The 288,358-nt window shown below is 40.7% G+C and overlaps 10 protein-coding genes across 21 annotated transcripts; 3 read left to right on the top strand and 7 right to left on the bottom strand.

Moving 5' to 3' along the window:
* Positions 1-12,916: 12,916 nt before the first annotated feature.
* On the top strand, positions 12,917-40,303 carry tnrc6c2 (trinucleotide repeat containing adaptor 6C2). Its single transcript, XM_030726219.1, has 19 exons — positions 12,917-13,346; positions 22,259-24,706; positions 25,992-26,195; positions 26,968-27,134; positions 27,237-27,314; positions 27,574-27,631; positions 27,913-28,055; positions 28,305-28,451; positions 31,294-31,434; positions 32,462-32,581; positions 32,849-32,932; positions 33,498-33,786; positions 34,162-34,326; positions 35,689-35,877; positions 36,096-36,245; positions 37,348-37,563; positions 38,831-38,904; positions 39,198-39,337; positions 39,955-40,303. Exons 1-19 carry the CDS (start codon positions 12,917-12,919, stop codon positions 40,301-40,303), a joined length of 5,592 nt encoding a protein of 1,863 aa, XP_030582079.1.
* Positions 40,304-70,274: 29,971 nt separating this feature from the next.
* Positions 70,275-74,696, bottom strand: cd7al (cd7 antigen-like). The gene is made up of 5 exons (XM_030740078.1): positions 74,533-74,696; positions 73,432-73,785; positions 72,514-72,891; positions 71,301-71,410; positions 70,275-70,884 (listed from the first exon to the last, which is right to left on the bottom strand). Exons 1-5 carry the CDS (start codon positions 74,591-74,593, stop codon positions 70,687-70,689), a joined length of 1,101 nt encoding a protein of 366 aa, XP_030595938.1. The 5' UTR covers positions 74,594-74,696; the 3' UTR covers positions 70,275-70,686.
* A 3,868-nt stretch (positions 74,697-78,564) lies between these two features.
* Positions 78,565-85,523, bottom strand: znf207b (zinc finger protein 207, b). Of its 5 annotated transcripts, XM_030727354.1 has the most exons (12): positions 85,355-85,395; positions 84,747-84,873; positions 84,507-84,645; positions 83,981-84,163; positions 82,869-82,944; positions 82,562-82,614; positions 82,122-82,249; positions 81,460-81,558; positions 80,382-80,627; positions 79,859-80,015; positions 79,302-79,354; positions 78,565-79,253 (listed from the first exon to the last, which is right to left on the bottom strand). In XM_030727354.1, the coding sequence occupies exons 1-12, from the start codon at positions 85,393-85,395 to the stop codon at positions 79,203-79,205; spliced, it is 1,353 nt and encodes a 450-aa protein (XP_030583214.1). In that variant the 3' UTR covers positions 78,565-79,202. The 5 variants fall into 5 exon arrangements, with proteins under 5 accessions (XP_030583214.1, XP_030583205.1, XP_030583196.1 ...); XM_030727345.1 differs by having other exon boundaries at positions 78,565-79,354; positions 82,122-82,246; positions 85,355-85,523; XM_030727336.1 differs by having other exon boundaries at positions 78,565-79,354.
* Positions 85,524-93,442: 7,919 nt separating this feature from the next.
* rhbdl3 (rhomboid, veinlet-like 3 (Drosophila)) lies at positions 93,443-171,382 on the bottom strand. 3 transcript variants are annotated; one of them, XM_030734150.1, is made up of 10 exons: positions 171,174-171,382; positions 170,434-170,975; positions 169,807-169,830; positions 126,523-126,681; positions 117,552-117,776; positions 114,681-114,829; positions 106,608-106,720; positions 97,085-97,185; positions 96,306-96,366; positions 93,443-95,372 (listed from the first exon to the last, which is right to left on the bottom strand). In XM_030734150.1, the coding sequence occupies exons 2-10, from the start codon at positions 170,572-170,574 to the stop codon at positions 95,101-95,103; spliced, it is 1,245 nt and encodes a 414-aa protein (XP_030590010.1). In that variant the 5' UTR covers positions 170,575-170,975; positions 171,174-171,382; the 3' UTR covers positions 93,443-95,100. The 3 variants fall into 3 exon arrangements, with proteins under 3 accessions (XP_030590010.1, XP_030590018.1, XP_030590025.1); XM_030734158.1 differs by lacking the exon at positions 169,807-169,830 and having other exon boundaries at positions 171,174-171,379; XM_030734165.1 differs by lacking the exons at positions 169,807-169,830; positions 170,434-170,975; positions 171,174-171,382 and adding an exon at positions 131,248-131,361.
* Positions 171,383-177,928: 6,546 nt separating this feature from the next.
* On the bottom strand, positions 177,929-191,929 carry rhot1b (ras homolog family member T1). 4 transcript variants are annotated; one of them, XM_030734874.1, is made up of 20 exons: positions 191,450-191,909; positions 190,326-190,384; positions 190,040-190,121; positions 189,899-189,942; positions 189,757-189,810; positions 189,554-189,606; positions 188,192-188,300; positions 186,998-187,099; positions 186,762-186,860; positions 186,548-186,656; positions 186,310-186,430; positions 186,009-186,093; positions 185,383-185,528; positions 184,710-184,810; positions 184,444-184,574; positions 183,817-183,900; positions 181,782-181,904; positions 181,469-181,671; positions 179,869-179,991; positions 177,929-178,211 (listed from the first exon to the last, which is right to left on the bottom strand). In XM_030734874.1, the coding sequence occupies exons 1-20, from the start codon at positions 191,508-191,510 to the stop codon at positions 178,094-178,096; spliced, it is 2,007 nt and encodes a 668-aa protein (XP_030590734.1). In that variant the 5' UTR covers positions 191,511-191,909; the 3' UTR covers positions 177,929-178,093. The 4 variants fall into 4 exon arrangements, with proteins under 4 accessions (XP_030590734.1, XP_030590753.1, XP_030590762.1 ...); XM_030734884.1 differs by having other exon boundaries at positions 178,094-178,211; positions 191,425-191,929; XM_030734893.1 differs by lacking the exon at positions 179,869-179,991 and having other exon boundaries at positions 191,450-191,929.
* Positions 191,930-193,844: 1,915 nt separating this feature from the next.
* Positions 193,845-198,171, bottom strand: LOC115785014 (arf-GAP with dual PH domain-containing protein 1). 2 transcript variants are annotated; one of them, XM_030736446.1, is made up of 11 exons: positions 197,947-198,171; positions 197,348-197,478; positions 197,064-197,155; positions 196,762-196,850; positions 196,544-196,653; positions 196,302-196,448; positions 195,977-196,060; positions 194,848-194,910; positions 194,665-194,742; positions 194,231-194,459; positions 193,845-194,128 (listed from the first exon to the last, which is right to left on the bottom strand). In XM_030736446.1, the coding sequence occupies exons 1-11, from the start codon at positions 198,032-198,034 to the stop codon at positions 194,100-194,102; spliced, it is 1,140 nt and encodes a 379-aa protein (XP_030592306.1). In that variant the 5' UTR covers positions 198,035-198,171; the 3' UTR covers positions 193,845-194,099. The 2 variants fall into 2 exon arrangements, with proteins under 2 accessions (XP_030592306.1, XP_030592314.1); XM_030736454.1 differs by lacking the exons at positions 194,665-194,742; positions 194,848-194,910.
* Positions 198,172-201,926: 3,755 nt separating this feature from the next.
* Positions 201,927-204,787, top strand: tefm (transcription elongation factor, mitochondrial). The gene is made up of 5 exons (XM_030734186.1): positions 201,927-202,067; positions 202,294-202,778; positions 203,339-203,488; positions 203,842-204,020; positions 204,118-204,787. The coding sequence occupies exons 1-5, from the start codon at positions 202,025-202,027 to the stop codon at positions 204,377-204,379; spliced, it is 1,119 nt and encodes a 372-aa protein (XP_030590046.1). The 5' UTR covers positions 201,927-202,024; the 3' UTR covers positions 204,380-204,787.
* A 76-nt stretch (positions 204,788-204,863) lies between these two features.
* atad5b (ATPase family AAA domain containing 5b) lies at positions 204,864-211,630 on the bottom strand. The gene is made up of 14 exons (XM_030734177.1): positions 211,042-211,630; positions 210,688-210,939; positions 210,501-210,597; positions 210,318-210,400; positions 210,077-210,225; positions 209,280-209,451; positions 208,849-209,123; positions 208,663-208,756; positions 208,521-208,585; positions 208,123-208,321; positions 207,922-208,043; positions 207,047-207,837; positions 206,428-206,586; positions 204,864-205,012 (listed from the first exon to the last, which is right to left on the bottom strand). The coding sequence occupies exons 1-14, from the start codon at positions 211,571-211,573 to the stop codon at positions 204,934-204,936; spliced, it is 3,069 nt and encodes a 1,022-aa protein (XP_030590037.1). The 5' UTR covers positions 211,574-211,630; the 3' UTR covers positions 204,864-204,933.
* A 4,562-nt stretch (positions 211,631-216,192) lies between these two features.
* On the bottom strand, positions 216,193-228,837 carry suz12b (SUZ12 polycomb repressive complex 2 subunit b). 2 transcript variants are annotated; one of them, XM_030742065.1, is made up of 17 exons: positions 228,549-228,837; positions 228,163-228,307; positions 227,322-227,368; positions 227,142-227,206; positions 226,960-227,028; positions 226,790-226,839; positions 226,392-226,477; positions 226,077-226,308; positions 225,759-225,864; positions 225,531-225,636; positions 225,235-225,412; positions 223,201-223,289; positions 222,741-222,884; positions 222,174-222,331; positions 221,212-221,410; positions 218,004-218,083; positions 216,193-217,289 (listed from the first exon to the last, which is right to left on the bottom strand). In XM_030742065.1, the coding sequence occupies exons 1-17, from the start codon at positions 228,561-228,563 to the stop codon at positions 216,977-216,979; spliced, it is 2,082 nt and encodes a 693-aa protein (XP_030597925.1). In that variant the 5' UTR covers positions 228,564-228,837; the 3' UTR covers positions 216,193-216,976. The 2 variants fall into 2 exon arrangements, with proteins under 2 accessions (XP_030597925.1, XP_030597932.1); XM_030742072.1 differs by having other exon boundaries at positions 223,201-223,286.
* A 2,360-nt stretch (positions 228,838-231,197) lies between these two features.
* On the top strand, positions 231,198-252,334 carry utp6 (UTP6 small subunit processome component). The gene is made up of 19 exons (XM_030735318.1): positions 231,198-231,485; positions 233,912-233,996; positions 234,093-234,134; positions 234,267-234,359; positions 234,727-234,774; positions 234,868-234,931; positions 235,119-235,237; positions 235,401-235,478; positions 235,575-235,656; positions 244,898-244,979; positions 245,094-245,272; positions 246,166-246,245; positions 246,373-246,450; positions 247,176-247,355; positions 249,837-249,917; positions 250,304-250,413; positions 250,578-250,644; positions 250,796-250,868; positions 251,750-252,334. The coding sequence occupies exons 1-19, from the start codon at positions 231,394-231,396 to the stop codon at positions 251,902-251,904; spliced, it is 1,788 nt and encodes a 595-aa protein (XP_030591178.1). The 5' UTR covers positions 231,198-231,393; the 3' UTR covers positions 251,905-252,334.
* The last annotated feature ends 36,024 nt before the right edge of the window (positions 252,335-288,358 follow it).

The raw sequence follows: 288,358 nt of genomic DNA, 5'->3' as shown, positions 1-288,358 counted from the left end.
CAGAAAAAGGTGAATGTGCAGCCTCTGTTGTGGTTTTACAGACATGTGACTGCTAATCATGTGATGTTAACATCAGCGAGTCAGTCACATCATTAAGAAAAATGTGTATTTTCCAGCTGGTTGTCAGGAAAAAAAAAATCTTGTGATTTTTTTTTTTGTTTTGTTTTTTTTTGCAAGCATATTGCTGCAATCATAGTTTGAATGGAAAAGACAGCCTTGTCTAAAACACTGACCAGCTACTTTCTGAGTTGTACTGAAAGCGTGACGCACACCGACAGTTTGCCTTCACAGTAAAAGATGTTGGCTGCAGCACTGAGGCACCACTTTCAGTTTGAAGCCAAACCTACGTTTCTGGGTTGTCACACTTTATAAAGTTGTACTACTGCTTGACTACTAGTTAGCGAGTTTTGCAGACAAACATGAAAAACGGCAAGCAACTGTGGCAGTCTGCAGTCAACCAAAGCACTCACCACCTTCTTTCCAACTAGTTTCACCCAACAAGAGCCAGGAACCACTGCCAACCAGTCGGGGAATACATTTTTCACTAACAACCAGCGATTGTATCACGTTCAATATGGCAGAAAACTCTCACACAATGTGCACATGATGTCACGTCCATTACACACTTTCTTTTATTAAAAATACTAAGGATACCACTGTAGCATTCCCTTAAGTTGCCACTGCATATGGAATGGCTTTATTGTAAGTACTTAATGGTAATAAGATAAATGGAATCAGTAGCCTTGGTTGATTTGTTGAAATGTAGGCAGGAAATTTCCATTAAAGGCCCAAATGACTACTTCTATTCACTGATATCTTGAAACAATAGACCCACTTTATTCACTAACACTAGCCATTTGATTTATTTGTGAACGTCATACTTTGTGTATTAAGTTCCTAAATCACTTTCTCTTCTCTTCTGCAGGCTGCTGATCAGAAACCCAAAGGTGAGCGTCATGAGCAGACAAACCACACCCGCCCATCGACATCATTTTATAAAAGTACATTCCAACCACCGGTGTACATTAATCAGCTCTGATTAATACATAAAAGTGCACACACATTATTCATGCATTATACACACATAGCATTTAGCATTCTTGTACACAGATGGACACACACATTTTGCACATGCGTGCACAATTGTGCCGTTTGACTCGGCATACACACACTCATTAGAGCAAATACAGTGGAGTTTAATGCAGAGTGATGCTCAGTACGCCAGAAGCACCAGGCAGTGAGGCGTGAGGGGACCCAGACAGCTCACTGAGTGTGGTGTAGGTACAGCGATGGGGGGATGGGAGTGTAGAAAGAAGGGAGAGGATGAGTGGAATAAAAGAAGCAAATGGTGTTCCACTGAAATGCAAAACTGAAAGAGCAGTGTCCTCATATCCCCTCTGTGATTTCCTAAGATGTTAAAATAGAGTTTCTTTGCGTATCGCTTCCTGTTCCTGTAATAAGCTTATAATTTTGGATATAATTTTATTTGTGAATCGTTTAAGTAACACATGTATAAAGATCTGCATGGTCACTGGATTTGCCTGTTTTTGTTTTATAGATTTAAAGTCTGCTGGGAGGATTTAAGGATTTAACTTCTGTTCAGTTCTGCTTTAATGCAGTAGTTCTAGTGCACATTCATATTGATAGTAAACAAAATAAGGAAGCGTTGTAATCCAGTTGTCTGTATTAAAAGGAATGAACGATGGTATTAGTTGAGAAGATCCAAAATGCTCCATCACTGGCAGTCTTTATGTCCGCTTTCAAACCTGTATTTGCATACATCCTGGACAATAATTATCAAGCAGACCCCTCCCGCTTTGTTGTCACTTAACAACACAGTGGTGGTGATTCCTGCGTTGACGCTTGAAATGATGCCATTAATGCTAAATATCTAAACGAAAAGGTTTCTTTATTATTGCGTGGTTGGGTATGGGTGAAGATGGCACAGCATTTAAGCAGTGTTTGCTTTTAAAATGTTCTTGGTGTGTCTGTTAGCACCTGTGCTTCGCCAGTTTGAGCAGCAGCTTGGCCATCTGGGTGTAACTCTGGGGCTTTAACAAAGGTCACCACAGCTTGCCTGGGACTCTGACCTGCCTATTTAATTACCCTCCCTGTGTTTCAGTGCACTGCCTGTGAGCTTGACCTATTAACCAAGTTGCAAAGCTGCCTACAATGCTGAATGCTTCCAATTTCAATAAGCATTTAATGCCACTGTTTTTCTGCTTCAGTGAGAGATTAAAATATCAGACTCCTCCAGAGTTGGTATTCAATTCAAAATTTGTATGGCATCTGCTTGCATGGTACTCAGAAGTGTGCTTGTCACAAATATTAAAGAACAGTAGGAGTGAACAAGCACATTTTATAGTGTGTTGTCTTTTGTGCAATTGTGTACACAGGACAGATTCACTGAGCTCTTTTCCAGGAGCGCCCAATTCATGCTCACATGGGATACAGTCACACCTGTAGGCTGGCATTCACAATAGCAGACTTATGTGTTTGTCACTAATGTCGCATTAATAATGAGGCAAGCAGGACTGCTGTATGTGTGTTTGTCTTCCCAAACTTTACCAATGGCCAGCATAATGGACGAGGCAAGGAGCAAGGAAAGGATCGTGGTTGATGTCAGGTTGTGGCAGTCCACATAGCCACAGGATAATATTGGCAACAATACATGTCACATGCTGCTTTGTTGTTAAAGCCTGTCTTGGTTCTTTGTGCTTCCTCCTGTTTGTCTTCAGACAAATTGTATTTAAACATGAGGCAATACTTTTCAAGCAATAACACATTTTGACCCTACAAACCTGACGCTGTTGCTATTTTTAAACCTAACCCTTCAATTTAGAGCACTCAGAGTAATTAGGTGCATTATATACATGAGCAGAAGTGTGCTATATCCACTGGTGTAGCTCTGAAAAGCTCTCTTCACTGTGTTGCTCTGTTCAGGAGCCCTTTTTGCTGGCTTGCTTTAAAATGTAGTCATATGTGAAGCCTGTTGAGCTGACATTGACATTTCCGTTGTTAAATTTGAAATCCAGTGTGCCAAATATGCATCTAAATAATGAAAAGCATAGCACACTTTTGATATTTTTTTGCTGCACTGTATGATCTGTTGTGTTGATATGTTGGTTGTGCAAAGCAATAGCAGGAATTGAAATGCTAAGAAGGGGGGAAAAAGGAAACTTTTTTTTTTTTTAGGAGAGAAGCCCGTGGATTAGGGTGCAGTTGCAAAAGAAAAAGGTGGGAGACGGAAGAAAGAAGAAGTGTAACAAGCTGTTTTGGTTCCAGATTAAAGAAAAATGAAGGAAGGAAAAAGAGGAAGGGAAGTAATGAAGCAGTAAGCAGCAGACAAGTGCCAAAAATGACCGTCAAGAGTCAATGACGACACTAATATAGCAGAGGACTAATGACATGGAGATTTATTTTATGGTATGTTTAATGAGAGATGGAGAGGAAAAGGGACGTGGGACGAGAAACTGATTGCGTTTATGTAGTGGGTACTCATGCAGACAGAAAGATAAAGAAAGTAGGTGAAAGAAGACTAATCGAGAAATCAGGACTCCTATGAGTTTGCTTATAACCTTCCATCTCCAATACCTTTCAAAAGGAAGGTGGCGTCAACTAGAATGAGATGGGTTTTCATGCATGACACTAAATAATAGAGGTGTGTGTGTGTGTGTGTGTATGCAGGAAGGCAGAAAATCAGTATGCGGTAGTGATTTGTGTCTTTCCATCCATATCAGTGCATTCTGTCTTCCTTATACACTTTCAGAAATTCATAGGCACATACACACTACGGCTCCCCACCCTCTCAGGCTTTTTCTGCTTTCCTCTCTGCAGGCCTCCCTGGTCCCAGGCATTTCAATTTGTTTGCGGTAATCGATCTCGGCCTGGCGCGTTCATATGTATGAAAATGAGATAAAGCTTCGGCGCACTGGAATTAACTTCTCTGCCCCCTATTAGGCATGGAGCTTCACAGAATGCAAGGTTCCAGGAGGCAGTGTCCAATTGCCCTCACCCCACCCCAACACACACACACACACACACACACACACACTCTGGCTGGACCTCTGCCTATACAGAGCCATCCCATCCTCCCCCACTTGATCCCCAGTACCTCGGAGGGATGCTGATTATTCACCCCCAGCACACACATAGCTTCATCACAATCTCTGCCGCCACTGCAATCACAATCAGTCGGTTAGACTGCTACACATACATACTTTATGTAGCATGTGACAAAAACATGTGCAAACACACACACGCGCGCGCACAAGGGTGTATAGGGAGTATTATTTGTCGAGCTGCAGATGTGTGTTCCTAGATGCCCACAGTCATTAAAACGTGCACCACTCATCCCTCCAGTGAATTAGTCTTCAGTGAACTTTTCACTGAAGGGAGCAATTACTTACTTTGTTAAACTACAAAACAGCCAAGACAGTGTCCTTGCCAAGGTGACTCTTAGCATGCACAAACACATGCACACACACAGATAATATTGAAGTTATGAGAAAACATGACCCAAGCCGGAAGCTAGACAAACAGAACTAAAAAGAAAAACAGGTGGCTACATGTAGAATCAGAAAGCCACAAGTATTACCACAGCGTGTCTGTTACATTCCCACACCCCGATAATCAGAAAATCTGCCATCTCCGTTTTTGCTGCTCATGTGCTTTTCACTGATGAAAGGTTGGAAATTTAATGTACTGCCTGTCAGTACCTCGCTTTTCACTTTTCTGTTTGATCACGCTGTTACTTCAGCCTGTTTCATTATCCTCCATGTGCCCCAGCGACTGCATCCGAGGAGAAGCATATTTACACGGTGTCACCATGGTGGTAACAGCATTATGTTTTCAAAGTGGCAACAGACACACATAAACACAAGTGTGTCCTTTAATACTGCATTGGATTCATTTGCAATTTCACATGCTATTAATTGCGTCAACACAGCTCAAATGGAATTTCATGAATTGCAATCTAATTAGAGGCTAATTTACTTTAACAATTGGGCTGCTTTTTTTTCTGATGTTAAACACATTTCTAAACACCAAATGAATTAATAGTGAATAGCTTGTGAATTACTTCCTGTGGATTTATGACTGCCAAGCATAATTGTTTTTCCTTTACCCCCGTGTACTCGCCCCACATGCATGTCAAGTGCTAGGGGAGAGTGAAGGACGAAGGAATAGAGCAAGGGAAGCAATAAAGGAAACAAGGGGGACGCTCAAACTTAAACAGTGCTTTCCTCTCCATATTCATGTTGTATGATCACTCACAAGCTGCTGACAGGAGTCTATTCATGGGCGTCACGCACCTCCCCCATCATTTTGTTCTCCCCCAGCAGTGAGCTGCTTTATGACAAATACCAGGCAGATTAATACGATGTAGCAAGAAGGATATGAATGACACTTGAGCCTGTTCTTGAGGGGCAAGGTGTATACCTATTTGTTTGTTTAATGTTAGAAAACTGCCTTGTTCTCTGCCTCAAATGGCAGTTAGCTCCCAAAAAGAGAGGTCGTCCATATGGCACATTATTCTTACAGCTGACATTCACTTGATGGATTCCAGTGATTTCCATAACCACCATGACCCATAGGTTTGTGATGCCCAGTTTTAAAACCACAGTGTTAGCCTCCTGGCCCTCTCCCATGTTGGTTTTTTTGAAGAGAAAAGTGATCAGAGGTGGATGAGATTGTGGATTGCTACATTAGCGGCCAACACTTTGAAAGTACATCCAGAGACTTTAATGGGTGCATCGCATGTATGCAGAATTAATAATTAAGTATTCTCTACATAATTATTTGCATAGTTGGGCATAGGAGTCTATGGGGATTGACTTGTTTTTCAGCCTTGGAAATGGTCTTTTGTGTAAAATGTAAGGCAGTAATGCCTAGAAGTTGTAATCAGACCTATGCATGAAAACATTCTTTTGTGGACCCCAAATGAGTGATTCCTAATTGTTACTGGGCTCCCTTGGCTCTAATAAGCCTAACGTTGTAACTCCGGGAGACGTTCTTGCTCATTTATGTGTCACCCTTAAAAAGTTTACAAACCTTGAATGTAACTATCAAAGTCAAAAGGCATTTATCCTCAGGCGGTTGTTGCCCCCAGGCACCGACCTCAGATAGAGGTGTAGTGTGATCTCATTAAAGCTTTTTACCCTGTGTGAAGGTAACTGGTATTAGGGTTAAAAAGCAAAAAAGGGTTTCTTGGGGCTACTCTGTCATAATACTAACAAGCAAGTGAGACACAGCTGAGATGAACTTGACACAACAAGAGTGTGGGGGCACTAATTAGAGATAGAGGGTGGACGAGGCGTGGTGTGGTGTGAGAAGGGGCCACACGGAGGTGCATTAGGCAACTGTCAGTCGCTGGTCCTTTTCCAGGAAGGGTGAGGGGGTGAGAAAATGCATTTTATTTTCTTTGTGTGTATTTGTGGTATATTTTCTGTTTTATTTTTTATTTTTCCTCTTCTTGTATAGACAGATGAAACACACCCACTTGGCCATTTGAGTGCATAAACACACACACACACACACACACACACACACTTACCTGTAACTGAAGAGTCATCTTGTCAAAACAGCCAGGCCTCATTTCAGTGTAGCTGTCCACAGTATTCCTGACTTCGCGCCATTACCCGTAATTCATAGTGGAAGCCGTACTTCCGTTTGCGCTGTTTACGGTTGCGGGCTTACGCACTTGTCGTTCATTTAAACGTTTTGACACTGCAGTTTCTTTTACCCGGCCTAAATGGTACCACATCGGAGGTGGATAGTTGCAAGGATGTTTTAAAAAGCAGCGAGGTAACAGTGCCTCACCCGTCATTTGTGTAAATGACATGAAATTATGGCCCAAAGTCAGCTACATCAACATTATCAGTTACCTTGTTTTTTCCGAAGGTGTTGATGGTGAGGAATCACGTAATTATAAGAGCACCAGATTACTTTCAAAGCAATAAAATCTATAAAGTAATGCTGAACAAACAAGGCAACGTTGTTTTCCTTAAAGCAGCTGTAGAGCCGAGCCAGCGCATCGGCCAAGCTAAGCGCTTAGCATGGGTCATGCTAAGGGAAAGTGAAGTGGAGGAAACAGTCAGCTGTTCCTGTATCGCTGATTAGGGTAATCATGTAGTGATGCGGCAGCTATTCTGTGGAAGGTATATCAGGATATCAGAGTGTTCAGATCACTGAAACAGAAACACTGGACTGGCCGAAGGCTGTGATCGGGGAGACACGCAGCTGTCATCTTGCTAACTGCTACGCGTTTACATGAAGGCAGGCATTGTTTAAGCTTTGTGTAGGCTGTATACTGTAGTGTCACACTATAAATAAAATAATGTAAAAAATAAGAGGCTGTACATTAAAGGAAAACTTAAAACATAACGAAAAAATACAGTAATAATAGGATGCGCAACTGGGTAGTATAATTTGGGGGAAAAAGAACAAATTTGCAGAATAAAATAATTTGAAAAAATGTACAGACTGATGTAGTGACAACCGACAACAGTACAAGTTGAATCCGAGCTCATGTTCCAACTAATAAAGCTGCCTGTTACAGCACAAAGTAACCGAATTTTGTCATTAACTCTGGCTCTAACTTTGGGTAACCGGAAGTATAAAACCGTACAGCAGAAGTAGCAGTCTGTCGTGGCAGCCTACGTGTGCTCTTCCAGAAACCCGTGGATATTAACACTGCTGGTACAGCAACTAACAAGGTAAACAAGAATATTTGTGCCATTTGTGAAAAGATGAAATGCACAGAGCAGTGTAATGAGTAACTATGTTGAAGGAAGGGAAAACATATTGATCTTGAATTGAGTAAAGAGTCCAGATATGTTTTGTTTGAGATTTGGGAAGGAATTGACTGTGGTGATATGGAAAAAGTCAACTCCTCATATTGTCTCTTATGCCTGTGCCTACATATTACCTGCAAATTGAGTGGACCTTATTTCACTACTTTTGCTAAGGCATAGACATGCTTCCTTTCTCTACCTTGTTTACATATGCAAAGAGGAAACATTGGTGCACACAGTTGTACACTATATAAAACCACTTGAAAAACCGCTTGTATAAAGTTATTGTGTATAACACGTTTTGTAAACTTTAAGTTTTTTTTCTTTTTTTCCACCTTTTTCCTACTTGGTTGTTGTTGCAATGAGAAATGCACCACTGTGTATGGCCATAGAAGACTCTGTGTTGCATGCACCCCACCCCCCATAAACATGGCTGCATAATAAAATGGCTCGGCAGACAATAGACAGAAGTGCAATAGACTGCACTGCTTGGCACTAGGCACGAGGAATAAATCAGTTCTTTACAATAACGGATACCTTTGATCTCCTTTGTGCCTCGTTCATGGATTTTCAGTTCTTTATCTGATTCCGTTATATATTTTCATTTGCTGTTGTATTCTTCATCTCTTTTTTTTTTTTCGCAGACTGTTCTTAGGCCACTGATTCTTTTGATTGTGTAATTGACCATTTAGTGAAAAGAATGGCTTTAATTAAAACTTTGGTGTGAGGTTGCAGAGAGTGCTTGAGCTGGAGGGTTTAATGGAATTTGCAGGGCACTTGATGCAGATGCTTACTTAATTGGCTCTCATTTTCAGGTTCAGTTAAAGGCACCGAGGCCAGACCACCACCACAGGAAAGCCTAAATTTGGTTTGAGATTCAGGTAGTTTTGTTAGTAAAATAAAACTATTTCCAGCAGTCAATTTGTCTTTGCCTGCATTTTTTTGTACATTAGTTTCTTGTAAATTTTACTGTCTTAAATGTTCAGTGAATATATCTTTAGATTCTTTTAAAACCTGTTTTTAAGTGAATATTTATACAATGTTATTTTACCTGTGAGCTAGAGTATCTAAGAAAATAAACTACACCTTAAGAAGGGATTAATAAACAGTGAAATCCTGTTTATGCATAACTGAGTTCAAATGCACTAACGTGCACAAATTTATTCTGTGAATTTCATTGCCATTCCCACTGATTGTTACCAGCATATTCTTTACTTTCCTCCTTTAATCTTTTATAGTTAGACTCATCCAAGGGATTTCCCCACTTCTCTCTCTTCTGCCCCCCCCCTTGGCAGTCTTTTTCTGTAAGCCCAACCCCCACCTCTTCAAAAGCACTTAGCCATCCATCATGGATTAGGAATCTCTTCGAGCAAAATGAAAGACGTGTCTCATTAAATGTATTTATGTTTGTGCAGGGTAGAGGGGAACGGTGTCTGCTGCCTGTACTTTTTTTTTTTTCTCACCTCTTACGCACTCAGACAGCCTTTTTTGCTGTCTCATTTTTGTCTGTCTGTGCACACATACACACGCACGCACATTACTTCCCTCTCAGGAGAGCATTAATTCTCATTCTCAATTCTGATGTACTTGTTAAATACAGATTACACTAAGGGTGGTTACTGGAGAGATTTTTTTTTTTTTTAAGCTTTCTTGCAATCAAGTTTTTGGCAGTGTGGATTTAAATGTTTAGTAATTATGGTATAGAGAATCACTTTTTGTGTGGAAGACATTTGTTGTCTTAACGGAATTACAGCATGGATGCACCATTATTACTGTGTGTGTGTGTGTGTGTGTAAGAGAGAGAGTGAGTGAGTGAGAAGCATACTTGAACTAAAGGAGTTGTCTATATCTGTCTTCATCTGCCTACAAGGTAAAAAGTTGTCAGATTATAGTAACTTTTTTTTTTCTTATTGATCAAGTTATCCAAGGAACTAAGACACCCCATGAGCTCAGGAAAGCCCTTTAGTGCATGCAGGTGTTTATGAATTACAAAGATTGGCATGTCAGACAGGAAAAAAAAAAAAAGTTTGTCTAACTTTCATGGTTCATTTTTTTTTTTATTTATCTGTGTAACCACATGAACACAAGTACTAAAGAAGTCAGCTTTTACTTATTTATTTTCTTTCTGAACTAATGTGTTGTTGGATCTGAAATGGGTTCATTTTATTAATCAGTATCATTGACCTGAATGAATTTTTCCCAGTTTTCAAGTTTCAGTTTGAGCAATAATCAATGTCCAGTACAAAAGTGGCATTTTGGTGGTTCCTGGGGCCGAGTCTACATCCTTTTGGTAGCAGAAATATGGGGTACTGGAGGCAAAAAATTTGCAGCAAAAACTTTTGGCTGGAGCTGGAAGAGAGACTGAAGAAGCAAGGAAAGTATAAAGACAGGTTGAATGAAGGGGTGAGATTTGGAGTGGGGGATAAGGGAGTGTAAAAAAAGAAAATGGCAAGGAAAGAAGACAGAAACAAGACATGAGAGAAAAAAGACAGGCAAGCAAGAGATGAGGGATCAAGATGGATAAAGGCCCCAAGGGAGAATAACGTAGTGAGCAGTGAAAGGCACGGGGGTGGGTGGGGGGTGGGGGGGTGGAGAGAGTGAGCAATGGGGCTTTAAAGCAACCTACTGGTGGGAAGATGAAGGGGGAAACAAGGGTGGAAACAGAAAGGAAAGGGGGCAGGGCAGCATGTTTTCACCATACTGATGCACGATTGGCCGAGACAATGTCAGGCGGGCAGAGCTGAATTAAATCAGATGTGCGTCACTAGCTGCAGTTCCAAGCCAACAGCCAACCAGATAGGGCTGGAAGGGGGAAAGCTCTTCTTATCCATGTCCGTCTCCCTCTCACTTTCTCTATAAACTTGATGGAATGGGATACAAACAACTATGAAAGTGTCTTTTTTGCCTATATCGCTACCCTCTTAAAATAATAGCCCAAGTCATTTTTTTAATTTGATTTTTAGCCTAAATCATCATATTTTCAATATTTGGTTCAGTTTTTTTGTTTTCTGAAAAACATGGGAAAAAAATGACTGATGTATTAGTTTTCTCTGTGGACAGTGGTTGTAATTTATAATGTACACAGAGAGGAAAAAAAAAATTATAATTTGTGTGTTTCTTTCTGATGCATCAAATGTGAATTCCACAGCTGTTACTGTGTTTCAGCAGGTAGGCACCCTGAGAGGGCCTCTGTTTTCAGCTGTGCTTCTGGACAAGCTTTTGGCAGGCACAGCAAATACCTCTGCACTCTGATTTATTTTAACCGCTGATGCGGTTCTGTTGGCTGGTGTGTGCATGTCACTGTGTGGTTAATTACTACCACTGCAGTATAGGCCTGCTGTAGGAGTAGTTTAGGCTGTCAGAGCAGAGAGATTGAAGCCCTAAATATAACTGCAAGTGGCTATGGCCGGGGTGTAGTAACCTTCAAGCATTTGAACCTTTAGCATTTGTTGATCTCAGTGGGCATTTGAAAGTATACCACACACGTGAGCTGGTACATTTTTAGCAAACGAGACTTTAAAGTTTATGGTTTTAAATCTGAGAAAATGTTTACTGATTACCATGTTTACTGAAACTGGTAAGCCTTGACCTCTAGCTCCCAGCAAATCTCCATATGAGAACGAGTACCAGAGTCTGTCTAAGGAATGAGATCCTCTTTGGAGAAGCAGCTGAGTGATGTTTGCATACCAGTGAGTTGTCCATTAGTAAAGCAATCACATATGGCCTTGTTCTCTTTGACCAATATAAAACCATGAAATGAGTCGCCAAGTATGGATCGCTGATGATGAGTTGAGGCTACAGCTTGGGCATAAATGTAACCAAAATGCTTGGTTTTCTTCTGTTCAACTCACTCCTTTTTAAGTGGGTGGCATTTTGCAACCAATAATGATAACAATCACAAATTAGTAAGTAAATATATAATTAAGACAGAATGTAGAGAGACAATGTACCTCAAATGGATTTATTTCTATCCCATTTATTTCTCATTTTAACAAACCCGCCAACCCACCTTTACGCACACAAAAACTCATTTTCTCTGTCTCTCTCCCACACCCTCGAGTGAAAGCAGTCTCAGCTGTTGTGTAGAATGGTTGTATCTATCTAGGGAGTATAGAAAACAATGTCATCAACTATTCATCATGCATTTACCCATGCACCGAGAAGCTGTAATGCACAGCAGCTATTGGGTTAGTAGCTATTCATGTCGGTGTGAAAGCAAATATTTCTATGCAGCACAAAATGGTGAGGTAGAGTACTTACATGCTACAGACTCATACCAACAAGCTCCCCAGTTCCCATGATTAAAAAAAAAAAAGTGTGGTCTTTTTCTGCAGTTTTATAGCACCCTGTAGAGAAAACTTTAGCAAAGCCAATCTGTTTGGTTGCTATCTATCCAAGTCCTACTAATAATAACACCTTTCAGGCTAACACTCAATTAGATGGCTGGCTGGTCACTGTAACCACAGGGAAAGGTTCAGGCTGAGGCCAAACCAGCAGGGAAATGTGCGTGCGTGCATGCATTGGGAAAGAGAACGAGAGGAGAGTTTAATTAGGAGAAAAGAAGGTATCTCTCTGTGTTTGTGTTGGTGTTTTTTCAGCAGAAAAATCTTGACCTTTTCATAGATTGCAGCTGGGTCAGTAACATATGCTCAACCACAGGCTGCGTGAGGCAGTTACTTTAAGGTGATAGTCCAGACAGACAGTGTGGTGAAAAGGTTAGATGTCTAAATACCTGGATAGTATCATAAGTAAAATGCAATGCACAGAATTTAACTTAGAAACTGCATGAACATCTTTTAAGTAACTTTTAGTATCATTAATTGTACTTGTGTTCATCAAATAGTGCTAGGATATAATTTGATAAAATGGCAGTTCTTATGTGCTGTCGTGCTATGGGCTATGCATATGGGAATATGTATGACCACAATTTATATTAGATCAGTATTAATTAAAAACTGGACTATATTTTAGAGGCTGACAGACATTTTTTTTTTTTTTAAGTGTTGGTACTGCCCAGATAAATATATATCTTCTACTATATGTAGGCTTAATAGTGACTTACCCCCAACATTAATACCTTGCTACCTGCATCTGTCTTTCTGTGTGTGAATGCTTGTGTGCCCATGTATTGTATCTGTCCAGTGCCAGAGCCTGCTCCCACTAAGCCCAGTCCCGGCCCATCCCACCACCTCCACCCCGCCAGCCCCACGCTGCCCCTGTCCTCCTCCTCCTCTTCTGGCAATGGCAAGCGCGCCTCCTGCAGTAGCCAGCTCCTGACTCAGACTCCCCCTCAGCAGCAGTGCCAGTTGTCCTCTGCCAGTGCTCGCTACCCACCCAGAGAGGTGCCCCCGCGCTTCCGTCAGCAGGAGCACAAGCAGCTACTGAAGAGAGGCCAGCCACTGCCAGCAGGAGCCCTCAGCACTCTCACTCTCTCTTCCTCCTCCTCCTCTTCTTCTTCCTCCTCTTCATCCTCAACATCTTACTCTTCTTCTACGAGTACCAGCAGCACTACCCCAAACTCTACTACGTCCACTGCGGGCAAGCACCACCCAGGTTTGTGTCAGTTTAGTAAAAACATTGCGCCTGAATGGCTTTCTGATTCTTCTGATATATTTTTTTTCTTCAGTGGTCGCTTTAGGGTGATTTTGTCATTTCTGTTCTTATTGGCTGTATTTTGTCCACATTTTATTAAGTTTGCTTAATATATACAAAAACCCCACTAAACATTGAGGAATCCTCATCCATCCTGGGATGGATTGCGAGGGAGAGATGTTTATATCTGTAGATATAAATATAGATACTTCTTTTTGAGGATCATACATCCACTACATTTCTAACTTTGCATTCACTTTTTCTTGTCATAGATGCACTTTTATACAAAGCAGCACTGGAAGAACAATAAATAATGATTATATTTTCAGTTTGACAGCACATTTTCTCTGTCAGCTAAAGTAATGACAAGATTCAGCACCTAAGCATTGTGGGTAGACTGACCATGATAAAACAGGCCTCAGAAGCTTTCAGTTGACTTCTACTTTGTTTCCTTTTGTGGATATTCTCAAAGGATTCTGGGAGTTGTGTGTCTGTGTTGAATAGTCGTGTTTGTAACAATGATATATATATATATATATATATATATATATATATATATATAAATAAAAATATCATATAATTTCTTAAATGAAAGGCCATTTGGGTTGTTTTAGTGTATGAAGAACTTGGTTACTTTGATTTAGCTTTCTGCCCTATTTTAAAATCAGAAGAATACATAAACACTAAGCCCTGTATAGCCAGCGGTATGCTTTTAATGAACTCTTTGTTGGCCCTGAAGTTCGCTAATGCTGAACCTGCCTTAAGGGGGTCATTATACAGTGGTATTTATATCAATATTACAACTGTATTTCTCTGTTTTTGGACATTAGCATTTTTCATACAAACACTCATGGTTATAGCTTCCTGAAGATATCCTTGCATTCTTCTTAAGGGCTTTTATTTATTTATTTATTTATTTTGTTCAGTTTATAAAAGCATTCATAACCATCTGTTTAATGAACACAGATGCAAAAGCGAGGGTACTTCTTATCCTCCAACATAACACACCAAAGCTTTGAAGACACAGATGTGAGGCTACCTCTGTAGCACACCACACATTGTTTGAGCAAAATCTAGTGTGAGCATCTGCTTGTATCTTTGAGCTTCTTCTCCAGTCTCTTTTCCCCCCCTTTGTTTTTGATCATGCTGCTCTGTGCTGCCTTTCATTATTGTCTCTAAATTTGCTGTGCGAACACCAGTGTGCTCAGTAAACAAATCTGCAGCTGCTGTGGTGCACGGTTAGCTCGCCAGGAAGCTACAGTCCTCTGCATTGCACAGTCAGTTGGTCTTTGTATGCTCTGTTGCTGCTGTACTTGTATTCAAGTCTATGCCACCAATATGCCACAGCATCAAACAAAAGTTTAAAACCTATGTAGCCAGCCCATGACAGTCTGTTTGCCACAAGTTGTTTCTTATTATTCAATTTAGTCAATTTACTATGCTTGGATGTTATTCTTTACTATGTAGACATTGCTAATGTTTGCCATATGTACTAGTCCTGTATAATTTCATTAGATTTTAATTAGTAGCTATTCATTTTTAAAATATCCTAATTTTTACACATATAATAGAGCTTTTTAAGTTATTTTAAAAAAAAAAAGTATTTAATTTTCTTTTCCTTCCTTTCCTAAGACTGACTTGTAATGAATAATCACATAAAAAGAAAAACAATGAATATAAAATGTATTCAGTGTAATCTATTCTAAAGAATTTTCAGGTAACTCCCAGGGAATAAACTAAAGGCAACTACATTATTTCATTTTTTTATTGCAGCACATATTTTAAATTAAGGGCAAAAATCAACGCATTCATTCTGACAGCACTAAAAATATTTTTTTAAAAATTGTTATATTAATAATAAGATCCCCCCTGTACACAGCTATTTACTGCAGTGTTTCCTTAGCTGTGGTCCAGGATCTAAATTTAGCTGTAGGCATAACTCTCTGAAGAGTAGCATTAAGTCATAGCCTTTAGATTTGAAAACATATGTTTTTCCTTTGAGGTTTGGACATGTTAAAATGCCTTGACTGAGTGTGTTAACCTATAATGTTGTATTGTCATCCTAGTCCAGCACTTGTTGTCCTAATTGGCCTTTACCTACCTCTGGTTTTCCCAGGAGTCTCTCTGTACAACAGCTTGTGGCACAGTAGCCATTGGCTGGGTTTCCACCTCCTTTCCACTCATGTTCTTGTCCTGAGGGCATCGAGTCCACAGCGTGTTCTTTCCTGTCTGCACAGCTAATAGCCTCAAGCCAGTAACCCTGTTGTTGCAGTGCTTCTGCAATACATAATTTCGAGATTGGGCATTGTAGTTAAATAAATGTTCTGCGTTCTAGGCTTGAATCTGCTGCTTCTTTTCGTCCTAACATGAATTTTGCTGTAGAAAATTTTGAAAAGCTGCTTACCTTTTAAATGTATGTTGGTTGGAGCCTGTAACTAGTAGTTTATTTATAGCTTGGGGTTTTGAATTTAGAAATAATTTACTAATTACCTGTCAGGACTTGAATACTTGACTATGATAGATTGGATATTAAGTTATGCCTGTTCCTAGTCCTCCACTGAAATTTTTTCCCTTCTTCATCTTCTGTTTTTTCACTAGTTTTGCATTTGGCTAGGGACAATGTCACTACTGGTAACATGAGGCAGTACCTGGACCCTACAGGGGTTGCACAGGTAGTCCAACTCTTCCAGGATGGCACATCAATACGTGCCATTGCCAGAAGGTTTGCTGTGTCTCCCAGCACAGTCTCAAGATCTTTGAGGAGATTCCAGGAGACAGGCAGTTACTCTAGGAGAGTTGAACAAGGCTGTAGCTCCTTCACCCATCAACAGGACTGGTATCTGCTCCTTTGACCTCCAGCAGGTCACTGGTGTGAATGTCTCTGACCAAACCATCAGAAACAGACTTCATGAGGGTGGCCTGAGGGCCCGACATCCTCTAGTGAGACGTCTGCTCACTGCCCAGTACAGTGGAGCCCAATTGGCATTTGCCATAGAATACCAGAATTGGCAGGTCCACCACTGGTGCCCTGTGCTTTTCACAGGTGAGAGCAGGTTTACCCTGAGCACATGTGACAGACGTGAAAGGGTTTGGAGAAGCCATGGCATAACATTGTTGCTGGTTTGGTGGTGAGTCAGTGATGGTCTGGGGAGGCATATTCATGTAGGGACACACAGACCTCTACAGCACCCTGACTGCCATTAGGTATGGGGACGAAATCCTTGGACCCATTGTCAGACCCTACGCTGGTGCAGTGGATCCTAGGTTCCTCCTTGTACACAACAATGCCTGGCCTCATGTGGCGAGAGCATGCAAGCAGTTCCTGGAGGATGAAGGAGCTGATACTATTGACTACCCCCCATGCTTGCCTGACCTTAATCCAATAGAACACCTCTGGGATATTATTATGACGCTGCCAGGTTACACCTCAGACTGTCCAGGAGCTCAGTAATGCACACAGCCTTCTGTAGGTTGACTTTTTTCCCTTTTTTTTTTTTTTCATTCCTTTGTCCTTTAATTTTTTGAGCAGGATACATCAGTCTCTTTTAATTATATATCATAGACACTCCGCAAATAAAGACAAAGTTTCCTTTCTCTATGCAAGTTAAGAATGACCTTGGTTCTGAGGACAATGTTTCTGACCTCTGGTGAGTTTACTGAGGCCCTAAGGGGTGCCGTGATGTCATGGTTCACTTTTGTAGTTGCACACATGCAAACATTAACGCGTATATATAGTTACAATGAACGCACAGCAGTGACAGCACACTACTCTGACCTAGTTCTGTCCTCTCAGATATGTCTCCCCCTTGCAGGCAATCTGGCTCACAGTTTAAAGGGGAATGTACTCACACTGTAGTTTATAAGCTAGCAGCAGTACACTAGTATTATTGGGTAGACACTCTAAAGATGTTAAATCTATTTTTTTTTTTTTTTTTGACCCATTTTTGATCACTACAGGTTTGGTTTGAAATGTCTAACTTATTTATTATAGAGTTTGTATGAAATGTGTGCAAATGTGTAATGTATGACATTCCAACAGGCTATCACACAGCACCCCATCCCCAGTGTCTGAAAGGCAGTCTGCTCTAGACACACCAACCTCCCACATAACCTCTGTTTTCCCAACCCATTTAATTGTCCCACCAGACAGAGACCCCCTGTCCCACCCCCACCCCCCCGGTCACACGCACCATTCCCATCTCTCCAGCTGACTGGGGACCATTAAGTAGTCCGGAGCAGCCAGCAGCCAGACAGGCTCCCCAGTAGCAGGTGCTGGAATGGGGTCTCTTAAGACTGTGGGAACTGCAGCCCAACAGCTGTTTGCCGGTCACCCAGACAGAGCGTGTAGCCAGAAGGCACTCTGTTGGGTGCAGTTTAAACACTTGGCCCTTTCATTTTGCTGCCTTTGCTTTGCAGGTAAATTGGCTTAAATTTTCAATATATCATAAGTAAACTGTTTAGTGTTGGTGTTGCTTTTAATAAACACAAAACACCTTTAGAACACTTACATTCTTTAAGTATAATCTTATAAAATGGAGTTCACCTCTTCTAACATCATCTGTTTAAGATGTAAAAATGACTGACCCTTAGAGCTTGGTTATCTGTATGTTTTTAAAATCAAATAAAAAGATCACTTGGCCCCGAAGAAGCCTGGGAGGTATAGATTTCCAGGTATGTTCAAGCTGTGACACACACATACACACGCACAAATGAGAGAACCCCCTAGTGGCTTCATTAATCCAGCCTCTGTCAGGGAAACCAAAGAAGTCACCACGGTCTCGCTCTTCTATTTTCTCTTTTCTCTCAGCAGAGGTAAACCGACATGAATGATGAGCTTTTTAAGTCCACAGAGACCATAGACTCGGTCTTTCTTTTTCTCCCTGCTTCCGGAAAAACAAGTGCATGCCATCCTTGATGTGAGTGGGCGTAAAGTTCTCCTCAAAGAAAGATGGAGAGGGTCTATATAGTGAGAAAAGATTAGTAAACATCCCCTCCTCCTTTAGTTCTGGTTTTATGTCATCCCATAGATAGCACCAAGATGCAGAGCTGACTCTGTTGCTCACAATCAAACTAAAGGAATCACTTTGTTTCTACAGTTTTTCCTCATTCTGTTCATGCTTTCTTTTTCACTGTCTCCCTTCCTTTTCCCTTGTCACTGCATGTAACCCCCTACCCCCAGACTGTTTTCCATCTCTCCCTACCACCCTCTTCCTCTTTCTTTCTGTCACCCAGCCCTTCATTTCATTCAAAGGGGAGGGAAGGCATTTAATTCTTGGCTTATTGCCCATTTCCATGATGGCAGCTAGTCTCATTAACAGGAATTCACCTCTTGCTTATTTCTGCTTCAACTCTGGCAGGCTGGCGTCACGCAGCTCCACTGCATTGTTGCTGTTTGTCCGTGTTTTATAGCAAGCACCGTCAGTGTCCCTACATCAGGATTTTTGTTAACTGTAATCCAGTATTGCTGTAGTTCAGTGTAGCTGAGAATAGAGGCTTGTCTCCGTACAGACGTACATATACACAAAAAGGCTATCTTGCTCTTTGTTGGAAGCATGAAGAGCCAGCACATAATCACAGCTACCCTCCTAATTGCAACCAGAATGAAAGCAGCATATTACTGACGTGTGATTGCAAATGGTTGATGGAAGTAATTATCCCTTTGTATTTTTTTTTTGTCTTTAGCTTGCATTCACGCACCTCTCTAAAATCAGTGACTTGCCAAGAATCAATACCTTTTTCTGGAATGCCGGGAATGGGAGTTGGAAGGGGAACAATAGAGGACCCATTAAGGTGAAAAGAAAGAGGCTGTTTTGCATTAGTCCTCCTTGTGATGGACACAACAGCATTAAAACCTATGCAGTGTAATGCAGTCCTGTGATTAAACACTCTTTTTCTGGAGCTCATAATAGTCCAGGTTTGTTAAGGTAGATACCCACATGTATGGCTTCATTGACTAACCTGTTGCAGATTTACTAAGAGGACATCTGCTGTTCCCTATTCTTGTGTTGATCTGTGTAAGCACACTAAGAATAAGGCTGGTGTACTTCTCCTCAGGTATTTTTCCACTCTCTCTCTCTCTCTCTCTCTCTCTCTCTCTCTCTCTCTCTCTCTCTTTCAAAATGATATTTGTACACTGTTAAATGTGGTAAATTTGATAAAGGAGGACTCCCTTGTAGAGTTTAGGTCTGTCAAGTAATCTAGTTTTACAAATTATGCAAATGAAAGAGGGATATATGCTGGGTGGTGAGATGTTGACTAAACCAAATAAAACTTTACTAAGACTGCATCCCCTGAGCTTCCTGGATAGGGTCCATTGGGTGATGAAATGAAGCTCCTTTTTGCTTGAAAAGTGACCACTGATAGTTGGACAAAGAGAGAACCTAAGAAATCAGTGAGTTTTTCTTTCTACTTATAGAAAACAAACACACAAACTTATGATGCAAAATTTGAGCATTGCAAGTGTGTGCAATTTACAATTGAATTGAATGGCAGGATGCATAGATCTGAAATACTGACAGACAACAGGCACTAATCAGCATTGTAAGCAGTGATATTTGATAGATCTTGATTTAAATACATTTAGTATGAACTGTATTTGTCAATTCTGCACAGTAGCAATTTTTATTGGTGCAGCCCTCCACAACAGGCCCAGGTCCTCACGTGGCCCCTTGAGAAAATTAATTGCCCATTCATGTTTTAGACATGCGTCATTGAAACTGACATTCAACATTGATCTTTTCTCTAAAACCAAGTTGTCAGAAGACAAAAAAAAAACTCATGGCAAGTCTATTTAAAACCTTTCTAATGAAACGCTCACATCTGTTTTGTTCTTTTAAGTTTCAACAGCTTTTAATTGAACTTAAAAAGAAAAGTGCAGTTACAGGAAATATGAGGGATTACTTTCATTGTGATGTTTCAGTAGTTCTCTGTTTTCAACAGATTGCAAGCTGAACGTAGATTAATGTTGGTATGCATGTGTGTGTCATCAGTCTGATGACCCTGAACGATAAGACTGCCTGGGGAGTGGAGATAAGTAGGATGAAGTGAAAATTTAATTCATAGCCCCTCTGTAGCATGTTCAAAGTATCTTAAAACCATAATTTGCCAGCATTTGTGTACGTTTCCTCACATTTCAAACAAATAGACTTTTCCCTCTCTATCTTATGGTTTATAACTTCTTGTTAGTATTGATGTAACTGCAACAATTTAATGGAAAGTAAAGGCAGAATGATGGAAGGTAGGACAGATAAGCTTTAAAAAACAAGCAAATATTTTGGAAATGGCAATAACTTTATAATGTTAGTGAGCCAAACTGAGTGCAGCTGCATATAAAGATAGCCTGAAATGTATTATTGTCCATTAGGGCTCTGTTCTTTTTTGACAGTAATTGTTTGTCTGTTTGGTCTTTAAGTGCACTTTGTACATGAATACTCAAAGTTTATTGGGCACATAGCCATAGGGTATGTGAAGTTTGCATAAGAATATTTGTTACAGCATGCACAGTACTGTATATACTGTTTGAATTCTGAAACACATTACATTTTCTTGAATTTGGGGAAACAAAATGTCTCATCAGAATTACTTGAGGAATTTCTCCCTTAATATGCTTAGTTGGTGATATTCATAGCTGTACTTCTCAAAAGTTTTTCTGCCATTTGCCTGAGGTCTAGCCAATTGGTTAGAGTGTTTGGATGCTGGATCAATAGCTTCTCTGCTCTCACCCACTAGCATTAATAAGGTTATTGATTAGCTGCCTCCCACTGATTGATTACCCCTTTGCAGCATCAACCCAGTCTATTATTAGTTCACCATTTGATGGTGGCTGCTTTTGTTCATAATGATTCTGCTTTGGTACCATGGTGTGGATTTGTAGCTCATGCCTAAGGTTAATTAAGAGGACAAAATCTATGTACAATCCTTAGTTTTCAGTTTTTTTTTATATAGATGATTCCAAGATATACAGACTCAAACACACATTATTTGAATGCAGGTAGTGAGAAGCAAATTGACACACAATTATTCACACAAGTTTGGAGGAAGGGTTCTGTGGTTTCTTATTGCAGTGCAGTTGAAGGAGGAGTAGGCCCAGCAGAGCATAGGGAGTGATGGATGAGACGCCATCCTGGTTTCATTCCAATAAATGAGCAGCGTTCCACTTGGGCTTCCCTTCACAGTCCCAGCCACTGAAGCCACGATGGAGACGGATGGGTCTCCCGCTGCTGGGTGTTAGAGGAGAGTAGAAGGGAGAGAGAGAGAGAAATTAAAGGGTGAGGAAAGGGGTGGTGGACATAATGGGGAAAAGAGATAAGGGTGTAAAAAGAAATAGGTGAGACAAGTTATAATAATAAATAAAGGAATTTAGCACGTGAGAAGGAAGTAATGTGCAAGCCAGTAAACATCTGTATAAGAAGTGGAACTGGAAGAGGAGAGAACTGGAAAAAGAAGGAAAGAATGATGAAGAAAAGAAAGCAAAGTCTCCATTTCTGTGTGTCTCTTTGGCTGACTGCATCAGAGCAAGGATATATGGATATGCCATAGCTGATATGACATGAAGCACGCTTGGCTGTGCATTCTGATTATGTGTTAAATCCTGGAACGTGCAAGTGTGACCATCTCATCCTGCCAAGTCTGATAGCTGGCATTAACCAACCAAGAAGATAAAATTGGTTCAGGAAGCTAACTGTAGTCTGGTTGTGAACTTATATTACACGATTTTCCTTACTCTAACCTAATGCCCCCTCCCCCCCATTCCCCTTTTTCCTCCTCCTTTTTCTTTGTCTGACTCGTCTCCATCTACTTCCTTTGTTTCATTTCTTTCTTTCCCTTTGTCCCCCCCCCCCCCCCCCCCCCCCTCCTTTTTGTTTTCTCTTTAGGCATATCCTTCCAGTGTGGCCCTGGTGCCCAGTATGAGATCCCTCACTGGGGAACCTCTGTACCAGTTGACAGCCCCTCCAGTGCCAACAGCTGGGACAAAGTGATTATTGACAGAAGTGATACAGAAGCTTGGCCCTCCATCAGTCGCAGTAGTGACCCCAGCAACCCTGTAACAACAGAATGCCCCTCGGGCTCTGCCAGCTCTAACCTAGACACCAGTGCTGTCACTACCACCAGTAGGAGCAGTTTTCTGAGTATGGCCACAGGTGCAGCAGGCCAGCAGGCCCACTACCCCGCTCTCAAAGCTAACAATAACATGATGACAGTACCTGGGTCAACCAACGCATTAGTAGGTAATAGAGGCTGGGGTTCAGATGCTAAACAAGATTGTATGAATAGTGGCAGAGTTGGAGCACCCAATAACTGGGGCTCTCCCAATTTTAACTTGAATCTCAATCCAAATGCCAATCCTTCAGCCTGGCCTGTTCTGGGCCATGAGAGTGGTGGAGGTGGTGCCAGTGGGGTGTCCAGCTCTTCATCCCTCCCACCAGGCATAAATGGCAATGGAAATTTGGGAAATGGCAACATAGGAGGTGCTGATAATGGTGGGGGAAGTTGGGTTGGCATGATGAGTGCTACTGAAAATGAGCAACAGCACCCGTCAACCAACACAAACTTGTCCTTCAATATGGAGCCTGTTAACCTTAACACTGACGGACCAAACCACACTAAAAAACAACAAGCTCAGGAGCCTATGAGCCCTATCCATGGCTTAACTGGCTGGGGAGGCCAGTCACCCACTGAATCATCCCAGCTCAATGGGGATACAACTGGCAGCTCTGCATGGGGTAGTGGAGAAACCAAGGCAGCTGACTCCCCCAAGGACTCCAGTTGGGACTCAACTACATCTGGAGGCCTCTCTGCTTGGGGTCGCCAAGGCAGTGGTGGTGGGAGTAGTGGAAGTGGTGGCTGGGGTGACTGGGGGAAACCCCCTAGTGGTGGAGAAGCATCTAAAGGTTGGGACTCCATAGATGCTGGTAGTTCTGGCTCAGGCCAAGACCAGCAACTAAACTCATGGGGCCAGCAGCTTGGAACGGCCCCAGCAAGTGAGGATAGTGGAGACAGCAGTGAAGGTCGATCCAATCGCAGAGACAGATCCTCCAGCATGGAATTTGCCCCTCTGCTACCCCGGCAAGACCTTGACCCTCGAGTCCTGAGTAACACGGGTTGGGGACAGACCCCCATCCGACAGAACACTGTTTGGGAGATGGAAGAAGCCAACTCTGATGATGGAAAGAGCAGTAGCAGCTCAGACACCATAGGAGCATCCAGCTCTAATGGCGGACCCTCATCCACCAATGGCACCATAAATCCCAATATTGCTCCCAGGCCTGGGTCTGGAGGGAAAAGTGACAGTGAAGGATCTTCATCCTCTAGCTGGGGAGCTCCTGCACCTCAGCCAGTCCAGACTGGATCAGGATGGGGTGACCCCCCACAGTCAGTCAGCAAAGCCCCAAATGGCACTATTAGTGGCTGGGGAGATCCTTTGCCTTCCAGTGGTCCTAAAAATGGGAGTACACCATCCTGGGGTTCAGAGGATAAGTCACCCAACTGGGACGATGGCCTAATAAAAAGCAAGCCTGCTGGCTGGGGAGAAGGCCCCAAAAGTGCCCATGGGTGGGGCAACAGTAATGGTGGTTCTAACAGCTCCAACACAGGGGACTGGGGAGAGCCAGACATCAAGAATAATGGTTCCTCTAGCAGCATGTGGGAAGGAGAAGGAAGTAATGGAGGAAGTGGTGGATGGAAGGAAAGTCCTAGAGGAGGAAATGGAGGAGGCTGGGGCAAAACTCCTGCTGTGAGTAATAGCAGCTGGGGGGAGACTTCACGTGCCAATGGCCCACTGCAGGGAGGCTGGGGCTCCTCCAAGCCCCAAGAAAGTAGCAGCAGCAGCACTGGCAGTGGAGGAGGTGGCAGCATTGGTTCTTGGGGAGGTCCTAGTTCTGTGAAGCAGAACAGCTCTGGCTGGGTTAATCACAGCAAACAGGACCAGGGCATGGAGCCTACTGGCTGGGAAGAGCCCTCTCCTCCCTCCATCCGTAGGAAGATGGAGATTGATGATGGAACATCCACCTGGGGGGATCCCAGCACCTACAACAAGACAGTCAACATGTGGGATCGGAACAATCCCAATAGTAACCCAGGCAATAGCGGCCCACCTCCAAGTAAGAATGGTGGAATTATTATTCCCAACAATACCAACAACAATCACTCAGTTGGACCTAGCAACAACAATCACCATCACCCTCACCACATGCACCACCATCCCCATCCTGGCCAGCCCCCATCGCACCTGCAGCACCATGGAAACAACAATGGGTCACCCAACAATGCTGCGTCACATCCAGGTGTGGGCCCCCAGGGTAGACCTGCCCTCACCAACCCAGGTATTTAAAAATCTCAAAGGTGTTAACCCTGTAAAACCTGAACTATGAAACAATTACCAGAAACTGGAATGTTTATTGAACCTTCTGACAAAAAAAAAAGAAATATCAATTTGCATATACGAGTTTTAATTTTTCTCATATTTGCTACATCCAGCATATTTGTGCAGTTTATTGCTTAAAGATTTATTGTGCAATTTATCTGGGTTTTTCAGGGGAAAATCACACTTCAGACACATGTAGAGGTCTCAAAAACTCACCAAAATTCAGGCACCATACATGATACACTTGGCATTACAGAGCTAATGACAAACTTTTATTCTGTTAGTATTCAAAATAAAAAATGCTTAAAAAAATCAACAACAGAACAAACCGTCACATTCAACAAAATGTTTAAAAATTTCAAACTGACTTTTGGAAAATGCTTTTTTTGTTTGTTTTTTTTAACCTAAAAAATATATATATATTTGACAGGATAAATGGATTTTATTGAAGGGATACCGATCTCCTTGTCTTTCCACAAACCAAGGAGACAGACAGTTATTAAACAAAGGGTTTTTCCCCTCTGTTCCAGTAAAGTGACAAAATTGGAAAAATCTTGGCAACTATGGTCCTTCCTTTCAAAGGTTATTTCTTTGAAGAATTCACTCAGTGATTGTTAGTTTCAGAGGAACTGAAGTCTTTGCAGTAGTCACTGGTATATAACAGGAAGTTTAAGTTAGCACTTGCACAGGTTCTTATAAGTCTTTGTAAAGACAAAAGCTATGTGCAGCATACATACAGTGCATGCCAGCACTTTGACTGCCTTTAATTGTGAATGAGACCACTGCCATCTGCTGTCTACAATTTGTGTTGCACCTACCAAGGAGCATCATTTACACTATAAATAGTTGCCCATCTTTGCTCAAGTCATTAACTCAGGCCTTTCTTGAGCTACTGTTAAATTCTCCTATACCTCCTATACCATAGACACCACTTGGTAGACTGGGGTGGTCTGACAACAGGCCTGCTGTTGTTAGGAGGAAGCTGAGGAAAAAAGGCATACAAGACCTAACTTGTGCATGTAGTGCAGATTTTAAGGCTGGACTAAAAATCAAAGTGTTTTTAAACCTTTATTAACTGGAGGCTGACCATGATGGGGGTGGTTTTATCACTCCATTAGTTCTCAAGGAAGCACATAAGAGGATTAACTGATGATTTAAAAAAAAAAAAAAGAAAGTTGATTAAAATTTCTGCTGCAGTGAAACTCATTTCATTATTTTAACTAATTAGTTGGTCCTTCTTCCAGGTTGGGGAGAGATTCCAAGTGTTCAGCCCAAGTCTGAGCCTGCTTGGGGGGAGCCAGCAGCTCCAACATCGGCTGTGGACAATGGTACCTCAGCCTGGGGCAAGCCCCCAGGTGGGGTAGGAGGATGGGGAGACAGTGTCCATGAGCCCTCTGGCCCCTATGGCAGGGGTTGTGGACCCCCAGGTTCTGCACCTTGCAAGCCAGGTAACACCCAGAAAATAAGATTGCATATTAAGTAACTTTTCTGCTTCAAACTGTGAGCATGATTATAACCCTAGGCACTGGAAGTTTGGTCCACTATTTTATTTATAGCGTAATCTGTTGGAACAACACATTTCGGTTAGGGGGGCAGAAACAGGAAGTTTCTACAGACCTGTACTGTTTGTGCCAAATTTGAAAGTTTTTGTTAGTGCTGCTGGAGTGTTGCTTTGATTAAAGCAATTCCACGCCTCAGTGGATCTTGTGGTTATTTGTGCTGTTGGTTTGAAATGTTGGAAATGATAGAGGGAGGTGTAGGGAGAAAGTGCAGGCTGTCATGTAGCAACAGTGCCACCAAATGGTTGTGTTTAAAGTTGCCTGGTGCTCGCTTAATGAAATGGCTAGAGCAGGGTTGTCCAAATTTGCGGGCTGCTTCCGGCCCCGCCCACTTCCGGTCCGCGAATTGATGTCAAAAACAACATACAATTTGGCCCTTTAAGTTACTTTTTTGACATTTCGCTTAACCCTCTCAATTGGAGGGGAAGGCAAAATGTCAAAAAAGTAACTTAAAGGGCCAAATTGTATGTTGTTTTTGACATCAATTCACAGACCGGAAGTGGGCGGGTCCGGAAGCGGCCCCCGGGCCGCAAGTTTGGACACCCCTGGGCTAGAGTATTGATAACAGAGGAGACACAGCATAGATTAAAACATGGAAGCAGTTATTTATTTATTTAGTATTTCTCACAACTTAGTTCTATATTTTATATATTTTCCTCAGGCCCCAAACCTATGCAAGATGGCTGGGGAAATGGAGGAGAAGAGATGGGCATGTCTACCAGCCAATGGGACCATGAGGATGGGGATGTATGGAATAGCCCAACCTCCCAAGAGAGCAGCTCTTCTTGCAACTCCTGGAGCAATGGACCCAAGAAATGCCCAAACAAGGTCAGCAAACACACTTGTCAAAAACACATTTGTGACATTGGAAATATCTGCATTGTTGAATTCATGACATTAACTTGATGTTTTTTTATTGTGTGTTTTCAGGGGAAGATTGGCAACAAGCCAGATGAGGCCTGGATTATGAATCGTCTCATCAAACAACTCACTGACATGGGCTTTCCGGTATGGATCCAGTGTAATTAGAAGTCTTAACGCAGATCCAAAACACTAGCAAGCTTTCTTTTGTAATCTTTGCACTCTGGAATGAACTAATTGGATTTCAGTGATCAAACGTAACCATGGCCTTACAAAAAATATTTGGGCCATAATAAATGCAGCCTGCTAAGGTTGAGAAAACAGTTAAACAGTGAAAAATCAGCTCTTCTGCAATTAATTCCACTCTTGTTTAATTTCAAGTTGTTTTTGTACCCATGTGTTACAGAGAGACCCTGCTGAGGAGGCATTGAAGAGCAACAACATGAACCTTGACCAGGCTATGAGTAAGTACATCAGCATATTTCTGTGTTGACCTTGTCTATATTAGGCACATGCCTTTTTATGAGATGCTTTTATTCACAAGCATGAATTTTTTTTTTTTTTTTTTTATTCAAATAAATTAGTTCAGTTCAGCACTGTAGCTACATTTCCACTTAGGTTCAGCTAGGTGAAATATGAAGGCAAAGTATATATTTTTAATCACTTATGAGATTCAACAACACTCTAATGTAGTGACACAATATATTTTTCTAGATTTAATAACCTCTGTCTTCTCTGCTTCTAGCTGCCCTTTTAGAAAAGAAAACAGACCTGGACAAGCGGGGCATGGGAATGTCTGATTACAGCAATGGCATGAACAAGCCTCTAGTATGTCGGCCCTCCGCACTCTCCAAAGACCCCTCCGAACGCACCACCTTTCTTGACAAGGTAGGTCGGGCATGAATGCATGGTGGCACTGTTGCCCTTACTGTAACTTTGGGCTTTATTCTGATTATATGCTTAGATTGAAATAATAACATCACATTGGAAGGTAATAATATATTAGTCCTTGGTTAGTACAGATTTATTGGTTGAAATGTCTTTTCACATATATCATTTGTTTGTAGGATGTAATGTTTAATTCTGCTCTGTTCTCTCTTTATTCCCCCGTGAACTGTTTATTTTTCTGTGGTCTAGGATGGTGTCCTGTCAGATGACACCCCCCCATCACCGTTTCTGCCGTCCCCCAGCCTGAAGCTCCCCCTGGCCAATAGTAGCCTTCCTGGGCAGGGTCTGGGACAGGGCAATCCGGGGCTGGCCATGCAAAACTTGAACAACAGACAGGTAAAGCAAACAGTAGTTATTTTTCATCTGTTTTTATATGAAATTTGTACACAATTTGAAACCATATACCCGCTTTTTCTTTCTGGACACAAGTACATCTAGACAGCTGAATTAGTAGCAGTAGGATATAGAGACAAAGTTGAACCTTGTGTTTTACAGTGTAAATGCACAACCACTAATTTCTAGGGCTCTCTGTAGGATTTAAATATACATAGTGTAGTAGTAGATGAGTTAAATATATTTTACACACATCTCTCTGTCCACATGCTCTCCCAAATTTCCTCTTTTCTGTTGCTCACTTTTGTATATAACCTTGCCTGAAGAGCCCATTGAAATCAGATAGTTATGCTCTATCAAATATAACCCCTAGAGGCAGCAGTGACCCAGAAAACTACAGGATGTCCTTGAAGTCCAAACAAAGGCACTACAAGCAGTCTTTTTTCACACTGAATAGAAAGCCCTCTCCAACAGCATGGGATTAGAAATGTGAATAAGTGGCTTTTACAGGCTGATTTTGGTCAATTTAAAAAATAAAATTTTTGAAATTTTTATTACTTAACACACAGTTGCTCGTGCTTCTTTTCTCAGTTTAAGCTGTGCTTCAAAACGTGTCAATCAATCAATCAAATATACTTTTTTGTCCCCACAGGGAAATTTGTCTTTTCCCTGCAAAAAACAAGCTGCTACCACAATAATACAGTATAACAATAAAAGTCATTTTAAAAGTGCATAAATACCCCCCCCCCCCCCACACCCCCCCACACCTAGCCCTAGACGTGAATGTAAGTAAAATATTGTAGACACTTTGCCTTTTCTTTTTTTTTCTGTTCAATTCACTTTTTTTTTTGTTTGTTTTGAATAAACGCATTAGGTTAATAAAGACTAGATAGTCGGATGACCTACTCCTAACTGTACTTCTATTAAGTGGCCAAAAAACATGTATAGTATTTCTTCCAAATTCATTGGCTCAGCTCTTCAAGAATTAAGGCCTTTACAGACCGGATGTATAAACGGTGTTTGGTGTGTTAAAAATATTTTTCTGACTGAGCTATTCTTAATGCGGCCATTCACACGAACCACATAATTTCACATGACGAATTTGCCGCATTTATTTTATTTTTCGGATCAAGTTCAATTTTGCTGATTTTTGCATGCAAATCAACAGATCTGCCCAATCAGACCTCTGCATTTGGCAACAAGTGCGCTTGTACCTCAAAATGTGTACCGGTACTAAATATACAGTGATATGGAAATAGTAAAATAATACTATTTTACCTCAGACACACAGCTAGATGCTGCTTCAGGTCAGTTTGCTCTCAGAAATCATTTCTCTGCCTCTTCAGATGTGTTCCGAACTCTACCAATAAGAGCGTACACTGGCCCACTGAAATCCTGAAATATGTACGAAAGCGGTCATGATACAGCTTCGATCCTGGATCAGACCGTGACGTTCTCCCTGCTGCTGCCATCTCTTGAGAATTGGATGAATTCAGAGTCTCAGTTTCTTCTGTTTCTTGTTTAGAAACATGATGACCAGCTTGTCATTGCTTGATGCCGACTTCATTTTTTTTTTTTTCAGTGTGTTTTTTTTTTTTTGAGAATGATTTATGACGCCATATCCTTCCTCCTCCACAAGACCCTTTCACACATAGACACTGGTAAGGGGAACTATGTGAGAGTGCTGTTTGTAGATTACAGCTCAGCATTCAACACCATAGTTCCCTCCAGGCTGGTCTCTAAGCTGCTGGACCTGGGCCTGGGCCCATCCCTGTGCAGGTGGGTTCACAGCTTCCTGACCAGCAGACCACAGGTGGTACGAGTGGGTCACCTCACCTGGAGAACTGGTGCCAGGAGAACCACCTCCTGCTCAACGTCAGCAAAACGAAGGAACTGATCGTGGACTTCAGCAGGAAGCAGCAGAGGGACTACCATCCACTTGTCATCAGTGGTGCTGAGGTGGAAAGAGTGGACACTTTCAAATACCTGGGAGTGACCATCTCACAGGACCTGTCCTGGACTCATCACATAAACATCACTGTGAAGAAGGCCAGACAGCGTCTCTACCTCCTCAGGCGGCTGAGAGACTTCAAGCTCCCACTCAAGGTGCTCAGGAACTTTTACACCTGCACCATCGAGAGCATCATGCGTGGGAGCATCACCACCTGGATGGGAAACTGCACCAAGCAGGACTTCATGGCCCTAAAAAGGGTGGTTCGTTCAGCTGAACGGACCATCAGAACCACCATCCCCAACCTGCAGGACATTTACACCAAGCAGTGCAGGCTGAGGGCCATGAAGATCCTAAAACAGCCCAGCCACCCCGGACACTCTCTCTTCTCCCTGCTCCCATCCGGCCGGCGTTACCGCTGCCTGAGGGCTAAGACTGAAAGGTTGAAGAAGAGTTTTTACCCACAAGCCATCCGTCTGCTCAACTCTGAGCCCTAACTGGACCATTATTGCACAATGTAAATATTATAATTTATGATCTATAATTCCACGTAAAAGTGTGTATAGTGTATAGTATATAGAGTATAGTGTATAGTGTGAATTACTTTTTTATTTTTATTCTTCTTATTTATATGTGTGTGTATATATGGTTGCAGGTACAAAATACATTTCACTGTGCATTGTACTGTGTATAACTGTGCATGTGACAAATAAACACAATCTTAAATCTTAATTTATGCGCAGAAACGCAACGCTTTCGATGTGTATACACGTTATACAAGATTGCATTAAAAAAAATTTGGAATTTCGTGTCACTTTTTTGCAACGCGCTTGATGTATAAAGGCCTTTAGAGCACAATCAAAGATTTTATTGTACAATGATTCCTGTTTATAGATACCCAGTGGAATGTTTGGCAGTAATGGAGCAGCACAAACCCGGGCCATGCAGCAGCAGCCTCCTCAGCCACCAGTGCCACCTCTCAGCTCCTCCCAGCCTAGTCTACGTGCTCAAGTGCCTCAGTTTCTCTCCCCTCAGGTAGTTATCTACATGATAGTGTGCATATTGGATTTATTATGTGGCACTGTGTCAAGTCATAACAAGCATGAACAACTGGTTCAAGTTTGAACTGTTTGTGCTATGGTCATGCTGTGGTTTGTACTTTTTTTTTTTTTGGTGTGTTTTTAAAATTCTCATGAACTATACTATTTTATTTAATCTTTATTTTACCAGAAAAATCCCATTGAGATTTAAAATCTCTTTTACAAGGGAGTCCTGGCCATTGAATGTGTCCTCTAATGCCGCGTTTCCATTCCACTCAGCGCAGGCCAACTCGACTCGCCACGGTTTGGTTTTGTTTCTATTACAATTGAGGACCACCTCAGTGTGGGTGGAGTCGAAATAACGAGGGCAAAATCTCATGACGTAATATGTATGCAACTCAAAGTGTGTTAGCTTTTGTCTACACTGCTGTGTTGCGTGATGGTACCCGTGAGCAGCAATTAGCTTGGAGAACTCTTGATAAACTAATTTCTCGTCTCATCTCCCACCAAGCACAGAAATGTCTGCTCCTCCTCATTCGACCATGGTGTTGCATGCTTCCAGTTTCTTGCTGTCAGGTTTTAAAAATGTGAACATTGTCGAATCGCCTCGGATCGCTTGGAACCCCAGCTGAGTGGGTTCCATTAGTACCTGGTACCAGGTACTAATGGAAATACCTACAAACCGTTCCGAGTCGAGCTGCGCTGAGTAGGTACTAATGGAAACGCAGCATAAGTTTATGAATGCATCATATTTATGTTGAAATTCTCTACAACTTAGATTGCTTTTTACTTTCTTTTTATTACACTTAAAAAATATGTAGTTTCAATGATGTGTTGACATACTGTCGTTTTAACAAGATGCCTCTCAGACCTTTCACCTCCATTCTTTTCCTGCATGCATAAATGCCATGGTGACTGGTTTTTATCTTGCCAGAAGGTACTTTTTATATACAGTTGTTGTGATGTGTGGTGACTAACTTGTCATCTTTCCCTTCTGCCCCCCCCTTCCCCATTTCCTTCAGGTCCAAGCACAGCTCTTGCAGTTTGCAGCAAAAAACATTGGTCTGAACCCTGCACTTTTAACCTCACCAATAAACCCTCAACAAATGACCCTGTTGTACCAACTTCAGCAACTGCAAATGGTGAGGTGCCATCACTCTTTGCATTGTATTTGCAGCACAGCTTCTGCTTTGGGGCCTGAGGGAAGGATTGTGGGTTTTGGACTTTTATAGGAGATTTTGTCATTTAGTAATGTTAGGTTTTGATTTTTACTTCTGAATGTGTAATCAAAACATGACATTTAACAGTGCATGAGAAAGTGAGTATGTATAGCATTCATTGATCCAATTTTCCTTTTTTATTGTGGACATTTTTAACAGTGTTTTTTCTATTTTACTTCATTGATTAAGGCGTACCAGCGTTTACAAATCCAGCAGCAGATGATGCAGGCGCAGCGCAATGTTTCCGGCCCTATTAGACAACAAGAGCAGCAAGTGAGTCAATAAATGCATCATTAGAAATAAAACACAGCCATAAAGGTCTTGAATTTCATGTGTATGACTACATGTGAGCAATGACTCAGAGTACCGTGACCCAGCTTCATTGTTTTTTTTTTTTGTCACATCATTACAACAGATATTAAAAAAAAATGCTTTATAACAACAAGAGTTGCTTAAACTCTTCTCGCTGGCTACCAGCTTCTCTATTTCACAAAGGGGAAAGAGTTTGTTCTCCTTTTTATCTTTTGTCAGACTTTTCCCACAAGATATGGCTGTTGGTGAATAAGTGCATTTTCTTCTTCTTTCTTCCTTTATCTTATCTTTTCATGCCACCTCTACTTCCACTTTTCCACTTGTTTTTGCTTGCGTGTCTTTATTTTCAAAAATGTCTTGAAAGTTTTTATTTTCTAATCTCAGCTTCATCCCAGCTGCCTCTTTCTTTTTCTCTTTCATAATTTTTCATCCATAATTTCATTAATCTTGTTGCATTACTGGCCGATAGTTCCCAGTGCTTTGTTTTAAAATACTTAATTGTGACAGTCCCCCTGTTCTCTCCCAGGTTGCACGTACAATCACCAACATGCAGCAGCAGATCCAGCAGCACCAGCGTCAGCTGTACCAAGCGCTGCTGATGAAGCAGCAACAACTTCCCTCCCATTCCTCCTCTTCCTCTTCTTCCTCCTCCTCCGCTGGTCTGCATCCCCCTGGTGGCCCTGCCGGAGGCCATGGATCTGGCAAATCAACCCTGGACCCCTTCACAGGCCCACACCAGGCTTCGGGGCTTGCCGACACACTGCACACCAAAGAGCCGCCGTCTTCGCCCAACGCCTACAGCACCTACCCTCTCTGTGAGTCTGGTATACAGTCCAGGGTTGAGGAAAAAATGTGGTCACTTGGGCTAAAACTAAAAATTTTCCCTTTACTCAGTCATACAAGAACCATCCCTATCATATTGTGTGTTATAGCCTGTGTAGTTCCTCAACTTGTGTCATGTGAAGTAAAAATAAGTCAGCATAGCTAAAACACACCCATACTTTGCCATTTTTCTTTAGGAAATAACAGTAAAATTCTTGTCTTCTGTTAGTACATGCAACATCAAACAATGCATCACTCTAAAGTATGTTTGAAATATTTGTTCTTAAAATGAAGCTGCGTTGTCCAGTTGCTGTTATTGAATTTGTGCTGGCAAATATTAATGAAAGATTCCTGTGTTTTGTGTCCAGCTGGACTGAATCCAAACATGAATGTAAACTGCATGGAGGTTGGGGGTCTGTCCATGAAGGAGCCCCCTCAGCCCCAATCTCGCCTGTCCCAATGGACGCACTCCAACTCCATAGACAACCTCTCTGGCAACTCTTCAAATTTGGAGAACAACCTCAATAAGCACGGTACTTTTGCAGAATAACCCAGACAAGCATGCTCACAGAATGCAGTATATAAAGACTTCAAGAAAATGAGAAATGAGATTTTTTTTTCTTTTCTTTTTGCATAAATGTATTCCAATGCCGTTTTACAATTTTCAGATTTTGTGCAATCTTGCTGCACTTTTTCTTTTTTTTTTTTTTTTCCTTTTCCTTTTTTTGCACTTGTTAAGAATGATTCTCAGGAGCTATTACATGTGCCACACACCCTAACACATTTAGTTGTCTTTGGCTTGCTTCCCAGTGAGTAACTCACCAAATGACACTAACTTTTTGTCATTTGTATCTTGCAAGATTTTTAACTGTTTGTTTTTTCACACATTGTGTCTGCAAGCTCATTATGAATCCCAGTAAAAAGAACACTGAACTCTGAGGTGTCATATTTCCACCCATTCATGGTGACTGGTGTTGCAGAATTTGCTTAATCTTTTACGCTACATTTCTATTTAAGTGTGTGAAAATGTCACATCCTTAAATATAATGTGACATGTCACATAAAGAATGGATTACTCAAAAATGATTTCGTATATTTGTGACAATTTGAAACCACTGAAGCACAGTGAACCCTCGTTTATCGCGGGGGTTACGTTCCAAAAATAATCCGCGATAGGCGAAATCCGCGACGTAGTCAGCTTTATTTTTTTACAATTATTATACAGTACTATAGAAGGAAACCAAAGATCAAAACCTGCTTTCAAGCCGAACACATTTTGTACTGGACAGAGACGAGGGACGGAGGAGATTGATTGACAGCCAATCAGGACGCAGAACACGATGCGCATTCATACACTGTTAAAAAAAAAAAAGAAAAAAAAAAGCATTAAAAAACTGCACTAAAAAAATCCATGAAACAGCGAGGCCGCAAGAGGTGAAGCACGTTATAACGAGGGTTCACTGTACATAAAGCACATGGAAATAATGTCAGCCACCTGCCAAAGAACAATTTGTGTATTGTTTAGAGAAATGTGTTAACTGACACAACTTTCTCATCTCCTGCACTTTCCATTTTAGCATTTAAGATTTCAGCAGTTTCTGTCTTTTATCCACACTTTATTCTCTTAGTAGAAGCTTGAAAACACAATCTGTGAACGGCAAACAGTTATTTTTAACTTTAAGTTTTATCTGTTTTCTCCTGGTATGGAAAGATGTATTGAAGATCTTAATCTTCATCTAAATCTTATGTCTACTGATGCTCCAGTACTCTGAGCATCACATTTAAGGAGACACTAAATGTGCATTGACCGTATTAATGCTTGAAGAATCATTGTATTTTCATACTACGCTGAACTGGGTTCACTTGAGTTTCTTACTTTCCTTTGTGTGTTTTAGGTGCCATATCTGCTGCCTCTACCCTGGTCCCTCCTGGGAAGCCTCCTCAGCTGGAGGACTCATACAGCCCTTACAATCTAATCTCCAGCTCTGAGTCCCCCACCAGCCCCCTTGTGCCCCCTGACTGGGGCCAGGGCAAGAGTCCCAGTGAAAAGATCTCCAATGGGACCAACATTAACTGGCCCCCAGGTGAGAATGAGGTGTCGATACAAAAGAGTGTGGAACAGATAGGTGTTTTTTCTTAAGCTGCAAGAAATGTTTGTGAATCTTTGGAACTAAGCTGCCTTGCAGTATGAATTATTTACATTGTTTGAAAATCACCTGCTGCACTTTACGCCTTTCGTCAACATCTAATCTTCAAGTTTTAACAATCCTTCATTGCGTGCATGTTTTTTGTTGTGCTTTAGAGTTCTGCCCAGGGGTGCCATGGAAAGGCCTTCAGAACATCGACCCTGAGAATGACCCCAATATGACCCCTGGCAGCGTCCCCAGTGGTCCCACCATCAACACCAATATCCACGACGTCAACCGTTACCTGCTGCGAGACAGGAATGGAGGTACAAAAACAGACAATGCCACAAATATTAATACAACCAGTCACCCCACAGAAAGGGCATGCTATGTAAAGAGATGAATATACATTAATGACCACTTTGATAAGCTCACCCATGTAACCATATCTATTTCACCACAGACCCCACTGTTGTGTTGCACAGCATACATAAAATTACCCCTTTCTTTCTTTTTTTTTTTTTTTTTTTTTTTTTGGTCTGTCTGCTCACAACACCGTTCTCTACAACCATATAGCCACTTCCCCAGCTTCACCACTTCAGAATGGCTCTTTGCCTCCAAACAGCACCGACTGGCCTGTCAGTGGCTATTCTAGATCTTTCAGTCTGTCGTCCTGTGATGGAGATGGCTCAGGTACACATCCCAAGTATCTTCCCCTCGTGTGTGGACCTGCTAACCTTTCCTTGCCCAAATGGAAGCCCTGACACCTCACTGTTATAGGATTCTGCTTATCTTAACCCTTTCTTAACCTCTGAACTGTAACTATAAACATCCTTACCTTAAAGTCACACCTAAACCTTTTCCTTCAGTGCCTTTAGATAACCTTTACCAAAACGCTTTGACCAAACCCACATAAAAGGGAAAAAAAAAAATCAGCCTCACCCAGCTGGTCATGACATTGGTACACACCCCATGTGCTGTTTTATGTTTGTTTGTTTCTTCTTTTTCATCATGACAGTCACTTCAGTTTAGATTTCTCTTGCACCACATGGAAGCCACTGATCATTAACTGTATGTCATGGCTGAAATCACTATTAAAACATAAAAGTGCATGCAGGATTTATATGATTTAGTTCAGTTAAACGTTTAACAGTTACATAAATACTGTGAGAAAGATGTCTACGTTTTTGCAAAATGTGGTGTCATTTAAGTATGGAAGACCAGCGTGGTTGTGGTTTGTTTTGCTGTTCATTTTTCATGTTTTGAAGCTACTCTAAAGAAGTCCAAAATGATCCAACTGTACAGATACTTGTCATGAAATCTGTGCATCTTTTTTTTCTTTTTTTAAATATATAATTTTAAGATTTTTTTTTTTTTTTTTTTTTAAACCGTTTCCTCTCTCTCTCTCTCTGCTCTCTCCGTTTACAGGTAAAATGTCTGACATGAAATCCACCTGGTCTTCAGGGCCTATTTCTCAAAGCCAAGCTTCTCTGTCCCACGAGCTTTGGAAAGTCCCACAGGGGCCACGCAGCACTACAGCACCATCCCGGCCTCCGCCAGGCCTCACTAACACCAAGCCCTCCTCTACCTGGGGAGGCAATTCTTTGGGCCTGGCTCAAGGCTGGAGTGGCTCTTACTCCTCTGGTGAGTACTCAAACTTTTTTTTTATTAGAAATACTGATGTGAAACGATCTCATACATCATTTCTCTAGATTCGTCATCTAAAACTAGCTTACTATTGAAAGAAAGGGGGGGGGGGGGGGGGGGGGGGGGGGGAGTGAGTACTGACAGTTTAGTATGATTTAGACCAGAGTTAGGACAGCTTTGCATTTTTATTTAGTTCTCATTTTTCTTTTTTTACTTTCATTTTTCAGTTGACTTTAGTTTCCTGAGTTGGTTTGCTAGTTTATGTTCAGTATTAATTGTGTCTAGTCTTAGTTTGGTTTTTAGTAGTTTAAGTGTTAGTTTCAGTTTTGTTATTACTGAATGAGAAATATTATGATTTACAAAATTTTGAATCATAATAGTTCTAAACTATAAACTATAAATTATAAAACTATAATGTTTTATGACTAGTTTTAGTTTTAATTTTCAGTTCATCTTTAGTTAACAATAATCATGCTGATGCACGAGCCATTTTTTTTAAAAGAGGGGTATCTTATCATAATTGCAATATTGGCACTTTAAATGATGAGAAAATAAATATCAGGTTGCTGCTTCTGAACTTAAGCCACGTACAATCCGTTATTTACTGACGATAAATCAGGACAGATTGCTGCCACCATGAATACACCAATGTGGCTCTCTGATATATTTCACACTAGTCACAGACATGACTGATGATGCATAGGTGTGGCTTCTTCACAGCTGCGACTCTGCACTCACCAGCTCTTGCTATATTATAAAGGTTGACTAAACACACCCTGCTAAACTGACATCTTGAGGTTTACCGGCTTTCTGAGAAGCCACATGTAACCACGGTACGCGTGACAATGTGACCTTGTTTTGACATGACACGTCTATAATATGCAGCAAAGAGGAAATACCTTTAGTGTGGGGAATAGGTAGCAGTGTGTATAAGGTGTCACATTTTCTTTTTTCAACCTCAAGGCCCAGAGTCCCAGGGCTCTAGAAAAAGTGCCACAGTTATTTAAAAAAAAAAAAAGTCACATAATTTGAGAGGAAATTATATTTTGAACAGTTGTTTCCCTTTGTTATATTGGCACTATTACTTTGACACATACTCACCTTACCATTCCTACTCTTTCTGAAGAGAGAAAGCACCAAGGCCTCTTGCCGTGCATGTCTGTTTGCCAAGATTCAGTTTTGACTGTTGTAGTGACAGTATTATTGCAAATGAGTTTTTCAAGAAAGCTCTTAATACTTGGCTCTGTCTGCATTTATGTTACAGAGGGAACCACATGGAGTACTGACAGCTCAAACAGGACCAGCAGCTGGCTGGTGCTGAGGAATCTCACCCCACAAGTGTGTATTCTTTTTTTTTTTTTTTGGTTAGTTTTTCATTGAGTATAGTCTGCTCACATCTTTAAAAAAAAAAAAAAAGTATGATCTGAATCTGCAGTGCTAGATTGCCGCTTGCATAACCTGTTTATATAGGTACAATGACAAAAGACCAAAAAAAAGGAAGAAAAGAATAAAAAGAGAAGGCAGACAGTATGTAAGAGGAAAAAAAAACAGTAACTAAAAATGCATGAATAAGTTAAAATATTAGTTGTGACTGCATTTTTTTGCTATTAATCTCTTCTTCTTTGCTTCAGATTGATGGTTCGACTCTGCGGACCTTGTGTATGCAGCACGGCCCCCTGATCACATTCCATCTCAACCTGACCCAGGGGAATGCTGTGGTGCGCTACAGCTCCAAGGACGAGGCTGCCAAGGCCCAGAAGTCCCTGCACATGTAAGCGTTTAGCAGAAGTCTCTTAAATCAGCAGAAGTGGGCTTACAAAACTGAAAAAAAGGGCTCAGTTTTGTTTTTTTCTTTTTAACTTCCACTGACGTTCATGTGCACACATTAAGCAGCTAAAACAGGGAAGAAAATGGGCAACCGCTTGGTGGGGAAAACACAGTGTTCCTGATTTCATTGGTATCTTTTGTCCTGAATAGAACAGTTCAACATTCTCTGTAAAGCCAAACAATGTTATTTTTGTGTGTGGGACAGTCACATGGAAGAGGAGGTGGGGAATCACACCATAGTCAGATGTATTGCAAAATTACAGAGATTATGATGATAATCAGTACATCACGGGAGAAGAGCGGCGTGGAGTCATGTATCTTTGGCCTTCTGTGTCATAAATCCCTGATTCAGTTCAGCTAATAGCTTGTTTCCATGGAAATAAAATACAGGATGTGTGACCTACTTTTCATTAGCAGCAATAAATGTGGTTAAAGCATAACGTTGGTAATAAGCACAAAAAAAAATTCAATAACATTAAAAGCAATCATTTAGGTTTAGTACAGATTGTACTGATGTACTGATTTTTTTTTTTTTTTTTTTTTTTTCTTTCGTGCTGTAAGGTGCGTGCTCGGAAATACCACAATCCTGGCGGAGTTTGCCGGCGAGGAGGAAGTGAACCGCTTTTTTGCACAAGGCCAGTCGCTGGGGGCAAACACCACGAGCTGGCAGGCCAACCCAGGACCCAATCAAAACCGAATGGGCGGGGCAGCGCAGTCCCACTCAATTGGCCAATGGGGTAGCAGCGCCGGGGGAGGCAAGGCCGGGGGAAGCGACCTGCTGTGGGGCAGTGTGCCCCAGTACTCCAGCCTGTGGGGGCCACCTAGTGGAGAGGACACCCGCGTAATTGGAAGCCCCACCCCTATTAACACCCTGCTGCCTGGAGATCTGCTGAGTGGGGAGTCCATGTAGGATGATGCCACGATACACTAACCAACCAACCAGCCAACTCACCACCACCAGGTTATGTAAGCCATTGGTGGAGGGTGGGGTGGGGGGGGGAAAAAAAAACCTCAAAAAAAAAATCAATATGAACAGGAGCAAAACCCAAGCAAATCATGTGGCGATAATCAGTATCAATTTGAACTGTTTGAACTGTGAATTGTAAATCAGAAGTCTGGGGTCATTACCACAGACTGCAGACCCCGGTCCTTCTGTTTTACTTTGGTCCTTTTCTTGTTTGGTTTGCCTTTTTTGGGGGAGAAAACAGCCCTTTTTTTTTTTCCTTTTTGTTTTTTTAAAATGCATTATATTAAAAAAAAAAACTGAAGTGAAACGCAACACAAAGAAACCTTTTAACTGTTTTATTAGTTTTTCCATAAGTATACATGGCATTCTGTAAGAGGATTTCTTTTTAGGAGAAGCAATCAAAGCTGCCATTTGAGACTTTCCTTTTCCCTCCAAAAAAAAAAATTATCCCAAAATAAGACTTACAGCAACCATTCCCAGCATATCCATGGCCAATGATGTTGTTCAAAGACCTTTACTAGTTATGTTGATGTTTGTTTCTCAGCACTAATATTAGCCTTAAGTGCTCTCTGGCCCAGGTCCTTCCCAAGTTGTCTTTTTTTTTTTTTTTTTTTTTTTTTAACTTAATAAATTGCTTAAATCTTGCACAGTTTCACCTCTGAGCCAGCGAACGGTACAGGACACGACTGGTGACCAACTTTGTCACTGGGCAGTAAAAAGGCCTGGCCTGGCCACATGACTGGCACTACCAATCATCTGCTTTTTATTTTAATTTGTCTTAAAGGGATTGACACAGCTGATGTTTTTTGTAGGTCTAAATCCAAGCAAAATTTTTGACACCCATTACAAGAAATAAGCTGAGAGAAGATTATTTATCAGCCTTGCTGCATTTTGTCCGTTTCGTTATGAATACGTATGTCTGGTGGCACCTAATCATTGACCTTTACGAGTCCGGATCCTTCTGGTCACCTTTAAAATTGGAACCCAGTTGCTTTCTGGTGCTTTGTTGAATTTTCTAATGACGGATTTGTTACAAAGCCCTGCGGCCTTTATGGTCACCCAATATTCGGAGGAAAAAAAAAAAACTCAATTCTACTTTCAAGTGACAGTTACATTGTGCAATATACACCACAGACCTTTCTTCCGTCCATACTCGATGTCCACCGGAGCTGGTTTGTCTTCTGTTTTTGTTTTCTTGTTTGTCTTTTGTTTTGAATGTTGCTGATTTCAGCAAAAAGACTTTGGAACTTCAAAAACCTTACCCCCTTTTGTCAAAACTTGGATTCCCTCCAGACCACCAGTCCCCTTGAAACTGTTGGGGAAAACTCTGCAAAGAGGAAGAAGCAGCTGTTGGAACTGTGTATGCAGCAAATTGTACAAAAAAAGTGATACTGGGTACACAACAATGCACACTTCCTCTCTGCGTGCCACAGCCACACTCAACAGAGACTGAAACCACAGTGGGATTGGATGGTTCTGGGATCTGGCACAATACCAAATAAGAGGGGTTTCTCCTAATGCAGTAGACCTACGAGTGTTCCTTGCGTTTGGTACTGTACAAACAGAAGAGACTAAGATTTTTTTTTTTTTTTTTAGTTCAAAGGGTTTTTATCATAGCACTTATGAAGAGCAAATCGCTCCAACTGCAATCCAATAAATCAAAAAGGAGCAGCAAAAACAATGAAAACGACAAAAAAAATGTTCTGCTCTTTTATGTACTGTATGTATTCCATGAAAATGTGTGTGGCGGCGTTCCTCTGGTAGCAGGATGAAGGGAAACAAAACTGAAATGTACCATTGGACTTTGGGGAGAAACTTCAGTCTCATTTTTTTTTTCCCCTTCTTTGAACTATATCAAAGTGAATATCACTGTTACTCCAAAATTGTTAGCCTTGCTCTGTTTGGAGGCTCTAGACTTGCAGTGTCAGTGGTCTCTGACGCCCGCTGGACGGATAGCCAGCCAGTCGGTCGGCGGTTGAGTCAGAGTGGGGTGAGGTGGGGGAGTGTCCATTGAGTGCCTCTTTGCTGTGGTCCTCTGGATGTCAAGTGGCAGTCCCACAGCGCAGCACTTCCTCCTGGGCTCCACTTGACTGTCTCTCAGTCTGGCAAGAAAAACAGTTCCTCCAGGACTTGGCCAGTCACGGCTCTCTGCCACACACGGCATTTCCAACAGGGGCCCACTACCACTCGACCCTGCTGTCGTCCTGCCCTCTCCCGCCATCTCTCAGTTCTTTGACACAAAGATCACTTTAGCTGGAAGATGTAATAGTCATATTTCTGGAATTTTTGCCAGTGTACTTTGTATTTTTTGGAAAAGACCATTTGACTTTTTTTTTCCCCAGTATGTTGTATTGTTATTTTTGTCTACATGCAGTGGTCTACAAAATACTGGCTGCTGAACTAGCCCTTCACTGTTCATATGCAGAAACACTTTGGTCAGAGGTGCCTCTGTATGTTCATCCTGTGTATTGAATGCAAAATGAGGATCAATACTACAGACCGTTAATGATTGTCTATTTGTTGTTAACTGATCATGCTTTTTTGTTCAACAGTATTCTGTAGTACTTCCAGGTAGTATCTTGAGATGTGTAAAAATAAGGTGTCTCAGACGGGGATGTGGGTGTTTGTCGCTCCAAGCTGCTCCACCTGCCTGCAGGCTGTCCCCCCTTGCCCTTTGCCTAGCTGCTACGCTATGACCTCCTCTCCTCCACCACAACAAGACCCAGTAGCCCTCCCCTGACCAGGCACCTACAGGCCCTCATATCTGTTTCTATGCAAAAGACGAGAGGCTGGGGCCCTTTACAGCATGCCAAAGCTGTCTCGGGAATGAGCACTCTTCCCAGAGCTTGGCATAACCTAACAATTGTCCCCCATGCGCTCCTGTTAGCACTTCAAAATGGCCACAGTTTCTGTAAAGTCAGGCTCAGCCACCAGAACACTGTCATGTACTAAAGTCAGAACACTTTAGCAAAGGTCGGCCTTTCTCTCTGAGCTGAAGACGCTTCTGTCCAGCTTGATCTCAGGGTAGGGGAGTTGATGATACAAAGTATGAGATGCAGCTCTCCGTATCTGTCCTTTCTACTGTGAGAGCAAAGTCTAAAAAGGCCATCTACGCAGCAGTATGTACAGACCTCATGCCTCGAAACTGAATCCTTATTGTAGGGGAAGAGGCTCGCATTGAATCCTCTTCCCAAAAGGTGGCCTATTGTTAGTGTTTGGGGAGACATTGCATGTCAAAGATGCCAACGTATTGTGCCAATATAAATTTGCTGTGTCATACTGTATATTTATAGAGAGCACTTCTGTTCCCTGTTCGGAGGAGCTTTGATGCCCTTTGCAGAGGGTGTAGCGGGGGACAGGAGGGATCAAACAAAAGGGCGGCAGCATCACATCCTGAAATGACTGAGATTTTTTTTTTAATGCTTTTGTGGGGAATGCCCCAAGCTAAGGAGGAAATCTTTACTCAGTTGGGGGTTCCAGTTTGCTACAGTGCACAGTTGATGATGGGTAATCCCGGGTACATATTTTTTTAAAACCAAAAATGAAATTGCATTTTAACGTCATTTTTATGAAGTTTGACATAAAAATCTTAAAAATGCTAAAAAATCTAAATGGAAAAAAAAAGATCTATAATATGTTAAAGCTCTGCACTTCTAGCTGAAACGTCTCCAGTCATCAGCCTCTGCTACCAACATCTAAAGGAGTAGAGCGGTGGCTGGGGTGCCTTTTTTTTGTGGATGCTGTATTTATCTTGTTTTATGTTTGTGTCCTGCTCAAAGCAGGCCCACTGAACTGTACATTTCCACAGACCCAGATGGCTTGGGCCCACTGTATCAGCCTCACTCTCTGATTCTGCATCGGCAGGAGCGGAGAGGCACATTTCAAGAGGTACAAAGTCTTAAAAACAAAAAAAGCAAAAAAAAAAAAAAAAAAAAAAAAGATTAAAAAATATAGAAGGAGAAAAAAAAAAAGAAAACAGGAAAAGGCTACCTTTCAGGACTTGCAGTCCTGCAGCACACAAGCAAAAATCACTATTGCCTGTTTCTGTAACTGCCTTGATCCAAGCTCAGACAGACCCAATAGCCGAGGACCTCCCAGCATCCTGTACTAACTGGAGAACCCTGACAGTGAAGGGGGTTTCCCATGCTGCACCAGCATCGAGAGGCTCTCCTCTCTACAGCTCTGTTCTAGATAGCAGTATATGTATACACTACATATAAATATATATATATATATATGTATACTGTGAGTACGGCGTATGGTATCACCTCTTCAGACTTCTTGGATCGTAACCTCCGAAACTTTCATTTTTGTTTGAAAGGTCTTGGTTTAATACAACTGAAAAATGAGCAATATGTATTTTCCCCGCAAATAAGTGATACAAAGGAAAGAATTTGGGTCGGGTGTAAACTGATACTTGATTGATTTTTTTGAAAGCTACGTCTTTCTTGTACGGAGTCAGATATGCACGTTCTGGTTTTGATGACATATTACAGTACTATGAAGTGTTTGTACTGTATATGTGTGTTATTTGTTTGTTAATTAGGCTGTCTAAAAGCCCAACCTGAATCACCTGGTTTAATGCATATTTTACCCAGTTGATTAAAAAAAAAAAAATCACAAACATATCAAAACAAAACAAAATATTCAACAAATACTTGAATCATTGAACGCCCATAACATAATGTGAAGTCAGTAATTATTTTTTTGTTCTTTCCATCTGACAGGTACACTTAGGGGCTTTTGGATAATATCAGATATGTATTGCATTAAGTTACAAGTACAAAATCTTTGGAAGAAAAAAGTCATCTTAGATGTATGCTTGAAAGTCAGATGTTTGTATGAATGTGTGCTCAAGAAACTGTGTGTACAGGGCACATGGCCTGCTGTTATGTTCTACTCAGTATGTTATATTTTGTGTCTGTTTTTTATCTTTTTGTTGTTGTCGTTGTTAATCTGTCAAAAACTATTCTGATAGACATTGTTATCTCCTAACGTTGCACTGAGTGTCTTCTACCCCTCACTCAGCTAATCGTAGTTAAACGAGTCTAAGTACGGAGGGGCGATGGTGACAATTCATGTGTACATGTTTACTCAAGGACTTTGTTTTTTTTTCCATTCTGTAAAAAGTTTATCTACCTTATAGTGGCTTTTATTGTGGAATAATCCAATACAAGGATTATCTTGAGTATTGCACCATTTTGTTCCAATTATACAAAAAAAATGTAAAAAAAAAAAAAAATTTAAAATGAAAAAATGTTTATATAAAAAAAAAAAGTGTAAAAAAAAAAAAAAAAAAAACAAAGAACTGTGGCCATAGATAGCTGTAGAAGGACTAGTAATCCTGACTTCATGGAGAGATGGAAAGGGATAAAGTGTGGGAGGTGAGTTTGTTATGACTCATTTCAGAGGTGCCTATCTTTTCTGTTTTTCTTTTGCAAAAGCCACCCGTCGTTTACAAGCATTTCATTCGTGTGAAGTTCAAGAAAACAGGAATTTATAACAGGAATGTTTTTTCTTTCTTTTTTTTTTTTTTTTTTTTTTTTTTTTAAATGACAAATTTCATCTTCCATCAATTATGTACATGAAAATCTTGCAAAATGAAGATTTATGCTACTTTCAGAACTCTGGGATTGATCAGTGTTGTCATATTTCAATTTTTAATTTCTCTTTCAGTGTCGATGGACTATCTCTGTATGTGTTACATGATGATCTTGTGTTTTCTGTAATACTGCGACGCAGTTTACTCACTATCTTGCACACTCATAAAAAAGATGTGGATTTTGTCTCAGGAAGGCCAGGGTTCCAGAAACCAACTCCATCATTTCTAGGTTTGATGTTTGTGTGAAAATAAGCAACTAAGAACTATTAAACTCCAAGAAAGCACTGAAGTTTATGAGTTTAACAGAATATAGAGAGTACCATTGTTTCTTTAAAACAAAAAAAAATGTTCGTAGCAAGTCACATATTTACCAAATAAGACTGAGAATCAACTTTGAGAAAAGTGAAGCGCTTTACATGTGAAATTGAAGTAGAAATTGCTTTACATTTAAACAGTGATCAGTGGTTTGATTGTCAATAGGACAGTGACAAAAAATGCTTTTTTTTTTTTTTTTAATGTTTGATTTTGTTCTTTGAGTTTCCATCCTGTAGTTCAGGAGCATGTGCAAGACACTTTTTTTTTTTTTTTTTTTTTTTTAATAAAATCATCTCTCCTGCCTGTTACCTGCCACAGGAACAGACATGTTATTCAATAGCTGAGAGATTTCTTAACATGTAACAGATGGTTTTCAGAGGCATGTTGAAATGAATAAAGCTGGTTTTTAAAGGATCATGATCTATGCACAAGTGGGAGGGAAGAGTCCAAACCCTGCTGCCGTACTGCCGGCGTTTGTCGACTCAGACTCTGGGGTTCAGGGTTTGATGGAGGGTTTTCTTGTTTTTTTTTTTTTTTGTTGTTAATTGTCTTTTGCTGAAATTTCTTCCACTCCCACCCCCCATTGTCATCTAATGTTTTAGCAAAACATTACATTGCGTCGTCATGCTGTGTAATCCTTAACCAATGAGCGCTTATCCTGCTAAAGCACTGTGGGTTGTACTGAGAAAAAAAAAAAAGCCCATTACTTTTAAAGGCTGTCTGTTTTTTAAGGGGAGGGTGGGTGGGTGGGTGGGTTTGGGGAGTGGGGGTACTTTGCCTTTGCCTTTCTCTTTACTTTGGAAGAAAAAAAAAGTAAAAATGTCTGTAACAGAAATACAAAGTTGTGGCTTTTAATGTTCTTTTTTTTTTTCCTCATAGAATGTGATTGTTAAAGACATGCACCGGGGGGAAAAAAATGTTTCCATGGATTATGGAGCTTCTTTCGGACTATATTAATAAATTACAAATTTTCTTGGCTGTTATAAAGCGTCTTGTCCCTTTTTTTTTTAGCTCAGCTATTTTTGAAGAAAAACTAGAGCCATTGTCATAGCCTTGGTGTCGGCAGCGGCTTCTCTTCCACTAAAGCTTTAGTGCTGGCCATAACTCAGGAACAGTGTGACCTAGGATATTCAAAATCACACCATAGATGCATAATGTTCAAGCTAGACCTCGAACAGCTCTTTGAAAATGAAAGAGCTCACCCAGTTTGTCACAATAGATCATTTTCTAATTTGTTAGCATTTCATTTCATCACTCAGCCAAGTGACTTCTTCAGTCTCAGCTGATATTAATAGTATAGTTGCCTAAGAAAACCACCACCACCACCTAACAATGAGCCACAAGATCAGTTTCATCATTGTTAATGTTTAATTTGTCATGACTATTAAAGGCACAGTGAGTAATTTTCTTTAGGTTAAAAAAAGTGTACTCAAATATACATTGATTAGTGTGTAATTACCTCTTCCAGCAAAATGATACATTCTTGTAAACTTATAATTAATTTATTAAAAATGCATAGGAGCGGGTACCTGTTTGTGGAAGCCGCCATGTTACCCCACCATATTTGAATACAGTGGCCGGGAAGAACATCTCGCTTCTGACTAATTGTATTTTATGTAGCTATGTGGCTAGAGATACCAAACCTATGACATTGCTTCTGTAGTACAGTAGCAGAAACACACCGGCTGGCCACGGCCATTATGAGGTAGAGTCATAAAATTTCCAACTCATATGAGTGTGTATGCAGGTATATGTGTATGCGTATGTATATGTGTATATATATTATTATACTAATTATTATGCGTTATTGTGGTCTATGTGCCATAAATTGCCTCTCGGGGATGAATAAAGTTTTTTGAATTGAATTGAATTGAATTGAACAGGTGAAAGAATTAGCCAGAGATGTCAGGATACTACGGACAGTGTCCTCAACAGCTGACAGAGAGAGATAGATGCCAGACTTACATTGAGGATGTTGACAAGTGGGTTAAGAATTTGTCTGATAGACAACTCTAATGGTCTAACTAATGGTCATGAAAGTTTGCATATTATCACAAAACCGATCTCATGGCTCAATGTTAGGCAATGATGCTACTTGTGATTGTTGTGCAACTGTACTGTTTATAAGGCTGGGAAACCTGCGGTCAGCTGAGGCTGAAGAAATCGCTTGAATACGTGATGAAACTTCTCCCACTGAAAACGTGTTCAGAGGAACAGAATCAACTATCTTGGATAATGACAAGTGTTGGTTACCTTTTTGCTTGTATGACTTTGTAATAATACAGATTCTTCCTTCTCAGTTAAAGAAGAAGTTAATTTTTTAATCAATTTTATCTAATTGTTATATCTGTGTGCTTATTCTTGCAAATAAAGATCGTCTGCTGCCATCTCTTTCCTTTCGTGTCACTCCAACCTTCTGCATGTCTTCTCTACATGTGTCCTCACTACATCCATGAATCTTCTCTGTTTTTCTCCTGCCTGGCAGCTTTATCTTCAACATCCTTTGTCCAATATATCCTAGCAGTTAAAGTAGGACAGAACAATCTGTAACAGTGTTCTGACACCTTCGGTTAATTGAGCAATTAACTAGGCAGGTTAATACATGCTGTAAAATGAGCTGATTGTTTTTCATGTGCTTACAGTTGATGGCATGGAGATATTTGCCCAGTAATAAAAAAAATTAAATGTTGATGAATTAAGTTTTTGTGAAACATATTGTAAAAATTGAATGTAACTTAAATATAACTAAATAACTTAAACAAATTTTGTGTTTTTAAAAAAAATACACTGCTCAAAAAAATAAAGGGAACACTTAAACAACACAATATAACTCCAAGTAAATCAAACTTCTGTGAAATCAAACTGTCCACTTAGGAAGCAACACTGACTGACAATCAGTTTCACATGCTGTTGTGCAAATGGAATAGACAACAGGTGGAAATTATTGGCAATTAGCAGGACACACTCAATAAAGGAGTGGTTCTGCAGGTGGGGACCACAGACCACTTCTCAGTACCTATGCTTTCTGGCTGATGTTTTGCTCACTTTTGAATGTTGGTCGTGCTTTCACACTCGTGGTAGCATGAGACGGACTCTACGACCCACACAAGTGGCTCAGGTAGTGCAGCTCCTCCAGGATGGCACAGCAATGCAAGCTGTAGCAAGAAGGTTTGCTGTGTCTGTCAGTGTAGTGTCCAGAGGCTGGAGGTGCTACCAGGAGACGTGGAGGAGGCCACAGGAGGGCAACAGCCCAGCAGCAGGACCGCTACCTCCACCTTTGTGCAAGGAGGAACAGGAGGAGCACTGCCAGAGCCCTGCAAAGTGACCTCCAGCAGGCCACAAATGTGCATGTGTCTGCACAAACGGTTAGAAACCGACTCCATGAGAATGGTATGAGGGCCCGACGTCCACAGATGGGGGTTGTGCTCATAGCCCAGCACCATGCAGGACACTTGGCACTTGCCAAAGAACACCAGGATTGGCAAATTTGCCATTGGCGCCCTGTGCTCTTCACAGATGAAAGCAGGTTCACACTGAACACATGTGACAGAGTCTGGAGATGCTGTGGAGAGCGATCTGCTGCCTGCAACATCCTTCAGCATGACCGGTTTGGCAGTGGGTCAGTAATGGTGTGGGGTGGCATTTCTTTGGAGGGCCGCACAGCCCTCCATGTGCTTGCCAGAGGTAGCATGACTGCCATTAGGTACCGAGATGAGATCCTCAGACCCCTTGTGAGACCATATGCTGGTGTGGTTGACCCTGGGTTCCTCCTAATGCAGGACAATGCTAGACCTCATGTGACTGGAGTGTGTCAGCAGTTCCTGCAAGATGAAGGCATTGAAGCTATGGACTGGGCAGCCCGTTCCCCAGACCTGAATCTGATTGAGCACATCTGGGACATCATGTCTCGCTCCATCCACCAACGTCACGTTGCACCACAGACTGTCCAGGAGTTGGTGGATGCTTTAGTCTAGGAGGAGATCCCTCAGGAGACCATCCGCCACCTCATCAGGAATATGCCCATGCATTGTAGGGAGGTCATACAGGCACGTGGAGGCCACACACAATACTGAGCCTCATTTTGACTTGTTTTAAGGACATTACATCAAAGTTGGATCAGCCAACTTGTGTTTTTCCACTTTAATTTTGTGTGTGACTCCAAATCCAGGCCGCCATTGGTTAATAAATTTGATTTCCATTGATGATTTTTGTTTGATTTTATTGTCAGCACATTTAACTTTGTACAGAACAAAGTATTCAATGAGAATATTTCATTCATTCAGATCTAGAATGTGTTATCTGAGTGTTCCCTTTATTTTTTTTAGCAGTGTATGTACTAAGCATTTTCATACACTTTAATGCAGGTAAACTGGTTAGTTTGAAGTATTTTGGGGGACTTTTACAGTGATGCACTAAGTTGGACTGGTGATCTTTTTTTTTTTTGGTCAATGTTGGCAGACATCAACTTAAATTCAAGGTGACTATTCTACTAGATACATTTTGAGATACTTTTAAATTTCAAGTTATGGTTGGTAGAAATCAGCCATATAGCTATATGGCTAAATCCACAGAGAACAATGAATAGCAGCATAGGTCAGCTGATCATAACCTATACACATAAAAAATCTACTGGACCTCATAAAACAAATTGTTAGATGACTTATTTTAACAAGGGTACAAGGATCCTCTTCCTGTCTGGAGTTGCCAGAACACAGTCTAGCGCCTCTCCCGGTGACTGATTCCAGAGCCCAGGCCATGTGTTGAGGTGAGCTCGACTATATCTAGCCAGTATCTCTCAACCTCACGCACTAGGTCAGGTTCCTTCCATGTCCCAATTACCAGCCTCCGTAGCTGGGGTCAGTCTGCCATGGCCTCCACCCAACACACACTGCACCCGACTCCTAGAACATGTTCTGCTAGTGGTGGGCCAACAGGAGGGTGGGCCCATGTCTCCTCTTCAGGCTGCGCCCTGCCGGGCCCCACAGCCAAAGGACCGGCCTCTAGGCATTCTCCCTTGAGCACCCATCCCAGGCCTGCCTCCAGGATGGGGCCCCGGTAACCCTGTTCCCTTGATCTTTCTCTCATAAGGGTTGTTTGAATTGCTCTTTGTCTGGCCCCTCACCCAGGACCAGTTTACCTTGGAAGAACCTACCAGGTGGCAAAAGCCCCCCAGAAAACATAGCCCCTGGAATCACTGGGACATACAAACCTTTCCACCACAATAAGGTGGTGATTCACAGAAGGGGAGTTCATCCTTGTTTCCCCTCGGCTTGCTGCCTGTACATTGGAGTTTTCACTGGTGGACAAGAGGGTTGCTTTCCTGTGCCTTTGAGCCAGGGAACGGGTCCTGACTGTTGTTTGCGCTTATGTGCAGAATGACAGTTCAGAGTACCCAGCCTTCTTGGAGACACTGAGTGGGGTTTGTGGGTGGTCCCTCTGGTGATTCAGTCATCCTACTGGGAGACTTTTAACACTCACATTGACCATGACAGTGAGACCTGGAGGGGCATGATTGGGAGGAATGGCCTGCCTGATCTAAACCCGAGCAGTGTTCTGTTGTTGGACTTCTGTGCAAACCATAGTTTGTCTATAACGAACACCATTTTTGAACATAAGGATGCCCATAAGTGCACATGGCACCAGGACTTTAACACTCACATTGGTCACAGGTCAATGATCAATTTTATAATCCTCATCAGATCTGTCGCTGTAAGTTCTGGACACCTGGGTAAAGATAAGAGTTGAGCTGCCAACTGAGCACCACCTGGTGGTGAGTTGGATCTTGTGGTGGGGGAGGATGATGGACTTACCTAGTGCACCTAAATGTATAGTGAGGGTGTGCTGGGAACACCTGGCAGAGGCCCCAGTCTGTGAGATCTTCAACTCTAACCTGTACTAGACTAATTTCTGCACCTCCATTGTTGAGGCAGCTGCACAGAGCTGCGGCTGCAAAGTGGTTGTAATCCCCAAATAGGATGGTGGGCACCAGAGGTGAAGTAAACCATCAAGCTGCAGACGGAGTCTAATCAGGCTAGGTTAGCCTGTGGGACTTTGGAGGCAGACGATGGGTACTTGCAGGCCAAGCGGAATGCAGCTCAGGTGGTTGCTGAAGCAAAAACTCAGGTGTGGGAGGAGTTTGTTGAGGCCATGAAAAAAAGACTTTTGGCCTGTCTTGAAGCGATTCTGGAAAACTGTCAGGTGATTTATGAGGTGAAAGTGGTGCTCTTCTCACCTCCTAGTACCATTTTACCCCAATAGAGCACTCCGCTCTCAGACTGCTGGCTTACTTGTGGTTCCTAGGATACTTAAAAGTAGAATGGGTGGCAAAGCCTTCAGTTTTCAGGCCCGTCTTCCATGGAACCAGCTCCCAGTTTGGATTTGGGAGACAGACACCATCTCTATTTTAAGATTACGCTTAAAACGTTCCTTTTTTTATAAAGCTTATAGTTAGGGCTGGATCAGGTGACCCCGAACCCCCCTTTAATTATGCTGCAACAGGCCTGCTGGGGGATACCCATGATGCACTGAGTATTTCTGTTTCACTCTTTGTGTTTTTTTAAAGCACTCTGCATTTAATGATTAGTTATTTTTAATCTCTGGCTCTCTTCCACAACATGTCTGAGGTCACTCTACTGGTTAAACAACTCCTTGGTGGCAGGGCCCCTAGGGTGGATGAGATTTGCCCTGAGTTCCTGAAGGCTCTGGATGTTGTAGGACTGTCTTGGTTGACACACCTCTGCAATGCTGTGTGGAAATCTGGGGTGGTGACTCTCGATTGGCAGACTGGGGTGGTGGTTTCCATCTTCAAGAAGGGGAACCAGAGTGTGTGCTCCAACTATCAGGGGATCACATTCTTCAGCCTCCCCAGGAAAGTCTATGCCAAGGTGGTGAAAAGGACAGTTTGTCGTTAGTGGAATTCAGATTCAAGAGGAACAACGTGGTTTTTGTCTTGGTTGCAGAATGCTGGACCAGCTCTTTATCCTCTCAAGGATATTCAAATGTGCATGAGTTTGCCCATCCAGTCAACATATGTTTTGTGGACTTGGAGAAGGTATTTGACTCTGGGTATCCTGTGAGGGGTGCTGCAGGAGTATGGGGTATCTGGCCTGTTGTTATGGGCTATTCAGTCCCTGTACAACTGGAGCAAGAGCTTGGTCACCATTACTAGCAAAACAACCAATTTCCGGTGGGTTTGGGACTATGCCAGGACTGCCCTTTGTCACTGTTTTCTAGACATACCCAAGTGGCAGATGGCTTCTGCCTTGGTGGCCTCAGAATCTCATCTCTCCTTTTTGCAGATGATGTGGGCCTGTTGCCTTCATCGGGTGGTGGCCCCCGGCTTGCACTGGAGTGGTTTGAAGTGTCTGACATGGTGAGTATTAAAATTAGTCTTCCAAGTCTAAGGCCATGGTTCTCAGTCAGAAAAAGGTGGAGTGCCTATTCTGGGTCAAGGATGAGTTGATTGGGACTGTAGCTGCAGTGATATGGATGCTGCACCAGTCCTTTGTGGTGAAGAGAGAGCAGAGTATACAAGTGAAGTTTGTAATAGAGTGTTATTGTTGTCCTCTAGTGGTAAGAAAAGGGTATACTTGTCGTAGGGATAGCTCATAGTGGCCAACTTATTAACGCCACTTGGATAGGACTGGCTCCAGTGCTTTTTGGTTGTTGTTGTTCTGTCGTTCACGATTAAACACGTATCCACGCTCCCCTGCTTGATCCTTTCTAGCTAACTAAGAATATTACAAAGTTGTCAATTTATCAGGCAATCTACGTCCCTATCCTCACCTATGGTCACAAGCTTTGGGTAGTGACTGAAAGAACAAGATCACATTTAAAAGTAGCAGAAATTAACTCCTCGAAAGGGTGGTTGGACTCTCCCTCAGAGATGGGGTGAAGAGTGCAGTCATTTGACAGTGGCTCGGAGTGGAGCTGCTGCATCAAAATTAGACATATGAGGTGGTTCGGGCATCCAACTAGGATGCCTCCTGGGCACCTCTTAGGTGAGGTGTTCCAGATGTGTCCTACGGAGAAGAGGTCCCGAGGCAGAGCCAGGACACACTGGAGAGGTCTGGGGTTTCTCTGCTTAGGCTCCTTCCCCCATGACCTGGTCCTAGATAAGTGGAAGGAAGTGGATGGATGGACTTATTTCTAAGTAATTCTTTATTCCATGCTGCACTGCTACACCCAGTCTTAGGGTTCCCTCATCTGCCAAATCCTACTTTAGCCCCTGAATATATCCACTGTCCTTCCTCTGTACATGTCCAAACCATTTCAGTCCTGCCTCTCTTGCTTTGTCTCCAAACTTACAGATATAATTAATGACTATAAATTATGTGGGCATAGAGGAGCCTGCTTAGATAAATATTTTGTGCCTACACATGGAAGGGAAAAAAAATCAATATGCGGTGCAGACTGGGAACAGATTTGAAGACAAAATTATCACTTGCTTCCTAATATATCCCACCCACTTACAGGTCCCATGATGAAGACACAATCAGTGTTATTCACATCACCTGTCAGTGGTCATAATATGATGCTTGATTGGTGTATCTATTGGCTGTTTGATTAAATTAATATTCAGTCATCTGATTGTAGGGGTTTTCTCTCTATTATTGTAGGGTCTTTACCTTACAATTTAAAGTGCCTTGAGGCAACTGTTGTTGCGATTTGGCGCTATATAAATAAAACTGAGTTGAGTTGAGTTGAAAGGTTTTATTGTCATTTCAGGTATATACAAGTATACATTAGTTTCCATCATCATTTTCTAAACGGATTGCTCAAAAATGTCACATAACATTATAGTATTGTGCAGTTAATTTGTAACATTGGTTCTCTAAGTGAAGAGCCTGTGTTGTATTCAATGTGCAACAGGGATCATGCCCCTGCTAGTCAGAGCATGTGTATACTTTAAGACAGAGCAGCTTGCTGGTCACACCCCATGGCTTACATATACCTGTGCTGGCTAGACTTTCCACTCAAAGAACCAAGGTTGCAATGTAACCATGCATTCTCTACCCCTCCATTCTGTTACATATCCCATGTGTAGAGGGTAACACCCAAAGAGAAGATGGTGCAACCCAATATACTAATACGTCACAGTGCAACCAAGTGAACCATTCAGGATTGCACACTATTTACATGGCAAACAGAGGGGTGTGTAAAAAGGAGATGGAGCTAGTTTAGCATAGCTTTGTGTTAGCTTGTTGGCTTGAGAAAACCAAAAACTTCAGTCAGAGATAATGGGGACTGCAATTTGGCACTTCTTCTGCACATAATGGATCAACTGACCACTGCCTACTCCAATCCAATGCAGGTGCTAAGGATCTAGAAAGAATATGTATATAGGGATATGTAACAGAGTGGAGAACTAGTCTTGATAGTGTACAGAACATGCTATCACTATGATGGGAGATTTTATACACTATGCCTGCAGCAAAAGCAGCCAAAGTTTGTTTATAATAAGTTTAAGTCTATAATGTGTTGCTCCAGATGGACAGGGGGCTGTGTTTGACCGGGAGGCTTCATCCCAACCATCTCCTCGTAGACAGGGGCTTCAAGATGTGACATCATACTCTTACGTGCTTTGCACTGACAGTCCTGAAAGGAGAAAAAACAATGAAGGGTACAGACAGAATTAACACACGCCCTTGGTTTCCTGTGCAGAAATCAAAGTTTATCATCATCTCACAAGGCAGCATCCTCAACAGAAACTCTTCATCAAGTCTTAACTGGAGGGGCGGGGTACTGCATTTCAGTGTTTATATAATATTAATATTAAAGTAACAAGGAGAGGAGGGTTTAAATGTGTTCCTCACTGAACTTTAACATAAATATGCTGACAACTCACTGCACAAAGTTATGTAACCAGAGTGGGTTTTGTGGTGGATCTTGAAGGCACAAGCTCAACAAGCAGGTGCTATTCGTGGAAATACTTCAGTTCTACTTCCCCCATACTGCCACTCTTTATATATTCTTATGTATATATTCAAAGCAGCAGGGAGGTGGGGGTGGGGGGCACTCACTTTATAAATCACCACAAATCCAGTAAGGAGCAGAGGGAGAATGACCACAGCCAATGGCAAAGTGTACAGCAGAGAGGAGTAACACGGACCTCCACCCTGATCATCTGTACACATAAAGCCAGAGCATCCTGCAAGGAAACAGGGAGAGTCCATTCAGCTTCTCTGACACTGTGCTTCTAAATTTCCCATTAATTCAATCTTCCAGTATGCTATCGTTACATATATCACTTTCACAACATTTCCCTTATGAATGACAGATAATTATTCATTCATAGTTGCCATTGTCTACATTTTTGAACAGCTATAGGTTGTATATATCTTTCTGATCCAAAAGAGCATTCCACTAATTTTAATTAGTTTAACTCACCCCCCCCCCCCCCCCCCCACCCCCCACCCCCACTGCCAGATACTATTATGAGCAATGAGTCACACATATCCCCCTTCATATCACCAGTACCATCAGACTTATTGGCTGAATACCTTATTAAACCCATCTGACTCATACAATCGATTAATGTTTCCTGTGTTATCAGTTGACCACATACCCACAGACTAGCACCCTAAAAACAGGAAGATTGTTGTTGCGAAACTGATATAGCACATATGCATCATCATGATAGCACCTGATCTAATCATTGATAAGTACCCAGGACCCTCTTGACAGGAAACTGAGAGGAGGAGGAAGAATGTGTGCTGCTATGGTGCCACTTTGAGTGGTACAGCACCTTCACAGGTGCTCAGCCCTTCTTCCTCGTTAGAATCACCACCTCTAAGCCAAGCCTTTCCAATGTTGGCAAGGGAGCGCAGCTAAACCCCCAGTACGTGTCTCATCACCTCTGTGTCCACCCAGGGACATCTCCACAGGGAAAGAGAATAAAAGTGATGTAATGGACACAGGTGCAAAAAATATTTTCATCTGATGTTATTAGTTTATGTATGAATCTGGCACAATGGCTAATTTACAATACTTAAACAAAAACTGGATAAAAACTGTAGAGAGAGACGAAACTTAGGCAGCTCACTCAGAATCCATATAAGAGAAGCCTTATTAGACTTACTGCAGTTGTCAAAGGCTGCACATACAACAGCAGCATATATTTTTTTCCAGCTTTGGAATGTTTAGCTTCCTATAGGCAAAAAAACAGGTGAAACGTGTAAGTTAAACTGAAAAAATAGTCACCAGCTCCAACAAGGAGGAAGAATTCCATCTTTCCGGGTATCTTTTTATCTTTAGAGGAGCGATTTTCCACAACAAACTCGCAGTAGTAGCGGTCTGTGTCACTGGCCTTCAGCTGAGAGATGGTGACATTCAACAAGTGAAGGCTCGGGTCTCCACTGACACTAGTGCGGTTTTTGTCAGCATCATTACAAACTTTGAATTCCTCCTTGGTGTACATGAACAGCACTTCTGTGGGATGCAGCCAGGCACGTTTCAGGTAGACACCGAAGGGCTCTGGGTTACCCGGTTCAGTCTCACAGGGAAGAACTACAGATTCACCCACATGCCGCTTCAAGAAGTGAATGTCGTTGCAAACTTTATAAAAAAATGAAAAAAGAAAAGCATTACAAACAGAACAGGACCACACATTTATTTTGAGCCCAAAATGATTGTTAAATTGGGGATGCTCCTCCATGCTTTCATCCCCTCTCACTTGGATTATTGTAATGAACTGTATTCTTGTTTGACCAAAGAAAGCTGGGTTTTTAGGTCCTCAAATAGGGGCTTTCTTGTGATTCTGTATACCCGTCTGGGGGTTTGTGCCTTCCAAATCTTAGCTCCTAAACTCTGAAACAGCTTACCAGTAACGCTTCACACCCTTGACTCTCTGGCCTCTTTTGGGTAGTGTTGGTGTTTTCTGTCCTTTTTCTCAGTTTGCATATGTGCACTTTGTTCTTTGGTGTTGATACCTCTGTAAAGCACTTTGTGGCTGTTCTTTGTCTTTAAAAGCACTATTTAAATAAACTTTACTTGCTTAAATCCAAAAGCCCTGTTCCAAAAGAACTGGGTCTGACGATGACAATACAGACAATGATATACAGACACATAAATAAAAGTTAAAAAACAAAACAAGCAAAAATACTAAATATGTTTATACTGAGGAAACTATTCATTGTTTCATAATCTGCCCAGTGTTTTCAGCGTTACTTAGTAACACGTTACTCCAATCTGACTAATTTTTTTCGGTAACGAGTAATCTAACACGTTACTATTTGCAGTCCAGTAATCAAATTAAAGTAACTTAAAGTAACTTATAAAAACTCTGATTTAAGCAATTTGGACTTTTGCTTGAGCTTGAGTACTGAGGACTTCACCAACTCTTTTATATCTACTTGCACTGCTGTACTGGACTGTATTGCCCCTTTTACAACCAAACACACCAAACCTTCCTCCCAGCCCTGGCTGGATGAGACAACCCGCGCTCTCAGACGTGAGTGCAGATGTGCTGAGAGCAGGTGGATAAAGGATAAGCTCCATGTCTCCTTAGAGATCCTGCGTAACTGTTTGTTGAAATATCAGAAAGCAGCAAAATATGCAACGTCTGCTTACTTCTCTAACATCGTTTCAAGTAACATTTTCTTTTTCGTTTTTTTTAATTCACTAGCTGATCCTCGCTGTAATGTAAAACCAAGCAAATGTCTGTCCTGCACTGTGCGAAAATTTTTTGTGGAAAAAATTTCTGCCCTCAGACCTTCATCACCTCAGGCTGAAACAGACTCATCTGCACCTCCTCCCAGCAGAGCTGTCTTTGAGCAGTTTGAGCCTGTCAGACTCTTCACACTAAAGGAGGTGCTTCAAAATATGACACCTGTAATCTCTCCCACAGACTGTGTTCCCTCTTGCCTTTTTAGAGAGGCTTTTGATTCAGTGGGACCAACTATCCTCGCTCTGATTAACAGTTCTCTGGCATCTGGTTGTGTTCCAGCTGCCTTTAAACATGCAGTTGTACAGCCTCTAATCAAGAAGAAGAACCTTGACCCTGATGTTCTTTCGAACTGCAGACCTATATCTAAATTACCATTTTTATCCAGTTTTAGTACTTCTAGACCTGTCAGCTGCCTTTGACACTGTGGACCACGAGATCCTTCTATCCCACCTAGAACATGAAATCGGCATTAAAGGCACGGTTCTGACTTGGTTCAGATCTTCTCTTACTGATAGAAGTTTCTCTGTCCATCTAGGAGACCGTTTTTCTACCGCAGCAAAGCTTTCTTGTGGAGTGCCTCAAGTGTCCATTCTGAGCCCAATTCTTTTCTCATTGTATATGTTGCCTCTAGGGTCATTTTTTAGGAAACACAATATTTCTTTTCACTGTTTTGCTGATGACATCCAGGTGTATATGCCCATCAAACTGAACAGCAGAGATCCATGGAAACCCCTGCGTAACTGTCTCAGTGACATCAAGTCCTGGATGAGAAACAATTTCCTAAATCTTAATGAAAGCAAAACTGAGGTTATATGCTTTGGTAAATTTGCCCCCTCAAGTAACTCCTCTGGCACTCTGAGTCATTTGGCTCCTCACTGTCGTGATGCTGTGAAAAATCTGGTTGTCATTTTAGATAGCAGTTTTAAAATGGAGAAGCAAGTAAGTGCTGTTACCAAAATCAGTTTTTACCAGCTCAGAGTCATTGCCAAGGTAAAACCTTATCTCCCGCAGCAGGACCTGGAAAAAGTTATTCATGCTTTTATTACTTCCTGCCTGGACTACTGTAATTCCCTGTACTTTGGCATAGATCAATCATCTGTGCGCCGCCTGCAGGTAGTCCAGAATGCGGCAGCTCGCCTTTTAACTGGTATAAAAAAGCATGAACACATTACCCCAGTCCTGTCATCCCTTCACTGGCTCCCTGTCCGTTTTAGAATCGATTTTAAGATTTTATTGCTTACTTTTAAAGCCTTAAACAGACTGGCACCTTTGTATCTGTCTGAGCTGCTTCACAGTCACACCCCTGTAAGAGCTTTGAGGTCATCTAACCAGCTGCTCTTACAGAGTCCTAAAACTAGACTAAAACAGAGAGGTGATCGAGCTTTTGCAGCAGCAGCACCAAAGCTATGGAACGATCTACCTCTTCATATATGCACAGCTCAGACGATAAATACATTTAAATCTTTATTAAAAACACTTTTCCTTGGCATTTGGCTGCAGTGCTACCTCCTTTTAGACAATTGCTTTTATGGTAATTTTATGGTATTTGTTTTAAATGTTTTTAGTTATTTTATGTTATTTATTGTCTTTTAATGTTTTTATTTATTTATTCATTTTTATTTTTTATTTGAGTATAGTCCTTGGGGTTATAGATCTTGTACAGCACTTTGGTCAACGTTGTTGTTTTAAATGTGTTATATAAATAAACTTGACTTGACTTGACTTATCCAAGTCACTGTGTGTTACTATTTTTGTCATTTTCCTTAGTAAAAAGATATATTTTTGCTTTCTTCTTGCGTCTCGGGGAATGACGTCCCATTTTCAGCATGAGGACCATAGACATCAATACGTGTATACGTATATATGTCTATGATAAGGACAATAATAGCACACAAAAAGTGATCATCTGCCAAAAAGCGATTTCCAGTAGTTGCCAAAAAAAACGATTGCCTGTATTTAAACGGCTGTATTTAAATGACTTCTTGACCTATAATCTGTGAAACTTGTGTCAAACATATCTCTCCTGAATGATATCAGGTCATTTTGAGAGAGAAACGACATTTCTATCACAAGGTAGAAGCTGCAAAGTGACTTTTATATATATTCATTTTTTATCAAGGTAAAAACTGTCATTGACATTAAAAATGTCTTTTTAAACAGAAATCTGGCTCAGAAGGCTGCAGAAATCACAACAAATATAACATCACAGTTCTATAAAGATATTTTAAGTGGCCAAAAAGCACTGGATTCATTAGAACGTATTTGAAATAACACAGACTCCTAAAGACTCTTGAAAAACACTTTAAGAAAGTGACTTACAGTGGCTTAGCCCAGAAATGATCCCAGTCACTCTTCAGTTGCACACACCTTATAAAATGATGAAAGAAACCAAGTGATCAAACTACCGGCCTGATCTGCACAAACAAACTTACCAAACCCAGTCTGTGTGATGATAAAAGCCCACAGGTAAGCCAGGTACTTGATCCTGGTCATTTTTTTACACCACCACAAAACACTAATTAAGATCTGAAAGAATTCAAACATGTAAACTATGAGAGTATAGATGCCAGGACTCAAAACTGGACTTCAAAACTTGCTTAGCTGAAAATGACACCAAGTGAAACTTCATTAGCCCCACCTTCAAACCGAAAGCTGCAAACAAGAGGAAGCACAGACTAACCAACATCACAGCATCACAGTACTCTGCAATAGTTACCCACCATTGCTTTACATTTTGCTTCCAAGGAACCAAAAAGAAACCCTGAGAACTTGGCATATATTGGCATGATACGCAGTGTGTGAGGAAAGTGGACAAGTGGAGGACAAAAGAAGACGTGGCAGGTCTAAAAATCTATCGACAGCATATGAACACTATCTGAAAGTCGTGTTCTTAAGAAATAAGGAAAAATCCAGTGGAGAAAAGCCTGAATCCAAATGTAAAATTTTTGGTTCAGCTTGTCATCAGTTTGTACAGAGCAGGCCAGGAGAGCGTTTCCAGCCATCTGTAAAACATGGTGGAGGCTCTGTCATGGTTTGGGGCTGCTTTTCATCAGTGTGTTGACATATCTTACAGTTACTTTGTAAAAAGCACAGTATTTCAGCACTAGTATAAACATATTTGAAAAAAAACCAACTTTAAGACAGTGCAGAGTTACAGCACACTATGCTGGAGGGACTAATATATAAGCATAGATAGATTCAACTAGAACATCAGCCCAGCCAACACAGCATTGAGCAATGCTCAGGTTCAGGAAGAGTCATAGAGGTACAACCAGTTTACATCCTGATATATTAATAGAACCAATATCACTGAACTAGCACATTTTTTTTTAAAAGCCTGTCATGTCTGGCTGTATTCGCAATTGGAATGGTGATCCGAATGCAATGATGTACCAAACATATTTGCTTTTACAAAAACAGCTCTATAAGTTTTTTATAGGCTATTCTTGTTAATGTTTGTATTTTTATTTTTTATTTAGTTATTCATGCCAGATATACATACATACACACATTCACATGTCTATACAAATACATATACATATACACACATACACACACTGTTTGCAGTAATGTGTGAATGAGCCTCTGTCATGGAATGTGCTCAATGAGGGTAAGAACTGCAACCATGCCCCCCGCAATCCAGAGGCAAATAGGAAAGGACCCAGGGGACCCAGGCCATCCACAGCCCACTAGGAGCTCAGAAGACCTGAAGCCACACATCCTGATGGCAACCGAGTGCACACCCCAGAGGAGGAAGGAGGGAGACCCTAAACAAAGCCCCCACGGCCAAAGGGCAAGAGTCCAGAGAGCCAGAGGCAATGAGCAGCCCACCTCCCCCGCAGGCCGGCACCCCCAGCACGAGCCGAGCATGCGGGCCCCGAGGCCCCAAGCGCCGAGAACCGCCCGACACCCGGCAGCGCCCCCCCCCCCCCAACGCCAAGGAGGCCCAAGCCACCCCCAGGCCACAGCCGCCAAGGGAGCGGGTCAGAAACCACGCCAAGACATCCGGCCACATATCCCGGGACATACGGGCACCCACACCCCAGGGGTGGCAGTGACGATCAGTGGGGAGCAGCGTGGAGCGGTAGGGAGGGGTAATTCCCGCCCCTCCACAACCGTGTCCCACAGGTGCCAAGGCTCAGCAAGCCACAGACCCAGGCCCAGCTGTCCGCACACACACACACACACACACACACACACACGCTCCCTCACACACACGCTCGCTCACACACACGCTCGCACACACACACGCTCGCAATTAAACAAGTCAGACATATAAAAAAAAAAAAAAATCTTTATTGGATTATTGAAACGCTAAGCTAAAACTACCAGTGTCGGACAACAGCGCATGGCCTAAACTAAACAAAATAGGCAGGCTACTTTCTGTGAGGAGTAGATAGAAGAAGAAAAAAAACTGTACTTCAGCCGAGACGAGACAAAATCTTTCAAAAGCAGCGATTGGCAAAGTGTGGCTTTGTGAGACACAGACAAACATTCTGAAATATACTGTGGTTGAAAGAAACTCCTTTTTTTTCAGAATTATTTATTTATTTTTATCTTCTGTCTTTTGTAGTGATCATCAGGTCTTGTTCGATCACAGAATGATGTAATGTACTGATTTCATTTTCATGTGGACTTCTGGTAATATTTCTTTTTATTTTATGAACTTTTTGAGCTTTTTGATTGAACTGCATTCTGAACACCTAATAGTCACCTAAAGGTGGGTTGTTGTGTCATGTCTCTTTCTACTCCAATCATAAGAACCAATCACATCCAAGCATTCCTCCCCCAGAGCCATCCTAGTGTTAGCACCTGTAAACTGTGAGTCTTGACTGGTTTGATAAACTGCATTCAGCAGCAGACTCTTGCAGCTATTGCAAAGCAGGTTCATCCTAAAATGTTTATCATTAGAAGTTAGAGCTGCCATCACACACTGAGCCACAGATTCATACATTTCTCATGCTGACTCACGCAGTGTCCATTTTCTCTTGTGACCCAAAAAACAAATGAATTCTTTGAATGAAGTTATTAACTTCAGGGGATAGAAGGAAATACTCAAAAATCTATTGCACTGTAAACACAAAATCATGCATGCTGCTCAGAATAAAGTCAGGCTTGCACCATGGCTGAATACCTTATTAAACCCATCTCACACATACAATCTATTAATGTCTCTTGTGTTATCAATTGACCACATACTCACAGACTAGCACCCTAAAAACAGGAAGATTGTTGTTGCAAAAATGATACAGCACATATGCATCCTCTAATAGCCTGATAGCACCTGATCTAATCATTGATAAGTCACCCAGGACCCTCTTGACAGGAAACTGAGAGGAGGAGGAAGAATGTCTGCTGCTGTGGTGCCACTTTGAGTGATACCATGGTCACTTCTTTTCTGCTTTCAAACTGTGCACATATACTGGCATGAAACTGTGCACACAACAAAGTGTAATTTCCACATTTACACTTTGTTGAGCTATGCATGCCAAAGCATACCATAAAGACAATGATAATTAGAAGTTAATGTACTGTGTTATGTTCTTTGCTCATTGTGTATTAATGAAATCTAGTGGACATTTGAGACACAACACAGAATAATTTGTGTAAAATAAGTAAAATGTAGATAAATGCAGTGCAATGACAAAAACAGAATAAAAGGAAAGTGATTATTAAAGTACAAAAGTAAAAGGAATATAGAGATTCAATTCAATTCAATTCAATTCAATTTTATTTATATAGCGCCAAATCACAACAAACTGTCGCCTCAAGGCGCCTCAAGACCCTACAATAATACAGAGAAAACCCAACAGTCAAAACAACCCCCTATGAGCAAGCACTTGGAGACAGTGGAAAGGAAAAACTCCCTTTTAACAGGAAGAAACCTCCAGCAGAACCAGGCTCAGGGAGGGGCAGTCATCTGCCGCGACCGGTTGGGCTGAGGGGAGAGAAAGACATGCTGTGGAAGAGAGCCAGAGCTTAATATCAATTAATGATTAAATGCAGAGTGGAGTATAAACAAAGTAAATAAGGTGAATGAGAAGAAACAGTGCATTATGTGAACCCCCCAGCAGCCTAGGCCTATAGCAGCATAACTAAGGGATGGTTCAGGGTCACCTGATCCAGCCCTAACTATAAGCTTTATCATAAAGGAAAGTTTTTAGCCTATTCTTAAAAATAGAGAGGGTGTCTGTCTCCTGAATCCAAGCTGGAAGCTGGTTCCACAGAAGAGGGGCCTGAAAGCTGAAGGCTCTGCCTCCCATTCTACTCTTAAGTATCCTAGGAACCACAAGTAAGCCAGCAGTCTGAGAGCAAAGTGCTCTGTTGGGATGATATGGTACTATGAGGTCTTTGAGATAAGATGGTGCCTGATTATTCAAGACCTTGTATGTGAGGAGAAGGATTTTAAATTCTATTCTAGATTTAACAGGGAGCCAATGAAGAGAAGCCAATATGGGAGAAATATGCTCTCTCTTTCTAGTCCCTGTCAGTACTCTAGCTGCAGCATTTTGGATCAGCTGAAGGCTTTTCAGGGAGCTTTTAGGACAGCCTGATAATAATGAATTACAATAGTCCAGCCTAGAAGTAATAAATGCATGAATTAGCTTTTCAGCATCACTCTGAGAAAGGATGTTTCTAATTTTAGAAATATTGCGCAAATGCAAAAAAGCGGTCCTGCATATTTGTTTAATATGTGCATTGAAGGACATATCCTGGTCAAAAATGACTCCAAGATTTCTCACAGTGTTACTGGAGGCCAAAGTAATGCCATCCAGAGTAAGTATCTGGTTTGACACCATGTTTCTAAGATTTGTGGGGCCGAGAACAAGAATTTCAGTTTTATCTGAATTTAGAAGCAGGAAATTAGAGGTCATCCAGGCCTTAATATCTTTAAGACATTCCTGTAGTTTAACTAATTGATGTGTTTCATCTAGCTTCATTGATAGGTAAAGCTGAGTATCATCTGCATAACAATGAAAATTGATGCAATGCTTTCTAATAATACTGCCTAAGGGAAGCATGTATAATGTAAATAAAATTGGTCCTAGCACAGAACCCTGTGGAACTCCATAATTAACCTTAGTGTGTGAAGAAGACTCCCCATTTACATGAACAAATTAGAGTCTATGAGATAAATATGATTCAAACCACTGCAGTGCAGTACCTTTAATACCTATAGCAAGCTCTAATCTCTGTAATAAAATGTTATGGTCAACAGTATCAAAAGCTGCACTGAGGTCCAACAGGACAAGAACAGAGATGAGTCCACTGTCAGAGGCTCTAAGAAGATCATTTGTAACCTTCACTAATGCTGTTTCTGTACTGTGATGAATTCTGAAACCTGACTGAAACTCTTCAAATAAACCGTTCCTCTGCAGATGATCAGTTAGCTGTTTTACAACTACTCTTGTGATTATGAATGATGTGATTATGAAGACAGATGTCATTTGATGGAAATGGCACAGAATGTAGAAGGACTACACAGCACTAGAATGCTGACTGATGTACATCTATTGCTGCATTTAATATTGGCCTGTAGCCAGCAATCAGTGTATTCTAACACCTTTCTATCAGAACCATCATTAAATTTTTCAGCAATTTGAGCTATCGTAGCTCACCTGATGGATCAAACCACAAAGGCTCCCAATGTGCATCAATGAACCTTGGCCACCCATAACCCTGTCACTGGTTCACCACTATTCCTTCTTTGGACCACTTTTGATAGATGCTGGCCACTGCAGACCAGAAACACTCCACAAAAGCTGCAGTTTTGGAGATGCTCTGACCCAGTCGTCTAGCCATCACCATTTCGCCCTTGTCAAACGTGCTCAAAGCACAAACAAGTAGAGGAAGGCTTCAACACTTGCCCATTTTTCCTGATTTGAACACATAAACTTTGAGGGCAAAATGTTCACTTGCTACCTAATATATCCCATCCACTAACAGGTGCCATGATGAAGAGATAATCACTGTTATTCACTTTAAACTGCTCAAAAAAAATTAAGGGAACATATAGAAAATCAGATCTCCGTGGTAAAAGAAAATGATGCTGGATGTCTATACTAATATGGACTGGGTAATGTGTTAGAAACAAAAGGATGCCACATCATTTGGTGGACATGAAAATTATTAGCACACAGAGGGCTGAATTCACAGACACCCTGAAAATCAAAGTGAAAAATGATGCAGCAGGCTAGTCCATTTTGCCAAAATGTGAGGCTGGGCATAGTCATGCACCAGGAAGAACCCAGACCCACTGCATCAGTGTAGGGTTTGACAGTGAGTCTAAGGATTTCATCCTGATACCTAATGGCAGTCAGGGTACCGTTGCCTAGCCTGTAGATGTCTATGACACAGACTCCATGGATATGCCTCCCCAGATCATCACTGACCCACCACCAAACTGTCATGCTGAATGATGTTACAGGCAACATAGCATTCTCCACAGCTTCTCCGGGCTCTTTCACATCTGTCATATGTGCTCAGGGTGAATCTGCTCTCATCTTTGAAAAAACTGCCAACTCTGATATTTTATGGCAATTGCCAATCGGGCTTGACGGTGCCAGGCAGTGAGCACAGGGCCAACTAGAGGATGTCAGGCCCTCAGGCCACCCTCATGAAGTCTGTTTCTGATTATTTGGTCAGACATTCACACCAGTGTCCTGCTAGAGGTCATGTTGTAGGACTCTGGCAGTGCTCACCCTGTTCCATCTTGCACAAAGGAGCAGATACCAGTCCTGCTGATGGGTTAAAGATCTTCTGTGGCCCTGTCCTGCTCTCCCAGTGTAACTGCCCATCTCCAGAAATCTCCTCCATTTTCTTGCTGGGAAACATAGCCAACCTACTTGTGATGTCATGTATGGATGTGCCATCCTGGAGGAGTTGGACTACCTGTGCAACCTGTGTAGGGTCCACTGACCTTAGCTAAATACAAAATGAGTGAGAAAAAAAAACAGTCAGAGAAGATGAGGAGTAAAAAGATGTCAGTGGCCTCCACCTGTAAAACCATTCCTGTTTTGGAGGTTGTCTCATTGTTGCCCCTTTAGTGCACCTGTTGTTAATTTCATTAACACCAAAGCAGCTGATTAACAACACCCTACTACTTAACTGACCAGATGAACAGCCACAAGGAGCAGTACCCTCCATGGAGAAGAAGACTGAACTGATATGAAACATGTTAAAGACAAAAATTTATGGCTAATTCTTTACATATTAAAAACCAAATACTTAAATATTTAAATCTGGAAATATTTCATAACCCGAAACTTAACTGGAACCAGTTTCAACACTGAGACTCACCAAACAAGGTTGGGGATGAATGTCTAACAGCATCATTTTCTTGGTAGATTTCTCAGAAAATGTGTTGCTATACACACTGTAGTCCTACTTTTGATCAGCAGAATGGAAATTGTTTGCTCACTGCAGAAACAGCCAAAATTCATTTATAAGAAAGTTCTTACAGAAATGCCAAAATGCAAACACTTACAAAAATGGCAATTGGCAGGAGATTAAAAAGATACAGAAGGTTTAACATTCTAACTGGAATCCAGGGTGTTTGGACAAGTTGAGGTGACAAGCCACTCTGATGATGCTGGTGAGACCCGCTCTCAGGGCTTCTCGGATGAGGATTCCTCAGAGGATTCCATTTCCTTCAGATGGAGAGGGGCTCAGTTTTGGACTAGGATGCTTCACCCTGGCCACATGCTAGTAAACTTCGTTGCGTGGCTCCGCACAGCAGTGTGCTTTGCCCTGACAATCACTGAGAGATGAGGGGCAATCAGTGAAGGGTACAAAAGGAGGTAACGTGCACTCTCGGTTTCCTGTGCTAAAATCAAGGTTTGTCATTTTTTTTCTCAAGGCAATGTCCTCAACACAAACTCATCAGAAAATCTTAATCTGACTCTTTCAGTTACTTGGCAAAAGAAAAGCATGGTATTTCAGCACTAGTATATATGCATTAAACAAACAAGTAGAGGAAGGCTTCAAAGTGTCCCTCAGTGAACTTTAAAATAAACATGCTCACAGTTGGCTGCACAAAATCATGAAACCAGTGTGGTTTTTGTGGTGAGCTGCAAATCAGGCTTGATCATAACAAGCAGGTGCTGTTTTGTTCTAATACTTCCGCTACATTTCCCCCGCTTGCCCCAGTGCACGTATATTCTTGTGTATATTCAAATACTGCCATTACATAAAATTTCTGACTTCTTTTTTTAAATATCTGTCACATTACATGTTTGAGGTTATCGAATTGTAGGCTAGGATATATAAATATTTACATACTATACACACACACACATACATATATGTATGTGTGTGTGTGTGTGTGTGTGTGTGTGTGTGTGTGTGTGTGTACACACAGCCAGTACCAGTCAAAATTTTGGACACACCTTCAAATTCAGTGAAATTTCATTATTTAAAATATGTGTGAATTGAAGATTAATACTAAAGTGTTAAACATACCACAATATGTTTTATATTTTAGATTCTTCAAAGTAGGCACCTCTTGTTTAGGAGAGTTTTGCACAAACACGCCATGTCTTTGTAAGATGCAAAAAAGGTGAATGGATGGTTCCTACATGTGTAGTTCCCACCGTGGATGAGGAAGTGTTATGGTATGGGGGTGCTTTGCTGGTGACACTGTTGGCAGTTTATTCAAAATCCAAGGCACACTTAACCAGCAGGTACATGGTATCCCATTTGGTTTGTGCTTAGTGGGACCACACCTCCAGGGTATGTAAGACTATTTGACCAATAAAGAGGATGATGGAGTGTTGTGTCAGTTGACCTTGGCCTCCACAATCACCTGATCTAAACCCAGTTGAGATGGTTTGGGATGAGTTGGACTGCAGAGTGAAGGCAAAGCAGCCAACAAGTCCTCAGAACCTCTGGGAACTCCTTCAAGACTGTTGGAAAACCATTTCAGGTGATTACCTCATGAAGCTGACTGAGAGAATGCCAAGAGTGTACAAACCTGTACTCATACTGCCTGTTACCCAAAATATGATGGAATTAACCGCAGATTAAATGATGGTGCTTACAGTTATAGTACACCCAGTCTACAATGAAGGAGAAGCTAAGTTTCATTCCTGATCCTGATTCCGAACATTCCTGACAGACACCGACATTGTTAAAGCATTCATGCATGTCTTAGTGTTGGTATGTGTGTGTAGGAGAAAGAGTTAATGGGTAACAGGCAGTTTTTTGGATCTAGAAGCCTGCTTTCTTAGTTTTGGGCTGGAAGAACAAAAACTTAAAGAACATAAAGTCTTGTGGTTCTGAATCGATGGAAAGGAATTTCTTTTGAATTTTTATTAATAAAATGACTCAACTCAACAATGACAAAAAAAACAGATGATGGCAAACTTGGTCTTTAAATATCAGATGAAATCCTAGCAACAGAATAAACATCAGTACAAACCGTCATGACTCACCTCCATGTGCGTCAGGACAAACCAGCATTGGATTTCATTCAAGATGGATTTTATCACAACAGATTAAAAAAAAAAAAAAAAAATGACAAAGGATGAAGGAGACTGAGACTTATGGCCAAGAAATATTTACACCAAATCCAAGTTTGATCACTGCAGAAGCTGCCTGTCATTTATCATGAAGTACTTACAGAAATGCCAAAATACAAAAACAAATTGGGAATATGGACCAGATTAAAAAGATATAAGATACACTGAAAAAAGTTCTGTGTGTTAACTGGGGTGTTTGGACAAGTTGAGCTGACAAATTGCTCTAGTTCATGGGGCTGGTGAGAGGAGCTCTTGGGATTTCATAGTGGTTCTCGGATGAGGATCTCTTTGCTGGGCAGTTTCTGTACTCAGAGCACTCTATTCCCTCCAGATGGAGAGGGGCCCCTTTTCGCGTGGGAGACTTCATCTCCTCGTAGATTGGGGCTTGAGGGTGCGTATTCACACGGCGGCGTCCTTTGCCCTGTCAGTCATTGAGAGAGGAGGAAAAAACAAAATCAGTGAAGGGTACAGAGTTAACGCACACTCTCAATTTCCTGTGTTAAAATCAAAGTTTGTCATTTTCTCTCAAGACAGGATCCTCAACAGGAACTCTTAACCTGACTCAGACATGTAGTACGGATTGTAGTTCAGCACTAGTATAAATGTGACAAACAAGGAGATTAGGGTTTCAGTGTTCCTCGCTGAACTTTAAGACAAACATGCTGACAATGGGCTGCACGGAATTATGAAACCAGTGTGGTTTTGTGGTGAGCTGCAGATCAGGCATGATCTTAACAAGCAGATGCTTTGTGTCAATACTTCACTCACATTTCCCGCCCTTGCCCCTGTGTATGTTTATATTCAAAGCAGCACATTCCAATCAAAAAAAACACTCACTTTATACATCACCACAAATACAATGAGGAGCAGGAGGAGGAGAAGGCCCACAGCTGATGACAAAGCGTACAGGAGAGAGGAGTAACTGGAGCAGCCACACCACTGACCACCTGCGGAGAGCCAGAAAGAGGAAGAAATGTTTAAAATGAGGAACTCTGTTCTATTTATCTTCTTCCAACTTTCTTTTTATATTCATCCATTTTCTTCTGCTTATCCTTTTTAGGGTCGTAGGGGTGCTGGAGCCTATCCCAGCTGTCATAGGGCGAGAGGCACCCTGGATAGGTGTGTGGGTGTGTGTGTGTGTGTGTGTGTGTGTGTGTGTGTGTGTGTGTGTGTGTGTGTGTGTGTGTGTGTGTGCGCCTCAGTTTGAATACTTCAATACTCTGGGAATTTCTGTATGACTTGAAGATAAACAGAAAAAAACCCCTAAATGTTCATAGATCGGCAAACAAAAAGATGTTATCAAACTTCTGACAACATTTAGCTCGCATATAAAAAGCAGGAGATAAGCTAAGCAACACAATGACTGGAAAAAATGTGTGACTGTGTACCTGCGGTATGGCTAAGAATAAGCCATAAAGAATAAGACCCTTATAAAGAATGAGACCCAGTGATTTCCTGAAACAGCTGAACAATGATGATTTTTGAAGGAGCAGATTGTGCTTTTTTGGAGTAAACTAGTAAACTAGTTTTTTGGTATTGTGTCACTGCACTGCACTTCTATAACAACCAATCAATATCAGTCATAGAAAATGACTCAACTATTTCTATTCATATCACTAGCACCATCAAACTGAGTTAGCGAGTACCTCATTAAGCTTATCTGACATGTACAATCTATTCATGCCTGCTTTTGTCACTATCGCCCCTCTCTGGGTGTATGACACCCACAGAGAAAACATGCAAAGAAGTGCAGTATTGCTTTTATGAAACTGACACATGCTTTAGCACCTGTAAGAGCCCTACAGCACCCAGTCAAGCTGATAAAAAGTAATCCAGTGTTACTGAATTAGTGGCAGTGTTGTTATTAGAAGCCAGAAATTTCCTGACATATCAGTGGTTAGCTGATGGTCACTGAGATGGCAACACAAAAACGAACGAGGAAAGAAAATAAAGCAATTTTATGGAAAGAAATTTTTAATTTCAGCCTGAAGAGCAAGTGCAAGTCAGCTGAAGTCACCTGGTGATCAACTTCCACTGTGATGTCACCCACCTTGCACAGATATAAAGAACACTCGTCTCCCTAGGCTGGTACAGCTATCGGGTTCACCGCGCTGGAGCAGCTGGCAGCTGTACAGGGCACTGTCATCTGGCTGCAGCTGCTGCAGGGTAAGGTTGTAGGTGATGCCGCCGGGGCCAGGCGCAGAGGACAACTGGACCCTCTCGACAGGGAACTGAGAGGACGAAGAATATCTGCTGCTGTGGCGTTGCTTTGAGTGGTACAGCACCTCCACAGGTCCCCGGCCCTTCTGCCTCTTTAGAGCCACCCCTTCCACAGCCAAGCTTTCCCCATGGTGAGGGAGGCAGGGGAGCACAGCTGAACCCCCAGCACACGTCTCTATCACCTCTATGTCTGCTGATCCAGGGACATCTCCAGAGGGAAAGGGAATAAAAGTAATATAATGGACATGGGTGCCACTGGTATCGATGTTTCAAAAAGTTGGGAACCTTTTCACTTCAGTTCTTCATCTGATGTTGTTAGTTTGTGTATTAATCTGGCACTGTGTTTTAAGGAGGACATTTGTGGCTAATGTGCTATACTTGGGGGGGAGTAGAATGTGTGTCGGGTGAGGAAAGTTAGGTAGCTTAAAGGTTAAAAGGATCAGATAAGCAGACCTGCTCTGTTGAAACTTTAAGATGTTGGAGATACTGTTATGCAATTTTAACCCCAAAAGAAAGGTAAGTGTGTGTGTTGGTATGCATTCGCCTCCAACAGGATCGGCTTTGAAACTCTTTGTAATTACAGACACCAATACTGCACATACAACAGCACCCCACACTTCCTCTGAGTAAGTGTGCAAAAATTTTTTACCGTTTTTGTGGTTTATGCTCAGTGGCTTCGGAAAGTTTAACTCCCTGTGGGCAACAAGCAGGTGAAATGTGTAGGCTGAATTTTAAAAAAAATACTCACCAGCTCCAACAAGGAGGAAGAATTCAGTCTTCCCGGTTATGCGGTCATCTTTGGAGGACCGATTTTCCACAACAAACTCACAATAGTAGCGGTCTGTGTCACTGGCCTTCAGCTGAGAGATGGTGACATTCAGCACACGAAGGCTCGGGTCTCCACTGACACTAGTGCGGTTTTTGTCAGCATCATTACCAGTTGAGAATTCCTCCTTGGTGTACATGAACAGCACTTCCATGGGATGCAGCCAGGTGCGTTTCAGGTAGACACTGTAGGGCGCTGGGTTCCCCGGTTCAGTCTCACAGGGAAGAACTACAGATTCACCCTCATGGCGCTTCAAGAAGCGAATGTCACTGCAAACTTGATGAAAATTTAAACAAAGAAAAGGATCACAAACAGATAAGAATGGCACATAATTTATTTTAAACCAAAAGTGATTGTTTAATTAATTTTAAATCCACAAGCCCATTTCACATGTAAACCAGTAAAGCACACTGTTGGCATGTTCAGGATGAAATAAGCGAGACTTTCACTGAAAAAGCTGTTCTTTCCAAACCTGCATGTCACAAATCTGCAAGTTACCAGTTCCCCCAACTGGCATTTCCACTTAAACTTCACAAAGTGGTGAACCACTTCCCATCTTTACTTCTAAAAGAGCGTGCCTCTGCCTTCTATAACATAATTAGCTGTAAGACATTCTACAATGCATTTTTTTTTTTTTTTACTTTAAAGTCTTTATCTGACCTGAGAAATGAAACATGTTCAAAATTCAAAAATGAGCACATAAAATTATATTTTAAAGTGTCTTTAAAATTTAGATATGCACACCCCTTTTTGTTAATTCTTACTTAGTCATAAATCATTAGTCTTACTTACTGGATTTCGATTTCATACTATAACAAAGTAAAAAAAAAAAAAAAAAGACCATAAATCTGGCAAAACAAATTTCCCAAATTCCCAATGCATTTTATCCACCAGCACTAAAAGTGCTTTCAAATTTGTTAGCCCAGAAATTACCTCAATCACGTGTCGGCTGCCTGCACAAGTTACAATGAAAGAAGAAACCAATGATCAAACCACCAGCCTGAGGAACACAACCAAACTTACCAAACCCAACCTGCGAGATGACTAGAGCCCACAAATAAATCAGGTACTGGATCCAAATCATCTTTTACACCCTCACTAAATGAGATCTTGTGGGAAGCCACTGGTGGAAACCATGACAGCATAGATGCAAGTGCAAAAAACTGAATTTCAAAAGTGTGTCTTACTGTAAATGAAACCAAGAGGAACTCCATTGGCCCCACCTTCAAACCTCAAGACATACACAAGAGGAAGCGTGCACTAACCAACATCATGACTGTTGGATCAGCTCCTCCTACAGTGATGAATTCAAAATTTACCACCGCTGAAATGCAAAGTTTAGGCCCAGATTATGTATTTATTGAGCATGTGCTGTCTTCTCTCTTAACTTCAATTAACTTAATTAGCACTACTTAATTTGCATTAATTGGGTTTCACATATTAAAAAAAAACTTTCCTCAGGCATTATTTCTGTATGTCCCAGAGGAAATGATGCTGTGAACAGGATGTGTCTGCTTTTTGATGATAATTTGCATCATTGGAGAGAGACTATAAAAATAAAGCCAGAGACAGAAGTGTGTAAAAAAAAAAAAAAAAAAAAAAGAAAGAAACAGTGAGCACCCCCAAACCATTCAAATCTGAAGTTTTTCCCCAAAAAACTTGAGCTCAGAACAAAATAGTTCTCAGCTCAAGTCTCTCAGGACTATTTTGTTCATCTAGAGAAGATGCTTCAGTAAATTTCTCTGGTAAAAATGTATCATTTGAATGAATCAAGAAGAACTGAAGGATGAAAGAAATGGAGTGCATTTCATGCAGTCTCAGTTTACACGAACTATTGTGCTCTACTTTCCAGCAGGAAAACCACAAATGGTTTTCACTGGTGGCTTTTTTATTTTTTTTTAAAAAAGGTGTTGCAGTTCCAGAATTTGTCATATTTTTTGGCCTGTTAATTTTGCTAATCTCAATACATTAAAGTGAATGTTCTCAAAGAAAAAAATAAGTGAAAATACTGAGATGCTCCTGCAACACTTCTGCAAACTAATGTGGCATGTTCACTGTTGATGTGCTTACAACCATAATTTGAGGTTTTAAAAATGAATCGCTAATTTCCTGTAAATTATAGCAGCCAACCAGAGGAGGAAGAGAGAAACAAATGTTATATTAAGGACCTTTTTAACAGCGTGCTGTACACCAACTACTAAATTAGATCGATGAAACAAATACCTTCAAATAGGTTTTGCACTTCCTGTGTAATATTAACTTTGCTGCTGCAGCAGTTTAACTCTCAAGCTGAAAACGTTTAATTTTTTACATTTTCTAATTCATTCTGATAGTTATCTAAATTTTATGACATTAAAAACATAGTAGCTCATCCAGGTCATGATCCATCACAATTCACAGCTTATTGCATTGGGTGAAGTAGAAAAAGGAAGTGCAAAGTTGTGTCATCGGTTGGTTGTATTGCACAAACTAATGAGTATTAGATTCTGGCGAGAAAAGAGGCTCAGTGAGTGATTTCCAGGGCAAATTAATAAAATAAAATGTGATCATTACTCTGCTAAAATGAAAACTATGACCATAACTTGGGTAAAGACCCATTAGGTGATCATATTTCACTGCAATATGTGCAACAGAAGACGCAGTGATTCCTGTGAATTTTGGACAGAGACCATAAGCTTAAATAACCTACTAAAATGCTGCAATGTTTCTGATTGTCTACAAATAAACATGTGGATGCTATAAACTTTTCCAAACTCAAGAAAAACAAGTGGCAGCAAAATATTTTCTTTTTATTAAAAGAACATTTTCATGCATCATTTCCTTTATTTTATAGGGCAGCTTTTATTTAAATATATGATGGCATAAACAAAACATCTGATACAGAAAATGTTTTTATGACATGAAAAAGAAGCATCGCATCAGTACCACATTCATTTGAAATCTAACAGCTTAGTCAACAAATTAAACTGTCGTCACCCAACCATGCAGCAAAAAAAAAACAAAGCCAATCGGTATTATCAATACTTTTACTTTTCATATTGCACACATTAACTCTTAGGTCTGAGTTTAAGAGTTAGTTTACCCAAATTTAAAAGAAGCTTTTCCCTCAGCTCTCACTTGTGTCGTCCAGTTTTGCTGTTTGTCTAGATATTCTCGCTAGAAACAGTATTTTGAAACACTGCTGTAAGACACTTGCTACTGAAAGGTAGTTTTTCTACACATTTTATTTAAGGTGAATCCCAAAATCATGATTCAAAGACAAAGGGCAGTTTGCTGGGGGAGCACAGTCTAATTTCACATATTTCCTTGTGATAAGCTGCTTATCAAAAGAAAAACCCTGTTGTAGGATGGCTTCTGTGACTCTGAAGGGAATGCCCCGAAGGATGAGAATACCGCTGTGTGAAGCATCTGACAGTTCTGTAGCCTAGCTATGTGAAGTGGAATTTACCTAGCAGGCACAAAAACTAAGAGCCACGACATTAAGACACCACTTGAGAAATCAGGGTGAACTGATCCTTTAACATAACCCCACCCCACCCCCAGTTAATACTCACTTTGAGCCCACCACTGACTACTTACCGTGTTTCATACCAGACAGGACAAGAGACAAATTCAAAATTTACATTTTAATGTCACTTAAGTTATACTCTTCTGCAGTCACATTAACAACATTAAAACCACTCAGACTGATGATCTGCTCAGTTGAGAGATGCTGGATCCCAGTATTCAATCCAAGTGTGGCTGGCTGGTGTGAAATTTAGAGACAATTTTACATAAAAAGTAAGTAATACAAGGCCTAACATCCAAATGTTGAGGACTGGACCCACACTATAACAACATCAGGTACTTACTGAGTTTTAACTGACCTGTCATGCCAGCTGATTGGGTTTTAAGGCTGAAAAGCTGATATGGATGGGCTACAGACAAAAACAAATACAAATCAGTAAGTGATATGGGCAGAGGAAATACTGTGCCACATCAAATACCTACAAGTACTTCTTTCATTCTGACCCACCTGTGCAGTATACACTCAAATTTGCACACTTGTTCTGTTCTTTCAGATTGCTTTATGCACAGCAATCTCCAACACAGGATTACCGCAATGACAGTTGACGATAACGCCTAGAATGTAAAAGCACGAACAAAACAAAACCACCCAGCAGTACAAACCAGCACTGTGGTGAACACCAATCAAGCGAAGCACTATTTTAAAATCATGGCAGGTGTTTACTGTCATTTTTGTGCTGTAGCTACAAGCCAGTTAGAAATATTTTAGCCATCTGTCAGCAGTGGTCACATGGAGACAATCACTTCTTGCTGCAGGAGTGTTTGAAATGTTCTTACACCTAATTTTCCATAGACCTAAGAGTACTAATAATTCTGAGAAATGCAGGTGGGAAGGGACAACAGGAATGGATGAGCACTACACTGCAGATACTGTTAACACTATGCCATTTACTTTACTGTTTTTCTTTGGTCAAACCTAAAGTCCCAATCTTGAAAAACAAATGATTGAGCTTCACAAAGTTGGCACTTAACCCAGAGATGCTGCTGGCTTTGTTTTGTGTTCCCTCTTCAATGCATTACAGGGAGATGATTGTGACATGTGACAGACACCGACATTGTTAAAGCATTCATGCAAGTCTTAGTGTTGGTGTGTGTGTGTAGGAGAAAGAGTTAATCAGGAATGAAACTTAGCTTCTCCTTCATTGTAGACTGGGTGTACTATAACTTTGAGCATCGTTATTTAGTTTGCAGTTAACTCCATCACATCAGGGTAACATGCAGCATTTTGGAACTAGAAGTTGGCCAACATCTTAGTTTAAGCTGGAAGAACAAACTTAAAGCACATTAAATCTGTCTCACACTTCTGAAATGATGTAAATGATTTTCCTTTGAGTTTTTATTAGGACGATAGATGGATTTAAAAAAAAAAAAAAAGATGGCAAACTTTAAATTCCTGAAGTCATTAAACAAACCCCTAAGATGTGCAGTAAGAAAACATCAGTACAAACCTTCATGACTCACCTCCACGCACGTCAGGACAAACCAGCATTGGATTTCAAGATGGATTTTATTACAACAGATTGATAAAACATTACAAAGGATGCATACAAGTAGACTTATGACCAGGAAATATTTAAACCAAACCTGAAAAAAAGAATAAAACTAGAGCCTGATGAGTCATGGATTTTATAGACTACACAACTGGAACCAGTTTCACCACTGAGACCCTCACCAACCAAGGTTGGGGACGAATGTCCAACAGCATCTAAGCATGCTGTGAGGGCCTCAATCATTCCACCAAAGAAATAAACAAAATAAAATTAATCAAATGTTTACAAGAGAAACTTGCCTTTTTAAGGAGTTGGTACGTTCATGAAACTCCAGCAGCTTCAAAAGAAATATGAATCATTTTAACACACTTCACTTCTATGAACCTGAGTGAAACCTAAGGGGAAAAATATATCCTCACATGTAATTAGTTAACAACATAATAGTTGTTAAAAACATATGTGGTGTTTGGCTGTTTTCAAATAAAGATGTTACATTAAATGTCCATGTGTTCTAACAAATATTTGTCTTCACCACCGTTGGTCTTTATGCTCTTTGCTTGCAGCTAGGTTTGAAAAAGCACAAGGGTGATAGAAAGGTGTTAACCTCAAACCTAATGTGGTGGTTGCTTTGCTGCTTCAGTAACGTCCAGCAGGAGACATGACAGGTGGCCTCATACCCATGGGAGGGCCTCCCTGGTAAGGGGGCACCATAGGAGGCCCCTGCCCATAAGGAGGCATCCCTCCAGGCATGTAGCCCGGCATGCCCTGAAGAGGAGCACCATACTGACCTAGAGAGAAAAGAAGAGCAGGATGTTTTTATGCTACAGTTCAAAAGGACATTTGAGCATGGATTACTTAAAGTATACCTTCATACACCTTGCCATCCGCATTTGACTAAAATTAACTAGATATTTTACAAACAGCAGGCCATTTTTATACACAACTCCTATTTTGTTACATTCCTTTGAACGCATCTCAACAGGGAAACTCCATCCTGGGAATGACTGATATTTTTTAAACAGCAAGCCCAAATTTTGGAAAATACCCACTTAACAGTGCCTGCTGAGGCTTTAAACATCAGGCACAGGAAGGGAAAAACAAAAAAACACTTTCAATGAAAGTTGAACATATCCTTTAAAATAACTGAGCAAAAGAATATATCTTTTTGGCTAAAATGGTCTACAGACAGGCAATGAGAACAATCTGTTCTACAATCTGTAGAACAACCAAATGAGTTTGCTTTAAAAAAGGAGAAGAAAACAAGTTCTGCACACAGACAAGTATTTTCTTACCATGTATGGGATGCCTCATGCCCGGCTGCTGTGGTGGCAAGCCTTGCTGTGGTGGCATTATGCCACCTACAGCTGCCACTGGGGGAGCAGCCACGTGGGCTTGACCAGGTCTTGGTGCAAGACGCTGGTAACGAGGCAGCTGGGCCTTCATCTCTTCCTGTTGGCAGGGACAATGCACAAAACATTCAGACTAAAGAAACTGTGTTATGCCCCTTTACAGCACAAAAAATGTTGAGGAACTTAGTACCAACACTGATGTGCCCTGATTTCAGACTGAGGATGTTCAAGTTCAGAATCATCCTTTAACATAACCACAAAAGAAAACTACTAAGATGTACTAAGGATATGAGACCAAAAGACTTAAGTTGAAATATATTCTCTGAATATATAATTGAATTACGATCAAGATGCACAAAACCAAGCTGGTGGTCAATTATCGCCTATTGCTAAATGTACTATTATAAATATGTATCAGTCATTACTTACTGTGAAAAGGGCAAAATAGAAAGCTCAAGCAACTTACCAGTGAGATATCCTCATCAGGGTGGATCAACTTACTAGTTGCACTCGTGGTGGTGAGGGTAGCAGGCTTACTGGTCACTGTGGCTGGGGGTTTGGCCACAGTGCTGCTAGAGGGATTAGAAGAAGAAGTGGAGGAAGAAGAGACAGAGGGCTGGGTGTAGGCAGGGAATGTTGCTTTGGGCGGGTCAGTGGAGGCGGCTGTGCTGAGGGAACTTGAAGCTGCAACTCCAGACACGGTCTGCTGGGCCTGTGCAAAGACACAATACAGGTAACTGGAAATGGTAACAAAAAACAAAAACAGTGCTCTCAACTTTGTAACGTGCCAAAAAAAAAAAAAAAAAATTTTTTTAAAGAGCAAAATGATTACACCTCAGTGACATAAAAGGTTACACTAATAAACATTAACTGATCATTTGATTTAAGGTTTGCCTTTTAAAGCACTCAAATTTAAGAACATATTGTTGATTTGATCACTGAATCATAAAGACAGTATTACAGCAATACCTTAAATGCACAAATCACACATAATGATTTCATCCGAATTCAAAAATCCCAATAAATCAGTTACAATTTTGTTTGAAATGGAACAAAACTGTTCCACCATTCTCTCTCAACCACAGTGCAAATTTTGCATTATATGGCATAAATCTATTGCACTAGAAGTATATCTAACTATAACATTTCAGACAGGAATAACTTGGGTTATGAAAACAAAAAATGAACTTTCAAAATCTGATGAGTACTAACTGAATCATGCTTCTGAAGTTACGAGAGGGTGGAAGATTCTACATGGAGTCCAACTAAATCCCATCTTTGGCCTCATTTTTAACTGAACAAAGCGCATGCACATCAATAAAGCTCACAGACAAAACATGTCAGTTCTTGTTAGGGATATCCATCCTCTGACACCAAAATAATGGCCAGCGTGGTTGTTTTAGCGCACAAGTAGGCTTACAAAGCAAATACGGTTAGTATCCAGCTGTGTTTACATTTGCAATTTCAGAATTTACAGGCAGTGTTAATAAATATGCAACATGCAGCTGCCACAGTCCACATCAGAGTCCTGTCTGTGAGCATACTTGTAGCATGTTAGGAAAGGGAGGCTGGGGAGAGACAGACTGAGTGTCTGCAGATGGAGAGGAGACGGCTGCTGTGCTGCTGTGAACACCAGAGCCCATCTGCAGCATGGTGGAAAGGAGATCAAAGCGTTGGCATGTAATATGTCTACAAATTTTTTTCTACATCTGATTATGAGAACTATGTTTTCAACACACATTATATGAGGTTAGAAAAGGGAAATGACATGTCAGAAATTTAAGGAAATGAGAAATAAAGGTTTTTCTTGCATACACAAAGAAAAATTACCAGTACTGTAATAAGAATCAGTTTTCTAAGCTGTGTTTCATTTCTCTCACTGCTGGCCACTTGTTTATCTAATAATCAAAAATAAGACGGAAATGCAGTAATTAATATAAGAAAAGCGACAAAGCCTAAATGACGGGGACATATTCTTGTATGTAGTCATCCTTGGGGGGAGGGAGAGGGCATTTTGAGTCAGGAAAAACCCTGACAAGTACATAACATCACTCAATTTTATTATACAAAACCTTACTGATGGTTTAATTGCAGAATAAGTGAACTACAACATTAAAAACAGACGACTTTACAAAACTTTTAATATATCTCTGGGGTAAATACTTAGAAATCACTGTATGTGTCAGTGGAGTTACATGATACCCACCTGTGCTGCACTGGGGAAGAGAGGTTTAGTGACAGCGGGCTGAGCTGCCGGTGCTGCTGGTCGAGCGACTGCAGGGGCTGGAGCCATGTGGGGAAGTCCTGGCCTTGGAGCTATGTGAGGTGGGACTGCTGAAGGATGAACAGGACACAGTTAACGTTCCATCATTACATTTGCAACATTTAAAGAAAATAAAAACAGTTGGACATGGCTAACGTAGTAGTGTGAAATCCCCTTGTAATGGACCATATTTGAAAAAAAATTTGATATTAGATATTATTGTCCACAGCAATAAATAAATTTTTTTATACTTTTGGACAATTTTCACATGTGAAGGTTAGTGTACTTAGGTTCTTTTGGCAATATAAATTCAATGGGAAAGCAGCAACAAGAAACAAGTTGTTAACTGATAGCTTGTTTCTTAAAATGTAATTACAACTCACCTGGAGGTATGCCTGGCATCATTGGGGGCATCATCCCCCCCATTGGCATCATGCTGCAAAAGCAGAAAAAACAGAAAAAAAAAAAAAAACTGACTTGACCGGGAACTACAGTAAAAATGCATTTCAAAATGTATTCCAATCTCATTGTACATTTCGTATGACATCAAATAAAGGCATTGTATTCTATTTATTTCAGTTAGTCCCATTACCCAGATGTAGACCCCTTGATGTATGATTACATGATCCAAACAGACAAGACAATGGGTAGTAAAGTTACCATTAAACCCAAAGTTAGTAAATGAATTACCCTGGTGGCATTCCATGCATTGCAGGAGGCATGCCGTGCATCATGGGAGGAACACCGGGCATCATAGGAGGCATTCCTGTAACAATGGGTTAGAGAGGATATGTTCCGTTTAGCAACAACTCGTCACTCCATACAAACAATTACACATATAGGCAAACAAAGCAAAAGGACACACACAAATCTACAACTGTTGCAGGTATTTTTAGTTTGTTGAAGCAGTACTGAATCTGTGGCCACCATCAGTGTTTTCAGTCATATTTGTATATATTTGTGGCAAAACACTGAAGCCATTACAAGTGCATTAAAAGCAGAGACAAGACAGCTTCTAGTGAGTTAGTGCTCTCTGGTGGGCAAACTATGTAATGCTGCCAACTATTCAATAAGGTCGGATAGAACATATCAATGTATACATATTTACACTGAGGCAGATTTGTTGGTTATGCATAAGGCATGTCCAACAACTAGACCAATTACTTGAGATCGTAAAGGCATTCAGTGACACATCCAGCAGTAAAACAAATAGCTTTGCCGCAGGAATCAATTTTCTGCAATATCCCCTCACATGGTGCTGTAATTCAGCAGTAAGCAATTCATTTGAATGAGCCAACATGTTTACAACTTTTAGGTTCTTCTTCTTAGGAAATCCTGTTTGAGACAATTAAGATTCTTCATCTTTGATTTTGGAAAGAGTCAAGTCAACGTGACGCCACGAGTCACTGGAGTCTAACTGGAAAAGTAACAAGGAGTGCTGCTCAATTCTAGCAAACACCAAATTAAAATGATGATTTTGGGGGAAAAAAAAAACAGACAAAAACAAACAAATGGACTTGCTTCACTACTGGAAAAAAGAAATTTAATTATAATTAAACTGAAACAAATGCTTGATAACTAAATCTAAACTGAACTGGCAAGGAGTGAATTTAAAATTCTACATATTTGCAAAAGTAAAAGAAAGTGCTGAATGGCAACCCAATTATTGCAAAATGCAGCACAATAATTGTTCTCAATTAGAAGGGAAAATTGAAACTGAAATTAAAATCTCATCAATTGCACAGCCCCTTTGGCAGGTGTAGTTGAGTCCCAACTTCTTAATTTTATTACAAAGGGCTTGCCTTGATATCCTGCAGGAGGAATTACTGGTGCACCAGCCACAGGAGGGATCCCAGGTTGTGCCATTGGAGCACCGTAGCCTGCCTGGGGCTGGACTGCAGCGACCTGCTGAGCTGATGGTCCGGCTTCATCATCATCAGACTCATCAGAGTCATCCTGATTGTTTGACTTCTTCTTTTGACTCTCTGAAAACAGTAAGGTAATCATGATGCCTAAGCAAAATGTTACGTGACTCACACTACATGGACTCATGCCACACATTACTGTGATTACACAACTCTAAACTCTGAAATTTTTATTTAGTAAAACAGGCTTTAACAGAACTACAATATTTTCTGGAGTTTGACAAAAACGCAAATGGACTTGTTTAAGTTCTTTAGATTTCCTGAAGGCGTTTCACCTTTCATCCGAAAGGGTTTGGACGAGAGGTGAAATGTCTTGAAGAAACTTAAATAAGTCCAGTCACTTATTTCAAAAAATGACTGAGAACCTACACAAACTTCAATACTTGCATAAAGGTGAACACACCTTGTGACTTCTGTTCTAACGTTCGCCTTCGTTCCTGCATGTCCTTCTCTGGAATTCCCTCCATGCCGTAGATTTCCAGCTCGATGTCTGTTCGTCCAGGAATTGCATTTGGTACGCTGTCAATAGTCTCTTTGTGCACCTGAAAAATATGCAAAGTGAGCTACCACAAACTTGAACAAGTACCTATACTAGGTATTTTTAACTAAGAGCAAACATATATTAAGGAATAAATACCCATACCTGCATGCAATGAATAGCCAAGCCAGGGCCAGTGTACAACTTCTTGTGGCAAATATGGCATTTAAAATGCTTTGCCTTCTGATGCTGAATGAGGATCTTTTCATCATCAAAGTCTCGATTACAGTACCTAGAGACTGCGGTTAAGGACTGTCCAGTAACACTGTACAAGATTAAAATTCAGTTCCCACACAAGCCAACAAAATAACATAAGAACTGCTTAAAATTAACAACGCTCTCAATGACTTAAGTAGCGTAACTCGTCCGGTTACGCAAGTCTAAAGACGGATCAGCCCCAAAGACTGAACGATAAACGAAGCTAACTGCTAACAGAGCAGCAAATATCGAAAGTACCATTTGTTTCCTTAAAGCAGCACCACGAACTCAAACTCAACTAAAAAAGAAAATACAGTCGGTATCAAGGATTTTACGCTTTTCACATATATGGATAAAGATCTACCCGCAAAATTATTAGACTGTGAGACCCAGTCGCTAAGCTAACGCAAGCTTTAAGGCGACAACAGGCTAATTTAGGCCTTCCCTTTGTCGAGCTAACATGTAGCCCCTGGTCTTCCCACGACGGTATTTTGTTTTCCACAGAAAAAGGATACCAACACCACGGCTTCATCTGCTTCTTCTTTTTTCGCCCCATTTTATGGAACACTGAAAAGGAGGTCTCGCAACACTAAACACTTATTTTATTATCTGCCTGAGAACAGCATGCTGTAATCCCGTGACAAGGCCGAAAATGGCGCTTCGATGGAGGAAGTTATAACCAACACCGTAATCTCGCGCGAATACAAAATAAGCGTCATAGACACGCCCCTTGTTTCATAACGGGGAACGCAGTACGTAATCAGGAAAAAAAAAAAAAAAAAAAAAAAGGCTTATACAGGTGACCTAAAAAAACTCTTCTTATTGCAGTGCAGTGTTCTGATTAAGGCTGGGTGGTGGATAAAACTTGGTTACCGGTGTTGTGCAAAAAAGCGATTTCTGGTATTTGGCTGCAGGGGCGTAGGAATGAGTTTACTATTGGGGGGGGACACATATTGGAAACCTGACAGATCCATGAATACTCTGAGCAAAGCATAAAAAAAAATGATATTTGATCTTTTACTTTCTTCTTTTTCAAATGTTTCTTGGAAAAATAGTGTTGTGTACATCTATATTATTGCATGTATAGTTTACATATGTATATGTTTTATAATTGTAAGACTTGGGCAAACTGGCTTGAGCACAGATAATTGTTACCAATGCATATGTAATTGTTACCAGTCCATAGTTACCAGTGCATAGAAAAATGTTACCAGTACATAGATAAATACTAATGCATAGATAATTGTTACCAGTGTGCACATAAATGTTACCAATACATAGATAATACTAATGCATAGATAATTGTTACCAGTGCACACACAAATGTTACCAATACATAGATAATTGTTACTAATGCATAAATAATTGTTACCAGTGCACACATAAATGTTACCAATACATAGATAATTGTTACTAATGCATAGATAATTGTTACCAGTGCACACACAAATGTTACCAATACATAGATAATTGTTACCAATGCATAAATAATTGTTACTAGTGCACACATAGATGTTACAAATGCACACATAAATGTTACAATGCATAGATAATTGTTACAAATGCACACATAAATGTTACCAGTGCACACACAAATGTTACCAATACATAGATAATTGTTACTAATGCATAGATAATTGTTAGCAATGCATTGACATTTGTTGCCAGTACATAGTTACCAATGCACAGATAAATGTTACCAGTACACAGATAAATGTTACCAATGCACAGATAAATGTTACCAATGCACAGATAAATGTTACCAGTGCACAGATAAATGTTACCACTGCACAAATAATTGTTACCAGTGCATAAACAAATGTTGCTAGTGCACTAGCATGTTAAAAAAAGTTTCATTACAAATGTATGTAAGCTTGGGGGCCCCCTGGTGGTCAGGGGGCCCTAGACAGCAACATATGTCCCCTATGCCTCAGGCGGTTCTGTTCACGGGAACGTTCTGACAGTCCGTTTTACCTCATTCGAAAGAGTTTCTCACTCCTGCCGCTTCTCACTACACTGCGCTCCGCCCCCCTCTGAACGCTCTGAGCTTTGGGAGGCGGGGGGAGCGCAGTGACATGACTCTATGTTGCGCCTTCAAAATAAAAGCACGCAAGTTAAAGATTTCAAAATCAAGTATTTTTCTCTTCCGCGGTGTAATATTTGGGTGGAACAAATGCGCCTGTCTCCAATATTTGGGGGGGACACGTCCCCTCCGTCCCTCCCGGTTCCTACGCCTATGTTTGGCTGTATCTAAACCGTGTTAAATTACTTTTTGACCTACAATCTAAGAACCGTGTGTCAAACACATCTCTTATTAATGATATTTAGTCATTTTGAGTGAGAAACAACACTCCTGTCACGAGATAGAAGCTGCAATCACTTTTTGGTAAAGTGCTTTTTATATTCTTTATTTATCTAGGTAAAAAGTGTCATTGACCTTTAAAATGTTTGTTTGTTTTTCTCAGAGAGATCTGGCCAAGAGGGCAGCAGAAATTGCAACAAATATAACATCACAGTTCTATAAAGATATTTTAAGTGGCCAAAACATCAGAAATTACACTTTGGCACAATACCGGCGCCATAGGTCCCAAAAGGTTCTTTGTCCATGTCGTCATAGGTGAGAGTTTTGTCATTTTAAATAACCATTTATGTATCCTATGTTGTATTTTACATCAACACCTATCGCAAATTAAAATATCAACAAAAATCCAGCTTTATGGCAATGTGTCGCTTGTTTGTTGCTTAAGTTCCAGTTACCTAACTAACAAAATGTGGGAACAGTTAGCCTCATAACAATGAAAACACATTTTTATTCTATTAAAATTGCTAGGTTAGATAACTGCCTCTTGCTCATGGGTAAAACATTCACGTCTTAAGAAATCAAAGTCCTAAAACAAGAACAGCAGCAGATTTGGGCTGATTATCAGTGGTGACTTTTTTGGGACTTTACTTACAGGAAGTTTTTTTTTTTTTATTCTAACAGTTCAGTTTACAGAAATTACTGCTAACATTTCTTGTTTTGCAGTAACTATTGTTAGAAGGTTATATCCACCAAGCAGTTTTATGGGCACTAAAAACATCATACAATTAGACTTACAGAACAATGCCAATTCGCACACTTTGCAACTGTAACCAAATAGATAGCATGTGCACATATCTACTTTCAGCAGCAGAACAAACTAAAATAACCATCAGCAGAGTATTACTGTCTTAAAGGATGCCTTTTGTAATATTTTATTTAACAACATTAAAAATAGAATAAACCAAGAAGACAGTAACAGCTTACATTTTAGTTTACAATAAAGAAAGAGCTGCCATTCAGTCATGAAAACCTTATGTCCTCTCAAGTGGATACAAAAACGTTCAGCTGAACCCCTTGGTTCTCAGGAGGATATGACAGTTTTGTCAGTAATAAAACTGGTTAATTTGCATCTGAGTGTCCTTTATTTGTTAGTGTTTTCATAACTGAAATATGTGAAGAAAAACAAAGCAGCCATTATGTAATAAAAGATGGAAATGTAATCGATCAAGTCCATATACTCTAACTAAAAAGCCATGCAGACTGCAAGGTCTGCATGAGATGCAGTCACAGCAGTCACCTATAGACTCTACTCTAACCCTCTATAGCATAAAGGGTTTGGGTAAAAATGCTTTATCTTCAGGATCACGTTCACTTCACAGTAAGTCAGACAAGTAAATATCGATACTTTTTGACATTAAGTTGTCATGATAGCAGCTGTATTTATTTACTAAGTAAGGGAAAGTGGATGAGGGGTTTAGGAGTGAATTCAAATATCTTTTCTGTCTTTGTACTTTCCTTCTTTCCTTTCTTTTCTGTGATCTCTCTGCTCATTCTTCTGTTTCCTTCTTTCCCTTTCTTTTCCCCTTTCCATTCTCACTGTTTTATTCTTTCTCCAGTTGTTTTTTTCCTTATTAATGCTTTGTTATTCTCTCCTTTTGTGTCTTCTTCCTCCATCTCTAGCCTCCTTCTTTGCTTTCATCTTGGCTTTACCTTTGTAAATGTTCATGTTAAGCTCCTAAAAAGAAAGCGAATGCATTTAATTTACAGTCTGAAAAGAAAATGCAACTCAGATGATGAGGTTATATGGTATACCTTTAGCTCAGCATTTTTGCATGGCTCACGAGCCTGATCTCCTCCTCCAGCTTTCTCACCATGTTGACAAAATGGAGAGCCATTTCTACTTATTGTCTCTTCTCTGTTTGTGCAGCTCCTCTTTTTTCTTTTGAAGTAATGCTCCTTTGCTGCCAGCTCAGATCTGAGACAGTCCTCCAGAGCTTTGTAATGTTTTTGGCATTCTCTCTTGCTCTGGTAGAGTTTGGTCTTAATTTTTTTCGGCTTGGCCAGATTTTCTTCTACTAGTGCCATCATTTCAAGTTTGAAAATTCAGGTCTCATAGATGAAGTTTTTTCCACAGTGCTCCTACAGAGTTTAAAACCTGACAGCCACCTCCTCCTGCCAGCTCTGCATTGTATTCAGTGACAGTTTTGTCGAAGCAAAGCTTCACCTCATTGGCTTGTTTGCATTCTGCCTCTTGGTGTTTTTTGACCTTCTCACTCTCAGTTTGCTGGATGCACAGATTTTCTTTTAAGGGCCAAGCTCACGTCTCCTTTGCTTTCAGTTTTCTGTCTGTCTCCTTGAACATGGTGTCAAACTGTTTTTAACTGCTTTACAAAGCTGTCCAAGTCCTGTCTGGCCATTAACAGTGTTCACACTTTTCTGAGCTCAACACCTCCCCACACACCAGCATTTTTCCCCCTCCTGTCAGCTTCTTGTTTTCCTTTTTGAAGTCCAACAGGGTTGGAAGCAGGATGAGCGGCATTTTGCTGGGTTATGTGCATGCTGGTATGCACATTCCTTAGGCTGCAATAATTAAAAAAATAAAATAAAAGAAGACTGAATATGAACTTTAAGCTAGAAATTATTTTCAATTTCTTCTCATATGCTTAAACAATCATCTGTGATTGATACTCTAATCATTATTCTTCATACTAAACACACATTTACACATACCCACTTCAATTAACAATTACAATGGACATTATTTTAATTCATCAGTTTTTTTTTTCTCAGTAAAAGGTAATTATCACAAGGGTGCTCATCACACAAAATTTACATAGTACAGAACTTTGATATGCCAAAGATGAGAAGTGATACAGAAAATTTCATGTAATCTAAGATAAATTTTCCTTCATTCACAGATTTCCCTAAAACAGACTTCAGTCCACTTCAACACAGTTACTCAACAGTGACTTCAATGCATCTGGTGGCTGTGTTGGATGTTTGCACCAGACCTAATGAAATTCCCTCCGAGTGAGCCTGAAAGATCACACTCACAAGAAATGGACAGATGTATGTTACAGTGATCAGTGACCATCAAAGTCCAATCCCAGCATAAAAACTCATGTCATGGAAGCTGCAGTAACACTGAAATAGAACTGAGCTCATCTCTAACAAAACTTGTTTTGTCCACTAGATGGAGATGGTGTTTCAGAGTGTGGTTTCATGATGTGAAAATATTTATTTATTCATTTATTTATATTTATGGGTTTATTTTGACCATTGTGTAATAAGTGTTTGTAATATGGGGATACTAGCAACCCCTGCTTTAGAAAAGTCACTGTTTGACATACTCCACCTGTATCAACATATCTATGATGCTTTTATTCTATTGCAATTTAGAGTCAAATACATATATTTGAGAGCTTTAGTTACTATTAGGTTATCAACTCAAATATAGTAAAACATGAACTCTTTTGATATCTTAAATTACCTGGTATTTAAAAATCAACTCAAGAGTACAATATTAAAGTGATATTTTTTTTATCACTCATCATGAGTACTTTGGTATGTAGTTTGTACTTTAAGTGTAGTTTGTACTTGTCTCTGCATACACCTTCATTTTTAAACGAGGACAAATTAGTAGCAAGTGCTTCTCTCAGCAGGCAGCATAAGTGTTGAGATGCTACAAATGCCTTCAGGCAGATTTTCCTTTCCTGCGGCCTCGCCTTTTCTTCATCAAGGTGAATGATTACCTCTGAAAGGAAAGATTTATGAAGGGGAAACACTACTGAGGTGGCTTTCCTTGGCTGCGTAATGAATTTTTCATTGTAGGCCTTCAAAACTGCTACTCCATGGTTGTACTGGCTAGACAGAAAAGATGTTCAGTGACAGCTTAAGGGGTCCCTTCTCTGAATGAATTATGGCTGATTCATGTATTCTCACACTTTTCATTGATCACTCTGACATCTGCTTTTTTCTTTTTTTCCCCCATAATGGCTCTTACCCCAGCTCTCCACTCTGAAACCCTATAATCTCTCCCTCCAACCTTTAGATTTACACTTTAGAGGTAATCCTGTTTCAAAGCTGCTTAGTTTAAACCTTTTTTCTTCTTTGATAGTGAACAACATCTCCTGTTCTTCCCCAGTATTAAATTAAACTACAACCATGATTTTTAAAAAAGTTGAGTAAGATGTACAGAAGGAAAACTCACAGTGATGCTGGGATGTGTGTATACTTTTGACCCTGTGTGAATTAGAGAAGAGCCAAAGTAAACTTGTGCACCCAATTCTTGTTTTTTAAAGCCATTGAAGATGTACTGTATGCTGTACAATCATTCCTGGAAAAAGAACAGTTCAAAGAAATCATTAAAAGCCCCAAATTACAACATTCATGCCCATTATGAGTGTATGTGAACTTCTGACCACAGCTACAATGATTTGCTAATCATTTAAACCTCGTATTTGAATATAACATAACTAATAATATTTAAACACATTCATAGTTTTTTTTTTCCAATTCATTACTCATACTTTGAATTTGATGCCAGCAAAATGTTTCCAAAAAAAAAAAAAAATCAAAATGTCATGTTTACCAATTTGTTGCATCGCTGCTTCTTTTAACAGATTCTGTAAGTGTTTGGAAAATGAGAAGACCACTTGCTGCATTTTTGAAAGCCAAATGTTTCCCCTTCCCTGCATAATATAGGATGTCAGCTGTTAAAAACTTCAGGGCCTCCTTTGATGTAATTTTTATTTCATAATGTGTGCAGTGAAGCGCCTCTTCATTACTTCACAAAACGGCATAGATTTGCACATGGATAATTTATACACTTTGCACAGATAAATGACTACATACATGCGCAAAGATTGAGGATACAGTGTTTTATTGATTAGTGTTTTCTTCTGGTGTGTTTCCTTGTTGGCAGCCTCCCAGCTGGTATTGGTGAAGACCTGTCCAGGGACTTAAAAGATTAGTGTGGAAAATTTGTTTATGCCAACTAAAAAAATGTGACTTAAATTGATATCTCTGAAGTGATTTCTAATAAAAGATAGAAGCTAATGAGTGCAATAGCTGAGCATTTTAATTGTGTTGTATTTAATTGTAAGGTGTCCTAAGCACCTTTAAAAGGTTCCATGTGGAATTAAGATGGGGATGAAACAGGTATTCAAGCTAATATTTTTGATGATAGCCTTTAGACAAAGGTGTTGAAATTATTTAAATAAAGTTCATGATTTTCTGTAAAAACTTACCTAGACTTTTTAATAGCAGTCTACAAAAGGCAGCCTGTTCACATCAGATGATGCTGAACCCACATGCCACCATGGGTCAACTGTGGGTTTAGTTTGCTTTGTTATGTTTTGTGTAATATTCATTGTACCTATCCACAGGAGGGCCACAAGTCAGCGTGCTCCTAGTGCCAGTCCCAAGCCCACATAAATGGGGAGAGTTGCGTCAGGAAGGGGATCGGGCATAAAATCTTGACCAAATCAAACACGCCGATACAAAGACCACAGAAACAGTCAATGGATGTAGTGAAGGACGACATGCAGAGGGTTGCTGTGACAGAGGGGGATGCTAGAGATGAGATAGCTGTGGGTGATCCGCTGTTGTAATCCTTAAATGGGTGGCCAAAAGAAGAAGGTGAAAGAACACCTGCTAGGTCTGTACTTCATTTGTGCCTCAAGCCTCCTCCTTTGATCCAGCTGTTATCGGCCTTTCTTACAATATGCCAAATGTTTTCAGCGGGTGACAGGTTTAGAAGGCAGGCAGATCTGTTTAGCATCCAGACTAAGAATGGTGTCATGGCATATGTCTCTCCAACACCTACTGGCATTGCTGTTACATTCCCGGATGTGAACAGCAATATCATTATAGATGCCAATAACAATATTTTCAAGAAGAATTTCAAATTTTGAATGGTCGTACTACAATGTGTGTACATGCATGTGCGATGAAATTGTCTGTAGTCAGGATGTTTGTTGGGTTAAAGTACTTGAGAAAGCTCTATCCCCTGCTGTCAGGCTACAATAGAAACAGTTTGGGTCAACCTGAGCAATAGAAAAACATTAACAAACAGGCATGCACATGTTCACACAGTTACAACAAAGCTGAAGAGTACGCTTACTGTTGGACATATTCAGTTTCTATATCCCAGTTGCTAAACTGCCAAAATATTGTTCGTAAACTTGCATGATGGATGTATTATTAAAGCACAGACAAAATAAAAATAATTTAAATAACAGACCTTGCAAAAATCCAATGAATCAGACTTTGTTTCTGTATAAAACTGTTTAATGCACTCCAGTATTTACATATCAAATCTAGAAAATATACACAATGTTAAAATATCAGTGATTTAACCCTCATTCAGTTCTGTGCCATAGCCCTTATTATATACAATCCCAGGCCATTAATAATCTATTTTTAAATAGGACACATACAGTATATAGCTAACATATCACAATGTAGACCAACCAAAACAATTTACACAACATAGCAATATCACAATTAAAAAAAAAATCAACAACAAATACATGTTAAAATATTAATCTGTATTTAATTACATTACATTATGTTTGTGCCAAGCCGTTACCACTGTAACATCAGGTTAAAATACAGTACAGTTTAAGACTTACAGCTTAGGGCTGGGGTCGCTTTCTATCTCAGTTCAATCAATTAACAAATTAACTTGTGTCAGAAACTAATGAGAGAGCATTGATTTCTTTGCCCAATTACTTCCTGAAATGAGAGGGAAACAACCCCAGCCCAGATGTATTTGAGGTCAGGCATGTGTTTGTGTCTACATTTGGTAATGAGAAAAAAAAATATTCAGAATGGCCCGAGAGTCTTTACTGCTGTGTGTTTTTTTTGAGTTTTATCCCACTTACACCTCAATAAAAAAACTTCTTTTTACTCTTTGCAGATTTGTATTTTTACCTTTGCAAAAATTGCTTCAAATAAACCCAAAAATAATTTGACTATACTTGATGTCCGTAAAAACATGTGTTAAAGAAAATATAACATTCAACTGACAAAATTGAGACTTATTTCACACTTCAATAAAAGCAACACTTATTATGGGGCTGTGCTCTCGCTGCTAATAGCAATGTTTTGGCATATTTTTTGAAAGCATAAAGAATGAATGGCACTTCTGCTTCTTTTCTTTCTGCCCCACACAATGATAAATTTGCTGCACTCCTCGCAAACACGCAAAAGACACAAGTTTGAGGTTGAAATTGTGCTGAACACAAATTAATCCTTCTCTGATGAAGTGGCAAATGCCAAAGGCGACACTGAACCCATGCTCTCCTTCAAAAGGTAAATTCATAATAACTTCTGAGGGTAAACTGCCTACACACCTTTGCTGACTATCCTGTTACAAAACACCAGCTCAGAATACGTTCTAATCTGATCTCCTTCATTTACTGGACTTTTGGGAACTGATCTGTTTGGAAAATGGTTCATATTGTAGGGTTTTACTGCTGTCACCCTACAGTCTAGGCAGCTGTGCAGAAATACTTTCACTGGGCTAATGTCTCCATGAATAGGCACCATTGGATCAAGGGAGAAGAGGCAGAGCAGGTCAAGCCATGAAGACAGGTCTGTTTCTGCCTTCTATACCACTGGCTGATACTTTTGACACAAACATCCAGCAGAGATGGAGAAAGAATAAGTGGAGGCTAGCTTGTATTGTAAGTGGGAGCCATGGTAAGGCTTAACCAGAAAACGTAGCTCACGGGTCCAAAAAAGTTTAGCGTAACATAGACAGCTGCTGCATGCCAAGTATCATTGCATCGGAGTACTGGATGTAGGAGTAAAGGGGCTGTCAGACAACTCTGACTGCCCCAAGATGAGGCTCAGTTAGTGAAGGCTGGGGTGACTCATCCAGCCAGGCGGTCAGGCATCTACCATGGGAGGAATAAAAGGGATACAATGTCTTCTGTGCCTCTAATAAGCAACTCATGGTGGTGGGGGCAGTCGCACATCAAGCAGGCTGTAGGCAAAAATGTTCCAGAAAACAGCGCAGAGCACAAACAAGGTGTAGACGCAGAAAAATATCCAAAACAGGGACTGCTCCTGGAGCCGCTGCTCGTAGTTCTGCAGAACAACTACACCCAGCGTCAGGCCAACCACCACTCCTCCCAGGTGAGCTACAAAGCTGGGATTTGGGCACGGAGGAAAGGCCGGAGGGTAGAACCGCAGCCACACTGCTCGACCAAACTCTACACTCACTGTGCGCAGAAAGGAGAAACGAAGACATGATGCTAGTGAGATGTGAGCATGTAGGAGAAAAACAGCAGCATATATTAATAATACACAGTCCCTACTTTAAGGTAGATGAGCTATGAAGAAAAAAAAAAAAGATATCCAGGTTTCCTAAAATAAGACATAAAAGCAGCACTGAACCTTTGCTACACAAGTTTCAATTAAGCAAATCATTTCTCCTGTGTATACTTGACTTTAAAAGATCTGCTCCTAACAACCATCTGGTGGAACTGGCGGTGAAAAATCCGACAGTCCTTATTCTGTGCAAAATTACATTCTGAAGTTTTATCCAAAGTTATTATGAGGCTTCAGCTTCAATAGCCAGGATTATGCAAATCAAGTAGGTGGTTATGTCCTACACTCAGCCATATTACTACAAATTTCCCTCTTGGGATTTCACAGACATATTTTGCTGCTGTGCTTATGTGGCAGGAGAGGGAATTCTGTTTGGAAGATTGTCATTTGATTCAAGACTCACTGGAAGCAAACATTCACCCATTGATTTGGGTGTGTCAAAGGTAACAAGCTACTGGGTAAATTTGTGACTGTCAAACACTGTGGGTACGTAACAGTAATTTTTTTTTTCTCACTGAATTCCCACCGAATTACTTTTTTGGTTGGTAGTTTGCAATTGGTCGCATCACCACATCAGTACATTGCACTACATCACCACAATCACAGTGTCTTAGCAGTGAGAAATGCTTCATATGTTAAAGCTGCACAGCCAGAAAACTTATTATTGTAGCAGAAAAAAAAAATTATTTTCTCAAGAGAAAGAACCTTTGTGTTAATATCAATTTCTGGGGCTGAAGTAGTAACACAAGCACAATGAAAGTACAACACTTTTGTTGAACAGGAAGTGTTGAGCGTGGGAGTGTGGCATATTTATTCAGACTTACTGCAAACCAGAGCCATGGCCATCCGGAATAACTTAAACTGACACTTCATTCCTGACCAATTCTACAAAAAGAGAGAGAGCGAGAGCGAGAACGAGAGAGAGAGAGAGAGAGAGGGTGGAATGAAGCATAATGAAACACATTTCTGATGATAAAGACAGAACGAACTCTGCTAGAAGAGGAAGTCCTCCTCACATACACACACAGATGTGTGTATGTGTACCTGAAATGACCTGAGATAGTGCCCTTTGTCTAAATTCATGTCAATTTTAAAGGCTCCAGAGACACTCTGACCCCCTGTCTGTTCTTGCTGTGTTAGATAATAAGATTTCATTGGAGAGGAGGAACACAAACGCCTCCGTCCTGACCTCGAGAATGTTGTGAAGGATATGGCAGGATACATAATGAGAACCCCACTGCACATAATAGAGGTTCACCTTGAATGATGTTTGCCACATGTGTCTAATGACCTGCTAAATGGGTTAGACCAAACAGAGTAGGCACAGATGTCAAAGGACAGCAGAGTGCATTGAGATGGGATGCATTTTATTCACACTCTGTCACATAAATGCACACATGCTCACATGCTTTTCTGATCTTTGAAGGAAAGGGAAAAAACTGGTGGTGAGGAATGTATGGCATCTGAGGAGCACCTGCCGGGGGCCCACTGTAGGCTGCTTTGATATGACAATGATCTGCAGTGACAGGACCGCTGAGTGATGTGATAATCATCGATACACACAATCACACACCTAACATGCACATGCAAATGCAAAACTTACCATTACTACATTAGCTAAATGTGCTGAGACCAGGGCGTATACTCCACCAGACGAGCCAACCACCGGAGCCGTCATATCGGTGACAGACACAGCCAGAGACCCTGCAGCGACGATAAAGGCCACATGTCAGTGAAGCTGCATTTGGTAAATTTATAAATAAATGATGACATCCTTTTACTGCCTGATACCCTTGGATCATTTATTTATTTATTTTTACATAAAACTCCCCTGTTTAACTTGTATTAAAGTTGCTGCTTTTGAATCATAGCTGTGGGCATGCTGTTGCTTCTTCTTAGTGTTTGGCTGGACTAGGTATAGCACTCTAAAAAGCCAGCTGTTCACCAGAAGAAAATGGATGGATGGAAAACAACACATGACATTTTGTTTTGCTAATGAACATAGATAGTTATGATCAGCAGCTCAGTCACTTATTAGAGCCTCATCAACAGCAGAATTTCTTTAACCTGCTATTGGGCAAGTTTTGGATAAATGGCTATATAACTTTAGGCCCATAAGTATTTGGACATTAACACAATTTGTGTAATTTTGCCACTGTACTCCACCACAGTGAATTTTAAATTGAACAATCAAGATGTGATTGAAGTGCCTTTCAGCTTTGATTCAAGAGGCTTAGCAAAAGCACTGTTTAACTACAGCCAGTTTCCCACTAAAATGTAATCGTGCAATTGTCGAGCAGTTTCATGGCCAGGTGAAGCCAACTATTCCTTTGTAAATTAAGCACATAAAAAATTTTGGAGTAGCTGATCCCAAGTGTTGAACTTGTATTTGGAAGCTGTTCACTAAACATGAGGTCCAAATACATGGCAGTGCAAGTGAGGGAGACCACCATTGAAAAACCAAAATTACTAAGAAAAATTTTTTTTAGGCGGGACCAAATTAACAATATGATATATTTTTAAGAAGAATAAATGCACTGGCCTGCTGAACGGCCACAGAAGACAACTAAAGTGGATGACTGCAGAATTGTTTCCTTGATTAAGAAAAACCCCTTCAAAACATCTAGCCAAGTGAAGAACACTCTTGAGAAAATAAACGTCTCATTGTCAAGGTCTACAATCAAGACACACTTTCATGAATGTAAATAACTAGCACTTATACATTCCATTCAATTTGAGCACTCACTTTTTTTAATACAAGTCTCATTCACCCAGTCACACATGCATTTACACAGCCTACACACTTTATCTAACATTCACACTCACACTTCGATGGCTGCATCGAGGGCAGCTCTTGCCCAAGGATACTGCAACATGCGGACCGGAGGAGCCGGGGACCAATCTATCAACCTTCTGATTGGTAGATCACCCACTCTACCACCTGAGCGTGCAGTGTAACCAGTTTGTACCATGCTGTAAATACAGAGAACTTAGAAAATGGTGCAAATCACTGGTTATACTCAGATTAGACTTTCTAAAAGAGCCTGCACAGTCCTGGAAAGAAATCTTTGGACAGATGAAACCAAGATTAATGTGTACTGAATGATGGGAAGAGAAAAGTATGAAGAAGGAAGAGAACAGATCATGATCTAAAGTACATCATTTGTTAAAAATGGTGGTGGCCAGTGACGTGCAGTCAGGGGAGGCAGGTGAGGCACGGCCTCACCTGTCATCGTGGAAATATAAAATTAAAAAATAAATTAAATGGTTATATTCATTCAGTGATTTGTATTTTAAAGTTCTTTTCCATTTAACTACACCATTTTTAGATTAGTTTTTTCAAAATCGCTGAATTTTCGCATTTGCCGGTCAAATACTAAGAGACGAACGGTGAGGCACCAGCCCGGCGAGCCGCACCACGGATTGCGCAATCCGTGGTGCGGCTCAGTATAGTCATTGCCAATGACTACTAACTGTGCTGGCATGCTATGCAGTGAGACCGGATTACTTTCCCTTTGCATGTGGCTATTAAAATGTTCTAACACTTTTACTATATGAACTAAATTTCCATATTTTAGCTGGTGTATATAATGCACAGTTTTTTTTTTTGTTTTTTTCATTAACAACTGTATGTGTGTGTAATGCATTCTTGTGTTGAGCGATCATGAAACTGCTGCGAAGAGACACTAGGTGAGGCACGCAGTTCTCGTGCCTCATGGTAGGGGGCGCTGGTGATCCCAGGGACTCTACGACTCCTCGGTGGCAAGCTACCATAAACAGTTAGCAAGGCCAGTTAGTTTTTCCTGTTGCTTGGCCTTATGTTCAACATGGAAGATTACATAACTCAACTGAAAGAATTTTCTAAACTGGACTTTCAATCGAAGCAGAAGATAATAATTAAAGGAAGACCAACACCGGAGCTAAAAGGTTTGCTTCAGACTATGTTAAAGTTAAACAAAACAACTGTTGCCAATCAAATGGTGAATAAGCTATATGTTTGTAAATCTGATGTGATGACGTCAGTGCCTCACCAGTCACGACCCTCACCGCACGTCACTGGTGGTGGCAATGTTATGGCATGGGTACTGGTGTTTATTGATGATGTGACTGCTGACAGAAGAAGCAGGATTATTCTACAGTGTACAGGGCTATACTGCAGACAGAGCTTCACAGTATAAATGGATAATAATACAAAGCATGCTGCAAAAGCAATCCAAGAGTTTCTCAAGACAAAGAAATGTGATATTCTTCAAGTGATATTCTTCACTTGATCTCAATCCAGCAGCGCATACTTTGCAGTCACTGAAAACAAATTTAAAGGTCAAAAGAGCCACCAACAACCAGCAACTGAAGGTTGCTGCAGCAATGGCCTGGTGGGGTATCTCAAAGGAGTAAACACAGTGTTTAGTGACGTCCATGGGTTCTAGACTTCTCCAGCATGTCCTGGGTCTGCCCTGGGGCCTCCTCCCCGTAGGGCGTGCCCGAAACACCTTACTCAAGAGACGCCCAGGAGGCAACCAATCAGATGCCCGAACCACCTCAACTGGCTCCTTTCAATGTGGAGGAGCAGTGGCTTTACTTTGAGCCCCTCCCGCATGGCTGCACTCCTCACCCTATCTCTAAGGGAAAGGCCAGCCATGCTTTGGAGGAAGCTCATTTCTGCTGCTTGTATTCATAATTTCATTTTTTTGGCACTACCCAAAGCTCATGACCATAGGTGAGGGTAGGGACATAGACTAACCAGTAAATTGACAGCTTCCCTTTCACACTCAGCTCCCTCTTTATAGTGTGACAATATGACTAATTTAAACTGCTTTTATACAAGCTGTGACCATTTGTGCACTGAATACATCTAGTGTGAGTGACATAAATGCAGCTTTGCTGTTAGCTCCTTAAGGTGGGTGTGTTATGTACAGACCTCCATAAACGGAAGCTTAGTCATGCTGTAACAGCACACACTATAATTTAATGTAAGACAAAAACAATTCAAAATTGGGCAGCAAGGAGCTCTTCTCTTTAGCGCAACTGGTAGCAATTCATTGCATGCACAAAAGATCCAGTCACACACAGCAAAGTTTAAACAAGTGGACATTCAGAGGCCGAGACACATTTGTTCTCACTGCAGCCTCCTTGCGAGAGGTAGAATAAAAGATAAAAAGAAGAGAAAGACATTAGCTGGACTATTCAAATGTCCAAACACTCATCTTTTATCTATTTCCTCCCTTCTCCCTCACTCATTTTCTTTCTTCATTTACACTTTGCTTCTCTTTTCCTTTCCTTCACTTCTTGGCACTGAAAGTTTAAATTATTGATGTAAAGTATATGACATACAACTGCTCACACCACAAGAGAACAAAGAGAGCACAAGCAGCTGGAGATGAGTAGTTTCACTTCCACTCTCTTCTTCCACACTTGTTCTCATAGAATGATTATATTTTTGCATCACACAAAAATATTGATGCATATTGCCAATTTCCCTTTTAAGAAATACACATTAAAATGTGCAATATAAAGTCAAAACATACAAAATCTAAAACCATTGTTCTTCACTGTTTCTTTTCACCTTCATCTTGCTACTGATGCCTTATTAACTTTATGCATACTGATGAAGATTTTGATTTTTGTGGCTGCTTTTGGTACAGATAAATTCAACAGTCTCTTAGCTGTTCCTAGGACCTGCACTCTTGCCTACAGAGATCTCGGATGCCGTTTCTGGAATCTGCTGGAGCCACTCTCCCAGTTTGGGGGTCACTGCCCCGAGTGTTCTGATTACCACGAGGATCACTGTTACCTTCACCTTCTACATCCTCTCTAGCTCTTCTCTCAGTCCTTGGTATTTGTTGAGCTTCTCCTTCTTCTTGATGTTACTATCGCTTAGCATGCTACATCTATTACTACAGCCTTCCTCCTCTGCTTGTCCACCACTATTGTGTCCAGTTGGTTAGCCATCGCTAGTTTGTCCGTCTGTATCTGTAAGCCCCACAGGATCTTAGTTTAGTCATTCTCGACCACCCATGGAGGCGGAGGCATATCCCATTTTGTCCTCGGGACTTCCAAGTCATACTCAGCACAGATATTCATGTATACTATGCCAGTCACTTGGTTATGGCGTTCCATGTATACCCTGCCTGCTAGCATCTTGAACACTGCTGCTATGTGCAGAATTGTCTCAGGGGTATCTCTGCACAGCCTGTACCTGGGCTCTTGCCTTGTGTGATAGACCCCAGTCTCTATCGAGCTTGTTCCTGTGCTGCCATGATAAGTGCCTCTGTGCTGTCTTTCTACCTGCCAGTGGTACATGCCATGCAGGGCCCCGTCCTTCCATGATGGTTCCTGTTGTTCCTCTTCTTTCTCAGGAGTCTGCAGCCTGAAGGATTCAGTAAGCAGTTGATTAGCTGTGGCCATTGTGATGTATTCATGGATCTTTGTTGTTTCATCTAAGATAGTGGTTCTGACACTTAGTGTACGGTCTCAGGGTGCTGGATTTGGGGTGAAACCCTCCATGCATAGTAAGGAGCTTTCTTGTCTTGATGTCAGTGGTTTCTATCACTTCCTTTGGCCAGCTTAATATCCTAGCAAGGCATCTGATGACTGGCAAGGTGTGTTGACTGACTGGATCTTGTTCTTTCCATTCAGCTGACTCCTCAGGACTTGCCTAACCTACTGCAGGTACTTGGCGGTTGCAGCTTTTCTAGCAGCCTCTTCATGGTTCCCATTTGCCTGTGGGATTCCAAGGTACTTGTAGCTGTCCTCAATGTCTGCAATGTTTCCTTCTGGTAGTGTAGTCCCCTAATATCAAACATATTTACTCCTTTCCTCTTAGGCACTGGCACCCAAACACAAAAAGCAAAGAAGAGAAAATTGTAAAAATTACTGAAAATCACCACTCAATCAAATTGGGAAAAAAAAAAATCCTCTACACTGGTAATGTTTGCTGTGGGAAAAAGTTTTAATTCATATTTAACCTACAAATAATCAAGTACAAGTACTTTTGAAACAAACTGTGAAGAAAAGAAAAGAAAAGAAAATGAATGTGAATATTCTGATTCCTCTCTCTCTCTCTCTCTCTCACACACACACACACACACACACACACACACACACACACACACACACACACACACACACACACACACACACACACACACACACACACACACACACACACACACAAACAGAGTAACTGCACCCCATAGTTCCTGTGTTTTGGAAGGGTGTATCTGCAGGGTGACCTCCATCTCTGTAATTACCTTGGTTTAATAACATTATTTTAGCACTGTGCCTCTGTGTACACATATACACACACACATACACAAGGACACAGTCTCTCATAGTCATTCAGCAGGCCCCAGGAGGCCTGTAGGTTTTAGAGTCGAAAGTGGCAGCTCATTTTTCTTGGCTCTTCTTCCAAACTACAGCGAAAGAGCCAGGCACATGAGGAGATATAATAACGCACATCAGTGCTCATAATGAGAAAAATCAACAGCTTGGCTGCATGTTGAGCCAACTGAATATATACCAAGCCGTTACAGTAGTGCTTTATGTGTGGGCCTATTGTAAGTGACCCCCCATGTGCCCATAGTTAAGTCTTTGACTTTGTATAGCTACCTTATTGTCCATGTGTCTGGTTTGTCTTGTCTGACCCTCAGCTGTTATACACTTATTATCCACTGCTGCACCTGCCTTACACCCTTTGCTCTGAAAGACATTTTTCTTGCATCTTTGCACTTGTCTGCAAAGAGTTACTTTGCATGTTTCCATTAAAAGGAGTGTGTTACCCCTAGAGGGTCAAGGACCTTTTTCTGAGTCATTACTTGACCTCTGAACTATGTCTTAACCCCTTTATGTGCCAGCTGAGCCCTTTTCTTTTGGATTTAATATTTCTTCACACAATAACCTGATAGTGTTGTTAAGCAGCAACATTGTGCTTTAATACTAAGGATTAAGCTAAAATGTTTAAATGTCTTAAATCAAACAAAACATGCAGGAAATACATCGTCTACTTTTTCACTCATTTTCAGTCCATTTTTTTTTTGTTTGTTGAACCACTTCACACTGACCTATGAATCATTCAAGGATAAAAAAGGCACCTAACTCAAGGGATGAACCAGTGTTGTGGCAAAACATAACAGACAACTTAGCAAAGAATCAGTTTTTGTATCTTTAAGCAGTTTCTTACTAGCACCATGCTGCCAAACTATATAATTTGATCAAATTTCTTTAGTTGAATCTGCAAAAACTGCCAAAGATAACATAGTCTGACAGGCATTTAAAAAAGTATTTTTGCACCACCAAGGTGATTCCCATAGAGTAATTAGGCAAAAACTTGGCATATTTCAGTTTGATGTGTAGTGTGTCCTTAAAAAAATCTGAGGAAACCTGAAGGACAAAAGCAGAAGAGGAAGCCCTAAAAAGCTATCTGCAGCACATGGACAGTATCTGAAAGTCATGTCCTTAAGAAATAACAAAAATCCAATGAAGACCTGACATAGAACCTGAGAGATGTTCAGCTGATTTATTTACTGTTCACTGAAGCCTCATGAAAAATGGTCTCCTTCTTAAGGAAGGCAAACAGGTAGAAAAGGCTGAGGTATGCCACATTACAAAATAACTGGACTAAAAATCAGTGCCAACGGGTTTTATGTAGAGATTAATCCAAATTTGCAATTTTTTGTTCAAATTGCCATCAATATGTGCAGAAAAAGTCAGGAGAGAATACAACGGTGAGTGTCTACAGACTGCAGAACACGTTGGAGGTTCTGTCATGCTTTGGGGCCGCCTTTCAGTCGGTGTTGTGAATCTTGTAAAAACTGATGGGATTGTGAATGTAGAAAAGTATCATCAGGTTTTGAACCACCATGCAGTCCCATCTAGAAAGTGGTGGTTGGCAAGAACTTCTTTTTTTCAGCATGACAAGGATCCCAAACACACTGTGGTAAAACACAGCAGTAAAAGCATACCTGGATAGAAAACCACACGATGGCATGGTTTGGCCTCCCCAGAACCCAGACTTCAACATTACTGAAGCAGTCTGGGATCATCTTCACAGAGATGATCTCATGATGGAACAAAAATGAAACAAAGAATTAGGGCTATGAAATGTCCTTCAAGAAGCCAGGAGAACTATTCCTGAAGACTACCTAAAGAAATTATAAGAAAGCTGCCTAACAGAGGTCAGTCTGTGCTGAAGAATAAAGGTGATCACAGCAAACACTGTCTTTTAAGCTCATTAGAATTGTACAAACTCCATCCTTTTGAAGAGAAATGGTCATAGAGTTCTGATACAAACAAAAAAAAAAAATCTTATTACCTGCAGAATTATTCCTTCGCTTCAAATTAAAATAGAATGAGGGAAAAGTTTCCTACTCAATGCCTCTGGCCTTATTGCACCTCTGATTAATTCCTCAACCAATCAACTATTATTCCTCATGAGTTACACATCAACCAGTCTTATATTTGATTTATAATTCTGATAAAGAAATCTAGCTTTAAGAGTAAAAAAGCCTACATTAATCTTTTAAAGATCGCCTCCAGAAAAGTTTGAGGTCATATTAAAATACTCCACAAACAAGTTCACTTTTGCCAAGAGAATCTCCAAATTACACGTACTTCTTCTGTCCAGAATCCACAATCACTGGGCAGAAGGTCACCTTTATGCCCTCCTCTGATCTCCATTCTAATGTATGTATGCCTTTCAAACTGATTATGTCGCATAATCATAAATCTGCAGCCCATAAAGCATACTGTATATGCAGTATATGCACATATCCCGTTGCTGCTAAATTTAGAGAGAAACACTAGAGTCCTTCTGCTGCAAAACCTACAGAGCTCAGTCATTCATAACAAACCCGAATATGGCAGCCAACACAACCAGAGTACAACTCCCATCCTCCTCGTGGTGGTTGATATATAATTAAAACAGCAGACATTTGTGTGTATGTTGGTCTGTGTGCATACATAAGTGTGAGTGATTCATGTGTTCCTTCCTCATTTCACTGTGAGGTTAATGCTACAGGCCGCCACAGCTGGTATCCCCAGGGGTGTTTGCCAGTGACACAAACACACACTCTTAAACGCACAATGGCAAGTTGTAGACGGCTAGAGAGAAATGTTCATGAATATTAAACAAAACCTCAATGGCCGCGATTCATATAACACAATTATTTTTTTCACTATCAGTAAAAACCCTCATTTCCCGCCTCAAGGCATCATGTTTCTAACTCTCATCTCAAAAAGTAGCCCAATATTTCCACTCCAGTTGTTTTGCTAAAAATGACACCCAAGGGTACACAAAAAAAGGGTGTGGGTGTGTGTGTGTGTGTGTGTGTGTGGGGGGGGGGGGGGGGGGGGGGGGGGGGGGGGGGGGGGGGAGGAAAACAACACTGGGGTTGATCACTGTGCTGGAGATTACAGATTCAGTGAAGAAAAACAGCGCTCATGAGCTCACACACGTACACATGCTTTGTCACAGCTGAGCAGGCCTGAACACTGAAATTGCACCAGTGCTTGAGGTTGATAGGGAAGTAGGAAGGGAGCAGTGACATATTGTTCAAACCTGTGTCCGCTTTTGCTTTCTTATTTGTAGTTCCTTGCTTGGGTTTTCTCCTAATTCTCACCCAGCTCGGCTACGCTTCCATCTCTATATTTCTCATATCGTGGCTCTCCTCTTCAGGCTCTCTGTTTTATTAACACTTAAGGATTCATCATGCTTCTCTTTCTTCATCCCATCTCTTTCTTCACCCCCCCCCCCATTTCATTATTACTGTGTGCGTGTTTCTGTGATTGAGCTTTATTTGAGATGGCTCTCTTTGCTTTGCCCTTTTCTGAATGGAGGACATGGGGGCTTTGACGGGGGCTTTGACAACCCCCTACATCCCACCACATCTGGTAGGACAGAAACACAAGACCATCTGTCCTGAACATGCCACACACATATGCGCAATTCTCTCACTGACCAGTATTCACCAACACACGCAACGAAATATGATAGGTGGTTAAATGCATTAAAAAAAAAAAAACAAACTCAAAAAGCAGATGGAACAACGGTGGAGCTGAAAGGGAAAACCCTGCCGTGTATGTCTGTGTTTTGTCCCTGGGAAACAGAGAGAGCGAGACCGTCTGCCTACCTGCTAGCACACCACACACATAGACCAGTCCAATTCTCAGGGCACCGTGGACCATTTCTAGAGGGACACCCACCAGCAGCTGCATGGCCATGTTCAAGCTCAGGTGTTCAATCCTGTAACATGAATAATATATACACGCACATAAATACAGTAGCAATATAAAGTGGGTCAGTGTAGACATGTGACTGACATGTGAGTTATTGAGGTCACTTGCTGGGCTTCAAATTGACCAATTTCACCATTTGTGTTTTGCTGTTTTGAAAAAAGGTTGTGATGAGGAGGGTTTTTTTTTTCTCCTTTTTGAATCTAACATGGACCACAGTTTACAAAATGAACACTATGCTGTAGTCAATAAAATTTAAAACTAGCATTTGCGCCCATAAAGTCATCAGGAAAGTGTTTACTCAGGTCATAGTTCAAAGGAGCTCAGGGCTGTTTTCCAACAGATGTCTATGCAATCAGACTTCTTCTTTTAAGATTTTTTTTTTTTTGGCCCTTTTGCTTTTATTGGATAGGGAACAGCAAAGGAAGACAGGAAAGTGGGGAGAGACAGAGATAGTGGAGGACACACACAGTAAAGGGCCACAGGTTGGATGTGAACCTGAGTTGCTTGTACCATAGCCATGTGGCATGCATGGCTGCCTGCTCACCCACTGAGCCACCCCAGTGCCCCATTCTGTTCTTTTTAAGCAGGCAGAGGAGTCACTCCCTGTTGGCCCTCAAAGTGAAGGTGTTATGCATTACTACAGCAATTTCACTTTTCAGATATGGAAGCTATGGCCAACCTCTATATACAGTCTTTGTATTCAGTGCGAGCAACAACAAATGGAGCTCGGAATAAAAGCACCAAAAGAGAGTCATTTATTTTGAAAAGTAATGAAAAAAAGAACACAATGAGTCATTCCAGACGCATTGTTCCCCTGGAAACAGTCCCTGGAAAAACTCTTGACATTCTGATCTATGTATTATTCATAATTTTCAAGAAAGACATGTTGATGTTGGCAATTTGGTAATCAATTTTTCTGCATTACACCTACCATTAATGACCATCCAGTTCCCATTGTATCAGGTTAGTAGCAGAAATCACAAACATGCTCACTCAAAACCTGTGGCCTGCAGCTGATAATTATTAACATTATTCATAAATCTGTTCAATTATTTAGCCTATTAAATGTCAAAAATAGTCAAAATAACTGCAAATTCTGAGAGCCCAAGGTGACATGTTCACAAATTTTCTTTTGCCCACCAACAATTTATGTTCTAGATGTTGTCAAATGTTACGTCAAGTAAACAAACACACAAAAGCAGATGCATTTTCTGCTGATTAATATAATTATTAATGGGTTTGTTTTTGTGTCTGTGAGGCTGAAAAACATTTCCATAAAAATTAATTTCTTCCTTGAGCTACATAAAAAGAAAGATGGGGAAGAAATGGGGGCTGGTCATTTTGCATAGTTTTCTACTGAGGTTTATTTCAGAAGCCAATATTTACAGCCAGTTTTTTGATTTAAGAATCTGTGCAACTGAGCTGTTTACAGGATTACATGCTTTCTCAATGTGTGCACACTTCTATTAAATGTCTCATAATTAAGACCTAAATTGCTTTCTATACTCTTTATTAGTGGTTCAAAGCAGTTTTTAGTTTTCCACTGTGACTTTTAAACACTGCATAATGTAATAAACACACCAATCCATCGACAGTATGTCTACACACACATAATATATCTTTAACTTTAAAATCTATGATACATTTATCATGATTTTTACTCAAACTTGCAATGAAAGAAATTTGAAAATCAACCATTTCCCAGCCAGAAAACCCACGTGGCCTCATCCTTCACTTATAAAAGTATAACACAAAATAGCAGTGAGCTCAACTCCAAATCCTAAACATGTATCATCTGCCTGCTCTTGACAGATATGAAAACAATCATGAAAGTGGCCAGTTTTGCATTTCTCTCAAGCAACACAATGTTTGATCATACTTAATTATATTTATGCTACATTAAAAGCGCAAAAATGACCACTTTCACATCAAATTCCTTGTATGAGACATATACGTAAGTCTTAAAAGGCAGCTTCTTTTTTTTATTTCTCTTCTCTATACTTTAAAAGAGAAGATGTGAAAGTGATCATAAATTCTGTGAAGGCAAAATATTTATTTTTCCCCCTCTGTGGATGATTGACAGGAAACATACTCAACTCTGGCATGAAGAAATAATGAAACACAAACCTTGATAAAAATCAAATTCTGGGGTTCATGTTTACTGAGATGGGAAATGTTTTTTCACACTATTTAAAAGTAAATGGGAGCTACCTCCTCAAGGAGGAGGAAAACATGATTTTGTGAATGATACAGAGCTTGCAAAGGCATTATCAGAAATAACGAAAAAGGGCAACTTATGTCACAAAGAAAGAGAAAACCCATATAAGAAGGAAATAATTCTAATAAAAATATTCCCAAGAGTCTTGTATGACTCATGCCACATACTCATGAAAGTGGCCTTCTTTGCAATTTTCACATGCAGCATAAGGTTTACTTCAGCCACGCTTAATTCTTACGTTATATGACAAAAATGCAAAAGAGGCCACATAACACAGACATAAATCTTTTGAGATATACAATTCATATAAATGATAAACACTGGAATCTTTTGACAAAACAGAACTGTCTCAGGGGGGGAAAGTCTCTCTGTCATTGTTTTGATTTTCTGCAGCATTTCCTTTGAAACTCTCTGCCCTGGCCTCATTATTCCAAAACTTTAATCAAAAGGCCGAGGTCACACATTGGTAAGCTGTCAGCAAGGAAAACAAACCCCTGGGTGGAGGCAGGTGAAAGGAAGGTTATCTTCAACATAACCTGCTGTGGAGCATGGTTATGTCTGAAATGACCTAATTAACCATGAAATTTAGGTTTCTCCAGGTAACTTCAGGGTTAACCCTGTGTTTTCAGCATTACGAAAATGGTTCACTTCTTACTGGGGTACATCGGCATGGGAACTGCTCTGGATCAGGTTATCTTCAAGCTTAGAACCAATCAATTCTCCAGAAAGTACCGGCACAATTCCTGGAAGATTCCTTCGACCTACATGCACAGATAGTAAGAGGGTCTTGGGATTTTTCCTTTTATAAAGTCTCTGTCTTTGTTTGATGAGCATAATTAAGAAATATGCATTCTTTTGTTTTTTAACTTTGCAACACTAATTCCAAATAAGTTGGGGCACTGTGTAAATTGTCGATAAAAAAAAGAATGCAATGATTTGCAAATGTCATAAATCCATATTTTATTCACAATAGAACACAAATGTTTAAATTAAGGGGGCAACAGGTCATAAGTGAAGGCAACAGATCGATAACATGACTGACTATAAAAAGAGCATCTTACAGTTTCTCAGAAGTAAAGATGGGCAGAGGTTCACCAATCTGCCAAAAAAAAAAAAGTTTGTGGAACAATTTCAAAATAATGTTCCTCAACTTGAAGGCTTTCAATATCTCATCATCTACAGCACACAATATCTTCAAAAGAGAATCTAGTTAGTTCTTATTGTGGAAGGGACAAGGCCAAAAATCAGTGTTACATGTCCATGATAATTAGGCCCTTACTAAATAAAGGCTTGTACTGTTCTGTTATTTGTGGAAAATAATGGACACGCCGCATTCTCCGGACTAGAGAGGGACCATCTGGCTTGTTATCAGAGCTCAGTTCAAAAGCCGGCATCCCTGATGGCATGGGGGAGCATTAATGCCTATGGAACTGGTAGCTTGCACATCTGGAACGGCACCACCTATGCTCAAAGGTATATACAGGTACAGATAAAAACAGCATGGCTTCATAGTAGAAAACACCAAGTGCTGAACTGGCCTATCTGCAGTCCAGACTTTTCACCCGTTGAAAACAACATGAAATGAAAAATACTACAAAGACCCGGGACTGATGAGCAGCTAGAATCTTGTATCAGACAAGAATGGGACAACAATCCTCTTCCAAAAGTCCAGCAACTGCTCTCCTCAGTTCCCAGATGTTTACAGACTGTTGTCAAAAGAAGAGGGGGATGCTACACAGTAGTAAACATAGCCTTGTCCCAACTTTTTTGAGATTGTAGCAGATTGCTGTTCTGTTTTTTTTGTATTGTTATTACTGCGTTAGTCATGAACGCACAATTTTGTTTTGCTTTACCTCAGAGCCCAAACTCAGTCTCCTCACTATGATGCCTTGATGATGGAAAGAGAGACTTTGGTCAACCAAACAGGTGAAAACCAGTCCATCTGTTTGGAAACACTTCTGATTCAAGGAGACCAATGAGGTTCAACAAACGCATGATCTTTCAGAAGCCAGTAAATATTCGTGACCTCAATAGTGACCAACATTATTACAGTTTCTGCCATAAATAAGCAGCTCTATCACACAGTCACAGAGACATGTACCCAGCATTTAAATATTACAAAAAAGAACAGAAGATAAAAGAGGTGTGTGGCTGCTATAAATGGGCCCTAATCTGCTCATAGCTTGTGGTTCTGTGATGACTGTAAGCAAGTGATAGCTTTCCACACAAATACGTGCACACACATCCACACACACACACACACACACACACACACACACACACCCTATGCCCTTCACAGCTAGAGCGTCCTTCCAGCCAAACCTCAGTCAGCAGCTCAGACACATTCGGGTGTCACAGCAGAATCCAAAAGGAGGGCAGCTCACATAATCTGGCCTCTCAGCCTCTCTCTGTGTCTCAGCTTTGATAACGCTCTCTCACTCTCTTCAATCACTCGGTGTGTTTTTCTGTGTCTGAATGATCCTGCCGTCTCTTTTTCAGCAAATGTGTGAAAGCCCTGACAGAAACAAAGAGAAAGACATAGCGATGACTCTTGTAGGAGTCCCTTTTTTTTTTTCTGTTTGACAGTTTGATAGAATACTCCAGCGAATGCTGCGAGTACAGACAGACTCAACAAACAAAAATAAACAAAAAGATTCCTGACAAATAACCTCTCTCTCTCTCACACACACGCACACACACGCACACACACACACACACACACACACACGACTAATAATCTAGCTAGTTTGAAACAACCCAGCCACCTCGACTAAAACGCCGACATAAAGGATCACTCAGTGATCAAAAAGACAATGGGCATATTGATTAGCTGGGAGAAGCCTGTTCAGAAGACAACTCCCCTCTAGATAACAGCAGCTATATATTTCTATACTGCTAATGAGGCTGTGAGGAATGGGCAACACTGTCAGGCAGAGCCGCGGATACCCATGAGAAGCCCTATTGTGTCGAGATAACCGTGGCCTTTCAAAGCACTCAACCAAAGCACTGTTGAATCTTTCGGTCTTTATCACTGCTTCACCAAACTACAGAAAACTTTACTGTTAGTTCACTTTAATGGAACAATTTTAGAGTTAAACTGAGTGCAACCTCTTTCCAGTCCAACACAAATGTTAAATTGTTGCACTACCATCAGGTGCTCGGGTTGTGCTGTAAGAGTATTATTTTTGTAGGAGAAATCTTCCCTCGTTATACTGAGAACTGGACAAAAGCAGGATAAACACAACCAGGCAGAAACTTGCTCCAAAATGTTTAGGATCCTGGTTTAATTCTGAAACGGGCTAATCTTTCTGAAGTCTTCACAGCTGCTACAGACATCCTCCTTATGCTTGTAACAGAAAGTGAGTGAAGAGAGAGAGAAAAAGTCTGAGAGTCTGCTCTGCTGAGGGATGTTTTGGGGCCAATATTTACATTTTGTTTTAGTGTTGGGAACTGGAGGGATCAGTGCTGCTGAGCTGTTGACAGGATTACATGGTTTGTAGATGTGTGAGACAGAGTCTCTTGCTCTCTCTGTGTGCACATGTGTGTGTGAGAGAGAGAAATGGAGACAAGGAGAGAAAGTGGGAAAAACTGAAATATAGAAATACTGGTATCAGTCAGTTACAAAGCTTTGTCAGTGCCACTTTTAATGTGAGCGTCGAGCATCATCTTGCAATACACAGCAAAGTATGTCTGTACTAGTGGATAAATGAATCAGAAAATGAGCCTTGACTTTTGTTAAAGGGCACTCAATTTCTGTATCTGTGTTCTCTCAGTGTTGAATCAATTATAGCTAAATAAAGAAAGACAAGACTTCTGTATTTTATCCTTGATGTTTCATGAGTCCCCGTGACCCTGAATTGGATAAGCGGAAGAAAATGGATGGATGGATGTTGCATGAGTGTATCTGAAGTGGCATCAGTGCATTTACTTTGTCTCTAAAATCTATAAAAACTGAATGTATTTAAGCATTATTTAAAGATCCAGAGTGAATCAGTGATCAAAAGTTTATTCTCTGAATAAATAAGAATATTGATTTTTTTTCTTTAGTTTGTGGGCATTAGAATATGTTTTGCAAAAAAAAAAAAATCCATACAAGCTGAAGAAGTTCTGCTTTTGTGCATCAAAAAGACCAGTATTATGGATTTCACATGGCTTTGCGGTGGCTACTTGTTTAGTATTAGCAATTAAATCATCTGCACTGTCATCAAGTGCAACCACCTTTGCAAGCAGCACAAACCAGCAGCGTGACTGTAAATACACAATGAATGTGATTTCACTTCAATTTCAGAAAGAGAAAGCAGTCAAATACAGATGATGGAACATATTCGGACATGATGTAGAAGTACGATATTATACAGAAACATGGCTAAACTATACAATCATAGTAATGCTTCTAAAATAGTGATTAGTCACACAAGCACAAACTGTTTATGTAAAATCGCACACATTCATAGGTTTTCTCTGCTACAAAAAGCAGCTGTTCCATGGTTTTCCTTCTAGAAGCAAATCTCGCCATTTAGCAGCCTTAAAATGCCTTTGGCCACTTGTTTTGAGTGGTTATTTTATCTAAATTATCTTTAATTCGGAATCCTTTGAGTGTTGTCTCTCTCTCTCTGTCTCTTATGGCAGGGTTCATGGATCCTACATTTCCTAACTACATGAAGCTGAACTTTGTTTTAAGGGCACTGCATTGAATTTCACTGCATATTCCTGTCACTTTGTGTGTCTATACATGTATTCCTCAGTCAGATTGAATAGATTCCAGCAGTCCCTTTTTATCCAGCCACATTCCTTGAGAACCATAATCATTTCAGTGTGTTCCTCTGTGATTGGTCTATGTTAAACACCACCCCCCCCTGCCGCTTTTATCATGCCATCCTTTCTAGTTTATCTTCTGAACATACACGAGCCCTGCTACCGTCTCCCGCCGAACCTCCAGGTTCTTTTTAAGTAAATCACCATTTTATTAGTTCTCTTTATTGCCTGAAACTACATTTACCCAGAGGAGTAATTAAACCTGGATGACTTGCCCTGAGCTGAACAGGTAATAATACTGTCAAAGAGGAGAGGAGAAGAGATTGAGAAATGCAGAGGTGGTTTTAGTAAATTATCTGTCAAGCTGATATTTGGTGTTTTCTCTTTTTGAAAAGAGTGATAGTGATAATAACTGTTTTCTACACTCAAATATGACTGCATTAGTCAAGTGTACATATAACACATGTAACAATAATCCAACAACAAACACTTGTTAGAGAGCCAGTTTTTTTTAGGTGTCCCACATGATTATTAGCCCCTGTTTATCTGTTTTGTAACTTCACAGACACTGAATTTAAAAAAATTAATGACTGCATTCACTGACTACATTTCTCATCTCCTATTTCTTTGTCCTGCTCAGTTTGTTTAACAGAAAAATTACTGCTGCATATTATTGTTGATGAATCTGTTGTGTAACTTGCGTGGATTCACTTCAGAACCTCACATGCCTTAAGTCACGCCACCCCAAGGCATCACAGATATGCAGCACCTTGAATTTGTATCCATCAACATGTCATTTCCACCTAAAGTGCTACAAGCATACTTGCTTGATCTAAAGGCTGACATAAACACACTCTACCAGATAATTTCCTGTCGTCTAAAATATGTCATCAAGTTGTTTCTGAAAATCTCAATGTTGGCAAAGTTATAAAAAGGAACTGCTGCAAAGCACTATACATGCAACTAGAAGTCAAGCAGTAAGACTTAAACTCACCCAGTGTGCATGAAAATGTAGCTGAGATACCTCCAGGCTTGGGCTCGTAGCTGAGGGTGATAAGGTAGGGGGCTCTTTAGGAAGGATGGACTGGACACTTGCAAGACCAAGCGGTCCAACTGCAAACCATAGTACATGAACACAGCTACCTGGCAGAGCAGAGAACAAACAATAAGTAACTTGCTGGAGCAAGTGTTTATGACAAGAATAACAAGTACATCCATCCACCCATAGGTGAATACAGAAACACTGCAAATAAATTACTTTAGTAATAAGATGGAAGGTAACCCAAAAGCATTTAATTCAATTTCTTTCAGACACCCTTCCCACACTCCTATAAACCTTTCCCACTCTCTTACTACAACTTGAATGATGAAGATGATGAATTATGTAGCTGTGCAGTACTGATGGCGATGAAGGTGGTGCAGTAGCTTCGCTCTCGGCCGTTACTTCTATTTCCACTAAAGGCGTAACTTATATCTTCGTTCGAGTGATGAACATAGTTCTGGGGAGTTACAGAAATACCTATATGCTGCAAAATCCCACAATATAGTGAAAACTCCACAAAACAGAATTAGTCATTTTTTTAAAAATCCGCAATACAGTGAAGCTGCAATAAGTGAACTGCAATATAGCGAGGAACGACCATAGTGCTACAATATATAAAGAAGCCTGTTTCATTGTTTTTATTAGCAGATCTTTGGCCACACTTTCTATGTGTCAATGTTTAGCCTTTGATTTTAAAATAAATAAATGGTATACACTCACTGGCCACTTTGTTAGGTACATATTGCTAGTATAGGGTTTGACCCCCTTTTGCCTTCAGAATTGCAATAATCCTTTGTGGCATGGATTCAACAAATTGCTGGAAACATTCCTTCCATCATGCAATTCCTGTGTGTCAGCTGCACATTCATGTTCCACTACATCCCAAAGGTGCTCTATTTGATTGCGATCTGGTGACTGTGGCGGTCATTGGAGTACAGTGAACTCATTGTCATGTTCAAGAAACCAGTTTGAGATGATGTGAGCTTTATGACATGACAAAAAAAAAAACTTGCTAAAAATGGCTCCTAGGTAGGCAAATGATCAGAATGAGACTACCACACATACAGTTGTGGTCAGAACTAAATGATGGGTGTGAATGTCATTGTCATTTGGAGCTTTTAATAATTTCTTTGATCTGTTCTTTTTCCAGGGTGGAATGATTGTACAGAATACATTTTAATGACTTTAAAAAAAACAAGAATTGGGTGCACAAATTTGAATTTATTTTGGATTTTCCCTAATCCACACGGGGTCAAAAGTATAGATACATACACTCTCTTAAATCTTTTAATAAGTGGTGCTGAAGGTTCTGCGCTGTCTTTTAAGTTGTCAAGGCCAAGGCTTATTAGCCTCTCATTAGTGATCATGATTGACCACCAGTGATAGTTTCTCTTTGCCAGCATAAAGTCCAAGGAAGATTTAAGAAGGACACTTGCAGATTTACAGAAGTTGGGAAGGTTTCTTGGAGCCATTTATCAACAACAAGAGATTCCAAGATCTTCAGTTCAAACAACTGTATGTAAGTACAAGTTAGATGTGTCACTACTTTGGTGCATTCTTGGTGTGTCACTACTACACGGTGTAGAAGAAGACCCAAATTGTCACCCTCAGATGAGAGGAACTTGGTGAACATGTTCAGGAACCACCAAGGCTCAAGCCTGCCATGAACTGGACACTGCTGGAACACCAGCATCACTGTCCACAGTGAAACAAGTTTTACATCACCATGGACTGAGAGGGTGCCAACCAGGAAAGAAACCCCTGCTCCAAAACTGACACCTTCAAACTCGACTGAAATTTGCAGCTGCCCACATGTACAAACCAAATGCCTTCTCGAGAAAGGTTTTATGGTCAGACGAGACAAAGATTGAGCTTATTGGACCACAATGACAAGAGATATGTTTTGAGGAGTAAAGGTGAGGCTTTCAAACCTAAGAACATTGTACTAACTGTCAAGCATGGGGAGGTAGCGTGATGCTGCCAATGCTAATGGTACATTGCACAAAGTGGTGAATAATGAAGGAGAACTACCTCCAAATTCTTCAACTTCACCTCAAATCAACAGCTAGATGATTGACACTTGGACACAATTGGGTGTTCCAACAGGACAATGATCCCAAACACATATCAAAACTGGTTTTGGAATGGATGAAGCAGTTTAACATCAGGCTTCTGGAATTGTCTTGCCAAAGCCCCGACCTCAACCCTATTGAAAATGTGTGAACTATGCTTAAAACCTGGGTCCATGACACGAAACCAACCAATTTAGATGAGCTCTACCAATTCTCCCAAGAAGAGTGGTCAGATATCCAGCCATAATTACCCCAGAAACTTGTTGATGGCTACCAAAAGTAGCTAGTCAAGGTACAACTTGCTAAGGAACATTTGACCAAATATTAGTGGGGGTGTATGTATATATTTGATTGTATTGTATGTATACTTTTGACCCTTGTGTATTAGAGAAAATCCAAAATAAATTCAAACCAAATTCTTGTTTTTTTATAGTCATTAAAGATGTATGCTCTACAATCATTCCTCCCTAGAAAAAGAACAGCTCAAATAAATATAAGCCAGTTGCAGAACATTTTGATCGCGTACAATATTTTACATTGATTACCTCCATATTCCCATCAGATGGCTACCAGATGCTGATATACTACATGATAACCCATATATACTTGTATATATATTTATATACATGATATGTATATCCCCATTCAGTAAGATATTGCTCCATAGCATGACGAGTGGTCAATGCATATTTAAACGTATTATTACTAAAACATACACTACATTTTGTTTTCATACTCTTAAACAATTTACCTCAGCAATGGTGATAGCCAGGATGAACCACGGAGGGGGACAGTACGTGTAGCTGTCAAAGTACCACTTGCGGTCGACCTCGCGGGGTAGGGTCTCATAGGCAACATGGCGGACCAACCTCTGGGACAGTCCTAAGCCTGCCTCATCTCTGAGACTGCAGCCTTTTAGCTGCCTGCTTCCCTGCAGAATGGCCCTCCGGAAACTGTTGGAGCGCTTGTTGCTCATCTAGAACAAAATAAATAAATAAATAAGAGGAAGGACAAGAGAAATGCTAAGATGGCAGGAACAGTGAGGAAGCAGAGGAGGTGATGCAGGTAAGGATAAAAGATAAAAGGCTACTGTTTTTTTTTAAATATACTGTATACAATAACCTTCATTTATGTTCACATCAGATGGCTATAATTACAATAACTATCATTATTAACATTCACTTTTAGAGAATATTTTTCAACTGTTGGATACGTAAGAGCAGATACCCCTGATATGGTCATCACTAGCACACAGCCCAGCTGCTCAAATCTTCTGTCTACACAGGGCAGCCTTAAAGGCAGTGCGAAGGGAGCTGCAACAACTTGTTTCAGACAGCGGATGAACTGAGGGACTGCACCAAGGCACAGGATAAAATAAATAAGGATTATATTGAACTGTGAAAGATTCAAAGAGTCAAAAAAAAAAATAATGAACCAGTATGAAACAATATGCAATATGAAGCAGGAATTGGGAATGATTTGGGGCTGTTGGTTGAACAAAAGCACTTTTTGCACTGACTAAACTGACTAAAATAAATGATCTGCAATGAACTGATAATGAACTGCCAGTAGCCCTACACCACACAGTACAGAAGTGTACAGGAAGTCAAACCTACAACAAACCAACAAGGGATCACAAGCTTTAGCACATCCTGTGATAAATGTTTAGCCTTTCTCAGCAGCCTCTGTTTGAGAGTAACAGTGCAATATGCATGGTCGGAAAGGTAAGAATACTAATAATGTGTTTTAGCTACGAGTATGCGGGGTGGGTTATATTTTTATTATTTGCAATTTGAGCATCTTTACGTTTTACACAAATGAACAGGAGAACAAATATTTGCACAAATGTAATGAGTGTACCTCATGAAGGAGAAAAAATTCACTAATAGAGTAAAAGAAATGTAGGAGCTGATCGCAACCACCTAATTACGATATCTTAAGAGTAGTTGAGTAAGGCATTTCCTTTCCTTTGCACAGATGACAAACAGATTCTAGTTTATAGCCTTTCTAGCTCTCTGCCTAAATCACTGCCGTCTCTAAGCTGTATGCCTTTTATTCTTGTTCTTATGTGTCTTATAAGATTCTCGTCCCACTTCTCCATCCTTCTCTCACTCTGGTTATCGGTCTCACTTTTTCCCTCCTTCCCCAACCTGTTTCTTGCTCAGCTCTGTTTATGTGACACTCCATAACTCAATCTTATGGCTGTGTCTGTGTCTCTAGAACTGCAGGAAGCCCAGATGTGTTAGTTAGCAGATGCTATTTTAAGGCAATAAGGATGAGTGTTATTGTTTTTAGCAAGGGCAGAGATTGGAGAAAGAAAACACAAATGTAATGTGGCAGCATGGCAGTTGGCAATAGAGGTATAGAAAAGATTTGGATAGATGAAGTGCATCTTCAAACCTACAACTTTAAATTGCCTTAAAATTTTAGATGTGTAAGAAAACTGCAATTGATGTTTATTCAAGTACGAGCACTAGCTTATCACAAGGAATATTTTAGTTTAAAGCTAGCAGGCTTATCATCTTGTTTACATCTAGAAAGCAAAGACACTTATTACAGTGGAGCTCAGTTGAACTGAAAGCGCGCAAGAAATATAGATGAGAAGAAATACATGAAATCAGAAAATCAATAAAAATCTCTGAACAGCTGTCTGACAGTTCTTCTGAAGCTTTTTAATGAGACTTTTAGAGTCTCTGCAGGAGTCATTGTTTGGAGATAAACTTCAGAAAAAGCCAATTATTTCAGCCTTTATATCAGTCACAGAGAACTGTGGGAAAATGATTACAGGTTACCATGGCCACTTCTAGACCGCACACCAAAGCAAGCGCTCTCACAGACCTCCCCCAGGCTGCCATGCCCCATAAAGACAGTCAATTCTTCGTGTGAAGCAACTGTGATTCCTCTCCTCTTTTTGCAAGGCACAAAAGAAAGAATAATGTTCTGTCTGTTTTCTCACTGCCAAGACGAGAAGGAAGAGGGCAGAGAAGAGGTGAGAGGGAATGATGGGTGTTCAGCTAGCCAGAGACAATTTCTCTGTTTGATCAGTGGAAAATACAATCAGAGAAGAGAGAGACGTCAAAACAGGGACAGACAAAGGAAGAAACAATAAGAAGGGCAAACAGGCAGCAGACAAGAAGAAATATGAAGAAGGCTGAAAAAGACAGCATAAGGGCATCAGAAGTGTATTACCTTCATCACAGAAGTATTTGATGCCGTTTATGCCTTAATCCCCTACCCCGTTAGCCCCACCAGGGCACCCCTGGGTTCGTCTGTTTTCTTGGATTACCCTGAGGTTTTTCTGGCAGGGCCAGCAGCGTTAGCATCAACAGTGGCTTTAAACACACACACATGCATGCACGCACACACAGACACACAGACAAGGTCGTCACACAGAAAAACTTCAACCAGGCTTAACTTTTGTTGCAACACACAACACACAATCATTCAGCAGAACACTGCAGTGGACAGTGTCCACATTCCTGGTATACTACTTTGCATGCCACATTTCAGCAAATTAAATAATTAAAACAACTTCTGCTGTGATAACTCCCAGATTTGGAAAATGCTTTCCTCATATGCCACTGCGTGTTTTGGTACCTTCAGAATGTGTCTGCTATGACTTCCTGGATTGTATTTCACGGTCTCCCTATTTTGTTTGGTTTTTCAGCCTAAATGTTGATTATGCATGCCAAGCTTGTATGTAACGTTTTTTTAGGCCCGAGCCTCCCGAAGGGATCGGCGAGGAGCCTATTGTGATTGTAAGTGGCATAGGTGCAAAAAAGGGGGCGGTCGCAGACAAGCAAAAAAATCCTCTTGGACCACCCCCGAACAACAAACAGGAAGTCAGCCATCTTGGCCTGAACTTTGACCTTTTCCAAGTCAGCGATTTTCCACGTCTCGTATTTGAATTATCTCCTCCTAGGCCGTTATATCTACAGACACCAAAATCACTCAGCATAATCTACACAAGTAGGGCATCAAAACTTATTCATGGTTTTATAGAATATTAAACGGTCTTCTCACAAGGGGGCGCTGAACTTGGCCTTCGTTTTGGCCTTTTTTACCCTCACCTTTTCTGTCATCACTCGTGCATGCTTTGCCCAATTTCTCCCAAACTTTAATAACTTATGTAGAGTCCCATATCTATAAATGGAGAAACAATGGCAATTCTTGCAATAGCGTCCCCTACATAATCAAAGTAAAATTTACATGGAGCTCAGAAATTTTAGTTACTCCTAGAATTATGAAATTTGGTTTCCACATTCTCTATATCACCCTGATCAAAACACTCAATCAGACCCATGCCTCATTTTGCACGCCGCACCCATAACCCCACCCTCAATTTCCCATTGGTTTTCAATGGAAAGCCTAACATTTATGCATGACACACTTTATTCAGGTCTTTTGAGCTGTACATTGATCACAAACATTTCCACTAAGGCCCTTGATGATGTTACATTGCAGAGGGGCGTGGCCTTGGCGCCATGGCGAGCTTCGATCCTTCGCAGTGACATTTCGATTGCTTCTCATTCTCTTATACTTTGTCCGATTGCCCTCAAACTTCACAAGGGTGATAAGAACCCACCCCTGAAGACATGTATATGATACAATTGAATGTCAGTTTAGCGCCACCTACTGGAAACAGGAACTTCCTGGACAATACTCATTGTCCAATCTGCACTAAATTTCAAAAGTGTGATAATGATCCACTCCTGCACACATCTATATGACAGTGAATGACAGTCACAGCGCCACCTAGTGGAAACAGGAAGTTGCTCTATTTCAAACACTCATTGTCCAAACTGCACCAAACTTCACAAGTGTGATAAGGACCCACTCCTGAACACATGCACATGAGATTATTGAATGATAGTCGCAGTGCCACCTAGTGGAAACAGGTACAATGACTGCTCTAACTCAGGGGATTACTTTTGGCAGGAAAAGCAGCTCACAGTCGGCTCTCTGGGTGTGTGAAGGGCTCGCAGGTGGCTTACTGGGGGCTTGAGGGGCTTGCAGGGCTCGCAGGCGGCTATCTGGGGGTTTGGCGGACGCACAGGCGGCAAGGGCCTTTAACGCCGCTTGCAGCTTTAATTTTTATATGAATCACCCCAAAGATGTTCAGAGATCTCCCACCACCACGCAAACATGCACACCCCACAAAAAAGAAAAAAAACCCATAAAGATCATGTACACAGCACAAAACAGGACACGTGAGCATACATCATAGGTCATAATCATTACAGAAAATTAAATTCAAAAATTAAAATTTTATTTGAGTGGTTAAAGATGTAGATTTTTTAAAAAATATATAAACATAGCCATTTTCTGCCCAGGAAAATTGTAAGAAATGCAACACATCAGAGTGATTTATGAGAGGCAGTTAAATAGAAGGAGACAAATGTAAAAGTGAAGGTAATATGCACACAAAAGAAAGAAAGAAAGAGCTGGAACTGCTGTGAGGTTCCAGGTAAAGCGTTAGAAAGGGTGGGATAAAGAGAAAGAGAGTGAACAGTGATATGAAAGCTAACTGTGACAGAGCAGTGAGCAGGCAATTACTGACAATCACACTGATGGAAGAGCTGTGGTGCAAGGGAGAGACGGAGCGACAAATAAACCCCTCACAGTTTGTTTCTGTCTGTCCTTTCCTTTGGCTCCTTTTCTGTTATTCCTCTATGTTTCTCTACTCAAATCTCTCTTTGCTGCAGTGCTTCCTTCTGAGGTACAAATGTTACCATTGTTCCTGTCCCCAAGAAGCCAAGGATCACTGGACTTAATGACTACAGACCTGTGGCACTGACTTCTGTGGTCATGAAGTCATTTGAGCGTCTGGTGCTGTCCCACCTCAAGTCCCTCACAGCCCCCCTTCTGGACCCCCTGCAGTTTGCCTACAGAGCCAACAGGTCTGTGGACGACGCCATCAACCTGGCTCTGCACTTCATCCTACAGCATCTGGACTCCCAGGGAACCTACGCCAGGATCCTGTTTGTGGACTTCAGCTCTGCCTTCAACACCATCATCCCTGATCTCCTCCAAGACAAGCTGTCCCAGATGAATGTGCCTGATCCCATCTGCAGGTGGATCACCTACTTCCTGATGAACAGGAAGCAGCATGTGAGGCTGGGGAAGAATGTCTCGGACTCCTGGACCATGAGCACCGGCACTCCTCAGGGCTGTGTCCTCTCTCCTCTGCTCTTCTCCCTGTACACCAACTGCTGCACCTCTGACCACCAGTCTGTCAAGCTTATTAAGTTTGCAGATGACACGACTTTCATCGGACTCATCTCAGACGGGGACGAGTCGGCCTACAGGATGGAGGTCAAACGTCTGGTGTCCTGGTGCAGCCACAATAACCTGGTACTGAACGCCCAGAAGACAGTGGAGATTATAGTGGACTTTAGGAAGCACACAGCCCCTCTACCCTCCATCATCCTGACTGGCACCCCCATCACCACAGTGGACTCATTTCGCTTCCTGGGAACTACCATCACCCAGGACCTCAAGTGGGAGCCCACCATCACCTCTGTCGTCAAAAAGGCCCAGCAGAGGATGTACTTCCTGCGGCAGTTGAAGAAATTCAACTTGCCAGCAAGGACCATGGTGCAGTTCTATACTGCCATCATCGAGTCCATCCTTACCTCCTCCATCATTGTGTGGTACGCTGGAGCCACCACTAGGGACAAACAAAGACTACAGCGCGTTGTGCACTCTGCTGAGAAGGTGATTGGCTGTAACCTCCCATCTCTCCAGGACCTGTACACCTCCAGGACACTGGGGCGTGCAGGTCGGATCACAGCCGACCACTCTCACCCTGGGCACAGACTTTTTGACCCTCTCCCCTCAGGCAGGAGGCTACGGTCCATTCGGACCAGAACCTCCCGCCATAAGAACAGTTTCTTCCCCTCTGCTGTTGGACTCATGAACAATAACCCTAAGACTGTTACCACCACCCTCCACAAACGCTGATGACCCTATGTTTATGCACCTGTCTGTTTGCACTGATGTACATATTACTGGACTATAGTTTACATTTTTATCTTTTAATTATTCTCTGCACTGTATATTTTGTAATATTGTGTTATAGTTATAGTTCTAATATCTCTGTATATTTGTAATTTATATACTTGTATATTGTCTTATAGTTTTTATACTTATTTGTTTTTTTATGTAAGCACGAAGTACCACAGCAATTTCCTAATGCTGTGAACCTGTTCACCCATATGGCAATAAAAACCTTCTGATTCTGATTCTGATTTATAACTCACTGCCTCAAGTTTACACTTTGCCTTTGGTACTTTTGAACAACCATGTCTGCCCTTCCATGTTGTCACCCTCTTAGGCCATTATTTTAAGAGGTCATACCACACATTCCTTATGATACTCATGCAAAATTTACAAGCATTTTTCCACAGAGCTGTGGGTTCACATGGGAAAAATAACACTGCACATTTAGACTTGAACATCTGACTCCCATCTCCTGCACAGTGCACTCAGAATACACTGTGAACAGGCCCTCAACAACATGTTCCACAATCCATGAGTGTTAAGACCATCTAAATTCAACTACTGTATAATACTGATTTGATTGGTCTCACTCACACACACACACACACACACACACACACACACAAGTGTGTTTTGCTATCTTTGTGGGGAATTTCCATTGACTTCCATTCATTTCTACAGCCTAAACCTTACCTTTACCCTTTTCCTAACCCTAACCATCACATACCTAACCCTAACCCTAACCTAAACTCAATTCATACCTTAGCCCTAACTCTGACCCCTGACCCAAAAACAGGGTTTCCCCTTGTGGGGACAAGGTTCCAGTCCCCACAAGGAGCAATTGGTCCCCACAACGTAGTATATGTCAGGAAAATTGTCCCCACAAGGTATTATAAACATACGCGCACACACACACACACACACACACACACAAACACCATTCCTTTCTGTCCCACTTCCAGTTGCACACCATGTCCCACAGGCTCTCACGTGACATGAATGCACCAAATGGAAACCGAGTGCGAAATGTCCTTTTGACATTTTTCCAGGCTTCCTACAGGCCCCATTCCTCACCCACTGTATCAGACAATAAACAGCTCTGAAGAACAAGAGAGACACGGAGAGATGTACTTTCTTACAGTCACAAACAATGAATTCCCTACAGTCTATACAGAGATGCACACCCCCACCACATCCCTTAGCCACCCAGTAGTTATTGTGTACCACATAACTACTCCAAAGACCACTTCACAGTATCCTAGGTCAGCAGTTGAGTCTCAAACAAGGAACAGCAGCAAGAAAAAAAAAAAATAAAAGGTTATGAAGCAGTGAGTGAGGCTGAAGATGGCCGAGACCTTGGACAATCAGCGGCAGGCTGCATTTTGAAGGTGAAACTGTAAGTGGGACAAGGTGAGCTTTAGGAGGGGAAATTATCACTAGACAGAGAAGATATTTCCTATTAGGAACTATCTCCACTTTGCAGCTGGGGTGATCGTGGAACGTGGCTTTTAGTAGTGGATGTAAAGCTGAACAAAGTTTCAGATGTGACAAAAAAAAAAAAAAACCCAAAACAAGTACTGATAATAGAGATGGTGAGGAGGCAGGACATAAAGGTTCTGCAAGTCACAAATAAGTCTCAGTTTTTGTATGTGAAGTCAGGAGACAATAACCAGGTCTTGTCCAAACTCCAAACAATTTTGGCCCAATACAGAGCTCTATGAGCCCTTTGCCAATTTTAATGCCTTTTAATTTTCCTCTTGCTGTCTGTTTCTCGCACGGTAGAGCAGTTTCTCTATAGTTTAATGTTCTACTCTAGTACTTGCACCTTAAGTTTTCCTGTTGCTTATAAAATATGATGAGTTAATTACAGAATAAAGTCAAATCAAACCAGTTCTTAATTATGTTTTTACAGTTATTAGATATTCTTTAGTCTTTGCATTTATGGAACATTTAATGTCATTACAATTAAGTGAAAAGCTGTAAGGTTCATATGAAGTCAGAAGTATTTAAGTCAAAGCAGAGTTGCAAATTTAACTCAGGTCAGACTCATAACTTATGCACAAGATAACATAATCAGTGCTTATAATGCAAATATCCAATCAGTCAATCACATTGCAGCAACTCAATACATTTAAGTGGTCACGATGACCTGCTGAAGTTTAACCGGGCATCAGAATGGGGAAGACAAGCTGGCCTAAGTATTTCAGAAAGTGCTGATCTACTGGGATTTTCCCACATAACCATCTCCAGGGTTTATAGAGAATGGGCTGAAAAAGACAAAATATCCAGTAAGCAGCATTCCTCTATGTGAAAAAGTCTTGTTGATGTCAGAGGTCAGAAGAGAATAGTCAGACTGCTTCCAGCTGACAGGAAAGCAACAGTAACTCAAATAAACACTCTAGCACTTTTTTCTACATCTAAAAGCTTTGGCTCTAACACACACACACACACACACACACACACACACACACACACACACACACACACACACACACACACACACACATCGGGAGCAACTCGGGGTTCAGTATCTTGCCCAAGGATACTTTGGCATGCAGACTGGAGAAGCCAGAGATCAAACCACCAACCTTCTGATTAGTAGATGACCTGCACTACCTCCTGAGCCACACACACTCTTAAAAGCAAAATGTGGTCAAAGATAAATTGTTGACTCCTGACCACTAAAATCAGCAGGTCTATAAAAAGTTCAAACATCTCACCAGGTTGACAAAGTCCTGGTAACAGATCTTTCCATCAGCATTGCCATCAGCAAGGGCCAACAGGACTTCCAGTTTGTGGGGGTCAAGCTCAGAGCCATGTGTCGCCAGCAGGTCCCTGAACCGCTCTGTACTGATGAAGCCTGAGTTCTCTGGGTCATACTGCAAACAAAAACACATGAAAATGCAAAAATAATTAAAATATATTAAACCTTTTTTTTTTTTTTTTTTTTTTTCTTTTTTTTCTTTCCTTGATGTTGACAGTATAATTACCGAATCAAGACAAATTCTGGCAAATCTAGCTTGTGAGTAGAAAAACCTTTGTGTTCAAACAAAACTATGGCAAATGAGGGGCTGTTGTTTGCGTGTTGAGCTGTCTGAAATTGAATTGGCTGGACTCATAGTTCACTTTGAGTCATTTAGCCTTGTGAAAAAATCTTGGAGTGCCTGTCTAAGGTTTGGCAGTTTATACCTAAAGCACTTTATAAGAATGATCATTAGTATTAAGTCCCAAAATGGAAAAAGGTACATGTGACTTTAAGATCTATTCCTGAATACATTTAAAAATACTTTTTGCTTGAAACATTTGAGTTACTTGGTTAGAAGTTCTTAGAATATGTATGCTCCTTCTTCACTGGAAAAGCAGATCCTATAAAAATGTCAATATTTTTATTTACAAACTTAGCATAATTGACAAATTCTGCTGCTTTATTCTGTTGTACAGTTTACCACAGTGCACATCATCTGATTACTTAAAGTGGTCTCATTTATTTAATACTGGGTTATAAAACTGTGTCGCACAGTATTTATTCCAGGTCAGGTGTGATTGGCTGTTACTTTGTGTGTATATATATATATATATATATATATATATATATATATATATATATATATATATACATATATATATATATATATATATATATATATATATATATATATATATATATATATATGTATGTATGTATGTATGTATGTATGTATGTATGTATGTGTGTGTATATGTATATATGTGTATGTATGTATGTGTGTGTATATGTATATATGTGTATGTATGTATGTGTGTGTATATGCATATATGTGTATGTATGTATGTGTGTGTATATGTATATATATGTATATGTATATATATGTATATGTATATATATATGTATATATATGTATATATATGTATATTAAAACTTGATGGTTGATTATCTGTTAAAATTGATTATTTAAATAGAACAGACACAGACAAAATACTAGAAAAAGTAAACATGGCCTCTTTACAGGCACAGCATATGCAGGATGTCAAACAGGCAAATAAACGTATTAGAAAGTCTAGAGTAGTCTGTTTCACCCAGTGCATAATTTTCTGTGCAGCCAAATATAAATACCCTAAAAACCATCAGCAGTGGCTTAGTCATAGTTTGAGGATCTTGTAAAAAAAAAAGAGCTCTAATTGCTTTAAAAGGCCCAACTGGAGCTATGCAGAATCTTTGGATCTTTGGAAACAGCTTTGGATTTCACTTGGAAATGACACCCTGCGCTGCATTTAGCCACAGGCTGCTTTTTGCTTAAGAGAGGAAGCATTCAGATATATCTGAGAAATAACATACCCCAGATATTCTGACAAAACCAAATATGTTTGAAAAGCTGAAAACTCAAAAGACCTTCAAAACAGTGTTTACTAAAGCACTTAAATGGTCAAAGAGCTCTGCACTCTCCACTCCTTTCTTTCCTTTGTGCCATGCAGCTTCAAATCATAAGTGGCAATTTATAGTGAAGTTGCCACTAAGCATATGTATATATACACATGCACACACAAAGACAAAAGTACATCTAGGGGGACAGAGGAAGGACCTATAAAAGAGGTTGAGCACTGTGAGCACTGTTTCTGGAATACGTTGCCAGTAATTCTGACTGAAATGTGAAAAATCAAGCTGCTCTTGAGTCCCTAAAACAAAGAAAACAGAAAAAAAAAAGGTACAGCCATGGGTGACAATATCTGTGTGGCCTTAAATTGCACGATAAAGGACTTAAATGTTTGAGTTGGATATTGGTTGCTTGTGGATTCAGACAGAAGACAGCTGCTGCCTCTCTGTCTGCCTCTGTGTATGTAAGTGTGTATGCACATGTAACTGTGTCTTTCTCTATCTGTATAGTTGCAAATGTGCACATTCATGCATAAAGATGTGGCATTCAGACAATATTAGCCGCCTGCCAGACTCCAACACCCCTGAACCAGATATAGTTACAGCATGCACGCATGCGTGTGTGTGTATGCGAACGTGTCCTTGCCATATGCCGGCGCTAGGATACAGCCAGTCTGGCAGCAGGTGCTCTATGGTTGACCAAGGGACAACAGAGAGAAGAGGTTTTGGCTCTCTGTCATGTTGTTGGGTTTTGTCTTTTTGGTTTTTTTTTTTAACACATTATCTAACAGTGATGACACCAGTTTTCATTTAAACTACGCTTATTAGTACATTTTCAAATCAATGGCATCTCTAAAATTTGCCGCTAGCTTGAAATGTGTTTGTATACAGTTTTCATAGAGTTCCTCTGGTAGCAGACAGTTAAATACAGCACATTCTAGCAGACTGTCATGTGTAGCAAGCATGCCGGTGCTATAAAGTCTACTAGGAAGAGACAGTGTATGCTATGGAATGACACATCAGACACTGGCAGATTGTTTTTTTTAACACATACAGTTTAGTGCAAAAGAAGGTTTTCACGACTCCATGCAGTCCTGTGAAAAACTAAATATAGCTTTACTGTTTCCATAGGAAGTATGAGGGTAAGTAGGAGCAGGTGCTGGTGACCAAATGTACTTGATTAATTTATCATCAAGCAGAAGTTTTGGCAATAGACTGGTCTGGAGCATTCAGGTGTGTGTTAAAAACAATGCCACAATGCTTCACAGGTTAGATATCCCCAACATATTGACCCCAAGGTCAGACCATGTAATGCTCAAAGGATATGCAAAAAACCCAAGAGCTATATCTCAGACTCTACGAGCCACAGTTAGCATGTTAAATGTTAAATTTCATGACAGTAAAATTAATAAAAAGACTGAACAAGTATGTCTTGTTTGGAAGGAGAAAGCAAGAAACAAACAAAAACAAAAAACATGGCAGCATGGCTTAGATTTGCAAAGTTGCATCTAAACAAATTACAAGACCTCTGAAACAATGTCTTTTAGACAGATGAACCTAAAGTGGAGATGTCTGACCATAACCCATAGCACCACGTTTGCCCAAAACCAAACAGCGTATTAGGACAAACACCTCATGCCAACCTTTCAAGCATGGTGGTAGAGAGGTAATAATTTGGGTTTGGCACCTTGCAATCAGTCACTCCTCTGTATACCAGAGTAGAGTCACATGTGAGGTCATGGAATTGGGTCTGTAACAGGACAATGATCCCAAGCACAGCAGCAAATCTACAGCAGGGTGGCTGAAAAAGAAAAAAGAGGTGTTGCAATGGCCCAGTCAAAGACCAAACCTCAATCTGACTGAAATGCTGTAGCACTGCCTGAGGAGAGTTGAGCATAAAAGAATGGCTGCAATGAACTGAAGCAACACTATGAAGAAGAGTGGGCCAAAATTCCTCCGCCACGATGTGAAGCACTGATAAAGTCATCCAGAAACGTATTGCGTCAAGTTATTGCTGCTAAAGGTGGTTCTACAAGCTTTTGAATCATGGGGTGAACAGAGCCCTGTGAAAACTTTTTTTTTCACTTGACTGTCCACAAAGTCATTCAGAAGAAATCATTGTTTTGTTTTGTTTTTAAATAACTGATTTAATGAAAGCATGAAAAATGTTTCCTTCACATTACGAGTATTTTTTGAGGCACAGGCCCTCAAAGTACATGAGGTCGCACTTGTTTTACTTGGAATGACCTTATAACTATTTAATCAATATTACTTGAAAACTTTACACACAATTTTGTGACTTTTTCTTTTCATTTACATATCTGGAAGGGGATATGTGGGAAATGTGACAGCAATCTTTGGTACAACCAGATATAGCATTCAGAAAAGGCGCACTGGGACCACAAGAGTAACTTTACCAGAAGGAAGCTGTTCTGTTTTTGTCAAGTGATCTGCATTTCTAAAGACCTCAAGCATACAGTGCTGTGAGAAAAGTAAAAAAAAAAAAAAAAAAAAAAAAGCAACTGCCCCTTCCTGATTTCTTTTTTTTTTTGCACATTTATCACACGTTTTAGATCATCAAACACATTTTAATATTAGACAAAGATAATGCAAGTATATACAAAATCCAGTTTGTTTGTTTGTTTGTTTTTTTAAGTGAAATTAATTTATTAAGTGAAAAAAAAAGCTATCCAAACCTACCTGACCCTGTGTGAAAAAGTAATTGCCCCCTCAACCTAAAAACTGTTTGTGCCACCCCTGGCAGCAAGAACTGTTATCAAGCATTTGCAATAACTGGCAATCAGTCTTTCACATCACTGTGGAGGAATTATGGCCCACTCTTCTTTCCAGAAATGTTTTAATTCAGCCACATTGGAGGCTTTTCGAGCACGAAGGGCCTGTGCATTGTGTATTTTTCAATATTAGAAAGACAGAAAAATAACTCACCCCTGAATATAGTAAAACATGCACACGATATTGTCCCCTTTACTTGCAAAAATCTCTCTTATGCTTTCTTTACCTCCCTCTTTCACAGACACACGCACAGACACAATGCATAAAATGTAAACTCTACTATACAAAACTAAGAACAAACCCTCTCTTGCAGTAGATCAGTCGGCTCCTGTTGAAGACATTTTGTCATGATGAAGTAACGTCAGCCAAAGCCAGTCTCACCACTCAGTGTTTCAGCGAGACAATATGTTCAGTGTGTGTGTGCATGTGTGTGAGTGCGACCCTGTCATATTGTTTGTCCCAGACTGTGCAGGGTTATTTCCAACCAGGACTAAAGGATTACAGTCCAATTCAAGACCCCCGCTACACATACCGCCCCAATTTTATCTCACCCCCCATCCTCCTCCTGAAACCCCCATCAGCTTCCTATCACCCTCCTCCATCTACGCCTCACACAACACCCTCTTTACCCTACATTCATGCACTTCTCCCTCACTTTTCCCCTTTACTTTCTCTCTGTAAAGCAAATATGAGAGCTCCCTCAGAAGAAGAATAAATAGTTCAATAAATTTGCCTGTTATCTCTTCCCATGTCACTCACAGATGCAGACAGCCATGCATTATTTTCCTCACACACCCAAACATCTTCCTCGCTCCGTTCTGCAACACCACAGGCTTCATAGCTGAGTGAGCACCCTCTGAAGTCAATGGACACACCGCTGGGGTCGAGCTGCAGAGGGACACACACTCAACAATGGACCACTGATGGCAATTTCATGCAAGCTTTACCCAGTTCCTTCACTCCAATTAGTGATCATTTCCTTTCGATGCAGGTCCACAGAGAAGGACATTATATCACACAAGAGCCTTTTTGAAAATGGCACATTCAAGCAAGTTTAGTTTGTTTGTGTATTACTTAATTATTACAATTTGCAATAATTTTGTAAATGTGGAAATTAGTGTGACATACACATAAAGATGTATTAATGCTGTTTTTAAAATTATGCATTGATGTTACATGTATCTATATGGGAGTTAGGAAACAAATCTGAGCTTTGTGGGGTGCATTTTAGCTTGTGTTGTTCGAATATTCCCCAGATCTAGAATTTGAATTAACTTCTGTCCCAGCACATTTCATTTTCATAATTATGTTATTGTCTTTGCTCCGTAAGGCTTGTTTTGCAAACAGCAAAGGGAGTGTGATGCAAATCTCTCAGATTAAAATAAGCACACACACATACACTCAAATCCTAGTACAGACATAATGCCATAAAACATTCACAACCAATGAGCCTTAATATTAAGGGCTTCTCAGCAGCCTGTCAGGAGGAGGAGGCAAAACAACAGAGGGAGGGGAGCAGGGAGTGAAGGGGTGTGAGGGATGTTAATGCTGAGGCAGAGGGGTGCATATTGGACACAATGCAGGGCTTTTTGTCTTCAACCTCATTTTCATAAAGCTGAATATTAAGGAAGCAGAGGGGAGGCAGTGTGTGTGTGTCTGAGGGTCAGGGACTTTTTTTCTAAGGATTTAAGTTTGTGTTGAGAGCCTGAAGAAATGGAGCAAGCTATATAAAATATACTCAAAACAACTTAAGGATGATAAAATCGACCCCTCAGTTATTTCAAGTGACTGAAAAGACCCAAAAACAAAGAGGTCCTCTGCTGTACTCTGGGGCTGGATTACAGAATATTGATGGCAACTTGTTTTCCTGTGTTAAAACCTAAGACAGAAAGTATTGATTTTGTCTGACCTTTTAGTTTTTCTGTGACCTTTGACATTGACCCACTGTTTTGGGTCACTGTCTGGGAGTTGAGGGCTGCTGATGAGCTGTTGTCTGGAACAGTAAGCTCAAGGCAAGAGGAGGAAGAAAATTAGACACACGAAGGCAAAAGGGTCTAAACAATCATATCCTACTCTGCCACAGCAAACTGGTGGCCAAGCTCAAATCCTGTTATACCCATGATAGGTATTTTCTGCCTGCTCACTTATAAGGGCCAAATTGTGATGGCTCGACGACTTGGTCAGAGCATTTCCCAAACTGCAGCGTGGTGTGTTCCTGGCCTGCAGTGCTCAGCATCTATCAAAAGTGGATCATCGGCAGCAAAGGCTCAATGATGCGCATGGGGAGAAAAAGCTGGCCCGTGTGGTCCAATCCAATAGATGAGCTATTGTAGCTCAAACTGTCAAAAAAATTAATGCTGGTTCTGACAGAAAGGTGCCAGAATACACAGTGCATTGCAGTTTGTTGTCTATGGGGCTGCATAGCTGCAGACCAGTCAGGGTACCCATGCTGACCCCTTCTACCACCCAAAGTGCCAACAATGGGCAAGTGAGCATCAGAACTGGACTATGGAGAAATAGAAGAAGGTGGCCTGGTCTGATGAATCATGTTTTCTTTTGAATCACATGGATGGCCGGGTGCAGGTGCCTCACTTAACTGGGGAACACCTGGCACCAGGATGCACTATAGGAAGAAGTCAAGCCTGTGGAGGCAGTGTGATGCTTTGGGAAATGTTGTGCTTGGAAACCTTTGGTCCTGCCATCCATGTGGATGTTACTTTGACATGTACCACATACCTAAACATTGTTGCAGACCATTTACACCCTTTCATTGAAAAAGTATTCTCGGATAGCTGTGGCTTCTTTCAGCAGGATAATGCGCAGTGCCACAAAGCCAAATTAGTTCAGGATGGTTTGAGGACCACAACACTTCTCCAGTCTGAATGATATTCCAGTGTCATTGCTGTAGATCTTAGTGGTGTGGATGAGTGAATCAATGTCTCATTCACTCCTGGCATACAGCTTGATATGATCCGTGTAGAGGAGGTGGCTGATGTTTGCTCCATTCTGTAGTTGGTATCCATAGCCAGTCTTGTTAATGATCTGGCTGAGGGGGTTCAGGTCTGTGCAGAACAGCAGTGGGGACAGAGAATCTTCTTGGTAAATCCCACACTTGATGGTAACTTGTGCAATTGGCTTGAAGTTGGTCTCTAGTGTTGCATTCCATATCCCCACTGAGTTCCTGAGGACAGCTCTTAGGGTCCTGTTGGTCTTCTACAGTTCTAGGCATTCTAGCATCCATGTATGAGGCACTGAGTCATACGATTTCTTGTAATGAATCCAGAAAGCACACAGATTGGTAAGTCTGGTCTTAGTCAAGTGACTGCTCTATCTACCAGTAGCTGGTATTTTGGTCCTCTGGTATTTCTGCCTATTCCTTTCTGGGTCCCGCTCATGTACTGAGCCATGCGCTTGTTCATCTTAGCTGCTATGATGCCTGACAGGTGCTTCCATGTTATACTGAGGCAAGTTATTGGTCAGCAGTTGGAGGAACTGGTCCCTTCTGGGGACTGCTAATGGCTAAGACAATCCAGCACACGACACCAGGGTGAAAGATGCTAGCAGGCAGGGCACACATGGAATGCCATAGCCAAGTGGCTGGAAAACTGGCTAACCAACCGGACATAGTTGAGGAGGACAAGCAGAGTAAGAAGGCTGTAGTGATAGATGTAGCAATATGAATTGATGGCAACATCAGGAAGAAGAAAATGTGAAGCTCAATAAATACCAAAGGCTGAGAGAAGAGCTAGAGATGATGTGGAAGCTGAAGGTAACAGTGGTCCCTGTAGGAATCAGAACACTCGGGGCAATGACTCCCAAACTGGGAAAGTGGCTCCAGCAGATTCCAGCAGTGACATCCAAGATCTCTGTCCAGAATAGTGCAGTCCTAGAAACAGCTAAGATACTGCACAGGACCCTCAAGCTCCTCCAGTAGATGGCCCAAGCTTGGAGGACAAAGACAGGCTGCAGAGCGAGTGGGGATTTTTTGTTTAGCCTGTATATATATTTTGACCCTGTGTGGATTAGAGAAAAATCCAAAATAAAATTCAACCTTGTGCACCCAATTCTTGCTTTTCAAAGCCATTAAAGATGTACAGTTGTGTTCAAAATAATAGCAGTGCACTCAAAAACATGAATAAAGCTCAGAATCCTTATAATAGTTTTTATTAACAGGCATTGGGGACACTGCACATTATATTCTAAATCAAAACATGTAGAAAAATGTTAAATTTTCCAATTACTTTACAGGAAATTAAGAAAAATGAATGGTGGGCTGTTCAAAAAAATAGCAGTGTCTGCATTTTTCTTTATAAACTCAAATATTCACTTTATGAAAAATCTTTAGGAATTAGCATTCCTGTGAATCACTGAACTAACATTTAGCACCATAACCACTGTTTCTGAGAACTCCTTCACATCTGTGTTGCATGGAGTCAACCAACATCTGGCACCTGTGAACAGGTATTCCAGCCCAGGATGATTTGACAACTTTCTAAATTTCCTCTGCATTTCTTGGTTTTGCCTCAGTAACAGCATTTTTGATGTCACCCCCACAGGTTTTCTATTGGATTAAGGCCCGGGGACTGGGCTGACCACTCCATAACTTTAATTTTGTTGGTCTGGAACCAAGATGCTGCTCGCTTACTGGTGTGTTTGGGGTCCTTGTCTTGTTGAAACACCCATTTCAAGGGCATTTCCTCTTCACCATAAGGCAACATGACCTCTTAAAGGATTTTGATATATGCAAACTGATCCATGATCCCTATAGGCCCGACACCATAGTAAGAGAAACATCCCCATATCATGATGCTTGCACCACCATGCTTCACTGTGTACTGTGGCTTGAATTCATTGTTTAGGGGTCGTCTGACAAACTCTCTGGGGCCCTTGGACCCAAAAAGAACAATCTTACTTTCATCAGTCCACAAAATGTTTCTACATTTCTCTACAGGCCAGTCGATGTGTTCTTTGGCAAATTGCCACCTCTTCAGCACATGCCTTTTTCTTAACAGTGGGACTTTATGGGGGCTTCTTGCCGGCAGATTAGCCTCACACAGGTGTCTTCTAATTGTCACAGGTAACATCAGACTGTTTCTGATCACCCTGGAGCTGATCATTGGCTGAGTCTTTCCCATCCTGGGTATTCTTGGATCCATTTGAATGGTAGTCTTCAGTTTTCATCCACATCTCTCTGGCTTTGCTTTCCATTTTAGAGCACTGGAGATCATTTTAGCCGAGCAGCCTATTGTTTTCCGCACTTCTTTATATGTTTTCCCCTCTCCAATCAACATTTTAATCAAAGAACATTGTTCTTTTGAACAATGTCTGGAACGGCCCATTTTTCTCAGGTTTTCAGTGAGAAATGCACGTACAACATGTGTTGGCTTCATCCTTAAATAAGGGCCACCTGAATGACACCTGTTTTTTCACAGAATGAATGACCTCACTGATTGGACTCTATGCTGCTATTTTTTTGAACACGCCCCTTTCAATTAATTATTCAATTATACAGACTCAGGAGCATGCATCTCATGAATGTTGGGTCTGTTGGTTTTCTATGACTCTACTACACCTACTGGTAAATTATTTGCCATGTAGTAATATGATTTCTACCAAAAATATTGATTGATCTGGTTAGTCATGTTGGACTGCTATTATGTATGTATATACATATATGTATATTACTGTATGCTGGACACTCATTCCACCTTGGAAAAAGGTTCAAAGAAATCATCAAATTCCCCAAATTACTATGACATGCATGCCCATGATGAGTGTATGTATGTAGTTGACCAAAATTGAATATCAGTAAATAAGCTGCCATGCAGTTGATACGCTGCACGCAGAGAGAAAATTATTTTATCCCATGTCTGACAAAACCTTTTTAATTGTTTCTGAAGCAAAGGAGATCTTTTGCTACACTGCTGACAGTAAACCTGTGTATGATTTATGCAACATCAGCAGAACACAGATTCCCAAAACTTTTGATAACCTCATCTACATTTTAGACAGGATGCCCCCTGGAGACTCCACAGGAAGCAGATCATACTGTACTATGTAATCACAAAATGCTGGCTGTGAATCTGATAGTCACTCTTTTCTCACTGTCTACGTCACAAATGCTGTGCAACAAACTAACAGGACAGGAAATTGAAGCTACAGAGCCTCCTAATTTCACACTGGAAAATATTTCATTCAGTCATACAGGTTTTGTGGAGTAACAAGCATGAAACATTCATTCATCAGCATGACGTGTGAACTGTCTCATGGGGATTCAATGACATGCAGGAGCCATTTTCCCTAACGATAAGTTCACTCTACCCTGGTTAAATTGCCAAGTATTGCAGGTTACCTGAAAGGAACAAAGGTTTGTTTGTGGACAAGGACCTGAAGAAATAAAGACACTGGATAAATAAACACGACTGCTGCCTGAGGAGTCAGTAAAGATTTTCAGTGTCACACATTTTAACAATAACATCCTCCTGGTGGAGAAGGCACAGTGGGCACAACTATGGTTAACTAGCAAAGCAACACACAGCAGCAGCACATCCAGGTTGAGAACACATTGCACATGGTTGTGAGGAGGGATTGCTGAAAATAGACAATGCAGAAGACTTGTTTTGGCAGCATTGTTCGATATTAAGAAGAATTAGAGGAGAGTGCATGCAAAACACAGTAAATGTAAAACTTTTACTATGCAACTGTATGCTTAACTATTTTTTCCTAAATATTGTTACTTGGGGTATCAAGGAAAAATATTTATTACATCTCCATATATCATTATCGCTTCCTTCCAGTTAAATACACGGTGTGGCATAATCCATCAGCATGTAGCCTGTCCAGCAGTATAATTACCTATAGTCTTACCACACAGTCAGTGTGCAGTTGTTGCTATTTTAAGGATTATGCAGTAAAAAAAAAAAAAAAAAGTTTCTATCTGCTCAAGCTGCTCAAGCACAGACAAAACAAGCTTTTGATCAGTCAGCCACTGGTTTACTGTATTTCCTACAGTAAATCAAACATCTCATTGTAACATTTGGAGATACTAAGGGTTCTCCTGGATACTTTACTTTTACTTAAATTCATTCACTTATAATTGAATGCCTATAATTTAAAGCATCATACTGTATAGAGTTTTATATATTGCTACTGTATTTTTATACGTATTACAATCATGAAGAATGGAGCATGAAGGTAGACCAGCCAAGACAGGCTAATTAACTGCGGCTGACATTACAATAGCCGATTTAATGAGCTGGCAGATTCTTTGCTTTCCTAATGACTTTCCTTTTTTCTAAAAGCAACATCTGAACTGCAGGCTGCTGGCGTTAGTAACTCAGAGACACCATTTTAAAAATTCAAAGTCTGTCTCAGTGAGCCTACATGATTTGTATGACCACTGAGTGTGAGGACAACAGTGTAATTCATTTAAAAATATGTATGCACGGAGTCCATAAGGAATCAAAATTACTGAATGGCATGTGAAAAATAAAAAAAAAACAAGAAAAAAACAAGCAACTGCCCTCAGAAGCCTATTCAAAACATCCATCCGTGCATTTTCTTAACAGCTTGTCCAGTTCATAGTTGCTGTGCAGCTGGAGCTTGTTCCAGCTGTCATAGGACAAAAGGCAGGATGCCAGTCTATTGCAGGACCAACACACAGAGAAAGATAACTATTCACACTCAAATTCACACTAAGGCCAATTTAGAATCACTAATAAACCTAGCATGCATGTCTTTGGCCTGTGGGAGGCACAAGGAGAACACACAGAAAGGTCCAAAGTGACCGGTGGATTTGAACCCAGGACCTCCTTGCTGTGCCTTATTCAGATCAATCGCAGGACATTAGGAGCATGGTTGTGGGGTTAACCAACTTTGATTACTGATTGGCTAAGCATGCACTCCGCTGCTTGCATTGTTTCTGCTTTTATATAAAAAATAGGTTCCTGAAAGAGAGTAAGCTAAAAGAGAGCCTCATAGTTTGATTTACCAAACTTCAGTCAAGACAAATAAACCCAAACACAAGTACACATACACAAAGGTTTCAAATTAAAGGAAAAACCTGGAGACTGGCCCCACACTGTGAGAAGATTTTAGTGGCAGTGGCGCAGTGGGTAGGCATTCGCCTTGCAGCCAGAAGGCTGCCGGTTTGAGCACCTGTCCCTGCACTGCGTTGTGTCCTTGGGCAAGACACTTAAACCACATTGGTAACCCCGGTCTCTGGCTGCATGACCGCAGATGCTCGTCTCTGGATGAGTGATCTGGAACAATCATTTCGTTGTGTGCCTTGTGCGCACAATGGCAATGAGTTGAATCTAACATCCAGTGGCTCTGCTGTCAAGTTAGTCTGTTTTTCAGCCACTGGGGCTGGTCTAAACCAAGTTGAAGTTTTGGGTCGACACATTAGATGGTGTCACTATATTTCTTTTCCAAACAGTCTTGTAAAATCAATGCAAAGGTGCACTGAGGTTGTTCACATCCAGCACACGGTGCTAAATAACACATTTTATGCTCATTTTTCCTTTAAATTGTCACACTTATGCACATGGAATACTTACAGAGATTCAAAAGGAAAAACTGGAATGTAACAAACAGGCATGTGAACAATTTCGTGTGTGGATTCCTTTCTGTCTGAATACAATCTTTGATTGTTATTGCTTCTCTGAACACATACTACACATTTACACACACATACACACACACACACTTATTATAATTCCACTTCCCTATGCTTCCTGAATATTCCCCTGGCATGGAGCAATTAGCAGTTCTAATAAAAAGCCCGCCTCGTTAAAGCTTGTTAGTCTCCCTGCTAATTACACTGAAGCACCGGGGAGGACAGGCAAAACCAGCAGCACCTCATTCACTGGCCATTATTCAGACACTACAACTGAAAACCACTCAAACACACTCACCTTCTCATGTTAATCAGGCTATTTAGGATGTGCCCTTGACAACAGGAGGGGTTTTCTTGTGTGATTTCTTTTTCTTCATCACTGTCTCTTTCATCTCTCACACACATTCTCTCTCTCTCTCTTTTTTTTTTGCATTATCTACTTCAGGTGAAAGAGTACATTATCAGAGCTACTGGCCCTTGTAAGCTGGAAGATACTCTGTGGTTTTAGAGCTTATCATCAGCCCCACTAACAGGACCTGGCCTCATTTAGGAGACTAGTGCAGGTTGAGTGGAGATGACAGCTTGTCAGCGGGCGGCAGGCCTTAATGGTAGAGGCGGGGCAGCGATGGAGAGGTGAAAAGTCAAACACTCAGACAGACAGCTGACATCACCCAAAAGACCCCGTCAAGATTATGGGGCTATGAGCAATCATGGATGAAAGTCTTGGTGTCAGTGAGGAGTGTGTCTTTGCAAGCCATGTCCATGCAAAGTGGTGGATTTCAAAAGGCATATTTTCCAATCCCTCTGACTGTGTAACCGCACCAGATCACATTTACTGCCATGAAACATTGCCATGACACATGCATGGTACACAGCAAATGACTCCTAATAATTTAAGGTTATTGGGGGTTTTTTAAGCCCTAATTTTTCCTCTGACCAACATGAGACTGCCCTTTGGGTCTTTTCATTTAAAACTTCTAATAGCCGTTTAAGCTGGTAGCTACTATAAACAATTTTGTTATTAAATTTTATCTAGGGCTGCACAGTTCATTGAATTTTAATCTCAATCACGATTTCAGCTTCCCAAAATTAAATGAATGTGATTAAGTGATACTGAAAATGCCTGCTCTGCCAAGAGATCCTAACCCTGTCCCTGCATGTGCCAATCACAGCCATTCCCTGCAGCACACAGCTAGAAGTTTTCTGGACTAGTCTGGATGAGTAACTATATGTTAAAAGACAGATATACAAAACTGAAGAAGAGCTTGTCCCCCAAAGTGGATCATCCTGTGTTGTTTGGAAATACTTTGAATTTAGCACAAGAGTTGTTAACCAAGAACAAAGCACATGCAAAGAGTGCTGTAGAGTTTTTTAATTAACAGGAATTTAGCTCGATGTAAAAATGAAAGCAGTGTGGCGTTGATTCAGTTTTGTGTTAAGTTTTAGTGCACATTTTTTTGTTAGATATTTTTAGAGTCACTGAATTTAGGTGAATAAGGAGGGCCTATTTTATTTCAAGGCAAAGATTTGTACACGTGAAAATGTGAAAGTAGTGTTCAGGTTACATAACAGTGCAATAAAAACATTTTTTTTTGTCACTACTGCAAAATCTGTAAAAAGTTATGACAAATCATAATGATCTCAATATTGAGTAAAATAATTATGATAAACATTTTGGCCCTAATTTTATTTGTTGGATTTATATTTAACATTGCAAGGAAATGATTTGTTAACAACCTAAAAATGAAGTATTTTTTAAATATAATCATCTTTTTTTAGATTTTTTTTTTGCCTTGGTGCTTATATGCTTAACATTATGATCATCAACAATAACTCTCATTATTGTTTACTGAAAGGTTTGAAGCCTTGCAAACACACACACACACACACACACACACACACACACACACACACACACACACACACACACACACACACACACACACACACACACAAGACAGCACAACAGTCAGCTCTCTTTCTAAGTAAAAAGTGCCAAGTGCACGTTGGTCAGTCTGACGTGAGCGGGTCTAATCTTTACCACGGCCTGAGGCTAGCTTGACAGCTCAGGCAGGCACTGATGCAGACGGGGTACCAGTCAGTGGCCTGTTGTATCATTGTTTTCTGACAGAGAACAAATTCAGTTACCCAGACAAAAGCAACATTGTGTGTAGAGCAGAAGCAAGCGAAGAATTCAGCAGCATCTAATAATACAATCGAAGGGAAAATTGTCAGGCTACTTATGCTCTGCGTGTGCATGTGTCATTTTTTTAAACCTCAGAGGGCCGAACTTTTAATTGAAATTGACTAAAACAATCGGCTCAAGTTTTTTTTGTGTGACACTGACGCTAGATGACACTCTTTAGTCTTTAGTCACAGAGATCCTCTTTTCAATGTCATTATCACCCTGTTCAGAATGAACTTTTAAAGCGTTCAGCTGGGCAGAGATCTCTACCTGGGATAAACACGGAAAGGAAGATCCATTACCTCTCTGCTCCTCCCAGATGGATCCCTCACTGGTGTCCCTTGACAGCTGAGTGACAAGAAGACAGCAGAGTGGGGCAGGTCGCAGAAGGAAAGGATGTGATGAGCAACCACAGTTTCACACCATTAATTACTCAGACATCACCTCTCCTGTCGTGGAGGATTCTGCTGGAAAAGGTCAGCCGTCTGGATCGCATAAAGACCAGCTCACCATGCATGTCACGGCCCCCGCCGGCCAAGCCAGTGCTCTGCCCACATCACACTTCAAACGCATGACTAATGACTCAACAAGACTTCTAATAGCCCCCAAAATGCCAAGCAGCGCCTGTTAATGTAGCCATAAAAACTTAAGACTCAAAGGCCAAGGCCACAGATGAGTAAGGGAGAAGAGGGGAGAGCGGAGAAAAGATAGAGGAGGAGGAATGCTAGAAAGAAGACAAAGAAAACTCAGGAAAGAATTAAACGGCCTGAAAGTTCTAAATATGCTGACCAATGATTACAGTTAAGCTGGCTCTTCAATTGAGTCTTTCATCTTTATGTGATAATGATAACATTTCAATGGAAACAGCTTCGCTTTCTGGACAGAAAACATTACAGATGGCAGGTGGCAAATAAAACTACTCCTTTATTTGATAAAATAACCTTCAGCTGAGCACAAAACAAGTCAATTAAGCAACAATGTGACACAGCATACATCAACAAGTTCAACAAGCTGAGGGTGGACCTTTCTTGTCCCAGCACAGCTCTCTATTTCAACCCACTTCCATTAAACAGCAACTGCTCCAACAATTTCTCTCTCTTTCACTCAGCACTCATGCTTGAATACGAGCAGTGTTTTCCCCTGGGAAACTCCAGCCAAAGACTGAGGGGCAAGTGCTGCACAGAACGCACACTTGAACTTATTTCCCCGGGCTTATAGCGTGAAATAATGATTGTTGTAGGACAGAGAGCAGGATGAATCCACTTTGCTTTGGAGTGTAACACACACAGGGGCAGGAAGAGAGACAAAAGACACAAGAGCAATCACTGAGAAGTGTATGTTAGCAGCTCAGGGGATGGGAAGAATACATGTAATAATATCAATAATAATATTAACAACAATGATCGTTCAAAGATTTGTAGACTTTATCGAGATTGGCATTTTACAAACCAGAGAAGACATGCAGGAAACAGCGTGAGACATAAATTAAGTCAGTTAAATGTAATCATGTAATATATGCTTTATATTAAAAACTGTTATTGAGGTAAACAAAACATTTACTAGTGCTGAAAACTGCTATTTCTGCATCAGATGTGACATCTGGTTCAGTTTAACACAGGGGTTGATGTCTGCCACAGACACATTAAAATAGTCACGACATAAAGGGAGCAACCTAAAAATTGCAGTGTTACTGGGAGCGGTCCAGAGGTGCACAAGGATATGACCTTGAAAGGAATACTGACTGAATGTATGATTTTTGATTTTTTTGTGCAACTGTGCAACTTTATGGTCCTACCTCTTTGTTATGTTCCCCTAAAAGATATGGGGATGTGGGGAAGTTAAAAAAAAAAAAAAAAAAAAAGTTTATTAATGTTCAAAGCAACACGTGGATCACTATCTGCTAATCTACAGAAATGATTTGCTGTAAGAGATCTTTAAGTAGGACCAAACTCTAAACTTTTCTTGACTAATTTAAAACAAAGATGGACTTAAACTAACTTTAAGAACTGAAACTATGGAACCATCAAGAGAATTGCACTCTGCTTTGCACTTTGAATATTATACAATTTAAGTCCATGTATACAAGAAAACATTTGCACAGTACATGTTAGTTTCTCTGTTGCCTTTGAGCACATGCTTATATGAACATAGGATATGTACAGGCATCTGTACATTTAAAGGCTTGTGTGTTTATGTACCTGTACTGGCATATTTGCATGTATATTTGTATGTGTTCTGCTAATGTATTTTACCTTATTATAAACCATTGTTTGTACAAATGCCAGGTTTACAAGATTCTAACATAAATAAAGAAATAAACAACAAGAAATAAAAATACAACAATACTTAAAAACTGGTCAAAAAAACAAGATTAAAAAAAGTTAAATGGTCAAAAACACCCACCTCTCCACAGAGCAGGAGTAAGAAGTCAAGAGACACAGACAGACAGACAGACAGACAGACAGACAGACACACACACACACACACACACACACACACACAGCTCACAAGCTGTAAAGCAAAGGCTCTCTGGCACTGGAGCTCTGGCCTTGTGCACTCCTGGCCTAATTGCTGATTGGAGGCAGCTGCACGGAAGCGTGGCACTCAAGGCTAGACAGAAAAACCAAGAGACACCCACACAGGCAAAAATCAAAGTGGGCCCAGATAGGGCCATAACACTCATATTGAATAGTACAGGATTACATAGGTGTTTCATAAGTGCTTAGCAAGTGTGTGCGTATTCCAATATATCAAACAGGTCTTTTTGGCCATTTTCAAAAAGAAATTGTTCATTAAAATAATACAAGGACAATGCAGAGCAGCGTATGGTGAAGTCAGCTGATATCTAAGTTTGAGCCACAAACCCACCCGGAAGCTGAGAAAAAAAATCCAAATAGAAAAACTGCACTGAGGCTAAAGTTCAATCAGCAGAGCAGCTGGTTCCACCAGGACATGCATCAAAGTCCCAATATCAGCCCCCCCCCCCCCCAAAAAAAAAAAAATTGAAATTTCAAATGCATGGCATTACTTCCAGAGCTGTATTCACACAGATTAGGCTTATCAGTTCTCACAAAGACAGCTGACTTGCAGCACCTTTCGGCCACAGTATCTCTTCTCTTTCCTTTTCTAGTTTCTTTTCTTGATCTAGCCCCCCCCACCCACCCCCACCCTTCTTTATTTCTCTCCTCTCTCCACTGCTTTCCTGTTCCCTGTGATGGGAAATGTACGTAGTCTTCCACAGGTAATTGCTTTTTCTTGCATGTAGTCTAATGTACTCTCCCTGCTCTCCTTCTTTTTCTCTGTCTACTTCACCATAAAACAGACAACTCTGGTGCAGTACATATTTCTATATAAAAAAAAAAAAAAGAATCTATGCAAATAAGAATACGTGAGAATACGTACATATTTCTATATATATAAAAAAAAAAAAAGAATCTATGCAAATAAGAATATGTGAGTACATTGCTTCATTTTATATTCTCATTTTCAACAAAAAAATGGCATAATTAACAATACAAAAAGTATCAGAATTATGCATTGCTGTTTATTTTTGAACCACCTTGGTATCAAAGAACATTTTTTAAGTCCGCTAACTTGCTCGTTTTGCCGATATAACAGAAATTGGTATAATAGATTTCAGCGAGTCCTGAATTGGTTTTCTATCACAAAGGAGTCCATTTCATGGGATGAATAAGTGCCGTTGTGTCTGGGTGAATCAAAGCCGTGCTGGGTCACCTGTCTTACTTGACAGATTGGAAACCCTCATTGATCTTACACACATACACAGACACACACACAGACACACACACACACATGTAGCCCCATACGCACAGAGTCATCTCAGGCCACCACAAATTAGCATGGGCTGTCACCGTTCCCTTGCCAACTGGCCGGTAACCAGGCAACGTTGATCCATGTGAAGATGTCTTCAGTGGGTACATGTGTATGTGCACGAGCAGATGGGGTATATGGAGATGTGTCAGATGCAAAGGTATTGCTTTTCATCTGTAGACATCTTACTGTGGCGCACTGAGATAGCACATAAACATACAACTACACACTGAGACTGAAGCAGCTTCGCAGTTAATTCACCTGTAAACCTTGATCAAAACCACAGGAGTGGTTTCACATTTAGTTATCATTAATGTCCGTAAGCACAATTCCCAGGTGTCACTGTTCATTAAGAGATCCTCATCTTCTTAAGACTGAAGAGGAAATCCTGCCTGAGCAGGGTGCTTTTAGCAAATTTATCCCTGCTACAATTGAAATGGTGCAAAAATCCACTTAAGAAATTCATAAGATATGATTATGATACGATTAAGACATAGAAGTGAAACACTGGATCTGACTAAATATCAGAAAAATGCCAGACTCATCATTTTAGTCAATTTATTCATGGCAGGGAGACTAAGATAATAATCAGTATGTCATTCTCCCACAGCTTGAGGCAATATTAAAGTAGCTTTTTAACTGTGTGAGCTCCGTCTATATTTAATGCACAGTTTTTTTGGTTTTTTTTTAATGGGATCTCTAGATTTTAATAGTGTCTGTAGAGCTGTTATGCTGTGCAACCTGTGTTCAGTGGGTCTAAGCAAACCTCCACACGGTAGTATTAGTTTCTGCTGAAGCTGTGAAATTGTACAACCTTTCTTTTTTATGCAGCCACACATTGCTGTAAATACTGTCATCCTCTTTATTCTGCTTCACCAACTAAGACTCAACAAAAAACCCATAGGTCCTCTGCCTTAAGCAAGTAATCTTAATAAGAAAACTCACTTCCTTGTAACTATAAAGAACCTTGGAGCAGCTTAATCTAAATGGAATGTTTCTGGCTAGACAGTATCAATACCCTTGATCACCCAGCGGCATGCTCCGTATGTAGCCCAACGACATCTCTGCTAATTCCCACCATATCACAGCAGCTCACTGCACAGACAGCTGAGATCTATTACTAAGCAACACACAAGAGGGCTGCATACCAACCATGTTTTCCTGAACATCCATTAACAAACACTCACAGGCACATTTCATTGCAGTGTTATACCACAAAGCCTATGTCCCCTTAAAGTTTAAAACCACATTCCACAGCAGGTGTAATACTATTGCAGACAGAGTGCCACTTTGGTCTCCGGAAGACAAGATGCAGTCATAATGTCATCGGGGGTTTTCTTTGACAGATGCTGCACAGGGAGAAATAACGTTCTGGCTCTAAATGTTATTACCTCCAAGTTCTGCAGTGTCACTTGTCAACCAAAGCTTACGCCATGGAAGCCAACTGTTGCACTAACTTTTGATAACCTCAGTGTGAATGAGACAACAGTGCTCTTCTGACTCTACTGAGGTTTCATACAGAGTATTACTCCTGATAAAGGAGGAAATACTTCCAATTTAGGAAAGCACCTAAGACCCGTTCAAAGAATTCAAGTTGAGTAAGTTTCAGCTCACAGTAACAGCATACAAAGTATGATCCTTCTTATGCTATCCCAAAATGCAACCATATTGTTTGAGACAGCTGGCACTGGCCTTATGAGATCAACTTTTGTTCCATAAGTTAAAATGTTTGCAATGGCAAACGTTAAACCCTTACGCGTTTATGGCGAGGCGTAAAGTGTTGCAGCAAAGAGCACATTGCCAATTTGTTTATCACATGCTGATAAACACTTCTGCAGATCCCAAGTGCATCACTTATAGAACTGCCTCCATCCATGGGTGGTCATGAATTGCAAAGTTTTCCCTTTAAATACTAATACTGGTATTTTAGAAAGAATTGTGAAAAACTCAAATTTAGGCGTTGACATCTAGGACTGGATTTAAGAAAAAGATGCACTTTCAAAGTTATCTGCATTTATATGGATGGGGTTTGATTTTGTCTGACAGAAGGAAATATGGAGCGGGGCAGACTGGTTGATAGCTTGAAAGATGGGTGAAATGAGAGAGCGAGAGCTGTACTGCCCCCAGGGCATTTCCAGAAGCAGAGGGGATTGTAGCAGACAGCTGAATGGCCCTCAGCGGGTTGTCTAACATGTGTTCAAATAAACACTTTACCCCCTGTCTCTGCTTGTGAAAGCATTCACACTGGAGAAAAGCATGTATGGAAATACAATTAAGTGCACAAACAAAAACACAAACAGGACAAGCCAAACAAGACACCACCAGGAAGGGAACGCTTTTCCACCACAGCAGCACAAATGTCACTCTTACCAACACACAACACACACACACACAAGAGCTCATCTGCCAGGAGGCATACAGAAGTCAAAATTCATGTCAAACACACACATACACCAACAAAGCTGTAACAGAGCATTTTTGTCATTTAGGCAAAGGGCACAGGCGGGTCAGCACTGAAACAAAGATGGAGATTGGTGACCTTTTCTCCCCAAACCTCCCCTTTACAACAAGGTGAGAACCCCTCATTACAGCCAGGCCAAACCCTCTATCAAACATCCCTTCAGTGCTCAACGCATTCAGCAGCTCTTCATGGAATAAGAAGGGGGAACAAAAAGTGGGGAGAAACATTTGTTTAATGAGCCATTCCCGAGGCTGTCTTTCTCTTGCATTCATTCCTCTCTTTTGCTAGAGGCCTGCCCTCAGGTCAGCTCTCCCCAAAACACAATCAAATCCCTGCACCACTGATGGCAGCAGTTCCATTCACCAAAGAGATTTATGATCTATAATAGCTGGCAAATGGACCCGAGCTCGGGCTGCCCCAAGGGGAGGCCCCAGACTTATTTTCTTTAAATCTCAAAAAGAAAAGGAAAAAAAGGGTGAGCAGCACAAGGCTGGGGGTGAGGTTGGTTGAGCTAATCTGGCTCTCAGAAACATTTTCAAGGTTGCCATCTGGGTCGGGTGGGACCTTTGAAACTGTCTGTCAATCTTAAATAAGAATCTCTCCCCTAACAGAAGACTCACAAGACAGGCAGAAGGATATATTACACCAGTATATGGAACCTTTCCTTTGCTGGTTTGAGGCCATTTTGCAAGCAGGAGCTTTTATTAATCATCTACAATCAGGCAGTGAGCCAGTCATCTGTCTCCTGATCCTGGGCAGTGGTGTAAAGTCTCATTCTGGCACCCTCAACTTCATAATCCTATTCCCATAATCCTCAGAGACCAGCGAGTAAGAAACAATTCCCACTCTCTCTATGGCCAAGTCCCCCTTCATTTTAAGGCAAGAGAGGAAGGAAGTTCTTTCAACCTGCATTATTGGAGTTTGAAATCTAACAGAAAAAAGTAGTTCAGTATGTTAAAGTGAGGCAGATATGTTGCATTCATGCAGCAACCAAGTTTTTACAGGTAGACAGTTTTCTTAGTGCATGTTTAAAGTGTAGATTATTTTCATCTTTTTGTTATTCCTTGGTTTTCTTTACTTTGAAAACCAAACACACAACAGAGGAAAACAGTCATCCCCACAACATGTAAACAAGCAGCAATCTTTGGGACTGAAGGATGCAGAAAATTAATTAGTGCCAAAAACTACACTTCCTCTAATAGCCCCTAGAGACTGGCTCCAAAGGCGAGTTTATCCTTGTAGGCCCCCATGTTAAAATGTGAAAATGCCTTTTGCTTCACCAATGACATTAACATGTTTACAGTTTGGTACTAAAAATTGTAAATTATCCCTTCACTGGGAGAGAGCTCTCGATAGTGCTTGTAATCTTGGTGACTTTTCAATTTAATCATTGAAGTTTGTGCTTCAGTTTAAGTGAGTGAATTTCTAGTGTTTTATTAGTGTATTACTTATCACTAAATAGCAGATATCTGTGGCAATGCACTGTGCAGTTTATGGATGCAGCTTGCTAAACATGCATGCTAGCCTTAGGCCCCAGTTGGCAACTCCCTGTCAACCTCTAGTTGCTAGGGATAAAAGAGTATATTCTCAGACCAGTTGGCAAGTAGTTGCTGGAGGTTGCTGGCAGTCTCTAGGAGAAATTGAGATAAACATTGCTGCACTGAAAACCTCCTTGTAATTCTATTCACATTATTCACTTAGTCTGTTTTTAGGGAATCGCTAGCTTAGTGCAGCTATTAGCTTATCTCATAGCCGACTCATGGCTTCTTCTCCTGTCCCTCCTGCACTTTCCTGCTCTGTGTGTCAGATGTGTAGTTACTCCTCAGCCTCCGTTAGCAGTAACGATACTTACGATAAGGGTGATGCAGGGTTGACTGTTGAAGATGCTTTAGCTTAAACTGCAGACATATAACAGCTAGCATTTAGAGATTTGACTTGACAGTAAGTAACGAAACAGTTGCTGCACATTTGCTGAATGCCATGATACAACACTTTCTCAGCTCTTCCTGCTGATGCCATGGATCTTATTACCGCTTATATCCACTTTTGTCTCCTGTTTGATTTATTTTTTCATTTTGTGTCAAAGTAAGTTAACTGTCTCCTGACCTGTTTTTGCATCTTCATAAAGTTCTGAAGAAAAGTCAACAGAAGACAGGAGACTGTTTGCCACTTCTTCTGTGACCAGTCTGAGCTGAAACACTAATATCACCACAATATCCTCACTGAGGTGTAAGAAAGACTCAAAATAAAAAGATCCATACATAGCTTTCATTAGAGTACACACACACGCAAACACGCGCACACGGGCGCGCACGCAAACACACACGCACAAACACACACACGCAAACACATGCGCGCGCACACACACACACACACACACACACACACACCTCTCGCTGCTGCTGACCTTGCCCATTTAATACCATTTCACCATTTAAAGATAGACAGATAGACAGATAGATAGATAGATAGATAGATAGATAGATAGATAGATAGATAGATAGATAGATAGATAGATAGATAGATAGATAGATAGATAGATAGATAGATAGATAGATAGATAGATAGATAGATAGATAGATAGATAGATAGAGAGTGCACTGTGATTGCACGCACACACACACTGTAACCTATACCCCATTAAAAAGTTACACTTTTTTTGGAGAGACTGTTGTAAAAATAATAAATGTGGATCCTTATTCCAGCTGAAATTGAACTGTAAGTTATCATAACCTTGGCAGCTTTTTCCCTGAAGGAGATAAGTCTTATCATAATGACAGCCTCAGTGCCAGACCCTGACAGGCACTCTGATGAGCCACTATGTGTGCAATTGTGGATTCAGTAAACCTAGTGACGATGATAAGAATACCCCCACCTGCTGCTGTACCTCTGAGAAGATTTCTACCAGACACTGCAACAGGCGAGACAAGGTGATGGTGTTGTCACAGATTCAAGCCCTGTTTCCACAGTCAGCATTAACATGCAGTTTGTTTGATCTGATTCCAAGTAAACAGAGTGACTGCACCAAAATGCATTAAGGATGCGCTGTGATCACTACAGCCACATTTGGAGGTGACACAAGCACATAAAAACGCAAATCCCCCACTGGGCTGGAAAAGGATTAGGGATGGATTTACAGTCTCAGAATCTTCCATTATCAGTGCTGTGAAATGAATCTTCGCTCACTTAATGTCAGTTTACAGCAATGGCCCTTTATGTTATCCTTACGGTTAGTGTTGGCATTCAAGACAGTACTGCAAGACCAAGTAGACATACAAAAGATGCTGAGGTGCAATAAATAAGGTTTTTAATGTCCCACAGAACAAAAATTACAATAAAAAATCTGGACAGAGTAATGAGCTGAAAGAGAAATGACATTAACTCTGACGTCTCAGAAACTGTTTTTTAGCGCTAACTTTAGGTTCACTGACTAATTATTGAGGTAAGCAGAACCCAAGCACATTGCAACTGCAAAAACAATCTCAAAGGATCTCCTGTACTATTCCTTTCAAAAGACCTGGAAACCATATCTAGAAACAGCTCTTAACATAATGCCATGTGTTGTTGCAGGTTAATTCAGCAGAATTTACAATAGTTAAAAACTATATCAAATGTTCTATGTTACTTATTACCCATTTGAAAAGCCCCTGTTATCTCACCCTCTAACCACAGTGTATGAAAAGCCATAAAAAATGTTTGAGGACGTTTCAGCTTGCTAACAGTTATTTGAGAGGCCTTTTCTCAGTCAGCCAAAATATTGTCCTCATTCAACGGCATAATGTGGCCCATTCACATTAAATACTGTTTGCTTAACAGTGTAATTTTAATATTGTGTTTCATCTAAGAGTTACATTAATCAGTCATGGCATTTCCCAGTTTTTAGCACAGCAGTAATTCCTGTCCTCAATTTACCTTAAATGAGAATTACTGAGATGAAAATAAGTTCCCCGCAGGGAGTTTAACAGATATTAAATTTGGGAACAACAGCACACTAGCAGACTCAGTGTTTGTACATTCTCCACAGATAGTTGACTGTTAGGCTCAAATGTGGCACACCTTATTAGTTCTTTATGGACCACATTTGGCTTTGACTGGCGGTTTTTATTCAGGGCGAATCTCAACTCAGCCAGAGGTTAATGTTAAAATCATGTGAAAAATAACATTTTTACAGGACACTGTAGTCCTGTGGAAAAACCAAGTGCAAACCATGATTCAGTAGTTTGTAGAAACATCTTTAGCAGCAATAACTTGAAGTAGTCATTTTCTGCAGGACTTCATCAGTGTCTCACATCATTGTGGAGGAGCTTTAGCCCACTCTTCTTTGCAACTTTGCTTCACTTCATTGATGTTTGCAAGTATTGGTTTATGCACAGCTCTCTTAACCCAGTGGGCCCATTTTAAAAGCACGCTTTAAATAACCTGAACTCCATTACTGTTTGGGCTAGAATTAAAACGGTTTTGATAAAAAGAGAAGGCGAGCTTTACAGGGATATTCAGTCTACATGGTAGCGCAAAGCAATCACAAGGTACTGCTGTCTGAACATGGAAAAATCAGTTCCTCTTAGATTGTACCATGTGCACTTCACATTCACGTCCAGGTGGCCTGTATACTAATACTTGGGTGATAAAGGGTTCGAGTCTGTTGTAGATTTGCTGGAGTGCTTTTGACCAGTGTTTTGTTGCATGACTGAAATTTAGCTGTAGGACAGATGGCCTCTAGAATACTCTGGTATACAGAGGGGTTCGTGGTCAATTTAGTGACTACAAGGTGCCCAGGTCGTGTTAATGCAAAACAAGCCCAAATCATCACCCCTCCACCACCGTGCTTGGTATGAGGTCCTTGTGCTGCTATGCTGTGTTTGATTTTTGCCAAATGTGGTGCTGTGCATTATAGCCAAATATCTCCACTCATTCACTGGTCTCAGTTGTCCAAAGGACATTGTTCTAGCGCAGAGGTCCCCAACCCCCGGGCCGTGGACCGGTACCGGGCCGTGGGACATTTGGTACCGGGCCGCACATAAAGAATAAATAACTTAAATTATTTCCGTTTTACTTATTATCTGCGCCTAAACTATATTTTATTTTGAAAAATGGGCGGATTCGCTCCGTTACTTCCCTCCATGACTTCCTCTTGACGTGTCAAGACGTTTCTGCTCACATGATACGTCACCGCTAAAATTAAACCCAGAAGCTTCAGGCCTGTCTAACGAAATCGGTTGGTTGACCTACATAACGCTTCTTTAAATTTTTGAGTGCTCAACAAGAGTAGAAAAGCGCTATGTAAGAACTAGTCCATTTACCATTTTTATTTATCAACACCGGGGATAGCAGTGAGGTAGACCCAGCCATCAAACTGACTCTCCAGCGCTTGACACCGCGGCTCTGCAGCCACGCTCCATGTGAAATCGGCTGAACCCAGTCAAACCAGAAGCCAGCAAAAATGAGTATCAGAGAAACAAGCTCAGGGGGCTTACACTGATTCAGTGTTATGGTGAGTTGTATTTTTCATGCGCTTTATACAGTAAAAATCACCTAAGTCGAAGTCGCACAAATCGGGTTTTCGCTCTAGTTGGATGGCATCTGCAGGTCCTGATTTTTCCTAACATTAATTCACATAAATCCGTCGGATATTCACCTACCTCGGATGAAAAATCTGGTCCCATTGTAATAAATTTCCAGTTAAATGTGATCGCATAAACTGGATGAGTTTAATGCTAAAACCCTCCTCAGCTCCTGTCCGCCCACTTCCATGCATCGGCTCGTTCATGCACAACTACACACACTCTAACAACGCCTGGAAATTGTTTTAGTGTTTATATCAGTTCATTTCACCGGGGACAATCGTGGCAAGTGTAAGCTACAAACTTGCACTTACGAGTAAAATTTCAGATTATAAAATTTGCAGAAGCAAATTCATAGATGAAGCAGAAGCCATTGCAGCGAAATTCGATAATAGACCCCAAACTGGGCCATTTGAATCCGACTGAGGTGATTTCTACTGTATTTGTTTTTGCGGTGTATCTTATTTTGAAGGCATGTTTTACCATGGCTCTAACAGCTGACCAGGGAGCGCTGTGGGCAGAGAGCCTGTTATTCATGTTGAGGCGGGATGTTACGAGAACGCTGCTGATAGAGTTGCATACGAATACAAAGTGGATTCCCGGTTTTTATTATTATACGTAGAAAATATCACACTTGGTTATGGTCGTATCATTTATTTTGACGTATTTATTCGCCACACCTTAAAAGCTGGTCCGTGGAAATATTTTCTAACACTAAACCGGTCCGCGGCTCAAAAAAGGTTGGGGACCACTGTTCTAGAGGTCTTGTGTGTCACAGTTCAGCAGTGTGCCTGTCAGGATGAGGACCCAACACAGGATTAAGGAGGCAAGCATGAACTCAGAAATGCACAGCTTTATTGCTGGTTACACATCAAATACAAAGAAGCTAGGAAAGCTCAACTGGTCCTAATAATTCAACAAACTAGGAATACATGTGGAACCATGAAACATGGTTCCACACTATCTAAATTGAGACGATGTGACAAAGAACTGAGGGAAAACTCAGGGCTCAAATACACAAGGGACTAACTGGGAAAACATAACACAGCTGGGGGATCAACAGGTGACCCTAATCAAACTAATGACACTGAACTAAAAACACAATGCACAGGGACAAGAGACTCACAAAGCAAAGCAAGAAATGACTAAACATGACAGACAGAAACACAGACTTGACGCACAGGTAGACAGACGCGCTGAGGAAAGACCACAAAGGGGGAAATAAACTCTAAGACACTAGAACTGAGAACACGACTAAATATACTTAACCGGAAAATATACAAGAAACAAAATCTAACCTAAGGAGCTCAGAAAAATCAACAAAACCTCAAAGTCCAAAAAGCCCCAAACAACTGACCCAGGATCCTGACATTGTGGTTTGTTCAGATGCAACTTTGCAAACTGAAGCTGTGTTGCCATGTTCTCTTTAGAGTGAAGAGGCTTACTCCTGGAAACTATTCCAAACAAGCCACACTTGTTCAGTCTTTTTCTAACTTTCCTGCGAACTACGCAGCTCTTGAGTTTCTTGCAGTTTCTCTGACCATCACACAGTCTGACCTTGGGGTGAATGTGCTGGAACATCCAGGCATCGTGTTAACAAACACCTGATGGCTCCAGACCAGCAATCTGCTAAAACCTTTGCTTTTACAGGGGCGGTCACACTTGCTGATGATCAATCAAGTGCATTTAATAAGCAACACCTGGCTACTGGTTACCCTTTTAATTCCTATGGAAACAGTAGGGGTGTACTTTTCACAGGACTGCATAGAGTCCTCTGAAACCTTTCTTTTTCACATGACTGTGCATGACTGTGCCATGACAACTGGGGCACATCAGACCCACACAGCATCTGCCAGTGCCATAGCTAAGCCATGAGAGCCAAAAGAACAGCTCAGATAGGCCCCACTGTGTCTGCAATATAGGTCTGAGATGAGACACTAAAAGGAAAATGTAAGCTGAGATTTCTTGCCATCAACCAACCCAAGAATCAAATCTATATAAATTTATTTACAACTGCTCTCCATGTAATAAGCAAGTGCCACATGATATTTAGGCTTGAGTCCACAGATCTACTCTAATTTACAGCAATGATTTATTATTTCTTGCTAATATCTTAATTTAGACAGCAAAAATATGGCAGCAGTTTTGAATATTATTTATGGAGAACTGTATTTTGTTTTTGCATTCCCCAGTGTTGAGCATGTTAGGCTATTCTCTTTGAGCAGTAAAAAAGTTATTTGTATACATACATTAATGCCTGTTAAGCCACGAGAGAAAGCCGATCAAAGTATCTTCTCTGAAACACTTCATAGTAAGCACAGCTGCTAAAATTTTTATTATCAGTGGGACAAACTCCATCAATGACCTAATTTTATTTCCCTGTATGCTGGTATAGGCCTTCATTGAAGAATTACAACTGGATTATCCTTTATTACCTGAATAATTCAGAGTGCAGTGTATCTGATTTCCCCCTCTGTGAACACATACCACTGCAGCAGTCAGCAGTAACAATGCCACAAATCAAAAAGATGCCAGGATTAAGTAAACATCAAATCAAATAGTAAAGGATCAAAAAAAGGCTGCAAATCCTGTTGGTCTCATTTCTGTGTTGCGTGCTGTGATGTGGTTTTGTCCTTGGCACCGTTAGCCACTTCAGCACTTTGGCCCGGCTGGCAGGCTTTGGCAGTGATGCCCTGTAAGACGACACAGAGGAGACAGGATGGTGTCTGTGTGAAAGCTAAGCACTGTCGCTCACCTTGGACATTTGCTGAGCCTGCCGGGCTGGCCCAGGAAAGGCGACCATGGTAACAGCATAACAGCCAGGACATCTGAGAGTTGCTGACTCAACCTCTCACCCCCCTAAATCAAGTGGTCATGTTGAAAATAGCACCGCTCCAAACCTTTCACTAATATTTAACTTCCATCCTCTTATCCTGTTAGAGGGCAAGAGGCAGGGTATACCCTGAACAGGTCACCAGCCTGTCACAGGGCTAACACAGAGAGACAGACAACCAATCACACTCACATTCACACCTATGGGCAATTTAGAGTCACCAATTAACCTAACCCCATTAACTGCATGTCTTTGAACTGTGGGAGGAAACCGGAGTACCTGGGGCAGATACAAGAAGAACATGCAAACTCCACTGAGAAAGGGCCATGGTGGGTTTGAACCCAGACCTAGCTGTGAGGCAACCATGCTAACCATCACGCCACCGTGCTGCCTCTAATACTTTTTAATCATAAACTGAATATAAATGATGGACATAGCCACCATGACATCATCCACTGGTTGAAGTCCCAGCGTGAAGCCTCAAGATGACCATTTTCACCACTGCCATCTTGAAGTTTTGAAACTAGACATAAGGAGTGAGGGGTGGATCTGACCAAAAAGCCAAACACTGCATGATCTTACAGTATCGTCACTCACCAGTTGGGGCCCACCCTAAGGCATGCCCAGCTTTATTGGTCCATTACTCTCTAGTGGAAAAAAACAATTTACAAAATACAACAATGTTGTATTCGTTATTACTTGAAACTCCAGAAAAGTGTTTAATGCATAGAGCAAGTGAGGCAAAGCCTTCCCCAGTGTTTTTCAATACAGCTGGACTTATTTTTCCAACCACTGGAGTCGCTTCCTGCAGCCCATTCAAAATAATGGCAGTTTAAGGCACTTTCTGCATTAACTTCACTTTTCAGACGCAAAAGCTACATGCATCTTTTATATTTACAGTATATAAATGTAGTAATGTATGTATTATACATTACACACAGCAGTATGCTGCAAACAAATATAAATAAATGCATGACAAACTTAAATACTTAAAAATAAAATAAAAAAGTAGTTTCTGCTTATTACTGTCGTTGACTATTGCGTTAAAGTAAACAGTAGAAGCCAGACTAAATATCAGTATATCAAATTACTTTCTATAGTGATGAGATTATCATTATGCTCTTGCCAAATATAAATATTTCTATTAAAATGTGCAGCCACTCTGAAGGGAATTCTCCACTAATATGACCTACTAGAGTCCCATCTTAGGGACTGATTAGGGTGCTGCTCATCAAATGAATGAGGGTAAAATGAATGAAAGTTAAACAATTTGAAGAAAAGAAGAAGAAACCCATAGGGCGAAGTGTCAGACAGCATGGAGAAGCTAATCAGAGAGCTAATTAATCGATCTGCTACAATATTAAAAGGGAATAATACACATAAACACACACACATACCACACACATACAGTACACATTGACACCACAATGCAGTTGCTGACAATATTTTGCTCTTTACTTACACATATATGTCATGCCGTATCATAAATGACTTTCTTACAATGTTTAGAGTGTTGCAGAATTACTGCACTGTAATATCATCATTATCATGGGTAATGTGTCATGATATTATCATATCATATCATTAGTTGCTCAATGATTACCACCATTAGTAAACAGTAAACATCTTTCTGCCTTTCTTGAGGCATCCTGATCATGAAACTGGGACAGGCACAGAGTCTGCTTGTGTGCTTAATTTATTTAAACAATCCTGATGTGCTTGTCAGACAGTTGAATCTGATGTGAGGGCTGCAGAGGGAGAACACCTGCTCTGCAAAAAGTTACTGTGAAGGCTCTAGGCACACAGGCTCACCTGTTCTGTGCCAAGTAAATTGTGTATATTCTTCTAAGTGAGTTATAAAGCAAAGAGAAACTAGTTTAGGGGTTGTATATAGTCAGCTTTGGGAAAGCTGTCATATGAACACAAACCAGAGAAGCGAGTATAGACAAAAGAGGGAATGAACATACTTTCTTGTCATTTTTAAAGTGGTCTTGAGAAATAGTTCTCCAGGCTTTCTGAAGGTCTTTTAAATTTTTTCCTTGCCCTCATTTTCAGTCCAGTCCTTGTACCTGACCTTTTTCAGAGGAGTGGAGGTTTTTGTTTGTTTTTTAAGCCACTTAACACTGACCTATGAATCATTCAAGCATAAAAAGGGCACCTAACCCAAAGGGTGAACCAGTCCCTTAGTTGTACAATTGTATCTTTAGGCACTTTGTTACTAGCAGTCTTTCAATTTCTTTAGATGAATCTATGAAAAATGCCAAAGATAGCAGTTTGACAGACACAAAATATTTTTTGTACCAATAAGGTGATTGCCATAGAGCTATTATCCAATTATTACTATTATCCAAAAACCTGGCATATCTCAGCACGTTGTGAAGTGTGCCCTAAAAAAATTGAGGAAACTGGACAGGTAGAGGAAAAGGAAAAGAAGAATAAAAACTATCTACAGAATCTGAAAATCTTGTCCTTAAGAAACAGGGAAAAAATCCAGCAAAGGCCTGAGACAGGACCTGAGAGATGCATCAGGCCCTTGAGTTGATCCATCTACTGTTCACTGAAGCCTCATCACAAATGGTCTCAGTGGAAGGATGGTGGTCAAGAAGCCATTTTTCAGGAAGGTAAACAGGGAGAAAAGGCTGAGGTATGCCAAAAAAGAACTGGACTGAAAATCAGTGGTAGATGGACTGGTTCTTATATAGTGCTTTTCTACTCTACTTTGAGTACTCAAAGTGCTTAAAAAAACAGGTCTTACAGAGAGTGATGAATCCAAACCTCAGGGGAAGTCAGTAGTCAGAGAGGTAAAATAGTGAGTGTCTACATCCATCTGTACTGTAAACCACATTCATGATCTGTCATGGTTTGGAGCTGCATTTCAGCCAGTGGTGTTGGGGATCTTGTCAACATTGAGAAAAGTATCATCATATTTGGAACATCTAATTGGCAACAACTTCATTCTTCAGCATGACAATGATCCCAAACACACTACCAATGCAGTAAATGCATACCTGGAGAGAAAAACACACAATGGAATACTATCAGTCATGGACTGGCCTCCCCAGAGCCTGGACCTTAACATTATTGAAGCAGTGCAGGATCATCCTGACAGAGAATGGAACAAAGAAGAGCTTTGAATTTCCTTCAAGAAGTCTGGAGAACTATTCCTGAAGACTACCTAAAGGAATGACGGGAAAGCTGCCTAAGAGAGTTCAGGCTGTGTTCAAGAATAAAGGTGGTCACACCATCTTGACTTTAAAACTCATTGGAATTTAACAAACTCTGTTTTTGCCATTTGGCCTGTATGTTTCTATGTAAGTTTCAATAAATTGCTGCACCTACTTCCCATGATTTTTATAACAAAATGGATGACAAATGCTCCTCAACACACAAAGAAAGTTTTAGTGAACTTTAAGAAGTAAATCCAGAAAAATCAGTGGCTGTGAAATGCAATCTGAGTTCACTACCTAAAGGTTTACTGTGGGAGCATAAAAATCAGCAAAAAACCACCATTACCTTTAAATTATGCATTTCTCATTCTCCTGTCTACACAACAGTCTGTCATGACTGCAAACTCTCCAGAGAGACAAGGAGAAGGGGGAATAAACAAGGAGTCGCTGGTGAAGCAGTTTGTTAGAACAGCGCTTCACGGACAGCTGAGCACATAGTGAGACAAAGTGATCTGAAAGCCAACAAACAATTTAGAGTTCAAACTCAGCAAATACAGCCAGCAATATGAATCCAGCACATGGGCCTAAACATCTGCGCTAGTAGTTGTCAGCTTTCATTTGAGGTGGTTGTCAATGCGCCATCTGTCTTAGTAAGGACTAAACGGTTCTCCTACCAGGAGAATAGAAGGGAAGGAAAGAGTTGGCTCAGCTGAATGCTCTGTCTGAAACATTCCTTAATAGGAAGTGCTTGACTGAAGAGCCAGAAATCGGAGCACTCAAACACACAGACAGGTATACATAGCAAACACAGGGTTATTGTACCTGTGTCAACACTGCACCTGCAAGGCTTCACTGTGGACCTGCATAGCCTATGGCATAGGAATGTGCCCTAGAATTGAGATCTTACCATGCTCCATAAGTTTCAAGAACCACTGAGCTTACAAATCTGCCACACATGTAAACACACATGCACACAGCTACTAGTTGTTGGTGTAATGAGTCATGACCAGATCTGTCAACAGCTCTCTAACTACAACCTGTGGGAAGACCTGTTGATATGATGGAGAATGAATAGAATGTAATTATTGTATGGTCTTTACCTCACAATATAAAGCACCTTGAAGCGACTGTTTCTTGTGATTTGGCACTATATAAATAGAATTGAATTGAATTGCATCAGAAGTGCTTCATGTTGTTTGCCAGGTATGTGGAAAAATGAGCAAGGTTTCTAAAGCCTTTTCCATTCTTCATGTGGAACATCTAAGAATTTATTTTACATCTCATTAGTTTGGATAAAATGTTTTATACATTTTGTCATAAGTTTGTTTAAAAGTAAAAGAAGCAGGAAGCAGTAACATAGTGACTAGAGACCACTGGATGTCAATGTTGCGCACTGCTTTGTTGCTGATGGTTGATCGCTAGTGGACATTCCAGGCTCTGGTTGGAAGGTGGCCCGCTAATTTATTTACTACCCTGTCATATGTCAGTCAATGGTATCTCCTATAACTTATTCATCTAGATACTCTTTGCTAAGTTGTCTGTCCTGGGCTCTCATCAATCGCTTGCCCTAATGTTGAGGAAAGTTTAATTCAGGATCCGCCCACTCAACCCACCCACTTGACCCACCCGTCATCACTTGAAGTTCCTGAATGTCACTGACTTCTTGTGTGGATGGGGCTTTAAACTTTTCTCAACTTTGAAGTGACCCATTGAGGCAACTACCAATGAAAGCAAAGGATACTGCTAATTGACATGACACAGAGGTAAATACACTACATGGACAAAAATACTGCACCACCTATGCATTATATCTACAGGAGCTCCTCAGCCATAGAAACCCATGCCATGATGCTCCTGGTGCAGTTTTTGTGCTGATGTTCATGTCAGAGAAGGTTTGGAACTCTGCAGTTACTGAGTCAGCAGACCGTTGCTGGCTGAGTTGCTGTGGTTCCTTCCACATTGCAATAATACCACTTACAGTTGACCATGGAGTATCTAGAAGGGAAGAAATGTAATGAACTGACTTCAGAATCACCCATTCTTTCAGAAATGTTTTTAAAGACAGATTGCATGGCTGGTATGTGCTTGATTTTATACAACTGTGGCAATAGGACTTCAAACACTTAAATTCAAAGATTAAGAGGTGTGGACCAATACTTTTGGCCATATAGTATCCACTGAGAGTAACATAGGCAACTGGAGCCTGGAAGCAATCAACCATCAGCGACAGAGCGATGCACTTCGAGCAAAGTGCTTCCTGCGCGGACACCCTTTAAGTGTGTTTTCCAAACCTCAAAAGCAGTGCTTTTAAATTCTTACGCCTCACATTTGTAGTATTTATAGGCAAAAATATGCTCTGCACAATCTTTGCTCAATAAAACCTTTTGCAACATTCCTACTAATTCACCATCTCAAGAACAGTAGAACTATCCATTTTCTCAGATGATTTTGAAGTAGGTATTACTGTTTGATTAGTTCACAGGGAACATTTATAAAGCACTAATCATTGTCTCACATTTGTTCAAAAAACAAATAAAAGAAAACAACAAAACGTGATTATGTGACACAGGAGAGAATAAAACAGGCTTCGATAGATCAGACTTAAAAGTGTATGTTTGACCTCCTGACACTGGCAGATAGGCACAATCTTGTTATTATCCAAATTAATAAGTAAAGAAAAAAGAGGGATTTACTGATTTTTCCAGAGGTGTTGGAATATGAAAAAATGTTTTTTCTTCACATATAAATAGTGTTTGCAGGTTAAGCTGGCTTTCACGACCACACTGCATGTGCTTTGGCCCTGCTCAAAGCCCAGTGGCTTAACAGGACCACAATGATCAAACAATCACTTTGTTTAGCTTAAGCCAGAACCCGCAGGCGGACTGCGGGTCCTGGCAATTTTGTGCAGCCTGCAAGCATAAAATGGGGCAATGAAGGATCCAGATTTTATGTCATGCTGGCACATACAGCACAGAGCAAGACAAGCAATTCTCTTAAATTGAAACTCTTCTGTTCTAGGCATCAGAGCTTACTAAACCATTCTAACAGCGATAAGTGGTTAATTAAGTGGTTAAAAAGCTCTGCAAAACTGACAGTAACCAACAGTCTCTGAACAGACATATTACAGATATTATTACAGGTTATAGACTTTTTTCCTTGGTTTTCCTGGTTTTTTCCCCCGGTCATAAGCTGGTCTCATCAATCAAAACTCTCAAAACCCTACAGCTAGAGTTACTAAAACAGGATCTTCCAGACAAAAAGTAGCTTATTGTGAGCAGTGACACAGACACATACTCAGCTCACAATGGCAATATATGTAGCCTCAGTGAAAACAACCCTCCTTGATCAACCACTGATTTGATGTTTTTCCTCTGTAGCCCTTCACTTTTTGTGCTGTTAATATATCATTGATGAGCTAGTGCATGGTGGTGTGTGGCGCTGTGAACAGAGCTAAGGAAAAGAGATTAAATAAAAGCACTGATGAGCAGACAGAGACTGAAGCCTCGTCACATCTGTAGTGTCATCCACTTAACTCTGACGGCAAATCGAACTTCAGAACAAAGAGATGAGCGACAGAGCGGTAATAAGTAAGATGAAAGAGAGCATAAAAAGCAGGCCAGTCGGGGATAATTTGTGAAGGGGCCCCATCAAAATTTACGCACTGACATCGGTCCTAAAAAGGCAGCAGGCAAACCCCGCCTTCACCACTGCCCTCCCTTGACTTCAAGTAATGGATTTACATTCTCAGGCGTGGTGTGTACAAACATACATACAAACACATAGCATATGGAGGTTGCCAAATTACTGAGCCATGCAGCAATCAAAAGAGTCACTTCGGTTTCATGCTGCTGCTGTGTTTTGCATACTATAGCCAATTATAAATAAAACTGGCACATTGGCTTTCTCTCGTTTACAGATCGACAGACAAGGCGGCTATTTTTACCTCAGCATAAAAGCAGAAACTGTTTTCACACTCCGCCAACTGGAACTGCGCCTTTCATTAAGGAAATCTATTTAGAGCTGAGCAGGGGAGAGGCAAAGGAGTGGGGAAAGATGAGCACTGATTACATCTTTCAATGAAAATGTTTGAGGCTCTGTCTGTTATTTCATCGCCACACAGCGCAGGCACTTTGCAATAAAATGAGGCAGAGTGTGTTTTGCTTTTAGGATCCTGAATCGAGACAACACAGTTCAGGAAGTGTTTGTGGTTGGCTTATCTCCGGGACTCAGCTGGTGTCAATCACATGTGTAGTGTTGGATGAGCAGGTCAGTAAACTGTGACCCCACCATCTGTGTGTGTGTGTCAAATGCAATTAAGCTCATAAACACATCAGTAGACAAAAAAATTATGCAGATGAAAAAAGACAAGCACTAATACATTTACACACTAAAAGCAGTTAGAAGCAAATTGATACCTGACTTAAATGACATAAAATGTACAAATAAAGGAAAAAAAAATACATGACCTGGAAATACTTTGGTAAAAAAAAAAGAAAAGGAAGTAAAATATTTTTTTCATCGCATCTAGTCCCAGATTTCTTGATGTATCCTTTATAGTCTGCAGGTTCCATTCTTTGAAATGATGCACATGAATCTCCCTTTTCATACTGGCAAAAAGAGCTGTCTTACCCTCATCAAACACAATACCTAGCGACCATCAGATGCACTCACCGCTGTTCATGATCTTATTGTCTAAACCTCCTCCTGTTTTTAGTGTAAGTAAAACTGACAGGGCGTGTCAATCCTTTCCCTCCATGCACCACTAATAGCAGCTGAAGCTTCCCAGTTGGCTTTTCATTAAGTACCAGTCACCTGGGTGGTGGACCATTCACTCATTTACTCAGACTACATGATACTTTTGTCTCATGTTGTCCGTTGCTTCAGATTAAGTGGCTATGGAGTCACAAATATTGCCTTTCTGATTTTTGCTTGATAACTTATTCATCTGGATACTAGGTGTCTGCTAGGCCTCTCCTGCATTGGTGCCTGCATTTTTAATGGAATTATCAGACAAATAATGCAGTTTGTAGTGAGGTGCAAGCTGTCCAAGAAGTTTGTGCTTTGGTTTTGGTGAGTAATACTCTGTTTTTCTGTTTGTATCTTACTTAACACTAATTAGCACATATGTGCGTCTGTGCATTGCACCTGTACAATTTATAAATGCAGCTTGCTAACCAAACTTAAATCAACCCTCTCATCCAAATGTGGTAACTTCTGTCTTCCAGAAACGATAGTGCTGACAGCCAAAACATTAATGTTGAGGCTTAATAATGCTGAGTCCCGAAGAAGTGGGTGATGTCATGGAGGCTACGCCCATTTTTACACAGTCTGTGGTTGCTGTTTTTTTATAATGTGCATGCCATCAAGAAGTAGGCACTAGCTGGCATTTTAGAGGAAAATAATATACATTACAGTGCAAAAGTCTTGAGATTTTGCTTCCATGAAGTCAGACTTTCTTGAAATTTTGTTAAAGTGGTCTTGACCAACAGTTCTCCAGACTTTCTGAAGATCTTTCAAACTTTTTCTATGGACACTGGATGTCATGTACTTAAGAAACAGGAAAAAATCCAACAAAGACCTTGCTGGATATTATTCCTGAGAGTTGCATTCAGCCCTTGAGTTGATCCATCTACTGTTTGCCAAAGCCCCATCAGAAATGGTCTCAGTGAAGAAACCATTCTTAAAAAACAGAAACAAGGAAAAAAGGCTGAGGCATTCCAAACAAGAACTGGACTGGACCTTATTGAGCCAAAAATCCTAATTTGGAATTTTTGGTTCAAATCACTGTCAGTTTGTACGCAGGAGGTCAGGAGAGAAGTGCAACAGGGAGTGTCTACAGCCATCTGTGAAACACAGTGGAGGCTCTGTCACGCCTGGGGCTGCACTTCACTCTCTGGTGTTGGGAATGTTGTCAAAATTGATGGAATTGTGAACTCAGATTTGATCCACCACTGGTGGTGGGATTATATCATCTGGAAACCATCTGATTGGTAATAGCTTCATTTTTCAGCATGACAATGATCCCTAGCACACTGCAAATGTAGTAAAAGCATACCTGGATAGAAAAACACACAATGAAACACTATCAGTCATGGATCGGCCTCCCCAGAGCCTGGACCTCAACATTATTGAAGCAGTGTGGAATCATCCTGACAGAAAATGGAACAAAAGAAGAGCTTTGAATATCCTTCAAGAACCCTAGAGAACTATTCCTGAAGACTACTTAAAGAAATGAAAAGGAAGTTGCCTGAGAGAGTTCAGGCTGTGTTGAAGAATAAAGAACAAACATTGACTGTCATACTCATTAGAATTGAACAAACTCTGTTTTTGCCTTATGCACTGTATTTCCTTGTATGTTTGTACAATAAATGACTGCATCTATTCCCCAATTTCCTGAAAAAAGAACAAAGAAATGATGGGTACTCTATACTGTATGCAAAATATCCCCAGCTAGACAACATTCCTAAAAGAACTCTAAGACATTTATTTGTGTGGTTCCAGTCAGTTGTTTGGGGATTTTCTATGCCACCAACCAAGAAGTTAAAAGGGAAACACTTTCATGGAAAGTATGCAGCCATGTGAAAGTGTTTAATCACTAAGCTCCTGTGGGCACATGCTTGGGGGATTTTCGATGTAGCATTGGAAGCATGCTGTCAACACAAAGGCAGCTGTGGACACACTTATGGATCACACATAAACAAACACACGCACGCACACAAGGAGATAAAGCCCCGAATCAAACATGTTACCGTTCACTGACAATTCATAAGAAGTGACGAACAGTCCTGTTGTGAGGCTGCAGTCAAGAGCTATCTGAAGATAGTTTTTACAGGAGAGAAAGACACTATATGGTTTGTCTAGATCCCGCCTTTACAAGTGCTCTGTCTAATTCGAGCTGAGCCATGTTTCCAATCTGTACACCTGGGGACTTCTAATATCAGGAATCACAAACACAGATTAATTCCCAGCCCCCCTAAATAACATGGTGGTTTAAGAGAATCACCATCTAAGTCATGGCAGCTGAAGGAGAAAGAAGCCTTTTACACACTTTTTACCAGTGGGATGACAAAGAAGTCTCAAAGAAGCACTTATAGTAACATATCAAAGCCATCTGATGTGCCATCCCTGGGAGCACAAAACAAATGTGTTTGCTCCATTTTAGGGTGTGATTTAAACATGCCTAATATGGTTTATCCAATAAATCCTGAACATAAACTGTGGTCTACCCTTAAATCCCCAGAAATCCTCAAAAAACAAAACAAAACAAAACAAAAAAAATCATGATGTGCACTTTGATGTGCAAATCAGTCAGGACAGAATGAAGAATCCATGAAAGACCCTTTTTTTCTCCTGACGACACATACTGTGTGTAATCAGGCTACAATAACGGCAGCCTTTCCAGATTTGTGCGCCTAGAGGACAAACAGAGGCAGGGACACTTTGATTATGAGGGAGAGTGAGGGCAGTGCAGCTGCTGTCCCCACTAACAGCATCTCCTCTGCTTCATTAGACATCGCCTGTGTCTGTGCTCAGTCTTGATGTTTGTTTCAGTCGATAGGAAACATGTATCAAAGCATTCTGAGGTTTGCTCTCTTGCTTCCTGTGTGCAGAGAAAGAAAGCACTTACACAGCAACAAAATCCTCTCCAGGGACTGGGGAGATGAGTGAAGGGGAAACAGAGCAACGCAGCACTTTGATTCCAGTCCCCGATGGTCTGAAATCCAGAAATGATAGCTGTATGTACAGAGTCGCATGGGAGCTAGTAAAAATGATATGATGGCGAAGGTTTTGTACACGGCTCAAACTGCTTTAAAGGGGATGGGAGCAAAGCCAAAGAGTGAGGCCAAAAAGAATGAGCGAAGAAGATCCTGTTGTTTCTTTGCTTGTAAACATCACTAAGAGAGATGACAGGATAAAATTTGCTCTGTCTAAACCATACAGAAATGTCCATCAGTGTCCTTATCTTTGGACACTGTAGTTTCAACTGAATAGGCAACAACTCGTAATTAGAAGGTGAGATTTTGATTTATGAGAAGCTTTCAAGGCTCCATACTGAGGTACGGTGTGAAGAAACAAATGTATACAAACTGTCAGCAAAAAAGGCAAAAAAGTTCATTTTTGTTTAGTTCAGTTGTCCTGAAATATGATGATGTTACAAAAAGTGAAGGCAAAAGTTTCTTATCTGTGCACACCTGGCCAATCTACCAATGGTCACCTTGTGGAATTCTTTTTGGGAAATTTTAAATATTTTGTTGGGCAACCTGTTGCATGTCACATCCTTCTGTTCTCTTCTTTCACACCCCTGGTCTATAAATATTTTTATACAGCTATCTTATGTCTGCCCCCTCATTATACTGCCAAATAAACCATCCCACACATGATACTAGACTTCCACACATACAGATGAACTTTGCAGTGTGCGTCTTTACATTAGATACATAAATCCTTGAATCTTGCTCTTTGTTTCTCAGCAGCTTTTATCTTTTGTTGCCCATGCAGTAACACGGGGTGGGCCCATCATTTCTCTTTTCACTTCACAGAAGTTAGGGGTCTCCAAGGTCAGCGCCTTGACAAATGGAGCAACTCATTGTGCGGACCAAGAAGGAAAGGAGACTGAAAGAGCGAAAGGATATTTGTTGCTACCAAAGCAGACAGAGTCCCTGCCATTTGGACAAGCCTATGTTTTTTTTCAACCAACGCCCACTTGAGGAAACTCAAAGCTGTGCAGCACGCATAAAGACAGCAGCTTGAGAGGCCCACTTAATGCTTGCCCATAGAATATGCTCCATCAATTATACACACACACACACACACACACACACACACACACACATTAATCCCATGGGACGTCTGTCTCCCCCTTAAAAAGTGAGGCTGACACGAGACTCAGATTTAGCCCTAAAAATCCCAGCTGACCCTGGCACTCATGCACACTCACACATAAATTTGCATACAATTCCCCACGAGAAAGTGGGAGGTCCGAGGCCCGGCAGGTGATGCAGTATTACCACACACTCCAGGCTGTGTGAGCATGTGTGTGTGTGTGTGTGTGTGTGTGTGTGTGTGTGTGTGTGATAGACGGGGGCTCGTTTGCCGTCTGTCAGTCCAACCTGCTTTTTGCATCATCAGCCAGTCGCTGTTTCGCTTCTCCTGGGGTTTCTTGGTTGTGTGTGTGTGTGTGTGTGTGTGTGTGTGTGTGTGTGTGTGTGTGTGTGTGTGTGTGTGTGTGTGTGTGTGTGTGTGTTTGCATGGTGGCATGTGTTTCGTACAAGACTGCTCTGGCTCACAGATCAACGCATCTAGGATTGTGTATCATCCTAATTGCATTATTGAGGTTTACATCGGTTAATGACACACCCACCACAGCTCCCATGATTCCAGGAGTTTGGTTTGACAGTGATGTAGCCTGGTTACATGTTATGCCATAATTGTTACCCAGCAGGCAGAGGATTTAAAGCTGCACTAGGCAAGATTTTGATCAGAAAATATATTTATCAACTCACCATGATTCACAAACTGGGATTGAAGGGGGGAGGGGGGGGGGGCAGCTATCTCCACTCCATCAGCTGTAATCTGACTGATTCAACTCATTTATCCCCATGAAACTCCGATGCTGCTTTTGTTTTCTCACAAAAAGGAACTAATCTAAATTTAGCAGTAATATAAAACTATAAAAAGCTTTGAGTAAGTACTTGTAGTACATGAACAGAGCAGGAAAATAGTTGCATAATGTTTCTGGTATCTAAAGATTTTTTGGGTTTTTTTTGGTTGTTTATCATTTTTACCTTTGTACCAGTTTGCTAAATCCCCCAGTGCAGGTTTAAGTCACTTCTATTAGTGATAAAGCCATAATTATAGCATAATTACAATGACAAGGTCATGATACATGGGCAATTCACAGTATAACATGCTAAACTTTGGGCTTTTTAATATTAAATATAACTTTATTCATTTGATGTCTCTGGTGCAATACTGCGACTCAGTTCTTCCAAAAATCTTTCCTATGTTTCATGACCTTTAAGCAAGACACTGCAGTTTTTAACTGATTAATGTATCTGTGTTGCTTGGAGCTGATAATAAAGATTAAGGCACAGGTCACCCACAGTTCACACACAGATGAGCACCTTCAAGGACAACACAGTTCCACAAAGAGTGAAACATGCACATGGAAGAAGATTCAGGCCACTAAAGGTTGTGATACATACCTTGTCAAACAAAGACTTCCATTGCTGAGACAAGTGAAAAGAGAAAAAATAGAGTATGTGAAGCAGTGAGTAAGAGGAATAGATGGGGAGAAAAAAAAACTCACAAACAGGTGCCAGGCAGGAGGGAAGCACCTGTTTGGTAATGATGAATCCCGGCCAAAAGGGCTTCCTTTACTATGCGCATTTGCCTTAATTGCGGTCCTACAATCGCATGCTGCTATTATCTGATCATTATGGTCAATGAGCTGCAGCAAAAGATAATAAGGCACCAGAAGTGTGGCTCATTATGTGCAAAAGGTAGTATACTGTGTGTGTCTCTTTGAAAAAGATGAAACACTGTGCGATGTGTCTTTAGTAACCCTGTTCTCAAAAGTCCTAGAATAAAAAATATTTGAAATTCCATCTGGTGTTCCTGTAAAACTCCAATTATTATGAGTTGTGCCATTGAATTTAGAGACAAATGAACACTGCACTCATATTAAGACAGCCCGGTTAAGAAATTACACACGGGGTTTTATTCAACTTCGCTCAGTGAAAGAGAAACTCAAGGTCCTGATTCATAACTGTGAAAATGTCAAAAGGTTACAGGGGAATGTGTTCATTTGACACCGCATTGTGTATACTTACTTCTTCTGGAGCCACTGGAATGACTTCGGTACTTTCCAAAACCTCGATCTCCTCGCCCTCTGCGTTGGCCGCCACCGCCGGAGAGATGTTTACTGGCGCCTCCCGGGTTCCGCCTGTCATTCTCGGGCTGCCCTTCTCCATACACCCACGGAGAGCAGCGATGGGGTCCTTAGGAATGACTCCACATGCTGTAGTTTAAAATCCCATGCTCCCACTATGATAAATTAAAAGTGTGCACACTCCAGCTATGTCCGACGCACTTCCACAAAGACCGAGCAACGCTTTATCCACAAAGGAAAAGTTGACGTGTAATAGTTTAGTAAAAGCTAGTTAGGGGTTACGAAGTCGCCATGTGGTGTCACACCATCTGTCAACACATTGTTAGTCAGCAGTGACGGAGATTTTCAGAGCTGGAGATGAGTCTTTACGCGAAAAGAGGCAGTGATCCAAGTTTGTGATGCTGGGGACGCACGTTGGCAGAGCGAGTCTTCTCACTGCGAGAGGTGCGACGCAGAAGCAGCAGCAGCAGAGCGCAGATCCAACTGAAAAAAAATAATTACATCATCAGTAGTGACAACAACACGAAACCCAGGACAGAGATGACGACATCGACCTATGAAGTGTCATATTCCATCCCCGTGCAGAGGAGTCGGTAAAAGTCTGCTTAAGAAAGGTGGGCACATGGCGTGCCGGGAGAGAAGTTCAGTTCTGTTTTTCTTTTTTGTGGTGCGTCACGTTACCTGGCACGCTGTTTTCTGCCGGTCGACGGCGCAGAGTGGGGACGGCCGTCTGGTTTCTCCACCGCGCACCGTTAGGAAGCCTCAAGTGGCGGCGGGGGGGCACACACCGACCGCCTCCGATGGGATGGTTGGATCAGTTCCAAGAGACGCTACGACTCTGCTCAATCCGCACACGTCCTTCCAGGCACAGAGGGAGAGATGGAGAGAGGGAAGGTGGGGGCGGAGAGATAAGGGAAGGGAGGGAGGAAGGGAGAAATTTGGCCGGCGGTGAGGAGGGATCACCAGCCACTGCCTCTCCGGGGTTTCGAGGAACTCCGGCTCCCTGAATGAGCAGCTGGCTGTCACTGGCTCTCGGGGTTTAGGTTGATTTGTGCACGATCGTAACCAGCTGTGTTCTTCGTTTTCACTATCTAACTGTGACCACATGGAATACAACATTGCTCGTTTTTTTATTAAATGTCTTTTTCTTTTTTTTTTTAAAGACTTTTGTAGCTGTCGTGAACAGCTGTACATTTGGTGGGTGGGGGGTTGGGGGGGCAAAAGGACACGCCCACCTGCACCCAACAATTACAACGCGCACTTGTCCAAATCTCTTCCTCCCAGTTAAACATTAAGGAAGCAGAGGATTTATTTAGGAAAAAACTAAAATTACTCAGCAAGAAACGCTTCTGGAAGAGGCAGGTCTTTTTTTTTTCTTCAGCAATGGGTCGTTATTACTCCCAAAATATGAATATATTCATGCAGCAATAAAAGCTTATATAACCACAGAATCTTCCGAGGTAAAAGGAATTATCCGCGCCAAAAGTCGAGAATTTTTTTTGTTTTAAATGATGCCTGAGAGCATCACTGCATTATAACACAGTGTTTTGCTTTCTATTACAAACTGCTGCACACGCTAGTGCAAAAATTCAGAAAGTTTATGACACTCAGAATTTCCTGAGGGAGGACCTCCTGATCCTTTGCTAAATGTGTCCCACTACATGCTCAAATGAAAACCACAAACATAGGATCATGGACCCTGTTTTGAGGTACAGTTGATTCAACATTTCCCCGTTAATATTTGTAGCTGCATCGACTATATCTGAAAAAGTCATCACAAGGCACGTTTCTATCTCAAGGGAGAGATTCCACAATAAAGACAAACCCAATGCTACCCCGTGACTAAGCACTTGGCAACAGTGCTATTGTGGTATAAATACTAATTAATCATGCCCCACAAAAAACAGCATGCACAATCCCTTCAGTTTAAAAGTGGGAAGGAGGGAGCGTCCAGGGCTATAAATTCCTTTTTTTGTTTCGAGGGATATAAAATGTCCCCTCCAGGTCTGCGGCTGCAAACAATGGGGCCCCATTTCAGACAAACACATACCAATTACCTGAAGAGACATCAAACAAATATAATAGTTGGGTGGAAGCCATGTATGAGGAGAAATTATGTGGTCTGCAGTGTGTGGGTTGATCACTATCCATCAAGTGAAATTCCCCCAGGTACATTGGGTTTGCATTACCATGGTAACGATATGGCCAGTTGATATTTTTAACCCTGGGGGTCTCTTCCTGACTCCCACACAACAGCGTGGGATTAAAGTTTTGTTATGTTGTTTAAAATAAAGGAGCTAAACAGTATGAGTGGTCAGAGGTCACCAAACCCAGTGTTGAGATTCTGTATTCATATTTAAACTTTTGTGCATTGGAAGGAAAAAAAAAAGTTTGTGACTTTACTTACTGTAGGATGTACGACAGATCCACTCTTCATTCCCTCACATAGTCTTTCTTTTTTTTTTTAAAGTAAACTGATACATGAGCTGATACATGTGTGACACCTCAGGGACTGATTTGGACTTCTCTTTATAGAACAGGACATTTACAATGCATAAAACTATTGGGGTTTATGTAAACATATACAGTGCTGTGAAAAAGTATTTGTCCCCTTCCCGATTTCTTATTTTGCATATTTGTCACACGTACATGTTTCAGATCATCAAACACATTTTAATATTAAAGAAAGATAACCTGATGATGATGATTTCATTTATTAATTTCATTTATTAAGAGAGAAAAAAAAAAGCCATCCAAACCTATTTTGGCCCTGTGTAAAAAAGTAATTGCCCCCTAAACCTAGTAACTGGTTGTGCCACTCTTGGCAGCAAGAATCGCAATCAAACATTTGCAATAACTGGCAGTGAGTCTTTCACATCACTGTGGAGGAAATTTGGCCCATTCTTCATTGCAGAATCGTTTTAATTCAGCCACAATTAAGGTATGCCAAATCATCTCAATTGGATTAACCCTTTCATGCATAGTGATCAAAACAGTGGATAATTACTCAAAAGCTGTTCTCTTCTATATGCATGTGGTTTGTTTTTATAGTTGCACATTAGCCAACACAGTGGATGCTTGTGCATCATCCCATACACTGCTACTTACTGGCCATGCATGGGAAGACATGCAAAAAACAAGAAATCAGGAAGGGGGTAAATACTTTTTCACTGCACTGTATCTTAGGCACATCACTGTAAAGCTTAGCCAGGAATCTGTTTTTTCAACTGTTTAAATAAAACCACTCATGAAATCTCTCATACAAGAGTAGATGTACTAAAAAACTTACAGAAATAGGCATATGGAAACTGAATAACAACACACACACACACACACAGACACACACACACACACACACACACGCACACACACACACACACACACACAAAACTAATATTCAGGGAAAGAACACTAGATAACCTGACAAATAAATAAAACAAGTAATAACAGAGCGCTATTTTTTTTTTTTGTCTCAACTGCTACGCAGGAATTTCCATTTAAAACAACTACAAAACCAGCTTTGAGGTGACTTGCTTTCACAGGTCATGTGTTAACATCTGCAACCCAAGAGACAGACAGAGAGGACAGAGGTGACGAGGAATGAGGGTGTGAAGACGAAGAAGAGGAGAGAGACAAGATGCTTGGTAAGAAAAACAGCTGCTATGTGGGAGAACTTAGCTCATCTATAAATTAACATCTGAAGTTTATTGCTTTCTTTTCACAGGTGTGCAGCTCAGGGGTGTTTGCAGGCAACAATTGCTCTCTAAGCTAGTTTACTGCATCCCCAGAGCCCCTTACTGATGAACCTAAGTACTCTTTCATCAACACCAACCCTGATGGTGTCAGAGTGTTCATTTGCACTGAAATTAAAATGACTGGCTGAATCAGTGATACACCGATTGTTAATTATTTAAATGTTGTTTTTCCAACAACTGAACCCTCCATTTTTATATATGCTATACTTTCAGTAACAGATGGTAACTATTTATCTAAATATAACTGATTAGCTGTGTTAAAAAATGCACCTTTATACATTGGTTTTAGCTAACTACTTTGACCACTGTTGCCTGTAGAAAACACTCTTTCTATTCAGAGCTAGCAAGCAATTTTAACTTCATATTATCTGTTATTACAATTTTGCTATTTAAAATGTATATAAGCACATTAATTTTAGCTAGCCATTTGAACTGATGACAATAGTTATTTCATTCACTTATTCATTTGTTTTAACTGATAAGAGTATGTCACAAATCTGTCATCTTTTCATGTAAACCAGTAAAAAAAAATATTAGAGGGCTTAGATTTGAAAACACAGTAGGACTTAATATTAAACAGCCTGTGACTTAGTTTGAAATTCCCACAGATTTATCATGGAATTTCAAAGTATTTTATTCTGAAATTAGAGCGTAATTGTATTTACTTACAAATAAAAATGTAGTTGTTGTAACTTGTGGCTTCATCAGAGAAGTCATTAAACATATTACAGACAACAGTTTAAATGTTGTGGTTCATATTGATTGGGTGGTTAAAAACTGCCCAACTTTATAAATGCACCATTTAAACTGTCTAATATGTTTTATAATGAACCTGATGAAGGCCGCAAGCCAAAATGTTCTGATCAAACAACTGGTCTTTATACTACAATTGCTGCTAAAGCTTTATCCTCAAAAAGCAAGGTTAAGCCTTGCACCAAAACATACTGCATATTACTTTGTTTTTATATTAAAATACTTAGTTACTAATTGAAATTATCCATCCAGCCCTCCCTCCCACTGGCAGCAATCTAAGCAGAGAAGCCCAGACCTCCATCTCCTCGTCCACCTTGTCTAATCTTTCCAGCGTGTTGTGGGTCTACCTCGAGGCCAAATCCAACCAAATAAGTGCCGCTGAGGATAATTAGTGGCAACATTTTATTGGCTCATCTGAGGCTTATTTAACAATATAAGCAAGTAAGCCAGTGTTCATTTGTCATAAATACGAATGTCCCTTGGGTTTCTAATTGCTATTCTAAGCAAAAACAGGTTTTCTCAGCATTCAAGTTTCTAAGACAGCAGTAACTGGGACTCTTTGCAGAGCCGCAGCAGAAAAAAGTGAACACATCAAACTGAGACATAAAAAAATATCTTCCACAGTTAAGATCTGACGCCAGCAAGAAAAAGTCTCAAAGTGGTCTCAAAAGACAAGTAGTGGTTTTTAAATTTCCCTTTAAATGTAGTTAGGTTTGGAGAGGATGCTGGGGGGGGGGCCTATTAACTGATAAAGCATACAGTATGAGATATTGCTGTGTATTAAACCCACAGTGAAATGCAGTGGTGGGAATACAGGGAATACCCCCATGGAGTTCAATCACCTGCAGTGAAGCGAATCCACCAAGAAGCAGCACTCCTTTCTTCAGAAACTTCCAGTAACTCTATTTTCTGTCCTCATGGACAAGGATTCATTTTCCAGCAGGTCTATGACCCCAAACACATCTCAAAGCTTCTGCTGATGGTCACCTGACCTCAACCGCATTGAGGACTTAAAGACACCAAGCACTAGATCCAGAAACTTGTAGAGTCCATTCCAGCATGGGTGCATGCTGTCATTAAGGCATGTAAATATTTATATGCATTTTTATGGGGGGGGATATTTAACTATTGACTCAAATTATTAAGCTAATATTTGTATGGGAAATTTTAACAAAGCAAAACTATAAGTATATATTTCAGCTCTTGTAGCTAACAAATGAACTCTAATATATCGTTTCCCTTTTCTGCGAAAGAGCTTTCGATAAAGTACTACAAATGAATATATACAAAGTCCATCATTTCTCAATCGCCAAAGCAAAACCTGCAGGGATGTTTATTATAATTATGTTAAATTATAAAGTCAGGATGATGAGCACAATTTCTAAATTGGATTTTACTGTATTGTAATGAGAGGTTCTCAATTTAGGGAGAGGACCACTTCTTCAAGAGCAAAACTGGATTTAATGAGCCAAGACAATAAATTGGTAATCTCAGCAACGTAATGGGACAATAATGTATAATTTTATTCACAAGTGTTCGACAGTCCTCATCCTGCTCCCCTCACAGATAGGCTTGGCATTTTGCTTCTCTAAACACACAAACAGACTTGAGTCAGAACTACAGAACATAGCACACCATCTGGTTTTAGTCACGTTTGTTTTAGACTTTTTTCTTTTAAAGCAACGCTGCCCTCTTGTGTTAAAGAAAACTTTGTATCCACATTGTTACATACTAAATATAATCTGGAGAAGAATGAGACCAGAAGAGGACAAGAGGAAAGTTGAATGTAGTAAGATGCCAAAAATGAAAGCATCAATAAAGAAGTCATTCCTTTTCAATAATTTAATGTGTATTCATATAAGTAACACATCACTGATTAAGAATCCTCTGGACGACAATCAGAAGAATTCAAAATAATTCCACTCCATACTGTAATTCCACTACATTTTTCAGAGATATTTATTCAATGTAAACTTTTGGAAAGGCAGGGATGAATGAATACAGAAACCAAATAGTGAAGCATGTAGTTGCATTTGGCTAAAAAATAAGCATCTAGTGACGAGAGATAGCTTATTGCATCTTTTGCAACCAGGAGAGACGAAAAAGTCCTCGATTCTGGACACCGGGTACTTCACAAAGAATATTGATGTCTTTTTGTTTGTTTATTTCACCCCTACAGTAAGTGTTAAAACACTAAATTGTCATCAGAAAGTTTGAAGCATGCATACGCCAAAAAAAAAAAAAAGACCATATGGTGTAAATTTACAACAAACACTTGCATACACGCACATAAAGTGACCAACATGGGAAGACATGAGAGAGCACAGCAGACCTTTTGTTTCACACATTCACTGCCACTGATATAACAATGATCCGCTCAGGTACCAAACAAAAATAAAGCAATTTTTAAAAAAACTAAAGTAAATCCAGGCATTTGGCCATAAAAGGAAAACCTCCTCTCTGCAGGTGTGAATGCTCAACGTTTGTGCTGTTAAATAGCTCTGCAGTCAGCGGCGAAATGTGAATCGAATGTGGCCCTCTGGATGCAAACAAATCAAATGTACACACAGTCTATGCTATATACAGTATTTACATGTTCTTCAAAAGAATTACTTGTATTGCATATATTATGCATCACAAACCTTATTGTACCGAATGTGACACTAAATTGTTCATCATATCAATCAGATAGCAACCAAAAAAATAGCTATTTATGTAACTCAGCATGACTAACCAGCAGCTTAACTTTGTTTTGTTTTTTTCATATAAATATATTATCTTTACTTTGCACATGACAGATTAAGCAAATTAGCAATTTGGTAAAAAAATTAAATATTTCTTTGAATCATCCCCGAAGACAAACACAGTGGGATGAAAATGCAAAAAAATTAAATGTTTGCTTATTTGCACATCTCTCTCTTCAAAAAAAAAAAAAAAAAAAAGGGGGGGGGGGGGGGGGCTCTTTAAGCAACAGAACCATGAGAACATTTTCATAAAGTTTACAAAATGAATATGGGAAAACCAAATGTTCCGACTGGTCAAAATAGCTGTTATGTACCACGGGTAATGAGGGATGGACTGGACGCCAGCGGATCACCGTGTTTTGAGCAGCACTCTGTACATGGCGAAACCCAGCACTGCGAACACTGTGGCCCCAACGCTCGCTCTCAGCCAGAAGGTCGAGCTCTTCAGGTCTGCTTGGCTGACGTGTCTGTTAAACAGGGCGTAGAGACATAAATGCAGAGTGAATGGATATAAAGACTATAAAAACATGAGATTTCCTGTATCATATACCCTGTTTACTCTTGGTTTCAAAATGAGCTCTGGGTGATTGGGTTAAAGCAGCTGAGACAGGTGTGTGGCTGAACCAGTTGAATCCTTTTTTACTATTAATGGTTTATAAAAATATAATGTGCTGTAGGGCATACAAGAACAAGAACAAGAGCTTACAGTCCCCTTCACACTGTCATTTCAACAGTCTGTCACCAGTCCGGAGCCAGATTTGTTTATTGAGAGCTAGCACTGGGATATTCCAGCTGCTGACTGGCAGGACAAAGTCATTTGTGACCTGCAAAGGTTTGCAGAACAAGCTATAAAAAGGTACACAACTTCCTGAATTTATTAAATATTTTTCAGTTTTGTTTTTGTTGGGGATGCATCAGGACACACGAGTATTTACAATACAAAACAGGCCAAATGTATCCCAGATGACCCTGGTAAGTTGCTTGACTGATTGGTGTGTTTTGTTGATTGTTTAGTTTTGTATTTAACGCAGTCAACTTGGGACTGATCACACAAGAAAATGCATTTTAAAACCAAGTGTAAACAGGATCATGGATTATTCATTACCAGGACAGAAGTGATTCACATACATCTCATCCTCTTTAACATTTAAATAAAAATGAAACTACTTCTCTTCACCGTTTATCTCTCAACTTTAAAAGAAAAGTGCCAAACAGAACGAATAAGTAGTGACATTAGCTGTGAAGAAGGATCCCATAGAAGCAATTAACACAAACATTTAGAAAATATTGATGAATGGATGACAGAATAGGCAGAGAGCTGTGACATATGGAGACAGTGAAGCAAAAGCCAGTCAAACAGATGAGGGACTTGGAGGATTATAGTTATGGCATGAGACAGCGAGACCAGAAGTGAGTTGTGACAACTCTGTTAGAGGAGACGGCTGAGGCACAGTGACACGTGCAAAGCTGATACCGACAGAATGACAATGGGACTGAAATCAAACAATGAAAAGAAAACAACAAAAAAAAAATGACAGTATGATGAAGTCTTTATAAAAGGAAAGCAATACCACGATTAAGAAGAAAGAAAGCCTGAGAAAAATGATGACAGCTAAAAAGACTGGTGAGGGAAACGAACAAAACCAAATGGCTCCGAAAACATGAAACATAGAGAGAGATGCCAGGAGGAAGAAAAACAGTTCAACACTGCATTAGAGTGTAGAAAGGTAGATGCAATGTAGAAAAGAAAACAGCATGAAAGGATGGAACCTCAGTGAAACAAGATTAGATGCAAGCAAACATTATGTATGCCACTAGATACATTTAGACAGATCTACAGCAACACTAAAACCTTATGTTGCTGTTGTTCCAAATGAAAGTCACTAATATTGAGCTAAACTATAACGTAATCTAGTATTTTACTGTATATTTGTATAGGAATGACATTTGCATCCTCAAATTCAGTGATTAAGAATTTGAAGGAAAGAACTGCTTCCATTGGGTGAAATCTGCCTGCTGAGCTGTCTCATTACAAATGACAATACCACAAAAACAGTAACTTAATAAAGAATGAAAGAAGAAAAAAAAAAAGGCATAAGGATAAGAGAGAAGTTTGTAAGCGACCTTCGGAGTACGACAGCGTAGAGTTTGGCCCTGACCGTCTGCAGCAGCTCAGAGTTGAGGAAGTTCTGACACAAGCAGAATGTGCACCGGTTACAGGTGCACATGCAGCGCAGCCGGGCGTGGCTGAGGAGAGACACAGCGGAGACACAGACACACACATAATAGGACAAACACAACAAACACAAGGGGGACAAAAAAAAAGTTAGGAGCTGAAAGATGCCGCCACCATTAAAAGGGTCGAATGTAGCTCAGATCACAAGAGAGGCAGCTTGACAAAAAAAGGTTAAAGGTTAAATCTCCTTTTGAGATAGATTTGGAGTAGTTGGCGGTCACAAAGTTAAAGTCTGTGGAATTATATAATAGCACAATGTGCAGTGAGGTGATTTTGTGTTGACTGTAAAGTGCATCCTGACTGACATCACGCGTGAGAGGCTCTGAGAGAGATCAACATTACAGCTCAGCAGGGGACCCATGTATCCACAGTGGAAACGCAGCGGCATCACTAAAAGCAACACGTCCAGAGGCCAGCGAAGTGCATTAACGCATGTAGAGTGAAGCGCACGACGACAAATACTGACACTTGTAGAGAGCAAGAAGATCCCCAGAGGGGACCCTGGAAAATTACACAGAGCACAGCACTGTGTGCACTTAGATTAATCTTAACTATGTGAAAAAAGACCACTGAAGTGGGCTAGAAAATTAAAAAGGAAAAAAAAAAAAAAAAAAAAAAGTATTCAATGCTCCATCAGATTAATTTCTGCTGTTGGGTCATAAAGGGCAGAAAATCCTCAAGGAGTACAGGAGACACAATTAAAACTTTAGATTAAAAAAAAAACTGCTTTATTTAAAAGCAGCAAACTAGCACTCAGTGACTCAGCTACTTCATCACCTCAGACCCCACCATCCAGCAAGCACAGAAACTTCTGTTTGGAGCCATAACTGAGGATTTAGAGGACTATTTGGTCCACATTTCCAGACCAGAGGGAGGTATAAAGAATGCTATAAATTGTTTTAAAAACTCACCCAGCACCAGCAGCTTTAACAAAACATTACCAAACATAAGTAATATAGAATTTACACAATCATTTGAAGGAAACAAGTAAGCTACAAGATTACAGCCACAGTTAAAAAAAAAAAAAAAACTTCCTCTTCTGGGTGATGATTTTTACTCACCATCATATCCTTATATCATAGTTAAAGGGTTATCAATAATGTAGTGGTAAAATCAGATTAACTTTGTGCCCGGTACAAAAGGATAATGGTACAGTATCTTGAACAAAAACATATTTTCTACAAGTCCTATCCTATAATTCTTATTGTAATTTGGTCAGCTAATACCCTTGGTCTATACTGAATGTCAGAACTATAAAACTTCTAGTAAAACTCAGACAATGCCCTCCAGTAAAACACAATGGAGCTAAGTGGGATTAAGTTCAGTTAAAACTAAGAAATAATTGGATTTCTTTGAATTAATTACAAATCACAATGTTCTTAAATCAGTTACCTCTTGCAATCTTTGGGGAGTCTCGTGTGAATATATGTCTCGTACAGAAGCAATACATTTAAATAAAGTTGGTGTTTAAAATATCTGCATACATACGGGTACATGGCCATAGTGGTAAGCTTGGTGTAGATGTCTCTGTTGGGTGCTGAGGCTGTGCTACAGGTGAAGGTCTGAGGAGGTGGCATCTTGTGCCTCCGACAGAACTCCAGAGGACTGCAGCCATACATCTGCTTGACCTCCGGCAAGTCTGATTTTGCTGCAATCATCATACATGGCGTCTTGCTGTCCATGAAGTATTGCTGAGGGAGAACGACTCATTATTGAATGATCATGGTTATAGCACTTTTTCTGTAAGTGGATAAACGTCGTCTGTCTTTGGATATATTGTGAACACTAAAAACGGTTTTACCTTGAAAACTTTGGCGCAGTACTCAAAGGAGTAAGGGTTGCTGACATCATAGACCAGGCAGACAATGTCACAGGCCATATCAGCGTCAGACAGGTAGTCAAAGTCAGGAAATACTTCATGAAGCTGGAGAGGTGAGGTGGTCAAAAAAAAAAAAAAAAAAAAATCCATAAGTGGAGAAACTCTCTTCTAAATCTCTTAATTAAAATGCACCAAGGTGGAGGAGCACAGCTGAGTTTGAACTTTAGTTCCTTTATTTTGTCATAAATGTGGCACATCCCTACTGCAATTGCTACAAATACATTATTCTACAAGGTGCGATGATAAAGTTCTGTGACGCCGCTGTTAAAAGTCAAAACCATACCTGACTTAAGGTTGGGTGATCTCATTTTAATGTGGTATCACTGGGCATTACTGCACCACCTTCAGTGCTATTCTTACTTTCAGATTGCTTCCTAGAAGTCCTGTTTTGAGCATTCGTGTCTGGGATGCGTGTTGGAGCTCATCTAGTGTTTCAAAACAGAAACCCTTATACTTGAATTTCATTTTAGAGGAAAAGTTGCAGGGATACAAATCAGCAGACAGTGACAGACTGTCCAAGAAACTGTGGTTTTAATGCACTGGTGAGGGACAGACATGGTGCTGTTCTCCCTCAGACATCTCAGGATATTACAGTGCAACTCTGTGTTGACTATCAGACCCTGGTGGACGGATTCATGGTGCAACCCAGTGAATGTTAAAAACACGCAGAACAAAACGAGCATTCTCCTGTTTGTGCTCCAGATCTAATGACCAGGGCCGGAGTCTTCCACTAAGAGTTTAGTCAGAGAAGCGGTTTACATCAGCAGAGGGCCCCATAGACCTCAAAGTTGTGTTTCTTTGACACAGGCGTTGTTTTCTCTCTGTACAGGTTTAATGTCCATGATGAAATTGCAGGCACGCAAGTTGAGTAATTTGAACAGGGAGCAATCTAAAAATAGCAGCGGTGCTTTAAGCAGCTCAGAGGTACACAAGCACAGGGTATTATAGGGGGGAAAAAAATGACCAAAATTAAATGTAATATGGTTTTTACCGTTTGGGGGCATTTGTTGAACTTTGTGTTCAGACCTCACTTACACGCACACACACACAGGGTATAAATGTATACATATTGTGATTTACTGTACATCTTACAAATTACTGGGATATAAGCCAAATACTACTGGAAGAGTGAACTAAAAGTATCCCACCAGTTCAAACACAAATCCTAACCCAAGTCACTGTGATGACGACTGAAGTCACGACAAGCACACAATCATCCAAGGACAATACAGACTGAATCACACTCATGAACTATTTGTTCTCCAGCTGTCTGTAAGTGCCAAGAGAAACAGAGTTATTGTGCTTCACTGTGGATGCAGGACAGACGGAGTGCCTGAAGGGTGAACCTTTTTAACCACTGTCAAAACAAACAGTGCAGTCGATGTGCAAATCAATACTGTTTCAACTATTGACATTCATTTGCTAAATCTTTCCATTGAAAAGTGGCCACAACGGAGATATTCAATCTTTCTGCCTACACCTTCACAGCCACTGTTGCTCTGTAGTCTAACAGCACGTGCACTGTGTTTGCACTTTGCCAAAATAGGCACAGCAGTGCTAATGCATTTGTCAAGCAAGTACAAATGCTGGCTTGACAAAAGCATTAGGCGAACATGATAAGTAGCTTACTTAGAGTGAGCTAAGAACAGCCAACCTCAAGCTGAGCTGGCCTTGATGGATCACAGTTGACAACCTCACATACAAAACATCGTGGTACATACACAGTACAGAATCTAAGTATTTGGACTGTTACTGAAGGTCAGCTCATATATACTGCAATAAAATTATAGGAGCTACATTAAAGTGCCAAGTCTGAGTTTTAATTTCAGTAGTTTTATATCCAATGGAGAAAAAAAAAAAAAAAAACTGCATGGAAGACAGAGTCCACACTGCAAGGTCATAAAATATATGCACCTTTATGTGTTTTTATAATTAAAGCAGTGTGTCTGATACTCACGAGAAGGTATTTCTCCTGGCCGTAAACATATGTTGTGTTGATGGCATAGTAGGACCTGTGTTCCTCTTTTAGCGTCTTCTGGCGCTGAGAAGACAGAAGAGGTGGCGGTGTTAATTAAAACGTGATGTTAGTTACATTTTGACTACATGCACCAATGGAAAGAATCTACTTCAATCTATATTTGGAATAATCCCAAATTTGCCAGATTAAGAAGTTTAATTTAATCCTTCATTGGAATTCTTTTGATCCTTGCTGTGTCACAGAGGGGAAACGTTTATGAAGGAGCAAACACAGATTCAGCTGGAGCAAAGCAAAGCATCTTTTATGGCAAAGTATTCATTCATTTTCAGTTAAATGGCACAGCCTGCATTCTGATTCAGGCAGCCCCTTTTAAACCAACTGCTACACTCACATAATATACTCCACTTACAAATCCAACACACCCTTTTGATCATCATGGCACACCTTAGTTCAGTTCCCTCTTCAATATTAGACTCCATGCCTATGTGCACCGCTCACTCAATAGCTTTGCTGTGAGTGCTGCTGCTGACAGCACTGCAAATGTTGCACCCAGACTCTTACATCCAGGGACAGAGGATGACTGTGCTGGCATTTAGTTCTGCTTACCATGAGGTTTCTACCCAGAAAGGCTTGGAGGAAGCCACTCTTGCCACTGCCAATGTCTCCAAAGACATTACAGCGGAAGACGCCGCGCTGAGTCTGCTTCTTCTGCAGGTCAATCTTCTTATCCCTGGTCACTGCAGGAGGCAAACCACACACAAACACGGGTATCAGAGGATCAGGTAAGACAGCCACTGTGCACAACTCAACAAAGTCACTTCCATGCACAACTACATCGTGATAACTGTTGAAGATGGCATCGTAGAATTTACCTGTAATTCCTGATGCTTGGGACTCCTGCTCAGCAATTATGGAGTAACCAAGGTAGCCCAAATATTCCAAACATCTTTGGACGTCCAGATAAGTTGTTAACCTGAACAAAAGGCAAGCTGAAGGTAAAACACAGACTGGGCAATTGGAGAGTAATGTGAGTAATATTGTAAAGGTCCTCCTTTAGGTTTATTATCCACAGTTCATCCACAACATTAAAATCATCAGCTTAATATTTTGTAGTTCCCCCTCGTGTCATGGAAACAGTTCTGACACATCAGGGCATGGACACAGGACTTCTGGATGATTCCTGTAGTGACTGTCACAGACGTTGACTGTGGATCCTTAGGGTTATACGTGTTGTGGGGTGGGACCTCCATTAATTGGGCTTGTTTTGGCAGATCCTGCGGATGCATACTCAGTTTGGGAGTGTGGACACCACATGAACACTTTGGACTTTGTTATGTTCTCCTAGCTTTTTCCCAGCAGTTTTTGAAGTGTGGTGAAAAGCACTAGAAGAAGTGTCACTTCAGGTGTCAGTGGTTTTAATGTTGTGGCTGATCAGTGTACAGCATTAGATCATCTTTTATGAATACTACCAACAGAGCAACCCACAAGCAGAAACTGTTCAATACTAAACATATAAACGTGGACACCAGTTTAATGTCTACTTACGTCCACTGTGAGAGATACCCCTGATAGGTGATCCAGCCCTGGTCATTAGTGCAAACTGTGTTATTTACATCTGGGCCCCAGGGCATGTAGGGGAAAACATCAAACAAGTCCTTCAACTCCTCTGGTGACAAGGCACAGTCACGGTCCTAACAGACACAAGGATCAGTTACTGTGCACAGAAAGGAGAGCTGCATCTATGTAAGGAGCAGGGTGCACTCGGCAGGAATCATTCCCTGTAGGATTGTGTAGGTGAATGTAAACTGAACAAACTGCTCTAGTTTAACTGATTTCAGAAAAAGAACTGACTAAGCTTGCTGCCTGTCAGTTCTACCTGAGAAAACAAAAATGACAGCCTGAAGCACGCGTTCACAGCAGGACACTAATCACTATGACAGAAAGCAGATCTTGACACAAGCTGCCACTTTCACTCTTTGACTCTCGTTTTAACCTCGTGGCTAATTCTCCGTGTCAATCCCTCCTCGGCAGCAAGGAGTTACATCACACCTCAGCAGGTGGTCACACTTGACTGTGGGAATGTATTTTCTTAAGTGCTCAGCAACTTCTTGTATATGTCTCATCAGGGTGGAGGCTAAGGTAAATACAGAACCAGATGTACAGGATTGTACCTTATCATGTTTGTCAAAGACGCTCTGGAGGAAGAGGTAGGCATTGTGGTTGAGCTCAGTAGTGCAGCCCGGGGGAATTTTCAATCTGGAGAGGGAGAAATAACCCACTGTATATTCATATTTAACACGTAAGATAAACACAAGCATCTTTAACCATATAACAAACAAGCAAAAAAGGAAGTAAATGATTCAACAGAGTGCCACAAACCAGCTTAATGGAAATATGGTGAAGTGCAAAAGCAGAAGCAGATTTTTACATGACATTTTATTGTAGCTGCTCAGAGGTCAGAGTAAGACTCACGGAGGGAAGAGATAGTCTTGATTTAACTCGAGGTCATCATCATATCCGAACCTCCTCAGTACTGTCCAGGTTGTTTCATGGCGTCCTCGCTGAATAAACAGCGTGTGGAGAAACAGAAATCCTGGAGAGGCAAAAAAAAAAAAAAAACACAATCACAGAAATCCCACCATGACGAATACTCTGACACATGCTTGTACATATATAAGCATCAGAAAGAGGTCAGTCCAATCATTCCTACCTTTCAGAGTGAGGCCATTGTCACACACTCCATCAATCAAATTCTTCCTCACCACATTTTTCACATCCTCTAATGCCTGGGGCTCCAGGGGGGTGTTGAAGCACGTCCGCTACGGGCAGCCGGGCAAATGTTATTTTAATTAGCTATAAGGAAGTGGGTTCCCACCAAAAGGAAGAAACAATATCATAAATACCTCCGTTTTTAGCCAGTTTACCTGAAAGAAGTTGAGCTCGTTGTCATTGAGAATTCCATCGTTGTCTAGGTCTGACACTTTGAAGATTCGAGTGAGAGCTTTAACACAGAGTGGCTTCATCTGAAAATCACAGACACAAATCAAACGCTCTTTAAAACAAAATGACACTCTGCTAAGAGTTCAAATCCATACAAGCAGAGAACACTGAATAGCTCAAAGAGAGGAGAGAAATTCACACAGTGTATATTTATTCTTACATCTTTTTTCTCTGGACAGTACAGAGGACCTGTGGGGTGGAGAACTGCCTTTTGGGCATAGTAGAAAAGCTCTGAGATGTTCTTCAGGTTCTTCGCTGAACACTACAAATAATAAAGAAAAAGGAAACATGCATTCACATATATGCATGCTGTTCAATGCTGTAATGCAGTTCTAATACTGTAGCATTTAATTTGAAAGCCCCATTAATATGCAGGGTGAGGCTTCTTGATCCGATACACAAGTATCAGATGCGGCACTGTGCTGCTAACAGTCCGGCCAAAGTAGGGTCATCCCTGTTTACCTCCCTGTGTGTGTGTGGGTGGGTGTGTGCTTGTGTATACTGTGGTGTGCGAAAGCTACTCTAAGCAGTTGCCAGACATGGTATTAACACGCAGGATCTGTCTGAGTGGTGCGCCCGGTCTAATTAACCAGTCTGGAAAAAGGGAAAAAAAACCCAAACAGGTGTCAGGAGGTGCTAAAGTGAACTCAGCAGAAACAGCACAGGTGGGAGGCTTTGTTTGGGGTTTTTTAAATTTTTTAAAATCAGGGAGTTGAAGTTTGGTGTGCTCAGTTCATTCATTGAATTCAAAGTTCGAAACAGGTTACGGGTTAAACTTGTGGCCCTTTTCAGGTGCTCGTCTTCTTCCTTGCTTTAAATACACGTTCAGAAATGCAACAATTTTGAGTAAGTATGAAAAGGGAATCAAACACAGGACTAGTACGAATAAAACAAGACAAATTAGGTTAGCGTTCACAAGCAAGACAGCGATGAGCAATTCTGTTTCCATACTAACATGCGCAAAACTTTGATAATTTAACTGTTTCAATGAGACGTCTGTTAATCTGCCTCAAAAGCAACACTAACTAAAAAATGATGGACGTCATCACAATGAAGAAGAAAAAAAAAAAAACGCTGTTCTTCTTTGTTCCTGTAAAGATGGAAATTTCTGCTCAACAGTTACTATTATGTGCATTTCTTCCCCTCTTTAAGTTCAGTTTAAAGAGCATGAAATAGCATACACTGACATCCCTCTGTGTTAATGACCCCACTGTCCACTTGTTTCCTGAGCATCAAATCTGTGTCTGAGGCAAACTATTTAAATACTCAGTTGCAGATGATTGTTCTTACAACTTGTAATTCAATGTTTTACTGTTAAGAAATGATGGCGGTAGTAAGCAGAGTGGTGACTCACCTCAACACAAGTCTCTATCTCACTGTACTGGTTCATAATCGGAAGTATGGTCTCCATGCTGCTGTGCTCCACCAAATCGGACTTGTTCCCCACCAGGATCAGAGGAACCCTGGACACACCGACACCGCAGTACAAAATGTAAACATGTTAAGAGATAATCCCAGCTTGAGATACACTCACTGGCCACTTTATTAGGTACACCTGTTCAAATTATTAACGCAAATGTATGTTCGGCCAATCACATGGCGGCAACTCCACGCATTCTGGCATGTACATATGGCCAAGATTACCTGCTGAACTGAGCATGAGAATGTTCAAAAATAAATAAATAAAAGGTGACAGAATGTGGCATGGTTCTTGTTGCCAGACGGCCCAGTTTGAGTATTTCAGAAACTGATGATCTACTGGGATTTTCCCCACATAACCATCTGTAGGGCATACAGAGAATGGTCCAAAACAGAGAAGATATCCAGAGAAGTAGTTCTCTGGGTGAAAATGCCTTGTTGATATCAGAGGTGAGAGGAAAATGGTCAGACTGCTTCGAGTTGATAGGAAGGCAAGATGCAGGAAAAACATCTCTGAATGCACAACTGTGAATGAACGTTGAAGGGTGGAAAAATGTAGCCTGGCTGGATGAGTCTCGATTACCGCTGCAACGTTCGGATGGCAGGGTCAGAAACAACATGAAAGGATGGCTCCATCCAGCTGTGTATCAACACTTGCGGCTGATGGTGATATAATGGTGTGGGTGGATATTACTTGGCATACTTTGGCCTCTTAATACTAGTGGAACATAGTTTAAACACCACACCTGAGTATTGTTGCTGACCGTGTCCATTCTTTATGACCACAGTATTACCCATGTCACAAAGTTCAAATCATCTCAAACATGGCACTTAAATAGCCTCCATAGTCACCAGATCTCATTCTGATAGAGCCTCATGGATGTGCAGCTAACAAATCTGCAGCACCTGCGAGATCCTATCATGTCAATATGGACCAATATCTCTGAGGAATGTCTATGCCACAAAGAATTAAGACAATTCTAAAGGCAAAAGGGATCCAACCTGGTACTAACAAGGTGTACCTAATAAAGCATCCATGAGTTAAAAAGTAAAGTAATTCTTTTTGCTTACAGTGAAGACACTGGGAGGAAGAAAAAAAAAATCACATCAGCCTGTGACTGAAGGTCATCATTTTAAACACTAGCTGAATATTTCCATGGTTGGCTTCCTGCTACAGAACCTAGTATTTTGCAGCCGACTGCGCTGTGACGCACACAGCCACAAACTGAGAATTAGGTCCCCATCTTTCCCCGTAATTGCTGACAAACTAAAACCCAGAATATATTTCTCTACACACCTGCTGTCCTTGTCTGTGTTCTCTGTAATGAGGGGGATCCAGTGGCTCGTCACCTATGAAAACATAAGTAGATATGATAAAAGATTTTCTCAGTTCAGAGCGACAAGTCCTGTATCATGCAGTCACACCAGAGCCTTACATGTTATACAGTTTAACTGATATACAAAATAAATATGCAAATTCTGGCAGCAGAGGCAGCTCACCTTCTCTATGGATTTCTTGTTGTTGACAGAGTAGACAATGCAAATCACATTTGCCTAAAGAAGAGATCAATCCAGATCAACATTATGCTTTTACATGACCCTAAAAACTTTTAACTGAGCAAAGCATAACGCACGGACTCACCTTGGAAATCTCCTGAAATAACTGCTCATCTGTCTGCTCTGCCTCTGTTAACGGAAGATAAGCTTGCTCAAGTAAAACAAGAACACTCCCATTGTTTATTTATAACATACACACACAAAAAAAGTAATGTTCTTCAAATACCCGAGTAGTCCACAATGTGTGTGGGAACTCTCTCCGGTGTGACATCGGCTGGTATGGTAATTTCCTCAGCTCGATAGGGAACCTGGGACACAGGGATGTTTACAGCTGGCTACAGAGCTTCAGTAACACAATCAAATCAATGGTGCTAAAACCATAAAGCAAAACAAGGTGAACAGAGTGCAGATTCAACCCCAGTTGGGTACAGGAACAGGGAGGGGGATGATTTCCAGGCTCCGCAAAGGCAGATATTCATCAAGTTTCTGAAATAATAAGAATTTATTCATACCACATCCGGGAACTCCTCGCTGACCAGAGACATGATGAGAGACGTCTTCCCCACCTTGGCTGCAGATGGAGGGAGAGTCAGTTAAGTGACATATTTTGCGCGTTTAGCAAACCCTGATTCACACTGGCTCACTGACTCATTAGAATTAATGTGAGTGCTTGGGGAGTGGGAGCATTATTTATTCATTTCAATGTAAAATTCATTATCAATGAGACACATTGTTGTAGACATTAAAAAATGTTTTTTTAATTTAAAAAAGATGCGTGCTCCATCAATTATAGCCTTCATGTTTGAGTAGGGAGACCATGGGCTCAACTTTACAAGTCTCTCATTTCTTGTGAGATTCTTGCTCAAAAAAAAAAAGTGCCAATCTCTGAATGCATGGTTACTGAAACTTAAAGATGATCACCAGGCAGATAATAAACAGTTCTTGCAACAGAAACATGGAATAAACATATAACAATATAACAAAGTTTACAAATATTCTATTTAGCCTTAAACTCAGAAAACGTGGAGACAAACCAAAGTATTTCTTGCTGCACAGACATAACCTCAATGTGAAAAATATACATGACATTCCAGTAATTGAGGTGTTTAACAGGCAGAGGTCACCTGACAGAACCCAAGTTTCAAGGAGCTTTTAGGACAATATTAAAAACTGTTTTTATCTACATATTTGGCTTAGCTGCAATAAAGACTCTCTCTGCAAAGTGCAATGAGTTCAGTGCAGTGCACATGTGAAAGTGGGGCAAACAGACTACAATACCTCTGTGCAACATCAAAGAGGTTAACTGAGATTAGGTAAATAATGGAAAAGAAAACTGCCTAACTGCTCTAAAAAACAACAACAACAACAACAACAGGGAATAGCCTAACCAAAATAAGCTGCAATAACAGATACAGATAACTAAAAAAAACAGAAGGTAACATAAACCAGCTGCAGGACAAGTGGCCTGAAGTGAAAACAGAGCCCATCATGATGAAGACCCTGCTCAGCATCACATGCCCAGCTGTCTGGCAGCATTAGTGCAATTCAAAGTGAGCACTAAAAGCTGAGTCTGCAGTGAACGGACGCATAAGTAAACACAGCTTTACTTACGCTCTCCCACTAATAATATCCTCACGTCTTTGCGCATCTTCTCCGGCGTTGTGAACCACGTCGGCAGATCGGTCTGTGTGCAACATTTATGCTCCTGTATGGATGAAGGATACAGCCAGCCAGTTCTCCGCGGCCTGGCAAGCTTGCTAACGGCTACGTTCGCATTTCAGCCCCGGTTTGCTCTGCTTTAAAGCAAACGGCATACCGTTAGAGGTCCTCACGAACCGTTAGATGCCCAGATTAGCCCACACAATATTATTTTTCTGACTTCACTCCACCGTGCAGACAGGCAGCATTCAGTGCTGACACCATGATCAGCCAGATAATCACACAAACTTGACTGTTACCACACAGTCGGCTGCTAGCTCTCGGCCACGCCCCTCCTCTGTTCAGCTGGGTGCGTGAAGGCAAGATGAGCCCGCACAGGTCCGGAAAAAGTATCCTATCTACTCGCTCAAGAAGTGCGACATTAATCCGTGACTTTGAATGCGGACATAGATCTTAGCCCAGACTTAGCTCCGCTGTTTTGTTAACTCGCAGACTACAGCCTGTTTGTGAGCTCGCGGCAGCTCGGGAATATTTTCTTTGGTACTCGTAAAATGGTGCGGAGCGAGCCACCTTACAGCTTTATTTGTCTTTGAATTCCTGTCAAAAGGCTCCATCTGGAGGCAAGAAAATTAAAAGCAGCACGTTGAAACTTTGAGACACCGGGGGACATTTTTTCCCCCGTAAGGGGGCCATACTGACACAGATAAGGGATTTAGTTTTCCTTTTTAGGACATCGGGGCTGGATTGAGATGGTTTGTGGGCCTATTTTGCACACGTGTGCATTAATGTGTACTATAGATGCACAGTACTGGGCAAAAGTCTTGAGCTATCCCTCATTTCTTCATATTTTGTTAGGAAAATGGGGAATAGGTGCAGCAGTTCATTGAAAAATGTGGAAACACATACTGTATATAAGGAGAAAACAGAAGTTGTTCAATTCTAACGAGCTTGAAAGTCAATAATTGGTATGACCACCTTTATTCTTCAACACAGCCTGAACTCTCTTAAGCTGCTTTCTTGTATTTCTTTGAGTAACTTTCAGGAATAGTTCTACAGGCTTGTTGAAGACATTCAAAGCTTTTCTTGGGATGCTGGCTGCCTTTTGTTCCCTTCTCTATCAAGATGATCCTACACTGCTTCAGTAATGTTGAGGTCCAGGCTCTGGACACTGATAGTGTCCATTGTGTGTTTTTTGTATCCAGGTATGCATTTACTGCATTGGCAGTGTGTTTGGGATCATTGTCATGCTGAAAAAAGAAGTTGTTGCCAGTCACATGCTCCAAATATGATGGTGCTTTTCTCAATTTTGACAAGATCCCCAAAACCACTGGCTGAATTGCAGCTCCAAACCATGACAGACCATGACTGTATTTTACAGACAGCTGTTGTATCGCCCGATCATCTCTGTACATACTGACCACAATCTGAACTGACTCTCCAGTTCTTGTGGAATTCGGCATGCTTCAGCCTTTTCTCCCTGTTTCCCTTCTTTAAGAATGGCTTCTTGACAGCCACCCTTCTATAGAGATCATTTCTGAATCTTCAGTGAACAGTAGATGGATCAACTGAAGGCCAGGTGCATCTCTCAGGTGCTGTTTCTTAAGGGCACGACTTTGAGATATTGTTTGTCTGCTGTAGACAGATTTTTAGGCGTGTCACTTCTTCTTTTGCCCTAAACTTGTCCAGTTTCATCATATTTATTAAGGACACACTGCGCCCAATGCTAAGATATGCCAAATTTTCGGTCAGTAGCTCTTTGGGAATCACTTTGTTGGTGCAAAAATACTGTGTTTTCTTTGGCATTTTTTATATCAATGAGCTAAAGAAATGGGAACAAATTGTGTGTTTTTTGTGTCAGGCTGCTAGTAACAAAGATACAGTTTAAAATTAAATTGGTTCTTTGCTAAGTTGTGTGTTACATGTTGAAACAACAATGGTTCATCCCTTTTTTTAATGCTTGAATATTTCATAGACCAGTAGTAAATTGTTTATACACACACACACACACATACACACACACACACACACACACACACACACACACACACACACACACACACACACACACACACACACACACACACACAGAGTACTGCACACCTACTGTTGGTAAACTATTAAAACTGTTACTGTAAAACTGTCAAAACAGGAAGTTCTCTGGTGTACTTTCAGTAAGCTCAAGTTTATTTAAATTATGAGTTTCACACATCCACAGACAGCTAAACAAAAACTATGTGAGTACATTAAAGTTAACAAAAAATACAAAATACTTACAAAAATGCAATTTAAGTCTTTATTTTAATAAATACAGTGTTTGGTTTTAGTGACTTTATAATGTATTACAAAATAATGCTGACATTAATTACAGCAAAAGTGCAGCAAAATCAGGAGACACTTCTTTTAATGTGCAGGGATCTTATAGAGAAACAACATTTAAGCAGTGACGGTAGCTTCTCCAGATGGTAGACAATAAGTGTTAGAGTCGATTGTTGGTCTGGGGTGCCAGGCAGTCCTGTATGCATTTTTTTTTTAGCCACACTGACAGCTTCGGGTACATCTCTTTGGAGAAATGCTTCAAGTCTGGGTACTTAGATTTCCTTGCAAACCAGCCTGTAAAACTGTTCCCTTCATTTTCCTCTCCTCAAGTTGGCCTCATCTATATATCAAAGAGAGAAAGAATTAGGAATATATATATATTTTTTTACAACCAAAGGAGCACATTTGCTGCATTGTAATACATGGAATAGCAAATTCCTACTAGCATAGTCTTCTGGTGTCATGGGTTGAGAGATGACCTTTTTGAAAGCCACTATCCACTCGTCCTGCTCCTGCTCCAGCTCACACATAAACACAAACTGTCTCTCCGGAGTCTCCAGCATGATCCCACAGCGCCACCGGCCTCCTCTCGTGCTGCGGCTGCTGCTCTCTGAAACAGAGTAGCCGTGGCTCTCCGTGCCGATGAAGACGGAGCCCAGCTCTGTCGCATCCTAACAGTGCAAACAAGATGCAAAGAAATGGGTGTGTCATGATTATTGACTGTATTTTATGAGCATTAGAATTTGTTTTTAATATCTTAATTAAAAATAAATCAGTAAATTGTATGTTTTGATGTTCTGGGGTCATTTATTTATTTATTTGGGCAGTTGCTTTTCACAAAGATATTAGACACTGTTTCTGATCTCTGTTCATTACCAGCGGGGATTTAAAATATAGAAGTTTTCTGTTCAATGAACACAGTGTGAACCACCTCTTCTTGAATGGCTCCCGTTGCTGAAAACACACAAAGGAACACACACTAATCCAGTTAGTTTGGCAGGTAAACTAAAAGTAAATGGAGCCAATAAATTCAGGTAAAAGTTCAGATAGCTGACAGACCGTTGGACCAGTTTTCTCCATGTACCCCTCCTTCAGGCAGTGTGTTGTTAGCTGATGGATTAACTGTGCAAAGAAGCACGGACAATACTGTGAACTGAACAACAGAAGCAGCTCACAACCAAAATTATACAACCCTGACTCTGTATGGGTTTAAACATGTAATATTTGATTTGCATAAAAGGATGAACAAACCTGAATTAATAATGAATATAATCATATAATCCTGTTTAGGAACTGTTTAGGAATTACAGCTATTTTTATACACAGTCCTGCATTTTCAGAGGCTCAAAAGTAACCGGACAAACTAAAATCATATTAAATATAAGGATTGTGTTCAATACTTGGATGAAAATCCTTTGCAATCAAAGACCGCCTGAAGTGTTGAACCAAATCCTGCGTTTCCTCCCTTGAGATGCTCTACCAGACCTTTTAAGGCAACCTCATTCAGCTGCTGCTTGTTTGTGTGTATTTCTGCCTTTAGTTTTGTATTTAATAAATGAAAAACATGCTCTATTGGACTGATCAGGTAACTGACTTGAAGAATATCCCATTTTTGTTACCTTGGGTTACTTTTGCAGTATGCTATGGGTCATTATCCATTTGTATTATGAAGTGCTGTCCAATCAGATTTGCAGCATTTGACTGAACCTGAGCAGAGAGTATAGACTTCATCAACATCTCTTTGGACCTCATTTGAGAGTTCCATTGAATAGCTACCAAATGTAAGTTTGCGCAAATGTTTTTGCTAAACCATTGAAATAAAGCTGGAAATCTGCACTTCAGTCACATCTTGACTGTTTGGTTCATTGTCTGCTGTACCATGAGAAACTCACGATACAGCAGACAATGCAAGAAAAAGTTAGAAAGGTCTGTATAGTCATATACAGAAATAGTTCGGATCCAGAGCTCAGCGGTTTGTCTGGTGTAATAAGGTCAAGAGTTATTCAGCTAGAGGAACGCCAGCCCTGTGAAGTATGACAATAGTCCATTTTTATAGTCAGATTTTTTTTAAAAACACAATTGTGTTTATTTGCCTCTGATTTTTGCTTTCATTACATTTTATAAACATCACTAGCTTGCAGATAAAGGAGAGTTAAATAGCTGATGATTTAATGAAAATTTCTCTCACATCTTTTTCTTGTAGACTGGGGTTTTTCTTCAGGAGGTATGCCAAGCGCGTTGCCCGAATAGCATTGAAAAAGGACACAATCACCTAAAAGAGGTCAAACACAAAAAAGTATATCAGGAAGAAAAAGAATTGTCTTGAATGGTACATAATGGGATGGAAAACAGCATACAGGGTACATCTGGGAAGGTCAGCTGAGACTGGATTACACTGATTTTTGTTTTTTCTAACATCGGGTAGAAGGTTCTATTAGGAATTTACACATGCTACATTTTAACAAATCAACACACGTTAAGAGCAAATTTTGTGCCACAGCAGCTGTCCTCACCTGCCCATTCTCATGGTACACAAAAAGGTTCCTCGAGCGTTCATCCTCCACATAACAGATCTGCAAACCATTAGCATGACCAATCTTCTCAGGCTGGAAAACTGCATTCAGATCCTTCATACTGATAACAGCTTTGGGAACCTTGGACTTGGTAAGATTAGAAAAAGAGGTATTTGACCGGTGAATGCTAAAGAATGCTTGTACAGCTGTAAACCGTGTCTTATGACAAAAGAACTGCTCACATCCTCTTTGAAGTATCTGAGGGTGAAGTCTTTCTGCGACAGCAAGAAGGTACATTTAAGGAACTGCTTGTTGTCTTTGCCTTTCTTCCATAGCATTGCCTCAAACAGTTCTGGAGTAGATATATCAAAAAGGTGAAGCATAAACTGCAGGTTATATTCTGTTTGGAAAACAAATGCTGAGTTTTTTGTTGTTGTTAGAATAATTTTAGGGCAATTACCTGCACTATAAACTTTTTGAAAGTACATGTTTTCTCCTGTGAACTCCTCTCTTTCGTACTTAGCATGTATCCACTGATCCCTAAGTACACTGAAAGTAAGCAAAATACAAGTCAGTGAAAATGTGTAGACCTGTGACAGGTTTACATTTACCCAGCCTCAACACTTATGTACTGTTCCTCTTTCTACCTGAGAAACATGATTACTCCACTCCCATTCACTAAACAGACTGTTGAGTCTTCACTTCCCACTTCCATTGAGTTAATGAAGTGAATGGGTGCCAAATGCAGTGGAAGTTACTTACGCACAGTCATTCTGTTGTGGCTGGTAGTAAAAGACGGGGATGCATTTCTCATAAATAGCTTTGGCTGCAGAGTTTCCCCTCTCTTGCATGAACTGAAACCACATAATGTGAAATTTGAAAATGAAGGGGTCTACATTATGAATAAATTCAGATTATGATTTATTTGTCTGATAGTCATACAATATGTGCTGTTAAAATGAAGAATGAAATTATCTGGAGGCAATGGTGGAATAATAAATGAAATTTAATCCATAACCATATGAATACAAGCTAAAAATCAGTACCTCTACTAGTGAATCTTCCCAGTGATCCAGCCGTATGGATTTCATTCTGCTGACTGAGGGCAGATTACGATGCATCCCTGAGCAGTTCAGGCACACAAAGACACCGAGAGTGTAAGACGCCCAGTCAGGGTCTGTGAGCAAAAATGATCGCAGTGTTTATTCTGTAAGAAGGAACTAAATACAGTGCAAACACTAATGACATGAGCCACGTACAGACCATAACATACAAAGGTAAAAGAGAACGAATAATTTATTGTTAGTAGAATAAAAGACAATCTCTGCTTTCGTTTCACACAGGTACACACTGTATTAACTCTCCTTGTCAGTGACGGTGCCAAAGTGGTGGAAAATAAAGGAGGAACAATGAGCTCATACCACCATATGCAGCAGCTTTCTCTTCCCTTTCTGAGAGTTCATGTAGGAGTTTTACTTGGTTATAAAATATTATTTTGGACATGGTACTGTCAATCAAATACATGGGTTAGTCATATAGGCTGTTGTTACGCAGTGAAATCAGGTAAAAAAAAAAATGTTTTAAGTCTCTGAGGAGGAAAAAGAAAATCTATCAGTGCTAATCTGCTGACTAAACTTGTACTCACCAGGAGCTCCACAGTCAGCACACAAGTTGTTACCCGGCTGTTGCACCAAATCGAGCAGAATTCTGTTATTTCTTTCCAAACTGGCCATCGATCAAGGACCTCCGCTTCTGTCAGACTGACAGTCAAATCCAAACAAAACATCTACTAGGTAGTAACTCCATACTGATACTACACACTTTACAGTCCAGAGCTATTCTGCCCTGTAACAGGTGAAAGCATCTCAGTGGCCAGTGCCCCAGCATTTCCTCTTAGCAAGGCAGCATCATGAAGTATATTGTTCTGCACACAAACGCAGAGATCCAGAAATAACAGAGAAAGGAAGTGAAACATACGTCACTCTGTTACTGAGTGATTGACTTACAGTATTAGGCTGTCAGGCTTGTAGCTATTAGAAAGCTGTGAGACTGAATGTTTTGTTTTCGAAGTAAAGGTCGGCTGCAGCAAGAAAAAAGAGGGAAGCTGCTAGGAATAGCTCCATTGCTTATGTGCCAGTTTTACAAATAGCCAGACCTATGTCATACATGTAAATTTAACTGTTGCTGTTGTCTTGAGTAGGATTAATTTGCTTTGAATTTCGAGGTTGAATTACAACATTTTCAAACTGAAAAAAACTGTAAGATCTTCTTGGAACTAGAGCAGCAGTAGCCACAGTGCCAGTGAGTTCTCAGACAATGTCCATCTTTGAAAATATATGTTTATGCATCACATGAAAATACCTCCACTGGGAATATATATTAATAAAATGGCTATAATGTGTGCAAATGTCTTCCAACAGCAGATAAAGATGAGGAGGGGTGATTCAAATGTATTAAGAAAAGAACAGTGAAACATGCAGGAAGGGTCCATGTGTCACTGAACCCTTCGAACTCAACCTTCACCTTGGCCCCAGCTGCACACCTGTAAAGTTTCGTAACTGTATTTAGAATTGCTGCAACTTTAATGCTGAATAGAGTTTCAAACTAATCAGAAGGGGAAAAACTGTCCATATAGATACAGTATTCATGAAAGTTCTGACAGAAATGACAGCAGCATCATGATGCAGATTCTGTTTGATCATGTGGAAGTTAAAGTGGAAAGAATGTTGCACACTGTTCAGGGAAAAGTTGAGACAGGCTCTGGATGGTAGGGAAGAGTTACAAGTTGACTGTAAAAGTACAGCTGAAGTGGTGAGGAAAACTGCCAGGACAGAGGAAAGAGAACAAGGAGAGTACAGGAAAGTATTTAAAGGAAGAGGTCAGCAAAAGATGAAGAAAGTAGACAAGAGTACTGGGAGGCTAGGTGTGCAGCAAAGACAGGGGTGGCAATGGAAAAGGCTTATAGTGAGTTGTATGTGGAAAGTAAGGAAGGAGAAAAGGACATGTATCAATTGGCTAAGCATGAAGCTATAAAGCAGGGGTATTCAAATAAAATTTAAAGAGGTCCAGTCAGACAAAATTTCATGAGGCCAAGGTCCGGAAGTCCAACTATTTAATCTGAGATATATATATATATATATATATATATATATATATATATATATATATATATATATATATATATATATATATATATATATATATATATATATATATATATATATAAACTCTACAACAAACTTCAGCGTCAGTGCAGAACACGTGGTGTAAAACATCAGAACACAGCGAATGTTGGACAAAAACAAACTGAACTTTTGAAGGAATCAAAGCTCAAATCCAGCTGCATCCTGATGTTCTCACCACATGAAGCTGCTTCTGGTTTGGAGCTGCTCGGAGAGCTAGCTTTGCGCCTCTGTACACAACCTATTTAAGTGGCCAACCATTTCTGCTTGTGTAGCTGGATTGTGTGTGTTAATTACCTTGCGGTCGCGTGCTGATGTTTTATGTGCCGGCTGGGACTTTTTTGGTCCTCGCTCTTTGTGCTCTGTTTTTTGGCTGCAAACATTTGTCCCTGTTTTTTCACTTTCTTCATTTCCTCACGTCCATTGCGATAGTTCCAGCAGTCTCCCTCCAGGAATTTGCTGACATTTGTGAGTCCTTATATTGATGCTTTGATTATTATTCCTGATTGTTATTCTCTCAGTGATAAATTCAAACACTGCAGCAAAAAGTAGCCAGAAACGCACAAGGACTGAACAGGTTAATCACAACCTTGTGGGCTGTGTGGACCCGACACGTAGCTCGATTTCTCCGGAGGTGCACATCAGGTTACGTTGAAGGATCAGTGCGGTTTCTCGGCAGATCGCTGCCATTACTTTGCGGACCGATGAGGTGAGCACGCATACGCACGCACACAGTTGCCCGATGGCGCTCCCAGCTTAAACTGTTAGAGCGGGAAAAAAAATGACTTCATATGAATCCACAAGGGTTTTTTTTTAAAAATAAAATTACGAAAACAAAGGTCATTTTATCTATAATTTCTGTTAGTTTTAGTTAGTTTTGTAAACTCACAATACTGTTTTTTGCTTTTAATTATAAATGTTATTTATTTCAGTTACTGAAAATGTTTTTTTCAGTTTCAGTTTTCATTATTTAGTTCGTTTTCGTTAACTATAATAACCCTGTTTGTTACAAAGCTTACCAGCCGGCAGGAACCAGCTTGGTGGTATCACATGGTATAGCCAAACTCGCATGCAATTGGTCAGTGGGTTTCCTTGGACGCTTCACTACTACCGTAAGGACTGTAAAAGCTGCCGGTACACCAGAAAGCGCTCAACAAGATTTTAATTAAGTGGTTATTTCTGTTTTGGTATTAGGTTCGGGTCTGCTTGAGACATCATTTCGGTCCGGATCCGGACCGAGGTCCGCCTATTGGTGATGGCTGCTATAAAGGAAGGGCAGCACATTAGGGTGATTTAGGATGCAAATGAAAATGTGAGTAAAGAGAATGTGTTGTGAAGTTGGAAAGAGTACTTTGAAGAGCTGATGAATGAAGAAAATGAGAGAAAGGAAGACAGATGGAGGAAAGTTAGTGAATCAGGATGTGCAGATAATTAATAAGGAGGAGATCAGGGCAGCTATGGAGAGGATTAAGAATGGAAAAGGAGTTGGTCCAGATGACATACATGTGGAGGTATGGAAATGTCTAGGAGAGAGCAGTAGACATCTTAAACAGATTGTTTAACACAATCCTGGAGAGTGAGAGGATGCCTGAGAAATGAATAGGTGCACTGGTACCGATTTCAAAGAACAGGGGTAATGTGAAGAGCTGTAGTAACCACAGAGCGATAAAGTTGATGACCCATACCATGAAGATATGGCTGCACTGTGTCTTTGTGAATCTAGAGAAAGCATATGATAGGGTGCCAAGAGAGGAACTGTGGGACTGCATGAGGAAGCCAGAAGTGGCAGAGAAGTATGTGAGGATGGTGTAGGGCATATATGAGGACAGTGAGACAATGGTGAGGTGTGGGGTAGGAGTGACAGATGGGTTTAAGATGGGAGTTGGATTACATCGGGGATCACTCGTGATCTGTAGTGAGAGTGGTGAGCAGATGGAAGAGAATCTGGAGAGGTGGAGGTATGTTCTGAAGAGAAGATGAATGAAAGTCAGTAGAAGCAAGACAGAATACATGTGTGTGAATGAGAGGGGGATAAGTGGAAAGGTGAAGATGTAAGGAGCAGAGGTAGTGAAGGTGGATGAGTTTAAATATCTGGGGTCAGCTATCCAAAGCAACGGACGGTGCACAAGAAGGGTGAAGAAGAGAGTGCAGGCAGGGTGGAGCGGGTGGAGATGAGTGTCGGGGGGTGGGGTGATTTGTGACAGAAGGAGAGCAGCAAGAGTGAAAGGAAAGGTTTATAAGATGGTTTGGAGACAGTGACCCCCTAAAGGGATCAGTCGAAAGAAGTCTGTCATTATGTATTAAACATAAAAATATGTAAATGCAACCCGGCAATGGACGGATTAGTTTCCTATTATTTATTCAGCTTTATTTTTTTTATTTTACCTCTACGCTGTCCCACACCGGAACCATTCAAAGTGGTTTCGTTGTGCCACACCGACCAGTTAAAACCGTTGGACACCAAACGATCAAAGGGAAAGTTGTTCCACCTGCATCATGCCAATGCTCAAAACTATCAAATATTTATTTTAGGCAACGACGATGTGGGCTGCTAGGCGAGTTCTATCGTCGGTAGTTCAGAGAAGTAAGAATTTTTGATATACGTGTGTCGCTCTTTGATTATTGAATCGATGTTGCTAGCTAGTATCTCTGATTGTAAATAGACGTTTAAATTTAAGCTTTTTGAGGTTGTATGTTCTTTTAGAAACTTAATTATTCATTGATAGCTACCTTAACTAACTTTTTTTTTTTTGCCACTCTCACACTGTAAAATGTAACGCATTAAGAGTGCCCCCTTGTTGTGTTTACAGCTCAGTATGCGGGGCAGTCCGGTTTGTTTCGCAACCCTCAGCACGGATCCCTCCCTGAGCTGGAGCTACGGTACCTCCAGTGCACATGCTGCTGGAGAAGTCGGGTTCCCGTGGCGGGCTTTGAGACCCTCAACGCCACTTTGTCCTCCACTAATGAGCCCTGCAAGGAGGACAGCAGAACGCTGGACGCCTGCTACACCTCAGAGCAACGAGACGCCATCCTCCAACTCCTCAACACCGCCACACCGTCAGAGCTGGCCGGGATAAAGCTGCTAAGAGGCCGCAAGTCCCTCAACATTGTGGAGTACAGGACTAAAAACGGGCCCTTTAAAACTCTGGAAAGTGTGGTAAATGTCCCGCTGCTAAAGCACAAAAGTGCTGTTGTAGTCTTCAACTCCATCCTTAACCCGGGTAAGAAGGAGAGGAAAGTGAGGATACAGCTGGCGAAGTTTATCAGGCCAGAGGTTGACAAGTCTTGGTTGGAGGTAAGCTTATGGTGACAGGATTATTTGCCCTTCTTTGCCAGGGAAACACAGAAATCTTCATGATGAAATATAACTTTTTAAAAGGCTTTCAGCTGATCATAATCACCATCTTTGAACATTTAGCCAGCCCCAGATCAGGGAGACATAACAGAAAAGCAGGAGCTACTGGCAGCAGTTAATGTCATCTTATTTGTTAAGAAGAAGCTTTACTGTAGTCATAAGTCTAGTGTACATATTGCAAATTTCTATTTTTGGTTTCAAATTATTAGTGTGTTTTAGTCTTTTTATATGTTAAATGGTTGCAGCTGTAACAACTGAAATTTCCCTCTGGGATCAATGAAGTGCTTCTGACTTGTCAATAGTACCGATATTTTGGATGATAGAAGACATTGTAAATGAACTTTCACATGATGTTGGATAGCTGTTGATGACCTTGGACTGCTGTGATAGATTTATTGTGTCTTTCAGAGCCTTTGAGCATTCTGAAAAAATACTATGAAGAGAGAGAGCAGGATAATGCACTCTGATCATCTGTCATGGTTCTGTATTTGTCACTGCAGGATGCCACTTCCATAGTGTCAATTGTGTGTGGGACTAATAAACTTGCTTGGGCACATGTGGACCGTGGAATGACTGTGCTGGACTGGCAGCAGATGGACTGTCCGAATTTCTTGAGGGGAACTTACATGGCTTCTGCTTATTTGCATGATGTAAGTATGTAGAACAGGGCTCTTCAACTCCAGGCCCCGAGAGCCCCTGCCCTGCAGGTTTTAGATGTGTCTCTGCTTCAACACACCTGAGTCAAATATAGAAGTCATTAGCAGGACTCTGGAGAACTTGACTGCATACTGAGGAGGTAATTCAGCCATTTGATTCAGGTGTGTTGGATCAGGGACACATCTAAAACCTGCAGGACAGGGGCTCTTGGGGCCTGGAGTTGAAGAGCCCTAATGTAGAACATATTTTTTGAAATAGTCAGTGACTAGCTAAATTAGTGTTAATGTAGACTTACAGTCTATTAACAGGCTTAACTTAATTGATGATTTATCTGTGATGCCAACAGGTCTCTTCAGTTGTGGCCCTCCTGCCATCAGCGGACTTCTACATAATAGAGAAACCTTCCATCTCAGTTCAGAACACGGCTCTGTTCCCTGTAATGGCTCACATGAGGGCTGTGGAGGCCATGCTGTTTGCTCTGCTGGAGCCCAAAAATTCCTCACCAGAATCCAACATTCCTCCCAGGTTGGTGTGTGTGACCAGAGGGGTGTCATATAAATTAAGACTGTAAAAATAAGACTTGTAATAACTTGACACAGAAATTCTCTCCTTTCCTTCACAGGGTTCTCAACATGATGAGGGTTGCTGTAGGTCACCACTTTGGACTGATGGTGGGCGAGTCTCGGACAAGTGGGGCGCAGACGGTGAGACAGCTGATGACAGAGTCTGTGATTCAGAAGCTTCCCCGGATAAACTTTCCCCAGGATCTGCTGGTGAAGTATCGGAATTCTTTCCAGATGGGCAGCAGAAGAGGAGGGGAGGAACTCTGTGATGCTCTTCTTCAGGCTGTAGCTTTTTATGAGCTGCTCGGCGAATGTTCCTGAGAGGCACCACCTGGACTGATCTCGTGCTCCTACCACACAACGTCCACTAAAGCAAACCTCAGAAGTGGCATTTTGAGCTCTTTTGAACTTTAATTTTTCTGATAAATGGTTAATTTGGTAGAGGTTAATAATAAGAATTGAATATTTTTCCTGTTACTTAAAAACAAAGATGTCTTCTGGGTGCTGTTTTAGGGCTGCTGCTGTTTTATTTCTGCTACAGCTGGACAGTAGGAGCTGTCCTTGCTGCCTGAGAATTTTCACTCCTGTTCTGTGTAAAAGAACAGTTTGTACCTAAAACCCAAAGGATGAAAATTATAACACTGTTCAGGTCAACAACTTGTGTCAGTACCTGAGTAATCAGAGTACCTTAAATCCTTTTAAAATGCTCAGTATAAAAAAATAATTTTATTTACTTAATAGTTTCATTTACATGTAAATAAAAACATGATTCCTCATATAAACCGCATTATTTTTGTTTCACAGTATTCGACTAAAATAAGGACAGGAGTAAGCTGAGGTAGTGAGGGTGTCAGGTTCAACATTCTTTCAGGACTTTAAGTGAAATCTTCTGCCAGGAGCTGCATAGCTGACTTTGAGAGGCCCAGGTGAGTGCTGTTGAGGTAGTTCATGCACCTATTGTGGGAGAAAAGTCATTTGCATGAGTATTAGATAAATATACAAAAAAAAAAAATGTAATTGTAAATTTTAGATATTTTAAAGGGATAGTTCACTTAAAAACTAAATGTACATTCCTGCCCCCTCTCAGGCGTGCGGTGTAATTTATTCATCTAGATTTGCTTTGGTGTCAGATTTATGACAGAAGGATAGCAGCAAGGGAAGGTTTACAAGATTGTAGACTTGCTATGGTCTATGTTTTGGAGATGTGGCACTTACAAAAAGTCAGGAGGTGGAGCTGAAGATGCAAAGATTTTCACTGGGAGTGACGAGGATGGACAAGATTAGAAATGAGTACATCAGAGGGACAGTTTGGAGACAAGTCCAAGAGTTGGACTTGTCACCCACAAAGAAAAATCTCAGCAGCAATTTTATCTTTCCAGAAATCATGTAGGAACTAGAGCTACAATTTCATCTTCTGGTGTTTATTCCAAGATAACTAAAACAAAACTGTTACTATGTCACTTGTTTTGCAACATTTCTATTTCAGTTTTTTGTAGTAATTGTTTAGTTCAGCTTTATTGAAATTAAGGTTTAAGGAAATCCACTTTATCAAAAAGACAAGTTTCTTTTTTTAAAGTTTATAAAATCCCAGTTATTGTTAAAAAATCATTTGCCATAATCAAGCAGCCTTAGTAGGAATAATTTTCTTTCCTCTATCTACATCTGCCAACCAAACGAAGCATGCAGCTAAATGATATTACAGTTCAGCCAAGGGAGGAAGCCGTTCATGTTTGCATCCACTCTGAGCACAAGGCCAGTGCCATTTAGTCCCATTATATTTAAGAAAAAGCATCTCTATAGCACATATCCCCAGAAAATGTACAGAAAAGAAAAATCTAACAGCTAAATAAGATTACAGGCCAGATATGTAAATTGGATGCTGGGGTGAATTTTCCCTTTAACACATTTATATCCAAACATAAGAGTTAATGGATAGTGGAGCAGCACAGCCCTGTAGTGGTTAGCACCGTCGCCTCACAGCAAGAAGTTTGAATCCAGCAGCCAGCAGGGCTTTTCTGTGAGTTCTCAGCACGTTCTCCCTGTGCCTGCGTGGTTTCTCTGCGGGTACCCCGGCTTCCTCCCACGGTCCAGACACAGGCTGGTTAGGTTAACTGGTGATTCTAATTTGGCCGCATGAATGTGAGTGAATGGTTGTCTGTCTGTATATGTTAGCCCGAGTATGATAGAGACTGGATCTAAATTAATGAATAACACTATCACATCTACCATTCACGCTCACGTGGACTTGCTGTGATATTACAGACTTAACAGTAACATAAATTTGACCTCCATTCCTTTAATTTATGATGGCCCACCACTTCTGCACTCCTCACTGTTCAAAGTGAATTTAAACCTCACATCTGACTCACCCCAGCGGCTCCTGTTTTTGTTGCTGTGCTTTATGTGAGCGACAGATGGCGCGGAGAACCGGCATGTAGTCGACACATACAGCCCGTCTGTTCCCCAGCAACCTGAAAGGTTTACTGCTGAGAACGGTCCTGCTTAGTCTGTATCTCCTTTGGGACCCACTGGAGGGACAGAAACAAGTATTACACAGTGAAAAGAACTTTATAATGTGCACAATATTATAAATGTTGAGTGACATTGTTCAGGTTTTTGAAAATGAATGCATGAAGGTGAAGCACCCACATGCATTCAAAAGCCCCCTCCTCATGGAGCTATTTGCCAGGTAGAATGTAGTTTTATGTACTTTTCCATTGAAGATGCTTTTAGGTATTTAATTGAAATTGTTGGAATTCCATTGGTTGGTGTCTCGCTTTGAAATGGATTTGGACAAGAAGTTATCAAATAAATGTCATGTAATAGCACTTTCCCTTATACTAACATTATAATGTGTTCAAAAGAAGTAGTTAACATCCTTGAAACTTCAGCAATAACTAAAGAAAGTGTATGGCTGGGCAACTAAAATGTTAAAATGGCACACAAATTGAAATAGTATTCAGAAGATGAGATGGAGAGCAGACTCACCTTGGCTCACACAGAGGCTGAAAACTAAAGCTGAGGTTGTGTCTTTTAGAAGATGTTAACGCAAGTCTCTCCACCAGCCTCCCCCATCTTTGGTCCTCCAGCGCCTGTCTGAGTTTTTGCACTTCAGTCCAAACCTCTGACATTCTGCACAAACACCTGTGACACCCCAAACCTTCAACAGCAGCCAGAATGTCCAACAGCCTCTCCTGACTCCAACTGCTGACCTCTTCCTCCCTCATCTCATCCAACAAACCGTCCTTTATCTCTGCTCCTGTCCACACAAATGCCTCAGGTGTGCATGAGTCAGAAACACGTGTCCCCGCAGGCAGCAGGTTAGCATCGAGGTAGGATATGAGGTCAAAGAAGTCAGTCAGGGCGTCTAAACACTCACTCTCCTCTTTAGCTCCAATTTGTTGAGCCTTACTGCTTGAATTTGAATCTCTTAGAGGAGTAACACTGAATAAAAATGATGTTTTTCGAAGGGTCAAACTGTCAGATGATGTGGTGTTATATTTCCTTCTGCTAAGCCTTGACATATTGCTTACAGATTTGCTGTAGGTCAGTGAAGCCCTTGCACTAATGCTTCTATTTTGCTGCTGGATGTGAAGAGCAGCGTCAGAGGGCTGCCTCTGTAGACTGGAACAAGCCACCATTTCCAGGCAGTGGACTGAAGTATCCTGGGCTGCTACGGACAGGAGAAACTCCAGGTTGAAATAGAGAAGCGGCACGCCTCGTCTCCAGCTCTCAGCGAGAAGTATCAAGAGCTCATTCATGTGCGTTTTAGACCAGGACTGAGAATCAAAAATGGATACCATAGATTGGTATGGTTAATTTTCAAGCGATTGTGAGGATTATGCAGAGATATAAATACTTGCCTTTAGAAGATTCAGTAAATAGTCTGGAGTTACACCATGAAGACCCAGCATGTTAGCAGAGCAGCCTGTTTTGTATGGAAGAAGCGAGCTTAAATGTTCTCCTCCTTCAGCAGCATTTGAGTCTAGAACAGGAAATTTTAAAGAAAATAGTATTATAAGTTTTCTGTAATGTTATTTACGCTTTAATTTAGAGAGCCTTACCCTGTACACATAAAGGTTTCTTATGTAAACACCCACACTGAGAGGGCCACCGTCCACCACTTTGCACCCAGATCTGCAGCTGCAGTAGGCAGCGTCTGACATCACCACACGTGAGTCTGTGGAGGCTCCTAACATCATCCAAATCCAGCCGGACGCCCTCAGCCAGACACACCAGCTGCAGGTAACTGCAGATATTCACCTTTGAAAAGATGGAGTTAATGACAAACTGTTTTTTTCTTTGTTGATGCTACGTGTGTAACGGGTGCTTAATGGCACACTGTGCTAGAAGCTGAGGATTTCTACACACACACAAAAAAAAAAAAACAGCGCTACTCCCAAAAACACGCATGCAGTTTTCAGTGAAGCTGTATAAGGTTGTTAAGGTACGTTTGACTTACTGCTGATGGAATTTTGAAAATTATTTCATCCAAGCTGCTGTCAAATCTGTCCTTGAATAAGGGATCTGAGGAAGACAACAGTTTTGAACCAAGAGCTCGTCTTTAAAAGTAAAATTCAAACTCTGTGTGTGTGTGTGTTTACCATTTGTGGTCAGAATGACTGGTCTTTTAGTGATGCTCATAAAAGCTTTGATGGCTGCAAGGAAACCGATGTCATCATCAAATATAACATCAACCTGTGGTAGCAAACAATAGCAAAATGGTGAATCTGGAGCACACATGGTTAGTGGGTGGCTTTTTAACAGCGTGATGCTGGGAAATGATTTACCTCTTCAAACAGAATAAGAGATGTGGCCGTCTTTTTGTCATGGGGGACCGTTTCATCAGAGCTTGTTGATGATTTGACCGGTTTCTTGTCCTCTGGCTTTTCAAATGGTGGCAGGCCACCAGACTGTAAGTGATCTGCTTTGGCCTTCATCTTAAAATAGTGAGTCAGAGTGACTGTGGCTGGTTTTGCTTTTGCCCTGTGACGAGAGCAGCTCAGTTTCTGCACTGTTCTCCTTTTTGAGGCGGAAGTGACGTTTTTAGGAAGCACCATTTTTCCTGTTAATAGAAAACACAAATACCTGTATAGTATGGTAAAACTGTGCCTCTGTTACTGTCTACAGATGTAAATCTAAATACAAAGGTTTTCACAAAACAGCAGAGTTTTATGATTATTTGCATTACAATGAAAACAGATCATCATCAGTGTTCTACCAGGTAAAATCCCAGATTTGGAAGAGCAGATGCTGGTGCTGAAGCTGCTGAAGTAAGCTGGTTTCAGTGGGTCTTTCCCCATTGTGTCCACTAGGTGTGACTGGGTGACCTCCCTTAGCTGGGACAGAACATGGCGGCCGCTGCGCTGTGAGGAGCAATTCACCTCAAACACCTTTGATTGAGAAGGAAAAGCATAAGTGTGGACACCCAATCAAAGCCAAAAGTGTCACATTTTACCTGTTTTAAAATTGGTAAATCAGAGACCCACAGCGTGTGAGGTGTTGATTTTTTTTTTTTAATTTATAGTTGTCTTTCTGGTAAAAACCACAGAATATTGTCAGCAGCAAAATAATCAATTTTGACAGAGGACAACATTTTAAATTTGTACTCGTGTACATTTCAAATTGTTGTGATTAGTGTTAATTGGATTGTTGTAGCTGCTACAGAACCAAACAGTAACAGTTACACAGTATACAGTGCATTATATGGCCATTTGTGGATTTAACCAAAATGCTGCTTTATGAGTAACGTTTTGCTTTGCAAAAAGGAGAAAAATGATCTTTAAAAGCCAGAAGAAATGGGAGGAAGCGAATCAAATAAATGTAGCTTTGTATAAACTGGCTATCTATGGGAATCCCTTGCTTTATTCAAATGACCAACATTTTTATTAGACATCTTCTGCAGTGGTGAACTGACATTAAGATAAGATGTTTAGTGTAGCTGATTTCTGATAAGGCCCAATTTCAGTCTTCGCCAGTATGGCTTCAAAGTTACTGGACCTTTTTACAAATTCCCACCTTGAAGCCGAGCTCCTGAGCACAGGCGTACACCGAAGCAGTCTTGCCCACACCTGACGGTCCTGTAATCAGCATGGCATTACCCAGTGGCTTTTCTCTGCCATCATCTGATCCAGCCTCACCCTGGAAGTCTCCGCAGTCCCATGAGTCTGCACAGGAGGATACTCGTTACTTTTCCAGAAGTCACACATGGAAAACAAAACAAAACAAAAAAAACAGACACTGAAAAGCCAGTTGATACCATTACTGTTTTCCTCTTGCTTCTTTTCCTCCATTTTTCTCCTTTTGTCACAGTCAGCTCTTAGTTTCCATTTCCTTAACCAACTGAACTCCGTGGAGAAAACATACATAGAAAGTGCTCACTCGTGATGCAGAATTTAAGACTAATTTATCAATTAATTAGTTAAATTCATGTTAAATTCACCTGTACAGTTTATTCACAGATGCAGGATTACCAATGACCTCACCCGAACGCTGAGGACTGTACTTATCGGTCCACAGTGTATCCTCAAAACAGAAATCTAGACAAAAGAAAATTGACAAAAAGTAAATTTCCTGTCATTTAGAGGGACTAAAGCATGACAAACTGTTCTGCGTGTGAAAAGCTCTACCTCTTTGAACAGTATCAGAGCTTTTGAGTATATTTGGCTCATTGAGGCCTGCTTGGCTCCCGCTTCGTTGCTTCAGTCTGTGAGTGCGACTCAGCTTGCTGCACCGGGGCTGCTCTTCTACAGGGTGGACACTGCTTCCCAGGACACCCTGATCTGACAGGTGACCCATTCCTGCAGCACTCTCTGCAGGGAGACTAGACCTCAGACGCTTTGGTACGCTCTGTGAGAGTTCAGTTATCCGTTTTCTCTTCTCTTAAGAGGTTGAGGTTACATACATGCATATGAGGAGGAAAGTAAAGGAGAAAATTATATTTTTATAGATTAGCAAATATACAGACTGTTATTCAGTCTCACCTGTGAGTGCATGCTCCTGCAGCCCTTCACTTGTCTTCTTCTGCAAAGAGTTGATCACAGCTCGGACTGGAAATGCTGGATTAGAAGTCTGGATTTCTTCCAGGCAGCTGTGCAGAGTTGAGGGTGACAGCTGTCCGCTACACCTGTCTTTTACCGTCACTTGAGAAACTGAAGGTGGACTTTTCACTGGTTGCGCGTTATCGCTTTGAGGAGGGAGCTCAGATTTCTGCATCCTTCTTAAACGCTGACCCAGCTCCCCATCGCTGCTGCGCTTTCTGTGCTGTAAGAAAATCGGTGCAATTTTAGCGCCTTTTGCGCACAAGGTCTTCTTCGTTTCTTGCACTCGTTGAATATGAATTTCGGAAAGGCCTGGTGCTGAATTTGAGCCATTTTTGTCTTTTGCATCCAGCAAGATTTCATCTTCAGAGCAGCTGGACTCTGATAAAACTATCACCCGGGCAGTTTGTGCCTGGTCTTTGCGCTGGTGTCGTGAGTCCTTGACGGTTTTGACCCGTCTGAGTTTGTTTCGCATAGTAAAACACCGCAAACTAACAAAACCTTTAATTTACAGGTTGCAAGCTGTTGTCATTTTGAATTTGGCGCTTTCACGCATGACGTCAACTTGTGCGACGTTCGTCTTACGCAAAAGAAAAAAAAAAACATTCGCACGACCTAGCTAGCTCTGTATTTTAGAGGGAAAACGTATAAGGGTAACGTAAAAAGGGTACAAAATACTAATTATATATATATATATATATATATATATATATATATATATATATATATATATATATATATATATATATGTACCTATATATATGTACCTATATATATATATATAGGTACAAAATACTCAAAACAGAGCTAAAGTGACGCTTTAAAAGTGCGCTGTGTTTTGCTGCAGTCAGAGATCGTGTATGTACCTAGATGTCACACTCAAACAGGTTAGCAGTTCAGATGATACAAATGTTCTCAAAACTACAGAAGCTCTTCTCTAAAATCATCAGTCCAGCAAAACTGTTTTTCACTCAACCACAATAAAGTGCAGAGTGATAGCTTTCGTTTTGTTTTGTACGTCTTGGGGCCAGGGCTGTTCAGTCAAGGGTCCTGCAGTTCAAGTTTGTAACAGACTGTATTTATATAAATCTGTGTCTGAGGCTTGTACATTTACACTGCACAAAGAATTTTAAAGGAATACTTTTAAAATACATATTTAAATGGGAAAAAATCGTACTGATATGGACTGGGTAAAGTGTTAGGAATGAAAGGATGCTACATCTTTTAGTGGAAATGAAAATTATCATCCTACAGAGAGCTGAATTCAAAGTCATCCCAAAAATCAAAGTGAATAAATTATGCAGCAGGGAAGTCAAAATGGTATTCTGTAATTTGTATGGCCCCTATGTGCTTGTTTGCGTACCTGATGATGTCGGTGCATGGTCCTAATGAGATGAGGGCTGGTGTCCTGGGGCGTTTCCTCCCAGATCTGGACCAGGGCATCACTGAGTTTCTTGACAGTCTGAGATGCAACCTGGCAGTGCTGGATGGACCAAAATATAATGCCCCAGAGGTGTTCTAGTGGATTTAGGTCAGGCGAGCGTTGGGACCAGTCAGTGGTATCAATTCCTTCATCCTCCAGGAACTGCCCGCATACTTTCGCTACATGATGGGGACCAGGAGGAACCCAGGACCCACTGCACCAGTGTAGGGTCCAACAGTGGGACCAGTAACAGTCAGGGTAACATTGCCTAGCCTGTAGAGGTCTGTGCTGCCCCAGATTATCATTGACCCATCACCAAATTGGTTCATTGCTGAACAATGTTACAGGCAACACAACGTTCTCCATGGCTTGTCCAGACCCTTTCTTGTCTGCCACATGTGCTCAGGGTGAACCTGCTCCCATCTGTGAAAAACCTGTTAATTCTGGTATTCTATGGCAAATGCCAATCAGGCTCCACGGTGCTGGGCAATGAACACAGGGTCCACTAGAGGACATCAGGCCCTCAGGCCACCCTCATGAAGTCTGTGATAGTTTGGTCAGACATTCGCACCAGTGGCCAGCTGGAGGTCATTTTGTAGGGTTCTGGCAGTGCTCAGCTTGTTCCTTCTTGCACAAAGAAGTAGATACCGATCCTGTTGATGGGTTAAAGACCTTCTACGGCCCTGTCCAGCTCTCCTAGAGTAACTACCTGTCTCCTGGAATCTCCTCCATGCTCTTGAGACTGTGCTAGGAGACACAGCAAACTTTCTGCCAATAGCACATATTGATGTGCCATTCTGGAGGAGTTGGGCTACCTGTGCAACTTCTGTTGGGTTCAGGTATCACCTCATGCTACCACTAGTGACACTGATCCTAGCCAAATGCAAAACTAGTGAAAAATAATCAAAAAAGATGAGGAGGGAAAAATTTCAGATGCCTCCATCTGTAAAAACATTTCTGTTTTGGGGGGTTGTCTCATTGTTGCCCCTCTAGTGCACCTGTTGTTAATGTCATTAACATCAATGCAGCTGAAACTGAACAACAACCCCCTCTGCTACTGACTAGATCAACATCCTAGAAGTTTCACTGACATGTTGCTATACTCTGGTTCATGGTGATAGGAAGGCAACAGTAACTCAAATAGTCACTCCATACAACTAAGGTATGGAAGCATCTCTGAAAACACATGTTGAACCTTGAAGCAGATGGACTACAGCAGAAGGCCATACCAAGCGTCACTCCTGTCAGCTAAGAACAGGCATCTGAGACTACATTTTTCTCAAAATTGAACAGTAAAAAATTGGGGAAATGTTTCCTGGTGTGTTGATTCACTATTTCTGTTGCAATATTTGGATGGCAGGGTCAGAATTTGGTTTATCAATATGAAAGTATGGATCCATCCCGTATGAATGGTTCAAAAATAATGATGGTGGTGTAATGGTGTGGATGATATTTTCTTGGAACACTTTGGGAGCTGTAGTACCAACTGGGTATCATTTAAACACCACAGCCTGCCTGAGTATTGTTGCCAACCACGTCCATCCCTTTATGACCACACTGTACCCATCTTTGCTAACAAATGATTCAAAACAAGGATGCAAACCAACCACAGGTAAGCAAAACTCAGTGATAAGATGTCCTGTCAGACAAACAAAATGCCCTTTACCAAATGCAAAATCATTCCCAAAAAAAAAAAAAAAAAAATGCAAAACCACCACCCAAAAAAGACAGATGACAAGCCATCAACACTTTTTGTGTTATTGATTCAAATACTCATGAAGCTTATGCACAAGTTCAATAAGGAAGATGTTTTCACTCCTCCGTCTGCTTTCCTGGGTATTTGGCTGCTAGTTCTTCATCATTTCTGCTTTCCCACACTGTCAAACTCAAAGCTGACATCATTTCTTTAGTCCAAACAGCTTTCTGCTTCTTCAAACCCATCAGGCTCCATTTTGCATACTTCAATTCTCACTGCTTACCTGTCATTCTTCCTTGCAGACTCACCTCCTCCAAATCACACAGTGCACTATCCAAGCCTCCATCTTTATCTTCACCACCACCAGCATCTAGGATCCGGGTAGTCCTGCCCTAATTCCTATCATTGTTGGGATCCTGTTCTGCTTTAATGGGCCATCGGAGTCTAATTGCCAAATAGCTTAACTGAATTCTGCATATCAATAATGTTCAACTGCTCCTAATGAGCCCTCCTTATTGAAATGCTGAGTTAGATCAACTCTTCAAAGTGTTTTGATACCAGGAAGCATACAATCAAGATGATTTCTAAACATATGCAGCATTCAAGAGACTACAGAGCAAAAAAAAAAAAAAAAAAAAAAAAAAAAAAAGCACCTCTTAGTCTTATTCTTTTGATTAAAACAAAGAAATAGAATATTGTATTTCCTGAAAAAGGAAAAAAGTGCAGACTTCTGATGTGTCCTGGGGCTTCGTACCTGACACAGGTGTAAGCTACGAATTCATGAGGTTATTCTTTATGTAGATATTAATATATTGAGTATTTTCACGTTGGTGTTTTGTTTACAACTTGGTATGCAAAACCATTCAAACCTAAGCATAATTTGCATGAAGTACTTTTATGTTGAAGTAACTTGACCTTTGCAAACGACACAATTCACAGGTTATTGTAAGGTTTAAAGTACAGAAAATTAGAGTTTTGTCACTACATGGCTGTATTGCACAAACTAATGTGACCTTGACCACAATTTGGTTGAAGGCCCATTAGTTGTGATCCCTGTGTGAACGTTTCACTAAAATCTGTAGAAGCAGCGATTCTTGCGAACTGTGGAGGACAGACAGTCCTGCAGACAGATGAGATACAAATGTGAATGCAGTACAGGAATGCATAAGGACAAATGTGTTTTATTACTTTAAATATAAAAACCCCCTTAACCAGAGTGTATACTTCACAATTTTCAACAGGGTGTTTTGACAATAATGTCTTTGTTTACCAGATGGACACAGAAACCCTCCACGGATAATGGAAGTGGGAGAGGGAGGGGGGGGGGTACACTGTTAATCTGGTTCTCCACAAGGGAAATCTGATGAAACTGAATGGTGATCACCACCAATTTATGTGCACATTACTAAACTACTGCTTTTTTCCAAAAACATGTTATGAACAAAAGAAAATATACTAAAAAAATAAAATAAAATATACACAAGAGTGATGAACAATATTCCCCTTTGGCATAAATTGCAACTGAAAGGACAATCAACTTATTTGGACATGGAAATTAAAAAAGAGAAATATTCCCCAATCAACAGCATATTGCTTCGAAATGACAACTGCAACCTGTTATTTACTAGATTCAAAACGGGGCACAGTTAAACATTTTATGTGATTATACGGATATACATTTGTTACCTACTCAAACCACATTTTAAAAGAGAAAAAAATAAAATAATTGTTTCCAACACATTTGGAGCTTGAAATGAAGGAAGGGGAAGAAGAAGAAGAAGAAAAAAAAAAAAAAAACCTACCTGTGCTATCGTCAGAAAACAGCTGACCTTGTTTTGCATTCTGCACGGCACAGGGAGTGATGTGCTGCTGGTTGTTCACAAACAAAATACTCAGAAAAGTTGATTTCCCTGGCTTTCCTTGAGCTATTGTCAATGCAGGCCAAAAGGTGAAGGAGTGACGAAGTGTGATTTACTTTTTTTTTTTTTTTTTTTTAGCCTGGACTGAAATCTGACTTTATTCACTAGTCCAGGATAACCCTACTCTCGTGACAACCTGTCAGGATACCCCACACTCCACAACAGGTTCCTAACAAGTTTCAAATTTTAAGTGTATCGCCCTTCATTTGAAGTGTCGTTCACAGCAGTGAAATCCAACCCTCCACAGATGATTGTGGAAAAGCTGCATTTAAGAGTTGGTGCAGCACATTTTTTTTTTTTTTTTTTTAAATGACAATTTCAAGGTAAGCCTTCTAAATACAAACACCAAGTGCTAAAATAACCATCTAAAAAGGATACATTTTTAATCAAGGTTATTGTGTACGTGTACAAATAAACAGTGACAATGTTACCAGTACAGTTTTAACTGTAGCCTTGATACGGCCGTCTATCACAAGGACATGCCAAAGACAGTCGTGCCACCTTAGGAAAGACTCTTTTGTTTGTTTACTCTCGGTGACACTATGATACTTCATTGGCTCCTACAAAATGCATATTAAGTAGGTTCAACTTACATCATTCAGTCCTCAAATTCCTGGTTTGTGTAGACGTTGGTGATTCACTTTTATATTGTTCATATTTGGTTCAGTTCAAGTTCCAAAAACTTGTTTACCTTGTATACTGATCTGTGTCCGGTCAGTTCATCTGCTGCTCAGTACTCCCACCTATCTAAGCACCAAAGGGTCTGTAAAGTCCATTTAAGAGGGGGTGGGGAAGGGAAAAAGTAAAAAAAAAAAAAAAAAAAAAAAAAAAAGGTTTACATCAGTCTGTTAGAGCACTTTTTGTCCTCTTGCCCTGCTTTCCCCCGCCTGGGGTGACGGCATTTCCATTACAGGCTCCTGCTAGTACCAGACTCTGGTCCTGCTGCTCCTCTTGAATGTCTGGTAACTCTTCTTGGATCTGTCGCAGTTGGGCCATCGCGCGGTCAATGGTGGTTGTGCTCACCAGATTGAAGTCATGCATGCTGACTAGGTGCAAGAGGAAGTTGCGGCAGAGGTTGCGGCGGATGATGTGAGCACCACGGTTCTCCACAAAAAGCATGATGGCCTGATTCATCTGGTTGTCTGCGATGAAGCTAAAGGGAAAGGGGAGGGAGGGGGAGGGGGAGAGAGAGAGCTTAAATTGTAGGAATCAAGCATTTTCACAAGGAGGCTGCAACTGCCACTGTCACACTACTGTGAAGTCACTTGTTGACTTGGGGACTACCATTAGAAGCCTCAAGCTGAGCATCTCCACCTTTGATGTTGATGTTTTTGGAAGCAGATGTTATGAGTGAGGTGTGCATGTGGTAGCAACATGTCAATCACAAGGTAGTCCTGCCCTAGAGCATACCCTGCTCTATTATGTAGGTCCATAATTTAAAACATAATAGTTTACAATGAACAATATGCTCCATGTCTGAAACAGACTTAAATCTAACAGAGACTAAGAACTCATTAGGAATATGTAACCAGGTTCATTTTCTTGAAAACTTCTTTACAGCCAAAAGGTGTCACTACCTGCTGGCTATTGAAACAATGCAAGTTTCAGACACTTTTACATTGGCTTTACTTTTCAGACCCCAAGGTTACAGCTATGTTTTCGATGGTCAAAATACGTACAACTACAGTATAACTGCTGGATAGTTTACTAAATTGAATACATTCTTGACAAGAAAAAAAAATCTAAGTTTTTTGATTAGAAAAATAAGCCACACACATACACACACCTACATTTCTTAAATATAAACTTGACCAAATATTATGAGCATCCTGCAAATCTCTGCTTCCAACTGATTTATTCAACATACCCATGCTTCATGACATGCAGGTTCCACAGCTTCATCACCTCCTTCTCTCCTTCATTGACGTCTGTGAACTCGTCCAATTGCTATAATCAAAAAACAGATTAATTATGATACCTGTTTATTATACCCAACCCTTCAACGTGAACAGGTCGCTATAGAAGAATAATTCAAGGACAACTCAATTCAAGCGCCAAATCACAACAGTCGCCTTGAGGCACTTTGTATTGTGGGTAAAGACCCTACAATAATACAGAGAAAACCCAACAGTCAAAATGACCCCCTGTGAGCAGGCATTTGGCGACAGTGGGAAGGAAACACTCCCTTTTAACAGGAAGAAACCTCCAGCAGAACCAGGCTCAGGGAGGGCCAGTCATCTGCCGCGACCAGTTCGGGCTGAGGGGAGAGAGAGAGGAAAAAAAAGACATGCTGTGGAAGAGAGCCAGAGATTAAGAATAATTAATGATTAAATACAGAGTGAAATATAAACAGAGTAAATAAGGTAAATGAAAAGAAATAGTGCATTATGGGAAACCCCCCAGCAGCCTAGGCCTATAGCAGCATAAGGGATGGTTCTGGTGCTCCTTTTCCACCGCCGAGGTGCCGGTGCTCGTGTCGGTTTCAGTGAACCAGCGAATCACTTAAGAACGAGCCTGCGTTTCCACCGCGTTTCTGTGAACTGCTCCTTCACGTGTGGGCGGGTCCTCGTCTGGACACGGAAGCCGAAGCGCGCAAAAGTAGGAGACCCCACGCTCCCCTTTCTTGTGCTGTGAACATATGTTACGGTCCAAACCAAACTACTGCAGCACCTGTGTGCAGCACAGAGGTAAACACAGACAGCGATTGCGAGCAAGACGACAAGTACGCACTTTGTGTCCTTTTATCTGTGATATGAACTGATACAAAGCAGCAAGTTCAGCCTTAGAGCCCAACCTAATTCACAGCCGTGAAAATCGCTTCGCTTTTCTCATGTAATACTCATGTAATACACATGTAATATGGTAGAAAACATGATGTTGAGATGGCAGAGTCACGCCCTTCTGCCGCTTTCGTCACGCGTTCTTGGTTCGAGACCAGCTAGCTTGCGGGGCCGGAGTTGAACCCATTTTTCAGCAGAGCACCGAGTGCGTTCAAGGTGGAAAAACAGCTGAACGGTTCAAATACTGGCAACGGCACCCGGTGGAAAAGAGGCCAGGGTCACCTGATCCACCCGAACTATACGCTTTATCATTAAGCCTAATCTTAAAAATAGAGAGGGTGTCTGTCTCCCGAATCCAAGCTGGGAACTGGTTCCACAGAAGAGGAGAAATATGCTCTCTCTTTCTAGTCCCTGTCGGTACTCTAGCTGCAGCATTTTGAAACAGCTGAAGGCTTTTCAGGCAGCTTTTAGGACAGCCTGATAATAATGAATTACAATAGTCCAGCCTAGAAGTAATAAATGCACGAATTAGCTTTTCAGCATCACTCTGAGAAAGGATGTTTCTAATTTTAGAAATATTGTTGTTATATTTGTTTAATATGTGCATTGAAGGGCAAATCCTGGTCAAAAATGACTCCAAGATTTCTCACAGTGTTACTGGAGGCCAAAGTAATGCCATCCAGAGTAAGTATCTGGTTTGACACCATGTTTCTAAGATTTGTGGGGCCGAGTACAAGAACTTTTATCTGAATTTAGAAGCAGGAAATTAGAGGCCATCCAGGCTTTTGTGTCTTTAAGACATTCCTGCAGTTGAACTAACTGATGTGTGTCATCTGGCTTCATGGATAGATAAAGCTGAGTATCATCTGCATAACAATGAAAATGTATGCAATGCTTTCTAATAATACTGCCTAAGGGAAGCATGTATAATGTAAATAAAATTGGTCCTAGCAAAGAACCCTGTGGAACTCCATAATTAAGCTTCGTGTGTGAAGAAGACTCCTCAATTACATGAACAAATTGAATCATATTTATCTAATAAACTCCAAACCACTGTAGTGCAGTACCTACCTATACCTATAGCATGCTCTAATCTTCAGCTGTTATCATAACAGTTAGCTAGCGATGCGGCCATTAGCATCAGTACACAGTGGAAAAGATGAGTGCTCTGACCTTTTATTGGGACTTGTTTGCGGCATTCTTTACAGAATACATTATTCTGCTTCTCATCTGACACTTTGAATCAGAACAATTGCCAAATAATTGAGCATTGATTTCCTTTTTGCTAGCTTCAATAGCTTCGTGTCTGTTTACTTCTCTATGTTGTGGCTTCCTGCATGATTTACGGGTGAAGCGGTGAGGGAGAGAGGCAGGGGAGTGTGAAGTTGTGCAGAGACAAATTGGGAAAAGAGAAAGGTGAACTGGTGAATCTACAAGTATGATTGTAACACAACAGACTATATCGATATAAACAATACCGTCTCCGCTTATATCGCGTATGAAAATATATCGCTATTTCTTAACTGCCCAGCCCTAATAACCTGTAATGGAGTTTGATCTTAAGACCAGGAATCATTTAAAAGGTGCTCAGTTAGTCTCTCAGTGATTTTCTGTCAGTCCTGTTTGAAGTGTAACTCTCGGCCTTTATTCTACAGCAAGTTTATGAAATCAATGCTGAAGGGATACATGTTTATGGGTTTAAGAACAAACTGAAGAAGTGTTCAGTGTTGGCAGCAGTTTTACTGCCCTGAGCACCTTTAAGTTATTTATGGGGAACAGGGCCGACCCAAATGATCTCTCACTCTGTTGCCATGGTAACCTGACACTGAAATCTTTGTTCCATCGTTTTTGGCTGTTTATTTAATGTTTTCCTCTCACAGTTTTTTTTGTGTCTGGGAAACACTGTGAGGAACACAATCACAACTTTTCCTTTGATTTATTTCATTAGTGGGTTATTTCTACTTGCAGTGAAGTATATGTTATTCTCTTCTAGAGATTGGTGCTGCCCATACGAATCTGACAACCAAATGATCCAATATAACAGATTCTGAGTGACCATGCTGGAATGTGCTTAACCCTTGCACACTAACGTCAGGCGATTTTCACCCACGTGAATGATAGTGTTACAAAACTCAGTGTTCTAGGCTTAAAGATTCTGGATGAAGTCCACACAGATGTTCTTCTCAGACTAACTGGATGCAACATCTGGACCCTTGAAGGCATCATTATAAGAGATGCAACATCAATTAACTCAACAGTGAATCCAGATGGAAAACGACTGTACTGGCTTCTCACCGTGGCAGTTTTCTCTCTGAGCCACTCCGGATCCCTTTCGTCCTCGCTGTCTACATCCATTTCCTGAGGCCGCAGGGGCATACAGCTATCACTGTGGAAGTAGAGCCGGTTATGTCCACTGACGTAGGTCCTCTGCTGCTCCAACTCGCCGTCCTCAGACTCCAGGAACTCTGAAAGACTTGGTTTGGTCCTCTTGGGCCTAGTGAGAGCGATAAATCAAATTCTGCACATAAAACAATGAAGGCTGAAATCGTATTGTCAATTGCAAGCTTACATATGAGCTAAAAAAAAAATAAATAAAAAATTAGAATACAACACCCTCAGATTCAGTATTCTAAAATTGAGGTAAAAATGTGTCTTAGTAACATTACATTAACTGTACATAACCTTGCATCCTGAACAAAATAAACAGTCACTCAAGGCTTAAAACTAGATTATGAACTTATGATAACTTTTTAGTGCATGAATTTTTGAGTCATATCCAAATATGAGGTTTGTGACTTTTGACCAACAAAAGCCACCCAGTTCCTCACCAAGATCAGGTGTTTGTGCTACATTTGAACAAATTCCCTCAAAGCAGTCAAGTAATACAGCAGGTTAGCTACAACAGAAAAACACAATGCCTCTCGCCACAGTCAGTGAATGCTTTTATCAGACGATTACATCTTAGCTTTTCATACTTTTAACCAAACTAATTTTAACTGACAGATCAGTATAAGAAACACACCAAGCCAAGCCAAACCAAACATGTCAGGACTAATCTATTTAGGGATGCCTTCCTGCCAAGCTCCTCAGATATTTGTTCCAAGTCTGTGTCAACCCCAGTTAGTGCTCATGAACAGTTCATTAATGTTAATTCAGCTCATTACCCCTTCAGTTTGAGAGATTTCATGGAAAAATAAGTCAATTCTGTTGACTGAAGATGGACAGAACTTCTGAACAAAAAGGTCACATGTGTTTACCTGGAAACCAGTACATGAGTCACAGCAGTCCTTTTGACTGGGCCGTTGCGGCTGAAAGCAAAACCTGGCTGGCTGTGAATGTCCTGAGGGTTACCAACATATGAGCCATCATAGCACTCATTGATGGACACATCTATCCTTGCTCCTTTGGGGTGAGGCTGCAAAAAAAAAAAGAATTTAATTTAAGAAAATGTGCTAGTCAAATTAAAAGAACTATAATTGTATGTGTTTGTGCCAAAATTGAAAGTAAAATGCATTTAATATGGGGTAAATAATAGTGATCAAATATTACAGCAAAGAACAGGGCAAGGAGATATAATTATTAGAATAATCCCAGTCTTCATTTGTGTGCTCTGTGGCTGATGTGCATTGAAATACATACAACTAGTAATCATTAGGATACGGCTTTACGTGCACACAAGCATTGCAGACTACAGCCGCCCCACAAAGCATCTTTGGTTACCTTTCATTTGTGTACTTTAAAACTGTGTGAGATCCCACGCTGTCTTGTAAAGACTCATAACTAACCCAGCCACAGACACACTGGGACATACATAAATCTCTCACCACATAGTTGAAGATGAAGCGCGAGTGGGAGAGTTTGAGGTGTTTCAGCAGGCTGTAGAGTTTGCTGCAATTCAAGGTACACCAGGGACAGTGAAGATCATCCCTCGCCTCCGTCTGCTGCCGCGTATTATTGTTGTACAGAAACTGAGGAAGTACAAACCACTGATTTACTACAAGGTAAAGCAGAGAAGGTTGACCTACAGCAGATCTAAAGCAGGGTCATAAAAATCAGAGTTACTGTCACCCTTGACACCCAAAGGACAAGTGCAAACCACTCAGAAAGTGCCAATATGAAGGATTTTTTTTCTTTTTTAAAGTGAATTTTAAAAAAAGGGTACTAAAGTATGACAGTAATTCTATAACTGCTCCAAAAACAGACCACAAACATACTGAACATTTCATTAACCTCAACAATAAGTGTACCAGGCTCAAACGTATTCCTTACTGTTGTGTGGTGTACCTGATAAAATATACGTAGCTTCTGTCGCGGCTCACATGGGACCTGCTCTTTCTTCGTCTGAATGTCTGTGCTGACTGACTCTTTCACTGCTGACAGGAACAGATGGAGAAGTTAATTCTTGGAGAATCACCAAATAACAAATTCTGTGGATTTGTACACACTGATGGCGTGTTTGAGAAGGAGAAATTGCCCCCCGCCCCCCAAAACCAGTAACAAAGATACAAAATAGAAGTGCAAATATACCTGTTGATAAAGCCCATTTCAGACATGGAATATGTAACATTGTTGTAGCTTCATCTACATGTTAATGTAATGACCTGTTGGCATTAAAACACACTGTCACTGAAGAGTTTCATACAGTCTCTGGTGCAGTTTGCCTTTGGTACAACAGATAGTACAAAAACAGTTTCCTTCCCAACACAAGAGTAGCAGCACATCTAATGAGAAAATAAAGAATGATGAGTAGTTACACTTTATATGGAAAGCATAACTCACAGCATTTAAAACTTTATGTGCAGGTGAATGAAGGTTATGCCATAGAGACCCCCACCCCCCTCAAAGTCAAGAGGCATGTTTTCCTTTTTAACTACATTATTAGCAGCAAAAACACATTTAAGCTACATCTCTACACCTTTGTCCTGTGAACAGAGCCCTGTACCCCGAAATGAGTTCAACATACCCAGAATAACTTTAATCCATTAACTGGATTCACTTATCCTAATACTGGTGGTCAAGATAAGTGGTCACACAAAGCTGGTTATCAACTCACTAATTTAACCCAGGATTTTCCCTGCATGTTCACATGAACTTGGGTCAGTAGCGGCTGATTCAGACTTCTGCAATGAATCTTTGCAGAGCCTGCAACATAACCTACACAAGCAGCCGATGTTGTTGGCGGCATTTATGTTTATGTGTGGTGCATTACGTGTGAATTACCTTGTGGTCGTATCCCAGTGTTACGTGCGGTGCCAGGCGATAGAAACAAATAAAGTGTTGGGACTTTTTCCCCTCCTGGGTCCCCACTCTTTGTTGTGGTCAGTTTTTTTTTTTTTTGGAAAGTTTACCCACAAGTTAAGCCAAAATCCAGTTTCATAAAATACAGGTCTCTGGTCTCATGTTCCAAAACCAATCCAAAAGGCAGACAGTTCAATTATGTCATGGTTACCCTATCTTAGAATTAAATAAATGGAGCCATTAGGGGCTCTAACTAATACTAGGGGGCCCTTTACCTGAGGAGCACAACAGCAAAATGGTAACATTAGTAAGTAAAGGATAGCAGTCAGCACTGGAGTCAATGTAAATAATGTTGCATCCAAACAGATGGCTAGTGATCACTATATCAAAACAACCCAAGCTTTTAGGGATAATTAATAGGCGCAACGAGTGTGTGTGTGTGTGTGTGAGTGAGAGACCATATGCAGATAAACATGACAAAATGTTAGGCAGTGACTCATGTAACTGCTGTTTGCTCACATGCAAGCATTATGCCAAATATTCATACATATAACATTAAAAAAAAAAAAAAAAATCTAAGTAGTGACATACATTTCCATCATGACTTCTACAGAAAGACTCACGGGCTTGCTCAAACATGACGGTGACATGCACAGTTGCCTGCACATTTATGGGATGAAGTGCATGTCTGAAAGGGACTCAACAGCTATTTACACAGTGCCTTTTGCCAGATTCAGTTACAAATAGATCATCCCACACCATTATCATAGTGGGCGAATAATCCAAAATCATGACCCACTCAGCTTTGTCAGAAAATCTGTTCAGGAAATATGTCTTTTTTTGGTGTTTGCCCTGAACCCTTTTTGCAGTGCTTTTAATGAATCAGAAGATGTGGCCTTCTCCTGTCATCTGTAGACATTTTCTGGTCCTCCTCTTAAATGTAATATAGGATAAAATGTAATCCATGGATTTTGTAAAAACTGATAAGTTTCACATTGATAGAAAATGTCCACATCATAGCATATTTCTAAATGAGACTCGTGTCAAGTTCAAGCTACTGTGAATTGTTTTTGTACTTACTCATGAGGGCAGTTCGGTGGTTGCTGGTCCTGGTCTCCATAGGACTGGAGCTGTCAGAGTTACGTGTAGAGAGGGGTTTAGCCACAGGTGCAGTGGACTTTCCGCTGGCATCACCTGTCCAACGCAGCGTGAACTGCAATGTGGGTCCCTGAGAAAATGTCTCAAATGGTGGCAGTCTCTGTGGGACAGTCATGGTCAGCAAAGCGGTGAGGATGACAAGAAGAATATTAGGATTCAAGTCAAATATGACAAATACAGCTACAAATCCTTCCAACCATCTTATCCAGCCAGCCTACCTTCCCATCAAGAATGGTTTCCCACGTGGCTCGCTTCTTGCTCACAGGGCTGTCATCCATCCCTTGCATTGACACCTCGTACTCCCCATCCAACAGCTGCAGTCTCCTGCAGACAAATCAGAGCACATGTTTGAGGAGTACAGCCAAAAACGACCGGAAAAGGCAAACATTTTAAAACTTGAGAGAGAGGGGAGAAAAATAAATAAATAAAAAATAACAAATCCTTACCTATTCTTATCAAAGACAGTCATTTGTGCAACATAGGTCTCTGTGGTCTCTCCTTCATCCCTATGGGATGAACTTCGCTTCTTTCTAGTAGGAGTATCTGTTAATTCTTTGCATAAAAAAGAAAACAATTGAGAGATAAATTTAATATATGGGCAGAAACTATTTCAGTTACAGCCAATATTATTTTTAGATGAGATGCACATTGAAAGAACATTGAATCCCATGCTATTCTCACAACAATCCGCACTGTTAAACTATTCATCCAAATGGTACACAGTCAAAAATGGAGTGTACAAGCTTTTAAAGGGGACTTCCTACCAATGTTTTCGTTCGCCTCTCCATTGACCAGACCATTGGTATCCCTTCTCCCTGTGCGCGATACCCTGAACAGAAGCGAGTAGGATTTCACCATGTGGCTGTTGCTGGGCTCAAACTCGTTGCTGGGAACCAGTAGGGAAGGGTAGGAGCCAGGCTTGGTTTGGTTACTGTCAGGATTCAAAGGCACCTGCTTTTTACCTGTAGGCACTTGCTTTATCGGGCAACTGACATCCTGAAATACAAACACAATCACTAGTGAACAACAGCAGATGATGACATTTTTCCTAAAGTGAATAACTCAATGTTTTACTTTACCTTGCGTTTTTTATGGCAGACTTTGACAAGTAGCACCTCTAAGGACACAGAATTTTGTTCATTTTCTGAATTCTGAGATGGCTTTTCTAGAGGGCAACAAGAAGAGTTTATATCGTAGTTGTATGGCTGATGGTGTGTTGGTACAAAAAAAAAAGTTCTGCTTGGCTTCTGAGTGACTACTTCTGTTGTTAGTGTCAATGTGTGTTTGCAGTTTTGTTCAGGAGATGCTTAGCATGCCAGTGGTTGACTAGCTGTTATGGTGGTCCCAAAGCAAAACCACAAACAGCTGAATACTGTAGGAATGTCTGACACATCTAAGCGTTTGTGATTCATTTCTTCAGTTATTCAAAAAACACACATGCAACACAGGTTCTTGGTAAAGATTAACATATGCTTACCATCCTTATGGAAGAACCCAGTGAATGTTAACTGTAGATGTGAGGACAAGCTAAAAAGGCAAAAGAAAAATTCAGAGGTGAGACTGGGTCATATCAAGCACAGCAACTGTTCATGTAAATAGTAAAATAAATTTACAGGAAAAGGTGCAACACTTGTAAAGCTGTGTTACCTTGGAGAATCCTGCTCTCCCTTCATCTTCACCACTGTCTGCAACATATCGTCCACTTTGAATGTTTTCCTGGGAAAAAAAAAAAAGCCAGGGAAACTGATTTTAAAAGTTTGTGAACAAACACTACAAATTATCTTTACAAAGTCCGACAGCGCAACTGTAGCACACTACAGACTTCATACCTTCTGGTGTTTGTTCGTCCATTTCTGTGAGACATGAAAGTGAGCGTCCTGTGCAAAAATATGGGCTTTAAAAAAAAGAAAAAAAAAGGGAAGGGGAAGGGGGTTATCAGTCATTTTCAGTCAGCAGTTTAAAGCAATTAAATTACAATTTTAAAACAATGTGTACAGAAATTCACTTACTGCAATCAAATTCCTTGTGCGTAGAAATCTGTATATCTGAGTTGGTTCTAGAAATAAACCAAGTCTTATTTTAGACACTACACCTGTGACAAAATTGCACACCCCTCGCACATAATCATCATCTAAAGGATGCTACTTTCAGTTGCTCCCTCTTTCACAAGGGGTCACCAGAGCGGGAAGCTCCACATGAGTTTTGAGTTTTATGCCAGATGCCCTTTTTGATGCAACCCCAGCAGGATTTGTATGTCCTACCATAATGTGTAAACCACTAGAGTAAATTTGTGAGCACAAAACTTTCTAATAACACTAAAACCAAGATCATGAGCTTAAAAAAAGTCAAAAAAAAAAAAAAAGAAAGGGGGGGGGGGGGTGTCTAGGTTTTATTGACGGCAGACGATCTGCAATATGGCATCTGGCCCCTTTATTTCTGTTAGCATCTGAGAAATGCATCCATATCACTGCACTGCATTTCTCACGTATGGACGCACTTCTCACATGTCAACACTTCTTCTGGCATGTGGTGACTTACTTCGCAAAAGATCAAAAAAAAAAACCAAAGAAAAAAAAAAAAAAAGAAAATCAAATGGGCGTGTGGTTTAGCCTGATCCCAGTCTGGTAATTCCTACCTTAGTACAGTGATGACGATTTCCGTTTAGTTACAACAAACAATATTTGGGACTCCCTTTGGAGTTAAACCAAAGGCCAGCCAGTGAAAAAAGCAACTACAAAAAACAAAATAAGTCACAGCAAAGTTCACCAAAGTAGGGTACTGATCAAGGCAAGCGTCTCATGAACCCCAAACCTAAACTTTTATTATAAGAAAAAAGTAGTGAAATCTCACTTTCAAAGGCCTGTAGGAACAGCTCATGGTCGGCCTGAATCTGCTCCATCTTCGGCTTTTTTACAGAGTTCATCATCGCTGATGAGGCAGGGTAAACGGCGCCGTTAGCTTTGCAACTCGCCCCGCTCATAATATGACCTGAGTTCTGCAGAGTGAGACAACACCACACGTTAGAAGAGAAACGATTAGATCACAGGTGCGGGGACTACAACAAGTTAGCTTAGCAAAACACTCGCGTTAGCACGCGAGCTAACGACTAAAAGCACAGCGCTAACACGCTAGCTAGCCTTTTACCGCAGTATTCATTCGCTTACTCAAACCGCTGTTAACAAAGCTCCTAAAAATTGTCATGTGGCAAATATGAACCTTAACAAAAGGCTACGTACCCTGGCTGATGGCATTAATTTGCTGGCCTCGCTGCCTCTAGCACAAGCCTGGCAGACTCAAGAGCAGAAACCTGTGAAGAGGAGGCGACGAGACGCTGGCTAGTTAGCTAGCCGTGCTAGCATAGTTTACTTCAAAACAAACCTCCGGACACCCGAAACTGCCCCACATTCACGCGTCCCAAATATTATCAAAACTCTGGTTATATTGGATCCGATTATTGATATTATATCTGTAACTTGTTCACGATGCGGTATCCCTTCAATTTGTACTGAACAACAGAGCACTGGTCAGTTGACAGCCAATGGGTGACGCGCTGTGGCAATGCAGCGCTGTGATTGGCTCCTGAGCTCCAGTGACGACACACAACCCGCTCTCGCTTTCTATGATTTTGCGGGAAATCGAGTCCATCTGCATTCATCATATCAAGACGATCACATAGTAACCAGAGCTTTCTCGTTCTCAAAATGCACTCTACAATTCACAGTATAAATCCTATGAACACAAACATCCCCAGTTTTACCCTTTATTTAATAAAAACAAACAAACAAAAAACACCTGCAACAAATCAGAAATGGAAATGAATATTTATATTTTGAGTTTTGATATCGACCATATCACTGCTGACAGTTATGCTTCAAATTTGTAGAATTATATTCACAAGAATATAATTATAGCATAAATTATGCTGTAAAAAGTGGAAAGTGTGGAAACTACTTTACTGATACAATGTCGGCACTAAGACCACTAAATAAATAAACTTCAAAACCCAACGTAATGTAGAAAATGGTGGGGTTCTTCAAACACACGGTACTCTGCCAGCGGGTTACAATAACTGTAATATTTACTAACTAGGTCTAACTGCTAGGATTAAGGTAACTAAAAAGATCACTTTCTAATCTATGGAAAACCTATCATCTTATCAAAATATCAGCTTAAATTAGGGGCGTTTCTAGGATCTTTTAAATGGGGTGGCAGAGGATGGGAGTATCCAAGAAACCAAGAACATGGGGGGAGGGCAGTGTAGAAAAAAAGATCAGTGTAGAAAAATGGCATAAAAAACACCAGGCACAAATTTCAAGCTAATGTGTACCCCTGTGTCCCTTTACAGGTTTATTATGTGAAAAGTGGTGCAGCATTTCTTCACATTCTTCTTCTTTCGGCTGCTCCCTTTAGGGGTCTACCTCCATCTCACCCTATACCCAGCACCCTCATCTGTCACACCGACCTTCTGCATGTCCTCCTTTTACACATCCATGAATCTTCTCTGTGGTCTTCCTCTTTTCCTCCTGTCTGACAGCTGCATCTTCAGCAACCTTTGTTCAACATAGTCACTGTTCCCTCTCTGCACATGTCCAAACCATCTCAGCCATGCCTCTCTAACTTAGTCTCCAAATCACTAGACCTGAGCTATCCCTGTGATATCCTGTCCATCCTTGTCATTCCTGATAATATCTATGTAGATACTTTTCAGAATTATACATACTATATATGTACTACTGGATCAGCATCTGCAAGAAGCAAATGCTGAATACCTCAGGCAGCAGAAACTTGAGAAAGAAGTGGAGAAAGAACAGGAACCATGATGGAAGAACAGGCCTCTGCACGGTATGTACCACCGGCAGATAGAAGAAGTGGCTGATATAGAAAAATCCAACCAATGGCTGGACAAAGCTGGATTAAAAGACAGCACAGAGGTACTAATCATGACAGCACAGGAACAAGCTTTAAGCACAAGAACGACAGAAGCTTGGGTGTGCCACATCAGACAAGAACCCAGGTGCCGGATGTGCAGAGACACCCCTGAGACGGTCCAGCACATAACAGCAGGATGCAGGATGCTAGCAGGCAGGGTATACGTGGAATGCCATAACCAAGTGGCTGGCATAACATACAGGAATATGACTTGGAATTCCCAAGGTCAGAATAGGATACTCCCCCAAAGGTGGTCGAGAATGACTGAGCTAAGATCCTGTGGGACTTCCAGATACAGGCAAACTAGTGATGGCTAACCAACTGGACATAGTGTTGGTGAACAAGCAGAGGAACAAGGCAGTAGTGATAGACGTAGCAATACTAACTGATGGCAACGTCAAGAAGGAACACGAGAAGCTCGATATCCAAGGGATGAGAGTTCGAGAGGATGTGAAAGGTGAAGGCAACAGTGGTCCCCGTGGTAATCAGAACACTCAAACTGGGGGAGTGGCCCGAAAAGATTCCCGGAATAACATCCAAGTTCATCTCTGTCAAGAAAAACGCAGTCCTGGGAACAGAGATACTGTGCTGGACCCTCAAGCTCCCAGACCTCTGGTGGAGGGTAGCTTGATCTATGATTATGCGATTAATCTACAAAATAATTATAAACTAAAGTTTTAAAATTAAGAGTAGATAGTCTTTCTAACATAATTTAGAAAAAAAGAACGTAAAAGGGGATTAAAAAAGAAAGTGGCTTTATATAGAAACATTTAAATTAAGTACACATACATTAAATCTGTACTTCATAAAAGTACTTACTTACTGGCCCCATCCATGCTCTCGTCCAATAGTGTTGGGCAATGTGAGATTAACAGTATTCTAATCTCAAAGCACCGGGGGGGGGGGGGGTCAAAACAGCGAGTTTGGGCATTTAAAACTTATGTTTGGCAGAGTTTTACGTGTCGGCTAGTTCGCGTTTCCTCTCGGACCTATTTGCAGACGGAACCGGAAACCCTGCTAGTCACAACTTCCACACATGTGTAATTAGGGAGAGATTTAGCCTGCCGTGCTGTTTCTCTGTACAGTTGTTAGCATTATTAAGTTTTGCCAAACAACAGCTGAGCCTGAGCGTTTAACGGCTGCGTGGACGAGATGGCGGAGATCGTTCAGCAGCGGATCGAGGACAGAATCCCGGAGTTGGAGCAGCTGGAGAGAGTGGGACTGTTCACCAAGAAAGAAGTCAAGTAAGGCAGCATCGAGGCTTTCCACGCAGCGTCCTTCAGTAAAACAGCAAAACAGTGGATGAGCGAGCCCGCTGTGATCAGACGCTCTCTCAGAGGGGGCCTCCATCTGTGAAATATGTAGTTGTTTACATTATAGGGCAGAGAGAGAAGTCAGTGAACATCTATTAATCATTTTATTATTCTCCAAAAACAAACTCTTTAATCTGGCTCAGCTTTTTTTTTTTTTTTTTTTTTGAATCTACGCGTCAGCAGAAGGACATGGTAGATATTTGTGACCTGAATATTTCATTTATAAGCACATCTTGCAGATCGCGTCTGCAGATAGGTGCACATTTACATCCTTGGTTAAAATTCTTATCAGGATTGTGAATCACAAAGTAACTTATGATAATCAATACGTTATAGGAATCCTGATACGTCATGATATTTGTGTAACTGAAGAAGGGGCTCAAAAATAGGCCACCGCCTTGTTGTGATTTCTGTGTGTGTGTGTGTTTTATGATTAATTTAATGTGAACAGTTTACCCCCCTTTTTAATACACCGGGCACGTCTGCCTTTCTGACTCTGAAGCGGCAGACCACGGAGCTGATCGCACCCATTCAAGACTTTCAAATCCACTTGATGCCTTTCAGAAGTGTCTCAGACACGGCTTTCCACTCAGCATTCCTTAAAATAGTGCTGTGTCGATTTATTATGAAAGCTGCACAAAGCAGATAAGCAGAGCAAGAAGTGAGACACAGGAGTGACATAGAGAACAAAAGACCCTGTGCAGACTACACATTCTGCTTCTGTAATACTCCCAGTGTGATTTGAAGCCAGGCAAAGGAAAGAAAACTACCCCAGGAAGTGCAGTGTCACAGACATGCAGTTGGGTGTACAGGGACTGAGCACTTTTCTATGCAATACATGTATGGCACAGTTTCTTGCCCAAGGATACTTTGACATGCAGAGTGGAGGAGCCAGGGATCCAACCACCGACCTTCCGACTGGTAGACAACCCACTCTACCACCTGAGCCACAGCTGCCCCAGGGGTTAGGCTTTTATTTACTAGTAGTTATCCTTTCACTTATTTTCTGCCATATCTATTGTTAAAATGGTGGATGCTTATATTAAACATCGCCAAAACATTAAATAATGAAGCTAGTGTGGAAATATTGGCTTTAAGCCAGTTTTCCTACTGTTGGCTCTGTGTGATGACAATGAGAGCGTATATCCAGCCCAGTACCAGCACCTGCTGTTCGATCATTCTGTTTGTGAAGGGCAGCCAGGCAGCAGAAAGCTGACTTAATGGAAAGATCCGCTTTAAATTCGGTTAATCAGTCCTATGATTTGGTTTCCTATTCGGTTTGCTGTTGTCCCCTGTAGTGTCACCTTCTGTCCACATTCAGTTGATGGGTTCCACCAAAAGGAGTTATGAAGTAGTGTTTCTGGGAAAAGGTTCAGAGCACCAGTGTATCGGACCCTTCTCAAAAGGAAGTGATATAACGTGGCCTTATAGGTATTTTGGTCAACTGCTAATTCTCAAATGAGCAGAGATGATCTCAGGCTTCAAATGACCATGAGGGAAGGTAGCAGTAGCTCAAATAACCACTTGTTACAACAAGGGTATGTAGAAGAGCATCTCTAAACGTACATCAGAACACAAAAACTGAGGCTACGATTCACAGAGGCTCACCAAAATTGGAAAATAAGACAGCTATGGCTCCTACTGGTAGTGTAATGTGTGGGGGATATTTTCTTGGCACGCTTTGGGCCTTTTAGTACCAACTGAGGAGGGTTTAAATGCCACAGCCTACTTGAATATTTTTGCTGATCCATCCCTTTATGACCACAGTGTACTCATTTTCTGTTAGCTGCTTCTGACATGATAATGCGCCATGCCACAGAGCTCAAATCATCTCAGCCTGGTGAACATGACAATGAGTTCACTGTACTCAAATGGCGTCACCATGGATGTACATCATGGATCTGCTCTGACAAATCTGCTGCAACTGTGATGCTGTCATGTCACTATGGACCAAAATCTCTGGTCCATATGTTTTCAGCATCTTATTGAATCTATGCCATGAAGAATTAAAGCAGTTCTGAAGAGAAAGGGGGTCCATCCCAGTACTATCAATGTGTACCTAATAAATGACTGAGTGTATGTTCAAAGTAAAAAAAAAAAAGAAAAAAAGAAAGGGTATAGTGTCCACTGGAGGCCCGGGGCAGACCCAGGAGACGCTGGAGAGATTATATATCTCGTCTGGCCTGGGAACACCTTGGAGTTCCCCCTGGACGAGCTGGAGGAGGTGGCTGGGGAGAGGGAGATCTGGGCTTCTCTGTTTAGGCTGCTGCCCCCACAAATTTGTCCTGGATAAGTGAAAGAAAATGGATGGATGGAAATATCTTCAGATTTAACACTTTTTTTTTTCATTGCTTTAGATCCATAATCAAGAGAGTAACAGCTCTGGAATACAAGCTTCACAGGCTGATCATAAACAAGGAGGACTTCATTGCATACATTCAGGTAGGAGGCTGTGATGATGTAATATGTTTTTTTTTCTCAAATTTAAATAAACAAGACCACAAATCTCATTCAAAACACTTCCTCCTTTGTTTATAGTATGAAATCAATGTTTTAGAGCTGATCAAGAAGAGAAGAGCAGTAAGTATCCTGTGGTAAAAGCTACACCGAGTCACATTTATTTCAAGCTCACATGGTTAAAAAATATAATTTTACTGACAAAATAAATGCCAGTATGCACCTACTAACATGCACTGTCCTTTTCATTTTCAGCACATACACTACCAGTTCAAAAGAGAGGAGATTGAGTACCCGATCATCCACAGAATAAATAGCATCTTTAAAAGAGCAACAAATAAGTGGAAGGTACTGTAAAAGAAGCATTTGTAAAACTAGAATTAGTGTTGTGTGTGGTTGTAATACTTCATTCGTAACATCAGATGAAATTCAGGCATGTCTTATCTACCATGTGAAACAGCTTTAGACACTTTTCTTTCATTAAATTGGCATCATATTTTCTAATGGGTCACTGAGCCATTATGAATAATATGAAGCTAAAAAAAAAAAAAGTGATAATTTCATTTTTAATATACTGCACCAGAAAGCAGTTTATAGTTTGGCTTCTGAAAGAAAAACAAATATAGTAAAATGTTTGCAGTGTGTAGAGTTTAAATGCACTAAACGAATGAAAGCCTAAAGGAGTGAGCAGTCAGCTGTCGTCTTTTCCCCACAGGATGATGTGCAACTATGGCTCTCACATGTTGCTTTCTGTAAGAAATGGGTATGTAAAGATCTCAGCATTTGCCTTCAATTCAGATTCGTCTGCTGTACGCCATGCCTTCTCATTCTTATAATGATCTCATTCATTCATCAGGCCACCAAGAGCCAAATCAGCAAGGTGTTCTCAGCCATGCTTGCCATCCATCCTGACAAACCAGGTACTGAAAAAAAAAAGGGTGGGGTGGGGGGGTGTGTGTTTCCTAAACAGATTGCGATTTGCTGATGTCGAGTGATTAAAAATGTCCATGAAAGTAACTTAAACCGATGCAGAAAATCTGTGATTGCAATCTTGGAGATGAGCGAGAGAAACGCAGTTCACAAACACTCTTTCCGCCTCCGTTTTAGCTCTGTGGATCATGGGTGCAAAGAGTGAGCTGGAGGATAGGAATTCCTCTGAGAGTGCGAGACACCTGTTTCTGAGGGCGCTGCGCTTCCACCCAAACAACAAGAAAGTCTACCAGGAGGTAAAAGATGCCAAATAATATTTATTTAAGATGAACCAGACTTAAAACTTTAAGCAACACTTTATTCACTTCTTTGCTGAAATTTTGCCGAGATGCAGTGTTTCTGCAAAGACTGGATTTTTCAAACATGCTCCTCTAAAATCCTCCAAACACTCTCTATTAGTACTTCCGTATGGAGCTGCTGCATTGTGAGAAACTGAGGAAGGAGAAGATGCAGCTGGAGAAGGCTCAGATGGAGCTGGTGAGCATCAAACAAACTGAACACAAACCAGTAGGAAGTAAGCACGAAGTATGCCATCTCGTTGTATTTAAAAACCTGCATCCTCACATGTTCCAGGGCGAATATGAATTTTCTCCAGAGATCCTGAGTGGTAAACTGGCTGAGGTTGTATACAAAGATGCTACCGGGAAAATCAAAGGTACGTTTTTTTTTTTTTTTTAATTATAAAGATTTCTTACAGGTCTGTGTAAAAACAGAAATGATAAAATAACAAAGTTACAGTTAGTTAAAGGTGTTACAAGTGTTTATGTTGCACATCCAGTTGAGTATTATGACTGGCAATCTTCAATACTATGTCTGTACCAATGTATGGAAAACCTGAGTACCAAATTTGAGAGCCTGTGTCCTCTCGACACAGCATCCAGAGTGGCATATGCGCATCACAAAGACCCCTTCTTTCTCGACAAGGTGCACGGTGTCTAGCTGCTTCTCAGCACCCAATGTTAGAAAAGTTGCAGGTGTAATGCACAGTCAAAGAAAAGGTGGAGGTGAGAGAGAGAGAGAAAAAAACAGATTAAGCTAAGTACTAAAGTGCAGTCAGGGATCAGTGCAGTCAATCTGTAGCTAAGCTAATGGTTTTGAATTTCAGTGTCTGATTAGTGAATGTTTGAGACTGCACGTTTAGCCTTAGCGGACCTTGAAACTTGAGGTTCATACAGGCTGTTAGTCCTAAATTTTCTGCATTCATTGTAATTTACCTCCCAGATTAACATAGCAGAAAAGTTTTAACCCTGTAGCAGCTACTGTGTAGATGTTAGTATTGAAGACAAAAGTATTGGGAAAAAAGAAAATATACTTAATATTTTAGTTTACTACAAAAATGATGTTATTGTACATCAGTTGTAGAGTACAGACTCTTTCTATGTCGTCTTTCACTCTGATTGTGTTTCATCTGCCAAAAAGAGATAAAACACAAAACCTAATAAATAATATTACTGTTCCTTTTTTCATTTCAGTACAACTCCTCCTATATTATCATTAAAGTGAATTCAGTTATTACTGTGAATGCTGCAAAGCATTCACAGTATTGTTGTTGTATTCTTTATTATTATTATTATTATTATTATTACTGTGAATGCTGCAAAGCATTCACAGTATTGTTGTTGTATTCTTTATTATTATTATTATTATTATATATTATTCTTCCGTACGTTTTTTGACCGCTTCGATCTCAAAAACCGTTTAAGCTACAGAAACCGTTCTGGTATCAAAACGTGCGGCTTCTTCAGGAGATCGCTGCTATTACTTTTCAGGTTCAAATCTTCTGCCATTAATTTAATATTAATATTTTTCTAATTTTTTTGGCCCCATTCAAATGAATGGGGAAAGCTTAAAAACCTTTTAAAACCCTTTCAGACTTTAAAAGCTAAGAACTTCAGCATACCTTAAGCTAGAGACACCATTTAAACTTTAAAATAAAGCCATGACTCTCAGCTATTCAGCTATTACTTTTTGTATTAATATCTTTTATGGTTTTTAAACAGTTACAGTTTAAGCACAAGAAGGTTTTTTGCTCTTTTTAGCGTTTATAATGGTTGTGTATGTGGTCGTCTAGAGTGCGCATTCCAAAGGTTAGAGTGGGAGACTTGAAATTCTTCAGCTGAAAAATATCTCTCTAAACTGCCGCTGTGTCCACACTCTTCACTCTACAGCCATGATTTTATGATCAAAACGTAGAGCTGCTTCTCTACTTTCAAACAATGTGTCTCTTAGCCCTGAGAAATGTAAACTTTTTAAACTGTGAGGCTTCAAGCAGAGGGAGCACCCTCCAACTCCTCCATCCGCCTCTATAGTAATTTTTTGGAGGTGATTTTCTCAAAACCAGAAAAGACCCTTTTTTTAAACTGCTCCCATGACCACATTTTTCAACCCAGGAAAATAAAAATTACACTGGTGTTTAGAGCAGGTCCTTGTGACGCTCACAGTTTAAAAATTATTTTGATAGGAGTTACGGTTTTTGATTTATAAGCATTTGTTCGGGAGGTGCGCCAAGACAAATTCAACAGGGCTTTGCCACAAAGTGCCTGCAGTTAAACAGTTACACAGCTGTTTTGAGTTGGCAGAACTAAATGTGTAGCAGCATTCTGATTGGCTCATAATACTTTAAACTGATTGGTGGATTATTCCTCTGCATGCAAGCTGTTCAAAGTTGAGCTGTTTTTTGTTCTTTCATAACTTCAGCACCGTTTATGCTACAGAAACCATTCTGGTATCAAAATGCTCAGCTTCTTCTGCAGATTTATGTTATTACTTTATGACATTACGTTTAACAGTCGTTCAGCCCTTTAACAGCCTTTTCATGTTTAAAACAGTCGTTCAGCACTTTTAACAGCCTTTACAGGTTTAAACAGTCGTTCAGCACTTTTAACAGCCTTTTCAGGTTTAAAACAGTCGTTCAGCACTTTTAACAGCCTTTTCAGGTTTAAACAGTCGTTCAGCACTTTTAACAGCCTTTTCAGGTTTAAAACAGCCGGTCAGCACTTTTACAGCCCTTTCAGGTTTAAAACAGTCGTTCAGCACTTTTACAGCCTTTTCAGGTTTAAACAGTCGTTCAGCACTTTTAACAGCCTTTTCAGGTTTAAAACAGTCGTTCAGCACTTTAACAGCCTTTTCAGGTTTAAACAGTCGTTCAGCACTTTTAACAGCCTTTTCAGGTTTAAAACAGTCGTTCAGAACTTTTAACAGCCTTTTCAGGTTTAAAACAGTCGTTCAGCACTTTTAACAGCCTTTTCAGGTTTAAAACAGTCGTTCAGCACTTTTAACAGCCTTTTCAGGTTTAAACAGTCGTTCAGCACTTTTAACAGCCTTTTCAGGTTTAAAACAGTCGTTCAGCACTTTTAACAGCCTTTTCAGGTTTAAACAGTCGTTCAGCACTTTTAACAGCCTTTTCAGGTTTAAAACAGTCGTTCAGCACTTTTACAGCCTTTTCAGGTTTAAACAGTCGTTCAGCACTTTTAACAGCCTTTTCAGGTTTAAACAGTCGTTCAGCACTTTAACAGCCTTTTCAGGTTAAAACAGTCGTTCAGCACTTTTAACAGCCTTTTCAGGTTTAAACAGTCGTTCAGCACTTTTAACAGCCTTTTCAGGTTTAAACAGTCGTTCAGCACTTTTAACAGCCTTTTCAGGTTTAAAACAGTCGTTCAGCACTTTTAACAGCCTTTTTAGGTTTAAACAGTCGTTCAGCACTTTTAACAGCCTTTTCAGGTTTAAACAGTCGTTCAGCACTTTAACAGCCTTTTCAGGTTTAAAACAGTCGTTCAGCACTTTAAGAGCTGTTCAGCAGTTTAACAGCTGTTCAGCATTATTAACAGCTGTTCAGCAGTTTTAACACCTGTTCAACATTTTTAACACCTGTTCAGCAGTTCAGCAATTCAGCAGTTCAGCAATTCAGCAATTCAGCAGTTCAGCAATTCAGCAATTCAGCAGTTCAGGTATTCAGCAGTTCAGCAATTCAGCAGTTCAACAATTTAGCGGTTCAGCAATGCAGCAGTTCAACAATTCAGGTATTCAGCAATTCAGCAGTTCAGCAGTTCAGCAATTCAGCAGTTCAGGTATTCAACAGTTCAGCAGTTCAGGTATACAGAAGTTCAGCAATTCAGCAGTTCAGCAATTCAGCGGTTCAGCAATTCAGCAGTTCAGCAATTCAGGTATTCAGCAATTCAGCAGTTCAGCAATTCAGCAGTTCAGCAGTTCAGGAGTTCAGCAATTCAGCAGTTCAGCAGTTCAGGTATTCAAGAGTTCAGCAGTTCAGGTATTCAGAAGTTCAGCAATTCAGCAGTTCAGCAATTCGGCGGTTCAGCAATGCAGCAGTTCAGCAATTCAGGTATTCATCAATTCAGCAGTTCAGCAATTCAGCAGTTCAGGTATTCAGAAGTTCAGCAATTCAGCAGTTCAGCAGTTCAGGTAATCAACAGTTCAGCAGTTCAGGTATTCAGCAGTTCATTGAAGCTCATTCAGCAAATAAAGTTCCAGCTGTTTGAAGCCTTTCTTGGCATTTCAGCTCCAATCTTTCAGCATGCAGCATTCACAGTGCATTTTCTTCAGGAAATGCTTTTTCTAGTTATTACTGTGAATGCTGCAAAGCATTCACAGTATTGTTGTTGTATTCTTTATTATTATTATTATTATTATTATTATTATATATTATTCTTCCGTACGTTTTTTGACCGCTTCGATCTCAAAAACCGTTTAAGCTACAGAAACCGTTCTGGTATCAAAACGTGCGGCTTCTTCAGGAGATCGCTGCTATTACTTTTCAGGTTCAAATCTTCTGCCATTAATTAATTATTAATATTTTTCTAATTTTTTTGGCCCATTCAAATGAATGGGGAAAGCTTAAAAACCTTTTAAAACCCTTTCAGCCTTTAAAAGCTAAGAACTTCAGCATACCTTAAGCTAGAGACACCATTTAAACTTTAAAATAAAGCCATGACTCTCAGCTATTCAGCTATTACTTTTTGTATTAATATCTTTTATGGTTTTTAAACAGTTACAGTTTAAGCACAAGAAGGTTTTTTGCTCTTTTTAGCGTTTATAATGGTTGTGTATGTGGTCGTCTAGAGTGCGCATTCCAAAGGTTAGAGTGGGAGACTTGAAATTCTTCAGCTGAAAAATATCTCTCTAAACTGCCGCTGTGTCCACACTCTTCACTCTACAGCCATGATTTTATGATCAAAACGTAGAGCTGCTTCTCTACTTTCAAACAATGTGTCTCTTAGCCCTGAGAAATGTAAACTTTTTAAACTGTGAGGCTTCAAGCAGAGGGAGCACCCTCCAACTCCTCCATCCGCCTCTATAGAAATTTTCGGGAGGTGATTTTCTCAAAACCAGAAAAGACCCTTTTTTTAAACTGCTCCCATGACCACATTTTTCAACCCAGGAAAATAAAAATTACACCGCTGTTTAGAGCAGGTCCTTGTGACGCTCACAGTTTAAAAATTATTTTGATAGGGGTTACGGTTTTTGATTTATAAGCATTTGTTCGGGAGGTGCGCCAAGACAAATTCAACAGGGCTTTGCCACAAAGTGCCTGCAGTTAAACAGTTACACAGCTGTTTTGAGTTGGCAGAACTAAATGTGTAGCAGCATTCTGATTGGCTCATAATACTTTAAACTGATTGGTGGATTATTCCTCTGCATGCAAGCTGTTCAAAGTTGAGCTGTTTTTTCTTCTTTCATAACTTCAGCACCGTTTATGCTACAGAAACCATTCTGGTATCAAAATGCTCAGCTTCTTGTGCAGATTTATGTTATTACTTTATGACATTACGTTTAACAGTCGTTCAGCACTTTAACAGCCTTTTCAGGTTTAAAACAGTCGTTCAGCACTTTTAACAGCCTTTACAGGTTTAAACAGTCGTTCAGCACTTTTAACAGCCTTTCAGGTTTAAACAGTCGTTCAGCACTTTTACAGCCTTTTCAGGTTTAAACAGTCGTTCAGCACTTTAACATCCTTTTCAGGTTTAAACAGTCGTTCAGCACTTTTACAGCCTTTTCAGGTTTAAACAGTCGTTCAGCACTTTAACAGCCTTTTCAGGTTTAAAACAGTCGTTCAGAACTTTTAACAGCCTTTCAGGTTTAAACAGTCGTTCAGCACTTTAACAGCCTTTTCAGGTTTAAACAGTCCTTCAGCACTTTTAACAGCCTTTCAGGTTTAAACAGTCGTTCAGCACTTTTAACAGCCTTTTCAGGTTTAAACAGTCGTTCAGCACTTTTAACAGCCTTTTCAGGTTTAAAACAGTCGTTCAGCACTTTTAACAGCCTTTTCAGGTTTAAACAGTCGTTCAGCACTTTTAACAGCCTTTTCAGGTTTAAAACAGTCGTTCAGCACTTTAAACAGCCTTTTCAGGTTTAAACAGTCGTTCAGCACTTTTAACAGCCTTTTCAGGTTTAAACAGTCGTTCAGCACTTTTAACAGCCTTTTCAGGTTTAAACAGTCGTTCAGCACTTTTAACAGCCTTTTCAGGTTTTAAACAGTCGTTCAGCACTTTTAACAGCCTTTTCAGGTTTAAACAGTCGTTCAGCACTTTAACAGCCTTTTCAGGTTTAAACAGTCGTTCAGCACTTTAAGAGCTGTTCAGCAGTTTAACAGCTGTTCAGCATTATTAACAGCTGTTCAGCAGTTTTAACACCTGTTCAACATTTTTAACACCTGTTCAGCAGTTCAGCAATTCAGCAGTTCAGCAATTCAGCAGTTCAGCAGTTCAGCAATTCAGCAATTCAGCAGTTCAGCAATTCAGCAGATCAGCAATTCAGCAGTTCAGCAATTCAGCGGTTCAGCAATGCAGCAGTTCAGCAGTTCAGGTATTCAACAGTTCAGCAGTTCAGGTATTCAGAAGTTCAGCAATTCAGCAGTTCAGCGGTTCAGCAATTCAGCAGTTCAGCAATTCAGCAGTTCAGCAATTCAGCTGTTCAGCAATGCAGCAGTTCAGCAATTCAGCAGTTCAGCAATTCAGCAGTTCAGGTATTCAGCAGTTCAGCAATTCAGCAGTTCAGCAGTTCAGGTATTCAACAGTTCAGCAGTTCAGGTATTCAGAAGTTCAGCAATTCAGCAGTTCAGCGGTTCAGCAATGCAGCAGTTCAGCAATTCAGCAGTTCAGCAATTCAGCAGTTCAGGTATTCAGCAGTTCAGCAATTCAGCAGTTCAGCAATTCAGCAGTTCAGCAGTTCAGGTATTCAACAGTTCAGCAGTTCAGGTATTCAGCAGTTCATTGAAGCTCATTCAGCAAATAAGGTTCCAGCTGTTTGAAGCCTTTCTTGGCATTTCAGCTCCAATCTTTCAGCATGCAGCATTCACAGTGCATTTTCTTCAGGAAATGCTTTTTCTAGTTATATATTATTCTTCCGTACGTTTTTTGACCGCTTCAATCTCAAAAACCGTTTAAGCTACAGAAACGGTTCTGGTATCAAAACGTGCGGCTTCTTCAGGAGATCGCTGCTATTACTTTTCAGGTTCAAATCTTCTGCCATTAATTTAATATTAATATTTTTCTAATTTTTTTGGCCCCATTCAAATGAATGGGGAAAGCTTAAAAACCTTTTAAAACCCTTTCAGCCTTTAAAAGCTAAGAACTTCAGCATACCTTAAGCTAGAGACACCATTTAAACTTTAAAATAAAGCCATGACTCTCAGCTATTCAGCTATTACTTTTTGTATTAATATCTTTTATGGTTTTTAAACAGTTACAGTTTAAGCACAAGAAGGTTTTTTGCTCTTTTAGCGTTTATAATGGTTGTGTATGTGGTCGTCTAGAGTGCGCATTCCAAAGGTTAGAGTGGGAGACTTGAAATTCTTCAGCTGAAAAATATCTCTCTAAACTGCCGCTGTGTCCACACTCTTCACTCTACAGCCATGATTTTATGATCAAAACGTAGAGCTGCTTCTCTACTTTCAAACAATGTGTCTCTTAGCCCTGAGAAATGTAAACTTTTTAAACTGTGAGGCTTCAAGCAGAGGGAGCACCCTCCAACTCCTCCATCCGCCTCTATAGAAATTTTCGGGAGGTGATTTTCTCAAAACCAGAAAAGACCCTTTTTTTAAACTGCTCCCATGACCACATTTTTCAACCCAGGAAAATAAAAATTACACCGCTGTTTAGAGCAGGTCCTTGTGACGCTCACAGTTTAAAAATTATTTTGATAGGAGTTACGGTTTTTGATTTATAAGCATTTGTTTGGGAGGTGCGCCAAGACAAATTCAACAGGGCTTTGCCACAAAGTGCCTGCAGTTAAACAGTTACACAGCTGTTTTGAGTTGGCAGAACTAAATGTGTAGCAGCATTCTGATTGGCTCATAATACTTTAAACTGATTGGTGGATTATTCCTCTGCATGCAAGCTGTTCAAAGTTGAGCTGTTTTTTGTTCTTTCATAACTTCAGCACCGTTTATGCTACAGAAACCATTCTGGTATCAAAATGCTCAGCTTCTTCTGCAGATTTATGTTATTACTTTATGACATTACGTTTAACAGTCGTTCAGCACTTTAACAGCCTTTTCAGGTTTAAAACAGTCGTTCAGCACTTTTAACAGCCTTTACAGGTTTAAACAGTCGTTCAGCACTTTTAACAGCCTTTTCAGGTTTAAACAGTCGTTCAGCACTTTTAACAGCCTTTTCAGGTTTAAAACAATCGTTCAGCACTTTAACAGCCTTTTCAGGTTTAAACAGTCGTTCAGACACTTTTAACAGCCTTTTCAGGTTTAAAACAGTCGTTCAGCACTTTTAACAGCCTTTTCAGGTTTAAACAGTCGTTCAGCACTTTTAACAGCCTTTTCAGGTTTAAAACAGTCGTTCAGCACTTTTAACAGCCTTTTTCAGGTTTAAACAGTCGTTCAGCACTTTAACAGCCTTTTCAGGTTTAAACAGTCGTTCAGCACTTTTAACAGCCTTTTCAGGTTTAAACAGTCGTTCAGCACTTTTAACAGCCTTTTCAGGTTTAAACAGTCGTTCAGCACTTTTAACAGCCTTTTCAGGTTTTAAACAGTCGTTCAGCACTTTTAACAGCCTTTTCAGGTTTTAAACAGTCGTTCAGCACTTTAACAGCCTTTCAGTTTAAAAACAGTCGTTCAGCACTTTAACAGCCTTTCAGGTTAAAACAGTCGTTCAGCACTTTAAGAGCTGTTCAGCAGTTTAACAGCTGTTCAGCATTATTAACAGCTGTTCAGCAGTTTACACCTGTTCAACATTTTTAACACCTGTCATCAGTTCAGCTCAGCAGTTCAGCATTCAGCAGTTCAGCAATTCAGCAGTTCAGCAATTCAGCAATTCAGCAGTTCAGCAATTCAGCAGATCAGCAATTCAGCAGTTCAGCAATTCAGCAGTTCAGCAGTTCAGCAATTCAGCGGTTCAGCAATGCAGCAGTTCAGCAATTCAGCAGTTCAGCAATTCAGCAGTTCAGGTATTCAGCAGTTCAGCAATTCAGCAGTTCAGCAGTTCAGGTATTCAACAGTTCAGCAGTTCAGGTATTCAGAAGTTCAGCAATTCAGCAGTTCAGCTGTTCAGCAATGCAGCAGTTCAGCAATTCAGCAGTTCAGCAATTCAGCAGTTCAGCATTTCAGCAATTCAGCAGTTCAGCAATTCAGCAGTTCAGCAGTTCAGGTATTCAACAGTTCAGCAGTTCAGGTATTCAGCAGTTCATTGAAGCTCATTCAGCAAATAAGGTTCCAGCTGTTTGAAGCCTTTCTTGGCATTTCAGCTCCAATCTTTCAGCATGCAGCATTCACAGTGCATTTTCTTCAGGAAATGCTTTTTCTAGTTAACATTGAGATACTGAATTCTTGCTTCAGTCCGCTCTCTGCTGATTTTGATACCTAACTGTGTTAATGATGTACAGCATATTCCTCCAGTGCATCACTCACTCCTTTGTATCTTGTCATCCCACAGAAGCCGGGTTTGTCATCTCACTTCTGAACATAGCGGCTATCTTTGACTTCACCAAAGACCTCCAGGACTCCATCCTGCAAGAGTAATTTACTTCCAAAAAAGCTTTTGTTTAACTCTCTTTCACATGAACTCTGAATTCCTCAATTTCAATATTGTCATCTTCAAGCACTACCTTCATCTCACTCCTTGGTTCCAGCTTGCAGACGAACTACACAGACGACAGCGCCACGTGGGATTTCATGGCTAAGAGGGAGCTCGAGGCTCCAGGAGCAGGAGAGGAGCTCCAGACCGCCAAAGGCCGAGCCTCAGATATTAACCGCAGAGAAGAGCGCTGCTGCCAGGTCTATGAGGAGGGCGTCAAGAGCCTCAACACTGGTAGGAGCTTATTGATACACAGAGAGCACGCAAATATTGTAATTTTAATGTTTTATAATTTGGTAATTAATTATTAATTGCAATGAACGTTTTACTACAGAAGATCTGTCGGGTATGAAAATGAATTATTCAAAAGTTTTAAAGTGAGCCTGTTATTATGCGTTTCCAATCAGCAGGGACAGCCAATCAGCAGAAAGTTGGCTTAAAGGGAGAGGGTCTGTAACAGGTTGTTTCGGACAGAATATAATCAAAGGCTACATAAAAGCCCATCACTGGATATATGAGGGTTATTTTGAACTGTAAATAATCAAACGCTACTCTGGTAGAGTCCAAAAATATGGAGCTACAGGTGAGCATAAGAGCACGATCTGTGCATTGTTTTTATTTATTTATTTTGCTTTAAGTGAAAGTAAGAGATTATTACACCCCACTAGTGTCTGAACTGTTTATACCAGGAAGGATGGATCCATGCTTTCATGTTGTATATGCTGAAATTGGGATTCATCAGACCAGGCAAAGTTTTTTCAGTCTTCTGTTGTCCAGTTTTGGTGAGCGTGTGTGAATTGTAGCCTCAGTTTTCTATTCTTAGCTGACAGGAGTGGCACTCAGTGTGGTCTTCTGCTGCTGTAGACCATCTGCTTCAAGGTTCAATGTGTTGTGAATCAGAAATCTTCTCAATACGTTGGCTGTAATGAGTTACTGTTGCCTTCCTGTCAGCTCGAAGCAGTCTGGGCATTCTCCTATGGCATCGACAAGGTGCTTTCACCCATAGAACTGCCGCTCACTGAATATTTTCTCTTTTTCGGACCGTTCTCTGTAAACCCTAGAGGTGATTGTGTTCATTCACTGCTTTGTGTCAGTATAAGAAACCACTGCTGTGCTTTTGGTCCCAGAGCCCATGTGGACCTGCTATGTGGCCTTCTTGTTGGAAAGGATGAAAAGGAAGACCAACGTCCAAGAGCTGAAGGAAAAAGTAAGAGTCCTTAAGTTTAGTGTGAAGTTATTTTCTCCTCAGGTATGCTGAGAAATGTCAATAGCTTCAGTGTTTTTTTTTTTGGAGTTGAGGTGCCAAAACAAGTGTCTTCGTGTTTGTGTCACAGAGGCAGGAGAGGCTGCTGGGAGTGCTGCAGCGCGCCCACGACTGCGCACTGCTGAAGGAGAATTACTACAAGAACTGGGTAAGATAACGTTTCTCTTAAACGTGTGACTGGAATTTTAGGCACCCTTAAGCCTGTTGTATCATCAGCTCTCAATTCAGTCAAACCATGTTTTGTTTTGGCTGGGGGAGAATAGTGCCAATCAGAGTCTGGCTGGAACAGTGAACGTCTTTAAAACCTTGTGAGTGTTCTTTCGGATATGCGCTAATGTAGTTAACAAGGAATGAAAATGTAACTGTGCTGCACCGAAAACACAACATGTTATCGTAAAAGGAGAAATATATTTACAGCTGAGGCTGACGGCCAGAAGTTAGTAATATGTTCAGGCATAACTAATTAAACCAATTCTCTGAAATTTATGATGATGATGATCATGACAATTTTAATTAGAAAAAAATATGGTAATTGGTGGCGTAGTGGTTAAAGACTAATACCAGACTCTTCATGCTACCACTCCCATTTCTCTCCCTCAGCATTTCCTGTTGTTTTCTAATATTTGTCATCTAATTAAGAGAAAATGAGTCCATCAAAAACTTGGTATGGTAGCTTCATGTATATCTTAGCTCTTGTAGGTCTGTTTTCTTTCTTTTCTTTTCTTTTTTGGTATGGTAATGGTACTGAAAAAAAAAGATGATGGTAACTGTAGGGAAAACTCCTTTATCATAAAGTTATATTCAAAAAGGAAACTATACCTTGCATTGTACTAATGTATGAACCAACCAACATGATGTTGTCCACGTGACCAGCTCCAAATCTTGCTTTCATCGGGGGATGCTGAGGGAGCAACCAGCGTTGCCATGGCAGCCACGCAGCTCTATAGCCAATCGGTGACCATGTGGAGTTTGAGTCTGCAGACGCTAATGGAGCTGGGGAACAGAGACATAGGCCGGTTTTTCCAGGACGCTCTCACACACATTAATCCCAAGGTACACACACACACACACACACACACACACACACACAGAGTGGATCTAAAGAGCCATGCTTGTTTTTATGGAGTCATATAATGGGGTTAAATCATATTCTCAACTTACACCATCACATACACACTTGTGCTGTGGCAGTACCAGTTTAACTGTTGTTCTTACAGAAGTGAGACATATGAATATACACACACACACACACACACACACACTAGCCACCAGCAGTACTGTATAAGTGGGTCATCTCCTTGGCCTAATTAGCCTCTGTTCCATCATATTAATTTCCCTAACTGTTTTCATCTGCCTGTATGTGAGTGTACATGAAGACAGGTTGAAAACTACGTGCAATCATGCAGATACATGTATGTATGAATTCAACTTTTTTTTTTTTAAAGTAAAAGCCACCCTATTGATGGAAACACTTGGTGACAGTTCAGAGAGGAAAAAAATCCTTTCAACAGAAACAAAGCTGTTATGGTTTAAGGCAGGATAGGGCAGGTATCTGTCACAACCCCTTGGGGCGAGAGGAAAGCACAGGGAGAATAAATAGAGATGAGACAACACCAAAAAAACCATTTTGCAGGTTGATAGGGCCAGTAAACAGAGAACAGGAGCAGCAGCTCTAGAATTAGAACCACATGCATCCAGGTACTGGGAGAGAGACAGAGAAGAAGGTGCCAGCCACAGGAGAGTGAAGATACAAAGTTAATATCATGCATCAGTGGCAGAGAGTGAAAAAAGGAGAATATGTTGGGAGGCCATGCAGCAGCCTGGGCCTGAACATTAATACTTTGAAGCCAGATTTCCATCTTGGCTCAATTTGACCTTATAAGTCAGCATGTAGAATTTCTTTTGTATTCCTTTGGTCAGTGGTGAATTAAATTTTATCTTACAGCACTTCAGATATAATGTTCTTCTTGGTCATCCTTAACAGTTTTGCTTCTTCTTGATTTTCATGTGTAACCTCTCTAATTGTTGCACAGTAGAATCTAGTGCTGTATAACTATGAATACACATGCCCTGACTCAGCTGCAGGCCTTTGTAACAGTGAGCAGCATAGCTGATTATTGCTTTTTTTGGGGGGGTGGTGGTGGTCACAAATCTGCAGCCCTGAGAAGTAGCTGTATGAGGAGGATTACTACAACTGCTCATTATGCAAGTCTTTTCTTTTGAGCAAAACACCCTGCTGGAGTGTGGAGAAATGGTACACACCTCCAGGGTTTGGTGACTGTGTATCCAGCAGTCTTAAGTTCTCACACTGAAAAGCCCAGAAGTGCAGATAAATTGAAGAAAATATAAACATACTCTTTATCCTGTCATTCTGTACTTGTGATCATTGCCTCCTAGCTGAGAGCAGATGCTGCCAGAATGATTATTAAGTTTTAAAATCTCTGCATATAATGGTAAAACCGAGTAACTAATTCTGATCTGAGCTTTGCGTGCGCTGACGAGTTCAGTGGAGATGGAAAACTGATAACATTGAACACTTTGAATCACAAACCATGAAAAAGGCCAAATATTTTCTGGTTCCTGCTTCTCAAATATGAATATCAAGTTCCTTTCTTTATCATACATCATAGTAAAGAAATCAAAATGATTTGAATAGGTGGTGTAGTGTCATACCTGTCTTTGGAATGATGCATACCATCCCTCGCTTGTTATATTTACTTCCAGTGATACTAAACCCACTTCCAAGGAAGGAAAAAAAACACATACGACTGCCCCATTAGTTGCCCCTTTTCTTAAATGTTATCAGTTATGTGCTAATTTAAAATTGATATTTTAAATTATGATTAATAAAAAAATTCAGCAGCCTGATTATAGTTTGAGGCTCATGCAAGTTATGTACATATATAACAGTTAGGCACCTCTAATACAAACTCATGATAATCCAGATGTGACTTAAAGTGGAGCAGAGTAGAGGCACAGCTCACTTAAAGACTAATTATTAGGGGTTTTGTCTGCTTTCTTATTATAATTGTTTAGTGTTTCAGAAACAAATGTAATATTTTCCCAACTGAAAGCTTTTTATTAGCCATCAGAAGTTTTCCTAATTCAAAATGAGCTTGTGGGACAGGGGTGACTACCTGTATAAGCACAGCTGGTTTGCATATAGGTAAAACAAAGAGTCTATGTTACCTTACTTAACAGAGGTCTATGAATTTTCCTTCTTTTTTTTTTTCTTTTCTTCAAATGAATAAATAAGTCTCTATGCAAGCCTGAGTCAATTAAAACACAACATAAAAAAAAAGATTGATTAATTTGTTGGCTACATGCTTTACACAAGTATGTAGCCAATAAATATTTTTTGAGGCTGTGCAGTAGATGTAAAACTTAAGGAGTCCTGGTGCACTGTTTGGGGGAATAGATAATGTGTGTGTGAAATGTTTCACTTATGGATGAACAAGTGTAACATTAATGCAGCAATACAGCGCTTTTTAAGGTGGGTAAAGCTCATTCAGTTAACATTGTCTGTCTTCACAGGAGAGTCTACCACTGTGGCAGCTGCAGTTTGAGTGGAGCAAGGCCAACCAGAGTCCCGAGGAGACGGAAGCCATCCTCAAGGTAGTACGCCTGAATCCAGCCGAGTTGGCTTGAACAGCTGCAGTGTGCTCTTGTTATAGCCTGTGGCATTTCGAGTTATGCATCTTTTTCATGTGTGGTCCTCTGTGGATTTGTTTACGCAGACATTTTACCAATAAAATTAAGGGTTTAACTGGAAATGAACTTTTTAATTGTTAGAAATGAAATGCGGAACAGAAGAAATTAATGAGAGGATTAAAATATGACCCTGCACTGTGATATAAAGTGCTGTAGACAGATCTTGATCAGAAAAGGGCTGAGTAAGGTAAAGATAAACCTTAAAAGCTAAAGCAGGCAAGATTAATTGTGCTTTTGCCTCTGAAGTGAGATATGCCTTGCAGACAGTTTGTTCTCTTGTTTGTTCCCAGAGAGGTCTGCTGTCTGCAGTCCCGGCTGTTGCCATGGAGATGAAAGAGTGCTACCTCGATTGGTCCTACTCCACTGGAGGCTACAAGAAGGCGAGGAAGACCTTTACAAGGTGAAAATCCGATAAGTTTGTCTGCTTGTGTAGTTTTTAATTTAGGTGATAAATGCAGCAGGAACTCGTGGTTTTAACTGGTCTCAAAGCACTGACCTGCAGGTGCAAAACAAACTTTCAGGACCTTTAATGTCCTTTAATTAAATCGCACTTTTCTTCTGTAGCTTGCAGGAAAACCGTCCCTTGTCCAAGGCCTTTTTCACCAGAATGATTCAAATCGAGAAGGAACAAGTACGTGTAAGAACTATTTGACCTGCCGCTGACTATATTGTTCATGTTGTGCTGGTTTCATTGATAAGTTGACAAATTGCTTTTTGAAAAAGATGCCTTTCATTTTGCCTATGAGCTAAGACAATGGATGAGAATACTGTGTTTGTTTCAGGAAAATCCAAAGATGAACAATCTGAGGGACTACTATGAGAGGGTGCTGCAGGAGTTCGGCACCTCGGATGATGGTGAGTTTAAATCAGGATCAGAATGATCAGGAAAAGTGGTGAAACTTATGTTCACTTTCAGTTCAGCCACGTAGCTCAGATTTTTATATTATTGATTACAGCAGATGAATATGGTTAAAGTTTGGCTCTGAGCTCATCACTCATGGCACAACTAGTCAACAGATGATGAATAAATTTCAGCAGGATATATTTAGACAATTATTTGATCAGATTTTTTTGGAGGAAAAGTGTAAAAATACATTGTCTTTGAAGAGGATGTGGTCTCCCAGCATATTGAGCTCTATTGTCAAAGAAAATGGACAAAAGTACTGGGTCACCTACACATTGCACCTACAGGAGCTGCTCAGCCATGGAAACCCATGCCATGAAGCTCCCAGTGCACAGTTTTTAATGCTGATTTTAATACCAGAGGAAGCACTCAGTGACTCTGCTCTGACTTCCTCTTTCTAAATGATTTACACATTCACCTAACAAGTGAAGGATCCCTGGTTCAGTACCAGGACAAGACACAAATCCCTCTGGGGTTGTGACAGGAAGGTCACCTAGTGTAAAAAAAATCTGCCAAATTAAACATGCGGCGCTGCTTGCTGTGGAGCCCCCCTGCGAAAAAAGTTCTGAATAAGGAAGCAGGCGAAAAGTTGCTTTACAGCTGATCGTGAAATTTCACAGACTGACTTGCAGTGGTGGCCTATTACAGTGCCACACAAATACAATGAGCTTTTGGGAACAATCCACGCTTTCAGAAATGGTTGTAAGGGCACACTGTGGCCCAATGCTTTAATCCATATAGTGCCTCACTATGGACATAACATTAAGAACCTTTTGTTTTTGCAAAACCCTTCCATTTTAGCTTAACCATTTCCTGTTTCATTTTTCTACAGATCTGTGGCTGCAGTACATCCAGGAGGAACTTGGACCCCTCGGGCAGCCAGAGAACTGTGGAAAGATCCACTGGAGAGCCATGAAGTTTCTGGAAGGGGACAGTGTAGAGAGATTCATTTCCAAATACACACTCCTTCAGACTGGACACTTATGAGTAGCAGGAATCAAGGCCTCTGAGTTCAGATAACAAAAACTGTGTGGAAGTTTGTGAGCTGAAGAACAAGCACATGTTTCTGAATGGTTCTTCCTCTCGGTCTAATTGAAGACTGGTGCTGTGCTGAATTATTTTTTTTTAATTCCCAGCATTGCAGTTTTTGATGTTTGCAGTTTATTCAAAAGGATCTTACCTATTCCTCTTAAAAGGTTCCAGCAATGTTATAAGAAATAGTCTCATTTTAACTGACTTGTTTTCTTATCATTTGCAGCTGTAATTTACAATCTGCATTCATTTTAGTTTTGAGGTCTGTGCTGCGTTTGGAAACCACACAGTAAAGAGGCCCAGAGTCACTCAATCCAAGTTTATTTGTCACTTTGAGAAGACAAATTTTGATGCTGTTGTATTGATATTAAAACAGTCTTTCATTCTTGGGTGTTCTTCAGTTATGGTCCCTCTGACACAGTAAAATCATACAAACACATCATTTTCTTAAGAAACCGTTTGTGTAACAGTAGCGCTTACCGATCCACTACTTATAGGGAAACCACTTTGATTAAAAACGCCCTTCTCCCCCGAAACATACTTCACACTACACATTGTTTGCTGTCAGTATCAAGTATCACTTAATTCTCGTTTTTTATGGCCCAAAATGTTGCTGTTAAAAGGTAACAAACCACAAACACAAAGCAGCAGCAGTACTCTGTGATAGGACAGCACGCGTGTGATGAGTTCAGAGCCAGGTTAAAAACAAAACAAAACCACTGCCCGTCAACATCACAATATATTTACAGTGTGTAAGGACACTTCAAATTGTTACAGTTTATACAGTAATGCAGGTAAGTTATGAGGTATAACAATATTAATGGAAAAGGCTTATAAATAGATCAGGTTACACATTAAAGTCTAGTAGAAAATACACATGTAGACCTACAGTATCAAACTGTATCACTAGAGAAAAGGACGTCTGTGTGAGGGTGTTTAGAAGAGTAAAAATTCTCTTGGGATGTTAACATGAGATCCACATGGCAGTTTTGGCAGAACATGAGAGAAATTAAAGTCCCCTATAGAAGATCTTTGAGACACAACAATGCCTTTATACTTTATAATCATCTTTCTCGTGAATTTTCATTGAATGAAAATATGAATTAAGGCAGAAAGTGTTACGTTGAATGATCCCACTACAAAAATGAGGGGAGTTGAAAATTTCTCTGCAAGTGGAGTTAATGCTACCCGAGGGTTCTGAGTGGGCTGGCAGATGTGATTTTTCTATAATATTGGGCTACTTGGGTTTCCTGTTTCTAGATTTTTTTTTTTTTTAAATATGAACCAGCTAACCTGAGAAAATATTAATATAGCAAGGGTATATTTTACTCAGCCTCTGCAACAGACTGCAAGGAGCGTCGCATCAGCTTGTGACCGTTAAAATCTTTTAAACTGTTACCATTTCAGTATTTTAGCTATTTAAAGAAAAACGTTGACATTTTATGAATATCAGCACATAAAACCTAACTTTAGCAGTATAAAACTATCTATACTGGCCTTTAAAATCAGTTGGATAGCAGAGTGCCACACTATTAAGTACGTTTTAACTTCCAAGTAAAAAGTTGGAACTGCAATGATGTTAGAACTGTAAAAATGAACTTTCCCACATAATGCTTCAGATTTCTACCATGTGCCCCCCCTCAAAAAAAAAAAAAAAATCTACTGATGCACCTTTCATGAACCAACGGCAACAACCACGACTCTTGTGAGCTTTTTCTAATGTGCCCAAAATTCTGGTTACATCACCTCCCACATGCTAACCCGGGCCCTCCACATCACACATCTTTAGAGCTTTTTAAAGAAGATGTAGGTGAAGAGCACCAACACGCCAGCAGACAACAGCCCAATCACAAACTGGTGGATGGTGATGACGTTCTCCAAGGCGTGGATGCGCTCCTCCATCGCACTGGTGTGGATGTAGTCATAGATGGAGACCCCGATGCTCCACACCGCCCATACTGCGTCCACCAGCGCCTTCATGGTGGGAGAGACCATTGAGAGGGCCGCCTGCAGACGGACGCCCACCGCATCCGCTGCTTATTGGCCCCGCTGCACTAAAGAGAGGGCGAGAGAAGAGGGTGACACATGGTGCAGTGAGGAGACGGCAATGTGTGGGCATAATGACTGCCTGCAAAACAGCAAATACAGTTAAAGCTTTACAGCCACAAACAGAAAATGTCATACAAAGGAGCTTTTAGTAAATAAAATAACAAAAACTCAAATGTCTGCTCATTTCTGTATGGCGTTTGCATGTTCTGCCTGTGCCTGTGTGGGCTCTCTTCAGCTACGCTGGCTTCCTCCCACAGTCCAAAAGACATAAAGGTGAATGAAAGATGTGAATAGTAGTCTCTACGTGTTAACCTGCAATAGAGTGGTGAGCTGTCCATCCACCTGTCCCCACCTCTGGTATATTGTATAATATAGTATTGTATCTTCATCTATAAAACATCAGAAAACTTCAATATGTCCAGCACAATTTCCTACAGCCCAACTGAAGTCTAAAATTAACTTTAATAAAAAAAAAAACAAAACTCAAAATCTTAAGTTGGAACCATCAAACTGATTTAATTATCAAAATATTTTCTGTTGATAGACAAATGCACTTGTTGAGGTAACTTCCACTGTGCTTAACCCTGGATCACTAAAGGCTGATTCTCAGCCTTCCCTGGACAAAGCTCACATATCTCAGTAATGGGTGGGCTAAAGGACAACGATTTCCTAATTTTTCACTAATTTTAGAAAAAACTGCACCTTAGTGTCCTAGAGTTAAGTACAAGTTTGAAACACACTTTCACCCGATCACCATTATCTTCCAGCTCACTGCTAAAATTACACATTTACTGCATGATTTTTATTTGACTGAGGATTAGCATAACCTTTTTTTTTTACTCATGAAATATGCTTTAAAAAAAAAGATGAAACTAACCCAATTTTTAATTAACATTAAAAAGATGCTTTGATAAAAACAATATTTACTACACCAGTTTTTGTAAGCCACCTCATTATTATTGTTCTTTATTTATTGATTTTTTAAAAAATTTTCTAACTTTCTGACTTTTATTTAAAACTAAACTAAACGCAACGCGACCCCCCCCCCCCCCCCCCCCCCCCGGTGACGTCATTCTAGCGTTTCTCGGAGCGCTCCTGAACTGGATTCATCGGATTATGACCGTGACAGCATTTGGCCTTGCAGGATCGGAGACCTTGCAAACCACATGATCCAGAGTTTGAGGAAAAACTGGTAAAAGAACGTGTTGTTGTGTTGTACACAAACCGCTCAGGCTGTAACACTTACGTGACGAAGACCTTTCTGAAACGGAGTCAAAACTCACCGACAGGTGTCAGATGTTAAAGCGATGATACGGCTGATGATGAACATCCGTCCTGCTGTTGCTGGAGTAATGAATTGTTTTGTTTATGAGAAACCTGGATGTTCTTGTCAGGAACCAAATCGGTCATTGCTATTTGGTGAGAAGTCCACCTCATTCAGAAGCATCGCTTCCGGACAAAACCTTTAAAATTAAATAGTTATCCCCTTAAATCAATAAGAACGTATCTCGGTAACAACAGGTGGCCACGCAAACAGAGATATTTATTAGAGAAAGACTATAACGCCAGACTACACACGCGGTAAAAATGGCCATTGGTTTGCTAATTAATAATACCTCGTTCAGCACCAAGCGTTAGGCCACACATTTATTTTGATAAGAAATCCTCCAATTTCCGGTGTTATTATTATGGGCTTTTGGTGTACCGTGTAGCAGCTGACTGATGCCATGTGAACGCGTCACACAGGAGCGTCAGCAGATACACTTAAAGTAGAGCATGACCTCGCGAACAAAATAATGCACGAATACTGGAAACGTTTCACAAAAATCACACCATTAAACACGACATAAACGCTAAAAGGACAAATCAAATCTACAAGGTAACTCCACAGTGATGATTGTTGATTCCCAGACCTGTGGGAAAGACTTCCTACAAGGGATGCATATCTGCATCAGGACAACATGTGTACTAAAGACAAGTCCTCTACCAGGCCTGCAGCCTGTGTGATCCCAATTCCTGCCCTCTAATTACTGTTTCCTTCATCATAAGTCTCATCATCTCTGGAGAGATCTGTAGTAAAGGATAGATAGATAGATAGATAGATAGATAGATAGATAGATTAGGATAGAAACAACACTGCTACAAGTACACAGCTACATTTTGAAGGCTTTACGATGTGAGATAATGCAAAATTTTATATACAACAGCGATAAAATATGATTATCATTATAATTATGATTAAATGGAAAATAAGACTGAAATTGTGCAAAAGAGAATTCTAGCAAAGAGTAGTGCAAATGGCATTAAATAACATGCACACTATAAATGTGAGAAACACCATCAAGGTTTGATACAGAAACGTCTGTGAGATCTTATGTCCTGATAGATGTGTTTTATGGAGAATAGTGGGAATGATTTCCTGAAATGTCCTTTATAGCAGTGGGGTTGAGTAAGTTTGAGGCTCTGCTGCCTCTGCAGTGTGGAGTGGAGAAGGTGTGGTGGGTTGTGTATGACGGAGAACGGGTAGTTCAGTGACCTCTTGACCCTCACTGAGCCACTGCAACAGGCTGCCACTCTCACTCCGTCATCTCATTGACCCTTTTCCTCACTTCCCATCCTCTTTTCATCACAGATGAGACCCTATCAATGCATGAGAGTAATGAGACTATGATCACAAATAAACCTTTTAGCACTACATCATAATGTGAGGGCTGTGCTGTTCATGGATTCTGACCAGATGCCCACAATGATACCAGACCTTTACCTCTGAACCTCATGATTAACAAGTATAGAACAGAAACTAATACAGAACAGAATGTAAAATATCAAAGTAGAATAAAATAGTAGCTAACAGAATAATCAAACAATATAGTTTAAAAAAAGCAGCAGAAAGAATTGACTATAATTAAATGCAAACGAGCTGAATAAAACATTAAAAAAAAAATCCCAAATCGCAAAGAACAGGAGGTGAACTGAATACCAATGGATATTAGACCAGAGTGAGTAAATGAAGTCAGAGAGCCCAGAATAAATGCATGCAGCAGAATAGAATAGAGCAAATGGCCCACAAGGCACAATAATTAAATAGAAACCCCTCGTAATCTAACAGAAAACATTTAACGAAGCCATAGACTGAATTTGTGTTATTGAATCCAGCTGTCACGCTGTAATTACCATCTGCTGTGCAGGGGCACGTGATCAGTGATCTGAGTAAAACAATACAGGTTACTTTTGACACATCCACGTAATGAAGTGTCGTGTCGCGTTGCAGCCAGCAGGGGTCGCGGCACACTAACGTGTTGCCGGTCAGGGAGGTAACGGGAGAGGGGTGATGAACCTGGGATGTATATAGCCTCCCGCACAGCATCGATAAAAGGGGAACACCTTGAGGGAGCCGCAGACGAGCCGCCGCGGAGCCACCGGACATGCAGCTGAGCGCGGCGCGGGCCTCACTGGCGCATATGGACGGGCGAGCCAACGCTCCGCAGGAATGTGTGCAGTTAGAGGCAAACGCACATGCTCGGGCATTACTCTATGTAGTGCTCTTGATCGTTTTCAAGTCCTTTTAGCAGTATAGTAGAGAATACGGGGGCCACTTTGCTGCGCCGCTGACGGAAACCTATAATTGGAGACGAGCCAATGACGCGCTGAAAATAACCAGGTTAGCACTTAGTACCGGTCCATTTTGGGGAGGGCCCAACACGAGGGCGCAGCACCATATATCAGCTCTTTCCAGCTGTTTGGGAATATTCTGCTCTAGAAAGGCTGCAGCATGGCAGTAGCAGCAGAAGCAGGGTGCCTTTTCTCCTTGTCTCCTTCTCTACCCCCCCTTTCCAGAATGGATATTGGGTGAGTGTCTGGGTGCGCACGGGGGATCTCTCGGTAGGAAACGCAGAAGCTTTTTTTTTTTTTTTTTTTTTTTTTTTTTTAAGGGAGGGAGGGCGGGAGGTGGGAGACTGGCACAAGGCTCGACACTGTTGCGTCTGCATGTTTTTTCTCCTTGGACAGACAGGAGAAAGATGGACCAGGGGGACTGTCCGACTTATTCCACAAGACAGTTCCCGGCCCCCACCCCCAAAAGGATAATCTTACTCAATTTGGGATGCGTGCAACACCAAGTGATCACATATTACTTGGGCGGCGCTGGTGCTGGTGGTGGATGGACGGTGAAGTTCAACTTCGCATGCAGACGCGATCTCCTCCAGGCAGCCAGACAACCCACCAGACAGTCGGCGCTTATTACGTGATGAAGTCTCCGTATGGCTACGGGATGCGTACACCTGCCCGGTACGCAGGTAACCACAGTCCGGCAGTGTCGCCTACTTCTCCGAACATCGACGGGCAGCAGATCAGTGGGTATGTATGAACGGACACAGATTAAACCTTCTCTTATCTGTTCTGAAACTGAAATCGTGCAGTCGAAAGATATTTCAGTATGTAAAGCAGTGGAGTTTCCTCCTCATGCAGTCCCCGGCGATGGGACTGATGATGGTGTGTCAGAGGCTGGGTCTTTGCGGGCAAGGTGAGTCCTCATTTCATTCAACTGGCCTACAAAGTCCCAGTTTCTGGCTCATGTGACCCCTCAAGTCATAGACTGTACATTTCTTCTATATATTTATTATTAAAGAAAAAAAAAACAAAACACAGGGAGCAGATAGCATTTTAAAATCACAGGTAAACCCTTTATATTCAAAGCAGGTATTCAAAGCAGGTTAAACGTAAAGTTATCCAGAGTAATTTTTCTTTAATTCCATGGTGAAATTAAAGAAAGAAAATGCTATTATAATGTGACCACAAAGTTCCTAAAAACCTACACACACAAACTTAGGTTCTAAATGTTCATGAACAAGCAAGCTACGCAAAGACTAAATGTATGAAAAGCCGAAGCTGTTCAAGTAATCAAAAAACATAAAAGTAATGTTATGTGAAATTAACTATTTAATATCTCAAAAGGTATAAAAATTATTGTTTAAGAATTGGCTAAAAACATTTGAATAACCAAGCTTAAACTTTTTACATACAGTTTCAAGTGTGCCCAGAAAACGAGAGCAGAGGTTGTTTCCGATTAATACAATGAACAACTTGGACAAAAAAAAAAAAAAAAAAAAAAAAAAAGCGGCCTCGTTTGGCTGTGCAATTCTTGACTAATTGTTTTGAAAACAAATGAAAATTTCCAGCGTTTTTTCTTTTACTTTAAAGATAGGCCAAATATTAAAAAAACAAAAAAAAAAAAACCTCTCTTCAAAAATTTGTAGGGGTATAGCAACAGTCAAAGCACATGCACATGAGCAGATAAGCCAAAGATGTTCCCATCATTGTTGAATCTTGGAGCTTAAGCGCTACATAAATGCACCTTATTGACTAAAACTGGCAGAGCTGTCAAAAATCTTAAAGTGGCCCCCACTATTATGTCAAACAAGTGTGTCAAGTGGAGAAGAAGTTGTTTTGGAGGCCTGTTTCTATATCTGTCCTGACCCTAGCATGCCGTACATGCCTCACTAATGAATTTAGCATCCTGACACTAGATGCTTTATGTAATTAGTAGAGACGAGGGCAGTGGTGGCATCTCCGTGCTGCAAGCGACACATAGGTAAGACATTTGTTGAAGAATGGGATATTTATTTAAAAAAAAACAAAAGAAAAACAGGACCTCCACGATTATTAAAACACACTTAAAACTGTCCTGTAAATGGAGCAGGCTGCTGGCATCACAATAGGTGGGAATTCATTAAGCTGATCTTTTTGACAGTCTTATTTATTAAACTGTTAGTACTTGAACCTGAGTTTTTTTTTTTTTTTTTTTTTTTTTTGCAGGCTGCATATAACAGATCAGTGGCAGGCCATTTGTTTTTACAAGCTTGCCATTACTCGTTGCGTCTATAATAAGTAGCTGTGGACTGAAGTTACTGGAAAGCTGACACCTTGCAAACCTCTGGATGTTCTAATGAAATTCATTGTGGTACCCTAACGCTAATTAGCAGTGTTACATGCAGAACTATTTCACACGCTTATCGGACAGCTATAAAATACATTTAAAATCTAATACAGAGAACACATTAAATGCGTGTAGTCCACCTCAGATTAGCTGAGATGCACTCGACTATCATCACCGATTCCCTCCAACGTAGCACACTGAAGTGCAATGACACATCACAGAAAACAGATAAAACCACTCCAGCCAAGAGCTCTCCATATATGCTGCAGGAGAGTACAAGCCAGTGCGAGTATGAGAGCTGAGGGCCTAGTAAGGGAGGCTTGGTGGAATGAGCCTGGTTTGAATAAGCAGCATGGCTACGGAGAGCTCTGGGATAGTCACCAAGTGTGCTGATTAAAATTGTGATATTAAACAGTGCTGGCTGCTACCGCCTGCCAAGCCTCTCTCAGTGGCATTTCACATTGTTTAAAAGGTCCAATCGGACTCATCTCACCACTTGCTGCACAGTGTTGCTTACATCTTTTTTTTTTTCTTTTTTTTTTCCACCACGGCTGTCTCATATTCTCTCCTCACCATTTGTTAGCAGGGTTGTAGACTTACTTTAAATAGACTTTTCCTACAATTCCCAGGTTGTTTTCTGTTCTGGCTCAGTGCGTTCACTGAGTTCTGAACCTAAGTCAGTGCATGCGTATGTTATTGCGTGCATCATATAGAAAACTCTGCTTAAGGTAAAGGCCTCGGATTGTGTTTATGTTTTCTGTGAAAGCTGAACTGCTAATGAACACACGGAGGCCTCCTTCTCGGAAATTCTGCTCTGAACTCATTCAACTCCCTTTTAAAAACGTCACTGCAAATCCCAATAAAACTCTGCCATTATAAATATACAATTCATAAATACTGGAAAGCATGCTGAGTTTTGTGAAATGTATGACCCAGCCCCTTTAAAGGTCAAATTCCAGACACTGTGGTCACTTCAGGTTGTCTTATTTCTTTAGCCAGGACTGAACAGATACCAAAGTCATGTACCAAATCACATTTGAAAAGCCAGCGAATGTACTAGTAGTTTGATCTCAAAAGTTTGGAATGAGACACAAAGATAGGGAGGGAGGGACAGAGAAAGAAAAGGCAGCAAGAAAAGTGAGGGACTTTTAGGGGCAGCTGTGTTTTATTAACCCAGTCATAATGCCCCTAAAAATCCTTATTGCTCTTGCAATGGTCAACAAATCTCCTGTTGCAGCATGTAGAGGATATTTGGAAATCTTCCCGAAAGCAACTTGTCGCACTGCAGGGCCGGGGGTTCAATTCAGTGTATGTGAATGGGTCACATTTAGAGATTTTAACTTCAGTTCAAACATCCATAGAAGTCACAGTACTTATTGAACTGCAGAACACACGAAAGCAAGGATACAGTCTCAGGGGGGCTGCTGCAACTGAACAGTAACCTTTGTCAAAGTTTCACGTGTCTATGGATGCACAACTGTCTGAGAACTGCACAAGCAAAATGAAACGCATTTACTTACTAACAAATCCAATGCTTCTCTTCTGCAAACTTGAATAACATTGTCCTTATATTTGTACCAGTCTTTATGGTTTAATATGCAGACGGGAATTCAACGCTCCGTGTCCTTCGGTGCTTTGACATTGCGATGGAGTATCGGGGGACAAGCTGAGAGACAGAGACTGCGAGACAGATGGGCAGGTAGTCTGAAAAATACGTCAGGCTGACAAGCAATGAAGCTATACCAAAAGAATTTCAGAAAATGACGATATACAGTACAGGCTGGTGGAAATATAGGCCAACAGATGGGAATATGGAGAGGTAAACAATGAAACATCTTGACAAGACAGCAGCTATGCAGAGAGACACAGAAAATGGCTACTGGGCAGACAGAAAGACAGAAAAGGACAGGCAAGAAGACATGCATTGATAGAGGCAAGCAGGCCGTGGAGGACATGGGATCCAGGCCTGGGTGTGGTGTGGTGGGCTGTCATGGCTCGAGAGCGGGTGGTGTGGAGCGCTCGATGTTGGTGAATGAGTCATCTGAGGGAGGCTACTCTGTTGAGTTTCCCTGTGGGACGGCCACTGCTGAAGGAAGGAAGAGACCTCTTTACGTCGAGAGAGAAAGAGAGCGCGAGAGACAGAGAGAGAGAGAGAGACGAGACAAGGGGAGAGGGAGTGAGGGAAAGTGTGGACGATGACTCAGGGCCACGAACCACATGGTGATGGAGAGGGGAGGGAGGAATTACTCATCAGAGCATGTGGAATCTCATACGGCTATCACAGGACTGACAGTGTGCTTCCCTTATGGCTGCTGCTCAGCCGCCATCAGTCCCTGGGGCACCAGCTGAACACCAGGCAGCGTTGCTTTTACTAGCTGAAAACAGAGGGAAGGTGGGGGATCGGGGTGACCCTGGGGTCAAATACACAGGGGATGGGTTTTTAGATTGTTGTCAAAGCCAGCTTCCTTCCAGTTTGGTGTAATTTGAAGCGTCATGCGGCAAAAATTATGATAAATGAATTATTTACAAAAGCTGAACCCACTCCAGTTGTGTTGAGTCACACAAATTTTCCCCCAAATGTCTCCGCTCTCAAGTGACTGACGAGTGTATGTTGGAAATACAGCATCATTATCTACCGAAGCCATTTGAATTTCAACAGTGGCTATAATGGCCCTTCTGATAACCACGTTTTGTACTCCTAAAGGTCGTTCTGGGTATGTGAGAACAAGTCCACTTACAGAGCTTGCGTTTGACCCGACATGGTGGAATAGCTACAGGAGCTCCTAGAAACAGTGTGGGACACCGAATTGAAATCAGATTCAGGTTTAAATCTAGAATGAGAAGTATTATTGACAGTAAATAGTGAGGTATTTTGAAACAGATGATTTACTTCAGTAACTGTCTGCTTGTATTTGGGTTTTAAATTACAGCAAGTCAGTGCAGGCCTCTGCTCTTGCTCCAAATTAGGCAACACTGTCAAGATATCTTATCAAAGAAACTTTACAAAAGGAGAGGAACTGAAAATGACTTTATGAATATGTATCTGTAGTGCACAGTGTAGGGCGATGCTTTAAGTCTAGCAGCTTTTCTTTCTTTGCAGATCGCCTTACAAAGTAGCTCTTTTATTGTTATGTGACCCCATCTTTAGAGTGATAAATGTGCCACAACAGCAAGCCTGTGGATGACAAAGTTGTAGAGAGTGATGACAAGACAGAGAATAAATATAGGTAACAGGGGTAGGAGTGCAACATGGAGTTCTGTTCATCTGCTTGTGATCCAGCAGCTCAAGTCCTCGGATATGAGTCGTGGTGAATTGGTTGTTAACAGATTGCTCCACGATGAAGGGGGAGGGAGTGAGCAGAAAGCCAGAATGACTGTGAGCAAATGCACCCACATCTGTTTTATACATGCATGTGTGACCCCTGCACCTGCCACACCAAACCGTTTGGTGTCCAAAAACTATGAGCAATTAATTTTTGCGCACACAGCAAATAGGCAGGTGATGAATATGTGATAGTGGCATGACTCAACAGGTGAAATGGGCACGCCCATAACACTAGCATAGGCCTCCTCTTACCGGTGGTGGCACAGACCCAGATCCTTTCTCTAACAGAAGTTGGCATTATAGGGCGTAGGCCGACAGCACTCCAACACCAGAAGAACCGCTCAAATCCAGAGCAAACACTGCAGACAAAAGGGAGACGGGGAGAAAAACTGGAGCAGACCTTCCCTGTGTGGATCCCTTTAGCACCGCTTTTAGCCAATGAGCCTGTGACACTGGCTATGGCCAGACTACACAGAGATTAATGTAATCAGCTATCACATATCTCTCAGGGTCATTTCTCACTTAAGGGATTAAAGTGGACCTATTATGCTCATTTCCAGCTCTATATTTTTATTCTTGGACTCTAAAGTAAAGTACAGTACACATAGTTTTTGACTGCGGCCTACTTTGGTTGTAGCATGTCAAAAATCAATGTTGACCATGTTAAGTAAATTTCTCTAATGTTCTCTACAATGTTCTTTCTTAGAGCAATAGTTGGGCATTTTGTGAGGGAAAAACACTGAAAGGGGACGTTGTCCTCTTTTTCAACTACCTTTTTTTTAATGTGGGAGTCTACTTCAGGAGCTTTGCAAGACACATGGTTCAAAATAATTTATCTCATACTGGGCCTTGGTGCAGCCCCTCAGTTCACATTCTGATTGAAATAAGCCATTTTAGTGACTTTCCCCGTGTTCTTTCTTCCAGATGTTCTGAAACTTTTTCTGGCATGCCCCCACTCCAGAAGGCAAAAAAAAAAAAAAAAAAAAACGGTTCACACCCCACATTCAATCATTAACAGTAAAAAAGGATTCAAGCCCTGTATTTTCTCTAAAAATAATCCTATTCATTCAGCTTCCTTAACCTTCATATTTTTCACCTGGTTGTCTGAGTCCCACCTGCAGTGGATCTGTGTCCCAGCATTTGAGAACCACTTTTCTTCTGATTGGCTGCCCCTGAGCAGGTGAGTGAAGCCTCTGTGCTCACAGCCAGAGCCATAGTTCTAGCTTGTAATAGTAGAACACAAAAACAGAAGTTACCCAAATTTAAAAAGACAGCTGCTTTTCAAAAGAAACCACCTAGTCCACACATCTCAGGCTCAGCAGAAGAGAGTTTCAGAGTCTGGGTTGCATTTTTGGCAAAAGCCCTGTCACCTTAAGTTTTCATCTCAGTATGCTGCACAGCCAGCAGGCCTTGATCACATGACCTCAGGGACCTACTGGGGATGCAAGGTCACTGATGTATGCTGGTCCTTGTCCATGCAGAGCTCTAAAATTCAAAACCAGAATTGTAATGTGGATCCTGAGGTTAATGGGGAGCCAGTGCAACTGAAATAGCAACACTTAGAAGCCTTGTAACAGTGTTCTGAACAACCTGCAGATGTTTCAAGGAAGCTTTGTTAATACAAGTGAATAGTGAATTACAATAATCCAGACCTGATAAAATGAAGGCACGAATAACAATTTCCAAATCAATGTGACACAGTGGAACTCAAGTGATTCAAAACAAGAGCAAACCAGTGATATGGTGTGAGCATCAAAAGTGAAAGCTGAGTCAAAAGTTTCCACCAGGTTACGAATAGAAGAATCGGCGAAAGTGGTAAGAGAACATAGAGTTTCCATTACCTTAGGTGAGTGGTAAAAACAGGGATGTTTTCTCTTCATTAAGTTAGAGAAAATTGTCAGCCAACCAACTTCAACAGTCTATACACCTAAGCAACATCTGTAATAGAAACATCTTGGGGCTTAAAAGAGATATATAACTGAATGTCATCTGCGTAGCCGTGATAAGAAATGTCCCCAAAACAAAGGGCCCTAAAACAGAACCTTGTGGTACACCACAGGAAAAAGAAGAGGCGCTGTACTTAGAAACAGGCACACAAAAGTATTTTTCAGACAGATATGATGACAAACAATCCAAAGCAAACCACGACAGACCCACCCATTATCTCAGTCTATCACACATAATGTCATGGTCAGCAGTGTCAAAGGCTGAGGTCAGGTCTAGCATCAGCAAAATAGAACAATCTCCTGCATCAGTTCACATCAAGATGTCGTTTGAGACTATGAAGAATCATTTTGGTGGAAAGCCAACCTGAAATTTATCAAGAATGCTGTATTTATCCAAAACAGCTTGAACTGCTTAGCCACATTTTCTAAAATTTTAGCAATAAAAGGTAATTTTGAGATTAGTCTGTAACTGCTGAGAAGAGAGAGGTTGAGTTTTTTTGTTTTTTTTTAAAGTGACGACAGCAGTCTGGACTTGAGCAGACACCAGCGAAGCATTGATTAAAGAAAGCACACTGGGACTGATAGACTGAAAGAGATTTTTGATCAAAGATGCAGGTAAAATGTCGACATAGCAGGAGCAGCGGAGATACTGAAGGAGAAATATTATTTATCATATTACTGTTTTTTTTTTTTTTTTCTGCAAAGAATATTCACAATATTCATTTAAAAACTGGGTCAGCAGGTGGAACAGGAGTCACAATATCACTAACAAAGTCAAATAACACCCGAACGTTACCTCTGCTCTTTGAAACCAGGTTTTAATCATAGACAGCTCTTGCATCTCTCACTGAACTGTTGAAATAAACTGAAAGATCCTTTAAATGAAGGAGATGAACTTGTAAATAAGTTGATCTCTGCAAGTGCTCAAGTTGAACATTTTTGGTACTGGAAGCTTTCTGGATTCCATTCATAGCATTTGTTTGACTAATGATGTTTGAGTGGCCAGTCTGTGCAGGGCAAGCAAAATGGGCCAAAATGCAATCTTGAACCTGTCATCTGCTGCCTGACAGTAATTTCTCTTTTTAAAAATGCATCTGCCTTCGTGACCAATGACTGGCACATGGAACAGGAACTCTTGGCCTGCTATCCGCTGGCTACACCGGAAGCCCCAAAACATCAGCTGTCCACTAATCCACTTTAAATTATTTGAATACTATTCACTCTGAGACACACACAAACAGTATCTCTCTGTGAATGTACACGCATAGAATAATACAGTTACACAAAAGATTGGCAGCTACATTTACTACATACCATAGGAGCTTTTCATGGTACTACAGTGACCTCCTGTTGGCACCGTTGATTGCTTTTGATTAGGTGGAGCCGCAGATGTTTCTTAGTAACTGATTTACACATTATTACCATCTCTACTAGCTAACACATTCCTTATGTTTTGAGAGGTGGAAGTAAATCACTAGCTCGATTTATGAATAGCTGGTGTGACTCAGTTCTCAGTGACTGAGTGATGTGAAAGAATTCCAGCACTGATGAATAAACTCCTGAAGAAATAAATTCCAGTTGCCACTTTTTGAAAGATCTGTAAACTGCATGCTGCAGCGGTAAATAAAACTAAAAAACAAGGTTGTGCTGCACACAAAAGTCAGATCATGCTGTAGGAAGACAGAAAGGTCAATATAACTGCTGCACATGCCTACCAGGCTTTAGCTGTAAGAGAAGGAGATGTGTTTTTTTTTTTTAATACACACATCAGATCTTTAGCCTTGCTGGATTATAAATGTAAACACAAATGTGACACTCAAATGCACCCGGCCATATTAATCCCTCCAGTTGGTATGTTTAACTGCATGAAGGTACTGAGCCATGATTTCAATCATCAGCTTTGTTGTCAGCTGTTTATCTTTGTCATTATGTTTGAATATGCAAGAGCAGATTGTAGCTCAGTGCTGAAGTTTGTGCTGTAGTATGAGGAGGAATGCAGCCCTCATAGCTGAGAGATGCTTTGCTGTCTGAGCTGAGTTCAAGTTCAGCCTCCGCTCCTCCTCTCTTGTCTTCTCGCTGTCTTACCCACCACTGACGGGGACACATCAGGTTCCAGTTGTTTTCTGGCTATTCGAGGTCAGCGATGCATGTTGGCAGACCTCATTGGCACTTTCTCGTTGCACTGCAAAAATCCGTTGGAGGCTGAACTCGGCTCAGCGTTTGTGTGCCCCACTGTTGAGTAACAATGAGCTCCGCAGGGCGATTGGCAGATGTCTGTTTGGTGCTGCAGATACAGTCATGCCATTGTGTGGAGTCAGCAAGTAAAATGTGTGTGTTCATATGCGTATGTGGATAAGGGGTGAGGAAAAGCGTCTGTTTGTTTTGGCAGAAAGATCATTTGCCAAAAAAAGTGGCTCCACAGCCAAATCTAACCAAACAAACCCACGGCAGCGAGTGTTTTATCAGTCCAAACTCTTCAGCAGTCAAAATGAGAAGGTGGCCATTTTACTCCTCGCACTCTTCACAACTCTTCACAGCTCTTCACAGCTAAGAGGGTTAATGGTGAGCTGCCGCTTGGCTAGTTTTAGCGCGGTGTTCAGTTAAAATCAAAAGCTGGCGCTTCCTCAAACTTTGCTGTAACATTTGTTGTTAACAAGAGAATGAAACGATCACTTCCAGCTAATCAGCAGCATGACAGAGCCCCATGGTTGCTCTGATCTTTTCTTCTACTTGCTGTGACTCACTTGAAGCCCCGTTGTCTGGTCCGAGCCAAGATCCTCCAGTCCAGAGGGCGTCAGTGCCAAGCCTGGCTCTGAGGATATTACAAAAAGGGAAAACCCATCTTCCCCCAAAACCTTCTTCCATTACAGAAAAGAGGTTTTCCGCTTCTATCGAAACTGTCAGTGGAAGTTTTTCAAGCCACTTGGAAAACATCAATTGCTGCTTTTTCAGTCTTTATGTTGGCAAAATCATCAGTCACAGGGGAAGCATGATCCTTTCATAGTTGCTTTTCAGAAGAAAAGGCAGATTGTGCATGTGTTTTCATACCCTTTATACTCTCTTTTGTTGTATGCAAGTAATGTTGAGCTGCACAGCTGACAGGTCTGTGACACATCAGCATCTGCATTGTTTTTCCTCACCGTAACCTTTGCAACTGATGTAGACACGAACACTCCGCCTGTGTGTGGAGTACATCTTTTAAAACTTTTAAATGAAGAGCTGTTTCATGTTGGCACCGGAGTAACGGGAGGCGTGGCGTGACAGCCAGGCCTGAGGCGACCCAGAAATGTGCCTTCTTGGAACTTTGTTCTCATTCCTCGGGCATAAGAACAGCAGTGCAGCGCGGGATTGACTCCAAAACCAACAGTTTTGGAAATATCCGTTACATTTGCATCCCAAATATTTAGTGTGTTCATGATGTTCCTATTTGGGTTGATAGGGTTTTATTTTTCATCCTTCATGCCTCTTGTGTTTCCTTGTCATTTTCTTGTCACTTGGCTGTTTTTGTGTTATTTCCTTGTCATACAGGATGGGTTATTTTGGGCAGTGTAGATGTGTGACTGCACGCAATATGTACAACTTACAATACACGCAGGAATGGCGTAAACGTGATTTATGATTGAGACAGATTCCTGTGGTCATCACTTTTAATGTCAATTTTTTTTCTCTAATACACCTTCTTCTTTCAGTGCTTTGTGGAAAAAAAAAACACTTAAAGAGGACCTATTATGCTCATTTCCAACACTTATTTTTATTCTTGGACTCTACTAGAGTAGCCCTGCATGATTCATAGTTTTTTTTTTTTAATACTAGGCCTTGGTGTGGCCCCTCAATTCAACCACTATCTGGAACAAGCAATTTTCACTCCCTTTCCCCTCTCTCTATGTTTTTCTGCAAATTTCTGCTGATTGGCAGCTCCTCACAAGTATGATTTGGACAGAGGATGGGTGGGGCTTCAGCGTTCACAGCCAGAGCTGTGTCCCTCATATGATCACAGGGACATCCAGATTCACTGACATTAAGAGTAGAAAAACTGCCTGAAACGGAGTATTTAGAGCAGTCTGAAGCCTGAGCTTTTGGCTTGTGTATGTATTACATATACGTACACTGACCTCATCTTTTCAAACTTCAGCCATGTTTAATATGTGCATCCATCACTGTAACAGCATATACTCTAATATTAAAGAAAATGAAGAAAAGCATCATAGCACCTCTTTAACTTCTCTTTTAACATAAATTTGATAAGAAGACCACCACTAGTCTCATTTAGTTATGGTGAATATGAGGCTACTACAAGTGTCCTGTTAGTCTACCTTAGCATAAACAGGGATTTGCCTGTGAACGTATTTGATAGAAAATTTTGCGTATTTTTTAACCATTTCATAAACAAATAAAAGTCTGTTATGCTTGAGTAAATTAAAAATTAAACAAGAAAACCAGCGCTTTCCTTTTGCTCTGGGCCGCATCTCCTTGGGAGGGGCGGAGATACCCAATAAACTGTATTCTCTGTAGGTTAATAGCTGATACAAAAATGAGAAAGAAGCTATCCCGACTCTGTTCAACAAAAAACCCACCTACAAGCACCTCGTTTAATTTCTACAAGAAACAGAAGTTTGTGGTTTCACAGGGCTAATGTGCAATTTCTTGGCTTCCTGCAATCTTCTTGTCATCATGAGGTTTCCAGGAAAGATATAAGTTCAACACATAAAACCTTTAAACCACAACACGTTTCCTGCACAGTTTAATCGATGGAGATAAAATGCATTAATTACTGAGCTGGTAGGCAGAATCATATTAGACATGTCCCCGTTTCCAGCCTTTATGCTAGGAGACATTAACCATTAGGGTGTGTGCCGGCAGGATCTGAAAACCACTCCAATCTAGAGCAAACACTGCAAACAAAAGTGTCGAGGCAATAAAAAGTGGAGCAGGCATTTCTTGTGTGGCTCTCTCCAGCACCCCTCTTTAAAAAAAAAAAAAAAAAAAAAAAGACAGAACTGTCTTGACCTGTTTTTAGCCAATCAGCCCCTGACACCAGGCTCTGGTATGACCTGAGTAAACAGTGAGGAGAGTAATCAGTTCTCACATAACCGTGATGGTCACTGCCTCATCAAAGTTGTACTTAACCTAGTAATAATAAATGTGATGCTGTTGTTGCTGTCCACTACCTTGCTGTAGAGGTGACTGCACAAGTGTTTTCCGGTTTCAAATTTTGCTTGTAACGAATGTGCTTGTTATGTAATGATCAGTAAACCAGGGCTACAACTAACATCATCTACTATCATGTAATAGAAAAAAAGGAAAATCATCAAATTCTGGCATTTTAGAAGTGTGGACCAGCAGTATTTTCACATTTTTTGCTTTTAAAATGACTGCACAGATAATTGGATTAACACAGGCGCTGCTGATTAATTTTCTGTTGATCTACTAACTGATCAATCACCTAATCACTGCAGCTCTAAACTAAATTAAAACAGGTTGCATCACAGCTGCTGGCTCCTGCAGCACACTTACCCTACAGACACAGGAATGGTATCAATCTTCTCATCTAACTCTTGGCAGGAAAGAAAGTACGTGCGCTTCTCAAAATGCCGAGCTATTTCTTTGAAAGCATGCTGAAAACACACCAGTTCATTCAAACATGGATGCACCAACTCACACTTCAGTGGTTGTATAAGGAATATAAACGGAGGACTTAAAAGATACAGTATGTTCATCCACAACAATTCTCAGTTTCCTTTTCCCACCACCTACATTTAGAAAGGTGTGTACGCCTGCATAGCCCCATCAAAAGGTATCCATTTTAATCATACTTAAAAGTGATTACGTGGAGCTACAGCACAGTAAGCCTGTTCTTATTTGGAAATATTGATACAACAATGAATCACAGACTCATATCCTCTCAGTTTTCTCACGTCTGGTGACATTTCAGACTGTGCGAATAATTGCCAAATTGCCGTGGGCTGTATTAAGCAAGGGGAGGATACCAATGTCTTTAAGCAACATCAGCTGAGGAGATGTAGAGCCCGAAATAAATGCAACACTCCTTACCCTGCCAGCAGAGCCTTAGAAACAGTTACGCTTGTTTCATAAATCAACTTGTTAAAAAGCACATGCACATAACAGAATAAACACTCCCCTTTTCCCAAAGGCTGCACAGGAGGATGGGGGTGGAAAGAGGGGGGTCAGGAGGTGATGGAGTTTGTAAGATAAACTTTGTTAGTGCACCAAATTCCCCTCATAGGACCCTAGCCCGCCATCCTCCCCTCTCCTCCAGCCGTATCCAACAGTGTGCAAAGCTAACAAAGTCTGTATTTAAAAAGCTATTAAAGAACTACACAACTTCTTTCATAATTTAAAATGTCAAAAGCTTGAATAAGCACCCGTTTATACAATGAGCAGTCCCTCCGGGAATAATTATCACAATTTCAGCCACTCTTCACATTATTTCTGCGAGTTTACAGTTTTGTCTGCGGGGCGCTTGCAGACTTTTATCAGAGAATGCATCTCAAATAAAATAATCCAATTCAGAATTCCCGCTGTAAGCTCAGCTCAAATAACATCAACCCTCAAACTAAAACTGAGCGCAGGTAAGTTCATGCCTAAGGGTCTTGCTGTCTGTTGGATTTTGGAAACCTAAGTCATGCATCAGTTTAAACAAGCACGACCATTTAAATGCTTAAACTATTTGTAACTTCAAACTTAAAGGGGACCTATTTAGGGGAGTTCCTTATCTTCTATCATATTTACACTCACCTGCCATTTCACTAGTTTTTCTTTGCTAGTACTGGGTTGGATCCCCTCTCACCTTCAGAACTGTCGTAATGCTTCAACAAGGTGCTGGAAACATTCCTCTGAGATTTTGGTCCATATTGACATGATGGCATCACACAGTTTTGGATTGAGATAGGTAATTTGCTTTGTGGCATGGTGTTATCTTGGCGGAAGCTGCCATTAGAAGATGGGTAAACTGTGGCCATAAAGTAATGGACCCAGTCAGCAGCAATACTTGAGTAGACTGGGGTGTTTAAATGATGCTCAGCTGGTACTAAAGGGGCCCAGATTTTAGGATTTCTGACCCTACCGTTCAAATGTCGCAGCGGAAATGAAGACTCATCAGACCAGGCAATGTTTTTCCAATCCTTTGTTGTCCAATTTTGGTGAGCCTGTGTTAACTGTAGTCTCAGTTTCCTGTTCTTAGCTGACAGGAGTGGAAAAATTTGCTTAAGTCCCATTTGACCACCAATTTTATTTACAGAACTTGTTGTGAGTCATACTTTACTCATGTTTAGAATGAAACAAGCATTATGCTAGTAGTTTGTTTTCTCTGAGGTGACATAATGCCAGAAACAGATTACACCATATTGTTGCTAACACACTGACCCAGATTCAGTGATCATGGCCTAAGAAGTTATAGCTTGCTATCACCACTGCTGACAGAACCAATATCATTGTTCTGTTGGGTAACTTGTGTGCGCGCTCCAAAATGTTGTGTGTTACATTCATTCAACTACAAGAGGGAGTGCAAAAAAATAAAATAAATAAACTGGGCACACTACAGTCTTTTTGACAGGATGCTGTCAGACATCCAAAATATTGTGAATGTCTGCCTGGGTGGCCATTATTCAGCTGACATACTGTTGTCTGATTCTGACAGAAACACCAGCTGAAATAGTTTAATAGTATTTATACTCTTCCCCGTTGCATTTTTGTTAAATCAATTCACTGTAAAATAAAGAAATAAAAGGTCAGATGTTGCAAAACTTTCAAGTAATCTTGGCAGGATCCTCGCAGGACTAAATACGGTATGTGAGGAAATCACTGGCTTAATGGTTTTCTTAAAATCTGGTGAAACTTAAGCCATCTTCGTGTTTTCAGTTTCCTTCTGAGGTTCTGTTGTCGGCCTGGGTGTGTCCGACTGTGGCTGACAGAAGATTTAGTATATGGACAGATTTGTAAGGAAGCTATGGGCACGTTCTTTGTTAGCAAAAGACTTAAAGAGTAGACCACGCACTTCCAGTGCTGATGCTGTATCTCAGAACCGGAGCTATGATCTTAGATCACAAATGTGAGAACGTATAATAGTCTTCTGCTTATTGATCTTTCGTTCAGAACATTTTCATACTCAGCCACACAGAGACTCCAGTAGTGTCTTCAGAAATGCTGATGTAGTTAATTTTGACAGGTAATGCGCCATGATCCCCGGAAAATCCTAACCAAAACAGTCACTCATTAAGGTTTTGGAATTGTGATCCATTTGTATGGCAGTTTTTCCTCCCAGTTTCATGCTTCAGGGAATTAGGTAGGTAAACATTAAATTTGCAAGTTGGCTCCGACACCAGAAGCCAAGAATTATTTACTGTTACATTAGGAGGACTTATTTGGGAAGACTTTGCCAGGGAAATACTACACTGCTGCAGATAGTTATATCTTTAGTGTCATTTTGAAAAACATTTCAATGTTAATTTGGTGAAAGCCAGCGGGACCTGCGCAAAAAAAAAAAAAAAAAAAAAAAAAAACCCTAGCTGGCCTTGACCAAATTTTGTTCTTTTCTGATGGCTCCCACGGCATTGAATTCGGGCTCAGACAGATGTGTTGTGTTTTAGGCATCAAGATAATTAACTGGTCACAGTCGAGTTTTCCTGAAAATTGACTGTATTAGTGAGACTCTTCTCCATTCTCGCCTCTTTCCTTTCATTTTTTTTTCCCGCTTGGCAACTGTCACACAGAAAGCTTTGAAGTGGGTGTAAATAAGAAGACATGCATGCTTAATGAGCACGAGTAAAAATGGCTTAATACTTGTTTTAGCAATGCAGCTCTGCTTACTGAACCGAACGTCGAAGGCAGCGTGACTGCTTAATTAAGTTGTCTGTTAATACAAAGAGGCCAACATTTGCTGTGGTCTAGGTCACTTCAGATCTGATTAACTTCAAGTTGTCATTTGAAAAAGTCCGAAACATCTGCAAATAAACCCTCATTTCGAACTCACTTGTAAAACAAAATACCTTACTGTGACTGGCCAAAAGGATGTGAGCCCGGATCAACTGCTGAAAGTCACTTACAGTCGCTGATATGTGCAGGGCTAGAAAGTAAAAATGAGAAAATAAAAACGAGAAGTGAGGAATGGTGTTCTTCTTTCAGATTTACAACTGCGGGGTCACTGGTAGAATCGGAGCTGGAGCAGAGTGGTGCAGAACTCCTCCTCCTCCTCCTTCCCTCCCTTCTTCCTGGCCTCCTTAGCCTCTTGTGCTCACACCCAATTTTTGGCTCTTTGTTACTGTATATGGGTCACACTGTGATTGTGTGTATATACAGGTGAATGTGTTCTCTTTCCCAGCAAGCATATGGAAAGAGGTACTCAAAACATTTCCTAGAAGCAACCCCACAGAGGAACAATGCTACATTTAAAGCAAAGGTCATGCCTTCACAGATTTACTTATGCGAATGCATGAGAATGTGTATTTGTGTTTTAAAGGAGAACTCATTCTGAACACGTTCTCACTCTAAGAAATCAAAATAATGTATTCATTATCCCATACATTTATTTTTTTTTTTCAATGTGGTGAAAGTGGCGGTTTAGCTTATACAGTAAAATCATTTTATGAGCTAGTTTTACATTTTTGTATTTAAAACTCACTTTTCTATACCTTCTCACTACAGACCTACAGCAGCATTGGGAAAATTCCTTGAATTTTAATGCTATCTCTGTGCATGTATGCACGCAAGTGTCGACTCAGCTGAGCCTAAGACTGATGTAGTCATCATTTAAAGAATTTACACAATACCCTTTAAGGAATTTTCCTAAGTGGTGCATGTCTTTTATTTGCAGAGAAAGAGCAGTGGTTATAAAACAATATTACATTTTTTTTTTCATTTCTCTGTTCTTGGCACAACAAACGACAATGCTGCAGCGAGTCAATTTTATCATCACCAATATGTGATAAGAATAATACAAGCAATAGCATTTATTTATTAAAAAGATTAAACTCTGACAGGACCATTTTTCACTGCTTCGTACAGGATCTGTAACAAAATGTAATGCTTGAGCATGCGTGTGTGACTAAAAGTGTGTTTGCTCCCACTAGTTTACCTGAGCTCCCCATGAAAAGCCAACATAATCTTAGCCTGAGCAGAAAGGCAGGATGTTTTTGATGAAGCAGTGGGCTTAATTTAGGCCCAGGCATTCTCAGTATCTGTCACCTAACTCCCAATGATCTCAACACACAGTGCAGTTGTGTAAGTGTGTGTGCGTGTGTGTGTGTGTGTGTGTGTGTGTGTGTGTGTGTGTGTGTGTGTGTGTGTGTGTGTGTGTGTGTGTGTGTGTGTGTATTACTTTGTTTATCCACAGAGGCAGGCTATAAATTCAAGAAATGTACACCAACATTTGGCCCTAAAAAAAAAACTGGAATTCATCCCAAATATAAAGACAAAGTCATACCCATCCACCTTTTAATTTGGCTAACAACAATAAAGCAAATAATAACTGCAACTTTACAACAGACACTACTATGATAATGTCTCTCTGATATCATTTTATTGTGAATTATTAATGCTGGCTATTAAAAAATAATCCCACTAGCTCTGCCAAATGCCCAAAAATCTTGATTTCTTCTTCTAAAGAAACTGGCTTAGTTATAGCTCCTGCTTGGCCATTAAGTAACCAAACAGGCGTAGGCATTGCCAGCAAACCAGCAAAAGCAAAAAGCGAGTGCCAGCAACCTCTGCCAAAGACTTCAGCTTGCACCCAGTGTTCTTCTCTTACTGGTACACAGAGAAATTATCTGCCTACTTCTTTGCATTGCAGATTTTTATGTCCCTGTATGGATTTTTTTTTTCTCCATTTGAAATACTTTAAGAATGTGCTTATTGAGCACATACATATACTGATAGGAGCATATGCATGTGCTCCTGCTTGAGCATTAAGTAACCAAGCAGGCGTACTGTAGGCATTGCCAGCAAACCAGCAAAACTGAAAAGCAAGCTTATACAAACTCTGCCAGTGACTTTATTTTGCACTGAGTGTTTTTCTCTTGGTGGCGCATAAATAAATTTACTACCATTTTAGAATTTTAGACTTTAACTGGCAAAACTCTGTTGTGAAGCATCTACATAAAATAATTCTATTTTTTAGATCTCTCTGCGTTCTTGTTTGATGAGCGTGTGCACGTGCTGATCGGGTTTTTGAAAATCATGCAAGAGACCCTTGTGACGTTCTGACCTCGAGCTTGGCGTCACTTTAATGCTGCGTTAAATGAACATGCTCCAACTCGTCAAACGACTGCACAGAGGGCTAGGAGGAGATCTGTGTGGTTGTCATGCATCCATAACGAATGGAAAGACAGGAAGACCACACAGCAGCATGGTCAGATCAGGTTGTCAGAGACCATATTTAAAATCTGGGTCAGAGTCCAGGCCGTAACCTCGCTCTCGCTATGGCTCCACACTCCCTCCTCTGCACCCTATTCCACCTTCATCTCGTCCCACTACCCTATCTTTGTCTTTTCTCTCTCTTTTGGTTGAATCACTTCACCCACTTTCCACATCCACATCTTGATACATTTCATTCTCTCCCTCAACCTTCATGCTCTGCCCGTGCAATCCACTGAGGCAGCTTTGCCATCTGCTTGTGAAGCATCTTACGATGAAGATTATATTTATTTCTTTGTAAATTCATAAACGTGAAGATGAACGTTGCATTTGAATGTAATAATCTAAAAATGTTGATTCTAAATGTGTGAATAATTGAGATGATAGTGAAACTACTGCTCCACTAGCATGAAAAACTATGAACATTCAAGGTGGGTTTCAATGTGTGTTAAAGTAAATCTGTCCACTTGTTAAGTGATGACCGCTGAATAATAGTTTCAGCATTCAAGCCTCTATTCAGCTCAGTAAAATTTAATTGATCTGAAGTTGCTTTGTATAAACACCCTAAAATATTAGCAAGAAAACCCCAACGAGCTGACGATTATGTATGAGCAAGCACTTGGTGACGGTGGAGAGGAAAAACTCCCTTTTAACAGGAAGAGACTTCTGGGAGATGGGGGCAGTCGTCTGCCTTGAGCATTTGGTGGGTGAGGGGAAGAGAAGACATAAGTATAGAGAGACCACAAATAACATGCAGTGGTGGCATGTAAATGCACGGAGAGTGAAGGAGAAGTGCTCAGTGCAGCACAGTCGTGTCCGTTTTTTCTTCCTGCCATATAAAAGTAGCTACAGTGTTGTTGATGTCTCTTGCCTTTGCTCAAAGGGGTCTTACACGTGCTATACCACACAAATGACCCTTCACATATGTGTTTTAAGCATAAAAATAAAAGGCTTTTACTTTATAGAGAACAATTTAAACCTCACCCTAAAGCTCATAAAACACATTTTTTATGTAGATGCATTAGCATTCCAGCACATCTGTAGGAATGAACATCCATGTATGTCTTTCACTAACCCTGTATTTATAAATAAAGCTTTTCATCTCCATTTATATCCAGAATTATAGCAATGCTGCATTTTTTTTCTAGAGAGATGGTTTATCATTTTAAGATGTCATCTAGCTAACTGGCTTAATGCTAACTTACTCTACCTATAGTCAAAAAAGTCCTCTCTTGTTTTTTTTTTTGGACACCATTTTTGATCATAACATCTGAGAGAAGAACCACAATGATCCCTTTGTTGGAGATCACAGAGTATTTTCAGTGTTTTTAACTCTTAATGATGTCTCTGTGCTGTTTGCTTTTAGAAAGTGACCGAGCATTTGAACCATAAAACGGATAATTACATCAAACTTGTTCAAATTTTTTTAGCTGTTATATGCCGTTTTACTTACACATCAGTTATATTCAGATACTCTTTAAGTTGCTATTAAAATTACCTGAGAATAGCACCCGTATTTTAATGATATACTTCAGTATTCTGAGAGATGAGCCTTGTGACCTTTGATATGTGATTGATTTGTTTGGACATGTTTTGTTTACTTTAGCACACAGAAATTATGCTTTGTCACCTAGCAAGATTTCTAATGATTTTCTCCTACTTGTAACTGTGCAGATTCAGTAAGTTTGAAATGAACAGACCTTTGAGGTGCTACATATTGCTGCTGGGCACAGATATTGTTTATAGGTCACCTGCTCTTTAAAAACATACGCATTTTATTCTTTTTTGACTGTACGTGTATTAAATATATAGGATATAATTTTTAAATATGGCCATTCTTGACTTTCTGTAATATATATTTTGCAGAGCTAAGCTGGCTACTAACCTTTGTTTTAGGACACTGCTAGAGTAAACTAAATACATCAATTCCTGTATAAAATATAGCAATACCTCTGAGCTTTTAATTAAACTCTGGGTCAGATATTATTATTAGTCTTTTAAATAGTTTCTATGTACTTTTAGGAAGTTCAAGGGAAATAGCCATAGATAGAGTTTAAGATTTAGGATGTGCCACATAGCTGCCTATTCTCTAAGGCAGACCTGGCAGGCCTGCAGCAGCTGTAACAGTGGCCTTGCTGCCATTCATCATGGGAAAATGACAAACACTGTACAAAATCAACTGGCACAAATCTCTGTGCTTCTCTTCAGCACAGTCTCTCTGAGCCTATTGTGGAGCTAACATGGCTGCCAGCAATAAGACATGATGACATTATCCTGTTTTCTTGCTGGAGGCCTCCCAGTAAGGAGTTCTCGCGAACACATCTTCAGAGTGACATGGAGACGGGCCTGCAACCACCAGCGGAGCCGAGCTGAGCTGCTTTTGAGCCCTGCAGAGACCTGCCAGGCCCACAGCGTTCCCTGCCAGGGGCCTCGCTCCAAGTCAGAGTGAGTTACAACCCAAGCTCTTGACACACATGTTAATATAGAAACAAGCAGCCAGTATGTAGGCATGCAGGCGCATGCACAGGTGGAATACATAGTGAAATATATGTGTGCAGCCATACAACCTCAAACCAATACGGAGGGGGAGAAAAAACACTATGTGCAAATGTATTCACATACACACACACACACAAAATGATACCCCTCTAACAGAGAGTGTAGTTCCATTGAACCGCTAGATAGACCACTGCATACATAACTGCATACATTTACATACATACATAAACACTCATAGATATGGTACATGCAGCCTTAATAAATGTGATCCCTGTTTCTACACGTGCACTAAAGTGAACATGTCCTCCAACAGGAGCTCTATCTGTCAGGGGTAGTTTGAGATCAAGGTCCAGCAGCTGCTGGATCAGCTGGATTGATCTGTCTGGGTAAACATGAGGACTGGAAATGAGCATGTTTGTGATTAAGGGCTTAACAGGAAGTGTGTGTGACAGAAAGAGAGAGGGAGCTTCACTATATGACTGTTTATACCCTGTACACAAGAGAGAACTATGTATTACTCCCGTATCAGTACTGTATGTAATATCTCCATATTTATACTCTGCTCCATATTTAGACTTTTGGATTCTGCTGGAATCCTTTTACACTATTCTTACACTGGGCATTATTGGTGTAGCCCCTTAGTTCATCCTCTGTCTGAAAGAAGCTGTTTTAGCCTCCACTTCCTATAAACCAGCTTTCTTCTGATTGGCTAATAGAAGCTGTGGACGGGGCTTCTGAGCTCACAAGCCAGAGCTCTGTACCACATTAAGAACATCCTCCCTACACCATTGTAACACTCATTTTTTTTTTTTTGCCACTGTATGACAGAAAATATGGAAAATCATATTGGATGCTTGTTAATGTTTTTCATCATGACTCACATAAAAAGAGACTGTCCTCTTCCAGAAAATGACCCCATAGTTATGTTTACAATAGTAACCAAACTCTTTTTCTAACCATAACCATGTAGTCTTGGTGCCTAAACATAACGAAACTGCAAGTGGAGAAAAAAAAAAAAGTTGCGCCTGATGACTTAACCGCCAGCCTCCCCGGTTTCTGAATATATCAGAGCTTGAAGACAACACCACCAAAACTGTGAATTACCAGATACCACAACACAAAAACCCCCATCAGATAGGTGGAAAGTGTGCAGAAGAAACACTCTTGGCCATTTTTTTTTTACTGAAAAAAAATCAAGGGGATTTTCATAAATTTGGTTGTAGCCACCTTAATTATCTTGGTACAGATACAGAATAAATGTGTCAGTCCCTCTGCTCATTACAGCCAAGCTGCGTCTGAATCGGCCCTATTAAGCTCTCATGTGAGGGCTGACCAACAGTTTCATGCTGGATATATGAACATATCTCACAGCAGTAATATATTGTGAGTGCATGGTTAGCTATATGGTTTGTGTTTAATCCCAGGAATGTTGATGTGGTCCAGAGTTTAATAAATGGAAGCGTGGGTGTGGAATAAGAGTCCCCTGGAGCAGAGTTAAGGTCTTAATGTACTAAAAAGCCTTGACCCAGACCATATACACCCACTCACAGGGACAGAGCACCTTCTCTCCAGTCCAGCACATTCTTTCATACTTTGGCTACGCAGCAAAGAAATATGCACTTGGACATACGCTGAGATATGCAAACGCACCATGGAAGGAAAATTGCCGTAAACAACAAACATGCACAAAATGTACCGAGCAGCTCAAACACACTCACACACACACACACGAATCCTTGTTGACTTGTATTGGTCGCCATTCAATGAGGAGCACATGACTTAAATCGGGTGTGGTGCATGACATCTCATCGAACAAAAGCGGCCCACAGAGAGAGCTGATGGGGGAGACGATCCCTCCCCGCTTGTCCTGTCTGTTGGGAGTCATGAGGTCTCCATCTCGTTTGCCACGCTGTGTCTCGTGGTTCAAAGTCCATAAACTGTTCAAGCTAAAAAAAAAAAAAAAAATCCCCTGCTTTTAAAACTTTCAGCTGCGGTGGTATGTTGTCAATAAATCAGCTGCTTTCCCTGAGGATAGCAATGTTATCTGCGGGGTGGGGGTGGGTGGGTGGGGGGAGTGCAAAACACTGCATGTTTTTCAAGAATGAGGGCTTTGAATATCTTGTTGTGCCCTATAAATGTCTCACCTTGAGGGTCTGATGTCTCTCAGTGAGAATGGAGGGCTTGTGTTTTACACATTCAACCTGCCGCTTCAACATGCTTACGCAGTCACGCAGAGATAAACTCACATATTTCGATCACAGAAGCTTTACTGTGTATTGTCTCATTAACTGATCTTTTTTAAGTGTCTTGCTGATTAACGCTTGTCATTTAACTGTCAAAACTGTGACAACTGTCTCCGTGTCAGATCAGCAAGACGTGTGTTATATCTTACGGGGAGATAGACCATTTTCACACATGCGCTGTAGCCCTGAACTTCTCTAACATTACCCAGCGGCATTGAATATGGGAATGTAAATATCCATAACAGTTGTAAAGTGTGTGTCACATGTCCTGCCTCTTGCACACTAACTGCACAGTGCATTTCAAATGTGACTATGTGTGAGAAAGGGCAACTCTGGACAACGTGCAGACCCGTTTGTTCTCACATTATCTGGAGTTCTTGTGTGAAACTGGCCATAGTCTCATCAACCAAAGCTGCGCTTCACCATATATCAGCTTCAGTGATTAGATTATCTATCACACCAAACCTTTGCAACTGTTTTGGAGCCCTGTAAGGTTAATGCTCAGGGAAATACTATATGTTGCAAGCATAGGCAGGCCATTAAAGGTATTCTGCAAGTGTTAAAATGGATAATAAATCAATATTCCACAACAATAAAGGAGGATCCTTTAGATGAGTGAAAAGAAGCTTTGTAAAGCTTATTACTGAACATTCCTTTTTTGAAAAGCTTAAACGGTGTGAAGAAACTGTTAAAATCAAACTGAGCAGAAATGTCTAGAGGTAAACAGTATACGTGTGTGTATGTGTCTGTATTATCCCGTCGCAGGATAATGTCATCGAGAGCAAGTGGCCCAAGGTAGCTGGCCATTGTCCATCAAGGGCACTTTAAATTAGAGTAATGTTCGCTAACACAAGGTTAGACAGTTCATCTGCTGGAGAGATATGAAGAGGAGCGATTGTCTGGTGCTGTGCTGATGGCTCAGAGAAAAAAATAATCAAGTGAAAAAGATTTGAATCCCAGGCCTCGCTGAGTGAACTGAAGAACCGGAGGATGAATTGAGGCAGATGCAGACATCACTGCAGAGGCTGGTTCTTTGATAATGGCTGCCTTGACAAATTTAAGACAAAAAAAAAAAAAGAAGTAAAAAAAAAAAAAGTTTGTCAAATGATTTATACCTTATGTACATAATTATTGTGTAAAATGCTGAATAAAGATTGTTTAAAAATAAAATTAACTGTCTTCTTGTCCCTGTGCATAGAATATTTACTGTATAATGTTCAATTTAAATGATCAGTAGTGTGTGTGTCAGTTTGTCCCACAAAGTGAAATCATTCAATAGAGCTCTATTATAATAATAGATATATTAATAAATATTACATTTCCTGACACAGCTGGGCACTGTTGCAGGAGTAAACAGCATATTTCTTATGGACTATTTTAAGTTGTAGAATAATAAAAATTTGGTGCTGAGTATTTATGACAACTCACATGTGGGCTCAATTAAAAACAAACTACAGTGAACTGCACCGAGCATCGTCAACCTTACAAGTATGCAGCTGCAAAAAGGCACATCTGAGGGGACGTGTGAGTTCACGTGCAGGATAACTGGCTGCAGTGGGCTGAAATGCTCCTACATCCTTCCTTATAAATACAGTAGTACAACAAGTGTGATTCTTTTGGTGAGTGTGGGTCACGAGCAGCTGTAAGTTCTCCGTTTACAGTAAATGGTTACAAAATATTGCCATTTCCTTTCACTATGAGCAATCTGCTACGATTGAAAGAGCTGAACAACTCAAGAATGGTTCGCAGCATAACACACAGGCTTATTTAAAGCGGGAAGCTTATCCAAGAAAGCATGTTATCAGGCTTCAACTGCTATGTAAAACTGGGTAGTTAGGCCTCCATTCACTATGCAAAGTGACAGCTAAAGAAACAGTCCCCTGAACTCCGTGGGGAGAAGAAAGTGTAAATGATCTAACTAATCTTATTTAGATCAGCTTTGAAGATATAACTGACACGCGCACACAAACAGGAAAAATGAGTCAGACATTCCTTGCATATAAAATACACTCCTCTCTCAAAAATGTTTGATAAGCTATGTTAAATGCTGCTCTTTGCTGTTGAACCCTTTTCACTTTCTTTCTTTCTTTTTTTTTTTTTTTTTAACAGAAAGGTTCTCCTTTTTATTCTAAGGGGAAGGAAACAAATGCTGCAGCTCGAGATGTTTTAAAAATATGCCCTCTTTAACTGCAGCATTATACAGTGCCTTATCTGGTATGTGTTGATATCACTATTAGTCATGCCTCAAGAATCTGTGAGTGTTTGTGTGAGTTTTGTTTCCCTGGGCAAAGTTTGGCAAACCACAAAATTCCTTTAAATCTAACCAACCCCACCAAATTATTAACAGCTCCAAACACAGCAAATTTTAAAATGCTTTGAAACCTGAGTTTGAATGAAAGAAAAGGCTCATGAACACAAGCAAGAGTGCTGGCAGGGAGAAATATCATTCTGATTTTGCAGGATTTTAATAAATGCTCTCTCTCTCTTTTTTTTTTAATTCCAGCTAATATTTTTGAACAATAATCCTTTCTCATTTGTGTAATCCTCTTATGAGCCCTCATGCCCCAACTGAGCTTTGGGAAAGCACCTACCTAATGAGTTCAAAGACAAAAATGAGGGGAAAAAAAAAAGATCTTTTTACTTGCCAGCAATCTAGAACATCTTATTTAAAAAAAACAAAAAACTTTAGCAATTTAAATGTGGGAGGCCAGTGATGTGCCCCACCCAAAGAACTACCCTTTCACAGAGTCAGTGAGCCCAACCCTGGAGGTACATCTCCAGACCTACCAATAATTCCTAACTGCCTGACCCAGAAGCTGCACCAGAAGGCCCGGTCGTACAGCCTGTGATCCACACCCTGGAGCTGCACTGGAGGAACTGCTCACACAGCCCAGTGGGACTAGTCTTGGATGTTCAAACATGCAGGCACGCCTTATCTGTGCTGTTTTCTAACAGATACTGAACAGATACACAGACAGTTGCAGGAAAAAAACAAACAACAAAAACAGCAAAAGCTTTAAACCAGCACACCTACAAACTCTTAATATTACTCTTTATTTCATAGATTCAAAACACTCAAGGTTAACAGTTACTAAACACAGTTACAGGGCTAAAATGTCTGCAGCAACTTGTGTGTTTATCATTGGTAAATACACACAGCTGTTAGAGTCCAGTGAAGCCAGTGAACAATGCTGGCAGCTACACACCTCCAGCACAAGGGACACATTAAGAGAAATAGTAGGAGGACCTGGCCCACACTTTGTGTGTGTGTGAAGGAGTGTTTAATGTATAATGTCCTCACTCTGAGAGTAGGTTTGAAAATCTTATTGCAGTCAAATGGACTGCAAAATGTTACTGTGAAGTGGAACAGGATCTATTTAAAGGCACGTAAGTAAATATATGTTTCAGTTATGGAATTTTCTTCTACATGAATCAATGGTTTGAAAGCAGAAAATGTCACACTATTCTGCTTTCATTTCTGCTTCACGTACACTCAATTCTGCTTACAGTGCGTGCCCAGTTTCAAATATCTTTTAGAATTAAACCATTTTGGAACATCTGTAAAGTTTTAGACGTGGGTACGTGGGTCAATTTGCAAGTTTGTTTCAGTGCCAAGCATGGTGGGTTTGTGCTCTTGATGATATCGACCATCAGATTTTCTCACAACTCTGTTCCCGAAAAGCTGAGAAGATGCAAACCACTTAATCCCAGAACCTTCACTTAATTAAAGAAATCCAATAGGCAGTTTAATACCTAATATCAACCAAATTCATTTATCATATCCTGAAGCCCGGAGTTCATTCCAGCTGATGACAGGAGATACTCACGCAACATATTGTAAGGTAATGTTACCCAGTTACCCAGCCTGCACACTCTACTCACATCTTTTATTCCCCCCTCCCTTCTCATCCCTGTCATGGATGCAGATGTCAATAAAGTTGCAGTCACACAGTACACAGTACAAAAGGGAAGTTGCTTTTTTTTTTTTGTTTGAAGTGGCAGGTAATTTCAAAGGCAGCACTTCAAACAACTCAGCAAATAGCACCAAACACAAGGTGTTTCTCTGCAGTTTGGCACACAATCTGCCTCATTAGTTAACCGCACAGCTGCTGCAGTTGTGTTAAAAAAAAAAAAAAAAAAAAAAAAAGTTAATGTGTTATAACTCTTACTCTCAGAAATAGAAAAAAGGTGAAAGGAAGGGAAGACAGAAGAGAAAAATAAGCGGTTTAAAGGTCAGAACTGCTTCAAAAATGTCAAATTTAAGCTTGCATGTGATGTCCTAAGTCTTGTTTTATTTTTTTTATTATGTTTATTAGATAGCGGATCTGTGCATGATATCCTGGTGGAATTATCTGGTTATTTTGCACTGTGAAATGTCTTAACAATCTGAAGGTAAATTTGTGTTATCAAGCCTGATGTTCCCCCTTTTCTTCATCCCAGAGGACATGGCATCCAGGATTGGTCAGACCACAGGACAGTTTTCCGCTTGGTCTCAGTCTGTCTTTAATGAGCTTCCACCCAGAGAAGGCAGTGGCATTTCTGGATCTTGTTTGCATATGACTTTTCTTTTTTAAATGGTAATGTGACTTGCATTTGTGGATGCAGTGAGTAACTGTACTCACTCACAATGGTTTCCAGAAGTTCTCTTTAGCTCCCGCAGGGATTTTCACCCCAGAATTGCATCTAGTTTTCAGCCTTGTCCCTTAGGTACAGAGATTTTTCCAGGTCTCTGAATCCTAATGATATATTGGACTGTAGATGATAAAATCCTGTAATTCTTTGATTATTAAGCTACTTATCCATCTTTATGATGCTCTTTTGTCTTTTCCAGTCTTTCACTGCACATCAACTCAAAATGAGTGTATATTAAAAAAAGGTTCAATAGTTAATATTTTGTCATTGTAGTCTTGCCATCAAAGCCTAACAGCTTTTTGGACACAGTGTTGTACTTGATTTAGTCACGTCCCACAGAGTGAGATGATTTTACAGGCTAGAGAGTGATGCCACACTCACATGCTGGCATGTTCCATTGCTCAACCTGTTGATCAGGCTCTTTCCAAAAGGGCCTGAATACGTATTTTACTATGGGCTGATTTTGTTAAAAGTGTCACAATTTACAGTTGGTTTACCTATCAATGGCTTGGAGCTAAATGGAGAAATTTATTTTAAAGCTTGAACAGGATGGGGATTTTTGAGGTGATGAACATGTACTAACTATATGAGCATGTTGGTGCAAATCAGCACACACACTGGAAGCACCTCAAAGAGTGAAGAAATAAAACATCCTAGAGTCAGCCCTCATAAAACCAAATACTTGATAATGATGTGGGTGAAAGGCTGAATCGACAAGACCTACTTGCCAGGGAATTATTTCAGCGTCTGCCTGAGTTTTGCAAGAGTAAGATATCTCAAGTTTCAACAGCAATCCCAATGGCCAGCGACACATGACCCCAACATGGAACTTAGTCACTGGAATGGCTGGCTGTGAGCATACACACACACACACACACACACACACACACACACACACACACACACACACACACACACACACACACATAGGAGGACCTCCCTCTTAGCAAACCCTTTTTTTTTCCAATGGTTGTTGTGAGTAGCAGACGGTTTTGCCATCCCTCTCCCAAAATAGCCATGCGTTAGCACAGGCAGGTCAGATGGTTTTGAAACATCCATGGCAAACGGTGCTGGAGTGAAGGGTGGAGGGGGCATCAAGTGTGTGACCACCTCTTGGAGAGCTCCAGGGAGGTGGTCATGGGTGGGTGTCAAGTGGGGCTTTTTTTTTTCATGCTTTGGTGACAATGAGGGCTCAGGAACAAAAAGGAGTGTCTAAGAAAAACTGGTAATATGTGTGTGTGTGTGTGCACGAATGTGTAAGCAACAGGTGGCGCTTGGTTGATTTTCAATGCTTGGACTCTTCTGGGTGAGCCCCTGCCTTCTCTAACTTTTTGCTCTCAATTCAACTTTTTTTTTCTTTGTCGAAGAAAAACAGAACTCAACTATCTGGAAAAAACTTTAGTACTCCTCTAAGTGTGACAAAATGTCTACAGAAAATAAAACTACTGCTCCAATGAAATTTTTCTAGTGGAGCAGCACAGGTATTCTGTAACCTGGTTTTTGCCGAACATGGAATATCTCTTCTCTTGTCTAAAAAACCTACACCATTTGGTCTTCTTAGTGGTACCCTTGACTTGGCCATTTTTGATATTTGATTACATATTTTCATCTTGACTGGTCTGGAGATTAAAGGAAATGGTGCTCCTTGAAATGCAATCTGACTACATGTATTGAGCTGTACTATGAAAGTGGCAGCTGTGGCTCGGAAAGTAAAGCAAGTTGTGTAGGAGCTGGAAAATTAAAGTGTCTTTGGACAGCACACCGACGCCCAAATAAATGTGTGTGTGATGAATAAAGTTGCATCAAATAAAGTGCTGTATAAACTGTGAATAGAGTGGTACTTACATTGCACTTTTCTACTCTAACTGAGCACTTAAAGCATTTTTTCCTTTACTACAAACAACATTCACCTATACAGCACTTTATTCAATGCCTTTTTAAGCACTTTCTATATATTGTGCACACACTTACACACTGGGTGCACCGTGGGCAATTTGGGGTTCAGTATATTGCCCAAGGACACTTCAGCACCAATAACTTCACCTAAGTCCACAAGCTCTGGGTAGTGACTGAAAGAATGAGATCACAAATACAAGCAGGGGAAATTAGCTTCCTCCAAAGGGTGTCTGGGCTTCCCCTTAGAGATAGAGTGAGAAGTCCAGTCATTTGGGAAGAGTTCAGAATAGAGATGCTACTCCACATTGAAAGGAGCCAGGTGAGGTGGTTTGGGCATCTTACTAGGATGACTCCTTGACACGTTTTAGGTGAGGTGTTTTGGGTATGGCCCCAGGGCAGACCCTGGGCACACTGGAGAGATTATGTCTCTTGGCTGGACTGGGAATGTCTCGGTATCCCCCTGGATGAGCTGGAAGAGGTGGCCGGGGACAAAGAGGTCTTGGCATCTCTGCTTAGA

This window comes from Archocentrus centrarchus, chromosome 1 (genome assembly GCF_007364275.1).
Source record: "Archocentrus centrarchus isolate MPI-CPG fArcCen1 chromosome 1, fArcCen1, whole genome shotgun sequence".
Classification (NCBI taxonomy): Eukaryota; Metazoa; Chordata; class Actinopteri; order Cichliformes; family Cichlidae; genus Archocentrus; species Archocentrus centrarchus.
This window is presented reverse-complemented; position numbering and strand designations above follow the sequence as displayed.

What these genes read in the sequence shown, in the direction of transcription:
- tnrc6c2 (XM_030726219.1), top strand. Translation starts at nt 12,917, where the DNA reads ATGTATTGTATCTGTCCAGTGCCAGAGCCTGCTCCCACTAAGCCCAGT. An exon ending in AACTTCAGCAACTGCAAATG is followed by an intron (nt 32,582 to 32,848) that starts GTGAGGTGCCAT and finishes TCATTGATTAAG; the next exon opens with GCGTACCAGCGTTTACAAAT. An exon ending in GAACAACCTCAATAAGCACG is followed by an intron (nt 34,327 to 35,688) that starts GTACTTTTGCAG and finishes TGTGTGTTTTAG; the next exon opens with GTGCCATATCTGCTGCCTCT.
- cd7al (XM_030740078.1), bottom strand. Translation starts at nt 74,593, where the DNA reads ATGATTTGGATCCAGTACCTGATTTATTTGTGGGCTCTAGTCATCTCG. An exon ending in CATCTCGCAGGTTGGGTTTG is followed by an intron (nt 73,786 to 74,532) that starts GTAAGTTTGGTT and finishes ATTTTCATCAAG; the next exon opens with TTTGCAGTGACATTCGCTTC. An exon ending in CTTCCTCCTTGTTGGAGCTG is followed by an intron (nt 72,892 to 73,431) that starts GTGAGTATTTTT and finishes TTCCCTCTGGAG; the next exon opens with ATGTCCCTGGATCAGCAGAC.
- znf207b (XM_030727336.1), bottom strand. Translation starts at nt 85,395, where the DNA reads ATGGGGCGAAAAAAGAAGAAGCAGATGAAGCCGTGGTGTTG. An exon ending in TGGCTATTCATTGCATGCAG is followed by an intron (nt 84,646 to 84,746) that starts GTATGGGTATTT and finishes CATATTTTTCAG; the next exon opens with GTGCACAAAGAGACTATTGA. An exon ending in TCCTCCTGCAGGATATCAAG is followed by an intron (nt 82,945 to 83,980) that starts GCAAGCCCTTTG and finishes CCATTGTTACAG; the next exon opens with GAATGCCTCCTATGATGCCC.
- rhbdl3 (XM_030734150.1), bottom strand. Translation starts at nt 170,574, where the DNA reads ATGGAGAAGGGCAGCCCGAGAATGACAGGCGGAACCCGGGAGGCGCCA. An exon ending in TGGCTATCACCATTGCTGAG is followed by an intron (nt 114,830 to 117,551) that starts GTAAATTGTTTA and finishes CTGCTCTGCCAG; the next exon opens with GTAGCTGTGTTCATGTACTA. An exon ending in ATTTAGCTAATGTAGTAATG is followed by an intron (nt 96,367 to 97,084) that starts GTAAGTTTTGCA and finishes CTCTTTTTGTAG; the next exon opens with AATTGGTCAGGAATGAAGTG.
- rhot1b (XM_030734874.1), bottom strand. Translation starts at nt 191,510, where the DNA reads ATGTTGCACACAGACCGATCTGCCGACGTGGTTCACAACGCCGGAGAA. An exon ending in ACAAGAAATCCATAGAGAAG is followed by an intron (nt 189,607 to 189,756) that starts GTGAGCTGCCTC and finishes ATGTTTTCATAG; the next exon opens with GTGACGAGCCACTGGATCCC. An exon ending in GCCAGGAGAAATACCTTCTC is followed by an intron (nt 181,905 to 183,816) that starts GTGAGTATCAGA and finishes TCACCTCTCCAG; the next exon opens with CTTCATGAAGTATTTCCTGA.
- LOC115785014 (XM_030736446.1), bottom strand. Translation starts at nt 198,034, where the DNA reads ATGGCCAGTTTGGAAAGAAATAACAGAATTCTGCTCGATTTGGTGCAA. An exon ending in TCAAAAAGTTTATAGTGCAG is followed by an intron (nt 196,654 to 196,761) that starts GTAATTGCCCTA and finishes TATCTACTCCAG; the next exon opens with AACTGTTTGAGGCAATGCTA. An exon ending in TATATTTTAAATCCCCGCTG is followed by an intron (nt 194,460 to 194,664) that starts GTAATGAACAGA and finishes TTGCACTGTTAG; the next exon opens with GATGCGACAGAGCTGGGCTC.
- tefm (XM_030734186.1), top strand. Translation starts at nt 202,025, where the DNA reads ATGTGGGCTGCTAGGCGAGTTCTATCGTCGGTAGTTCAGAGAA. An exon ending in TTGACAAGTCTTGGTTGGAG is followed by an intron (nt 202,779 to 203,338) that starts GTAAGCTTATGG and finishes TTGTCACTGCAG; the next exon opens with GATGCCACTTCCATAGTGTC. An exon ending in CTTCTGCTTATTTGCATGAT is followed by an intron (nt 203,489 to 203,841) that starts GTAAGTATGTAG and finishes TGATGCCAACAG; the next exon opens with GTCTCTTCAGTTGTGGCCCT.
- atad5b (XM_030734177.1), bottom strand. Translation starts at nt 211,573, where the DNA reads ATGCGAAACAAACTCAGACGGGTCAAAACCGTCAAGGACTCACGACAC. An exon ending in CTCTGATACTGTTCAAAGAG is followed by an intron (nt 210,598 to 210,687) that starts GTAGAGCTTTTC and finishes TCTTTTGTCTAG; the next exon opens with ATTTCTGTTTTGAGGATACA. An exon ending in GCAAGAGGAAAACAGTAATG is followed by an intron (nt 210,226 to 210,317) that starts GTATCAACTGGC and finishes CCTCCTGTGCAG; the next exon opens with ACTCATGGGACTGCGGAGAC.
- suz12b (XM_030742065.1), bottom strand. An exon ending in GGAGAGCAGGATTCTCCAAG is followed by an intron (nt 226,840 to 226,959) that starts GTAACACAGCTT and finishes TTGCCTTTTTAG; the next exon opens with CTTGTCCTCACATCTACAGT. An exon ending in TCAGAGAGAAAACTGCCACG is followed by an intron (nt 218,084 to 221,211) that starts GTGAGAAGCCAG and finishes TTTTGATTATAG; the next exon opens with CAATTGGACGAGTTCACAGA.
- utp6 (XM_030735318.1), top strand. Translation starts at nt 231,394, where the DNA reads ATGGCGGAGATCGTTCAGCAGCGGATCGAGGACAGAATCCCGGAGTTG. An exon ending in GAGCAACAAATAAGTGGAAG is followed by an intron (nt 234,360 to 234,726) that starts GTACTGTAAAAG and finishes TTTTCCCCACAG; the next exon opens with GATGATGTGCAACTATGGCT. An exon ending in TTGCTTTCTGTAAGAAATGG is followed by an intron (nt 234,775 to 234,867) that starts GTATGTAAAGAT and finishes TTCATTCATCAG; the next exon opens with GCCACCAAGAGCCAAATCAG.